This window comes from Calliphora vicina, chromosome 5, assembly GCF_958450345.1.
Source record: "Calliphora vicina chromosome 5, idCalVici1.1, whole genome shotgun sequence".
NCBI lineage: Eukaryota > Metazoa > Arthropoda > Insecta > Diptera > Calliphoridae > Calliphora > Calliphora vicina.
This window is the reverse complement of record NC_088784.1, coordinates 18,559,673-18,848,030: the sequence shown is the minus strand read 5'-3', so window position 1 is coordinate 18,848,030 and position 288,358 is coordinate 18,559,673. Positions and strand designations below refer to the sequence as shown.

The following is a 288,358-nucleotide window of genomic DNA, read 5'->3' as shown; positions in this document are numbered from 1 at the left end:
AAAACCGAATAAATATTCGAATAAAAAAAAACACTTAATAGACATACAAATTTTCTATGGAAAAGTTTATCACCTTGATGTTTCTAATCGAAAAATCTAAATTTCCCGAAAAAAATAATCGCTAAGAAAAAATTGTTTTATTCAGATATATAAAAATATTCGTATAATTTTACGAATAAAAAACCAAATAATTATTCGAAAGTAAAATTGAATAGTAATAAAAATAACAATAAGTTAGCAAAATCTCTCAAATAATACTCGAATAATTATTCGAATAAAAATCCGAATTATCCAAAGAAATAAAATGAAAAGTTACGATAATTAATGTAACATCTCTAAAATATTCGGATAATTATTCGAATAAAAACCGAATAAGTATTCGAATTAAAAACAATAAAAATTACAAAATTGTAAAAATTTTATTTTTATATTCAATGACAATATGTAATTGATTAATCGAATACATAATTATTCGGATAAAAGTCAAATAATTATAAAACTAACAATTAGTCAGATTTAAAAAATATTCCAAAATGCTTCGCATAAAAACCAGAATAATTGTTTGAATGGGTTAGATTTAAAAAATATTTGAATAAAAACCCAAATAATTAGTAAAAATGTTGGAAAAAATGTTTCGAAAAATTATTCGAATAAAATACCGAATTATTCAAGGTAATTAACTGAAAAGTTACCATTATTAATTAATAAATTAAACAACATCTCACAAATACCCGGATAAATATTGAATGACCAAATAGCAAATTGATTTTCCGAATGAAAATCTGAAAAATTATTCGAATAAAAACAGAATAAGTATTTGTAGAAACTACAAAACTGGACAATTTTATTTTTAGATAATTGAATGACAATAATTGATTAATCGAATAAAGTCCCGAATAAAATGATAAATAAAAAAATAATAAAGATAACATAAGATCTAATCAGATTGATTTAAAAATTATCCGAATAATTTTTCGAATAAAAAACTGAATAATTATTTGAATGAAAAATTCATTAATAATAAAGGTAACAATAAGGTCTTATCAGATTTAAAAAAATATTCGAATAATTATTCGAATGAAATATCGAATACTAAAAATTTAATAAACATTTTCAAAAAATATTCGAATAACCCGAACAATTAGTCGAATATATATCCGAATAATTTTTCGAATAAAAAACTGAATAACTGTTTGAATGAAAAATTTTATAATAAAAGAAATTATCATGGTTATTATTTATAACAGAATCATAAAAATACTCGGATAATTATTCGCATAAAAACTGAATAATTATTCGAATTAAAAAAAAAGAAAAAAAAAATTTTAAACTGAAGGGCCATATCCGATTTTATTTTTGCAAAATTACCTAATAATTTTTCGAACGAAAAACCGAATAATCGGATGAAAAATTTAATAATAAATGTTATAATAATTGTTAGTGCAAAATTACCTGAATAGTTTTCTTTTACAAAAAAATTCAAAAATAGAATGAATCGAATAAAAAGCCAAATAAATCTATTCGAATAAAAAAAAAAATATATATAAGAAAATAAAAACTATAAAGATTTATTTTTTGTTTATTAAGCACAAACTACCTAATAATTTGATGGATAATTATTCGAATTAAAACCGAATAATTATTCGAATAAAAAATTTTAAAAGCCAGAAAATTTTATTTTTAAATTAAATTTTCATAATTGATTATAATTTTAACGAATGGAACGAATAAGAAAACGAATATTTATTGGAAATTCTCAAAAATACCCGGATAATTATTCGAATATAAACCGAATATTTAATCGAATAAAAAACCGAAAACAAATTAAAAAAAAATGTTTTATTTTTATAGAAAAAATCATAATTATTGAAATGTTTTACAAAAACAACCGAATAAAATAAATCTATTCGAATAAAAAAATATAAGAAAATAAAAACTAAAAAGATTTATTTTTTTTATATTAAACACAAACTACCTAATAATTTTATGGATAATTATTCGAATTAAAACTGAATAATTATTCGAATAAAAAATTTTAAAAGCCAGAAAATTTTATTTTTAAATTAAATTTTCATAATTGATTATAATTTTAACGAATGGAACGAATAAGAAAACGAATATTTATTGGAATTTCACAAAAATATCCGAATAATTATTCGAATATAAACCGAATATTTAATCGAATAAAAAACCGAAAACAAATTAAAAAAAATGTTTTGTTTTTATAGAAAAAATCATAATTCTTGAAATGTTTTACAAAAACAACCGAATAAAATAAATCTATTCGAATAAAAAAAATATAAGAAAATAAAAACTATAAAGATTTATTTTTTGTTTATTAAGCACAAACTACCTAATAATTTAATGGATAATTATTCGAATTAAAACCGAATAATTATTCGAATAAAAAATTTTAAAAGCCAGAAAACTTTATTTTTAAATTAAATTTTCATAATTGATTATAATTTTAACGAATGGAACGAATAAGAAAACGAATATTTATTGGAAATTCTCAAAAATACCCGGATAATTATTCGAATATAAACCGAATATTTAATCGAATAAAAAACCGAAAACAAATTAAAAAAAACAGTTTTGTTTTTATAGAAAAAATCATAATTATTGAAATGTTTTACAAAAACAACCGAATAATTTTTTGGAATAAATATTTCAGGATAATTATTCGAATATAAACTGAATATTTAAGCGAATGGAAATTCGAAAACTAATAAAAAATTTAAAATACACTGTTAGTTATTCGAATAAAATATTGGATTATTAATCGATTAAAAATCCGAATAATAGGAAAAATTTTAGAAAAATATTATTTTTATTTTTTAATAGCAAAAACAATAAATTTTAGATTGTTAAACAGATCAAAAATATCACAATTATTATTCTTATAAAAAACCGAAAAATTATTTGACTGATAAATCGAATAATTACACGAATGAGAAATCAAATAATAAAAAATACGGATAATCCGAATTAAATAAAATAAAATTTAAAAGTCATAATAAAATAAAAAAATAAAATAAAATTTAAAAGTCGAATAAAAAATCGAGTATTAAAAATATTTTAAATAATATCGAATATATCCGGGTAATTATTCGAATATAAACCGAATATTTAATCGAATAATTATTCGAATGAAAAACAAAAAAATAAAAGTCATCATAATTATTAAAAAAAGATCTTCAAAAAACACTGTTACATATTCGAATAAAATATTGCATAATTATTCGATTAAAATTCGAAGAATAGGAAAAATGCTAATGCTAAAATACGAGCAAAAGTTTTGCTTGTGTTTCTAATTGGAAAACTAATGGACTCCTTTAAAGCCAGTTGGTCTTATTATTTTTCTTAATCTATATTATTGAAGTTGTGGCTGCTGCATATTTCCTTTTTGCCATTGTTAGTTTTTTTGCCTTCGGTTTATTTGAGTCAGCTAAATGTTTTTCAACTTTAGTTGTTGCTACTTCACTGTATCTTTGGGGTTTTTCCCATTCAGTGAATGTGATGAGTTTAGAAGCTAGAAAATTCCTAAGATCCTGGCCGGCAATAAGTCTTTGCTGGTGCGGGGTTTTCTTACACACAGCCATTATAGTAGTAAAATAAGTCAAACGTATAAGAATAACAACAAAAGCAGCAGCAGTAGCAGTAGCATCAGCATCTAAAGTGTATGTAGTCATTTTAAGAATTATTGTACAACCCACGCATACGTCATAATTTTTAAAACAAACACATACGTACACGATAAAATTGTTTGTTTTGCATTTCTTAAGCGATTGTTATTGTTATTGTTTTTCTAGTTGTTGTTGTTGCTTTGTTTTCTTCATTTTCTTTTTCTTTTAGGTATCATTTCTTAAAGTTTTCGTGAAGGCGGTTGTTGGCGGCAATAGTTCTGTTACAGTTTCATTGAATGACTTTTGTGCCCTAAAGTATTGCATACTTTTGGGTGTTCGAATAAATATATGAGTTGAGTATGTATTTGTTTACACGCATGCTAAACGAGCTGTTTGTTGTTGCACAGTGGGCTCCAATTGCAAAATGATGTATAAACGAAACGTAGAGAAGAACATATGCTTTAAGAAAATGGTATTTGTGGCCACTCTAATAGAATACAAGGTGATATAAAGGGTGTTAAAGTCGACCAACATTATAAAGTTTTTCACACCAGAGGTTGTCTACTTTGACACCCTGTAACTCACCTTATATTCTAAATAGTTGGTCACAATTATAATTTTCTGAAAGCTTATGTCCTCCTCTACGATTGGTTCATACATAATTTTGCATTCCAGCCAGTAGTTTAGAATATACAGATTCTTTACACTTTTTTTTTACATTCGTTCCCACTGTGAGTTGTCTTATAGTCTAAATTGCTTGTTTAAATTTTGAAGAAAACTATTCAAGATTTTTGTTTTCTTGTTTTGTGGCTACTTCTGTTGTTTTGTGTAGGAGAACGACCACCAAGCCAATGACTGTTTGCCTTTGCTACAGAGATTTAATAAAGGTAAGGAGTGTTATGTGTTCTTTCTTAGAGTTACCAAATGCAATTTCATTTGAAATGTTAATAGCTATTTTGTTAACTGTTTAATGCTTAAAATAGCCTTTGTGGTTTATTGTGGCAGCATAATAAACTAAATTAAATTAATGAGTAATAAAACGCCTTAATGCAGGCAATAGATATGAACTTTAGAGAGAAGAGTTTGATTGTAGGTGTAAATGTTAATTGCTTAATATTAGATGCAATTTTGTGTGTGTGATGCGATAAATTAGAGGGCAGGTTTGAAAGAATCTTGGCATTTAGCTAGAGAAACTTGTGTTATGTAAAGGATTGTCTAGTTCATATTAAAAATGGTTTAAAATTATCTGCATTCAAACTAGTTTTCAATTTGGCTCTACAAAGAAAACCTATAGGGAATTTTATTTTAACTACAATTACATTGGCAGCTCGTTTGCTATCGATACTATATCTATGTTTGATTCTCTTTTAGCTTTTGTTTGTTTGGTAGGTTTGTTGGCCCAAGAACACATTTAATCGCCCACATAATCAATATACAATAAAATACTAATACAACTACTACTGCTACTACTACTACTTATAAAAACCACCACTTCAAACACCAAAAAATTTCACTATTTAGAATGCTTTGTCGCACAAAAATCAAAGCAATCAAATGAAATGAAATTCCCTCGCAGCTTTAGTTGAATGGTAAAAGTTCATGTACAAATTGTTTTACAACTTACTACTCCCTCACAGCAGCCTGTAAAAGGATATTAAAAGGATAAAGCGAGGGAAATACCAATATGTCTGCTGTAACTGTAAATATATACAAAGGCAACTACAAAGACCAACAATTTTTTTTGCTTTCTACGAAAATGACACCAACTTGAAGTGGGCGTTTGTCGTATGATTCTATTCTATTCTATTCTATTATATTTTTTTTTTTGTTTAATATTGATGAGGATAGTAAGAGAAGCAGGCTTTCAAATTACTGATGTACACAGATATAAATATATAAGTAATCGTATATATGTATATTTGTATCACCATCAGATAAATACGCATATATAGTCAAACAACAAATATATGAATAGATAGAGCGAGGGGATGAGAGCGAGTGATAAAGACATTTAACATTTATAAGTAAACTAGATAAATACACAAAGGAGTTGTTTAGTGTAATGTGTTTGATAGGAAAAATGTATGAGGTCAGTACAGTGGAATTTTGTAAACTTTTTCTCTACAATTTTTAAATTAAAAATAGAGTCAATAGTCATCTATAAAAGGAGTCTAATAGGAGACTAAATAGAAGACTAAAGTCTTGGCTGAGAGGAGACTAAAGTCTTGTCTATAGAGGAGACTAAAGTCTTCCCAACAGAGAAGAGTAAAGTCTTCCCTATAGAGGAGACTAAAGTCTTCCCTATAGAGGAGACTAAAGTCTTCCCTATAGAGGAGGCTAAAGTCTTCCCTATAGAGGAGGCTAAAGTCTTCCCTATAGAGGAGGCTAAAGTCTTTCCTATAGAGGAGACTAAACTCTTCCATATAGAGGAGACTAAAGTCTTCCCTATAGAGGAGACTAAAGTCTTCCCTATAGAGGAGACTAAAGTCTTGTTTATAGAGGAGACTAAAGTCTTGTCTATAGAGGAAACTAAAGTCTTGTCTATAGAGGATACTAAAGTCTTGTCTATAGAGGATACTAAAGTCTTCTCTATAGAGGAGACTAAAGTCTTGTCTATAGAGGAGACTAAAGTCTTCTCTATAGAGGAGACTAAAGTCTTCCCTATAGAGGAGACTAAAGTCTTCCCTATAGAGGAGACTAAAGTCTTCCCTATAGAGGAGACTAAAGTCTTCCCTATAGAGGAGACTAAAGTGTTCCCTATAGAGGAGACTAAAGTCTTCCCTATAGAGGAGACTAAAGTCTTCCCTATAGAGGAGACTACAGTCTTCCCTATAGAGGAGACTAAAGTCTTGCCTATAGAGGAGACTACAGTCTTCCCTATAGAGGAGACTAAAGTCTTCCCTATAGAGGAGACTAAAGTGTTCCCTATAGAGGAGACTAAAGTATTCCCTATAGAGGAGACTAAAGTCTTCCCTATAGAGGAGACTAAAGTGTTCCCTATAGAGGAGACTAAAGTATTCCCTATAGAGGAGACTGAAGTGTTCCCTATGGAGGAGACTAAAGTCTTCCCTATAGAGGAGACTAAAGTCTTCCCTATAGAGGAGACTAAAGTCTTCCCTATAGAGGAGACTAAAGTCTTCCCTATAGAGGAGACTAAAGTCTTCCCTATAGAGGAGACTAAAGTCTTCCCTATAGAGGAGACTAAAGTCTTCCCTATAGAGGAGACTAAAGTCTTGTTTATAGAGGAGACTAAAGTCTTCCCTATAGAGGAAACTAAAGTCTTGTCTATAGAGGATACTAAAGTCTTGTCTATAGAGGATACTAAAGTCTTCTCTATAGAGGAGACTAAAGTCTTGTCTATAGAGGAGACTAAAGTCTTCCCTATAGAGGAGACTACAGTCTTCCCTATAGAGGAGACTACAGTCTTCCCTATAGAGGAGACTAAAGTCTTCCCTATAGAGGAGACTACAGTCTTCCCTATAGAGGAGACTACAGTCTTCCCTATAGAGGAGACTAAAGTCTTCCCTATAGAGGAGACTAAAGTCTTCCCTATAGAGGAGACTAAAGTCTTCCCTATAGAGAAGACTAAAGTCTTCCCTATAGAGGAGACTAAAGTCTTCCCTATAGAGGAGACTAAAGTCTTCCCTATAGAGGAGACTAAAGTCTTCCCTATAGAGGAGACTAAAGTCTTCCCTATAGAGGAGACTACAGTCTTCCCTATAGAGGAGACTAAAGTCTTCCCTATAGAGGAGACTACAGTATTCCCTATAGAGGAGACTAAAGTCTTCCCTATAGAGGAGACTAAAGTGTTCCCTATAGAGGAGACTAAAGTATTCCCTATAGAGGAGACTAAAGTCTTCCCTATAGAGGAGACTAAAGTGTTCCCTATAGAGGAGACTAAAGTATTCCCTATAGAGGAGACTGAAGTGTTCCCTATGGAGGAGACTAAAGTCTTCCCTATAGAGGAGACTAAAGTCTTCCCTATAGAGGAGACTAAAGTCTTCCCTATAGAGGAGACTAAAGTCTTCCCTATAGAGGAGACTAAAGTCTTCCCTATAGAGGAGACTAAAGTCTTCCCTATAGAGGAGACTAAAGTCTTCCCTATAGAGGAGACTAAAGTCTTCCCTATAGAGGAGACTAAAGTCTTCCCTATAGAGGAGACTAAAGTCTTCCCTATAGAGGAGACTAAAGTCTTCCCTATAGAGGAGACTAAAGTCTTGTTTATAGAGGAGACTAAAGTCTTCCCTATAGAGGAAACTAAAGTCTTGTCTATAGAGGATACTAAAGTCTTGTCTATAGAGGATACTAAAGTCTTCCCTATAGAGGAGACTAAAGTCTTCCCTATAGAGGAGACTAAAGTCTTGTTTATAGAGGAGACTAAAGTCTTGTTTATAGAGGAGACTAAAGTCTTCCCTATAGAGGAAACTAAAGTCTTGTCTATAGAGGATACTAAAGTCTTGTCTATAGAGGATACTAAAGTCTTCTCTATAGAGGAGACTAAAGTCTTGTCTATAGAGGAGACTAAAGTCTTCTCTATAGAGGAGACTAAAGTCTTCCCTATAGTGGAGACTAAAGTCTTCCCTATAGAGGAGACTAAAGTCTTCCCTATAGTGGAGGCTAAAGTCTTCCCTATAGAGAAGACTAAAGTCTTGTCTATAGAGGAGACTAAAGTCATCGCTATAGAGGAGACTAAAGTCATCGCTATAGAGGAGACGAAAGTCTTCGCTATAGAGGAGACTAAAGTCTTTCCTATAGAGGAGACCAAAATCTTCCCTATAGAGGAGACAAAAGTCTTCCTTATAGAGGAGACTAAAGTCTTTCCTATAGAGGAGACCAAAATCTTCCCTATAGAGGAGACAAAAGTCTTCCTTATAGAGGAGACTAAAGTATCTTCAATAGATTAGACTAAAGGCTAGTCTATAGATTAGACTAAATGCTAGTCTATAGAGGAGACTAAAGTCTTCCCTATAGAGGAGATTAAACTCCTCCCTATAGAGGAGATTAAACTCCTCCCTATAGAGGAGACTAAAGTCTTCCCTATAGAGGAGACTAAAGTGTTCACTATAGAGGAGACTAAAGTGTTCCCTATAGAGGAGACTAAAGTCTTCCCTATAGAGGAGACTAAAGTGTTCCCTATAGAGGAGACTAAAGTCTTCCCTATAGAGGAGACTAAAGTCTTCCCTATAGAGGAGACTAAAGTCTTCCCTATAAAGGAGACTAAAGTCTTCCCAATAAAGGAGACTAAAGTCTTCCCTATAGAGGAGACTAAAGTCTTCCTATAGAGAAGACTAAAGTCTTCCCTATAGAGGAGACTAAAGTCTTTCCTATAGAGGAGACTAAAGTCTTTCCTATAGAGGAGACTAAAGTCTTTCCTATAGAGGAGACTAAAGTCTTTCCTATAGAGGAGACTAAAGTCTTCCCTATAGAGGAGACTAAAGTCTTCCCTATAGAGGAGACTAAAGTCTTCCCTATAGAGGAGACTAAAGTCTTGTCTATAGAGGAGACTAAAGTCTTGTCTATAGAGGAGACTAAAGTCTTGTCTATAGAGGAGACTAAAGTCTTCCCTATAGAGGAGACTAAAGTGTTCCCTATAGAGGAAACTAAAGTCTTCCCTATAGAGGAAACTAAAGTCTTCCCTATAGAGGAAACTAAAGTCTTCCCTATAGAGGAGACTAAAAAGTCTTGCCTATAGAGGAGACCAAAGTCTTTTCTATAGAGGAGACCGAAGTCTTTTCTATAGAGGAGACTAAACTCTTCCCTATAGAGGAGACTAAACTCTTCCCTATAGAGGAGACTAAAGTCTTCCCTATAGTGGAGACTAAATTCTTCCCTATAGAGGAGACTAAAGTCTTCCCTATAGAGGAGACTAAAGTCTTCCCTATAGTGGAGACTAAAGCCTTGTCTACAGAGGAGACAGAAGTCTTGTCTATAGAGGAGACTAAAGTCTTGTCTATAGAGGAGACTAAAGTCCTGTCTATAGAGGAGACTAAAGTCTTGTCTATAGAGGAGAGTAAAGTCTTGTCTATAGAGGAGACTAAAGTCTTGTCTATAGAGGAGACTAAAAAGTCTTGTCTATAGAGGAGACTAAAAAGTCTTGTCTATTGAGGAGACTAAAAAGTCTTCTCTATAGAAGAGACTAAAGTCTTCCCTATAGAGGAGACTAAAGTCTTCCCTATAGAGGAGACTAAAGTCTTGGAGACTAAAGTCTTCCCTATAGTGGATACTAAAGTCTTCCCTATAGAGGAGACTAAAAGGTCTTGCCTATAGAGCAGACTAAAGCCTTGTCTATAGAGGAGACTAAAAGGTCTTGTCTATAGAAGAGACTTAAGTTTTGTCTATAGAGGAGACTAAAGTCTTGTCTATAGAGGAGACTAAAGTCTTGTCTATAGAGGAGACTAGAGTCTTGTCTATAGAGCAGACTAAAGTCTTGTCTATAGAGGAGATGGTCTGGTCTATTTTAATTCTATATTAATTCTATAATTTTTTAACCTTGGCTCCACTGTACCTTATATTTTCTGGTTATTATTGGAATGACCACCAACATTTGATTACAAATAACCATATTGTTGATCTCAGACAAAGCTACAAAAAACGGAAGTATGGTATGCCATTACATTCATTAAATCCCATATATTAAAAGCCATTAGAGATTTAGCAGATTTGGATTTTTGGTTAAGCATCTCACAAGCTTAAATGTTTACTCGTAGATTCGTGTAAAATTATCTACCAAATAATAATTGCGGTAGGTTGTAAGGTTAAATATAATGTTATTTCTTTTATTTTTTCTAGCAGTGGGGCTTGGTAGTAAAAGAAGTTATAGTATTTTGAAGGTTTTGTGTTGCTTACAATCTATGAATGAATTGGATTTACCATACGATGACGAAGCTTTTGAGGCTGTGATGATGTCGTTGATTGCGTTGTAGTCAAGCAAACTATGACGTTATTTTTTTCGGATGAAATTTTCTGCTTTTTTTCAAATAATTTATTTGCAAGTTTTACAAATAAATGAATTTAAAGTGGGTTGTTTTATATATTTATTTATTTTAGTTTTTTATTTTATATTTTAGTGAATGGAGTCTTAGAGCAAACGGAAATCATAATAATACTATATAGAGATTTGAACTTTATGAATAAATGTAGTATGACTATTTGTTGTATAAGTACTTTGTAAGTAGTACCAAAACAAATTTTGTGTTAAATGAGAAAAATTGCAAATTGAAATCCTTGAAAATGATGTCATCGATAGTGCGTAAATAAATATTTAGTTTAGGTTTTTATTTTTTTTTCTATTTTAATGGTGAAACTATAAACTTTTATGGGATTTGTGTTGTATGTATGGTAGATAGCTATAGATATTTTTAGCTTAGAAAAGGTAAGAGTTGTTTTTTAACTAAAATTAACATTAAAATACATTGACGTAATTTGTGATGTTGGTTTAATACATTTAAGTATGAGTCATTTACTTAATACTTTTTGGTTTTTAAGACAATTTTGTTTATTAGTATTAACCTTAGAGTCATTACAATATAATATATTGCATTAATATAGATTTTAGCTTAAAATTGTGTTCAAAAAATCATGCTTAGTCAAGCTTAACTTGAGAGCATTTGAGACGTATGATTAATATTTAATTAATTTGTATGAAAATAATATTAATCATACATCTGGTATATATAGGTTAAATTTCTAATGATTTTATTTGAAACATAGAATATTTAAGATTTCTTGTATTTATTTAAAAAATATTTTAATGAATTTCTTACAAATCATTTAATTGCCCAACATATTTGACCTTTTATTTGCTCATTTTAAAAATTATTTAGTATAAACAAGATTTTTCTGGTTCAACTGTAATGTTTTGTTCTTTCTTGTTTAACAATTTTTGCTAGAGTGGCATTTAGAAAATATTTTTGAAAAAGATTTTTATCCTGTAAACATATTTTAAAGATGTATTGTTAAGTTTAGCAGTAGTGTTTGAAAAAATAGAAAAAAATATGAAAAATATATAAAAATAATTGATAAAGAAGTTTATAAAAAATTGGTTCCAGTTTGTACTATAATTCTTTTCTTTGCTGCTCTTAAATCTTTTGTAAAATATATGAAGCATAGCAAAATAAATACAATTGTAATGGCAAATATATAACAGGAATTGTAAATGCAGTAGTTTTCAAATGGTCAAACAAACAATGTTATTTAGATAAAAATATAATAAAAACATATGTAAAAATAGCAACACATATTGTAATATAAGAACTACATACATATGAATGAATATGGACAAAAGTAAACATTTTATGCTAGATTTTTATAGCTACAAACATTTATAAATCATAACAAAAGCAATAAAAACTAGTAAGAGATAAACGAATATTATATACCCTTTAGTTTATTACACAATAAAAGAAATATAATAATCTATTACTAATAATTTCTAATGTTTTTTGAAAAATATCAAAAAAATTATTTTAAAAAATTTTAATTTTAAAATTAATAGACAATTTTTGTTATATAGTTATTATTTACGGATTTTCCTAACACGTTAAAATAAAAGCTAAAGCTATTGGCTTTAATTTGAAATTAAAATATTTAAATTGTCTTGAAAACTCTAAAAGTTATAGTACATTTTCCAACTTTATCAAATAATTAATATTAATCATACGCCTGGTTAAAAAATATTTTGATTTCATAATTTTAAGGTTTTAACCAAAAATTGCTGAATAATAACTTATGGTAGACATTAGTTAAGGCATTTGCTAAAATTTAGAAACAAAATATTTTAGAATTTCTTAAAATTATGAAAGATTTTTTAAAATTTTTTTGGAAAAATATTAAAAAATAAATTTTTAGAAATATAAATTTTTACATTCATAGAGAATTTTTGTGATATAGTTTTTATTTATAGATTTTCCTAGCAAGTTAAAATTAAAGCTTAAGGTATTCACTTTCATTTGGTACTAAAATATTTTAACTGCTTTGAAAACTTTAAAAGTTATAGTAAATTTCCCAACTTTACCAAGGAATTAATATTAATCATACGCATTGTTAACAAATTTTTTGATATTAAAATTTTAAAGTTTAAACCAAAAATTGCTTAATAATAACTTATGGTAATCATTAGTTAAGGCATTCTCTAAAATTTAGAAATAAAATATTTAAGAATTTCTTAAAATTATTAAAGTTTTTTTGAAAAATATTAAAAAATAAATTTTTAGAAATATGAATTTTAAAATTCATAGAGAATTTTTGTTATATAGTTTTTATTTATAGATTTTCCTAACAAGTTAAAATTAAAGCTTAAGATATTCACTTTCATTTGATACTAAAATATTTAAATTGCCTTGATAACTCTAAAAGTAATAATAAATTTCCTAACTTTACCAAATTTTTTGATTTTAAAATTTTTTAAGTTTAAACCCAAACTTGCTTAATAATAACTTATGGTAATCATTAGTTAAGGCATTTGCTAAACATTTTGAAGTAAAATATTTAAGCATTTCTTAAAATTATTAAAGTTTTTTTTGAAAAATATTAAAAAATAAATTTTTAGAAATATGAATTTTTAAATTCATAGAGAATTTTTGTTATATAGTTTTTATTTATAGATTTTCCTAACAAGTTAAAATTAAAGCTGAAGGTATTTACTTTCTTATGATACTAAAATATTTAAATTCTCTTGTAAACTCTAAGCGTTATAGTATATTTCCCAACTTTACCAAGGAATTAATATTAATCATACGCATGGTTAACAAATTTTTTGATTTCATAATTTTAAGGTTTAAACCAAAAATTGCTTAATAATAACTTATGGTAATCATTAGTTAAGGCATTTGCTAAAATTTAGAAATAAAATATTTAAGCATTTCTTAAAATTATTAAAGTTTTTTTTAAAAATATTAAAAATAAAATTTTTAGAAATATGAATTTTTAGATTCATAGAGAATTTGTTTTATATAGTTTTTGTTTACGAATTTTCCTAACAAGTTAAGATTGAAGCTGAAGGTATTCACTTTCAATTGATGCTAAAATATTTAAATTGTCTTGAAAACTCTAAACGTTATAGTATATTTCCCAACTTTAACAAGGAATTAATATTAATCATACGCATTGTTAAAAAATATTTTGATTTCATAATTTTAAGGTTTAAACCAAAACTTACTTAATAATAACTTATGGTAATCATTAGTTAAGGTATTTGCTAAAATTTAGAAATAAAATATTTAAGAATTTCTTAAAATTATTAAAGTTTTTTTGAAAAATATTAAAAAATTAATTTTTAAAAATTTTAATTTTAAAATTCATAGAGAATTTTTGTTATATAGTTTTTATTTACAGATTTTCCTAACAAATTAAAATTAAAGCTGAAGGTATTCACTTTCATTTTTAATTAAAATATTTAAATTGTCTTCAAAATTCTAAAAGTTATAGTAAATTTCCCAATTTTACTAAGGAATTAATATTAATCATACGCATGGTTAACAAATTTTTTTATTTAAAAATTTCAAGGTTTAAACCAAAAAATGCTTAGTAATAACTTATGGTAATCATAAGTTAAGGCATTTGCTAAAATTTAGAAACAAAATATTTTAGAATTTCTTAATATTGTTAAAGTTTTTAGAAAAATATTAAAAAATAAATTTTTAGAAATATGAATTTTTAGATTTATAGATAATTTTTTTTATATAGTTTTTATTTATTTTCCTAACAAGTTAAAATTAAAGCTGAAGGTATTCACTTTCATTTGATACTAAAATATTTAAATTGTCTTGAAAACTCTAAACGTTATAGTATATTTCCCAACTTTACCAAGGAATTAATATTAATCATACGCATGGTTAACAAATTATTTGATTTTAAAATTTTAAAGTTTAAACCAAAACTTGCTTAATAATAACTTATGGTAATCATTAGTTAAGACATTTGCTAAAAGTTTGAAATAAAATATTTAAATTAAATTAAAATTATTTATTTTTTTTTTGAAAAATATCAAAAAATAAATTTTTAATAATTTTAATTTTGAAATTCAAACAGAATTTGTTTTATATAGTTTTTATTTACGGATTTTCCTAACACGTTAAAATAAAAGCTAAAGCTATTGGCTTTAATTTGAAATTAAAATATTTAAATTGTCTTGAAAACTCTAAAAGTTATAGTAAGTTTTCCAACTTTATCAAATAATTAATATTAATCATACGCCTGGTTAAAAAATATTTTGATTTCATAATTTTAAGGTTTAAACCAAAAATTGCATAATAATGCCTTATGGTAATCATAAGTTAAGGCATTTGCTAAAATTTTGAAATAAAATATTTAAGAATTTCTTAAAATTTTTTAAGTTTTTTGAAAAATATTAAAAAATAAATTTTTAGAAATATGAATTTTTAAATTCATAGAGAATTTCTTTTATATAGTTTTTATTTATAGATTTTCCTAACAAGTTAAAATTAAGGCTGAAGGTATTCAATTTTAATTGATACTAAAATATTTAAATTGTCTTGAAAACTCTAAACCTTATAGTATATTTCCCAACTTTACCAAGGAATTAATATTAATATTAATAAAATTAAAAAATTTTTTGATTTAAAAATTTCAAGGTTTAAACAAAAAGTTGCTTAATAATTACTTATGGTAATCATAAGTTAAGGCATTTGCTAAAATTTAGAAATAAAATATTATAGAATTTCTTAAAATTATTAAAGTTTTTTTGAAAATATTAAAAAATAAATTTTTAGAAATATGAATTTTTGAATTCATAGAGAATTTTTGTTATATAGTTTTTATTTATAGATTTTCCTAACCAGTTAAAATTAAAGCTGAAGGTATTCACTTTCATTTGATACTAAAATATTTAAATTGTTTTGAAAACTCTAAACGTTATAGTACATTTCCCAACTTTACCAAGGAATTAATATTAATCATATGCATGGTTAAAATTTTTTTTAAAAATTTCAAGGTTTAAACCAAAAATTGCTTAATAATAACTTTTGGTAATCATTAGTTAAGGCATTTGCTAAAATTTAGAAATAAAACATTTAAAAATTTCTTATAATTATTAAAGTTTTTTTGAAAAATATTAAAAAATAAATTTTTAGAAATATGAATTTTTAGATTCATAGAGAATTTGTTTTATATAGTTTTTGTTAACGGATTTTCTTAACAAGTTGAGATTAAAGCTTAAGGTATTCACTTTCATTTGATATTAAAATATTTAAATTGCCTTCAAAACTCTAAAAGTAATAATAAATTTCCCAACTTTACCAAGGAATTAATATTAATCATACGCAAGATTAAACAATTTTTTGATTTCTAAATTTCAAGTTTTAAACCAAAAATTCCATTATAATGCCTTGTGGTAATCATTAGTTAAGACATTTGCTAAAATTTTGAAATAAAATATTTAAGAATTTCTTAAAATTATTAAAGTTTTTTTGAAAAATATTAAAAAATAAATTTTTAGAAATATGAATTTTTAAATTCATAGAGAATTTTTGTTATATAGTTTTTATTTATAGATTTTCCTAACCAGTTAAAATTAAAGCTGAAGGTATTCACTTTCATTTGATACTAAAATATTTAAATTGTTTTGAAAACTCTAAAAGTTATAGTAAATTTCCCAACTATACCAAGGAATTAATATTAATCATACGCTCGGTTAAAAAATTTTGAATTTTAAAATTTTTCATAGTAAAGCAACAAAACACAAACTGCCTTTACAACTTAAAGAAGGGTATCAAAACAACCAACAAAATGGACACTCACAGAAAACTTGATAATCAACCAGGCATTTTATAAAACACCAGGCAATTGTTGGTCTATAAAATAAAATGTCAACAGTTTGTTGCAAATACTGTATTGTATATATGTATATATTTACAGGCAAATATTTATAACTGCCAGGCTTTGTGTAATTGTAAATGTAAACAAAGATCATTAGTATGTATATAAAAAAAAAACTGTAAGTGAGAGTGTAATTTTTGTTTGCATATTTGTATTTGTGTGGGAAACTATATAAAGCAGAGAGATAACAAACTACAATAGCTGCAGCAGCAATAACAAGAAATAACTTTTTAATTAAAATCTTACTTGACCTGGGATGTAACTACATATGTATGCCTGCAAGTGTGTTAGTGGCTTTTGCCTTGACTTTTATTTTATTGTTTGTTCATTTTAACATGTAGGAAGAAAAGAAAAATACCAACAAAGGAAACGGAAATTTAGCTGTAACATGTTACATAAAATTTGCTTAAAAGTATGTAAAAAAAAATAAAATGCAGATCCTGTAATATAATGTAGATTTTTTAAGTTTTTCTTTAAATTTTCATTACTGCAGGAAATTGTTGTAACTAGTAGAAGCAAGCTCGTGCTTACTTTTCTTTAAATAAACTTAAGCATGAACATTTATGTAGAAATTGCAATTTGGTGATGGCATTTTTGAGATAAATTTTAATTACATGGTGACAAGGAAAATGTGTGTCTTATACTAAAATTTAGGAAATTTTTGGAAAAATTTTAAATCAAATATTTTCATAAAAAGCTTTGTATGTGAGATTTTGATGCTTATTAATACTACTAATATTATTGTAATTATAGTTGCATGTTTTGGCTTTCATTTCCAATTTACTTTTTAACAGTATCTGCAAAAGATTAGGATTTATATCAATTTTCCCAACATAACCTAAAAATTAATATTAATCATACGCTCTGTTGAAAATTATGATAATTCTTAAATTTTACCAGTTAAGCAGCCAAATCAATACTTTTGTCTTATGATAATTATAGCCTAATGCATGGGCTTTTATTTTCTATTAAAATATTTTAAATTGCTTAAAAAATGTTATAGTTATAACTAGTTTTCAAACCATCCAAATTTCCAAATTAACCTATGAATAAATATTAATCATACGTACTTTTAAAAATAAACTTTATTATAAAATTTTACGCTTTTGTATTTCTCCAATCAAAGCTTGTTATATTTGCTTTCATTTCCAATTAAAATTTTCGAAATGGCTTTTAAACTTAAGTACTGGTTTAAATTTAATTTAAATATAGTTAAAAGCAATTGTTTTTCAATAAAATAATTACAAAAAAGTTCAATTTATTTGTAAAGTTTAATAAAACGTAAATTTGCTAGAAATTAATAGAAATTTTGTTTAAAATGTGAAAAATATTTTTTTGGAAAATTTTTACTTTCCAAAATTTATAAACAGATTTTTCTTTATTCGTTTTATTTTAAGATTCTGCTGTTATATTTTAATTAAAGGGTTGGGTGTTGGCTTTCATTAGCAATTTAAATATTTAAATTGTATTGAAAATTGTAGCAGTTAAATACAATTTTATAACTTAACCTGTGAATAAATATTAATCATACGCACTGTTGGAAAAATGTTTAATATTTAATTTTGACTATTGAAGCACCTTAACAGATACTATTGTGTAGTAATAATCATAGCCTAATGCATTGGCTTTTATTTGCAATTAAAATATTCGAAATCGATTTAAAATTGTTGTTGTTTTGAAAAGGTTTTAAATTTTAATTTATTAATATTAATCATACGCACTGTTAAAGATAAATTTTATTGTAAAATTTGCACTTAAATAGTAACCTACGTTGTATTACAATCACAGTTTAATGCATTAGAATATTTTTTATTGAAAATAAAAGCCAATTTTCTCAGAAAAATATGGATTTTTTGAATATATGAAAAAATATTTTGTCAGAAAATTTTTAATTTCTTAAATTTATGAACAGATTGTTCTTTATTGGTTCAATTTTAAAACTATGCTGCTATATTTGAATTAAAGTGTTGGGTGTTGGCTTTCGTTTGCAATTTAAATATTTAAATTGGGTTAAAAATTGTAGAAGTTCAATAAAATTTATCAAGTTAACCTATGAATTAATATTAATCATATGCACTGTTGAAAATATTGTTAATTTAAAAATTTGGTCAGTTAAACAGCTAAAGATATAATTTTGCCTTATTATAATCATAGCTTGATGCATTGGCTTTTAGTTTTAATAACAGCATTCGAAGTTATTATATTATGGAAAGTTTTTAAAAATTTTAAATACAATTTTTTCATTTATATAATTAAAGAATTAAAGGTTTTCCTGTAATTCCTTTATTTTTTTATGTAGCTGTTATATTTAAATTCTAGAGTTAGGTGTTGGCTTTCTTTTGCAATTTAAATATTTAGATTTGTTTAAAAATTATGGAAGTTATATAAAATTTACCAGCTTAACCTATGAATTAATATCAATCATACGCACTGTTGACAATTTAGTTAATTGTAAAATATGTACAGTTAGGCGGTTAAACATATACTTTTGTTTTATTATAATCATAGCTTGATACATTGTCTTTTATTTTTCATAACAACATCCGAAGTTGTATTATGGAATTTTTTGAAAATTGGAAAAAATTTAATTTTTCTTTTATATAATTCTTAAACAGTTTTTGCTATAATGCCATTATTTTTAGATTTTTCTGATGTATTTTAATTATATAGGTGGGTGCTGGCTTTCTTTTGCAATTAAAATATATAAATTTGTTTAAAAATTATGGAAGTTATATAAAATTTACCAACTTATGAATTAATATTATGAATTAATATTAATCATACGCACTGTTGAAAATTTAGTTAATTGTAAAATATGTACAGTTAGGCGGTTAAACAGATACGTTTGTTTTATAATGATCACAGCTTGCTGCATTGGCTTTTATTTTTAATAACAATATTCGAAGTTGTTGTACTATAGAAAGTTTTAAAAAATTAAAAAAAAAAAAAATGTTCATTTATATAATTCTTTAATAGTTTTGCCTGTAATTCCATTATTTTTTTATGTTGCTGTTATATTTAAATTCTAGAGTTAGGTGTTGGCTTTCTTTTGCATTTAAAATCTTTAAATTTGTTTAAAAACTATGGAAGTTATACAAAATTTACGAACTTAACCTATGAATTAATATCAATCATACGCACTGTTGAAAATTTAGTTTATTGTAAAATATGTACAGTTAGGCGGTTAAACAGATACTTTTGTTTTTTTATAATTATAGCTTGAAGCATTGTCTTTTATTTTTCATAACAACATTCGAAGTTGTTGTATTATGGAAATTTTTTGAAAATTGGAAAAAATTTAATTTTTCTTTTATATAATTCTTAAACAGTTTTTGCTATAATGCCATTATTTTTAGATTTTTCTGTTATATTTTAATTATATAGTTGGGTTTTGGCTGTCTTTATCAATTAAAATATTTAAATTTGTTTAAAAATTATGAAAGTTATATAAAATTTACCAACTTAATCTATGAATTAATATTAATCATACGCACTGTTTAAAATTTAGTTAATTGTAAAATATGTACAGTTAGGCGGCTAAACAGATACTTTTGTTTTATAATGATCACAGCTTGCTGCATTAGCTTTTATTTCAAATTGAAATATTCGAAGTAGCTTTAATGCTGTTGCCGATTTTAAATACTCTCAAATTTAAGTACAGATTTAAATTAAAATTGTATTGTTGTGAGCTCAGTTTTAAAGTAAAATATAAAAATTGATTTGTTTTGCTACAAAGTTTAATAATAATTACATTTTCTTAAGTAATACATATTTTTTTTTTAATATTTGAGAAAATATTTTTTTGGAAAATTTTTAATTTATAACATTCTTAAAGAGTTTTTGCTATATTGCCTTTATTTTTAGATTTTAAAGTTATATTTTGTTTATAGCTTAATGAATTGAATATAAATATTTAAATTTGTTTTAATACTTTGGAAGTTATAGCAAATATCCCTATATAATGTGGTAATTAATATTAATCATACGCTTTGTAAAAAAAATATTTTATTTTAAAATTATAGCGGTTAACAATATAAAAAGTTATTAATATTTTATTATGATCATAGTTTGATATATTTTCGTTAAAAATTTAAAATTTTCTTTAAAATTGTTGTTGTCTTAGGATAATATTTCCTTAAGAATAGTTTTAAATTCGATTTTAAAAGTATTTTTTATATTTATTTTATTATAATAACCAGTTTTGAAAGCTAAAATGTGGTAAACTTTATTCTCTATTTCCCTGTTATTTCACATTTTATGTTTCTGCTGCCATTATTTACTTTTTGCCCTCTCTTTAGGAAAAGTTTCTTTTCCTAAAACAAGAACTTTACCATTCAACCACATTTCAATTTTGTTTGTGAAATTCCTTCTTAAGCAATTGCAACAAAAGAATTATAAATAAAATGCAAGAAAACCAATTTTTGAGGTAAAATATTATCGACCAATTGCTAACTGCCAAAATATTTAGCTGTAAGTAGAATAAAAGTCAAGTAAATAAAGTAATGTGGTTGTTTACTTTACTTTAATTTCTGTATTCTGTGCGAATCCTGCAAAACAATATTTTATGTATTAATGGTAAATGTTTTTTTGGAAAAAGAAGTTACTGTATAAATAAAATTTATGGGAAAGTAAATGTTTTTGTTGGAGTTTGCGGTTTCACTTAAAAATAATGGTGGGTGTTGCGAGATTTTGAAGAAAACTTTTTCAGTTAAAAGATTTTTAAGGAAGTTTTAAGAAATCGCACATAATTTGTTGCTATGTATGGAATTAGGTTGTGGTGTTGGCTTTTATTTGCCTTTGAAATTTTAAAAATTCGTTCAAAATTGTTAAAGTTATACAAGATTTTCCTACTTAAACCATGCATTAATATTAATCATACGCCCTGTTGAAAAAGGTATTTAATTGTTAAATTAAAAGGATTGCATAATAAAAGAAATAGAATTGTGGTCGTGAGAACATAGCTTGATATAGAGCCTGTAATTTAAAAGAAAAATAGTTGATATTTCTTAAAAAATAGTTAAATTTAATAATAAGTTGACATTTTTTTTAGCTTTTAAAGAAAAATTAAGCAATATTCTTAGTTAAATTATATAATTAACAATGTCCGTTGAAATATACACAATTTTTTTAAAAATTAAAAAAAAATAATTTTTGAAAATTTTAAATTAAACATATTCCTAAAGTGATTTAATTATAGTGTCTTAGTTTTTAAATTCCAGTGACTTATTATAATCATTGCTTAATTTATTGGCTTTCATTTGCAATTAAAATATTTAAATTATCTTGAAAATTCTGAGAGTTATAGGCAATATCCCTACTTAACCTATGAATTAATATTAATCATACGCACCATGAAAATTAATTTAGATTGTAAAATTTTTAGGTTTAGAAAGCTTAAAAAATACTATTGCCTTATATTGAAGACAGATATATATATTAGCTTTCATTTGCAATTAAAATAATCAATAACTATTTGAAAGTTTTGTTGTTGTTTACAAAATTTTGCTTTAATAGTATTTAGATATTTTTATTAACTTATTAGTCAGCTTAGTATCCAGATTTAAAAAAAATATTATTACTGCATGATTTACTTTATTTTAAGGTTTTTAAATATGTAAAAAGTCTTTGAAAATTTATATTTTTTCAAAATTAAAATAAAAAAATAATTTTGGAATTATTTAAATTTTTAAATTCTGAGCTAGATTTTGCTACAATAACTTAAATTTTGCGTTTTTATATTTTATTGCAATAACAGCTTCTGGTTTTTGTTTTTCTTAGCTATTAAAATTTTTAAATTTGCTTAAAAATTGTAGGAGTTAGATACAATTGTTCAACTTAACCTATGAATTAATATTAATCATACGTACCATGAACAAAATAATTTATTTTAAAATTTTAATGATTAATAAGCTAAAAAGATACCCATAACTTATCATAATTATATATTAAAGCATTGGCTTTAATTTTTTCTTAATAAATTCGAAATTATTTTGAAAATTGTAGGCATTGTAAAAAGTTAAAAAAAAATATTTTTTTTTTAAATTTGTGTTCAAATTGTTTTAACGATTTTTTACTATAGCTAATTTTGAAAGGTACCTTTCTATTATTATAATTTTGGCTTTAAGTATTGGAATTCATTTGCATTTAAAATATTTAAATTATCTTGAAAACCATTGAAGTTATTGAAAATTTCCCTACATTACCCGTGAATTAATATTAATCATACGCTTTGGTAAACAAATTTTTGAATTTAAAATTTTAGGGTTTTTACAGCTAAAAAATTCTAGTGTTTTAGTATAATCATAGCTTGATGTGTAAGCTTTCATTTCGAATTAAAATATTCTAAATCACATAAAATTTTTTTGAATTTATTTTCTGTAATTGATGAAATTATTATTATTTTTTTTTTTTGAAGAAATATATTATAGCGGAATAATTTATTTTATTATAATATTTAATGAATAACATTTCTGTATAATTTTTTTTTTAATTTTTCAAAAAAATAAATTTAAGAAAATTTTGAATTTGTTAACTTTTGAAGAGTTTTTTAATATGTTGTGATTAATTCTAGAAATTGTTGACTTGTTTTTATTAAAGAAGTCGGTATTGGCTTTTAATACCATTTAAAATATTTTAATTATCATAAAAATCCTAGCAGTTATACACAATTTCCTTACATAATGTGTGAATTAATATTAATCATACGCATTGTTAAACAAAATTTTGAATTTCAAAATTTTTTATGTTTAAATAGGTAAATGAATACAGCTGTCTTACTGTAATCTTAGCTTGATGAATTGGCTTTCATTTGCGATTTAAAAAATATTTGAATAGACCGACTATAAATAATTTAATGGCAAACGAAAAAAAAATTTTGTAGAAAATTTTTGAAATTTGGAATAAGAAAATTTTTCTTATTGAGAAAACTAAGGCAAAAACGACTGTTTTGTTAAAAATTTAAATAAAATATACGTTTGCTGTGAAAATAAAATATTTTTTTTAAATATAGAATTTTTTTTTTTTTAGAAAATTTTGAATTAAGTCCTTCATATAGAATTTTTGTTGTATCTCCTTAGTTTTCCTATGAAGCTTAGTTATAGTAATGATAGCTTGAAGTATTGGCTTTAATATGCCCTAAAAATATTTTAATTTACTTGAAAATTCTGGTAGTTATAGAAAATTCCTTTATTTCACCTGAGAATTAATATTAATCATACGAATATTTAAAAATTTTTGGAATTCAAAATTTTGCTTAGTTAAACAGTTATATGGATACTGCTGTCTTATTCTAATCCCAACTTGATGCATTGGCATTCTTTTGCGATTTAAATATGTCAATATTTTAATGTGAAATATAAAAAAAATTTTGTACGAAATTTTTTAATTTTTTAAGAAAAATATGGCGAACGATTAATTTGTTAAAAATCTAACTAAATACCTATTTGGTTTGAAAATATAAAGTTTTTCTTAAATATTGAAAAAATATTTTTTTAGAAAATTATGAATTTAGTCATTCTTATAGAGTTTTTGTTGTATTACCTTAGTTTTCCTTAAAAGCTTAGTTATTGTATTCATAGCTTGATGTCTTTGCCTTAATATGAATTCAAAATATTTAATTTAGCTTGAAAATTCTGGTAGTTATAGAAAATTATTTTATTGAACCTTTGAATTAATATTAATCATACGCATTTTTTAAAAAAAATTAAATTCAAAATTTTGCTGAGTTGAACAGTTAAATGGATACTGCTGCCCTATTTTAATCAAAGCTTAATGCTTTATATTTAAATTGTGATACAAAATTTCAATGGTTCTTGTAAGAATTTTTAATTTTTTTTTTTTGGTAAATTTTGAATTTAAAATTACGTAGAGAGTTTTTTATATTGTTGATTTTGATTTTGCTTTCATATTATTATAGCTTCAAGTATTGGGTTTCATTAGCAATAAAAATATTTTAAATCGTTGAAAAATTCTTGCAATTATAGATAATTTCCCTATTTAACCATTAAATTAATATTAATCATACGTACTGTTAAAAAAATATTTGATTTTAAAGTTTTTCATAGTTAAACGTTTAAACAAATACTGTTAGCTTATTGTAATCATAAACTGTTATAGTTGCTGTTCCTTCCAGTTTAAAATTTCTTTAAGTATAAACCAGAAAGAGTTTTTACAGAAATTTTAAAGTTTATGGCCTTTAGAGAAAGCAACTATTTTATAGCTTAAATAAGCACAACAAACTAATAAATTGAAATGAACCCAAAATATTTTTTAATTTAATAACAAATTGACTTTGTTTATTGCTTTTAAGCAATTTGCTGATAAAAATGTTGATTAAATATTTAAAAATAAACCAGCTGACAAAGAACCTGTTTAGAAACTCAATCATTGTGGAAAAATATTGAAATTATTTTTTATACAATTTTGTTGTTTAACTTAAATAAATAATAACTTTTGGCTTTTGTGTTGATGGCAATATAACCAAAAACTTGAGGGGTAAATATTTTAAAAATATATATGTAGGTGTTTATGAAAGCATACATGTGTTTTTGCTCCATTTTATCATTTTAAAGAGGGTAACATATGGTTTTTGTTTGAGGTTTTTTAAACAAATATTTACCAAAGTGATGAAATATACATATTTATTGATATTTTGCAAATAAGGTTACATTTACAAAATGTTTACAAACGTTTTGAGGGTATCTTAGGATTGTTATTTTCATTTTGTTTTATTTGATTTAAAACTCAACACATTTTAAGAAGGCGTTAAGAGCAAAATGTCTAACATTATTTAAAACAACAGGCAAATGATAATAGGGTCATGGACCATTACAAAAGGGTAAATTATGTTTAAAAATAGCCACAAATTTCTTTTTGTATAAAAAAATTTTAAAATAACTGAAAATTCTTAAAAGATATGTTTAGAATATTATTTGTAAATATATTATTAAATAACTCCGTGGAGTTTATCTTTCATTTGAAATTAAAATATCTAAATTAGCTCAGAAATTGATGAAGATATCAGAGATGTTCCTTAATTAATATTAATCATACGCACTATTAGAGAAAATTTTGGATTAAAAAATGTTAAGTGTTAAAAAGCTAAATAAATACAGCTGCCTTATTAATAACATAGCTTTAAATTTTAGTTTCATATGCAGTAACGATAAAGTTAGATTATTGTAATCATAAACTGTTCCTTCCAGTTTAAAATATCTTTAAGTATAAACCAGAAAGAGTTTTTACAGAAATTTTAAAGTTTATGGCCTTTGGAGAAAGCAACTACTTTATAGCTTAAATAAGCACAACAAACTAATAAATTGAAACGAACCCAAAATATTTTTTAATTTAATAACAAATTGACTTTGATATAGAATAGACAAGAGAGTTTCTTGTCTATATAGAGTAGACAAGAGAGTCTCTTGTCTATATAGAGTAGAAAAGAGAGTCTCTTGTCTATATAGAGTAGACAAGAGAGTCTCTTGTCTATATAGAGTAGAAAAGAGAGTCTCTTGTCTATATAGAGTAGAAAAGAGAGTCTCTTGTCTATATAGAGTAGACAAGAGAGTCTCTTGTCTATATAGAGTAGACAAGAGAGTCTCTTGTATATATAGAGTAGACAAGAGAGTCCCTTGTTTATATAGAATAGACAAGACAGTCCCTTGTCTATATAGAATAGATAAGAGAATCACTTGTCTATATAGAATAGATAAGAGAATCACTTGTCTATATAGAATAGATAAGAGAATCACTTGTCTATATAGAATAGACAAGAGAGTCTCTTGTCTATATAGAATAAACAAGAGAGTCTCTTGTCTATATAGAATAGACAAGAGACTCCCTTGTCTATATAGAATAGACAAGAGAGTCTCTTGTCTATATAGAGTAGACAAGAGAGTCTCATGTCTATATAGAATAGACAAGAGAGTCTCTTGTCTACATAGAATAGACAAGAGAGTCTCTTGTCTATATAGAATAGACAAGAGAGTCTCTTGTCTATATAGAATAGACAAGAGAGTCTCTTGTCTACATAGAATAGACAAGAGAGTGTCTTGTCTATATAGAATATACAAGAGAGTCTCTTGTCTATATAGAAGAGACAAGAGACTCTTGTCTAAATTATTAAATAATAACTCCCAATTTAATATACATTATTTATATTCTCTTCACTTCACTTCCCAACCAACCAACTAAACCCAAATAAAAAAAAACTCATACATAAATTAGAAGTGTAATAAATATGATTTCATTGATATGTTTATTTATGTAATTCAAAACTATTGATACAAAAAAATATACAATAACAATAATAATAAACTAAATACATTTCCATGCAATTTCATTCGGTTACAATGTTTGTCATGGAAATAAATATTAAATCGCCCTCTATCAAAAACAAGCTGTTCTAAAAAACATTATATTTTGTTTGTTTTTTTAATTTATACCAGTATTGAGTGCAAAATTGTATGATTCAAATAATAAGTTTTGAAAATACCAACAACAAAAAAAAATCAACATTTATTACAAGGACTATGATTACGAGAGCATACACATGCTGGCATATTTGTCATAGATTGAGCAAAAAACATAGTTTTGCATAGACAAAAATTAGGGTTGTAATTGAATAATTGAATAACTAAAATCGAGCTTTGGAAAATATATAGAAGGCAGTTGAGTCCTTCATTAAGTTTTCATGAAATTTTATTATATTTTGTTTTCTAGTTTTAACACATTTGTTTGCCACCAATTTGTTTCACCCTAATTTCCATGTGTTTTCATATGCATGCTCTGGTCATCTGCAAAAAAAAACACTTGTTTTTACAATTGTTTTGAATTTAGTTTTGATTTTCCAATTTGACCGACCATTGATTGTATTGCCTGGAAATTCATTTCAATGCTATCTCTCCCAAAACAGATTTATTTTTGGTAAAACAAACCCAACATTGGGGTTGGTTTTTTTGTTTCAAAATTATTGGGTTTTATTCATGCACAATTTTGTGGTATTTCAGCTGAGGTTTTCACACTTAGTGTTGCTGTCACTAGCACTTATTGTAATAGTTACCTAAAACTTACAAAAATTATTGAAATTTTATTAATTATTTCAATACAGTTACTTAAAGCTACAACAAATGTGATCATAAATAATCCAAATTTATAGTCCACAACCTCGTTATATAGCTCCTCTAAGATCCCTTTAAATTTAAAGTTTTAAAGTATTTATTTTTTTGTACAATTAGGTCACCCTCATCTACAATATCCTCAATTCCAGGAATGTAAGTAGATCACACACAGCTAAGTTCTGCTCGAATATATTTTTAGTTGTATTTGAAATTATAAAATAGATTTTATGTTGAATATTTATATAAATTCCCTCCAAATAGTTACAACTATAGAATCGCATGAAGTATGAAGGATATATGGGAAGTGTTAGACCAAAAAAAAAAACAATTCCACAAACAGTAGGAAAGAAGTGTGCGTTGAAAGTCCTTTGACAGATTAATGTATCCAACCACACGGATGTACTCAAAAGAGGTATAGTATTGTTAAGTTTTTACCTTTTAAAAACGGTGGTTTATTTCCTTTAAATAAACAACAGTTTAAAAGTCACTGCGTCTCACATTTGTTTTGTTTTGGCTTTGCCCGGCCTTACCTGAAAACAGACGCTTTTAACCACCAGGTGTTGGTTTAGCTGGTCCTAACCTGAAAACAGACGCCGACCAGGAAGCCGTCCAATTTGGACATCGTCGGACCTTGATTTTTTCAACTCTAATTTCAAGTCTATATTCGAACCTATATTCGAGTCTATAGTCGAGTATATAGTCGAGTCTATATTCAAGTCAATATTCGAGTCTATAGAAGAGTCTACAATCGAGTATAAAGTCGAGTATATAGTCGAGTATATATTCGAGTCTATATTCGAGTCTATATTCAAGTCTGTAGTTGAGTCTATATTCGAGTCTATATTCGAGTCTACATTCGAGTCTTTAGTCGAATCTATAGTCGAGTATATAGTCGAGTCTATAGTAGATTCTATAGCCGAGTCTATAGTCGAGTCTATATTCGAGTCTATATTCGATTCTATAGTCGAGTCTATAGTCGAGTCTATATTCGAGTCTATATTCGAGTCTATAGTCGAGTCTATATTCGAGTCTATAGTCGAGTCTATATTCGAGTCTATATTCGAGTCTATAGTCGAGTCTCTATTCGAGTCTATATTCGAGTCTATAGTCGAGTCTATATTCGAGTCTATAGTCGAGTCTATATTCGAGTCTATATTCGAGTCTATAGTCGAGTCTATATTCGAGTCTATAGTCGAGTCTATATTCGAGTCTATATTCGAGTCTATAGTCGAGTCTCTATTCGAGTCTATATTCGAGTCTATATTCGAGTCTATAGTCGAGTCTATATTCGAGTCTATAGTCGAGTCTATATTCGAGTCTATAGTCGAGTCTATATTCGAGTCTATAGTCGAGTCTATATTCGAGTCTATAGTCGAGTCTATATTCGAGTCTATAGTCGAGTCTATATTCGAGTCTATATTCGAGTCTATATTCGAGTCTATAGTCGAGTCTATATTCGAGTCTATAGTCGAGTCTATATTCGAGTCTATAGTCGAGTCTATAGTCGAGTCTATATTCGAGTCTATAGTCGAGTCTATATTCGAGTCTATAGTCGAGTCTATAGTCGAGTCTATATTCGAGTCTATATTCGAGTCTATATTCGAGTCTATAGTCGAGTCTATATTCGAGTCTATAGTCGAGTCTATATTCGAGTCTATATTCGAGTCTATAGTCGAGTCTATATTCGAGTCTATAGTCGAGTCTATATTCGAGTCTATAGTCGAGTCTATATTCGAGTCTATAGTCGAGTCTATAGTCGAGTCTAAATTCGAGTCTATAGTCGAGTCTATAGTCGTGTGTATAGTCGAGTCTATAGTCGAGTCTATATTTGAGGCTACAGTCGAGTATAAAGTCGAGTTACAATCGAGTATGTAGTCGAGTCTATAGTCGAGTCTATATTCGAGTCTATATTCGAGTCTACATTCGAGTCTTTAGTCGAGTCTATAGTCGAGTATATAGTCGAGTCTATAGTAGATTCTATAGTCGAGTCTATATTCGAGTCTATATTTGAATCTGTATTCGAGTCTATATTCGAGTCTATATTCGAGTCTATAGTCGAGTCTAAAGTCGAGTCTATAGTCGAGTCTATAGTCGAGTCTAAATTCGAGTCTATAGTCGAGTCTATAGTCGTGTGTATAGTCGAGTCTATAGTCGAGTCTATATTCGAGTCTATAGTCGAGTCTATATTCGAGTCTATATTCGAGTCTATAGTCGAGTCTCTATTCGAGTCTATATTCGAGTCTATAGTCGAGTCTATATTCGAGTCTATAGTCGAGTCTATATTCGAGTCTATATTCGAGTCTATAGTCGAGTCTATATTCGAGTCTATAGTCGAGTCTATATTCGAGTCTATAGTCGAGTCTATATTCGAGTCTATATTCGAGTCTATATTCGAGTCTATAGTCGAGTCTATATTCGAGTCTATAGTCGAGTCTATATTCGAGTCTATAGTCGAGTCTATAGTCGAGTCTATATTCGAGTCTATAGTCGAGTCTATATTCGAGTCTATAGTCGAGTCTATAGTCGAGTCTATATTCGAGTCTATATTCGAGTCTATAGTCGAGTCTAAATTCGAGTCTATAGTCGAGTCTATAGTCGTGTGTATAGTCGAGTCTATAGTCGAGTCTATATTTGAGGCTACAGTCGAGTATAAAGTCGAGTTACAATCGAGTATGTAGTCGAGTCTATAGTCGAGTCTATATTCGAGTCTATATTCGAGTCTACAATCGAGTATAAAGTCGAGTATATAATCGAGTATGTAGTCGAGTCTATAGTCGAGTCTATAGTCGTGTGTATAGTCGAGTCTATAGTCGAGTCTATATTTGAGGCTACAGTCGAGTATAAAGTCGAGTTACAATCGAGTATGTAGTCGAGTCTATAGTCGAGTCTATATTCGAGTCTATATTCGAGTCTACAATCGAGTATAAAGTCGAGTATATATTCGAGTCTATAGTCGAGTCTATATTCGAGTCTATAGTCGAGTCTATAGTCGAGTCTAAAGTCGAGTCTATAGTCGAGTCTATAGTCGAGTCTAAATTCGAGTCTATAGTCGAGTCTATAGTCGTGTGTATAGTCGAGTCTATAGTCGAGTCTATATTTGAGGCTACAATCGAGTATAAAGTCGAGTTACAATCTAGTATGTAGTCGAGTCTATAGTCGAGTCTATATTCGAGTCTATATTCGAGTCTACAATCGAGTATAAAGTCGAGTATATAATCGAGTATGTAGTCGAGTCTATAGTCGAGTCTATAGTCGTGTGTATAGTCGAGTCTATAGTCGAGTCTATATTTGAGGCTACAATCGAGTATAAAGTCGAGTTACAATCGAGTATAAAGTCGAGTATATTTGCGGGTCTATAATCGATTCTATTGTCGAGTCTGTAGTTGAGGCTATATTCGAGTCTATAGTCGATTCTATATTCGAGTCTATTGTCGAGTCTATATTCGATTCTACAATCGAGTATAAAGTCGAGTATATAATCGAGTATGTAGTTGAGTCTATAGTCGAGTCTATATTCGAGTCTATATTCGAACCTATATTCGAGTCTATAGTCGATTATATTTGCGGAAAATAACCAAATAACCATGAGTACTCATGATTATTTCCCCGGCAGTGCTCGAGGGTATAGTGGAGTATAAAATCTATTGTATTTGATTCTCACAACCCTCGTTAATTTGCAAAAATGTCATGTCAAAATCATACATAATACATTTCAAAAACTGTGATACATTTTTCTAAAAGTGTCTCCTCCATATTGTTATTTATTTTGTTTTTGTTTGCCTCGTTTTAAGATATTTCCTATACAACAACTAAAATGTAACAGTCGTGACTTGTTTTGTTATTAATAATAGGGATACAAAACAACAGCTGTTAACAGTTATTTTACAGAGACACTGTGCTCCCTCCCACTCTCCATTTGTAATAAATTCTCTGTGTGATTTGTTGTTGTTGTTTGTAGTTTGTTTAACAAAAAAAGAATATATGCAAAGCATGTGTGTGTTTGTATTGTAGGTAAAAATGTAACGCAGTATGGGTTCGTTGGAGCAAAAACAACAACAAAAAAAAAAGAGAAAACAAATATGGCGATGACATATTATCATCAAAGTTACTTTCAGTATGCTTATGACTATGACAATTTTTTTGTTGTTGTAGGATTTTTTTGCAAAAATCCAAACAAGAGCATGGGAACAGCTGAATACAGCAGAAATTTTTTTAAGCAAGATACAAGACAACTGACACAAAAGTATTACAGTGAAATTATTTGACAGTGCTAGCTAGTATTACCAGTGAAATTATGTTACAGTGCGAGATGTAAGTAAGTAAATTTAAAAACTTTTGTAATAAAAATACATTTTTTTTATTTAAATATAATAATATTTACATGGAAATTTTGTTAGTTTTCCTATAGTGTAGTGTTGTTTGTTGGATATTACACTCACTGTCTTAGTGCTGTAATGTGCTAAGTTTTGGTTTAGTAACTCTATTGCCAACTATGATATAAATACTATAATATTTTGAGCAAAATATTTAATATTAGCTGGTAGAAGATACTCGTAATATGTATAATACTTCATTCGACGTTTTGTATTACAAAATGTGACAGATAATAAGAATATCTGTGTGCTGGATTCATAATCAAACATAAGTTGCTTATAAGACTCTACAGGTTCATATGTGGGAAAGAGATTTTAGAATATTATATTAGTATGTGGGTATAAAGTGGTGAAACAGAAATATCATATAAGTTTAAAGGTTTCAGTTGAAGGAAAAAAAACACATGATAAAAAGAAAATTATTAAGAATTTTACACTTTAGAATTTAGGTTTTTAAATGGAATTTGTTTTATAAATTAAATGAAAACATTTAATATGTTTGCTTTTATTAGCAATTAAGTGATTACAGCAATTTGCGTATGTTTTATATTTAGATTTGAATACTTTTGAGCTCTTCACAAATGTTTTCATATTAAGTGGCCTTATTCATTTAGGAGTTTATCACAAGTATATTTACATATTTAAATAAAATTGTAAAAGCACTATTATGAGAATGTGTAGGTGTGAAAATAATTGTTACAAATATTAAGGAGAAAACAGTAGATATAAACATTTTTACAGAGCTATATTGTAATACCCATTAGAAATTTGGCATTTATGCAAAATAATCGATTGTTTAGAACATTTTTTTTAAAAAAATTTTCATTTTCTAAGAAATTTTTAATTTTTTGTGAAATTTAAATGAAAATTTTCAAATGGTAACAAAAGCCCTCATAACGATTTATAACATACATAAGTCATCATTACTGATTTTGCTTTCTAACCCTTAAAATTTTCAATTCCAATTTTTTTTATAATAGTGCGTATGATTAATATTAATTCATTAGTTTCTTAGGGAAATTCCCTATAACAACCATAATTTTCCAAAGAATTTAAATGCTTTCATAGTAACAGAAAGCCAATACCCGAAACTATAACACAGTAAACCAGAAAAATCATACAATAAAAATAACTTAATAAAATCTTACTAGAAATTTCCAAGTAAAAATTTTTTAAAATTTATTTTTTTATAAATAACTTAAAAAAATCAAATAAATTAAACGTATTATTAAATTTAATAATAAAATAAATCTATCTGTTTAATTTTTCGTAAAATATAATTTTCGTAATATAAAAATGTTTCTATAAAAAATTTAATTTTTTAATGCACACTAAAAACATCAATTGGAAATAAAAGCTTTTACATTTAGGATTAATTTTATGAAGTTTAAGGTATTTGTTTAAATCTTTAACATACAAAATTTTACAATTAAAAATATGATTAACAGTACGTATGATTAATATTAATTCAAAGGTTTCATAGCGTCATTTCCTATAACTCCCACAATTCTCCAAAGAAATGAAATGTTTTCATAACAACAGAAAGCCAATACCCGAAACTATAATACGGTAAACTAAAAAAATCACACAATAAAAATACTTAATAAAATCTATTTGGGAATCCAAAGTAAATTTTTTTTTAAATAACTTAAAAAATCAAATAAATTAAACATAATATTAAATATCATAATAAAAGAAATATATCTTCTTTATTTTTCGAAAACTTGAATTTTCGTAAAATAAATTTTTTTCTATAAAAAATTTAATTTTTTAATGGAATCTAAAAACATCCATTGGAAATAAAAGACTTTATATTTAGTAATAATTTTATGTAGTTTAAGGTATTTGTTTAAATCTATAACATATAAAATTTTACAATTAAAAATATGTTTAACAGTGCGTATGATTAATATTAATTCAAAGGTTTCTTAGGAAAATTCCCTATAACTCCCACAATTTTCCAAAGAATTTTAATATTTTCATAGGAACTGAAAGACAACACCTGAGACTATTATAAAGTACACCTACAAGATCTAACAATAAATCATACTGGACATTTTAATTTACACTAGAAACATAAATTGGAAATATTTAGTAGTCATTTTATGTAGTTGAAAATATTTTCTTTTAATAATTAACAGTAAAAATTTTACAATTGAAGTTTGTTTAACAATGCGTATGATTAATATTAATTCATATGTTTCTTAAGGAAATTTCCTATAACTCCCACAATTTTCAAGAAAAATTAAAAGTTTTCATAGCAACAGAAAGCCACTACCCTAAACTATAATGTAGTAAACCAAAAAAAATCATACAATAAAAATAACTTAATAAAATCTTGCTGGGAATTTCCAAATAAAAAAATTTTAAATTTAATTTTTTTTAAATAACTTAAAAAATCAAATAAACTAAACGTATTATTAAGTTTCATAATGAAAAAAATATATCTGTTTAATTTTTCATAAAATTTAATTTTTGTAATATAAAATTTTTTCTATAAAAATTAAATTTTTTAATGTACACTAAAAAAATAAATTGGAAATAAAAGCCTTTATATTTAGGAGTATTTTTATGTAGTTAAAAAAATTTTGTTTTAATATATAATAGTAAAAATTTTCCAATCAAGAATTTTTTAAACACTGCGTATGATTAATATTAATTCGTAGGTTCCTTAGGGAAATTCCCTATAACTCCCAGAATTTCCCAGACAATTTAAATGTTTTCATAGCAACAGAATGCCAATACCCGAAACTATAATAAAGTAAATCAACAAAATCTAATAATAAAAATATTTAAATAAAATTTTACTAGAAATTCCCAAATAAATTTGTTTTAATATATTTTTTTTTTTACTAATTTAAAATTTTTTTCCACGAATTCCATATCCTAAAAACTTTTTATTTAAAATGAAAATTAATATATCTAGATATTATTAAAATACTAAACTACCATCTAACAAGCTGCTTAACTGTTTGAATTTTTAAATTAAATATTTTTTCTTATGGCGTATGATTAATATTAATTCATAGGTTAAGTAGGGAAAATTGCCATAACTTAACGAACTATCTAGCTATTTTAAATATTTTTATAGCAAATGAAAGAAAATACCTGCAGTAATAATAATAATAAAACAGCAACTCCGAAAAATAGAAGCCATGTAGTATATACTTTGTAAAAATATCTAAATTTGACAAAAATAATTTCTTGGAAATACAATAAAAACTTATAAATCTATAAAGAAATTAAATTTTATAATGCCAAAGGTCCTTTAATAATAAGTTTGTTTTAAAAACTAACTAATTAACAGTTTCCTTATATGAAAATCTTTCTAAAATAACAAAACTTCAAAAGAGGCTTTGCTTGAATATAAACATTTTTTCCAGTTTTTCTATAGACAATTTTCAGACACTGAGCGAAAAATTATCGATAAACTGACATTTAATATTGTCAATACCAAATTCTTAGTTCTAAAAATTACTCAGAACAACCGAAATTTGTCTTATAAATGTTCTTCAAACAAATTTTTAAACTGACCGAAAAATTGTTCATAACAAATATAAACAAAAATTGGTCTGCTTTTCTATAGAAAATTCTTAGACAATAATAAGACTAACCCCCATTAACACGAAGTCTGGTTAAGCCTTAACTAATAGTTATACTGTCGGTTAAAATTATTTTTGTATGAAAACTGTCAGTATAACTATTAGTTAAAACATAACCAGACTTCGTGTTAATGGGGGTAAGAGAAATATTGTCTGTATTAAATTCTTAGTTTGGAAAATTCTCAGAAAAACTGATCAAAAATATTTTTATAAAAAATGTAACTGAGAAATTTGGCTACGAAATTAATCAGTAGAAATACTGACTATAGGAAATTGTTGAGGAAAGAAATTTCATAAAACAGACCCAAAAAGGATCTCTACAAAATTCTTATTTCTTGAAAAACTGAACGAAAATATGTTTCTAATTTAAATCCTCTTTTTGTTTTAGTTAACACCATAAAGTATGCAACTCTTTAAACCACACATTATCTACAATACAGCAAAAACAAAAGTGTCCAAAAAACACAACAGCAAAGCATACAAAGTTAACGGAAGGAAACCAGCGACTGACTGTATGCAATGACCGCTAAAAAACAGCAAACAAATTGTTGCTAAATTATTTACAAAACCGAACACAGAACAAACGACAATTACGCAGTAAATGAAAATAGTACGCTGAGAAAGCATAAAAAAATAATAACTAACAATGGTACTAAATTAGTGGAGCACAATTTGCAGTTGGAAACGTGGGCTTCATTAAGCGTTTTACTGCAGCAGGGAAATGAATTTGAAAAATTAAAACATTTTGTTGTTTTCCACACTCACTCACTCACTCCCATACAAATCCCTAAGCAGCCAGCAAGCAAATACACTGTCAAGATTCTAATGACTTTTAAAATGTTTCAAAAAGTTTTGTGTTTTTTTTTCTACTAGGAAAACAACAACGACGATTAGAGGGAACAACTAGCCAGCAAAAAAAAAATAAATAAAAAGGTGGCCTGTTCGACATTAGGTTAAAGTTTTCTTTATTAAATCGTTTTTTTTAGTTTTCAATAAAGCAAAAGTCTGGTTAGCTTAATTTTTTGGCAAATTTTAGTATCTATTTTACTAAGTTTTGCATGTAAAGGGTCTTTAAAATGTGGTATTTTTCAGATTTGTAGATTTCATTTTTAAACATTTGTACAACAATAATTTATTCAAAGTATTTTTGATTGAAATTTATACACTCCGAACTAGTTCTAGGAAAACCAATTCTAAAACTAGTTCTTCCATCAGTAAATTTTGTTTGAAATTGTCACGTTAGGAATTAGTTTCAACACACAGTTGAGGAAATGTTATTGTTTCCATGGTTAATTTATAGAATTATTAAGAACTAATAAGTGTTCTACAGAACTAATCTTGAATTTTATTAGAGAAAATTAGTTAGAGATCTAGATAGAGCTTGAGATAGATTTAGAGAGAGAGATAGATAGAATAGGAGATGGAGATAGAAATGGAGATGGAGGTAGAGATAGAGATGGAGATGGAGATAGAGCTGGAGATGGAGATGGATATAGAGATAGAGATAGAGATAGAGGTGGAGATGGTGATGGAGATAGATATAGAGATAGAGACGGAGATGGAGATGGAGATGGAGATGGAGATAGAGATAGAGATAGAGATAGAGATAGAGATAGAGATAGAGATAGAGATAGAGATAGAGATAGAGATAGAGATAGAGATAGAGATAGAGATAGAGATAGAGATAGAGATAGAGATAGAGATAGAGATAGAGATAGAGATAGAGATAGAGATAGAGATAGAGATAGAGATAGAGATAGAGATAGAGATAGAGATGGAGATAGATATAGAGATATAGATAGAGATGGTGATGGTGATGGAGATGGAGATAGAGATGGGGATGGGGATGGAGATGGAGATGGAGATGGAGATGTAGATGGAGATGGAGATGGAGATGGAGATGGAGATGGAGATGGAGATGGAGATGGAGATGGAGATGGAGATGGAGATGGAGATGGAGATGGAGATGGAGATGGAGATGGAGATGGAGATGGAGATGGAGATGGAGATGGAGATGGAGATGGAGATGGAGATGGAGATGGAGATGGAGATGGAGATGGAGATGGAGATGGAGATGGAGATGGAGATGGAGATGGAGATGGAGATGGAGATGGAGATGGAGATGGAGATGGAGATGGAGATGGAGATGGAGATGGAGATGGAGATGGAGATGGAGATGGAGATGGAGATGGAGATGGAGATGGAGATGGAGATGGAGATGGAGATGGAGATGTAGATGGAGATGGAGATGGAGATGTAGATGTAGATGGAGATGGAGATGGAGATGGAGATGGAGATGGAGATGGAGATGGAGATGGAGATGGAGATGGAGATGGAGATGGAGATGGAGATGGAGATGGAGATGGAGATGGAGATGGAGATGGAGATGGAGATGGAGATGGAGATGGAGATGGAGATGGAGATGGAGATGGAGATGGAGATGGAGATGGAGATGGAGATGGAGATGGAGATGGAGATGGAGATGGAGATGGAGATGGAGATGGAGATGGAGATGGAGATGGAGATGGAGATGGAGATGGAGATGGAGATGGAGATGGAGATGGAGATGGAGATGGAGATGGAGATGGAGATGGAGATGGAGATGGAGATGGAGATGGAGATGGAGATGGAGATGGAGATGGAGATGGAGATGGAGATGGAGATGGAGATGGAGATGGAGATGGAGATGGAGATGGAGATGGAGATGGAGATGGAGATGGAGATGGAGATGGAGATGGAGATGGAGATGGAGATGGAGATGGAGATGGAGATGGAGATGGAGATGGAGATGGAGATGGAGATGGAGATGGAGATGGAGATGGAGATGGAGATGGAGATGGAGATGGAGATGGAGATGGAGATGGAGATGGAGATGGAGATGGAGATGGAGATGGAGATGGAGATGGAGATGGAGATGGAGATGGAGATGGAGATGGAGATGGAGATGGAGATGGAGATGGAGATGGAGATGGAGATGGAGATGGAGATGGAGATGGAGATGGAGATGGAGATGGAGATGGAGATGGAGATGGAGATGGAGATGGAGATGGAGATGGAGATGGAGATGGAGATGGAGATGGAGATGGAGATGGAGATGGAGATGGAGATGGAGATGGAGATGGAGATGGAGATGGAGATGGAGATGGAGATGGAGATGGAGATGGAGATGGAGATGGAGATAGTAGAGATAGAGATAGTAGAGTTCGAGCTAGAGATAGTAGAGATAGAGATAGTAGAGATCGAGCTAGAGATAGAAAGAAAAAGAGATGAGGGTAAGTTTAAGTTGATGTTTGGGGATTTATAGGATGAGTAAAAGGTCTCAAAAGAAGACTGAAAAATAGAGGAGAGAATGAATAACATCGTCATTCAACGGATTCAGGGCATTCCTCCGCAGCGATTCGCATATTCGTCCATAATAGCTATACGATCTTCCTAATGTAGACTTAGAAGCTACTAAAGTAGCGTTTCCCTAAGAACGTAGCGCTCAAATCTTCTTGTGCTGGACAAGTACACATAAAAGTGATAACTCCGCAGAAGTAATACTGAGGCAGTCCAAGTCTTCCTGCATGGGTGTCAGAAGTGCAAAGTGCGATGATCACTGCCACCCTATTGCTGATGTAGTTGATAGCTCTTAATGGAAGACCCTTTACATATTAGTCGCTGTCGCTGTTTTTGAAGCTCAACTAACCAACAACATGTAACAACTGTAGGTTGTAAAATTTACTGGAAATTTTTTGTTATTGTTTAGTTGCAAGTTTGTAATTTTGGCAATATTTCAGCAAACATTTTTGCATTTTAGACCATATTCTTTAAATAACAACAACTACGACTGCTCACACAAACACCATACCGCTCCACTCCACTCCACTCACTGCTCAGTCTGTTAGCAAGAAGAGGAAGTTCAAACGCATCATGTCATGATGTACTTAAAAATAACATCCATGCGGTTGTTAAAGGTTTCTAGTCATTTCGTTTTTTTTTGGTTTTTTGTTACTTTATCTTTTTTACGTTGGCATGCAACTACACGGCGTTTTAAATTTCAACTTTTGTCATTGTACAACGCAATTTCAAGTATCTGTCTGTCTGTCCGTCTCTAAAAGAGAGTGTATGTGTGTGGTTTGTATGTTTGTGTACAACCACAACCACGCAGCAGTTTTTTTCATCATCTTTAAGTAACGTAATTTTAACATGATTTCATTTTAATGCAAAATCCAGTTCCCAAACTCTCTTGGCTCCCTCTCCTCTCCAGCTGGCTTTGACAATTCCACTTACTTATCCAGCTGAAGCTGCTGCTGCTGCAATCGTTGCTGAAGTTAGTGCAATTTTACAAGATGAAGATATAAAAATATAATCTGACTGAAGAAAGCAAAACATGTTTTAGTTGTTGTTTTTTTTTATTCTTTTCTTTCATTTTGTAAGTATTTTTCGTTTTGGTTTGGTTTATTTTTATACTCTTGTTCAGTTGGTAACAGTGTCATAAAGTAAACAAATAGTGTTATTGTGTAAAATGTACTGGCTTAAATCCAAAATAACTGCGAAGAAAAATTTGGGGTTTTCTTTTTGAAGAAATGTTACAAGGAGAAGGTGATCTACTAGGCAGAAATTGTGAAAACAATAAACTCTAGGTAGTAGGTCAGAGTCTTTTCTATAGAGTAGCTTATGCAGTAGACTAAAGTCTTGCATATAGAATATATCTTAGACTACGACCAGAGTCTTGTCTATAGAGTAGACAAGACTCTTCTTGTCTATAGAGTAGACAAGACTCTTCTTGTCTATAGAATAGACAAGACTCTTCTTGTCTATAGAATAGACAAGACTCTTCTTGTCTATAGAATAGACAAGACTCTTCTTGTCTATAGAATAGACAAGACTCTTATTGTCTATAGAATAGACAAGACTCTTCTTGACTATAGAATAGACAAGACTCTTCTTGTCTATAGAATAGACAAGACTCTTCTTGTCTATAGAATAGACAAGACTCTTCTTGTCTATAGAATAGACAAGACTTTTCTTGTCTATAGAATAGACAAGACTCTTCTTGTCTATAGAATAGACAAGACTCTTCTTGTCTATAGAATAGACAAGACTCTTCTTGTCTATAGAATAGACAAGACTCTTCTTGTCTATAGAATAGACCAGACTCTTCTTGTCTATAGAATAGACAAGACTCTTCTTGTCTATAGAATAGACAAGACTCTTCTTGTCTATAGAATAGACAAGACTCTTCTTGTCTATAGAATAGACAAGACTCTTCTTGTCTATAGAATAGACAAGACTCTTGTCTATAGAATAGACAAGACAAGACTCTTGTCTATAGAATAGACAAGACAAGACTCTTGTCTATAGAATAGACAAGACAAGACTCTTGTCTATAGAATAGACAAGACAAGACTCTTGTCTATAGAATAGACAAGACAAGACTCTTGTCTATAGAATAGACAAGACAAGACTCTTGTCTATAGAATAGACAAGACAAGACTCTTGTCTATAGAATAGACCAGACAAGACTCTTGTCTATAGAATAGACAAGACAAGACTCTTGTCTATAGAATAGACAAGACAAGACTCTTGTCTATAGAATAGACCAGACAAGACTCTTGTCTATAGAATAGACAAGACAAGACTCTTGTCTATAGAATAGACCAGACAAGACTCTTGTCTATAGAATAGAATAGACCAGACAAGACTCTTGTCTATAGAATAGACAAGACTCTTGTCTATAGAATAGACAAGACTCTTGTCTATAGAATAGACAAGACAAGACTCTTGTCTATAGAATAGACAAGACAAGACTCTTGTCTATAGAATAGACAAGACAAGACTCTTGTCTATAGAATAGACAAGACAAGACTCTTGTCTATAGAATAGACAAGACAAGACTCTTGTCTATAGAATAGACAAGACAAGACTCTTGTCTATAGAATAGACAAGACAAGACTCTTGTCTATAGAATAGACAAGACAAGACTCTTGTCTATAGAATAGACAAGACAAGACTCTTGTCTATAGAATAGACGAGACAAGACTCTTGTCTATAGAATAGACAAGACTCTTCTTGTCTATAGAATAGACAAGACTCTTCTTGTCTATAGAATAGACAAGACTCTTCTTGTCTATAGAATAGACAAGACTCTTGTCTATAGAATAGACCAGACAAGACTCTTGTCTATAGAATAGACAAGACAAGACTCTTGTCTATAGAATAGACAAGACAAGACTCTTGTCTATAGAATAGACCAGACAAGACTCTTGTCTATAGAATAGACAAGACAAGACTCTTGTCTATAGAATAGACAAGACAAGACTCTTGTCTATAGAATAGACCAGACAAGACTCTTGTCTATAGAATAGACAAGACAAGACTCTTGTCTATAGAATAGACAAGACAAGACTCTTGTCTATAGAATAGACCAGACAAGACTCTTGTCTATAGAATAGACAAGACTCTTGTCTATAGAATAGACAAGACTCTTGTCTATAGAATAGACAAGACAAGACTCTTGTCTATAGAATAGACAAGACAAGACTCTTGTCTATAGAATAGACAAGACAAGACTCTTGTCTATAGAATAGACAAGACAAGACTCTTGTCTATAGAATAGACAAGACAAGACTCTTGTCTATAGAATAGACGAGACAAGACTCTTGTCTATAGAATAGACAAGACAAGACTCTTGTCTATAGAATAGACAAGACAAGACTCTTGTCTATAGAATAGACAAGACAAGACTCTTGTCTATAGAATAGACAAGACAAGACTCTTGTCTATAGAATAGACAAGACTCTTGTCTATAGAATAGACAAGACTCTTGTCTATAGAATAGACAAGACTCTTGTCTATAGAATAGACAAGACTCTTGTCTATAGAATAGACAAGACTCTTGTCTATAGAATAGACAAGACTCTTGTCTATAGAATAGACAAGACTCTTGTCTATAGAATAGACAAGACAAGACTCTTGTCTATAGAATAGACAAGACAAGACTCTTGTCTATAGAATAGACAAGACAAGACTCTTGTCTATAGAATAGACAAGACAGGACTCTTGTCTATAGAATAGACAAGACAAGACTCTTGTCTATAGAATAGACAAGACAAGACTCTTGTCTATAGAATAGACAAGACAAGACTCTTGTCTATAGAATAGACAAGACAAGACTCTTGTCTATAGAATAGACAAGACAAGACTCTTGTCTATAGAATAGACAAGACAAGACTCTTGTCTATAGAATAGACGAGACAAGACTCTTGTCTATAGAATAGACAAGACAAGACTCTTGTCTATAGAATAGACAAGACAAGACTCTTGTCTATAGAATAGACAAGACAAGACTCTTGTCTATAGAATAGACAAGACAAGACTCTTGTCTATAGAATAGACAAGACAAGACTCTTGTCTATAGAATAGACCAGACAAGACTCTTGTCTATAGAATAGACAAGACAAGACTCTTGTCTATAGAATAGACAAGACAAGACTCTTGTCTATAGAATAGACAAGACAAGACTCTTGTCTATAGAATAGACAAGACAAGACTCTTGTCTATAGAATAGACAAGACAAGACTCTTGTCTATAGAATAGACAAGACAAGACTCTTGTCTATAGAATAGACGAGACAAGACTCTTGTCTATAGAATAGACAAGACAAGACTCTTGTCTATAGAATAGACCAGACAAGACTCTTGTCTATAGAATAGACAAGACAAGACTCTTGTCTATAGAATAGACAAGACAAGACTCTTGTCTATAGAATAGACAAGACAAGACTCTTGTCTATAGAATAGACAAGACAAGACTCTTGTCTATAGAATAGACAAGACAAGACTCTTGTCTATAGAATAGACAAGACAAGACTCTTGTCTATAGAATAGACAAGACAAGACTCTTGTCTATAGAATAGACAAGACAAGACTCTTGTCTATAGAATAGACAAGACAAGACTCTTGTCTATAGAATAGACAAGACAAGACTCTTGTCTATAGAATAGACAAGACAAGACTCTTGTCTATAGAATAGGCAAGACAAGACTCTTGTCTATAGAATAGACAAGACAAGACTCTTGTCTATAGAATAGACAAGACAAGACTCTTGTCTATAGAATAGACAAGACAAGACTCTTGTCTATAGAATAGACGAGACAAGACTCTTGTCTATAGAATAGACAAGACTCTTGTCTATAGAATAGACAAGACTCTTGTCTATAGAATAGACAAGACAAGACTCTTGTCTATAGAATAGACAAGACAAGACTCTTGTCTATAGAATAGACAAGACAAGACTCTTGTCTATAGAATAGACAAGACAAGACTCTTGTCTATAGAATAGACAAGACAAGACTCTTGTCTATAGAATAGACAAGACAAGACTCTTGTCTATAGAATAGACAAGACAAGACTCTTGTCTATAGAATAGACAAGACAAGACTCTTGTCTATAGAATAGACAAGACAAGACTCTTGTCTATAGAATAGACAAGACAAGACTCTTGTCTATAGAATAGACAAGACAAGACTCTTGTCTATAGAATAGACAAGACAAGACTCTTGTCTATAGAATAGACAAGACAAGACTCTTGTCTATAGAATAGACAAGACAAGACTCTTGTCTATAGAATAGACAAGACAAGACTCTTGTCTATAGAATAGACAAGACAAGACTCTTGTCTATAGAATAGACAAGACAAGACTCTTGTCTATAGAATAGACAAGACTCTTGTCTATAGAATAGACAAGACTCTTGTCTATAGAATAGACAAGACTCTTGTCTATAGAATAGACAAGACTCTTGTCTATAGAATAGACAAGACTCTTGTCTATAGAATAGACAAGACTCTTGTCTATAGAATAGACAAGACTCTTGTCTATAGAATAGACAAGACTCTTGTCTATAGAATAGACAAGACTCTTGTCTATAGAATAGACAAGATTCTTGTCTATAGAATAGACAAGATTCTTGTCTATAGAATAGACAAGATTCTTGTCTATAGAATAGGCAAGGTTCTTGTCTATAGAATAGACAAGATTCTTGTCTATAGAATAGACAAGATTCTTGTCTCTTGTCTATAGACTCTTGTCTATAGACTCTTGTTTATAGCATCTTATCTACAGCCTCTTGTATATAGACTCTTATCTACAGCCTCTTGTCTATAGACTCTTGTCTATAGACTCTTGTCTATAGACTCTTGTCTGTAGACTCTTGTCTATAGACTCTCGTCTATAGACTCTTGTCTATAGACTCTCGTCTATAGAATCTTGTCTATAGACTCTTGTCTATAGACTCTTGTCTATAGACTCTCGTCTATAGACTCTTGTCTATAGACTCTCGTCTATAGAATCTTGTCTATAGACTCTTGTCTATAGACTCTCGTCTATAGACTCTTGTCTATAGACTCTCGTCTATAGAATCTTGTCTATAGACTCTTGTCTATAGACTCTCGTCTATAGACTCTTGTCTATAGACTCTTGTCTATAGACTCTTGTCTATAGACTCTTGTCTATAGACTCTTGTCTATAGACTCTTGTCTATAGACTCTTATCTATAGACTCTTGTCTATAGACTCTTGTCTATAGACTCTTGTCTATAGACTCTTGTCTATAGACTCTTGTCTATAGACTCTTATCTATAGACTCTTGTCTATAGACTCTTGTCTATAGACTCTTGTCTATAGACTCTCGTCTATAGACTCTCGTCTATAGACTCTTGTCTATAGACTCTCGTCTATAGACTCTTGTCTATAGACTCTTGTCTATAGACTCTTGTCTATAGACTCTTGTCTATAGACTCTTGTCTATAGACTCTTGTCTATAGACTCTTGTCTATAGACTCTTGTCTATAGGCTCTTGTCTATAGACTCTTGTCTATAGACTCTTGTCTATAGACTCTTGTCTATAGACTCTTGTCTATAGACTCTTGTCTATAGACTCTTGTCTATAGACTCTTGTCTATAGACTCTTGTCTATAGACTCTTGTCTATAGACTCTTGTCTATAGACTCTTGTCTATAGACTCTTGTCTATAGACTCTTGTCTATAGACTCTCGTCTATAGACTCTTGTCTATAGACTCTTGTCTATAGACTCTTGTCTATAGACTCTTGTCTATAGACTCTTGTCTATAGACAAGAGTCTATAGATTAGGCAAGACAAGACTCTTGTCTATAGGGTAGGCAAGACAAGACTCTTATCTATAGAGTAGGCAAGACAAGAGTCTTGTCTATAGAATAGAGTAAACAAGAATCTATAGACAAGAGTCTATAGACAAGAGTCTCTAGACAAGAGACAAGGCTCTAGAGTCTTGTCACAGTCTAATCAAGAGTCCTATCACTGTCTAGTGTTTCTGTATTTTCTCCAAACCTTACTTCCCTTTTTCGTATAATTTCTTTAAAGGAACTGTGAAGTAAACCAAGCAAATTCATAAATATTGTTGTTGAAATCTAAAATTAGATTTATCTAATATTGAAATTTATTTTTTTGATTCGATTATAATTTAGTTAAAAAAAAATATAAGTCAAGATATTTGTCTTTGTGGAATTGCACAAAATTGTAAGTTTTCGATATGTAAATGATTTCGTTGATAAAATATAAGAATAAAGAAATAATTTTGGTTAAAATAAAATTTAAAGTTATTTTTTGAAATTTCATTTGTTTAGTATTAGTTTCCTTCAATTATATAACTTTCGTTTTTTTAAGGATTTTTTCATTGAAATTCATTTAGTCACTGGGCGATTAATCAAGTGCTTTGTTTTGTATGAACAGAAAATATTTCTTTTTGTTTGGGTTCATTTTATTTGGTAACACGTTTTTACTCATACTTATATGCAGACTAATAAAATGCTTTAACGGTTGTTATTTGTAGCGGAAATAGCGGTTACCAAGTTAATAAAAGTCAAAACCAAATGAACAGTTAACGAACGTATGAACGAACTTAACAACCAGCCAAGTAACCAAACAACCAACCACACTTACAGGACACGGTTGACAGGCCCAGCAACCAGGCCATCCAAAATCCAAAACCAAAAACAAGCCTACAATACACGCAAGTAAGACAGGCACCCACATACATAGCTACACTTTATAATATAAATATACTCCAAATTTTCAATCTCCTGTTAGTAAATTTTTGGCTAAAATGAAGGGTGAGCTTGAGAGTGTAGGACTTTTAGTAGGTGTATATTTGAAAACATGACCATACAACCTCTCTTTTCCCCCTTTTCCTTTGGATTATTTACAAACTGGCAACATTCATACATTGTTATACTCCTCTCATATACATTTACACATAAAATAGGCGAGGAAATGATTATTTAAATGCAAACACGTGTCACAAATTTCAGCTGGTTACCAACGATTTCGAAAGAAAAATTTAGATTTGTGTCGTAAATATGCAAAAATAGTAAAAAGAAAAAAAGTAACGCATAACAACCTGCTACAAAAGTGTTTACATTTGTATAAAGTACATTGTAAAGAAATGAAAAATCAAATTTATAAACGCACCCCTGCTATCAAAAAAGACGGGGGGTATATTTATTTTGTCATTCGGTTTATAACACATCAATATATTTGTCACAGAGCTACATTGGTATATATATTCTAGGTCGTCATGCCATTCTAAGATGAGCTAGCCCGTCCCTCCGTCTGTCTCTCTGTTGAAAACAAGATAGGGCCCAAACAAATGAAGCTAGCTGGCGGAAATTTTCCACAAATATGATCTGTCGATAAGGTTTGTTCATTATTGAAAATGGACAATGATTTCACATCTGTCAATTTCACCTGGCCCCCATACAAATGTCCCCCGATAAATGGTTTGAGCTATCATATATACCTTGATTATGCAGCAATCGTGACACAATTTAGTTCTATGTACCCTGATATTACATTGTAAAATATGAAGAAAATCAGCCAACATTTGTCCCTAGTCCCCATACAAGGTCCCTCTCAGTAAATGAATTCTATGAAGAGGTTTCCTAAAAAAAATTTTAAGTAAAATTGTAAATTTTTTTAGACGTTTCTCCATATAATTAATGATAACTCAAAAAGGGTTAGTCCGATGTTATTGAAATGAACTTAGAAAAGTTGAAATTTACATAGCCCTTAATCCACACATATATTGCATTTCAATTGGTTTAGTAGTTTTGGAGTTATAATATCAACTTGAAGCAACAAAATTATTTTTTACGTGAAAATATCAAATTTTTGTGTTTTAAAAAATTCAGGAAAAATCAAAATCGTCAAAAATTTTTCAGATTTATTACTTTGTCGCAAAGCCACATGTAATAGGAATAAAATAAGATATCAATCATAAATATCGATTGATTCTTTTCGAATTTATTCACAATTAAGTGAATTTCGCTCATTTTCACAAAGTTTTTGTTTTTTGTTAGATATACATAAAATTGAGGAGTTAATGTTTTCTTTCGATTGATTGAATTTTGAAAACATTTTCCCCATGATATGTAAAAATTTTCATATATATATGGCGTTGCAATCAGCTCTGTAGTTTCGGAGTTATAATATCAAATTTAAGCAAGAAATATATTTTTTATATGAAAATAGCAAATTTTTTTGTTTTAAAAAAATCAGGAAAATCGAAAACTGCAGAAACTGTTCAGATTTTTTACTTTATCACAAAGCCACATGTAATAGGAAGAAAACAAGATATTGATCATAAATATCGATTAATTATTTTCGAATTTATTCACAATTAAGTGAATTCGCTCATCTGCAAAACGTTTTAGGTTTTTGTTTGATGTATATAAAATTGAGTAGTTAATGATAAAAGTTTTCAGAAATTAATCAGTCTATCAAGTTCTGTACAGTTCGGACCATATCTGATTCAAGTCCCCATAGAATGCCAATTTGAGCTAGTTGGACATGGTCCTGAAATAAAATACAATATAAACGAAGTAAGAACTTTTTTGTGTAGTTCATTAATTCGGGTTTTAAATTGAGTAACTAATTCTTTAGTAAATTAATTATTCACTATTTCTAAATTATTTATAACAGATTGTATTATACATCAAGCTCAATCAACGTTGCCGAATCTTTGCTTAATAAAGTGGTCTTGGGGAATTACACAATAAAGGGAATCTGTCCAAAGTTTGATATCATTGTCAGTGAACGTGGCTAATTTGAAGTCAGGCAGTGCATGATTGACGCATTTACAAATACGCAAAAAGTTTATTACCATGTTAGGCAAAGATGTTCAACGATGTTCAAAATCATATATAAGACGAACTCCATGCTTTTCTTGCAACAAAACGTTAGTTTGCAATATTTGTGTTTATCATTCGATTTATTAAATATTTTGCAACACTTACGTACGGGGTTAATAACATCACTTACATACATACATATATTTTTAGATCATGGCCTTCATCTATTTCAATGTAATCATTATAAATGTCATCCTCAATATCACTTTCGACGATCGTTTCAAAATGACTTCAACTCCACTTTAATCTAAGTTAAAATTTTGATTATTAATTGCGCTTCTTCTAATATTTCGCCAGCTAAATAACAAATATTTTATTTCGTACCTTTTATTTTCATTGGTTCAAGTCCTAAGTTAAAAATTTTGAAAGATTTATTTTTAGAATTGAATTCTTGCAGTAATATTTATATATTTTAGAAGGAGCTATCGGAACACTCATCTACAGTGATCGAAAGTCCTTTTGTTTTTAGTTATTTGTCGAATTTCAGAAACAATACAGTTTTTGTGAGTCATTATTACTTATTTAAATTTGAAATTATGAAAAATTTTAAGCAATTTAATAAATTTAAATATATATGAACATTTATTCGATTATTCTACATAAAATTGTTCGAATTATTCGTTATTCGAAAATGCTAATTTTTAAATTGTTCGAATAATTATTCGTAAGAAATTATTCGATTAATCGAACGATCATTAGTCGAATGAATACCCTAGTAGGTATACAATATTCTAATATGGGATGTAATAATTTCATACTACAGTACGTATACGTAATAATTCATAACGTATACGCACCTTTGCACAGTAAAAGGGGATTGTAGATAAACTGGTGCCATATTTAAAATCGAGAAAATCGACACACAAATGGCTGAGATATAAGGAAAAATAACCAGGGCTAGTTTAAAAAAGAAAATTAAATACAATGAAAAAAAAATTCGGAGAATGAGTGGCAAAGGTTTGTGATTCCGTTTGTAATTTCTACATTTTTCATTTGCGATCCCACAAAGTATATATATTATGGATCGATAAAGCCATGTCCGTTTGTCCGTTTGTCCGTCTATCCGTCTGTATGTTGAAATCGACTTACATACATGATTCATACATCAATATATCGGGATTTCTTCCGGCTCGGTTGCTATTTAAAATCGATAAAATCGGCTCATAAATGGCTTCGATTTTTGACCTATTAATATAGACAATATAGATATCTATAAATTTATATAAGGCTATAATAGTAAGTTGGACCAGTGATGCCAAGTGTAGGGATTTTTCCCTTTTTGTAGGGATTTTTTCCCAAAATTTCACATGTAGGGAAAAAGGGAAAGAATTTTTACTTTTGTCGAATTGTAGGGATTTTTTGCAATGGCAATTTTTTGCAATGGCAATTTATATTATGTATTTTCCAAATATAAAATTTGTTTAAGCATACATTAGAAATTCGTAAATCTGGTATAATATGAAGTAAGTAATAATGTCATCACCGCTTTCAAACTACATACATATATAGTGATTATCTCAAGGCGTATTAACTCACTCACGCACTCACCTTGTTAATACGCCTTGGATTCTCCTTTTTACGGTATTTGACATTTCCTTAAAGAACTAGCTACAAGAGTAGATACTACAATAAATTTTCTTTTGAAGTAACATACATACGTACTCCATCTTCGCAGGTCTCATCGATTTTAATAAGTAAGTTTTTAGGAAATAAATGTCATTATAAATTAAAACAACAAATTTTAGAAAAAATTTCCGATTCGTCTTCTGATAATGATGGAAACAAAGTAAAGAAATACTGCTCAAGTTGGTTGAGAAACCAGAAGCTAATGGGATGGCTGGAGCCGGTCAAAGGTGACGACTTTAAATGCAGATACAAGTCTTGTGTGCTATACCCAAATGCACCAAAAAATCTTTCAAAAACAAAAACCCGAACAATGGATTCTCTTTTTGGCAAGCAAGTCCTGGAAAAACCAATGATGTGGCCAATTTCAAAATCCGATTAAACCGTTTTTTTGATTGAACACAACTTAGCTGTTCAAAAAAGAAAAAAGTAGTGTAGGGAAAAATGTAGGGAAAATCGAAAGTGAGTGTAGGGAAAAAAAAGGATTTTTTTTCATTAGCGTAGGGATTTCTGAAAAAATCTCCTGGCATCACTGAGTTGGACCTACAATGGATGAAAATCGGGAAAAATATTTTTTAACCCGAATTATTTTTCATAAAAAAATTTTTTTGTCATAAATTATTTTTAGAAAACAAAATTGTTTAAAAATTAAAAAAAAAATTTTGAAAAAATTTTTTTTTTTTAAATTTAAATTTTGTTTACCAAAAAATATTTAAAAAAAATTTATTTTTGATATAGTTTAATATAAGATTCTGCATAGCCGATTTTTGAAAATTTTTTTTTTTAAAATTTAAATTTTGTTTACCAAAAAATATTTAGAAAAAACTTATTTTTGATATAGTTTAATATAAGATTCGGCATAGCCGATTTTGCTATTTAAAATCAGCAAAATCGGTCCACAAATGGCAGATATGAGGAAAAAACCAGGACAACCTCGATTTTTGACCAATATCTGGAATACTAAGTCATTAATATAGACAATATGGATATCTAATGATCAGGGAAACCAAAATATGCAAATGCATGTTTTTCCTGGTGAGTCTAATGGGCAGATGGATAATATATTTATACGTTTCAGAACTATTTAAGAATTTTGGCATCGATTTGTTAGTGCATATTTTTGCATATTTTACCATTAAATGCATATTTTTGCATATATTTGGTTCAAGAGCATATTTATGTTATATTTTTGCGTTTTTAGAGCATATTTTACTGTTTAATAGCATATTTTGACTTTATCAAAAACAAATTTTGTCTTACTTATTTTTCGCTGTAGTGTAACAGGTTTTTACTTCCTTTGTTTAAAATTCAAAATTGAAAAATAGATGGCTTTTTTTTAATATAAAATAAGCACTATTTTAATAATAATTTATTGCAATAATAACCTTAATTGAAGAATTGCCTTTATATTTATATAAAACTAGCTGTCCCGGCAAACGTTGTTCTGCCATAGCTCACACAAAGTTTGAAGACTCCCACTATAATAGTACTCCAGATATGCATTAATAAATTTTTACTTTGTATGGGAGGTGCCATGCCCATTGTTCCTATATAGGTCTAAACCCACTCAAACACACACAATAAATTTCGTCGAAATCGGCTCAGCTGTTAAGGAGGAGTTAAGTTACTAACAGAATTACAGAAGAATTATATATATAAAGATATCATCATAACTTAAGTTCCTATTGTTTTTATGTTGTATTTATTTTTTGTTATACTTGTTTTAGTTCTTGTTATTTTTGTTTATTTTATGTTATTTTACCTTTTTAGAAATGAATTGTATTGATTTTTTAGTTAAAAATTATGTAAAAGTTTGTTTTTTTAGAGCATATTTTTTAAATTTTAAGAGCATATTTTAAAGTTTTTACTGCATATTTAAAGCGCTTAAAACGCTTTTTTTAGAGCATATTTCCGGTTTCCCTGCTAATGATAGATATTTCAAAGACCTTTGCAATGACGTATATAAAACCATAATAAGTTGACCTACAATGGATCAAATTTCGCTAAATATTAAAAAATTGAAAAAACCAAAAAACAAATTTTTTAAATTTAAATTTTTTTTTTTTTAAATTTAAAAATATAATTTTTAACCCGAATTTTTTTTGTCATAAAAAAAATTTTTTGTCATAAATTATTTTTCCCAAAAAAAAAATTGTTTAAAAATTAAAAAAATAAATTTAAAAAAAAAATTTAAAAAAATTTTAAAAAGTTTGGAAAAACAATTTCTTTAAAAAAAATTAAATTTTGTTTACCTAAAAGTATTTAAAAAAAATATTTTTTTGTGTAATTTGGTGAAGAGTATATAAGATTCGGAACAGCCGAAAATTAAAAACAAAATTTTAAAAATTTCGAAAAAAAATTAAAAACAATTTTGAAAAATAAAAATTTTAGGTTTACCTAAAAATATTCAAAAAAAAAATTATTATTCGACACAGCCGAATTTCGCTCTCTTACTTGTTTTTGACTAAATTTGTAAAGAAAGTTTTCGATCAGTTTTTCTTACTAAATTTTTAATACAGTTTTCGGTCTAAAATTTTTACAAAACAGTTTTCCATCAATTTGCATGGCCAATTTTGCGTAATATAAAACTGTTTTCTGTTAGTTTTTCGGACTAAATTTGTATAAATCAGTTCTTGGTCAAAATAAAACAGTTTTTTGGACTAAATTTTTATACAGTTATCTTTCAGTTTTTCGGACAAACATTTTGATAAAACAGTTTTCGGTCAAAATTCTAACACAACAGTTTTCGGTCAGTTTTTTTTTATCTATTTTTGTATAAACAGTGTTTGGTCAGTTTCTATTAGTTTTATTAACAAAATTATTAATGAACAGTTTACGAAAAACTGAACTAAATAATTTCTATTGAAAATTTCACAGAAAACATAGTGAACATTTTTTTGAGAAGACCGAAAAGCATTTTTTCAATTATTCATTATTTCAGAATTAACTTCTTCTTTAGTTTCATTAATTTACCCATTAAAATTTATTGGTTTTTGAAAAAGAAAATACAAATGATTTCCTTGACACTACCAAAGTATTATTTTAATTTACATCATTACTTTTATACCTAATATACATTTATAAATAGCAAACGAAAACATAATTGTTCATTTATTTCCTGGAAAATACTAATAATTATTATTAACAACAACTAACAAACGTCATTGACATCAAAAATGTTGACTTTTATAATTGATTACATTAACATTATTATACTGGAAGAAAAAACTAGTAACAAAAGGAGTAGACAAGATAAATATAACTGTTTAAGAAGACAGGATTGGACAAGACAAGAGCGGAACCTCCGGCCACACAATTGTACAGTATAAGACAAAAAAGGAAAGAAAAAAAAACAGCGAATAAAATAAAATAAATATTACAACCTATCAAAAAGAGTGACGTAAAATATATTATTAATATCATTTAATGACCAACTAAACATATACAAACATACATACCAATACAGAGACGACTTATGTCCACACATACATTCCTAAATAAAGGGGATTATTAAAGACGAATACAGGATTACAACAAATACAACAAGTGATAATGTTATATTTGGCTATGCCGAATCTTAGATACTCTTCAACAAAGTTGTTGAAAAAAAATGTTTTTAATAAAAATACTTGGGTTAAAAATTAATTTTCCCCGATTTTCACCCATTGTAGGTCCGAGTTACTATATCGTTGAAATGGTCTTTGAAATGTCTATCATTAGATATCCATATTGTCTATATTAATGATTTAGTAATCCAGATATGGGTCAAAAATAGGTCACAATCAAGGTAGTCATGGTTTTTTGCCTATATCTCAGCCATTTATGGGCCGATTTTCTAGATTTTCAATAGAAAGTAAACCGGGACTATATCGGTTTAATTGATGTATGTATCATGTATGTAAGTTAATTGGAGGCTACGGAAATTTGATTTCAACATACATACTGACCAACGGTCATGTCTATATCGACTCCGATATCTATAATGATCCAGAAAATATATACTAGTTTGTGGGACCGCAAATGAAAAATATAGAAATTACAAACGGAAAGACAAGCTTATTAATACTCTTGCCACTCATTGTGAAGGCTATAAAAAGTAACGACAGAGTCATGCATACATACGTATATTTGAAGGTAAATAGGTGTATGAATTTCTGACATAAAAATAAAGAGAAAGACATCGATATATTGACACTCATACACACACACATCTAGAATTACATAGATGACCTTATATATTGGTTAGTAGTGCTCGCAAAAAAAGTGATCAATATTTGAAATTATATTACATTTTTATAGAACAATTTTCGGCCAGTTTTTCGGAAAAAATTTTTATTATACCCTTCACCAGGAGTGGCAAGGGTCTGTCATTCCGTTTATAATTTTTACATTTTTCATTTGCGACTCCACAAATTATATATCATTATAGATAACGACGTTGATATAGCCATGTCCGTCTGTATGTTAAAATCAACTTTCCATAGCCCCCAAATAACTTACATACATGATTCATACATTAATATATCGGGAATTCTCTCGGCTCGGGTCCCACAAATGGCTGAGATATAAGGAAATATAAGGGAGAACCTCAATTTTTGCCCTACTTTTGATCTATATCTGGATTACTAAGTCAATATAGACAGTATGGATATCTAATAATAGATATTTCAAAGTCCATTGCAACGACGTATATAAGACCATAGTAAGTTGGACATACAATGGGCCAAAATCGGAAAAAAATATTTTTAACCCGAATTTTTTTTCTAAAAAAAAATTTTTTTGTCATTAATTATTTTTAGAAAAAAAAATTTTTAAAAAACTTAAAAAAAAATTTGGAAAAAAACAAGTATGAGAGCTATATTCGGCTGTGCCGAATCTTATATACCATTCACCAAATTATACTTCAAAATACAAATTTTAAATATTTTTAGGTAAACTTTTTTTTTCCAAAGTTGTTTTTTTAATTTTTTGGAAATTTTTATTTTTAAATTTTATGAATTTTAAAAAAAAAATTTTTGTTTTTTAAATTAAAATTTTTTTTTTTTTTAATTTATATTGGATTTTTGCATAGATAAAAATTTTTCAAATTGAAATTAAATTTTTATTTATAAATAGTTTTTAATGAAATTTCACAGTTATGTAGATTTTTCTATTTAAAATGGAAAAATAAAAACAGCAATCCCGCAATTCCCAAAAAAGTGTTGAAAAATTCCAAAAATGCTAATTTTTAGTTTTTTGGCTATAATATCCAAACCAGTTTCGGGGTTATCGGGACCCTTTACAAAATAATTAGAAACATATTGAGCCACCTATAATCGGTTACTATATTTTGATATCGGATACGCGATTTGAGAATTTTTGCCCTAAAATTTTATTTTACATAAAAAATAGGTGTTTTTTGAAAGGATCTGTTCCCCTCTGTAACAACAATTTTGAAATTGGTTTTCCTTTAAAATATTTTATCAAAACTTAGCTTTCAGAAAGTAGAAATTTCTTATACATCCTCTTAGAAATTTTTTGCGATAACTTAAAAAGAAAAAAGTTATTTTTTCCCAAAAAAATAGCGAAAAATCGCTTTTTAAAAATTTTTTAAATTCAAATGCATATAACTTTGGACTTAGTCATTATTTTTAAACAGTTCTTTTTCCATTTGATACATACATGTGTTGTTAGTCCAATAAAGGAAAACTGGAGAAAATCGAAAAATATTTGGATACGCTGTTATCAAAAACCTGGAGTAGGTTGGGTAAAAATGTTGAAAATTTAATTTTCAAATGCGAATATCTCCTAAGCTATAATATATAATTGATAGCTACGACGAGGTTTTTTGTAGTGCTCGATGAGAATATTCTACATGTATAATGTTTTTGAAATAATATCGTTTTAAAAATATAACATACCCGAGGTGTCCTACTTTGAGGACCCTTGGTCGCGCCCCTGGTGTGCCCATTAGGTCCACGTTCAAAACTTAAACTCGACAACACTTCTTCTTTGCGCATGTGAAATTTAATTCAAACCAATCTAACCATTTAGAAGTTACAGATTTATTTACGATCAAATTTGTTTACTGTAAAATATAAACATTGAGTTATGATAAAATCTTACCCCCTATATTTTTGATGTTATTAACAATTTTGATATTCTGAGAACGCTAAAACCATCAGTCGGTCCATAAAATTTTAATTTCTGCAATAAAACAAAAATTTTAAAAATGTTGCTTACGATAATTTGGCGCTAAGGGCTCGATACATTAATGACTTAGTAATCCAGATATAGCTAAAAAATCGAGGTTGTCCTGGTTTTTTCCTCATATCTCAGCCATTTGTGGGCCGATTTTTCTGATTTTGAATAGGAAACTTCTCGAAAGCATGTCTGATAGAATTATTGAAGATTTGGATACCGAAGATATCTGGGGTCTTCAGAATTTTGCAGCTTATTCGGGCTACGAGAGCTAATTTAAAATTGAAAATTTTGGCCAAAAAAAAGTAAAAACCAGTAAATAAACCAATACACAAACAAAAGTTTATAGAAAGGACTCTTGCTCTCATTTTTTTTTAAACAAATAAAGTTTTAATTTTAGATGTGAAAATTGCCAACTATTTCGAGGTCCTTCCTAATGCTTCTACAAGTTGCTATGTGTAGTATTTTATTGACAGGTATTTGTGTATCTATGAGTTTGTGCCTACAATTGCTGATATTAACTAAATATAATTCAGTCATATTGTTAATGCCTACATAACAATGATCTATTACTTTGTATCTTCGATATTATATTGTTTTTTTTTGGTCCGTTTTTATAAACCTTTCCTAAGAATTATCATTATTGTAACAAAATAAGTTAGTAACAAGTTATTATTATACCCTTCATCTTCGTGAGAAGGGTATATATAAGTTTGTCATTCCGTTTGTAATTTGTACAATATAATTTTCCGACCCCATAAAGTATATATATTCTGGATACTTATAGATAGCGGAGTCGATTAAGCCATATCCGATTGTCTGTCTGTTGAAATCAATTTTCGAAAGACCCCAGATATCTTCGGGATCAAAATCTTCAATAATTCTGTCAGATATGCTTTCGAGAAGTTTCATATTTAAAATCAGCAAAATCGGTCCACAAATGGCTGAGATATGAGGAAAAAACCAAGACTACCTCGATTTTTTACCTCTTTTTGACCTATATCTGGATTACTAAGACATTAATATAGACAATATGGATATCTAATGATAGATATTTCAAAGACATTTGCAACGACGTATATAAGACCATAGTAAGTTAACCCGAATTTTTTTCACACAAAAAAAATTTAAAAAACCAAAAAAAAAATTTTAAAATTTAAAAAAAAAATATTTAAAATTTAAAAAAAAAATTTTAAATAAAAATCGAAAAAAAATTTCCAAAAAATGAAAAAAACTACTGGAAAAAAAATTAAATTTAAAAAACAAAAAAAAAAATTTAAAATTTTAAATTTAAAATAAAAATCGAAAAAAAAATTTTCCAAAAATTTAATTTTGTTTACCAAAAATTTAAAATTTTGAAGTATAATTTGGTGAAGGGTATAAAGATTCGGCACAGCCGAATATAGCACTCTTACTTGTTATACCCTTCACCATGAGTGGCAAGGGTATATATAAGTTTGTCATTCCGTTTGTAATTTCCACATTTTTCATTTGCGACCCCATAAAGTATATATATTCTGGATCGTTATAGATAGCGGAATCGATATAGCCATGTCCGTCTGTGTGTTGAAATCAACTTTCCGAAGACCCCAAATAACTTACATACACGATTCATACATCAATATCTCCGAAATTCTTCCGGCTCGGTCGCTATTTAAAATCGAGAAAATCGGTCCACAAATGGCTGAGATATAACGAAAAAACCAGGACAACCTCGATTTTTTACCTATTTTCGACCCATATCTGGATTACTAAATCATTAATATAGACAATATGGATATCTAATGATAGATATTTCAAAGACCTGTGCAACGACGTATATAAGACCATAGTAAGTTGGACCACAATGGGTCAAAATCGGAAAAAATATTTTTTAACCCGAATTTTTTTTTCACCAAAATTTTTTTTCACTAAATTTTTAAAAAAATTAAAAACTAAAAAAAAAATTATAAAATTTAAAAAAAAAATTTTAAAAAAAAATTTAAAAAAAATTAAAAAAAATTATAAAAAACAACTGGAAGAAAAATTTAAATTTTGTTTACCTAAAAATATTTAAAATTTTTATTTTAAAGTATAATTTGGTGAAGGGTATATAAGATTCGGCACAGCCGAATATAGCTCTCTTACTTGTTTTTATTTTGTGTTGTCTTTTTTGGAGAAGATTAAAGTTGTTTTGTAAAATTTTTTTTTTTGGAAAATTAGTTTTTTTTGTGGAATTTGTGAATAGGAATGGAATGGGACATAGGGGAAATAGACTCTACGATTTCAATGCCACCGAAATTTTGCCTAAATAAATATTAACATCGAAAGCTCTACAATTCGAATAGACTAGTTTTAAGATCATTGTAGAAATAGAGCTTTCAAGAAGCATCTAGATGGTAATGCAGTGTATATAAATTGGCCTTGAGAACACGGAAGCGTCGTTAAGTAAAAACAAATTAACTGCCTTATAGTGTGCTGTACATTATTAAGTGTGTTTTTAAATTGTTGTGAAAATTTGAATAAATAAATAGTTGCTACAATTTTAAACTACTAAACTGCTTTTATTTGCAATCGAAAGTATCCGGTTTATTTAAAGGAAATAAACCATCGATTTTAAAAGGTAAAAACGCAACAATATTCTTTAATATTGAACTTTTTTCAACAATGAAATCGCTTTTTTCTATCGTGTATTGTTCCTTTACATCATTTTGCAGCTTAGTAATGGTGTAGACTCAAATGTATTACCCCACTGTGCAACACCATTCTATTGTGAATTATAATAAATGACGTGTAATAAATTGTCCTATTCTTTAACAAGTATTTACTTATTTCCTTTTTTGCATTTTTTTTTATTATGCTGAAACTAATCAAGTTTACAAAAAATTCTCACGTTATTTTTTTATTTATTTATTTTTTTTTTTGTTGTGAGTTAAACAAAATATTTAGTTCATATTTATTTTTGGTTGTAAGTTGTAATAGACCAGAAAACAAGCTGCTAGAAAAAAAGAAAAATATTAATGTATTCCAGGTATTTTCTGTCTGTATGTTTATGTGTTTTGTATAATTTGTTTGAAACTGTAAATAACGTTATAGAGTCAAAAGTTTTTATATTAAGGGAATATGTGTGTAGGAATGTCTGTTTGTCCGTCCGTCCATCCTTCGGTCTGTCTGTCTTTTTGACCAATTTTCATAAGTTGCTGAAAGGTATTATTAATAACACATTTTTATTTGAGCAGACCGGTAATAATAATTTACGTGCTTAAACACGAAATTTTATAACTAACATACATACATGTAGAAAATCATACGTATTTATGTGTGTACCCGGCAGTTTTTGGTAACTGTCTCGATTTATTAATTATACCTTAACACTTAGGTTGACAACTAGTTACATAAGTAGTTACGTTATTAGTTATTTTAACACGTTTATGTATTAAGCAGGCGATCCTCTATCCTTTTGGATTCCCTCTAATAGTCAGTTAAAAAGACATATCATAGACAGACCAATAACCGATTGCTTGTAAACAAACCTTCCTGCGACAACTCTCCTATAAATTACTTCTGGTGGCTAAAATAACTGCTTTCTAACGTGCAGTACAAAATAAATGTTTAAAGTGACTACACTCTCGATTACTTAGGGACGCTAAAGTGACAATTGACTACACGCTAGATTACCTGGGATGGATAAAGTAACTAGTAGACTTCTATCTGCACTACAAACAGCATGTACGTCTCACATTAATCAAAATATATAAATTGGAGACAGCCAAGTGATTAGACATTAGTGACAATTACTATATATAAGGGATGTATAGACTACTTGCTTAACTGCTGGGTATAATCCCTACAGTAGTACCTCAGTATTTATTGTTTAACAAGACTATATGTTAAGGAGTGTTTTGTGTGTTAAAGGTTTCAATGAAGAGCAGTGGTCGGCACTCATAGCCAGCAAGGGCCGAACATGCTGGGTTATTTATCTGTACACAACACGAATGGTTTATAAAAAGAGAAGAAAATCTTTTTCTTTAAATTTAGCAGTGAAAAAAATTTTATGACATAAAAAAATTTGTTTGGTGAAACAAATTTCTGTTAAAAATTTTTTTTCCCATTTTGACTCATTGTAGGTCCGATTTCATATGGTCTTATTATTATCCATATTCCTGTTTGTCTCTATGCCAACCACTGATGCATAGCTGTAAAAGAGAATTAATATTATATTAGAGGTTTCCTGGTCATTTAAATAAGGACATTCTTATTATTTTTATAAAATTAACAAAGGTTATCTAATATATATCACATCAGTTCAATAACCTATACAAAATATCAATTTAAACAATCAATTGCCTTTAAGTTTTGTTATAATTCGTATTAAAATATACAGGATTTTAAAATTCTATAAGAATTTGTTTAAGAGAACTATAAAGTATCTATTCATTTATCAGTCCATTGTCTCCTAGTTACTTACTGAACCCTATAAAAAGGACTAATTTGCGTGATTATCATAAATAAATGTTTATTTTTTTCTGCCAGCTAAACCAAAAAAAAAACTGAACTCTCTTAAAATCAACTCTTTTCAAGCATATAAGACAGGAGCAGACGGACACATGGTGTGAACATAACTAAAGTTATTCAAATATTCAGGGTCAGTTTTCAAAACAGAAAGACAGTCAGACAGACGGACAGTTAGTTAGACTCAAAAAACAAGTTAAGTGGCCAACTAAAAGGTTTTTGTAGCATTTAACTTAATTTATAACAAACAAAAAAACGAAGAAAACGTGACGAAACCAACACAAGAATTAAAACAAACTTATGCAGACATATTACAAAGAGTAAAGGTTTCAAACAAAATGCCGACTTTGTATAAATGTTTGTATCTAAAGAAAAAAGGATTTAGAAAAGTGAAATAAACAAGAAAAACTTTAGAAAAAAAGGCCAAAAAACAAAAGCAAATAAACAATTTTTATGTTTGTTTATTTATTTTTGTTATACAAAATTTGCATAAATATTTATAATAACACATCTTTAACATAACGAAAAAAAATGGAATAGAGCTACTTGGAGCTATGTATATTAGGCAATGGCGGAAAAGTTTGTCATTGCATTTGTAATTTCCACATTTTTTTATTTGTTCTGTAAATCGTTGCTTCAATAAATCAATTGTGTAGCTGGTAGTGCCGCCTTGCTGAAGCCACATATAGTCCAGGTACATGCCGTCCAGTTGAGGTCACCAGAACACAAGAATGACATTCACAAGCACTGCAATTTTGTACTCATCTTCATAAAAGTATGACCCAATAACGCCGCCAGACCAAAAATAGAACTAGAACAGAACTAGAACAGAACTAGAACAGAACTAGAACAGAACTAGAACAGAACTAGAACAGAACTAGAACAGAACAGAACTAGAACAGAACTAGAACAGAACTAGAACAGAACTAGAACAGAACTAGAACAGAACTAGAACAGAACTAGAACAGAACTAGAACAGAACTAGAACAGAACTAGAACAGAACTAGAACAGAACTAGAACAGAACTAGAACAGAACTAGAACAGAACTAGAACAGAACTAGAACAGAACTAGAACAGAACTAGAACAGAACTAGAACAGAACTAGAACAGAACTAGAACAGAACTAGAACAGAACTAGAACAGAACTAGAACAGAACTAGAACAGAACTAGAACAGAACTAGAACAGAACTAGAACAGAACTAGAACAGAACTAGAACAGAACTAGAACAGAACTAGAACAGAACTAGAACAGAACTAGAACAGAACTAGAACAGAACTAGAACAGAACTAGAACAGAACTAGAACAGAACTAGAACAGAACTAGAACAGAACTAGAACAGAACTAGAACAGAACTAGAACAGAACTAGAACAGAACTAGAACAGAACTAGAACAGAACTAGAACAGAACTAGAACAGAACTAGAACAGAACTAGAACAGAACTAGAACAGAACTAGAACAGAACTAGAACAGAACTAGAACAGAACTAGAACAGAACTAGAACAGAACTAGAACAGAACTAGAACAGAACTAGAACAGAACAGAACTAGAACAGAACTAGAACAGAACTAGAACAGAACTAGAACAGAACTAGAACAGAACTAGAACAGAACTAGAACAGAACTAGAACAGAACTAGAACAGAACTAGAACAGAACTAGAACAGAACTAGAACAGAACTAGAACAGAACTAGAACAGAACTAGAACAGAACTAGAACAGAACTAGAACAGAACTAGAACAGAACTAGAACAGAACTAGAACAGAACTAGAACAGAACTAGAACAGAACTAGAACAGAACTAGAACAGAACTAGAACAGAACTAGAACAGAACTAGAACAGAACTAGAACAGAACTAGAACAGAACTAGAACAGAACTAGAACAGAACTAGAACAGAACTAGAACAGAACTAGAACAGAACTAGAACAGAACTAGAACAGAACTAGAACAGAACTAGAACAGAACTAGAACAGAACTAGAACAGAACAGAACTAGAACAGAACTAGAACAGAACTAGAACAGAACTAGAACAGAACTAGAACAGAACTAGAACAGAACTAGAACAGAACTAGAACAGAACTAGAACAGAACTAGAACAGAACTAGAACAGAACTAGAACAGAACTAGAACAGAACTAGAACAGAACTAGAACAGAACTAGAACAGAACTAGAACAGAACTAGAACAGAACTAGAACAGAACTAGAACAGAACTAGAACAGAACTAGAACAGAACTAGAACAGAACTAGAACAGAACTAGAACAGAACTAGAACAGAACTAGAACAGAACTAGAACAGAACTAGAACAGAACTAGAACAGAACTAGAACAGAACTAGAACAGAACTAGAACAGAACTAGAACAGAACTAGAACAGAACTAGAACAGAACTAGAACAGAACTAGAACAGAACTAGAACAGAACTAGAACAGAACTAGAACAGAACTAGAACAGAACTAGAACAGAACTAGAACAGAACTAGAACAGATCTAGAACAGAACTAGAAAATTCGACAGTTTTGTGTATTCACGAAGCCATTCAGATGGAAAGGCACTTCACTTTGCTCCATTACCCATTGATCGAATTGCCGGCGTTTTCCATAGTCAGCTGGTTTTAGCTCTTGAGCAATCTGAAATTTTTACGCATGAAGGTGGAGGTCTCTTGTCAAAATTCGCTACGTAGTGCGTTCTTAAATTTAAAGTTTACAGCAGCAATGTTTTCAACAGACCGATCGGTACATTGACGCACAGGAGTTGTGCTGTCCATAACCGTTGCAAATTAATATTGTATTACAAACATTACGACAGTCTAATATACCTCATCAATCCAGTGCAGGGTACAAAATGCAGAAGATAATATAGATTCCTTAAGGATGTAGTAGAGCGTGTATGTTTAACTCATATTTAACAGACCTTGTCTTGCATACATTTAAATAAATAGAGATTTATTAAGGGACAACGCATTAATTCAACTCCTAAGATTTTCAACAGTTTTAAATATATTAAATAAAAAGAGAAATGTTTTTCCTTCAGATATTAACTTAAGTTGTTTATGCTTTTAAAATAATACAGCACGTGTTCTTAAAACCTAAAAAAATATAAGTATTTTCCAAACATAATAAAGAGTTGTTAATATTGTTAAGCTACTGATCGCTTTTATTTGCAATTTAAAAGAAATAAACCACCATTTTTAAAAGGTAAAAATCTAAAACCTTTTCCAAATTGATTTTTCAAAGATGATTGAATGATTTTGTTTTCCATTTCATTTCAAATTGTCTTTAAAATATTCTAAAAAGCTGGAGTAATCGCCTGTGGCTTAATTTTCAATATAATCAATGTAAATTATGTCGCTTTACTATAAAGAATATTCCAACATGACCTTTTAGTGCCACAGCACCTATTCTAGGCTTTTTATTAATCCCACCGCCCCAAACAAAAGTTATTGATTGTTAGAGAAATTTTGAAATTATTTTTCTCAGAACCATGTTTTTTTTCTTTTTGTATTATTTTTTGTGATTTTTTCTTTTGTAGTATAAACAAAGTTAACAGGAAATGTCCAGTAAATAACAAGAAATGAAATTTCAAATCTCTTTGTGTCAATTTGTAACCCCAATGTGTCAAAATAAATCTTGTAGCACGCACTCATTTATTACGGCCAACTCAAACTCACTCATTCACTCACATACTTCAATGGGAAAGACAATTTGTTGCTAAGTGAAGCAGGAATCTATAAATGTCTTTAAGTTAGGGTGAGCATCAAATTACGAGTTACTTTTAATAAATATTGAAATATATTAAAGCTCTAGGGCAATAATTTCTTAATCTAAAATTGTAAAATTTTGTATTGCAGGCCATTTTACTGCTTTTTTTAGTTCGTTTTTGGGAACTCCCTTCTTACAATAACTGCCTTTCCTAAACAACAACTCCTACGTTTTGTTTCTATGTATAACATTTTTTGAGACCAGCTTTTTCTTGAGTGATTAATGTTAAATCAATCTATGAGTTATGTATATGTATTTTTATGTAACAACAAAATGCTGTAAGTTCAATGCATCTGTTAACAATTATGCAAAAGGAAGTTCCTAACACAGAGTACGTTATTTAATCAGATTTTAGCTTCAATAGTAGGACGTTATACAGTCAGATTTTAGCTTCAATTGGAGGTCGTAATATAGTCAGGTTTTAGCTTCAATCGTAGATTACTTTACATTCAGATTCTAGCTTCAATTGGAGGTCGTTATACAGTCAGGTTTTAGCTTACATTATATAGTCAGGTTTTAGCTTCAATCGTAGATCATTTTACAGTCGGATTTTATCTTTAATCTTTAATCTTTGATCTTTATACAGTCAGATTTTAGCTTCAGTCGAAAGTCGTAATCCAGTCGGATTTTAGCTTCAATCTTAGATGTTTATACAGTGAGATTTTAGCTTCAGCTGCAGGTCATTATACAGTCTGATTTTAGCTTTAGTCTAAAGCCTAATACATCCGGATTTTAGCTTCAGTTGTAGATCTTTATACAGTGAGATTTTAGCTTCAGTTGCAGGTCGTTATACAGTCTGATTTTAGCTGCAATCGCAGGTCTTTATACAGTCAACTTTTATCTTCAATGGTAGATCGTTATATAGTCGGAATTCAGCTTCAGTCATAGGACGTTATGTAGGCAGATTTTAGCTTCAATTGGAGGACGTTATACAGTCAGGTTTTAGCTTACATTTGAGGTCGTTATATAGTCAGATTTTAGCTTCAAGTGGATTATACAGTCAGAATTTAGCTTCAATCATAGCTCATTACACAGTCAGATTTCATCTTTAATCGCAGGTCCTTATACAGTCAGATTCTAACTTCAATTGGAGGTCGTTATACAGTCAGATTTTAGCTTCCATTTGAGGTCATTATACTGTCAGATTTTAGCTACAATTGGAGGTTGTTTAGTCAGATTTTAGCTTCAATAGTAGGTCGTTATTTAGTCAGATTTTAGCTTCAGCCGTAGATCGTTATACCGTCAGATTCTAGCTTTAATTTGAGGTTGTTATACAGTCAGATTTTAGCTTTAGTTGGAGGTCATTAAGCAGTCAGATTTTAGCTTCAATTGGAGATCGTTATACAGTCAGATTCTAGCTACAATTGGAGGTCTTTATACAGTAAAATTTTAGCTTCAATTGGAGGCCTTTACACAGTCAGATTATGACTTCAATTGGAGAACTTTTTACAGTCAGATTCTAGCTTCTATTGGAGGTCTATACAGGCAGATTTAAGCTTCAATTGGAGGACTTTAGACAGTCAGATTCTAGCTGCAATTGGGGGTCTTTATACAGTCAGATTTTAGTTTGAATTGGAGGACTTTATACAGTCAGATTTAAGCTTAAATGGGAGGTCGTTATACCGTCAGATTCTAGCTTCAATTGAAGGTCGTTATTCAGTCAGATTTTAGCTTCAATTGGAGGACTTTAGAATCTTAAATGGGAGGTCGTTATACCGCCAGATTCTAGCTTCAATTGGAGGTCTTTATACAGGCAGATTTTAGCTTCAATTGGAGGACTTTAGACAGTCACATTTTAGCTTAAATGGGAGGTCGTTATACAGTCAGATTTTAGCTTAAATGGGAGGTCGTTATATAGACAGATTCCAGCTTCAATTGGTGGTCTTTATACAGTCAGATTTTAGCTTCAATTGGAGGACGTTAGACAGTCAATTTAAGCTTAAATGGGAGGTCGTTATACCGTCAGATTTTAGCTTCAGTTGTAGGTCGCTATACAGTCAGATTCTGGCTTTAATTGGAGGACTTTATACAGTCAGATTTTAGCTTAAATGGGAGGTCGTTATATAGACAGATTCCAGATTTTATCTTCAATTGTAGGTCGCTATACAGTCAGATTCTGGCTTTAATTGGAGGACTTTATACAGTCAGATTCTAGCTTCAATTGGAGGTCGTTATACAGTCAGATTTTAGCTTCAATTGGAGGACTTTAGACAGTCACATTTTAGCTTAAATGGAAGGTCGTTATACAGTCAGATTTTAGCTTAAATGGGACGTCGTTATACTGTCAGATTTTAGCTTCAATTGTAGGTCTTTATACAGTCAAATTTTGCCTTCACTCGTAGGTGAAATTTAAGATTCTATCGTAGTTCGCTATACCGTCAGATTTTAGCTTCAACCGTAGGTCGTTGTAGTCAGTTTTAAGCTTCAAAATTCTCAGAATTCATTGAAGATACTGTTACTTCTTTACTTCCCCCTTAAGTCGCCCTTTTCCCCACCTCTTCATTTTGATAAAATTTCTATGGCTAAATCTAGCTCTATCTCACTCTCATTGTATTTTTAGATTTTTGAAATTGTTTCTTCCTCAGTCTGTTTTATTTATTTTTGTCTGCATAAAAAGTCTTTCTGATGAATTATTAAATATTGACATAAATTTATTTGTTACTTAAGATTTCAGCTTGACGTTTTTTTTTTCCTTTGTTTCACATTATTTATGTGTTTATGCATTCGCAACCAGCCTAAGGTATTAGCAGAGATTAAAGGAATAATGATTTCTTATGTTTTTTTTTTATTTTTTTTGTAAAAGGAAATAATTTATGGGCAAATGTTTTGTACCTTTTTTTTTTGTAGAAAAAAGGAAATAACTTAAAATCTGTAGCTAAAGAATGTTAGTATAGGGGATGATAAGTGGACTTTGTTTTATAATTTGTATGAATTAATTAGTTTGTTTAGTAAGCTGTTTTAATTATGTAACTAAATTATGTCCTAACATTTATGTAGGGAAGTCCGTCCATGGGTCTGTCTGTCCTCTAGCCCTACTTACTTTTATATATTAAGGAGTTTATTCTTAGAACTGTTGGAAGGCAACTGCAAAATATGTGTGTTTTCTTTTTTAAATTGTATGTATTTTAAGAAATTTGTCGCTAAAACTAATTTTATTAAGTTGTCCAAAACTTATCTTCTTTAACTTTTTTTAAGAAAAGAAAACGGTTTCGTTTTTGTCAAATGTCAAATTGCTTCGTTGTAAATTTTATTATACATTTTTTGGAGAATCTGTATTACAGTGAAATCTTTTAATAAAGTCAGCAAAAACTATAATTTTCTTTAAGAAGTTTAAAGTTATTTAAATAATGAAAGTGATTATGATGAAGTTTTCTTGTTATATTTTTAGGCTGATTATTAATCTATTTGGATTAGTTTATATTATTAAAATATGACATCCTATTCATAATGATTCCAGTGTTTATAAATTTCTTATGATTATAAAACGGAAATTGTAAAATTTTTCTTATGATTCTACTCTACATTCATATAGTAGTAGCTGCTTTAAACAAGTTTCGTCCCAAATCAAACGACAAGAATTTGATTTCCGCTTAAGACGGACGTTTCTCAACACAAACAAAACAAAATCTAAAGAGAAATGTTGTGAAAAAAAGAAAACTAAAAACAACAAAACCAACAACCAGGAATAAGTGGGGACAAGATAAGCATAAATACAAACACAAAAATAATTGTGTAACGGACATAACTAAATACATGGAGACACACACACACCCACTAAAACTAATACACACCCAGTAGATAAGCAAGAACCCAGCAGTTCTAGGAGACTGTTACCAATCATGACCTATCATTTAGGATGACAACAAGTATGAAATGAATCCACGTTTGATGTAAGATTTCAGTATGAAATGAATCCACGTTTGATGTAAGATTTCAGTATGAAATGAATCCACGTTTGATGTAAGATTTCAGTATGAAATGAATCCACGTTTGATGTAAGATTTCAGTATGAAATGAATCCACGTTTGATGTAAGATTTCAGTATGAAATGAATCCACGTTTGATGTAAGATTTCAGTATGAAATGAATCCACGTTTGATGTAAGATTTCAGTATGAAATGAATCCACGTTTGATGTAAGATTTCAGTATGAAATGAATCCACGTTTGATGTAAGATTTCAGTATGAAATGAATCCACGTTTGATGTAAGATTTCAGTATGAAATGAATCCACGTTTGATGTAAGATTTCAGTATGAAATGAATCCACGTTTGATGTAAGATTTCAGTATGAAATGAATCCACGTTTGATGTAAGATTTCAGTATGAAATGAATCCACGTTTGATGTAAGATTTCAGTATGAAATGAATCCACGTTTGATGTAAGATTTCAGTATGAAATGAATCCACGTTTGATGTAAGATTTCAGTATGAAATGAATCCAGATTTCAGTATGAAATGAATCCACGTTTGATGTAAGATTTCAGTATGAAATGAATCCAGATTTCAGTATGAAATGAATCCACGTTTGATGTAAGATTTCAGTATGAAATGAATCCACGTTTGATGTAAGATTTCAGTATGAAATGAATCCACGTTTGATGTAAGATTTCAGTATGAAATGAATCCACGTTTGATGTAAGATTTCAGTATGAAATGAATCCACGTTTGATGTAAGATTTCAGTATGAAATGAATCCACGTTTGATGTAAGATTTCAGTATGAAATGAATCCACGTTTGATGTAAGATTTCAGTATGAAATGAATCCACGTTTGATGTAAGATTTCAGTATGAAATGAATCCACGTTTGATGTAAGATTTCAGTATGAAATGAATCCACGTTTGATGTAAGATTTCAGTATGAAATGAATCCACGTTTGATGTAAGATTTCAGTATGAAATGAATCCACGTTTGATGTAAGATTTCAGTATGAAATGAATCCACGTTTGATGTAAGATTTCAGTATGAAATGAATCCACGTTTGATGTAAGATTTCAGTATGAAATGAATCCACGTTTGATGTAAGATTTCAGTATGAAATGAATCCACGTTTGATGTAAGATTTCAGTATGAAATGAATCCACGTTTGATGTAAGATTTCAGTATGAAATGAATCCACGTTTGATGTAAGATTTCAGTATGAAATGAATCCACGTTTGATGTAAGATTTCAGTATGAAATGAATCCACGTTTGATGTAAGATTTCAGTATGAAATGAATCCACGTTTGATGTAAGATTTCAGTATGAAATGAATCCACGTTTGATGTAAGATTTCAGTATGAAATGAATCCACGTTTGATGTAAGATTTCAGTATGAAATGAATCCACGTTTGATGTAAGATTTCAGTATGAAATGAATCCACGTTTGATGTAAGATTTCAGTATGAAATGAATCCACGTTTGATGTAAGATTTCAGTATGAAATGAATCCACGTTTGATGTAAGATTTCAGTATGAAATGAATCCACGTTTGATGTAAGATTTCAGTATGAAATGAATCCACGTTTGATGTAAGATTTCAGTATGAAATGAATCCACGTTTGATGTAAGATTTCAGTATGAAATGAATCCACGTTTGATGTAAGATTTCAGTATGAAATGAAACCACGTTTGATGTAAGATTTCGGTATGAAATGAATCCACGTTTGATGTAAGATTTCAGTATGAAATGAATCCACGTTTGATGTAAGTATGAAATGAATCCACGTTTGATCCTAGAACTGCGGGGCACTTACTCACTTACACAGGTTTTCTACATTTATAGGTATTTGTTAATGGAAATGTTTTATTTTATATATAAAAAAAACCCCGCCAAGATGCTGGAAGTAGCCCAAGCTTTAGGAATATTGGTCTGCAAGTTTTTCTATAAAAAACCAGAAGTTAAATTGTGAAATATAAAAATAAAAAATCTCATCCAAAGACATCAACAGCATCAAAACCCACTTAAACATTTTATTTTAAACAAACAATTTTTCCTAGAATAACTTTTAACAAAATCTATGGTTTTCTTAACACTATAGAAGAGGTTCTATAGCTACAGCTGTTGTACAGCTGCAACCTTTTCATCATAATAATCAATACTAAGGCTGAGACTAATACAAACACTTCTTCAATACCAGTACTTTATTCAGCTACCTAACGTCTTCATCGTTTTTCTTTTTTTGTTAATATTATAAATAATGACAATTTTAATTTTTATTCCCATAGTTTGTTGGTTGAGGGAAAAAGGTTTTTCTCATGGAAGAGAAATTGTTCTTTATGCAATAAAATATACAAATATGCATCGTTTCACTTTTCCCTGTCCATGCCTTTTTGAATGAAACAAGGGTTTTTGGTTAAAAAATTATTTTATTTTTCAATATAGTTTCCTTGGCGCTGTATGCTCTTTCCCCAGCGTTTCTCTAATTTCTTAATCTCTTCCACGATGTTATTAACATTGTTTATAAGTATGACAATATTAACTGCTTAAGCTCTAGAAATAGAAAATTCCAGTTTTGTCCGTTAGATAATTCAAGAAACTACTTGAAGATAGCACTGTAACCGCAAGTTGCTGAGTCAGTCAGAGTATTGTAGAAGCTGTTAGACTTAACAGCAACTGTGTTACCAGTTGGTGTTATACAGTCATAGTTAGTTTCAATAGAAGATCTTTATCCAGACATATTTTAGCTTTATTTGTGGGTCTTTATACAGGCCTCTTTTGAGCTTCAAGAATCAGTCCTAATCCAAGTTCAGTTAAAGCTTTTTATACAGTCATATTTTCGCTCCTATTGTAGGTTTTTATACAGTCAGATTTTAGACTCAATTCTAGCTTTATACAGTCATATTTTAGTTTCAATTGGAGGTCTCCAATTGATGGTTTTTATACAGTCCTTATTAACCTAAAACCTAAGTCTTTATACAGCGATATTTTAGCTCCATAAGACGGTCTTTATGCAGTAAAATTTTAGCTTAAATCGTAGCGGTAATTGAACTGAAAAGATATTTTAGACAAAACGGTAGCCAACCTTGGAAATAACTCTCTTACCAACCCTATAAATTTCCTCAAAAGGTCAAAGTTTGTCTAAACAAATTGTAAATGTAATTTAAAAAGTTTGATTTCGTTTTTTTTCTGTTGTGTTGTATACTTTTATTAGAAACAAAATTATATTTAAACTTAAATAGATTTTAAGTTATTTTGTTGTTGTTGTTCAATAATGTTGTTTTATATTTCATTTAATAGAAGAAGACATTTGTCAACGCAACAAAGTAACAAAATCACACACAATTTTAAATAATCCCAGTAATTTTTAGCATTTGCCAGCGACAGAGAGTTTAGAAAACACCCACGCATAGGCTGAAGTATAAACAAAAATAGGAGGAGTAAGGCAGCAGGAAAGGGATGTGATGTTGATGATGGTATTGATTTACAACCTTACATAGCTAATATTAAACAATACCAAATCCAATTAACATATCAACATTGGATTAAATAGTGATTAACTCATATTGTATGTATGTTTTTTGTGTGTTTTTGTTATTTTATTTCTCATTTCTTCAGTGGATGAGCTGATGTGTGTTCGGAGTTTGTGTATGTTAAATAATAGGGACGCACAGTGCTTTGTTTTCATATAGGCAATGGACAAAAATAGAAGGAGTTATTGCAGACGAATAAAAATTTGTGGAATATTACCTTTTGTTAAGATTAAGAAAAAATATAATTCTTGAAAAAATCCGTGAAAGGACACAGGATATATGGGAGTCCTGAACATATAATTTTGAATAAAATTCACAGTTATACTCTTAACATTTCAAAATTTCGTTATAATCATTTTAATAAAGTTATTGTTGTTTGTGAAAATTTGTATTACAATCGCAGCACGGATTCGGGTGGCTGCCATATATCCTTTAAATATCTTCTAAATTCGGAAGGACGGATGGACGGACATCTTCAAATGTTGTTAGCCTTATGGTTGAGCTGTAATATTAGAAACTGGATGTTGGCTTATACTTTAAGTGTTCATAATATTAGCAGAACCTCATATTACTATCTCAACCTAAGTGTAGGTTATATTCAATTATTGAGTTACTAACATTTACGGTAAAAATGTATTATTTATGGGTGCCATCAAAAACTAATTTTTTTTAATGTTCTAGTCAAAACGGACAAATAATGATTTCATATTATAATAAATAAGAGACAGGCATTAAATAAAATTAAAATTGATTAACACGTTTTTTTTTCAAAATTAAATCAAACTTTGGAATTTTTTTGGATTTCAGCAAAAAAAATCATACAACATCAAGAACCAAATAAAGAGCTATTAATACAGTTTATGCCATTAAACTACTTTTATTAAATAACTCAATATTTCTTAGTTATTTAAAAGAAAAAACCGGTATTATTTTATAAAAAACCAAAAATCTAGAGCTATTTCCCCAAACCATCAAATTGAAAATTTACGAAATGATAATTTATACATTTAAACAAAAACAAAATTTTAATAGTTTTCATACGAAAGGACAACTAGTGATTACATTTTCTTATAGATAATACTTATGGTTATACTATAGTAAAACATAATCAAAATACATTAACATATATTTTACTAATATTCCAACAAAGTTTACAATAAAAAAATGTTAATTATTAAAAATTGCGCATATTAAACTGTTAAACCTTTTTTTGACAAAAACAGTAATTTTTCATAATTCCACTTTCATATGCAGCCAATCGCGAGTTTATATTTTTTAAAACGAACTTTTAACAATGATTTAAGTTAACCATAAAAAAAATAACATAAAATTTATGTTGAAAATGTACTAACTTTAGCGACCTCTAGTCACGACAAAAATAGATATTTATAAAAAAGTATTTTTTTTACGAATGAGTTTAGTTGTCTACTGAAAAATATAAATTTCATTAACATCAAAGACATGATCTTGTTTTTGATTTTTGTCCTTTGAACAAAGCACTGTGGGACGTGTAGATTTATAGAGATTTAAAGACAGACTGAAAATTAAATCAATTGTAGGTCTTTAGTCAGTCATATTTTTGATTCAATCTGAGGTCTTTATACAGTGATATTTTAGCTTCAGTCGTAGGTCTTTATACAGTAAGTTAAGCTTTAATCATAAAACTTTATACCACCATATTTTATCGTTAACAGAGAGAGTCTTAGTATAGTCATATTTTAGCGTCAATCGTGGGTCTTTATACAGTCTTATTTTAGCTTGAATCTTAGGTATTTATACAGACATATTTTAGCTTCAATCATAGGTCTTTATACCGTCATAAATAGCCTGAAACGTAGGTCTTTATGCAGTCATATTTTAGCTTCAATCGTAGATCTGTAAAATCATATTTCAGCTTCAATCGTAGGTCTTTATACAGACATATCTTAGCTTTAATTGCAGGTCTTTAAGCAGACCTATATTAGCTTCAATCGTAGGTCTTTATACAGATGTTTTTTAGCTTCAATTGTAGGTCTTTATAAAATCATAATTCAGCTTTAATCTCAAGTCTTTCTACAGTCATATATTAGCTTCCATCGTGAGTCCTCATAAAGTCATATTTCAGCTTTAATCTTAGGTCTATATATTAGCCTCAATCTTAGGTCTTTACACAGTCATATTTTAGGACTTTATACAGTCAAATTTTAGCTTCAACCTTAGGTCTTTATAGAGTCAGATTTTAGCTTCAATCTTGGGATTTTATATGGTTATATTTTAGCTTCAATTATAGGTCTTTATACAGCCATATTTTAGCTTCAATCTTAGGTCTTTATAGAGTCAGATTTTAGCTTCAATCTTACGATTTTATACAGTCATATTTTAGCTCCAATCTTAGGTCTTTATAGGGTCAGATTTTAGCTTCAATCTTAGGTCTTTATAAAGTCATATTTTAGCTTCAATCTTAGGTCTTTATAGGGTCAGATCTTAGCTTCAATCATAGGTCTTTGTACAGTCATATTTTAGCTTAAATCTTAGGTGTTTATAAAGTCAGATTTTAACTTCATACGTAGGTCTTTATACAGTCATATTTTAGCTTCAATGTTAGGACATTATAATGTCAGAATTTAGCTTTAATTATAGGTCTTTATACAGTCATATTATTGCTTCAATCTTAGGTCTTTATAGAGTCAGATTTTAGCTTCAATCTTAGGATTTTATACAGTCATATTTTAGCTTCAATTATAGGTCTTTATACAGCCATATTTTAGCTCCAATCTTAGGTCTTTATAGGGTCAGATTTTAGCTTCAATCGTAGGTGTTTATAAAGTCAGATTTTAACTTCATACGTAGGTCTTTATACAGTCATATTTTAGCTTCAATCTTAGGTCTTTATACAGTCAGATTTTAGCTTCAATCTTAGGATTTTATACAGTCATATTTTAGCTTCAATTATAGGTCTATATACAGTCATATTTTAGCTTCAATCTTAGGTCTTTCTACAGTCATATTTTATCTTAAATATTTGGTCTTTGTACAGTCATATTTTAGCTTCAATCGTAGGTCATTGTACAGTAATATTTTAGCTTCAATCTTAGGTCTTTATAAAGTCAGATTTTAACTTCATACGTAGGTCATTATACAGTCATATTTTAGCTTCAATGTTAGGACTTTATAATGTCATAATTTAGCTTTAATTATAGGTCTTTATACAGTCATATTTTATTTTCAATCGTAGGTCTTTAAACAGTCTTATTTTAGCTTCAGTCGTAGGCCTTTATAAAGACGTATTTTAGCTCCGACCGTAGGACTTTATACAGTCATATATTAGCTTCAATCTTATGTCTTTATAGAGTCAGATTTTTGCTTAAATCTTAGGATTTTATACAGTCATATTTTAACTTCAATTACAGGTCTTTATACAGTCATATTTTAGCTTGAATTATAGGACTTTATACAGCCATATTTTAGCTCCAATCTTAGGTCTTTATAAAGTCAGATTTTAGCTTCATGCGTAGGTCTTTATACAGTCATATTTTAGCTTCAATCGTAGGACTTTATACAGTAGTATTTTAGCTTCAATTTTAGGTCTTTATAGATTCATATTTTAGCTTCAATCTTAGGTCTTTGTACAGTCATATTTTAGCTTCAAACGTAGGTCTTTATACAGTCATATTTTAGCTTCAATCTTAGGTCTTTATAAAGTCAGATTTTTACTTCAATGTTAGGACTTTATATAGTCGTATTTTATTTCCAATCGTAGGTCTTTAAACAGTCATATTATAGCTTCAGTAGTAGGTCTTTATAAAGACGTATTATAGCTGCAATCGTAGGACTTTATACAGTCATATTTTAGCTTCAATCTTAGGTCTTTATAGAGTCATATTTTAGCTTCAATCATAGGTCTTTCTACCGTCATAAATAGCCTGAAACGTAGGTCTTTATGTAGTCATATTTTAGCTTCAATCGTAGATCTGTAAAATAATATTTCAGCTTCAAACGTAGGGGTTTATACAGACATATTTTAGCTTCTACAGTAGGTAATATTTTAGCTTCAATCGTAGATCTGTAAAATAATATTTCAGCTTCAAACGTAGGGGTTTATACAGACATATCTTAGCTTTAATTGTAGGTCTTTATACAGACATATCTAAGCTTTATTTGTAGGTCTTTATAAAATCATAATTCAGCTTTAACCTTAGGTCTTTATATATTCATATTTTATCTTCAATAGTAGGCCTTTATACCGTCATGTTTTAGCTTCAATTATAGGTCTTTATGCAGTCATATTTTAGCTTCAACAGTAGGTCTTTATATAGTCATATTTTAGCTTCAATCGTAGATCTGTAAAATCATATTTCAGCTTCAATCGTAGGTACAGACATATCTTAGCTTTAATTGTAGGTCTTTATGCAGACCTATATTAGCTTCAATCGTAGGTTTTTATACAGATGTTTTTTAGCTTCAATTGTGAGTCCTTATAAAGTCATATTTCAGCTTTAATCTTAGGTCTTTATACAGTCATATATTAGCTTCAATCTAAGGGTTTATACAGTCATATTTTAGCTTTAATCTTAGGTTTTTATACAGACATATTTCTGCTTCAATCTTAGGACTTTATACGGTCATATTTTAGCTTCAATCTTAGGTCTTTATAGAGTCAGATTTTAGCTTCAATCTTAGGTCTTTATACAGTCATATTTTAGCTTCAATCGAAGGTCTTTAAACAGTCGTATTTTGGCTTCAGTCGTAGGTCTTTATAAAGACTTATTTTATTTTCAATCGTAGGTCTTTAAACAGTCTTATTTTAACTTAAGTCGTAGGCCTTTATAAAGACGTATTTTAGCTTCGATCGTAGGACTTTATACAGTCATATTTTATCTTCAATCTTAGGTCTTTATAGAGTCAGATTTTAGCTTCAATCTTGGGATTTTATACAGTCATAGTTTGGCTTCAATTATAGGTCTTTATACAACCATATTTTAGCTTCAATCTTAGGTGTTTATAAAGTCAGATTTTAACTTCATACGTAGGTCTTTATACAGTCATATTTAAGCTTCAATCTTAGGTCTTTATAGAGTCAGATTTTAGCGTCAATCTTAGGATTTTGTACAGTCATATCTTAGCTTCAATTATAGGTCTTTATACAGCCATATTTTAGCTCCAATCTTAGGTCTTTATAGGGTCAGATTTTAGCTTCAATCTTAGATCTTTATAAAGCCAGATTTTAACTTCATACGTAGGTCTTTATACAGTCAGATTTTAGCTTCAATCTTAGGATTTTATACAGTCATATTTTAGCTTCAATTATAGGTCTATATACAGTCATATTTTAGCTTCAATCTTAGGTCTTTGTACAGTCATATTTTAGCTTAAATCTTAGGTGTTTATAAAGCCAGATTTTAACTTCGTACGTAGGTCTTTATACAGTCAGATTTTAGCTTCAATCTTAGGATTTTATACAGTCATATTTTAGCTTCAATTATAGGTCTATATACAGTCATATTTTAGCTTCAATGTTAGGTCTTTCTAAAGTCATATTTTAGCTTCAATCTTAGATCTTTATACAGTCATATTTTAGCTTAAATATTTGATCTTTGTACAGTCATATTTTAGCTTCAATCGTAGGTCGTTGTACAGTAATATTTTAGCTTTAATTATAGGTCTTTATACAGTCATATTTTATTTTCAATCGTAGGTCTTTAAACAGTCTTATTTTAGCTTCAGTAGGTCTTTAATAAAGCCGTATTTTAGCTTCAATCTTAGATCTTCATACAGTCATATTTTAGCTTCAATCTTAGGTCTTGATAGAGTCAGATTTTAGCTTCAATCTTAGGGTTTTATACAGTCTTATTTTAGCTTCAATCTTAGGTCTTTATAAAGTCAGATTTTAACTTCATACGTAGGTCTTTATACGGTCATATTTTAGCTTCAATGTTAGGACTTTATAATGTCATAATTTAGCTTTAATTATAGGTCTTTATACAGTCATATTTTATCTTCAATCTTAGGTCTTTATAGAGTCAGATTTTAGCTTCAATCTTAGGATTTTATACAGCCATATTTTAGCTCTAATCTTAGGTATTTATAGGGTCAGATTTTAGATTCAAACGTAGGTCTTTGTACAGTCATATTTTAGCTTAAATCTTAGGTGTTTAAAAAGTCAGATTTTAACTTCATACGTAGGTCTATATACAGTCATATTTTGGCTTCAATGTTAGGACTTTATACAGTCGTATTTTACCTTCAATCTTGGGACTTTGTAGAGTCAGATTTTAGCTTCAATCTTAGATCTTTATACAGTCATATTTTAGCTTCAACCTTAGGTCTTTATACAGTCACATTTTAGCTTCAATCGTAGGTCTTTGTACAGTCATATTTTAGCTTCAATCTTAGGTCTTTATACAGTCACATTTTAGCTTCAATTTTAGGTCTTTATAGAGTCAGATTTTAGCTTCAATCTTAGGATTTTATACAGTCATATTTTAGCTTCAATTATAGGTCTATATACAGTCATATTTTAGCTTCAATCTTACGTCTTTCTACAGTCATATTTTAGCTTCAATCTTAGGTCTTTATACAGTCATATTTTAGCTTAAATATTTGGTCTTTGTGCAGTCATATTTTAGTTTCAATCGTTGGTCGTTGTACAGTAATATTTTAACTTCAATCTTAGGTCTTTATAAAGTCAGATTTTAACTTCATACGTAGGTCTTTATACAGTCATATTTTAGCTTCAATGTTAGGACTTTATAATGTCATAATTTAGCTTTAATTATAGGTCTTCAGACAGTCATATTTTAGCATCAATCTTAGGTCTTTATAGAGTCAGATTTTAGCTTCAATCTTAGGATTTTATACAGCCATATTTTAGCTCCAATCTTAGGTCTTTATAGGGTCAGATTTTAGCTTCAATCTTAGGATTTTATACAGTCGTATTTTAGCTTCAATTATAGGTCTTTATACAGCCACATTTTAGCTCCAATCTTAGGTCTTTATAGGGTCAGATTTTAGCTTCAATCTTAGGTATTTATAAAGTCAGATTTTAACTTCATAAGTAGGTCTTTATACAGTCATATTTTAGCTTCAATCTTAGGTCTTTATAAAGCCAGATTTTAACTTCATACGTAGGTCTTTATACAGTCAGATTTTAGCTTCAATCTTAGGATTTTATACAGTCATATTTTAGCTTCAATTATAGGTCTATATACAGTCATATTTTAGCTTCAATCTTAGGTCTTTCTACAGTCATATTTTAGCTTCAATCTTAGGTGTTTATAGAGTCAGATTTTAGCTTCAATCTTAGGATTTTATACAGTCATATTTTAGCTTCAATTATAGGTCTTTAAACAGTCATATATTAGCTTCAGTCGTAGGTCTTTATAAAGACGTATTTTAGTTTCAATCGTAGGACTTTATATAGTCATATTTTAGCTTCAGTCGTAGGTCGTTATACAGTCATATTTTAGCTTAAATATTAGGTCTTTATAGTCAGTCAGTCAGATTTTAGCTTCAATCTTAGGATTTTATACAGTCATATTTTAGCTCCAATCTTAGGTCTTTATAGGGTCAGATTTTAGCTTCAATCTTAGGTCTTTCTACAGTCATATTTTAGCTTCAATTGTAGGTCGTTGTACAGTCATATTTTATCTTCAATATTAGGTCATTATACAGTAATATTTTAGCTTAAATCTTAGGTATTGATACAGTCATATTTTAGCTTCAATCTTAGGTCTTTATAAAGTCAGATTTTAACTTCATACGTAGCTCTTTATACAGTCATATTTTAGCTTCAATGTTAGGACTTTATAATGTCATAATTTAGCTTTAATTATAGGTCTTTATACAGTCATATTTTATTTTCAATCGTAGGCCTTTAAACAGTCATATTTTAGCTTCAGTCGTAGGCCTTTATAAAGACTTATTTTAGCTTCAATCGTAGGTCTTTATAGAGTCAGATTTTGGCTTTAATCGTAGGATTTTATAATGTCATAATTTAGCTTCAATTATAGGTCTTTATGCAGCCATATTTTAGCTCCAATCATAGGTTTTTATAGAGTCAGATTTTAGCTTCAATCTTAGGTCTTTATAAAGTTAGATTTTAACTTCGTAGGTCTTTATACATTCATATTTTAGCTTCAATCTTAGGACTTTATAGAGTCAGATTTTAGCTTCAATCTTAGGATTTTATACAGTAATATTTTAGCTTCAATTATAGGTCTTTATACAGTCATATTTTAGGTTCAATCTTGGGATTTTATACAGTCATATTTTAGCTTCAATCTTATGTGTTTATACAGTCATGTTTTAGCTTCAATCTTAGATCTTTACACAGGTATATTTTAGCTTCAATCTTAGGTCTTTATACAGATATTTTAAGTTTGAATCATAGGATTTCCTTATTAACCAAATATGTGCCACCCTAACAATTTATGTCTGATTAACTATTTTCCTATTTATATGCCCTACACCTCCACTCGTATTGAATACGTTTTACGTGTCATATGCAGCAGTTAGAAGCTTTTATTTAAGATTACAATGAGACTATCCGATAGCTGGTTGGATTCAGATACCGGTGACAATTCCCTTCACTCGCGATTACATGGGATGTATAAAGTAACCAATTGATTTAACATTGCTCTAAAGTGAGCACACAAAGTGAGCCTCAAAAATGAGTATACACCAAAAAATATTTGATTTTTTTTTAAGATAATGAAAATCCTAAAATTTATTCATCGATTAAAATTTTAATGTTCCGGTTATTGAGTTAAATAATAGATCTAGTTGTGTAAAGAAAAGATTTAAGTCGGACTATAATGATTTTCATGATCCTAAAAAAAATCAAAAAATTCGCGGGTATTTACTCACTTTTGAGGCTGTGTGTACGTATCATATGATCACAAATATATAAATTGGAATCAGCCAAGTGATTAGACATTGTTGACAATTACTGTTTGTACGAGATACATGGACTATTTGCTTAACTACTGGACTATGACCCATTAGCTGTGTGTGTAAATCACTCTCACCACCAAAATACCAAATTGATATCAATGAGATTTCATCACAATGTTTACCATGGTCCTAGATAGTCTGCTATTAAAAATCAGCCAAATCTATTGAAAAACAAATAAGTTATGAAACAAAATTTGAAACAAGCTCAATTAAATTCGATATTTTTCAATATTATTAATGTTATTTGGCTTGTTGTTGTAATAAAGACATGAATTTAAAAAAGTACGAGTAAGCATTGTTGTTGTAGTTCTAATGGATGTTGTAATTTTGACATAGAATGTTGTTGTGTATGTGTAAAAGGGTACTAATGTTGAGACTAGAGTAATTTGTTTATTTCTAGTTTAGGGAGAAGGGTATTTGACAGTTGTTAAGGTTGTATTTTAATGTGTAAGTATCAGTATGTGTGTGTATATGTGTATACTTGTCATTCATGCGTATTAATTAAAGTCAGCTAGAAGTTTTTCGTTTATTTATTCTCTTTCTATGTTATTTTATTTTATTACATTTCATTTAATTTGTTTATTACTTTTCTGATTGTTCTGTTTCAATTTTATTTTATTTCATTTTGTTTTGTTTTGTTCTCTTCTATTTTTAATACAATACTGTACCTGTATTGTTGTACTGTTTTTATGTATCTTGTTAATTGCGTTTATTTTTATTTTATTTATTTACTTGCTAAATGAGTTTTAAATGAACTAGACAGACGTAAAACAAAATTTGACTTTTAATCACATTTGTTTGTTCTTTTTTCGGGAACAAAACTGACAGGGATTTAAATAGAAAAATAATGTTTAGTGACCTCATTAGTAAGTAAGCACTAAAGTAAATAGATAAGATAAGTTTGGCATTTTCATATGTGTTCTATTTGAAATTTTAATCATTTTTTATTAACAGTTACAGTAGTCTTCTCACTTTTCCACATTCTTTAATAAATAATAATAAACATCTCTTTAAATCCCTGCAATAACTGTTGCTTACTGGCTATAGTTTGGTTTCATTTTCCACATAGACTCGAATGAAAAAAGTGTAATAAAAGCCAAACAAGAACTTTAATAATAAATTGTGCAAAATGCCTTATGGTTTAGCTTCAATTCTTTTCTTTTTTTTGCTGCTCTAGGAAATTTCCATATTTCATTTTGAACAGCAATTCCAGGAATGCCAAGGAGAAAGCTAACACTTACTTTTTTTTGCTTTTGCTTTTGCAAATCTTAAATATTTTATATTCTAGCAAAATCTTTTAAAACTACTACACACTTGAGCTCGCACTGAAAAAATAAAAGTAATAGCCATAATATAGACTATAATGTAAAGAGTTTGTGTATGTGTGCTTTGTAAGAGTATTTTAAGATTTTCTATTTTGTATATATGTTGAAATCTGAAGGCATGTTTTAATAGGAAAATACAACAAAAAAAATGTATATAAAATATACGCTTTACGAAAGCCTTGAGTTTCATTTAAATACCCTTCATTATGGCGCTAAAAATATATATGAAATTGTCAGGGTGTTTGTTCTAAAGATACGGTTCTGTTCGAGAATCTAGTTCAGGATTTAGTTCAGGATCTAGTTCAGTTTCTATTTCAGTTTCTATTTCAGGTTTTAGTTCAGGTTTTAGTTCAGGTTCTAGTTCAGGTTCAAGTTCTATTCTAGTTCAGTTTCTAATTCACTTTCTAGTTCAGGTTCTAGTTCAGCTTCTACTTCATGTTCTTTTTCAGGTTCTACTCCAGGTTCTAGTTCATGTTCTCGTTCAGGTTCTAGTTCAGGTTATAGTTCAGGTTCTACTTCAGGTTCTACATCATTTTGTACTTAAGGTTCTAGTTCGGGTTCTAGTTCAGGTTCTACTTCAGGATCTAGTTCAGGTTCTCCTTCAGGTTCTACATCAGGTTCTACTTCAGGTTCTACCTCAGGTTCACCTTCAGGTTCTACTTCAGGTTCTAGTTCAGGTTCTAGTTCAGGTTCTAGTTCAGGTTCTAGTTCAGGTTCTAGTTCAGGTTCTAGTTCAGGTTCTAGTTCAGGTTCTAGTTCAGGTTCTAGTTCAGGTTCTAGTTCAGGTTCTAGTTCAGGTTCTAGTTCAGGTTCTAGTTCAGGTTCTAGTTCAGGTTCTAGTTCAGGTTCTAGTTCAGGTTCTACTTCAGGATCTAGTTCAGGTTCTCCTTCAGGTTCTACATCAGGTTCTACTTCAGGTTCTACCTCAGGTTCACCTTCAGGTTCTACTTCAGGTTCTAGTTCAGGTTCTAGTTCAGGTTCTAGTTCAGGTTCTAGTTCAGGTTCTAGTTCAGGTTCTAGTTCAGGTTCTAGTTCAGGTTCTAGTTCAGGTTCTAGTTCAGGTTCTAGTTCAGGTTCTAGTTCAGGTTCTAGTTCAGGTTCTAGTTCAGGTTCTAGTTCAGGTTCTAGTTCTGGTTCTAGTTCAGGTTCAGGTTCTAGTTCAGGTTCTAGTTCAGGTTCTAGTTCATGATCTAGTTCAGGTTCTAGTTCAGGTTCTAGTTCAGGTTCTCCTTCAGGTTCTACATCAGGTTCTACTTCAGGTTCTACCTCAGGTTCTACTTCAGGTTCTAGTTCAGGTTCTAGTTCAGGTTCTAGTTCAGGTTCTAGTTCAGGTTCTAGTTCTGTTCTAGTTCTGTTCTAGTTCTGTTCTAGTTCTGTTCTAGTTCTGTTCTAGTTCTGTTCTAGTTCTGTTCTAGTTCTGTTCTAGTTCTGTTCTAGTTCTGTTCTAGTTCTGTTCTAGTTCTGTTCTAGTTATGTTCTAGTTCTGTTCTAGTTCTGTTCTAGTTCTGTTCTAGTTCTGTTCTAGTTCTGTTCTAGTTCTGTTCTAGTTCTGTTCTAGTTCTGTTCTAGTTCTGTTCTAGTTCTGTTCTAGTTCTGTTCTAGTTCTGTTCTAGTTCTGTTCTAGTTCTGTTCTAGTTCTGTTCTAGTTCTGTTCTAGTTCTGTTCTAGTTCTGTTCTAGTTCTGTTCTAGTTCTGTTCTAGTTCTGTTCTAGTTCTGTTCTAGTTCTGTTCTAGTTCTGTTCTAGTTCTGTTCTAGTTCTGTTCTAGTTCTGTTCTAGTTCTGTTCTAGTTCTGTTCTAGTTCTGTTCTAGTTCTGTTCTAGTTCTGTTCTAGTTCTGTTCTAGTTCTGTTCTAGTTCTGTTCTAGTTCTGTTCTAGTTCTGTTCTAGTTCTGTTCTAGTTCTGTTCTAGTTCTGTTCTAGTTCTGTTCTAGTTCTGTTCTAGTTCTGTTCTAGTTCTGTTCTAGTTCTGTTCTAGTTCTGTTCTAGTTCTGTTCTAGTTCTGTTCTAGTTCTGTTCTAGTTCTGTTCTAGTTCTGTTCTAGTTCTGTTCTAGTTCTGTTCTAGTTCTGTTCTAGTTCTGTTCTAGTTCTGTTCTAGTTCTGTTCTAGTTCTGTTCTAGTTCTGTTCTAGTTCTGTTCTAGTTCTGTTCTAGTTCTGTTCTAGTTCTGTTCTAGTTCTGTTCTAGTTCTGTTCTAGTTCTGTTCTAGTTCTGTTCTAGTTCTGTTCTAGTTCTGTTCTAGTTCTGTTCTAGTTCTGTTCTAGTTCTGTTCTAGTTCTGTTCTCGTTCTGTTCTAGTTCTGTTCTAGTTCTGTTCTAGTTCTGTTCTAGTTCTGTTCTAGTTCTGTTCTAGTTCTGTTCTAGTTCTGTTCTAGTTCTGTTCTAGTTCTGTTCTAGTTCTGTTCTAGTTCTGTTCTAGTTCTGTTCTAGTTCTGTTCTAGTTCTGTTCTAGTTCTGTTCTAGTTCTGTTCTAGTTCTGTTCTAGTTCTGTTCTAGTTCTGTTCTAGTTCTGTTCTAGTTCTGTTCTAGTTCTGTTCTAGTTCTGTTCTAGTTCTGTTCTAGTTCTGTTCTAGTTCTGTTCTAGTTCTGTTCTAGTTCTGTTCTAGTTCTGTTCTAGTTCTGTTCTAGTTCTGTTCTAGTTCTGTTCTAGTTCTGTTCTAGTTCTGTTCTAGTTCTGTTCTAGTTCTGTTCTAGTTCTGTTCTAGTTCTGTTCTAGTTCTATTCTAGTTCTGTTCTAGTTCTGTTCTAGTTCTGTTCTAGTTCTGTTCTAGTTCTGTTCTAGTTCTGTTCTAGTTCTGTTCTAGTTCTAGTTCTGTTCTAGTTCTGTTCTAGTTCTGTTCTAGTTCTGTTCTAGTTCTGTTCTAGTTCTGTTCTAGTTCTGTTCTAGTTCTAGTTCTGTTCTAGTTCTGTTCTAGTTCTGTTCTAGTTCTGTTCTAGTTCTGTTCTAGTTCTGTTCTAGTTCTGTTCTAGTTCTGTTCTAGTTCTGTTCTAGTTCTGTTCTAGTTCTGTTCTAGTTCTGTTCTAGTTCTGTTCTAGTTCTGTTCTAGTTCTGTTCTAGTTCTGTTCTAGTTCTGTTCTAGTTCTGTTCTAGTTCTGTTCTAGTTCTGTTCTAGTTCTGTTCTAGTTCTGTTCTAGTTCTGTTCTAGTTCTGTTCTAGTTCTGTTCTAGTTCTATTCTAGTTCTGTTCTAGTTCTGTTCTAGTTCTGTTCTAGTTCTGTTCTAGTTCTGTTCTAGTTCTGTTCTAGTTCTGTTCTAGTTCTAGTTCTGTTCTAGTTCTGTTCTAGTTCTGTTCTAGTTCTGTTCTAGTTCTGTTCTAGTTCTGTTCTAGTTCTGTTCTAGTTCTAGTTCTGTTCTAGTTCTGTTCTAGTTCTGTTCTAGTTCTGTTCTAGTTCTGTTCTAGTTCTGTTCTAGTTCTGTTCTAGTTCTGTTCTAGTTCTGTTCTAGTTCTGTTCTAGTTCTGTTCTAGTTCTGTTCTAGTTCTGTTATAGTTCTGTTATAGTTCTGTTATAGTTCTGTTCTAGTTCAGTTCTAGTTTTGTTCTAGTTCTGTTCTAGTTCTGTTCTAGTTCTGTTCTAGTTATGTTCTAGTTATGTTCTAGTTCTAGTTCTGTTATACATTTTTGTAATATAATCAGTTGAAGGGTTAAAGAGTTTCGTCTCAAACCTATGAGTTTTTATTTTTTTCTCACCAAACCATGATTCATAAAATAACAGATTTAAAGTATCTATGTTTAGTTTATTTTTATTCGCATTTTAAGTTGTAGTTTCTTCCATTTTCCATTTCTGCCATTTCAACAGCATTATTATAGCTTTTTAAGGCTGGCTACAGAAATCCTTGTAGCTGGTAGTTTTTATGCTAAGTGTAGGCAAAATTGAAACTAAAACTCTAAAGCTCTTCAACACATTTGTCTCACTCTCGAGTTAGTAAGTAAGGCATCCTTTTCATCCCATTTTCTTATTCAAATGTAGTGGCTAGAGCACAACTATTCAACACTGCCTCATAAAGCTGAAAGCCATGTATATGGAGCTGTGAATGGAATGATGATGGTGACAATGAAGATGGCATAAGTTAGCTGTTGGCAATAAACAGATATTCTTGTCATTTCCAAGGACACTTAACATGGCAAAATGCAAAAATTATCAATTTCGAATGAAATAAAGAGAAAGTTATTTAAAACCATAATAAAACATTAAAAGCTATTAAGAAATATTCGAATAGTTATAAATTGTAATAAAAAGTACTTGAATTAAATGACAGTAGAAGAAAGAATACTGTAATAAAAGGATTTTTTTTAATTTTTCGCAATTTCCAATTTAAAATGGAAACTCTAATTTAATTTATTCCATGTGTCCCATATTCTCAACACTATTTAAGCACATTTTGACCCTTTGAATTTTAATTAATGTTGTACGTTTGTATGTTTAGCTTTATGTGTGTGTTGGAGTAAGTGACAATAAATTTACATCTGGGATTACAAAACCATACACACAAGCTTAATGATTTTCTCATGCATGTGTGAGTCTCTATGTATGTGTGTAACACACACACATACACAATAATTGACAGTAGTATTAATTAAACATTGATTCGTAAATAATCTCAAATAAACATACTTAGATTCATACGGAAAACTTAAAAAAGGACATTTTATGGAAAACAGAAAATAAGTTAAACACATGAACTAATAAACAAGGATTTATTTAGAATTCTAGGAAATCATTTGCAAACTAAATTCAACACAAAGAATAAAATCTAAGCAAAAAATTGCTCTTTGAAACATTTAAAACTCAAACTGTAGAATTATAAAGAAAAAATCTACAATAGAAAAGATTTTCAATTAAATCATATAAAATGAGAAATGTATCATTCAAACCTTAAATATGCGATCAAAAAACAAAAAAAGAGCAAAAGGAAGAGTGCTATAAATTACACTCATCACCAATAGACTTGAAAAGAACAACTTGTTATCAAGGTTAAAGTAATAAGAGGATAAAAAAAATATAAAACAACTGAGAAAAAGTAAAATATACAAATACATATACAGCAGCTGACAAATAAATGAAATTGATACACACGCACCCACTCTCACACAGACACAAATACCCTGCAGTCCATTGAACTAGTTCTGCTACCTCGAATTGAGAACTAGTACTAGTGAATTTTCAATCCACGAGAAACATTATTGAGTGGTGAGTTTAACACTCTAGATAAGACGTCACTATTAAAAACCAAAAAATAAAATTTTTTTCATGGAGCAGAGTTGTAATACAGCTAGAGTAAGGTTTCCAATTGGCACTTTGCAAACTGCTGGGTACTTATCAACTTAGATTAAAGTATGTATATAAGTGTTGTAGTAGACATAATAAAAGAGTAACTATGTGATTTTGATGATGATAGACATATGAACAGTAACAGAAGTAGATACAGGAAAGCACACATATTCTCATACTAAATAAATTAAGAGGACTCAAAAAACAGTTTGTATAAAATCCAATGATTTTATAAAAAAAATCATAAATAAAAAATTATATTTTTTGTATTTATAATTTACTAATTGAATTTTTTACCTGAATTGTACACTAAATGAATTATTATCATAATTATAACGAATAACTTAATAATTGTAACGAGTAACTAAATAATTGTAACGAGTTTCTATTGTGAATTATTAATTTTCGAACATAAAAAGAATAGTACTAAAAAATTAAGAAACTAAACCTAATTGCTATCCTCACAAAAATTGTAAAATCACTTCTTTTGCAACCTTAAGATTGATAACATCAATTCTAAAAGAAATCTAAAACTTAAAACTAATTTCAATTGAATAAAACTTATATCTAAATAATTTAATTAAAACTTACATTTATTTAAAACCTTATATCTAATTAAAACTTATATTTAATTAAATATAAACCCTAAATAAACCTTTGTAATATAAAATTGAAAAGAATTATTATAAAATCTATTTATTTATAACCACACACATTCATACACACACACACAAACACAAGGTGAGCTCATCCACAAACACACACACATTCATACATCCACACATTTTTTATATACTAAATCCACTAATTATCTAACCCTATTTCTAATTGCATTCAACCAACCCTCGTATATTTTTCCCAATGCTTTCCCAATGCGTTGAGAAAAATATACTTTATGAGAAATTGGTGTTTCCCAAAGGTCTACATAATCTCGATCTACAATACAGTCCACCACTTTAATCCCTAACATATCCTCAATAATCGCCAGAAAGATACACCAAATTTCTTCATGGTCCTTTTTCGCTGAAAAAGAAAGTTCCAGTTTACATCATTGTTCGTAATTGCTGTTTCACCACAAAAGAATGAGGTAAATAAGAAATGTAAAAATTTATACATTGATACATACATACATATATAAAACTAAGAATTAGTTTGTTTAAAGAAATCCTAAAAGAAAACACGCGAGCGCGACGGTAAAATCAAAAGATCAAGAAAATCTATATAAAAATATCAAAAAATAATAGCAAACCGTAATTTTTAGTTAAAATTAATAAATAAAAGTAAAAAATACATATAAAAAGTGTAAATAAAACTAATGGAAAAAATCTAAGCAAAAGAAAAAGTTTAAAACTACAAAAGTAAAATCCGTTAGCTAAAATATAAGTACATACATATATACATACCTATACAAAAAATCTAAATTTGTTGTTAAAAGTGCCAAACATTGTGCAAAAAGTGTCGGTAAAATTTAAACACAAACAATATATAAAAAACAGTTAAATATCAAAATTACAAAAAGTGTCTTAAATACCAAAAAAGTTAAAATTTCAAACAAAAAAATCTAAAAATTACAAAAACGTGCCTTTAAAAAGTTAAAATATACAAAAAATCAAAAAAATATAATAAATTTACCAAAAAGTGCCGTTATAATTAAAACCGTTAAAATATCAAACAAAAATCTAAAAATTACAAAAACGAAAACGTGCATTTAAAAAGTTAAAATATCCAACAAAATCAAAAAAAATTACCAAAAAGTGCCGTTATAATTAAAACCGTTAATTTATCAAACAAAATCTTGAAATTTGCCAAAAAAAAGTGCCATAAAACTTAATATTCTTACAAAATCATAAATTTCCAAATTTACATAAAAAATTCCGTTAAAATAAGTAAAATTACAATACATAATTTTTGCAAACTAATAAAAAAAAAAAAAAAATAAAATTTACCGTTTTTATTTACAAAAAAGAACAATACATATTTACATATATATGTACATATGTATTTTTAAAGAAAATTGGCAGTTTATCTTTAAAAAAAAAAAAAATTTGCAACTCCTATATCCGTCTCGCTCTTGACCGTGATTGCAAATATATACATATCTACATATATGTATATGAATATACATATATATACACACATAACTACTTAAGAACAAGTTAAAGCAAAACCAAAATAAAAATTTGATATTCTTATAAGAAAAATTGTTAAAAGTTTTCTTAAACAAAAAAGTAATAAGTAAAATAAAAAGCAACTACAAAATAATAAATAAAGAATTCGAAAAAGAAACAACACAAATTTGTAAATTTACTAAAGAGAAAACGAAACAAAAAAAAAAAATAAGAATAAGAGAATAAAGTGTGGTGAATATCTAAAGTGTTAAAACAAATGTGTAAATCAAAACAAACGAGTAAAACAAAATAACCGCTTAACACAAAACAAACTAAAAGCAAACGTTAACAAAAAAAAATAATTCGCAAACGTTGATAAAAAACAAATTCGCAAACGTTAATAACAAACAAACAAAATAAACAACAAAAATAAATTTAAATTAAAGCAACATAAAGAAAAATCATCATTAAGGTAATACATAAAATAAATTTTTATTCCAATACGATTTTTTTCTCATATCTCATTTGAAAACATCTCATTTTATTTTTTCCACCGTGATTCTTTTAAAAAAATTTTTTATGTATATTTTATTGCGAAATTGTCATAAGACAAGTATATAAACAATTAATCCCAGCGAACATTTATATTTCATATAGTTTTGAAATTTTTCTATCTAAATTCTATATTTTTAAATTGTATGCAAGTTTTTCGGCTAAATGAACGTTTTTTTTAACAATTACTAATAATTCGTACCAATAATTCTTACTTGGAGTTACACGATCAAGTTATACCTTTCAAGATTTTTAATACACTCAAATTTTTACTATACACTCACACTTTTAAGAATTGAAACGACTTGCTTTCAATTTTTCTTTCAAGTTGGTGTCAATTTACGATCAAGAAAACATCTGATTATTTTTTTTCACAATTTGTACTAAAATTGTTTTCAAGTTGCGTGCAGCCTATGTCACAGCTTTAAATTTTTTGTAAATTTTCACAAACAGTATATGTAAAAGACTGTTTTTGTTCAAAAGACTGTCAAAACAAAACTTGATTTTGTGGCTGCAGCTTTATATATTTGATTACAATTTACTCGTATCATAAAATTGATTTCTCTAATAGATAAAAAGCTCAAGCCTAATAACATACATAACTTCATAAATTTGAAATTTTTAAACTCTAAAATAAAAAATCACAATTTCTAAATATCTCTGGCTAATCGTTTTTATTGAAAGAAAGCTGTGTTTTGTTCAATTTCTTGCGAAATTTTAATTTTAATATCATTTGTGATATTAAATAAATTACTTCTGCTAACCATATCTTAACAAAGATTTACTAGAAAATTTAAGCTCTGATCTAGTATTTAGATTAAACTTGAATCTACTGCACAACTTTCTCCTTCTCTAAAATTGCATTTAGTAAAAGCTCTCTAATAGCATTCGCTATAGTGAACTACATTCACATTTTCAAACTTTTACTATTTGTCAATTTAAAGTGCATCTCTACACAATAGCAGTATAATATTCTTCAAAATTAATCCTCTTGCTACCCAAAGCAATTAAATTCATTCATCTTTCTAAAACACAGTATCAAAATGAGTCTTTCTCAGGAAAACGATACCAATGTAAAGCATGAAAAGTTTCTCTTTGATTGCGACCATATACTTGCGTTTTGCAATATTTTCGGCAAATCTGATTTGGAAGATCAAACTGATTCTGTATTAGAAACAAAATTGGAAGATCTTGATAAAAGATGGCTAAAATTGCAAAATTCATACGAATCTCTAATGATTTGCCCAAGATCTGAGAATAATAAAGAATACAAAGAAAACGCTAAGATAAACTTCAATGCTTGCTCTGATACATTTTACACATGTAGATCACACATTATGGATCTACTGAAGCTCTCAAGAGCATGTGAAGTTCAAACTTCAAGGGCTCGATCGAGTAGTCTACCTCAAACAAATCCCATAGGAACAAGAACATCATTCATTAAGCTCCCTCCTTGTGAAATAGACACTTTTACAGGTAGCTACGAAGAATGGCCCTCTTTCCGTGATCTTTTCACTACCGCATGTATTGAGAATAATGAAATTCCAAAGGCCCAAAAGCTATTTTACTTGAGAGTAAAAACAAGTGGTAGCGCTGGAGCAATTGTCAAACGATACACATTATGCGATGAAAATTTTGATCATGCATGGAATGCACTAAAGTCCCGATATGACAATAAGCGCGTTTTAGTAGACAATAAACTAAAAGTTCTCTTTAATATCCCTGTCGCAATTTCAGAAAACAGCGAATCTATCCAAAAAATTCATTCGACAGTCACTGATTGTTTAACTTCCCTAAAAGCACTTAACGTGAAAGTAGAAGGATGGGACCCAATCCTCATTTATTTAGTCTCAACTAAATTGCCCGACGACACTCTAGCCCTCTGGGAACAATCTTTCAAATCTCAACGTGAAATGCCAACATGGGCGCAAATGGATGAATTCCTCGTAAACAGATTCGAAGTGGTTGAGAGGATATCATCCATAAAAACCACAAAAGAACGATTCAGTCTCCCAACCTTTTCTCATTCTAAAATACAGTCATATTCTTCTCAAGAAAAACTTAATCAGTCATGCAAACTCTGCAATGGAGACCATCACTTGAGATCTTGTGGAAAATTCAGAAAATACACAGTGCAACAAAGAATTGATTTCGTTTTTCAAAATAAGATTTGCAACAATTGTCTCGCCTCAGGTCATACAAAATCTAAATGTTCAAGCAAAAATACTTGTTTTATTTGCAAATCTGACCACCATACTCTACTTCATTTACAAAAATCTCCAAACTCGCCCAAATACACACAAAATAATGAAAACAGTAAAGATACAAGAAACTTATCAAACAAAAGTAACAATTCTCCTAACAACCAGAAAATTGAACATAGCGATGACACTCCCTCAACATCGGCAAATTGTCAAGTTCAAGCTAATTTCTCATCTAATAACGTCAACATTTTACTTCGTACAGCTCTAGTACAAATAGAACACATTGGGGAATTGTTCACAGTCAGAGCACTAATAGACCCAGGTTCCCAAAGAACATTCATATCTGAAAGAATTAGATTTCTCCTCAAATTACCCTATCAGAAAGCTCAAGTAGAAGTTGTTGGAATCGGAGGTCAAGTTCAATCAGCAAATAAGGAATGTAATATTACTTTATTTGCTAAACGTTGCAATTTAAAATTCACGTTGAATGCGATCGTACTACCAAAACTGACCAAAAGAATTCCCGCAATTTCTTTTGACCTTCCTAATTCTTCTCAACTCTCTAGTCTCGATCTAGCAGATCCCAATTTCAACTGCTCTTCTCAAATCGATCTAATTATCGGAAATGACTCAGAACACTTCATTAACATTGAAGGTATTAAAAAAAATATCTGTGGACAAGCATCGGCTTATAATACGATATTTGGCTGGGTTTTAAGCGGTCCAATTGAGACTAACACTGTACAAACGCTTACCACAACTGTCACTCCTTCTGAAAACTCTGCTCTAAATAATACATTGAGACAATTTTGGGAACAAGAAGAGTTGCCCCTTAAGCCAGTTATTTCAGAAGAAGATCAATATTGCGAAACATTTTATAAGCAAACGACAACTAGAGACTCTGATGGAAGGTATGTTGTAAGACTTCCGTTAAAAAAGGAATTTCCCCATTCAAAATTTCTCGGCCCTTCACGAATTTTAGCTCTAGTCCAATATTCACGTATAAACCAATCTTTGTCTAAAACTCCAGAACTACAAAACGAATATTATAATGTACTTGAAGAATATTTAACTCTTAATCACATGGAACCAGTTTCCTATCGTGAAATTGTATCAGATGGCAAATATTTCTCATTTTATCTTCCCCATCACGCAGTAGTTCGCCCTGAACACAAAACCACTAAAGTAAGAGTAGTGTTTAATGCATCTCGAAGCACAAAATCAGGTTTTTCACTTAATGACATATTATACACTGGTCCCACATTGCAAACTGAATTGATAACTGTAATTCTCAACTGGCGAATATACAAATATGTCTTTAGCGGCGACATACAAAAAATGTATCGTCAAATTTTAGTTCACCCAGACGATAGACCTCTTCAGCGGATAATATATCAACAAAATCCCACTAGCCCAATTAAAGATTATCAACTCAAGACCGTTACATTTGGTGTCAACTGTGCACCCTTTCTCGCAATACGCACTCTGCACCAACTTGCTGATGACTGTCAAGAAAAATACCCTAAAGCTGCTCAAATTTTACGCCAAGAGACATATGTAGACGACATATTGTCTGGTGGGCACACAGTTGAAGAAGCAAAAGATTCACAGTCTCAGATCCTGGACACTCTTAAGTCCGCTGGATTTATTCTAAAGAAAATCACCGCAAATGATACCCAATTACTGGCTCAAATACCAACTGAAGATCTCTATGACTCCAATTTATTACGATTTCACGAAACAAGCGCTACAAAAACTCTAGGAATAAAATGGAATGCTCTAACTGATGAATTTACCTACTCATTCTCACCAATTCCCCAAGCCGAAAGTATCACTAAGCGTAAAATGTTGTCAGGTATAGCCTCAATTTTCGATCCTGCAGGTTGGATAACTCCTATTGTTGTTAGAGCTAAAATGCTAATGCAGCAATTATGGCTAGAAGGTAAGCAGTGGGACGATAAAGTCAGCTCCGAAATTTTAGATAAGTGGAATAAACTGCTTACAGATCTCTCTCACATTGACAAGATAAAAATACCAAGATGGCTCCAATACTACCCCAAGGATAACATTCAGATTCACGGCTTCTCAGATGCTTCCAAAGGAGCATATTGTGCAACAGTTTACCTACGTTGTCAAAGTAAATCTCAAGTCGTATTCTCTAACCTTATAATAGCAAAAAGCAAAGTAGCTCCTCTACAGCCAGTTTGTTTACCTAGATTAGAACTCTGTGGTGCTGTACTCTTAGCTACATTAGCTAAATATGTCATAGACTCCTTAAAATTACCTCAATGTGAAATCTACCTGTGGACAGACTCATCAATTGTCATTGGATGGCTTTCTAAACCTCCCTGGACATGGGAAACATATGTGGCTAATCGAACAGCACAAATTCATAACGCTCTACCCAATGCAACCTGGGGTCATGTTCGCACTCATGATAATCCTGCAGATCTCGGTACTCGTGGATGTAAACCCCAAGAACTTTCGAACAATATGCTATGGTGGCAAGGACCACCTTGGCTATCAAAACCACAATCGGAATGGCCAAAAAACAATCAATTGCAGACCCAAAAAATTGAACAAAAAGTCCAATGTTTACAAACATCTATTAATGAAACTGATATTTTAAATAGATTCTCATCATACCACAAAGCTCTAAGAGTGTTATCTTACGTATTTCGGTTTTATCATAACAGCATTACAAAATTTAGATCTCAGTTTACTCATACACAGAAATGTCTTACTCAAAAGGAGGTTAACTTCGTAAAACTGCGACTAATAGCGTTAGCTCAAAAATCTCACTATCAGGCAGAATTTAAAGATATCTCAAATTCTCTGCCAATCTCTAACCGAAGCTCATTAAAATCGCTTAACCCAATTTTGGACACAGATAATATTCTGCGAGCAAACGGACGTCTTGTAAATGCATCACTACCATATAACGAACGCTGCCCAATAATATTGCCAGGTAATTCTCTATTTTGTCAACTTTACTTGGAACATTTGCATTTGTTTCTAGCTCATGCTGAATATAATCAAATATCTAGAATGGTCCAAACAGAATTTTATATATCCCGACTAAAGCCTCGTATTAAAAAGATAATACGTCATTGTAAGACATGTATAATATATAAACAAAAGCCATGTACTCAAATAATGTCACCCTTACCACCCGACAGATGCAAACTCTCAGCTCCATTTCAAATAACTGGCATAGACTTCGCCGGCCCATTTGAATTAAAAGGCTCAACTCTTAGAAACGCACCTATAGTAAAAGGCTATGTGTGCGTATTTGTGTGCTTTAGCACAAAGGCAATTCATCTGGAAGTATGTTCAAACTTGTCAACAGCAGCTTTTCGTGCAGCATTTTCTCGTTTCGTTGGGAGGCGGGGACTCCCTTTCAGGATATATTCTGACAATGGTCGTAATTTCGTTGGAGCCAGTCGACAACTGAAACGTGAATTTGATTCCTTTATAAAATCTACCTCAACAGATATTGCAGAAAAATATGTTACACATGGTCTCGAATGGATATTTATTCCTCCTCACGCTCCTCATATGGGTGGTTTATGGGAAGCCGCCGTAAAAAGTTTTAAGTTTCATTTAAAACGAGTTGCCGGTTCTCACAAATTCAATTTCGAAGAATTCTCTACTATTTTAACTCAAATAGAAGGAATCTTAAATTCACGTCCCATTTCGGCCATGTCAGACGACCCAGCAGACTTTAAAGCCCTAACTCCAGGACACTTTTTAAGAGGCGCACCCATTATGAGTTTCCCTGAAAACTATGAACACAAAATTGGACTCATTAATCGTTGGGAAAGACTTAAAGCGATCCATCAACAGATGGCTATTAGATGGAAAGAAGATTATTTGAAGTCGCTCCACAAAAGATATAAATGGAAAAATGTCTCAACAAATTTGAAATCAGGTGATCTCGTAGTCATCATGGATGATTTGTTACCTCCATCCGAATGGAGATTGGGCAGAATCGAAACAACTCACATTGGTTCAGATGATAACGTTCGTGTAGCGGATGTTAGAACAGCAACAGGTTTAATAAAACGACCAATTGTTAAGCTTTGCTATTTACCTCTTGTTAATGATCAATTATCTTGAACTCTATTTACTCTTTTCTCATATTTGTTTTATCTCTTAATGAAATTTATAGCAATGATTCACCCTCATAAAAACCCTTTTCTAATCCAACCCTTTCGATTTTGTCTTTCTTTTTCTATCTCGTCTTTATTTACAGGCCAATATATAACCACCGAAGGCATCAGGAGCGAACACGTGACCCTGACGTGTACCAGTGCCGATTGTGTAAACGCTTCCACTCCATCAGGTTTTGCCGGCGCTTCTTAGACATGGATGTACGGACTAGAAACCGGGTAGTCAGCAAGTATAAATATTGCCTTAACTGCTTAGCAAGGAGCCATGAACTACGATCCTGTCCATCAAGGGATACATGCAGAAAATGTGGCAACTGTCACCACACTTTGCTCCATCCAGGCATTCGAAGTCGTCTCGACAAAAAGCCCCCAAAGCGTAGAGAATCAGCAAGGTCAACACGTTCAGCACCATCAAATCAACGTCATCATCCAAGACAAACATCAACTGACCGCCAGCACCAATCAGCTTCTTCAGCAGTTCCAGACCAACGCATCATTTCCGAAGCCATTCGTTCCTTAGCACAGGTTCTTTGTGTTCAACCACAACCTCCTGCACCTGGTGGCCGGAATGTATAAAATCCAATGATTTTATAAAAAAAATCATAAATAAAAAATTATATTTTTTGTATTTATAATTTACTAATTGAATTTTTTACCTGAATTGTACACTAAATGAATTATTATCATAATTATAACGAATAACTTAATAATTGTAACGAGTAACTAAATAATTGTAACGAGTTTCTATTGTGAATTATTAATTTTCGAACATAAAAAGAATAGTACTAAAAAATTAAGAAACTAAACCTAATTGCTATCCTCACAAAAATTGTAAAATCACTTCTTTTGCAACCTTAAGATTGATAACATCAATTCTAAAAGAAATCTAAAACTTAAAACTAATTTCAATTGAATAAAACTTATATCTAAATAATTTAATTAAAACTTACATTTATTTAAAACCTTATATCTAATTAAAACTTATATTTAATTAAATATAAACCCTAAATAAACCTTTGTAATATAAAATTGAAAAGAATTATTATAAAATCTATTTATTTATAACCACACACATTCATACACACACACACAAACACAAGGTGAGCTCATCCACAAACACACACACATTCATACATCCACACATTTTTTATATACTAAATCCACTAATTATCTAACCCTATTTCTAATTGCATTCAACCAACCCTCGTATATTTTTCCCAATGCGTTGAGAAAAATATACTTTATGAGAAATTGGTGTTTCCCAAAGGTCTACATAATCTCGATCTACAATACAGTCCACCACTTTAATCCCTAACATATCCTCAATAATCGCCAGAAAGATACACCAAATTTCTTCACAGTTAATTTCCAATACGAAAACAAACGTTATTCTGGAGACTTTCATAAATGTGACCAACAATAGAATTAAAACTGAACTAGATTTCTATTAAAACTACACAGAACTAAAACAGAACTAAAACAGAACTAGAACAGAACTAAAACAGAACTAGAACAGAACTAGAACAGAACTAGAACAGAACTAGAACAGAACTAGAACAGAACTAGAACAGAACTAGAACAGAACTAGAACAGAACTAGAACAGAACTAGAACAGAACTAGAACAGAACTAGAACAGAACAGAACTAGAACAGAACAGAACTAGAACAGAACTAGAACAGAACTAGTACAGAACTAGAACAGAACTAGAACTAGAACTAGAACAGAACTAGAACAGAACTAGAACAGAACTAGAACAGAACTAGAACAGAACTAGAACAGAACTAGAACAGAACTAGAACAGAACTAGAACAGAACTAGAACAGAACTAGAACAGACCTAGAACAGAACTAGAACAGAACTAGAACAGAACTAGAACAGAACTAGAACAGAACTAGAACAGAACTAGAACAGAACTAGAACAGAACTAGAACAGAACTAGAACAGAACTAGAACAGAACTAGAACAGAACTAGAACAGAACTAGAACAGAACTAGAACAGAACTAGAACAGAACTAGAACAGAACTAGAACAGAACTAGAACAGAACTAGAACAGAACTAGAACAGAACTAGAACAGAACTAGAACAGAACTAGAACAGAACTAGAACAGAACTAGAACAGAACTAGAACAGAACTAGAACAGAACTAGAACAGAACTAGAACAGAACTAGAACAGAACTAGAACAGAACTAGAACAGAACTAGAACAGAACTAGAACAGAACTAGAACAGAACTAGAACAGAACTAGAACAGAACTAGAACAGAACTAGAACAGAACTAGAACAGAACTAGAACAGAACTAGAACAGAACTAGAACAGAACTAGAACAGAACTAGAACAGAACTAGAACAGAACTAGAACAGAACTAGAACAGAACTAGAACAGAACTAGAACAGAACTAGAACAGAACTAGAACAGAACTAGAACAGAACTAGAACAGAACTAGAACAGAACTAGAACAGAACTAGAACAGAACTAGAACAGAACTAGAACAGAACTAGAACAGAACAAGAACAGAACTAGAACAAAAGTGAACAAGAGTCTGAAGTAGAACAGAACTAGAACAAAAGTGAACAAGAGTCTGAAGTAGAACCTTATGTAGAACCTGAACTAGAAACTGAACAAGAACCTTAAGTACGACCTGATGTAGAAACTGAATTAGAATCTGAAGTAGAAGATGATGTAGAACCTGAAGTAGAACCTGATGTAGAACATGAAGTGGAACATGGAGTAGAACCTGAACTAGAACCTGGAGTAGAACCTGAAGTAGAACCTGGAGTAGAAGATGATGCAGAACCTGAACTAGAACCTGAAGTAGTAGATGATGTAGAACCTGAAGTAGAACCTGATGTAGCACCTGAAGTAGAACATGATGTAGAACCTGAAATAGAACCTGAATTAGAATCTGAAGTTGAAGATGATGTAGAACCGGAAGTAGAACCTGAACTAGAACCTGAATTAGAACCTGAAGTAGAACCAGAAGTAGAACCTGAACTAGAACCTGGAGTAGAACCTGAACTAAAACCTGAACTAGTACCTAAACTAGAATTTGAAGGAGAACCAGAAGTAGAACCTGATGTAGAACCTGAACTAGAACCTGAAATATAACCTGAATTAGAACCTGAACTAGAATCTGAAGGAGAACCAGAAATAGAACCTACACTGAAACCTAAACTCAAACTAAAACCTGAACCGTCTAAACTATAAACTAAGTTTTACATAACTTTTGTCTATATACTAGAATAAAAATTTTCTTTTAGTAATTGGTCCCCTTAATTACATTATTTATGCCTAACACGCATATTTGATTTGTACGTTCTTCTAATTTCTCAACACATTTCTTTTTTCTTCGTTTTCATTTATTTATTTCTATGATTCTTTCAAAGAAAGAAAAAACCTGTAGCTATAAATAGATTTGAAATAATTTTTATTAGCTGATATTCAGCAGCGAACATTTTTGGATGAATAAAATGACATTAAATGATACAAGTGTAAACAAGGGGTGAGTTTACAGTTACATAGATTAAATATATCAAATAAATAAATACTATCAGGCATAAAAATGCTGCTTTTCATTTAAAGGACTTCAAGCAGCAATAATTGTTAAAGGAACTTATGGTTAGAAAATATAATTAGGGAAAGAAATGTGTTATGGCAATGGATTTAAGCAGACTACATGAGTGTGATATGTCTCTTTTAAGATTATTTAGCAAACACACTCAGTTTTCTAGTGTAGTGTGCTGGCACAACTCTAATCTAAATGGCAAATAAGATTGAATTATTTTTCTAGCTCGATTGAATCCTTGAATACGTAATGTAGGCTGTTTTTAGAATTTAAAAGCAAAAAATATAAATAAAAAAAGGAAATAAAACATACATTCATAAATTTTTGAAGAATTTTTTATTTGTAGCAAATAGAAATAGGATTCAGTGAGTAGGAAAACTGTGTTGGGGGGAAATTGTGTGTTATGAAACAAAATTTTATATGAATTTTATATATAGAATTCTCGAGTAACATACTTAAACCTATAAACACATTAATTTTTTTCAAGTACATAAGCTACACATGATGAATACAAAAAAGGGGCATTAAATTTCTTGGTAGAATTTAAAAAATGTTTTTTTAGCTTTTACCTAAATTTCCAACTACGAAGAAAATATAAGCAGCATTCTAGCTACTTGTTAATGAGTTCATTAAAGCATAATTTTCACTACCAAATTAACACTTTACAGACACAGAAAAGTATTTAAAGTTTAAACAGAGACATCTTTACGTAGTGCCATCCACCAACCTACCTAATAACGTAACTTCAGCCACACTTGATTGATTGGACATGCCACATGTTTAACGTGGCATAAAATTAAATGGCAATAGAGAAAGAAGTACGTTAATCCAGCACGAGCAACAGCAGCAGCAAAATTTAAAAGTTAATGGATCTTTATGCTCAAACAAACGACCACAGTATATAAAGACTATTAACACTAATACAAAGCAAACTCAAACTCAAATACTCATACACACACTATTTTAGTCACCCACACTCATTTACGTTTATACTTGAAGGTGCGAAATGCGTATACAGTTGTAGTTTAAAGAAGAATGGCTAAGAGTCCTGAAATCTTGGAGGTACATTGTGAAATATGAAGGATAGTCCATGACATCCGCTGAGGTAAACTGTTTTTTCAATAACAATTTTAGACGACTTAAAGTTTAACAACTCAATTTATTTTATTAACATTTAATATATTAAAAAATATTAGCTTAAACGTGCAAGTAAATGCATGTAAATATTCTATTAAGGAATTGTTTTAATAAGAAAAGTATATGAAGAGGAAAATATGGGATATCATAGTACTAATTCAGTTCTAGTTCAGGTTCTAGTTCAGGATCTAGTTCAGGTTCTAGTTAAGATTCTAGTTCAGGTTCTCGTTCAGGTTCTAGTTCAGGTTCTAGTTCAGTTCTAGTTCAGTTCTACTTAGTTCAGTTCTAGTTCAGTTCTAGTTCAGTTCTAGTTCAGTTCTAGTTCAGTTCTAGTTCAGTTCTAGTTCAGTTCTAGTTCAGTTCTAGTTCAGTTCTAGTTCAGTTCTAGTTCAGTTCTAGTTCAGTTCTAGTTCAGTTCTAGTTCAGTTCTAGTTCAGTTCTAGTTCAGTTCTAGTTCAGTTCTAGTTCAGTTCTAGTTCAGTTCTAGTTCAGTTCTAGTTCAGTTCTAGTTCAGTTCTAGTTCAGTTCTAGTTCAGTTCTAGTTCAGTTCTAGTTCAGTTCTAGTTCAGTTCTAGTTCAGTTCTAGTTCAGTTCTAGTTCAGATCTAGTTCAGTTCTAGTTCAGTTCTAGTTCAGTTCTAGTTCAGTTCTAGTTCAGTTCTAGTTCAGTTCTAGTTCAGTTCTAGTTCAGTTCTAGTTCAGTTCTAGTTCAGTTCTAGTTCAGTTCTAGTTCAGTTCTAGTCCAGTTCTAGTTCAGTTCTAGTTCAGTTCTAGTTCAGTTCTAGTTCAGTTCTAGTTCAGTTCTAGTTCAGTTCTAGTTCAGTTCTAGTTCAGTTCTAGTTCAGTTCTAGTTCAGTTCTATTTCAGAATCTAGTTCAGTTCTAGTATAGTTCTAATTCAGTTCTAGTTCAGTTCTACTTCAGGTTCTACTTCTGGTTCTACTTCAGGTTCTAGTTCAGGTTCAGGTTCTAGTTCAGTTTCCAGTTCTAGTACAGTTCACATGAAATGGGACTGTTAAAGTCCTAAAATTTAAGCTAAAATCTGACTGCAGAAACCCCTAAGATTGAAGCTAAAATAGGAGTGTTTAAAGAAGTACACTTGAAGCTAAATTGGGACTGTATGGAGGTCTAAGATTGATGCTAAAATATGACTAAATAAACCCTCACAGTTGAAGCTGAAATGGGACTGTTTAAAGACCTTAGATTGAAGCTAAAATATGACTGTAGAAACCCCTAAGTTTGAAGCTAAATTCAGACTGTCTAAAGAACTTTGAGTGAAGCTAACTTCTGACTGTCTAGAACTAAAATTAAAGCAAGGATATGACTGTATAAAGACCTTCGATTGAAGCTAAAATCTGACAGTATAAAGACCAACAATTGAAGCTAAAATCTGAGTGTATAAAGAACTTCGATTGAAGCTAAAATCGGACTATATAAAGTCATGCAATTAAAGTTAAAATCTGACTGTATAAAGAACTGCGATTGAATCTAAATTCTGACTGTCTAAAGAACTTTGATTAAAGCTAAAATCTGACTGTCTAGAGAACTAAAATTGAAGAAAGGATATGACTGTATAAAGACCAAAGATTGAAGCTAAATTCTTACCGTATAAAGACCTTCGATTGAAGCTAAAATCTGACTGCATAAAGACCTATGAATGAAGCTATAATCTGACAGTATAAAGACCTTCGATTGAAGCTAAAATCTGACTGTAGAAACCCCTTAAGATTGAATCCAAAATAGGTCTGTATAAAGACATACGATTGAAGCTAAAATATGACTATTTAAAGACCTACATTTGAAGCTAAATTGGCAGTGTATGGTGATCTATGATCGAAGCTAAAATCTGACTAAATAAACCCTCATCATTGAAGCTGAAATAGGTCTGTATAAAGACCTAAGATTGCAGCTAAAATCTGACTGTAGAAATCTCCACCATTGAAGTTAAAATGGGACTGTATAAAGATCTACGATTGAAGCTAAAATATGACTGTATAAAGACATACATTTGAAGCTGAATTGGGACTGTATGGAGGTCTAAGATTGAAGCTAAAATAAGACTAAATAAACCCCCACCATTGAAGCTGAAATGGGACTGTTTAAAGACCTTAGATTGAGGCTAAAATATGAATGCGTAAAGACCTACGATTGAAGCTAAAATATGACTGTATAAAGACATACATTTGAAGCTGAATTGGGACTGTATGGAGGCCTAAGATTGAAGCTAAAATAGGACTAAATAATCTCCCACAATTGAAGCTAAAATGCGACTGTATAAAAACCTACGATTGATGCTAAAATATGACATTTAAAGGCCTACGTTTGAAGCTGAATTACGATTATACAGATATCTAAGATTGAAACTAAAATATGACTGAATAAACCCCCAGCATTGAAGCTAAGGTGGAACTGTATAAAGACCTACGATTGAAGTTAAAATATGGCGTATAAACTGACACTATTGATGCTAAAATCGGACTGTGTAAAGACCTACGATTGGAGCTCAAATGGGGCTGTATAAAGACCTACGTTTGAAGCTGAATTGCGACTGTGTAGAGATCAAAGATTGAAGCATAGATATCACAGAATAATCACCCATGACTGAAGCTAAAATGGGAGTGCATAAATACCTAATTTTTAAGCTAATATTGGAATGTAAAAACCCTTAAGATCGAAGCTTAACTTTGACTGTTAAAAGACCTTCGTTTGAAGCTGAATTGCGACTGTACAGAGGTCTAAGATTGAAGCAAAAATATGACTGTATAAACCACAACGATTGCAGCTATAAGCTTAAGTATGATTAACGTTCTGATGTAGTTCTTTTGTTCGAATTGAGTTCGCCGTATCGCTTGGTCTGTGACCAGCCCAAATAATTCTAATACATGTCACCGTATGTATACTTTTGTATAGAAATTGTCAGGTTTTTTTATTAAATATTAATACTTAATATTGTTGGTTGCTTGCTTTGTCTAGACTTCAGCTTCTTAAGGAATTTTTATTAAAATTATCTGCACAGGTATCAGATGTTTAATAAAAGTGAAAATCCATTTAAACAATGTCACATATGGACATGTGTTGATAATGAAAGCGAATTCAAAGGGAGCAATGAAACCATAAATTCAAAGATAATATTTTGTAGTTTAGCTTTTGTTTGTTATTATTTAAACAAATAACATTTTTCGAGTTCTAAAAATAAAGTAGAATACAACAGAAATATTAAGCAGTTTAATTTAGTGTGTAAAACATTTTAAATTATTTATTAAAAATCTTGAAATATTATTATTAAATTACTTTATCTTACAACTAAACAGACTTATTACAGTGTTTTGTATTTTTTGTTTATCCTAACAGAAATATGTCATAAGTTTCTTGAGTTTTTCTTTGTTTTTTTAGTACAAAAAATAAAACTATTTTTATGCAAAAAATCCAGAGGACCAAGAGCGACAATAAAAATATTCATCTGTGTGTCTTTGGCAGAATAAATCTTGCATAATTTACTAAATAAAATAAAATAAAATATATTTAAGACTAAAAATACTTTTCTACTGACTCAATGGCAGTTGGAATATAAACATACTTAAAAAACTCAGATTAAATAAAATAGATGTTTCAAAAGTTGAATGAATTATTTCATGAAATTGATATAAATATTTATTTATTTATTTATTAGTTTTTGTAATGAAATTCTATATTTTATTTAAGTGGCTGGAGAATTTAAATTCTCCAGGGTTGCTGTAATAAATCATAAAGTCTTTTAAAATAAAACTAAATCATTTTAGAAACTTATTGAAAAATTCGTTTAAACTTTAAAATTAAATTCTTTATATTCAAAATTTCTAACTTAATTTCCAACTTAAACCCTTGCACACTAAACAATTGCCCGTGATTACTTGGAAATTATTCTAATTTTTGTTTTTTTGTCCTTTAGCAATGTAGGAAAATAGCACAATAATAATACTGCGAAACCCAGTAACAAAAATAGCACAAAATATATACAAAAATGTGTATACAAAATTTATACGACTAAACTAATTTTGCTAAAAATAAATTTATTTTATTTCATTTCATTCTTTACAATTTTATTAAAATTACATGGAAAAAGGATTACAGGATACAACAGATACAAACAAAATAAAAAACAAGTAAAACAACAAACAAACTACTCGACAGACAAGTAGGTTTTACTTTCATTTAATAAATGGATGAAATATATCATACAATTGGGACAGGGAATTTGACAGTGAGTGTGAAAATTACAAGGAGACAGCGACATGTTTAAAAGTATGAAAGGAATATTGCATGCAATTATTTTAAGCTATTGGAAAGGCTGTTACTTTGGCTTTAATTGAAAGTCTTTATATAATTATATTTTAGCATTAATTCTAGGCTTCAAATCTGGTTGTTTATACAGTCAGATTTTAGCTTCAATCTGAGACATCCATACAGTTGCAATTCAGCTTTAAACTTAGGTCTTTATACAGTCGTATTTATGCTTCATTCATACATCTTTGAACAGTCAGATTTTAGCTTCAATCTTAGGGTTTATATAGTCATATTTTAGCTTCAATTGTAGGTCTTTATATAGACATATTTTAGGTTCAATCGTAGATCTTTATACATACATATTGAGCCTCAATCGGAGGTCTTTATACAGTCATATATTAGTTTCAATCTTAGGTCTTTATACAGTTAAATTTTGGCTTCAATCGTAGGTTTTTATAGAGACATATTTCAGCTTCAATCGTAGGGGTTTATACAGTCATATTTTAGCTTCAATCGGAGGTACTAATACATTTATATTTAACTTCAATTTCAGGCCTTTATACAGTCATATTTTAGCTTCAATTAGAGGTCTTTATACAGTCATCTTTTAGCTTCAATCGGAGGTCCTAATACATTTATATTCAACTTCAATCTCAGGCCTTTATACAGTCATATTTTAGCTTCAATTGGAGGTCTTTATACAGTCATCTTTTAGCTTAAATCGGAGGTCCTAATACATTTATATTTAACTTCAATCTCAGGCCTTTATACAGTCATATTTTAGCTTCAATTGGAGGTCTTTATACAGTCATCTTTTAGCTTCAATCGGAGGTCCTAATACATTTATATTTAACTTCAATCTCAGGCCTTTATACAGTCATATTTTAGCTTCAATCGGAGGTCTTTATACTGCCATATTTTTGGTTCAATTGGAGGTTTTTATACAGTCATCTTTTAGCTTCAATCGAAGGTCTTTATACAGTCATATTTTAGCTTCAATCGGAGGTCTTTATACAGCCATATTTTAGCTTCAATTGGAGGTCTTTATACAGTCACATTTTAGCTTCAATCTTATGTCTTTATACAGTTAAATTTTAGCTTCAATTGGGGGTCTTTATACAGTACTATTTTACCTTCAATCTTAGGTCTTTATACAGTCAAATTTTAGCTTCAATCGGAGGTCTTTATACAGTCATCTTTTAGCTTCAATCGAAGGTCTTTATACAGTCATATTTTAGCTACAATCGGAAGTCTTTATACAGCCATATTTTAGCTTCAATTGGAGGTCTTTATACAGTCATCTTTTAGCTTCAATCGGAGGTCCTAATACATTTATATTTAACTTTAATCTCAGGCCTTTATACAGTCATATTTTAGCTTCAATCGGAGGTCTTTATACTGCCATATTTTTGCTTCAATTGGAGGTTTTTATACAGTCATCTTTTAGCTTCAATCGAAGGTCTTTATACAGTCATATTTTAGCTACAATAGGATGTCTTTATACAGCCATATTTTAGCTTCAATTGGAGGTCTTTATACAGTCATATTTTAGCTTCAATCTTAGGTCTTTATACAGTCATATTTTAACTTAAATCGTGGGTCTTTATACAGATATATGTTAGCTTCAATCTTAGGTCTTTATACGGTCATATTTTAACTTAAATCGTGGGTCTTTATACAGACATATTTTAGCTTCAATCTTAGGTCTTTATACAGTCATATTTTATCTTCAATCTTGGGTCTTTATACAGTCATATTTTAGCTTCAATCGGAGGTTTATACAGTCATATTTTAGCTTCATTTGTAGGTCTTTATACAGTCATATTTTTGCTTCAATCTTAGGTCTTTATACAGTCATATTTTAGCTTCGATCTTAGGCCTTTATACTGTTAAATTTTAGCTTCAATCGGAGGTCCTTATACAGTCATATTTCAGCTTCAATCGGAGGTCTTTATACAGACATATTTTAGCTTCAATCGTAGATCATTATCCAGACATATTTTAGCTTCAATCGTAGGTCGTTATACATTTATATTTTAGCTTCAATCGTAGGTCGTTATACATTTATATTTTAGCTTCAATCATAGGTTTCCCTACAGTAGCAAGTTACCTTTTATCGTGGGGGTTTGTACAGTCATGTTTTATCATCAATCTTAGACCTCTATACAGTCGCAATTTAGCTTTAACAAGTAAGAAAGCTATATTCGGCTGTGTCGATTCTTAGATACCCTTCAACAAATTATACTTAAAAATAATTTTTTTTTAAATATTTTAGGTAAACAAAATTTAAATTTTTTTTTTAAAATTTTTTTCTTTTCGAAATTATTTTTTTATTTTTTTTTAAAAAAGTTTTTACCAAATTTTTTTTAATTTTTAAAAAAAAAAATTTTTGATGAAACACAAATTCGGGTTGAAAAATATTTTTTCCGATTGTGACTCATTGTAGGTTCTTACTATAGCTTTATATACATCGTTTCAATGGACTTTAAAATATCTATCATTAGATATCCATATTGTCTATATTAATGATTTAGTATCCAGATATGGATCAAAAATAGGCCAAAAATCGAGGTTGTACCGGTTTTTTCCTTGTATCGCAGCCATTTGTTGGCTGATTTTGTCGATTTTAAAAAGCAACCATGTATGTAAAGCAATCATGTATGTAAGTTATTTAGGGGCTACGGAAAGTTGATTTCAACATACAGACGGACAGATGGACTGACGGACATGGCTATGTCGACTTCGCTATCTATAACGATCCAGAATATATGTACTCTGTGGGGTCACAAATGAAAAATGTAGAAATTACAAACGGAATGACAAACTTATTATACCCTTGCCACTCATGGCGAAGGGTATAAAAATAGGTTTTATACAGTCCCATTTTAGCTTCAATCATGACGGTTTATACAGTCATAGTTTAGCTTCAAACTTAGATGTCTATACATTCTCAATTCAGCTTCAAACGTAGGTCTTTAGACAGACCAATTTTTATACCCTTCACCTTCGTGAGAGGTGAAGGGTATATAAAAGGAATCCCTCAATTCCTAAGAATTTGAGCGAAAATCCCAAAAATGTTATATTTTACAGTTTTGCTCATAGGGTCTACATTTCCTACGAAGCTGGGAAAATACTTTGGTGATAAATAGAAAACACATCAAGCCGTTTTCTAATCCCAGCTTTGGGATTTTAGAACATGTTGCTCAAATTTGAAATTTTGATAAAAATAAAATGGGTCAAATTACGTAGAGCGTAGGGGCGACTTATTCGAAAAATAGGAAAGGTTTTTTATACCAAAATATTCTGCGTAAAGATACCTTATAGAAAAACATAAAATTGTTATATGTTCTTAAAGAAAGTTTTTTTTTTTTAAAAAAAAAACTGCAAAAATATATTATTTTTTAAATTGAAAATCGTTTATTTTTGGATCCATAATTGATATTGCTGTGAAATCTCTTGTATATTATTGCTAATTTAGTTGTCTAACTAAAAAATAGAAATTCGAGTCCATTCGGTCTAAAATTACGCCCTATATTTTAAAAAAAGCGGACTAAGCTATATCAAAATTTTAAAATTTAAATTTTCAAATGCCTATAACTCGGAAATTATAAGAAATAAATAGCATAGGCATGCAAGTTTTTCAAGATCTAGCCAAACGATTTCCAAAAATATTAAAATATTTCAAATCGTATTGAAAACAATAAAATTACACATGTTTTGGATTCCATCATTTTTGCGAGATTTATGCTTGTTAAAGGGATTTTTGAACCTTATATTGGAAATATGGAAAATTATGGATCAATCGCCATGAAATTAGGCCGTGTGATTTTTATGTAACATATTTCTGTTAAATTTTTAGTAGATATTATTATTTTTACCATATTTTGGTGCGTTTCAAACATCAGCACATACTAATTAATATTAATCATACGTCTCAATAGATGAGAATACAAACTAATTGGTAATTAATATATAACGCCTAAACTACTGGTACGATTTAATAGAAGTGTATAATAAAGTTATAGAGGAGGATCTGTGCTTTCATTAAATGAAACCTGTAAAAATCTTGTTGGCACAGGAGATAAGATACAGGCGGTCAACTTTGACTAACTGGAGTGTATAAGTGCCTTAAATTAGCATAACTTTAGCAAATGTGTAATAATTTGCAGGATTTTTGATTTATACAGGGTGGTGCAGAATGAGCTATATGATTTATAACTTTTTTCGATTAATTTTTTTAATTTTCCGGCTATATTTTACATCGAAAATTAGAGAAATGGATGAACAATTTTTAAAAAGTAATTTTTGCAATTGATAATATTCTCAGGCTCATATCTTACAAACAGTTCAGATTTTTGATTTACTATCTGAGTCAAAGTCCTTGCCATAAAGAACAGAAATTGTGAACACATAAAACCAAAAAAACTTCATCTTCAAGATCAAAATCGCAAAAAACTTTAAGCTGCCTAAAAGTATGCTTTAGTTTATAATAATTTAATAGTTCATGGCCCAAAACACTTAATTTCTTTAGTTTTTACTTACTACCTTATATTGACCTACCTAAACGGTGATAAGAATCATTAATAGGAAGTTGATATGCTCTAGAAAGTTGTTTATTGAGATCTGGGGTACATTTTAGCTGTTAATTGTTTTCTTGAATTTTGATCGGTTTGTTACTTATGGAAAAAAAGGGGAAAAAAATCGATTTTTTTAAGTTTTTTGCTATTTTGATCTTTAAGATGAAGTTTCTTTGATTTTATATGTACACAATTCTTGTTCTTTATGACAAGGGCTACAACTTTGCCTCAGAGTGTAAATCAAAATTCCAAACTCTTTGCAGGATATGAGCCTGAGAAAATTATCACTTTTTTGAAAAATGACACCGAGGATAAACTGTGAGACACGGGTCTCTTTTTTGGTCTTTTATCACGTAATGGAGTCTGCATATGGTTATTTCTTTTACTGTGAGGTATAAGGAATATTTTTTCGGAAGACTATTTTACTGAATTACCCACAGTTTGGCAGTTATGGGCCAAAAATGGCGAAAAAATATATAAAAAATTTAAATTTTCGACATTTTAATAATAGATGCAGTTTTTCGCCAAAAGATAGGAAACAAAAATTCCAATTGGTTTCCGAGATATAACCGTAAGAAAACTAGCATGTTCTTCGGCAAAATCTAGACTTTTATTTAGTTTTTTTTTTCAAATAACATCCTTCAGAATTAATATTAGCGATTTAAATTTTGATATAAACTTCCCTTTATCTATATCCAGCACTGTGTGTTAGTATGTCTGCTAAATAATAGTAAAATGTAAATAGCTTTGTATGTATATCTACCCTGTGTAAGTATCAAAGTATTGTCGTGTATGGCGATGACATATTTTTTTTTTTGCTCTTCTTTCAAAAAACTATATGGACTCTTTGTCAACTTCATCATTGTCAAATAGTCAACAAATAATAAAACATAATAACTACAACAACAAATAATATTACTAGGTTTAGTAAAACAACAAAAAAATGTAATACAAAATTAGAAAAAAAAAAACCAAGCACCAGTTGACTTGTTATACATTTACATACAAAAAACAAAATGTATTACATGTGTAAGGAATCTTTTCCATACTAAACATATGAGTGGTTCTGTAATACAATTCATAATATAGGAGGACTACAACTACAGCTCTAGAGCTTCCATTTGAATGGTTAAATATGAAATAATTTTTTGACAGTTTTTAGGAATTACTTAGTAGAACTTGTATGTGTATTATTGTGTTGTAATGCCAAGTATAATCCTTATGATGATTTGTTTTTATCATAATAAATAAATTATAACAATTGACATGACATCATATTATAGCGACTATCATTATTAAGTTATTAATAAATATGCTGTTGTTGCTATATAATCTTGAAGTAAAAATAGTAATACTTTGTAATTTTAAATCCAAAATAGGCCTATGATTGAAGGTAAATGGGACTGTATGAAGACCTTTGAATAAAGGTAAAATATTACCCACGATTAAAGCTAAAATAGGACTATAAAAATATATTTAATTGAAGCTTAAATATGACTGTATAAGGACCTACGAATTAAGCTGAAATCTGACTGTATAAAGGCATACGCTTGCAGCTAAATCTGACTGTATAAAGACCTACAATTGAAGCTAAAATCTGAGTGTTTAAATACATAAAATTGTAGCTGAAATCTGACTGTATAAAGACCTACGATTGAAGCTAAAACCTGACTGTAAAAAGATGTATGAGTGAAGCTTAGATATGACTGTATAAAGACCTACGAATGAAGCTAAAATAAGACTGTCTCAAGACCTGCAATTAAAGCTAAAATCTGACTTTATAAAGACCTACGATTGAAGCTAAAATAAGACTGTAAAAAGATGAACGACTGAAGCTTAGATTTGACTGTATAAAGACCTACGAATGAAGCTAAAATCTGAGTGTTTAAAGACCTACAAATGTAGATAAAATCTGACTGTATAAAGACCTACGATTGAAGCTAAAATCTAACTGTAGAAAGACCTACGATTGAAGCTAAAATCTGACTGTCCCAAGACCTGCAATTGAAGCTAAAATCTGACTTTATAAAGACTTTCGATTGCAGCTAAAATCTGACTGTCCCAAGACCTGCAATTGAAGCTAAAATCTGACTTTATAAAGACTTTCGATTGCAGCTAAATTCTGACTGTATAAAGACCTGCAATTGAAGCTAAAATCTGACTGTCTCAGGACCTGCAATTGAAGCTAAAATCTGACTGTCTCAAGACCTGCAATTGAAGCTAAAATCTGACTTTATAAAGACCTTCGATTGAAGCTAAACTCTGACTGTATAAAGACCTACGATTGAAGCTAAAATCTAACTGTAGAAAGACCTACGATTGAAGCTAAAATCTGACTGTCCCAAGACCCGCAATTGAAGCTAAAATCTGACTTTATAAAGACCTTCGATTGCAGCTAAATTCTGACTGTATAAAGACCTGCAATTGAAGCTAAAATCTGACTTTATAAAGACCTTCGATTGAAGCTAAACTCTGACTGTGTAAAGACCTACGATTGAAGCTAAAATCTAACTGTAGAAAGACCTACGATTGAAGCTAAAATAATGCTGTCTCAAGACCTGCAATTGAAGCTAAAATCTGACTTTGTAAAGACCTGAAGCCAAAATCTAACTGTATAAAGACCTTCGATTGAAGCTAAAATCTGAGTGTACACAGACCTACGATTGAAGCTAAAATAAGACTGTCTCAAGACCTGCAATTGAAGCTAAAATCTGAGTGTACACAGACCTACGATTGAAGCTAAAATAAGACTGTCTCAAGACCTGCAATTGAAGCTAAAATCTGACTTTATAAAGACCTTCGATTGAAGCTAAAACCTGACTGCATAAAGGCTTTCGATTGAAGCTAAAATCGGACTGTATAAAGACCTAGGATTGAAGCTAAAATCTGACTGTATAAAGACCTTAGATTGAAGCTAAAATCTGAGTGTACAAAGACCTACGATTGAAGCTAAAATAAGACTGTCTCAAGAGCTGCAATTGAAGCTAAACTCTGACTTTATAAAGACCTTCGATTGAAGCTAAAACCTGACTGCATAAAGGCCTTCGATTGAAGCTAAAATCGGACTGTATAAAGACCTACGATTGAAGCTAAAATCTGACTGTATAAAGACCTTAGATTGAAGCTAAAATCTGAGTGTACAAAGACCTACGATTGAAGCTAAAATAAGACTGTCTCAAGAGCTGCAATTGAAGCTAAAATCTGACTTTATAAATACCTTCGATTGAAGCTAAAACCTGACTGCATAAAGGCCTTCGATTGAAGCTAAAATCGGACTGTATAAAGACCTACAATTGAAGCTAAAATCTGACTTTATAAAGACCTACGATTGAAGCAAAAATCTGACTGTATAAAGACCTACGATTGAAGCTAAAATCTGACTTTATAAAGACCTTCGATTGAAGCGAAAATCTGACTGTCCCAAGACCTGCAATTGAAGCTAAAATCTGAGTGTACAAAGACCTACGATTGAACCTAAAATAAGACTGTCTCAAGACCTGCAATTGAAGCTAAAATCTGACTTTATAAAGACCTTCGATTGAAGCTGAACTCTGACTGTATAAAGACCTACGATTGAAGCTAAAACCTGACTGTATAAAGACCTACGATTGAAGCTAAAATAAGACTGTCTCAAGACCTGCAATTGAAGCTAAAATCTGACTTTATAAAGACCTTCGATTGAAGCTGAACTCTGACTGTATAAAGACCTACGATTGAAGCTAAAATCTAACTGTAGAAAGACCTACAATTGAAGCTAAAATCTGACTGTCTCAAGACCTGCAATTGAAGCTAAAATCTGACTGTCTCAAGACCTGCAATTGAGCTAAAATCTGACTTTATAAAGACCTTCGATTGAAGCTAAACTCTGACTGTATAAAGACCTACGATTGAATCTAAAATCTAAATGTAGAAACCCCTACGATTGAAGCTAAAATCTGACTGTCCCAAGACCTGCAATTGAAGCTAAAATCTGACTTAATAAAGACCTTCGATTGCAGCTAAATTCTGACTGTATAAAGACCTTCGATTGAAGCTAAAATAAGACTGTCTCAAGACCTGCAATTGAAGCTAAAATCTGACTTTATAAAGACCTTCGATTGAAGCCAAAATCTGACTGTATAAAGACCTTCGATTGAAGCTAAAATAAGACTGTCTCAAGACCTGCAATTGAAGCTAAAATCTGGCTGTGTAAAAACCTACATTTGTAGCTTAATTCTGACTATCTAAAGAACTTCGACTGAAGCTAATATCTGACTGTATAGAGAACTAAAATTGAAGCAAGGATATGACTGTATAAAGACCTAAGATTGAAGCTAAATTCTGATTGTATAAAGGCCTTCGATTGAAGCTAAAATCTGACTGTATACTGACCTTTGTTTGAAGTTAAAATCTGACTGTATAATGACCTACGATTGAAGCTAAATTATGACTGTATAAACCCCTAAAATAGAATCTAAAATATGACTGTATAAAGACCTGCAATAGAAGCTAAAATATGGCTTTATAAACCCGTACAATAGATTCTAAAATATTACTTATGAAGACCTACGATTGAAGCTAATGTCTGAGTGTATAAAGACTTACGATTGAAGCTATAATCCGACTGTAGAAAGAGCTACAATAAATACTAAAAAATTGCTTTATACAGAATTCGGCACAGTCAAATATAACACTTTTACTTGTTTAATTTGATGAAATGTCCACCTTAAACCTTCATTATTACCTTCATTGACCCTGTTAATATGTCTTAAGAACTTTATCTATCTACTCGAATATTTGAGTAACCAAATACGCTCTCACTTTCAGGCACGAATAAACACATAAATCCTGCTAAATAAAACAAAAAAACACACAACCAACCAACAAGAATTTTAATGAAAGGCAAAAGCAGTAACTAAAATAAAACCTCGAATATAAATAACTTTATAATAAAAGACATTATAATAAATTTTCATAAAAAAACATCAAGTACTAAAAAAAGGAAAACAAAAGAATGAAAATACACTTTTGTATTCTCATAATAAGCTAAACAGTGAAAGGGAAATGAAACAGGAAAGGAAACCACATGCAGCAGACTAAGAGCAACAAAACTGATAATGTGGTGGTTAAAGAAATAATGAAAATTAATTGTAACAAATTCTGTTTTTGTTATTATTTGCTTTTGCAAATAAATGTATGTAGTATAAGGTTTTCTAGACAATAAAATTAACCATAATGAAAAAAACCAAAAACAAATCTAAAGAGAGAATCAAAGGTAATTAATATTAGCCAACAATGGACAATGGTATTAAAGTAAAACGTGGATTTGGTAATCATCTGAGTTAAATCTGTAATGACCTTGAATTGTTTGAAAGCTTAACCCCTGTCTAGCGCTAAAGGGCTAATAAGTTACAGGACCAGTATTATTACTAAGTTTTATCTTTTTTTTTATTCAATTAAAAGGTTATAAGAAATTTTCATAGCTACTGATAAGTTAAGTTGTTTGGAGATATGGTTTTCCTTTTTTTAATGTTGGTTTATTAAGTAAACTTAAGTTGTTTTTGTTAAAAGTTTTAACAAATTTACAATGCTATTTATAACATGCATATAGATATTTAAATTTAAGTATTATTTGATAAATACATTTTTGGATTTTATTTTTATTTATTTATTGTAAAAAAAAATTTTGCTTTTTTTTAGAAAATTATGGATAAATTCCCAAATATGGAATTTATCAGTCAGTTGGTACATTTTAGAGCATGTATTAATATTTTTTAAAGTTTTAAAACGATTTTTTTTTGCACCAAAAAAATTTTGGACTGAAAAATGAGTGATCACAGATCGAGCTCCTTTTCTTGATTAAACGCTTATTGGCCAAGTTATTATCGAATTTAGATATTTTGAGTTTTTATATAAAAAATCGAATTTTGGTCAAAATGTGAGTGATCACAGATCGAGCTCCTTTTCTTGATTAAACGCTTATTGGCCAAGTTATTAGCGAATTTAGATATTGTGAGTTTTTATATAAAAAATCGATTTTTGGTCAGAAATATGATTGATCACAGACCGATGTATTTTGCAGATATATTTAATAAGTGGGCGTATTAGTGGACGTGGACATTTTTTATTTATGTAAAAATTTTTGCGGACTAAATATTACGAATATTAAAAAAAAATAGTTAAATCGGTCCAGGCGTCCTGCGGTTTTATATATGGCGTGTTCAATTTGGATTAATTGGATTACTATGATCATTTAGACAAAAAATTATCCAAATCGATGTAGGCGTTTTCCAATTTTAGATAATTCGAAAAAAGAGGGAGTGGCCAATTTTTCATTCCTTAAAATCCTAAGTTGGGCTATGACCAACAATTTAAAAAAAAAATTGTCTAAATCGGTCCGGCCGTTCTCTACTGATGCAATTACCAACGAACGATATTTGATTTTAGATAGATTAGCGATGTTTTAGTTATCGATTTTTTGTGGGATATAGGAAAAAATTAAAAATTGAAATTGGCGCATTTTTTTAGGTGAAATTTCTAAAATGGTTACATTATATATTTCTAACAAAAACTAGTGAATATTGTTTTCGAAAATTTTAGTTGTTTTTGAGAAAATATGATTTTAGCAAAAAAAATCAAATTATTTTTTTTCTTAATATTTTAAGTGATTTTTGTGGAATTACTGTTCTTCTAAGATATGCGTTTTTTTTTTTGTAAATTGGGAAATTTTTCTGAAATTGCTGAATTTTTGAGAAATGAATAATTTTACAAAAGTAATACAATTTCATGGGAAAATGCCAATAACAAGAAAAATCTCAAGCTTTTCAGCTAATATCGGACTTTGAATTGGTCAAAATCGGAAAACTAGTTTTTAACTAGAGTTTTTTTTTACCAAAAAATGTTCCAATAACATTTTTTTCACTAATAAAATAAAAAAAAATTTGGGAAAAAAAATTATTTTTTAAGTAAAAAATATTTTTAATTTTTATTTTTAAGTATAATATTATTATTTGTTTGATAACAATGAATTGCCCCCATTTTACCAGTGTCTGGCTATTTAACTATCATACTGCGCTCAGTATTTGACATTAATGATCAGTATAATCTGGAAAATCATGATGAATAGATTGATGCTTGAACTTTAACAAATTAACTTTGAGAATCAGTCAGCGATTTGCCCAACTTATAGACGAATGTTTAATCGCAAAATTGTGTTCAGCGATGAGGCTTATGTTACGGTCAATGGAGATCATTACCGCACCATGATAAATGATTTTTTGGTTGAAAATATGGATGACATTGTTCCGATCGAGTACTAAGAATGCACCTGTGATGGAAGCTAAAATATGACTGTAAAAATATCTAGGATTTAAGCTAAAATATGATGTTTAAATGCGAATGTAAAAAGTCCTACGATTGATGTTTAAATGCGAATGTAAAAAGTCCTACGATTGAAGCTAAAATCTAACTGTATAACGACCAACGATTAAAGCTAAAATCTGACTATGTAACGATCTCCAATTGAAGCTAATATCTGACTGTATAAAGACCTACGATTGAAGCTCAAATCAGACTGTATAAATACCCACGATTCAATCTAAAATCTGACTGTATAAAGACCCACGATTGAAGCTAAAATCTTACTATATAAAGACCCATGGTTGAAGCTAAAATCTGACTGTATAAAGACCCACGATTAAAGCTAAAATCTGACTGTATAAAACCTCATGATTGAAGCTAAATTCTAAATGTAGAAAGAACCATGATTGAAGCAAAAATCTAACTGTAAAAAGACCTACGATTGAAGCTATAATCTGATTGTATAAAGGTCCACGATTGAAGCTAAAATCTTACTTCATAAAGACCTACGAATGAAGCTAAAATCTGACTGTATAAGGTCCTGCGATTGAAGCTAAAATCTGACTGTATAAAAGCCCATGATTGAAGCTAAAATCTGACTATATAAAGACCCACCATTGAAGCTTAAATCTGGGAGCATAAAGACCTACGATTGGAGCTAAAAACTGACTGTATAAAGACCCACGATTGAAGCTAAAATCTGACTGTATAAAGCCCCACGATTGAAGCTAAAATCTGACTGTATAAAGCCCCACGATTGAAGCTAAAATCTGACTTCATAAAGACATACGAATGAAGCTAAAATTTGACTGTATAAAGCCTCATGATTGTAGCTAAATTCTAACTGTAGAAAGAACAATGATTGAAGCAAAAACCTAACTGTAAAAAGACCTACGATTGAAGCTAAAATCTGATTGTATAAAGGTCCACGATTGAAGCTAAAATCTTACTTCATAAAGACCTACGAATGAAGCTAAAATCTGACTGTATAAGGTCCTGCGATTGAAGCTAAAATCTAACTGTATAAAGACTCACGATTGAAGCTAAAATCTAACTGTATAAAGACTCACGATTGAAGCTAAAATCTAACTGTATAAAGACTCACGATTGAAGCTAAAATCTAACTGTATAAAGACTCACGATTGAAGCTAAAATCTAACTGTATAAAGACCCACGATTGAAGCTAAAATCTGACGGTAGAAAGACCCACGATTGAAGCTAAAATCTGACGGTATAAAGACCCACGATTGAAGCTAAAATCTAACTGTATAAAGACTCACGATTGAAGCTAAAATCTAACTGTATAAAGACTCACGATTGAAGCTAAAATCTAACTGTATAAAGACTCACGATTGAAGCTAAAATCTAACTGTATAAAGACCCACGATTGAAGCTAAAATCTGACGGTATAAAGACCCACGATTAAAGCTAAAATCAGACTGTAAAAAGACCTGCGATTGAAGCTAAAATCTGACTGCATAAAGACCACGATTGAAGCTAAAATCTCACTGTATATAACCTACGATTGAAGCTAAAATCTAACTGTGTAAAGACTCACGATTGAAGCTAAAATCTAACTGTATAAAGATCTGTGATGGAAGCTGAAATCTGACTGCATAAAGATCTACGATTGAAGCTAAATCTGACTGTATAAGGACCTACGATTGAAGCTAAAAGCTGACTGCATAAAAACTTACGATTGAAGCTAAATCTGACTGTATAAGGACCCAGGATTGAAGCTAAAATCTGACTGTATAAAGACCCACGATTGAAGCTAAATCTGACTGTATAAGGACCCAGGATTGAAGCTAAAATCTGACTGTATAAAGACCCACGATTGAGGCTAAAATCAAACTGTATAAAGACTCACGATTGAAGCTAAAATCTGACTGTATAAAGACCTACGATTGAAGCTAAAATCTGACTGTAGAAAGACCCATGATTGAAGCTAAAATCCGACTGTAGAAAGACCCATGATCGAAGCTAAAATCTAACTGTATAAAGCCTCATGATTGAAGCTAAATTCTGACTGTAGAAAGAACCATGATTGAAGCTAAAATATGACTGTAGAAAGACCCACGATTGAAGCTAAAATATGACTGCATAAAGACCCACGATTGAAGCTACAATCTGACTGTATAAAGACCCACGATTGAAGGTAAAATCTGACTTCATAAAGACCTATGAATGAAGCTAAAATTTGACTATATAAAGACCTACGATTGAAGCTAAAATCTGACTGTATAAAGACCCACGATTGAAGCTAAAATCTGACTGTATATAGACTCACGATTGAAGCTAAAATCTGACTGTATAAAGCCCCACAATTGAAGCTACAATCTGACTGTATATAGACTCACGATTGAAGCAAAAATCTGACTGTATAAAGACCCACGATTGAAGCTAAAATCTTAATGTGCAAAAACCTACAATTGAAGCTAAAATCTAACTGTGTAAAGACCTACGATTGAAGCTTAAATCTGGCAGCATAAAGACCTGCGATTGGAGCTAAAATCTGACTGTATAAAGACCTTTAGAGAGAAGCTGAAATCTGACAGTATAAAGCCCCAAGATTGAAGCTACAATCTGACTGTTTGAACTTCAAATATGGCTGTATAAAGACCTACGATTGAGCTTAAAACAAGACCATAAGAATGAAGTTAAAATAAGACTTTATAAAGACCAATGATTGAAGTTTAAATATGACTGTTTGAAGCTAAAATATGAATATGAAAACTATGTTTTGCATTGTAAAGCTTTTTTGAAACTTAAAAACTTATGGCTGCCCATCCTAAATATTTAAAGAACTTGATTTTCTATCAAAGTAACACTCATAAAGGTAGTTTTTATCTTTTTTTCCTTGTCGAAAAATTCTTAATTCTTTTATACACACAAAAAGCAACCTACACAATTGAAATCTTCAAATACAATAGCTTAACACTTAATCAATTGTCATAAAGAATTAGTAGTTGCTTCGCAATCTAACACCAGTTAAAAAAGCATCATCATCAATGTGATACTAGCAGCTATAGCAGGAAACTGCTGAAATAGAAAAAGGAAAAGAGAAATTCAACACAGGAAAAGCATTGCTACACATATACTACGAGATATTCCTTTATAATAAACCGTTCTTTATCCTTCCTTCGTGGTCCTAACAATCTTCACTGGATTAATGGTTAATTATGAATGCCGTTATCAAAATCTTTACATACAACAGTATGTACAATACTAAAACAAAATAAATAAATATATAAATAAATAAATGTATTACATAGATACAGTTGTTATTATTCAATGTTTTTTTTCGTTATGGTGTTTTTTATGTATCTCTTCCTCACAGTTGCTCACTGCACAGTGGGTTTGAGAGTACAAGAGGAGGCGTAAAAAAATATAGAATCAATAATGAAAGTATTATTTGGATCAAAACATAACTTTATAGAAGTGATAGAATAGATATCTATTAAAAACTATAATAATGTATCCATCGCCTTAGTAGGTGAAGCCTTGAGAGGGGCAAAAGGAGTCGGAGGGCTGCTGAACCAACTTTAATACAGAGATATTATCCTTTTCACATGTTCCCAATCTGTCGGTTCCTTATTCTGAAGCTTAATAAGTGCAAAGTGTCATTATCCTCCTTGCTGGGAGCAGTACCACACACTCTCACCTTCGTAGGGATAGGATCCTGGCCGCAGAAGATAATTTTGTAAACATTTTTGTTTAAATTTAGCTCCTCTGTGCATAATAGGAGACTTCAGGAGGTTTGTAGCTTTAATCGTTAATACGATTCACAACGATTGTATTTTATATGTTACACGAAGTTGAGAACATAACGAAACAGCAACAATAACAATATAGCAATGTATAGAAATATAAAAGAATACATACTTCTATATACATATGTATCTAGATATATATTCATGATTTTTGTTTTGTATCTCTAATGCTTACGTCACAATTGTGCGTAGGCGTCATACTTGTGGCGCACCCACTGACCAGGGTAACGTTATAATTCAAACGTTTTTTAAAGAGTTTCATCTTAGCTAAACAACCTATACCAGACATCGGCAAAGAGCCACCTTAAGAGCTCTCTGGATTTATTTTCTTTCACACGTACGTAATTGGCAAAAAAATTACAAGAAATCATTCTTACAAACCTTTGTATCAGTGCACTGAAAGCCAGAGAGCGGTACTCAAAAAACGCAAAGTGGTGTTAGTGTGCAAAGGCAATTTTACTCTCTGCCGATGTCTGACCTATACTATATTCACCTATCTATTCTCTCTCTCTTTAAAGAGCATTTATCAAACTTTCCCCTTCTGAACTCTCTAGGCGCAGTCTCTGTGTCAAGGAATTGTCATGGATTATTGTTTTCTAGTGAAAATTCCGTTACATAAATGTTTTGGTGAAACGTGTTTTTTTAGCTTGTGGTAGGACCTGCATTTGTCTGCAAACAGAATTTTTCTAGAGTTTTGGGTTTTTGATTTTTGATTAGCTCACATACTCTCTCTCTCTATTATACTCTTTCTTAATAGTATTCTGTGTTTAAATTGGTTTCAAAATTTCTAAAATGCCAGCTGTTTTACAGACTCTGATGTTACCGGCATTTTGTAGTACGCATACGTCTGTTTTTGGTCAGAGTGCGAAATGAAAGGAATTATTACAACGGGATAAAAAATGTTAGTAATTTTAAAAATTGCTTAGCAGCCATATTGCTGAAGCTATATCTGTCAAATTGGTTGTTATTTATTTTTACCAAATCACCAGGACTATAGACAAGGCTATAGTCAAGACTATAGACAAGGCTATAGTCAGGACTATAGACAAGGCTTTAGTCAGGACTATAGACAAGGCTATAGTCAGGACTATAGACAAGGCTATAGTCAGGACTATAGACAAGGCTATAGTCAGGACTATAGACAAGGCTATAGTCAGGACTATAGACAAGGCTATAGTCAGGACTATAGACAAGGCTATAGTCAGGACTATAGACAAGGCTATAGTCAGGACTATAGACAAGGGACTATAGCCTTGTCTATAGTCCTGACTATAGCCTTGTCAGGACTATAGACAAGGCTATAGTCAGGACTATAGACAAGGCTATAGTCAGGACTATAGACAAGGCTATAGTCAGGACTATAGGCAAGGCTATAGCCAAGACTATAGACAAGGCTATAGTCAGGACTATAGACAAGGCTATAGTCAGGCCTATAGACAAGGCTATAGCCAAGACTATAGGCAAGGCTATAGCCAAGACTATAGACAAGGCTATAGTCAAGACTATAGACAAGGCTATAGTCAGGACTATAGACAAGGCTATAGTCTAGTTTATAGGCAATACCATAAAGGCAAAATGACTTCTAAAGAGTACAAAAATAACTATGTAAGACCACTATTGAAGATTTTCCAAGACTTGCTTCACTATTTCTTTGTTATGAATAAAACAATAATTACAAATATTTCAACAGAAAACTTTTGCTTAAGGATTTAACTTCAAACTTTATAAATATTTCATTTAACATTTTATAAATTCTTTTGTGTATGGTTATTTTCTGATAAATTTTGTTTTCTCCAGAAAAACTCTTTTGCTTCAAACTCTTTTTCATAACAAAATTCTACTCTTTTATCTCGTTATAACTTACGCTCATATTTGCTTTAATATTTTTATCTATAGTCAGGACTATAGACAAGGCTATAGTCAGGACTATAGACAAGGCTATAGTCAGGACTATAGACAAGGCTATAGTCAGGACTATAGACAAGGCTATAGTCAGGACTATAGACAAGGCTATAGTCAGGACTATAGACAAGGCTATAGTCAGGACTATAGACAAGGCTATAGTCAGGACTATAGACAAGGCTATAGTCAGGACTATAGACAAGGCCATAGTCAAGACTATAGACAAGGCCATAGTCAAGACTATAGACAAGGCTATAGTCAAGACTATAGACAAGGCTATAGTCAAGACTATAGACAAGGCTATAGTCAAGACTATAGACAAGGCCATAGTCAAGACTATAGACAAGGCCATAGTCAAGACTATAGACAAGGCTATAGTCAAGATTATAGACAAGGCTATAGTCAAGATTATAGACAAGGCTATAGTCAAGACTATAGACAAGGCTATAGTCAGGACTATAGAGAAGGCTATAGTCAGGACTATAGACAAGGCTATAGTCAGGACTATAGACAAGGCTATAGTCAGGACTATAGACAAGGCTATAGTCAGGACTATATACAAGGCTATAGTCAGGACTATAGACAAGGCTATAGTCAGGACTATAGACAAGGCTATAGTCAGGACTATAGACAAGGCTATAGTCAGGACTATAGACAAGGCTATAGTCAGGACTATAGACAAGGTTATAGTCAGGACTATAGACAAGGCTATAGTCAGGACTATAGACAAGGCTATAGTCAGGACTATAGACAAGGCTATAGTCAGGACTATAGACAAGGTTATAGTCAGGACTATAGACAAGGCTATAGTCAGGACTATAGACAAGGCTATAGTCAGGCCTATAGACAAGGCTATAGTCAGGACTATAGACAAGGCTATAGTCAGGACTATAGACAAGGCTATAGTCAGGACTATAGACAAGGCTATAGTCAGGACTATAGACAAGGCTATAGTCAGGACTATAGACAAGGTTATAGTCAGGACTATAGACAAGGCTATAGTCAGGACTATAGACAAGGCTATAGTCAGGACTATAGACAAGGCTATAGTCAGGACTATAGACAAGGTTATAGTCAGGACTATAGACAAGGCTATAGTCAGGACTATAGACAAGGCTATAGTCAGGACTATAGACAAGGCTATAGTCAGGACTATAGACAAGGCTATAGTCAGGACTATAGACAAGGCTATAGTCAAGACTATAGACAAGGCTATAGTCAAGACTATAGACAAGGCTATAGTCAAGACTATAGACAAGGCTATAGTCAAGACTATAGACAAGGCTATAGTCAAGACTATAGACAAGGCTATAGTCAAGACTATAGACAAGGCTATAGTCAAGACTATAGACAAGGCTATAGTCAAGACTATAGACAAGGCTATAGTCAAGACTATAGACAAGACTATAGTCTAGTCTATAGGCAAGGCTATAGTCTAGTTTATAGGCAATACCATAAAGGCAAAATGACTTCTAAAGAGTACAAAAATAACTATGTAAGACCACTATTGAAGATTTTCCAAGACTTGCTTCACTATTTCTTTGTTATGAATAAAACAATAATTACAAATATTTCAACAGAAAACTTTTGCTTAAGGATTTAACTTCAAACTTTATAAATATTTCATTTAACATTTTATAAATTCTTTTGTGTATGGTTATTTTCTGATAAATTTTGTTTTCTCCAGAAAAACTCTTTTGCTTCAAACTCTTTTTCATAACAAAATTCTACTCTTTTATCTCGTTATAACTTACGCTCATATTTGCTTTAATATTTTTATTTATTTTTTTTTTTTTTTGTTAAAGACAAAATATTTTACCCCTTATATTTTGCAGATGTCAAACACCTACGCAATGAAAAGTGTTCGGTTCAGTTCAGTGCTGTGCTGTTCTGGTTTTCCATTTCATTTTGTTGTTTTTATTTGGAGCTCAACCAAGAAATACGACAACAAAACAGAATGGGCACAAAAACTGAAAAGAAGCAAAAAAATATATTTATGTACAGAGGTATGTATGTAGTTGAATCATATGAAAATGTGGACAAAGTCCTAACAGCTACATGGACACAAACACATAGCTAATGTATGTGTAGTCAATGGGACCCAAAGTTATAGTACCACACACTATCCGAACTGGATAAAGGTATGATGGAGAATATAATATGTTGTTGTTATTGTTACTTTTTCTAGAGGTATATACATATAGTATACATACAATTGCTGCTAAAAGCTGCATTGATATTTTTGTTACGAATTTTCGTAATTTTTGTGTTGCTTTTGTTGGCGCTGCTGCTGCTGCTACTGCTGATGGCACTGCTGCAGCTGTTGCCAATATTATTGTTGTTGTGCGAAGAGGAGTATAAAATAACCAGTGGCAGCATCCTCCTCACAATTGAAAAAGTGTTACTATGTCGTCACAAAGTCTCTGTTTTTATAATGAAACACATCATGTTGTTTTTTCTTTTATTTATTTTATTTTTTTTTTTGCACAAAATCTCACAAAAGGAAGTTAAGTGAGAGGTGAAGTGTTCTGGTGTTCGTGAGGAAGCCCTGAACAAGGCGAGAGACGAGGTTATAGCACAACAATAACAACACTCCAATAATGATGATGATGAGCATGAACAAAAAAAAATAAAAAAAAAAATAAAACGAAAAACAACAATTTTTGGTGGCACCTTTGTAGCTATTTTTCATTGACGCTGAAATTTTTGTTGCCAGTTTGTTGTTGTTGTTGTGCTAAGAGGTCGGGGGAAAAAGGTGTCTATAAGCAAAAATATATTCTAGAATGAAATCATGAATAATAACAGGGTTATAGACAGCACTATAGTCCAGAATATAATCAGCACTATAAACTAGATTATAGAATAGTCCTAGACTATAGACAAGGCTCTACTGAAGACTATAGACAAGGCTATACTGAAGACTATAGACAAGGCTATAGTCAAGACTATAGACAAGGCTATTGTCAGTGCTATAGACAAAGATATAGCTATAGTCCTGACTATAGGCAGCACTATAGTCCAGACTATAGACATCACTATAGGCCAGAATATAATCAGCACTATAATCTAGATTATAGTTATAATCTCGACTATAGGCAGCACTATAGTCCAGACTATAGACAGCACTATAGTCCAGACTATAGACAGCACTATAGACTATAGTCCAGACCATAGACTTCAATTAAGTCCAGACTATAGACAGCACTATAGTCCTGACTATAGACAGCAATATAGTCCTGACTATAGACAGCACTATAGTCCTGACTATAGACGGCACTATAGTCCAGCCTATAGACAGCACTATTGTCCTAACTATAGACTACACTATAGTCCTGACTATAGATAGCACTACAGTCCTGACTATAGACAGAACTATAGTCCAGACTATAGACAGCACTGTAGTCCAGACTTTAGGCAGCAATATAGTCCAGACTATAGACAGCACTATAGTCCTGACTATAGGCAGCACTATAGTCCTGACTATAGACAGCACTATAGTCCAGACTATAGACAGCACTATAGAGAGCACTATAGTCCAGAATATAGATAGCAGTTTATAGTGCTATCTATATTCTGGATATAATTATATTATAGATATAATCCAGACTGTAAACAGCACTATAGTCCAGACTATAGACAGGACTATAGTCCTGACTATAGACAGAACTATAATATAGACTATAGTTCAGACTGTAGACAGCCTACAGACAGCAATTTAGTCCAGATTATAGACAGGACTATAGTCCATACTATAAACAGCACCATAGTCCAGACTATAGACAGCACCATAGTCCAGACTATAGACAGCAATATAGTCCTGACTATAGACAGCACTATAGTCCTGACTATAGACAGCACTATAGTCCTAAGTATAGACAGCACTATAGTCCAGACTATAGACAGAACTATAATCTAGACTATAGACAGAACTATAATCTAGACTGTAGACTGATTATAGACAGCACTATAGTCCTGACTATAGACAGCACTATAGTCCTGACTATAGACAGCACAATAGTCCTGACTATAGACAGCACTATAGTCCTGACTATAGACAGCAATATAGTCCTGACTATAGACAGCACTATAGTCCTGACTATAGACAGCACTATAGTCCTGACTATAGACAGCACTATAGTCCTGACTATAGACAGCACTATAGTCCTGACTATAGACAGCACTATAGTCCTGACTATAGACAGCACTATAGTCCTGACTATAGACAGCACTATAGTCTGACTATAGACAGCACTATAGTCTGACTATAGACAGACCTATAGTCCTGACTATAGACAGCACTATAGTCCTGACTATAGACAGCAATATAGTCCTGACTATAGACTACACTATAGTCCCGACTATAGACTACACTATAGTCCCGACTATAGACAGCACTATAGTCCCGACTATAGACTACACTATAGTCCCGACTATAGACCACACTATAGTCCCGACTATAGACTACACTATAGTTCCGATTATAGACTACACTATAGTTCCGATTATAGACTACACTATAGTTCCGACTATAGACTACACTATAGTCCCGACTACACTATAGTCCCGACTATAGACAGCACTATAATCCACACTATAGATAGCACTATAGTCCAGACTATAGACAGCTTTATAGTCTAGACTATAGACAGCATTATAGTCTAGACTATAGCTATATTCCTGACTATAAAAAGCACTACAGTCCAGACTATGTACAGCACTATAGTTCTGACTATAGACAGCACTATAGTCCTGACTATAGACAGCATTATAATCCAGAATATAGACTGCACTATATTCCAGACTATAACAGCACTATATTAAAGACTATAGACATCAATATAGTCCAGATTATTACCATATTCCTTACTATAGACAGCATTATAGTCCTGACTACAGACAGCACCATAGTCCTGACTATAGATAGCACTATATTTCAGACTATATACAGCACTATACTATAGCCTAAAAGATAGGCAAGACTTTAGTTAATATCTCTTAAAATTTAATAGATTTTTCAGATGGCCCTCATATATCAAAGTATTGTTGTGTATGTGTGAATGAGTACGTATGTAAGTTTAGCTCAACAATGAAAGGTGAGTAAGTTACACACACATACATACCAACACAATTACTCACTCACTGACTCACATTATAAAGAGACAATAATATTTTGTTTTGGATTTTCAGGAAAAACTGTATATGTATATGAATGTGTAAAGATGTATGTGTGTATTGGTCTATATGTATGAGTAATTCCAAGTATTACACAAATATATGAATGAAAATATATATATTTGTTTTTAGAATATTATTATTTATACATATACTTATTTGTTTCTTAATTTTCGCTGTGCTTTTCTTTTGCAATTGCTGCATATTTTTACTAATACTAACCAATATTTTCCTCTTGATTTTGTTTGTTATAATTTTTCCACGAAAATTATATATTTAATATACATAACTATGAATGAAATGTTAAGAATTAATTTTTGATTTATTTAAGATGCTTGGAATTATTACATAATTCCAAGAGTTAGAATAAAAAAAAAGTAATAAAAATAATAAAAAATTATGTTTTTATACATGCATATCCTTCAGTTTTAATAATGTCAATATCTCAGTTTGTAGTCGAGACTATAGAGAAGTGTATAATCAAGACTTTAGTGAAGATTACGGACAATTCTATGGACTAGAGTACATACAAGACTACAGACAAAAATATAGACTACATACAAGACGTTAAAGTCATATTATACTAAAAGATTATAGTCTGGACTATAGCCAAATGTACAGACAAAACTATAGATAGTCATAGAGATAGATAATATTATAGTCAGGTCTACAAATATGATTGTTGGCCAAGCTGTAGCCTATTCACTTATTTTACATAGTTCAGTAATTAGTGGTGACCGTCGCCCAGAACTGTTGGGTATTCACATGCAGATAAATATATATTTATTTATTCACTTATGTTCAATTGCATGTCGACATTTATTAGTGCAAATATGTTATTTTTCTCTTTAATTGTAGTTCATTGGAAATTAATAAAGCTAATGATTAAAATTGACAAATTTTAAAGGAGATCAGTATTTTCTGGGTTTTATATACAAATATTTTAATTAATACTGAATTGAAAAACAGACACAACTAACTAGCCAATGATGTACAATATATAAAGAATTTCTTGTACTGAACTCAAATTAATGGAATTTGTAGAGGATGGGAAAGCATATCTTGCGATGTTTAATAAATGAACACATACGACAAGAAATAGTGAAATTGCAGGACACAATTTCTATATTCACACTACTCCTAGTAAAAAAGTACATGTATTTTTGACCGGTTTGAAATCGTAAGACGATTTATACATATCCAAAATACATATCAGAAATGAATAGATATCACTTCGAATATTTATTATTGTTCGAAGCTGTTTGGTATTGTAAATAAAAAAAATCAGTTCAGTAGCTCATGATTTTTTTTTTTTCGAAAATCATAAATCTCGCAGGGATCATATGATCCATTACTCATTACATTAAACGAGATTATTTATAACTTTATAATAGGGACTATAGACAACAGTATTGCTGAGACTATGACAACACATTCCTTACAATAGATAACTGTGAATCTTATAATGGCCGCATATATTTTCACTTCATTTCGAAGTGAAATGTAGATGAATTGCGTAATTCTTCCTACCCTACTAGTGGCGGAATGTTTAGGAGTACATGTAATGCACATTGATCCGAAACAGATGAACTTCCTTGTTATAAGCTCTATATCCTAAACGATCTGTATAGCGGTTAATGAACCTCTTTCTACATAGAATACCATTTCACCAAGCATTCAGAGGTGAGTGTCTAGAGTCGTTCGTACATCACGACAGAGAACATATGATCCACGGCCAGGCACGGACCTAAGTCAGACACTTTTCTTCTTTTAATTTTTTATATTAAAAGTTTTCGGTTTTTGGGGATCAGAAATTTCCTTTTTTCACCCCTCTGAATCCGCGCCTATCCACGATCCATTCTAAACCTTCATTATTTAGAATATAACAATGAAAGTAGTGGAAATTTTCCATTGCGACGTGAAATGTTGACGAATTTCTGAGTACATATATCAAGAGCATCTGAGGTTGTAGTGTAAAAACCACTGCTAGCACATCGAAGTCTTGGCTGGAAGCTAATTTATTTTTGAAGAGGTAAAAACAATAGGATCACGAGGCATGATATAGCTTTTTATAATCCCAAACAGGAGAATTACAGGAACAATTGCTGCATATCTTTGGAGACAGCCTCCAGCTACTCCTACAGAAGTATATAAAGAGCTGATCGCTTCGATCAGTCATTACATTTGATGCTCAATTTACTATTTACCCAGTATGATCTCAACTGCCGCTAAATATTTTTGATTGTTCTCTGGCAGACGTATTTATAGTTTGAAGCTGAATGATTACAAGAATGCTACATGTAGTTTTCGAGAAATTGAAATTTCTTATTTTCAGCAAACTTGTCTAAATAACTGCGCGGATAGTGTTATTTTATGCTCATATTACATTCAAGATTTTGAAAGCCAACTAAATGGTCTATAACTAACTCTTTGTAATTTTCAGCCATCTGATTTCCTATGAAAATTTTCACAAAATCACCATGTCATTCACCATCTCTGTGTCTGAAAAATAGATGTTGATTCATATCTCGATATTTATATTATTTTCCTTTCATTAAACTGCAGAAAAATAGAAGTCATCAATATGATTTCCAAATTATAGGTACACCAAACATCAAATGACTACTTTTACTCAAAAGAGTATCAGTTAATATACCGAATCCTTCCCGCTCGCGCAGCTAAAAAGGTTTTAGCGGATCTCAACATAAACAAGTCTGCTGGGCCTGGTGGTAAACTGGTCTTGAAGCAGTGTTCTTCGACGCTAGATCGTCGATTAGCTAAACATTTCACTTTAGAAAGTTATAGAGTGTATGTTTAACTACCACCTTGGTTAATATTTAGAGTCCAACAATTTACTCAGCGGCCGACAGTATGTCTTTCGTAGAGGACGCCCTACGGACGATAGCTTTCATATTGGAAAAATGGTGTTGTTCTATTCACCGTTTTGACGAAAATAAAGAGGTGGATGGCTCTAGATATTTCTATGGCATTCGATAGGTCGCGACTGGTCTTGAAGCAGTGTTAATCGATGCCAGCTCGTCCATTAGCTAAACATTTCACTTTCCAAAGCTACGAGGAGTATGGTTAACTACCATCTTGTTAAATATTTAGAGTCCAACAATTTACTCAGCGAACGGCAGTATGGCTTTCGTAGAGGACGCTGTACGGGTGATTTGCTAGCTATCCTTTCGGAAAAATGTTGTTGTTCCATTCACCGTTTTTGCGAAAGTAAAGTAGTGGCTCTAGATAATTCTATGGCATTCGATAGGGTGTGGCGTTGTGCTTTTTTATGAAAAATTATTGCTTTTGGTGTCGTTAATAACTTCTCTCGATTTATATTGAGCTTTCTAAGAGATCCCACTATACGTGTTGGAATCTTGAGTTCAATTCAGGGGTACCGCAAGGCTGCTTCCTTTCTCCTATTATATTTCTTATCTTTCTATGTCAAACTTCCAATTATATCTATTCTTTTGCAGATGACAGCAACATTTGCCATTCATAATCATTTAATTAAAGACCAAATCTGTCAGATATTAGAGTAATGAAGCAATATAATGACAATCTCTGAATGGTGTTGTGCGAATAGAATCAATTTTAATCCAAGCTAGACTCAATGTTGTACTTTAACATAGAAACACGCGTCAGATCATGTTGATTAGACGCTTTTCACACTAGGCTATTCAGTTGCGCAAGTCTGTTTTTCATATTCAAAAACATGAATGAAAAAACAAACCAACTTTTTCGACCTTAAATCTGACATCTACAAACACAAAAATTGCGTAAAAGACTTGCTCAACTAATTGCCTAATGTGAAAGGGGTCTTATTATGTTTTTATATGTGCTGTAGATATTAAAGAGTTAGAAGCTCTTGATGTTCTAGACATGAGTATTCAGGGCATTGTCCGGTGGACGAAACACATACTTCAAGTGTCCAAGGAAGCGCTCAAAAAGGTGTAGAAAATCCTTCAATCCATCTGATCTCCTTCCTATTTACACAACTTAGTATATCCCACCCAAAATGGAATACAACTCTCATGTATTGGCCGGTGCTTCGAACTCTCTTTTAAGTTACTGGACCGCGTACTGGAGAAGGTTCATATCAGTGACAGTAGGGTGGCCAGCTCTATTGACTCACAGTGAAAACAGATTTGTAGTAATAACCGAATTTGGTTCCAATCGAATGACTTCGTTGGGGTGGGTGGTGGCTTCTCTATACCCCATTTTCAGAGGGGGTGTGTTTCAGGCTACTGGATCAATATAGTGTAATTCAAGCTAAGATTTCAGCACTCAAAAGGGCGTTACACTGGATGAAGTACTATAGGTTATTTGTTGTGAATATCCGAATCTATACTGACAGTAAGCCTGCTATCAAATCCCCATCTGGTGTCTATTTGACATCCAGATTGTTACATGAATTCCGGGTATATCTTAATGAGATGACGAGATATTCAAACCTGGAGTTATTCTGGGTGCCTAGTCACTCCGGTGTACTTGGCAATGCTATTGCGGATGAACTGGCCAAAAGAGACTCATGTCTACAAGTGGATGATATCGATCTTCCGGTCGGTTTACCGCTATCTTGCTGTAAATCACTCATACATCGTAAATTATTTGAATGTGCTCAACCCAGAAGGTCTAATTTGACAAACTGCTCGATATCGAGGCACACAAGGCCCGTTTTTCTGACAAACTACTCGATATCGATGCTCACACGGCCAGTTTTTGACATTCATAGGTCGATGTCCCTCACGGGGCTATCAAGGGCTAGTATGTGAGCTCTGATATCAATACTTATTGGGCACTGCTTGATTGGTGAGCATGCAAGGAGACTGAACACTCCATACAACGACTTCTGTAGAAGTTTCCATAATGAAGACGTGGACGACACGATTGAACATCTCCTCTGTCTTTACCCTGCTCTACCGGGCGTTCGGGCTGCGGCAATAGGTAGTCGTTTTTTGCACGGCCTAGCTGATCTATCTACTGTGGATGTCAGGAAGATGGATTAGTTTATTCGTGCGTCAGATTGGTTCTGCACTGAACCCATTTCTGACATGTGAAAGACCTCTTGATGACTTGAACATGATCCCTAGGGTGTCACAAAGGGACCAATTCGTGACGTGTGAAAGACCTCTTGAGGACCTGAACATGATCCTTAGGGTATCACAAAGGGACCAATTCGTGGACCCAAGTAAGCTGGTTAATACTGGCTGCCTTTATAACCTAACCTAAGGAAGAATCATTCAATTGACAATAAATTCGGTTGCTACTACGAATTTGTTTTCTCTGTGTGAGTTGTATTTAACAATTCTACCAATTCTATAATGGAATTATCTCTGCTGAAATTAGAGAACTTTTTTCCGAAACCCCGTAGTTTTTTTACGCAATACACGTTCATTGGCAAGGGGGCTCTTCAATTCATCGTCGACTAAAAAATTCGTTATTTAGCCATACTGTCCGTATGTGGATTAGGGTTCCTGCTGAAATCTTTTCAAATCAAATGTCCACCAATACTAATCCCAGTATCCTCCCTCCAATAATCTATTCTCCTAGTACCAACACAATGCATTGCATGAATAGGGGTCAAGCCTTGAGTGCTGGTCTAAGGGGGAAAAAATTATTTAATTTTCTGTTATTTGTCCAAAAATATTTCCAAAAATTTTATCTATAATTTAGAAAAAATAAACAATTAATGATAGATATGTTTATTTATTTTCAACATGAAAGCTTCATTAACAATTACCTACCAATTTCATTTTAGCTACATATGTATGTATAAAAAAATTAAAATAATCAAAATTCTATTAGAAAAACCTTATGTAAACAACAACATTCAAAGGAAAAAATAATCAAAATTCTATTAGAATGAACTTATGTAAATAACAACAGAAACAAGCTGTTTTAATTGTACTTTACTTTTAATATGGCCTTCATAAGGTGATATTTTTTTGCTTTTACTCACATTTTCAGGAGAATTATGATGAATTTTTTTTCGCTTTTTTTTTTTTTGTTAAAAATTTTTTTCCTGTGAAATTTGTTTTCATTATTATGCATAATAATATTTTTCTTTTGCTTTTTTTTATATACATACATATATAAAGTTTTTTTTATTATAAATTATCTTTAGACATTTTTGTAAACAACATGTAACTGCTACAACTCTCATTTATATATTTTATGTGAAGAGAGAGAGAGTAAGACAAAAAAAAACCCACACACACCTTAAATATGCATATTACTGCTATAAATGAGAGCATAGCATTATGGGAATATTAGAAGAGAGTAGAAAAACAAACTAATAATAACAATAATTACAGAGTAAGTGAACTAAATATAAGGACTCGTGTAACCAAAAATAAACATTACTTTGCATAAAGGACAATAAGAAAAAAAAAAAACAAGTAAAAATAAAAATAAAAACAATAACAACTAGTAGAGGTAGAATGTAAAGGAATGGAGTGGAGATGAGTGTTAGTAGTGAGTGGTGAGTAGTTCCACTGCTAGTATTTGCTCTTGTAATACAGAATGTGTGTGTTTGTTGTTGTTGTCGTTGTCGCTAGAAGAGTGTGTATAATATATTGTAACAACTACCGGTAACACTGTTGCCAGATTTGATAGTTTATCGTTATTTGCTAGATTATTCCCCATTTTCTCAATCTCTGGTTATCGTTTTTCGTAACGAAATACTTCCAATTAATATAATTTTTGTATGAGAACTGCCAGCATATCTTCGCGATAAAAAAATAACCATAGATTGAGAAAATGGGGCTATAAGTGTCAAAAATGGTCAATTGACGAATTGTGTGCTAAATTTTGTGACTTACCCGACTCTCTATCTAAACAAAAAACTGCATCAATTCAAATATTTTAGTGTAATGATTATAAAGGTACTATTCCAAAATTTTGGTAATTTTCAATGAAAATGGGGCTATAAGTGTCAAAAATGGTCAATTGACGAATTGTGTGCTAAATTTTATGACTTACCCGACTCTCTATCTAAACAAAAAACTGCATCAATTCAAATATTTTAGTGTAATGATTATAAAGGTACTATTCCAATGGTGGCCTTGCACAGTGGAAAATTTTGGTAATTTTCAGATAAAAAATCTGTAACATTTGAATGGATGAGGGTTTTTTTGTTGAATAGGTGGGACAAGACATTACTTGTTAAAATCGGTTTATATTTGCAAATGTTATTAAAGTTTTCAGAAAAAATTTACCTTGTAAATTAAAAATTCCACAAAAATATATTTTTTGTTTTTTTTTAAACATATGCTGAGGGAGAAAATTAATGAAAAGTTCAATAACTTTTACAATTTTCATCCGGCTAAAAAAATTAAAACACTGTTTTATTAATAACTGAATTTGCTTTATGTAGTTATAAATTGATATAACCTATCATAGCAAAATAAGCTGTGAAAAGAAACTAAAATCAAAAAAAGTTGATAATTTTTTTTCTTAAATTTCTGAGTTGCTCAACATTTTTGCATGCCATTTTTTTATAGGCAGCAAAAGGCAGCTAATTTTGATAAATATTTTAGATAATAAGTTAAACTTTAATTCTATGTTAAAACTAGATCGGCGGCAAATGGCGCTAATAGTTAAAATCCTAGTCGAAGTTGCATAGGTAAGCCAAAAAACATTATATATTTTAAATTAATATATTTCAAATCTGCTAACAATATATACAAAACTCTTTACAAATATAGAATCTGGACAAGATACCCATTCCAACAAGGTATAACAATTCTGAAAAAAATATTATAAATATTAAAAATACGCCCTTGAATAATGTAGTATTTTAACTTCCCAAATCTTTAAAGTGGAAAGTAGTGTATTCTGTCGCCATTTTGGAATACTTCTGTTGATATAATAACTTTAATTTCAGCAAATAATTATTGCTTGACATCTTAACTTTTAGATACAAGTTGTTTTATGGTTAATTTCAATCATTTGCAAAAATCATTTATGATATGCATACACCTTATATAATCCACTGTGCCTTTTTGTTAATTGAATCGTTTATTTCAAACACCAGTTAAGCAACAAAAACAAAAAGGTAAAATTTAATTATTGGGCGATTACTGTTTTGTAATGGTAAATGCTAAACAAATTAAATGCTGCCTCCCTATTATAGTGAAGCAAAGCCGAGGCATCTGTGTTTAGAGCAGAAAGAAGTCAAGTGACAAAGTTTGAATGACCCTACTAGGCCCTAATCTATTTTTCATAAATGGTTGGATATGAAGGGTTTTTATGAGAAGATTTTTCAATGGACTAAAACGGATGCAAAATGTACTGTAGAATTTTCCTCCTGAAAAGTTCATTAGAATATTTCGCATGAAATTTACAATAGTGATGGTTGTTTGCTAGAGTAACCAGTCAGGTGAAAACTTTATATTATTTTTTTAATATATGTTAATATAGTGAAATAAAATGAATAACTTTTATAGGAAAAAATATCAATTTTGTAAAATTAATTTTTAAGTTGATAGAAATGAAGTTTTCTTTGATTTACTCAAAATCAATAATTTGTTGCTTAACGGGTTTTTGAAATAAACGATTCAATTATACCCTACACCACCATTGTTGGAAGGGTATATTGCGTGTTAGTGCTATTGTTTGTAATGCCCAACAATATTAGTCAAACACCCACCGAAGCACTAAGAATCAGTTCGATTTATAACGAAAAGATAAGAAATAAGATTCATATATAAAGAAATCAGGCTACATAATTTCATGGTTATCGGTTCATAATTGGTCATAGCTCCAATATAAGACCCACTTCCGGAGCATAAATCTCATAAAAATGGGGAAATCCAAATAAAATTCTACCAAAATAAGTTTCATATAGAAAGAAATCACGAGATCTAATTTCATGGCGAACGGTCCATAATTGTTCATGGGTTCCATAATCGCGAGACCTAATTTCATGGCGATCGGTCCATAATTTCGAAAAAGATCAACTCAATATTAGTAAATCTATGATAATATTAACTAATTAAAGAACTCAAAAACTAATTAACCTGCACACAGAGAAAAAATATAATTGGGCATGGTTACTGTAACCATTTATATAGTGTTACAAGATTTTTAACAATATTATAGTCACAGTAACCATTTACATGATTGTGGTAACCATAATATGGTTAATTTACGATTCACATGATTGTATCAACCATATATATGGTTACAGTAAACAAATATATGTTTGTGGCAACCATATTTATGATGAATAATTTTATCATAATATGTTGTTCTCAGATTATGATAAGCCTTAAGCCGAGAGCACCATAATATGATAAGTCCTTCATCATATGAATGGTTGTCACAAACATATATTTGTTTACTTTGTTGATACAATCATGTGAATCGTAAATTAATCATATTATGGTTACCACAATCATGTAAATGGTAACTGTGACTATAATATAGTTAAAAAACTTGTAACAATATTGAAATGGTTACAGTAACCATGCCCAACTATATTTTTTCTCTGCGTGTGGGGGTCTGAATATTAAAGCTAATGATGTATTTTTGGACTGGTTCAAAGAGAGCAAATACCACGAGAAGTGGAGTTTGGACATTGTACAAAGCTCTAGACTTACTATATATTAATACATTAGTTTCGAAGTAGAAATATTTGAGGTATCTGAAGCAGCATGATTGAAAACATGATAGAATGCAAGAGAGTGTTGCGAAACTTCAGGAAAATCAATTTAACGACATAGACAAGAATTGCATCCACCACAATACATCAAAACTTGGTTGTAGACCCCAGAACTTATGTCAAAAATTCCGTGTCTTTGGATAAAAAAATTATTTTATTTTTCAACATAGTCTTCTTTGAGCTCTATGGACTTTCTCCAATTTTTTTGTATCCCTTCCAAAAAATAAGGTCATCAAAATAGGTATTTTTTGTGAGATGATGACATCGTTGCTAAATAAAGCAGCTTGTTCAAATTTCGAAAGGAGTCAACTGACAACTGCCTGTTGACAGGAGCATTAATGACCTTTCAGTTAAGAGCCGGGAAATTCAAAAAGTCGCGGACTCGTATATTTTGGATAGTTACAGAAAGCGCAGTCGTCTTTGTTTGGATTCCATGCCAAAAGAACTGCTCATCTTTGAGGCCAAGAACAAATCAAGCCAATATCGGATACTCTGTTCCAAAGTAAAGAGTATTCCAGAGAGAGCGTTCTGCTTCTATAGAAACAAATAGTAGTCGGACGGGCTATGGTCTGGACTATAAAGCGGGTGAGGCAAAACTTCCCAACCACTTCATTTTAAATAGTTTTTATATAGTGCAACATGTGGCCGAGAGTTGTCATGATGGAATATTACAGGCCGCACATTTTGGGCGTTTATGCCCCAATTCTCGCTTTAAACGAATCAGTTGCATTCGTTACAGGTTCCCTGTGATGGTCTGGTCAGATTTCTGCAGGTCATAATAGCTAGGAGCCTTTTGTTTCCACCTAATACAGACTACTACATGGATATTTGGTTTTGATGTCGACTCGGCTGATTGACTGTTCATCACATACGATCTCTTACGCATTTGGTTATCGTAATGGATTCATTTTTCATCGCATGTAATGATTCGGAGCAGCGTTCAAGCATAATGCAAAATCGTCTTTCAAGGTCTTTCGGCTTCAATACCCAATTTCCCTGCTTTTTGATGAATGCTGATGCTCGCGAACGTGCTGCTTGAGTAGCTCTCAATGTGTTTGCAAGCTCTTGCTGAGTTTTACAAGAATCTGCATGGAGTAATGCTTCCAATTCTTGGTCTTCTTTGGCTGGCCTGGTCGATCATTGTCTTCTGTGTCAAAATCTCCACTTCTGAATCGAACAAACCACTTCTCGCACATTGAAATCGATCAATCGGTGTGTTTCAGCGGCACTTTTGTTCAAATTAAAAAAGTAAAGCAAAACTTGCCGCGTATGACGCTTTGGTGGCATAAAATTCGACATTTTCGAAGCAAAAAAAATCGTTGTTTACGCTATAATGTTCAGTAACTATGACGTTTAAATTATTAAAAAAAACCGTATACTTTGGTAAAGAGTCGTGCATATAAAATATATGCACCAATGCATATCTATGTTTTTTTCTGCATATTTATACCCTACACCACCATAGTGGGGAGGGTATAATGCGTTTGTGCAGATGTTTGTAACCCCCAAAAATATTAGTCTAACACCCACCTTAAAGTATACCGATCGACTCAGAATCACTTTCTGAGTCGATTAAACGATGTCCGTCCGTCCGTCTGGTTGGCTGGCTGTCCATGTAAACCTTGTGCGCAGAGTACAGGTCGCAATTTTGAAGATATTTCGATCAAATTTGGCCCAAGGACGAAGCCTATTGAAAGTGGCTGAAATCGGTCCATTATTTCACCTAGCCCCATTCAAATACCCTTCCGAAATTGGACTTTATCGGTCATAAATGTTTAATTTATAAATGTATCTCCACAAATTGCGCTCCAAATAAGACTTATATATACAAAATTCATGTCACCAAATTTTGTTACGATCGGTCCGTAATTAGTTATAGCTCCCATATAGACCCTCTTCCGAAAATCACTTTAACGTGCATAAATCGCTTAAAAATGTTGGTATACTCACAAAATTCAACACAGTAAACTTTTATATAGGCACAAATCACCTAATTTCATGGTGATCGGTCCATAATTGGTCATAGCCCCCATATAAGGTCCACTTTCGAAAATCACTCAAAAATATAAATTATTGAAATTTTAAAAGAAAAATGTTTTTGCTCTTTTACTTAGTGTAGGATATTATATGGTCGGGCTTGACCGAATATACTTTTTTACTTGTTTCCATTGATTTTGAGCTTTTTTGCTGGCTTACTGAATATAAGTAATAAAATAGAGAAAAACTCAAGCTTCAATAACTGTTAAGCATCGAGAGAAATTGTTTGTAGCTATGGAAAATTTTACTTTTTTTTTCTTCCAATGTTGATGATTTTTTCCATCCGGCAGCCCTGACCGGCAGTACTATTTGCTAAACTATCAAAATAATGCATAACAACAATAACACATATTTACACACACATATAGAAAACATATGGGCTTGTTGAATACCCTCAAACCCTAAGGAAGCAGAGGCAAAAAAAAACCAGAGAAATAAACAACAAAATAACGGTGAGTTAAAGAAAGAGCACACACAACTAGATATGAGAGAATTAACGGGTTTTTTCAACAGTGATAAATACAAGAGAATCCTTAAATAGCAGAGAGCTACATAAAGAGAAGCATTAGCAGATGTTATTTAAGAGTATTTTGGGTGATAACTGGAGGTAGTATAAAAAAAAAACAAATTTGAAAACAAGTGGTTGAGCAGTGACAAAATGTTAATTTTGCTGCTGCTTTAATAATAACATCACATCATTTTCGAGAGTTCTACAGTATAGACGAAAACGAATGACGAACTTGTTTTTGGAAAAAAAACAAACAAAAAAAATACGAATCGTAATACGAGGGACGCTCTTAAGAGCACATACATATGGATGTAGCTACTCTATATATAAGTATATGTAGTATACAGGAAAAGCAGCAAGCACTTTTTGCAGCAGCAGCAACAACAACTTTTATGAGTAAAGTAGGTATGACTGAAGAAAAAACCACTTCATACTTTGAATGAACATAGAATAGAATGGAAAGCAACAAAAACATTAACAACAACAACAGCAACTACACATAATAACAATATTATTTAGAGCGAACATGCGAAAGGACTCTGACTGTAAATATAACGACATTATAAAGGCATCCAAACACATCGCAAGTAGCAGCAGCACTTAACAAATGCGAGAATTTTTACAGTAGACAAACAGGCGAAACCTGCTGAGACGACGAGTCCTTGCTCGTCGGTTCATATGATAGGAAGGACAAATTTTCTTTAACTCTAAACAAAAATTTAAAACAACAGCTAAAACAAAGTTTCATAAATAAATATTGAAAATTATTATTATTATTAACAAAAAAAAAAATAAAACAAGAAAAATATAAATGAATTTTTCAAAGAAAAATAAAAAGAAATAACAAAAAATAAAATAAAGTGAAAAGTGTTAAAACTGTTTAGAAAAAAATTAAGACAAGAGTGTTTCAAAATTATTTAAAAACATATTTAAGTTTTCTTAAGAAAATAATTAAAAAATTTAAAAGTTCTAAAAGTTCCTTTTCATTAAAAGAAAACAAAAATTCAAACATTTTAAACTTTGTTAAAGTATTTTTTTAGTTTCTTGCAAATTTGTTCAACAAAAAGAAAAACAAACAATAACAATACAAAAACTAATTAAATATTCCCTAAGGATTTTTAAAGTTATCTAACTTTTAGCAACAGTCTCACAAAAATCCTTTATAAGAAACTTAAGCAAAAACATATACAAAAATAAAACGCCTAAAAATATACAACAACTAGCAAAAAAAAAACGGCACTAAAAATAACTTAAGTCTTAAAAAAAACAACAACAAAAAAGACAAAAAAAGCTAAAGCAAAGAAAAACTACAAAACGCAAAAAAGAAAAGCACACGGGAAACAAACAAAAAGAAAAGACTTGTCAATAAAGCTAAGGAAAGCAAGACTCTCACACACACATACATTTATACATACAAACAAACACAAACACACGAAGCTACACACAAATTGGTGTGCGTAAGCTAAAGGACTTAAATAAAATTTATAACCTCCATAAATACGAAAGCAACTGGTTGATTTGCTTGCTGCAAAACGAACATTTTTTTTGATTTCCATTTCAAAAAATTTGGAAATATTTTTAAAATTAAACAAATTATTATAAAAAAGTTCCTGTTACAAAAAAAAAACAAATACAAATAAAAAATACAAAAACCATTAAGTGCTTTTAAGATAGAAAAAAAATAAAAATATTTAAATAAAATCAAATTCCATTTAAAAGAATCAAAATAAATATGTGCCGGCGGTAAAAAGAATATGTGCAAAGAGTTTGAAAAAATAAATTTGAAAGAAATTTAAAAAAAATTTAATGAAAAAAGTGTTTTAAAAGAAATATTTTGAAAAAGAAATAACTTAAAGAGTAAATAAAGAAAGCTGCTTACAATATTTAAATACTTTGAAAAATTTTCCAGAAAAATTTTGAAAAAAAATCAAGAAAATTTTAAAAATTTGAAAAATTTTGGCTGATTTTAAAGGTAACCCCCAGGCTAATTTAGATAAGTGAAGAACAATTCTAAAATTTATAAACAAAACTGAACAGAATTCTAATAGTTGTTAAACAAGTGAAATTATAAGTAAGCAGGACAATTAATTACAAATCCAAGAAACTTCTTCGGACACTTGTCCAACTAACCAAAATAGTAGGAGAAAAATCTAGCAAAAAAACCTTAACAAACAACTGGAGAGAGAAATTAAGAAAAAGTGCCAAAAATCTAGAATTATTTCTCAACAAACTTATAACAAAAAGTTGAAACACTTGCCAAGAATCTAGAAAACTCTAAAGTGAGACACTTAAGAGCAGGCTGAAAACTAAATCAAGCTTTAAAAGCTGTTAAAGATCTAGAGAAATCTGCAGTTGCTTAGAGACAAATCCACACAAAAAGTATTTAAACGAGCTAAAACTTTCTGCAGGCGGAAGAACCTAAAACATTCCAGAAAAGCTTCTTGAAATATCTGCAGCAGTCATTAAAAAAAAGTGAAGAGAATCTCAGCAATCAATAATAACTGTTTTACATTATCTAAACCATCTAGAAAAATCTGCAGGCAGATCCAAAAATACTCTACAAAAGTCTAGTTAAAAGTTTCATCAAATAACTGCAGACTCTCAAAAAAGTCAAGTTAAAGATTTGAAACTCGAAAAAGGCAAGAAAAAAATTTAAGAAAATTTTTGTAAGATTCAGAAAGGAAACAAACTCCTCAATATTACAAAAAGTGCTGAAGAAAAATCTGCTTAAAAACATTCCAAAAAGCAAGCGGCCAAAAAGCTTTGGATTAAACAAGAAAAGGCTTAGAAAAGCTCTCTCTAAACAAACAGTTAACGCAGTTAATAGATCAAAGACTTGCTACATTCAAAAGCCATAAGAAACTGAAGAAAAATCTAAAGTTTGTTACAAAATTGAAACAAAAATCTCAAGAGACTCTAAAATAAAACAATCCAAAACAAAGATTTTAAACATTTTCATCAAGTTTGAACTTAAATTTCAATCTAACACTGATAAAGTAAAAGAAATCACAATTCAGAGTCTAATCCAAATTCAGAGTCTAATCCAAAGATACTGGAAAGTTAAGAAACTTAAACAGCTTGTCTCAAACTCCAACAAATTACCTAACAATTTGAAGTTAACAATTGGAAATTTGTTGTGCTAAGACAACATTTCAAGGGCCCCAAAAAAACCGTTTCAAGAAATAAGAAAAATCCCTGAAAAATTAAAAAATTTACAAAATTTTGAAGCTGCACAAAAAGTACCAAAATAAATAAAGAAACTTTCAATCACATTCCAAAAACAACAGCTTAAAAGGTAAACAAAACTGAAACTAGCTTAAACTAGTAAAAAAAAACAAAGCTAAAATTGCATAGAAACTTAAAAAGTACCCAGAAAATAAGTAAAAAAAGCTGGAAAGTGTAGCAAAACTAAAAAACAGAAATTGGAAAAAAGTACTTTTATTCAAACAAGTTTAAATCCACAGAACTTTAACAGAAGAGCCTACAATTTTAGGCTTAAAGGATTAAATACAGAAAAGAAGCCAAAAAAGTACTAATTTTCAAAACCTAAAAGTGAGGACTTCTAATAAAACGAGAAAGAAGTATTAAATTGTGACAGAAAACACAAAACGAGAAAAAAGTACCAAAAAAAGTACTAATTTTTAAAACGCTACAAAAACAGTAAGGAAATCGATAAGAAGCAATTGAAAATCATAAATTTGATTAAAAATAACTTAAAAATCATAATTCAAATCTAATCCAAAAGCCAGCTAAAGTGAACAGTAAATTTGGCCAAAAAGAAAAATTGTACCAAAAAAAGTACTAATTTTCAAAACGCTACAAAAAGGCGCTCAAAAGCATAAATTTGATTAAAAACTAACTATAAATCATTAAAAAGTTTGAAATCAGTAGCCAAATAAACTATACAGCAAGGTTTGCTAAAGTCAAGAAAAGTCCCAAAAAAGCTACTTATTTTAAAAACGCTGCAAAAAAGTTGAGGAAATCGAAAATTACTAACAAATTTTAAAACCTAAGGCAGCTAAATTGTTTTGCAAAATTTAAACAAAAAGAAAAAAGTACCAAAAAAAAGTACTAATTTTGAAAAAACTTAAAAGAAAACGAAAAACAAGCTAAATAAATAAAAGCTAAAGTCAATTAAAGAATATTTATGAAAATTTTGATTGAAAACAACATTCCATTAACATAAAAATCTCCAGTTTAAACTCAAAAATTACTCTTCCATTTCTAAGGAAAATTTAAAGAAAACGAAAAACAAAGGATATAAAATTTCAAGCAACGAAAGGAAAGCCAACATTTTACTAGTTATTACCCCCGCTATTGTTGGCAAAGCAAAAATAACAGAAGAGCTAAAAACAACAACTCCCTCTTGGCCCCTCAAAGCAAAAAGACAACGTTAAATTAACAAACAACGAAAACACAAAAAAAAAGAAAAAATTCCTGGGCTACAGCAAAAACTATATACAAAAACACACTCTCACACTAGTCTATTAAACAAGTAACATTGATTATTGATTTTGAAACAATAGAATAGAATAGACAGCTAAATAAAGCAGTCAGCCATACCGGCAGACAGACAGACAGTGGAAACCAGGAAAACCAAACAGCAACAAACTCGCATACTAACAGCACAAAATAAGCTTGCAACATAAAAAGACAACAACAGCAACAACAAGTTGAAAGCAACAATAATAAAAATATAAAGAAGAATAAAAGACTGCTCAACATAAAGTTAAAGCTAAAACAGTAAAGCAAACAATAATAAAAACAACAAAACCAAAAGACCTTAATATAATACCCCCAGCTTAACAACCAGCCAGAAAATAAAACAAAAATATTCTTTAACAAAAAAAAGGGGAGCCAAATTAGAAAACAGCTAAACGGAAGCAACAAGCCAACTCTACTCTACAACTCCTCCTGCTGCCACACAACACAGTTTTCAGCCTTTGGCAAAATATCAAATTATATCCTGGGTGAAACGTGAAGCAGCAGCAATCGTTAAATAAAACACAGCCCCGCTTAACCATATAATGAAACAACGGCTGCTAAATATTATTACCTAGATTTAGTAGAGCCTCAGCTTCCCCCCAAACTTCAATTTGGTTTAAAAAAAAAAATCTCCCAAAAACACACACAAATTTACGCTTCAACGCCACAACCAACATAAAGCAAATTTTAAAAATACCACTCTTTAGCAAATACCTGCAAAAACTCAACAAAAAGAAAATGTTTTTCTCCCTACTACAGACTCTAGTCTGTGTGCTGCTGGTGAATACGGGTCTCTATGCCCTGCACTTAACGGGCTCCAACTCTGGCGGCTCTAATGGCCCCAATAGCAATAATGCAGCAACACATGCAACGGCTCAATTGAATAAACCCTCCTCCTCCAATCCCTTTCAAACCTCCAGCAATCGTTTGAATGAAGAATTGGCCGATCTGGCCCAACTGGAGAGAGAACGTTTAATGGTCATGGGTTTGGTGAAACAAACAGCCGAAGAATCGGGCTATCATGGACGGCCCATTATAACGGGGCGCATTAAAATGCATCCAGCCGAGGATATGGACTCGGAATATTCCGCCTGGCTGGGTCAGCAGGCGCGTAATGTTATGTTTGGCAATGTGGTCAAACAGCCGCTAAATGATGAGGAAGACTATGACTCAGGTGGTGGTGGCAGTTTTGATCCTCTGCGCTCCCCCAACAAATATGATTATGGCCGTATTGTACAGCCTTTGGACAGGGAGTTCGAAAGTCCCCATAATTTGGATTTGGATGATTTTATGGAATTGGAGCAGGTGCAAGATGATGAGGACATGTTTCCCGATATGGATGGCTATGCCTACATAGAGGAATTAATGGCTGAGGAAAATAAGGAAAGATTGCAGCATCATTATCAGCCGCAGCAATCTCCACATATGGGCCAAATGCCTCAATTTCCCGGCTTTAGGCAGCAGCATAATCAAGTCTCTCAACAGCAACATATGCCCATGGCGCATAGCTATCAAAATCACGAGGCCTTGGATAAAAATCAACAAGTCCTGCAGGAGTTCTTTGAAAAGGAGCAACAAAAACTCAATCACCAGCAACAGCAGCAGCTGCAGCAACAACAATTCAATGAGAAATATCGCAACAATATTAAAATGAAACAGAAGTGGCTGCGTAAACGCAATCAATTGCAGCAGCAACAACAATTGCCACGCAATATATTCGGACAAAAGAATGTCAAACAGCAGCAGCAGCTGCAACCGGCTCAGCATCATTTCAAAAGTCTCAGCAGTAATAAATTGGCCATGGCCAATTCCGAAGCCACAGCCACTACACGAATCAATAACAACAAACCAGCTGAAACCGCACAACTTAAATCAGAACAGCAACAGGACTCACACGACAAAGAACTCAATAAATCAGACAAACCAAAACTATCCTCCTCCTCCTCCTCGTCCGCCTCCAGCAAAACGGAAAAGTCTGGAACACCGGAAAAAAATCCAGAACTGCTACAGCATCCCAATCATAAAAGATCGGGTTTAACACCAGCCAGCATGGCATCATCGGCGGGTATATCCTCGCCCCACAGTTTAGCCTCGCAGCTAATGTTGCGCACAGCGCGTGGACAAAGGCAATATGATGTGCCACAAATTGGTAAGTCCCAAAATAATTTAATTTTTAAACATAAACTTAAGAAAAAAAGGACCTAAGAAAGTACCCCCAAAAAAAGGTCTTAATATCCATTTAAATAGAAAAGAAAACATTTTTATTAAACCTCCCAACAAAAAGGGTTTTATTTAAATACATTTGCAACTTTTTTTATTAAACTAATACACAAAATAACTAACTTACAAACAAGGACAGTAGTTAACAATTTGTTAAAATCTCCCTATATTTACAAAACAACAATAAGATTGGTCACTATAGAACATAATAAAAAGTTTTTCAAATATCCTTTATTTTGTTTGTGGTTGAAAAGACTAGAAGTTATTATAAACAAACTAAAAGAAAAACATATTTTGTTTTCATAACAATAAAACAAATCAAAATAAGAACGACATTTTAGTTTGTTTCAAAATAAGAAATCAAGGGTAAAGAAATAAATATTTATTTATTTATTTTTCACAGGATAAGATATTTAATAAGGAATTTTATTAGTTATTGAGTTAGCAATGAAAATAAAATTCTTGAAAAATTAAAATTTTTTAAAAAATTCTTTTTCAATATTATATTCAACTCAAGTAACTGAAAAATTAGTTTACAATTTGTATATTAATGCTATTTAATAAATTGCACTGAAATTTTGTACGATTTTGCAGCTGTTCACAACTTGGCCATATATTTTTTTTCTGGACAATCAAGTTTAAGCTATTAAAAGATTGCAAATCATTCTTTGATTACAAAAAAGAAGTTTGCAATTAAAAAAAAATCTTAAAAATATTTAATTTTTTTTATTATTTTAAAATATTTTATATGTGTAATTAAAATGATTGCAAAATGAGCTTACAATTTGTAAATTATTGCTTTCTAACAAACTGCATTGAAATTTTTTATGATTCTCTAACATTTAAAAAGTTGGCCATATGTCCTTTTTTGTGAAAATCAAAATTTTGCTTATTTTGATCCATTAAAAAGGTTGAAAATGATATTTAGCTACTGGAGAAGTTAAAAAAGAATGATAATATTTTTTTTTTCATTCAAAATCAATAAAAATTTGTGAAAATAGTTTATTTTTTATTAAATGCTATTTTTTACAAATTATAAATAAATAAAATTACTCCAAAATTAGTTTACAATTAGTAAATTATTTCATTTTAACAAACTGCATTAGAATTTTGTATGATTTTATAACATTTAGAAAGTTGGCCATATATCCTTTTTTAGAAAGGTCAAAATGTTGCTTATTTTAATTCTTTAAAAGCTGGAAAATTATGCTTAGACTAATGGAGAAATAAAAAAACAATCTTAAACAAATTTGTTTTCTTTCAAAATAAATAAAAACGTGAAAAAAATTGTTTTTTTTTATTAAAACTTATTTTTAAAAATTATATATAAATAAAGTTGCTCCAAAATTAGTTTACAATTAGTATATTATTGCGTCTTAACAAATTCCATTAAAATTTTGCATGTTTTAATAACATTTAAAAAGTTGCCCATATATCCTTTTTTATGAAAATCAAAACATTGCTTATTTTAATCCATTAAAAGGTTGAAAATTAGTCTTAGACAACTGGAGAAATTAAAAAGTAATCTTAAACAATTTTTTTTCTCTTTTAAAATAAATAAAATCTTAAGCAAAAGTTTTTTTTTCAAAAATAATTTTTAAAAATGCTCCAAAACTAGTTTACAATTTGTAAATTATTGCTTTCTAACAAACTGCATTGAAATTTTGCAGGATTTTGTACCATTTAAAAAGTTGGCCTTATATCCTTTTTTTGGGAAACTCAAAATTTGGCATATTTTTATCAATTTAAACGTTTAAAATTATGCTTAGACAACTGGAGAAATTAAAAAAGAATTCTAAGAAATTTGTTTTCTTTGAAAACAAATAAAATCGAAAAAAAAATATTTTTATTAAAACCGATTTTTAAAAATTGCTCCAAAATTTGTATACAATTTGTAAATTATTGCTTTTTAGCAAACTGCATTGAAATTATTTGTGATTTTGTATCATTTATAAAGTTGGCCATATATCCTTTTTTGCGAAAATCAAAAGTTTGCTTATTTTATTCCTTTAAACGGTTGAAAATAATGTTTAGACTACTGGAAGTAATAGAAATTAAAAAGTTATACTTTTCTTTACAATTAAATGAAAATAAAAACAAAATTTTAATTTTGTTTTTCTGTTAAGAACAGTTTTTTTTAAAAAAATAGTTTACAATTTGTAAAATATTGCTATTAATCACAACGCATTTTAATTTTGTTAAATTTGTTTGCCTTCTACAAGTTGGCCATATATCCTTTATTTAGAAAATTTAAATCAGGCTTATTTCAATATATCAAAGCTTTAGAATGATGCATACACTACTATTGAGATTAAAAATAATAAAAAAAAGATAAAAAAATTTAGTTTTCATTCTAAAATATTTTGATAGATTATAAGTAACTAAAATGGCTGTTAAATGCGTTTACTATTTGGAAATTATTTGTGTTTAACAAACTGCATTAACATTTTGCACAATTTCTTAGCATTTCACAAATTGCTCGTATATCCTTTTTTTTGAAAAATCAAAACATTGCTTATTTTAATTCATTAAAAGGTTGGAAATAATGTTTAAACTACTGGAAATATTAAAAATTATAAAGTTATCCTTAACAATTTAATTTTCTTTAAAAATAAACGAAAATTTCGAAAAAAAAAATTATAAAAATATTTAATTTTTTTATTAAAAACAGTTTTATTGTAAACAAATTCAGTTTACAATTCGTAGAATATAGCTATAAATCAAGCACCATTATAATTTTGTAAAATTTGTTTGCCTTCTACAAGTTGGCTATATATCCTTTATTTAGAAATTTTAAATCAGGCGTATTTGAATATATCAAATGTTTAAAAATGATGCTTGTACTACTGGAGAGATAAGAAATAATAAAAAAGGTTACAAAAAATATTTAGGTTTTATTCTAAAATATTTTATAAGATTATAAATAACTGAAATGGTAGCTAAATGTGTTTACCATTTGTAAATTATTGCTGTTTAGCAAACTGCATTAAAATTTTGTACAATTTCCCAATATTGCACAAGTCGTTCATATATCCTTTTTTGAAAAATCAAAATTTAACATATTTTAAACCATTAAAAGATTGAAAATGATGCTTAGACTCCTGGAGAGATTAAAAATTTTAAAATAATCTTAAAATATTTAGTTTTCTTGGCTAACAAAATAAAATTTGGAAATATCGCAAACAATTTAAGGTTTTTTTTGTGATAAAAAATTTTTATTTTTTTTTTAAATGCTTTTTTAAAATGCTATTTACAACTAAAATTGTACCAAAAGAAGTTTACAATTTGTTAAATATTGCTGCGAATCTCACAGACTTAAAATTTTATTCAATTTCCCAGCTTTGCAGAAGTTAGCCATATGTCCTTTTTTTGGAAAAAAATTTAAATTTTGCTTATATTAACTATTAAAAGATTGCAAACCATGCATCATGTATGGCAGATTTCAGAGAAATGTTAGTTTGTAAAGAAATAAAGATACAATACAGATACGAGTTTGAATCAAGTTGTAAATTTCAAGTGTATAGTGAATTAATAAACTGAAATGTTCACAAAGATTTCTAGCATGTATTTATTAGCATTTCTGTAGAAAATCAATCAACTCTAAAGTACATAGGAATTTTATTGAAATTCTTAAAATTTAAATGGCTGGTAGATAGTTCTATGATGCTGGCAGTGTAAAACTGCATAAAATTATGCAGCTTTTTTTGCCTGTATGTACACGAATGGAAAGTGAAACATACAAGTACTCTCAGATTTTAACATTTCAAATTCGAATTCGGAGAATTTTCTAAAATAGTAAATAAGTTTAGGGTACTTTGTGTATTTCAAAGCTTAAGGTGTTGTAAATGTTTTGCAAAAGTTATTGTTGTATTGAAAACTCTTTATATAGTATATACTTTTTTCAATATGTTGTAAATTAAGCTTGAAAATATTTAAACGTTTTATATAATACTTTTTATTTACTAATAAAATTACATGTGTTAATTTAAAAAAAAGGAAAATTATTATAAAATTTTAAATATTTTACCAAATATGACAGTTTTTTTTAAGGAAATTGTTAAGTTCTTCTTCAAAAAATTAACTCACGGGAAGTAGTAAAATCAGCCTTTTAAATTAAGATAATTTTTCTGCATTTATATTTATCCTGTGAAGATCTTGTCAAATATCCTTTTTTCATCATATGTTTAAAATGTGCCTATATTTAATACCTAAGGACAGCTATGGTATTAGTGAGCTTTAGAGTTTCAGAATTTGACATTTTATTCAATAAATTAAGCATATGAATTTAGCTATGTGATGATTTTTTTTTGCTAAAACTTTATTAGATTTCAAAACTAAATGATTCACAGTTTGTTATTTGACTAGCTAGCCAAGCTATCATAATTTTTATATTATGATTATAGCTTTTTGAAGACCTTGCCATATATCCTTTTTCTAAAAATCTTTTAAATCTATAATATTTACATTTTACTTCAACACTTTGAACTAGAGTTGATCAAAAATTAGTTTACAATTTGTAGTTGGAGGTGCTTTGCACGTTAGATAACTTTTTTCTATAAAATTTCTTATTATTGTTATGGCTCTTCATATATCCTTTATTTGGAAAATTATTAAATTTAATAAAATAATTAATTTTTAAGCATATTTAAAAAAAATAAACTTCCGTGACTTTAAGTTTGAGTTATTAACATGTTCTCTGAAATAGTTTTAATTTTTTTTTTTAAGAAATTAAGGTAACAAATTGAAGGCAAATAGCTTCAGAACTTTTAGCTTGATTTATTTTAAACCATACCTTTTTTGTTAATCTTTTTAACATTTTAGATTCTCTTCCTATATCCTTTTTTGAAAGTTTATTTAACTAATTAGAAAAGTGATATTAAACTAATTAAAAAGTATTATCAAGCCTAATTTTTCCAAATTATTTTTTGCCATTTTTAAGACTTTATTAGTATTGATGAAACAACTACCTATACATGTTGTAACACGTTCTATTTTAAAAGGTGGTGCACTTTTTTGGTTCCTAGCTTTAACAGTTGAGGTCGCATCCATATATCCTTTTTTCAAATATATTAAAAAAATTTAAAAATGTTGCTGTATATTTTTTCAATTTTAATAAAATGAGGCTTTGGCAATATTTTAAATTTTTATCTTTAATTTTTCCAAAATTTTTAAATTTTATAGAAAAATTGTATATCAGAATTGAAAAAAAAATATTTTACAATTTGTACTTTAAGGAGCTCTACACGTTGACTGGACAATTCTGTTGATATTCTTGACACTTTTTTAGCTCTTCATATATCCTTTTTCGAAATTTCATTAAATTTTATTGAAATTGTATTTGTTTGATTAGTTTATTAATAAACCACTTAATTTTGAATATCAGGATTAAAAAAATTATTTTTAAAAAATTTTTATTTGTTTATTTTTGAATTCTTATTTCTTTTAAAGTTCAAATTATGTGTACATGTTGTTGTTTACTTTGTTTTATAGATTGGCATTATTATTTTGTTCATATCTATACTCGCTTGCTTGTGGCCCATATATCCTTTTTTGGTATATTTTAAAAAAAATTGGAAAATTGTGAAAATTTAGCTTTATATGGTTTCCATTTTATATAGTAAGTCGTTTACAAAATTTATATTTTTGAATTTTCCTTTATTCCGAAATTTTTTGATTTTATTAAAAAAAATAAGAAACAAAAGTTAACAAAATATGTTTTACAATTTGTACTTTTATGTGCTTTATATGTTGACATACTTTTTTTGTTTGCATTCCTGCTTATTCATTAGCTCTTCATATATCCTTTTTTTAAAAAAATTCTTAAAATTTTATTTAAATTGTATTGTTTTTGTAATAATCCACTTAATTTTATGTCCAATGTTTAAATTATATTTTTTTTTTATTTTTGAATTCTTATTGTGTGATAAAATACTTTAAATTTTGTTTACAATTTATCTCATGATTTGTTTAACATGCTGTTATTTGTTGTTTGTTTTTAATATCATGGTTTTCTCCTCCCCCTGTATAGCCTTTTTTCACAGATCCATCAAAATTAATTTAATTTGTCTTGAGTTTGCTTGTTGTACAACTTAAATCCTGACCAAAGTGACAGATTAATGTGTTTATTCATTAGAAATTAGCATAAGTCATTGAAATTAACACAAATTACTATATTCACACTTGATTGTTTCACTTACAATTAGCCCCGCTCCCCCGGAAAGGCATGTGGTGTGTGTGAACGAGTGTGTAAATGTGTGTGTTTATAAGAGAGCGAAAATAAAACCGAGAGTGTGAAAATCAAGAGCTAATATATTGTATTCTATTTTTAGCTTATTATCCTGGTTATTTCTCTTTCCTTTTTTTTTGGTTTTTGGCAGGGCAGACATTGTCCGTTTGACATATTTTTCTATTATAGCACTTAAACAAGGACAATATTAGGCTACCCAGCAGGACATATGTTAGTTTTTTTTTTTGTTGAGTTTGTTGAAAATATATGGAAAATTACTTAAACTGCTGTGCCATGATGACAAACGCTCTTTTTTAAAGACTGGCAGGCACAAATTAAATGGGTATGAGAAATGATGCCCTTGAGCTACTGAATATTTGTTCCAAAGCAAATGATTCTAATTGAAGCCATTTGTTGTAATGGAATTTAGCTAGAACTCTTAAGGTTTAGGGAATTATCTATTTGATGTGTTTCTTTTTGTTTTATGTTCTATAATTATGTTATTAAATATAATTTAGATTTAAAAAAAAGGACTAAAAGACCTAAATGGTTTGTATGTGAGATTATTAGGAGACTTAGTAAGAGTTTGTAATGAATGTTATTACAAAGACAAAATGCTGTGTAATTGCAAGCACACAAAAGCTAACAGAGAATAAATAATGAATTCAATTCAAAATGTACAGAAAATAAAATCTCAAAGCAATTGGAAACAAGTAAGAGTGAAATTTACAGGGATTTTGTGTGTGTGTTTTTTTTTTGTTCTTCAAAATCATTTGCTTAAATGTATGTGTTTCAGTTTTTTTTTATTTTTTTGCGTTTCTTGTTCAAGGTTCATGAGTCGTCATCATGTCTACGTGCGTAAAGTTGGCATTTCACTTTACAGTCATTCCCATAAACATGTGCATGCGTAAGAAGGATAATAAACATAAGCTAACGTCTGTCTAGGAAAAATGTCAAAAGAAACAGCAGCTTAACAGCTTCCAACCATCCCCCCAACCCCAAGACCCCTAGAAATAAATTAAAGTATTTTAAAGCAAAAAAAAAGGAAACAAGCATTGTCATTGATTATATATTGATGATGATGACGATAATAACACAGAAAACAGCACAAACAACACATCCAGAACCCCACTGCCCCCCCTTCACATGGATCCCCTTTGCTACTTTACTTCAAAATTTATTTCGTTTTTCTTTCAACACTGTGAGAAAAAAATTTCACCCCCAAAACAGTATGGCTAGTAAAATTTTGTATTATATCCCCTAAAAACAAAACAAGAAATAAAAAACTCATCATTGTTTCATTTCCCCTAAAATTTGCATTCTAATGTTGGATAATTTATTTTCGATTTTGGTTTTGTGCAAAAATTATATTTTAATTTTCTCCCCGCCTTATAATATAATTGAATTTTCATGTTAATCAATATCATTATCAGGATGTATGCTGCACAAACTAACATTTCAAAACCCATCCTCACTCAAAAATAAACACATGTACACATATATGAGAGACACCCACACTCATGTATTTGTACATACAGGAAAAAGCAATAAATAACTGGCAGCCAGATAAATTTAACAGCACTCAAAATTCAAATTATAATTTCAAGGAAATATTAAATATTAGTGGTTATAGCTACATATTAATGTTTAGCATTAAAAATAATTTTTGTCTTTGGGTGTTATAAATTTTCAAAATGTTGCCAAGTAAATTGATTAAGCTAAGCATAAAATGCTTAATGAAATAAATGCTAATTTTAAAATTATACATAAGAAAATTGTTAAGATAAAAATAACTTCAATAACTTGAAATAAAAGAAAGCCAGAAATAATTGAAAAACGTAATTGTAAATAAAATTTTAAGTTTTTTGCCTCAAAATTTTGCATGAAATGGATTTTTGCAAAAAATTATTTTATGACAGGACGCAGTTTTTAATAAGCTTACATAAGGTTTACATTTTTTTACTGTAACTTAATTTTTCAAACGATGCTTCATATATCCTTTTTTTGAAAATTCTTAAAAATTATTAATAAATGGTTTAAATGATTTCCATCTAAGTTTATAAGAAATATTTGATAACATTTTTTAAAAAATTTAAATTCTTGAAATTTTTTTCTCCTCAATTAGGTCAGAAAAAACTCTTTTCAAAATTTTATTTTAACAAAGGACATAGTTTTTAATAAGCTTTCATGTGGTATACCAAATTTTCTTGTAACTTTATTTTCGAAAAAATGCTTCATATATCCTTTTTTTGAAATTTCTTAAAAATTATTAATAAATGGTTTAAATGATTTCCATCTAAGTTCATAATAAATATTTGATAACATTTTTTAAAAAATTTAAGTTCTTAAAATTTTGTTCTCCTAAATTAGATCAAAAACAACTCTTTTTAAAATTTTATTTTAACAAAGGACATAGTTTTTAATAAGCTTTCATGTGGTACACTAAATTTTCTTGTAACCTTATTTTCGAAAAGATGCTTCATATATCCTTTTTTTGAAACTTTTTAAAAATGTTTAATAAACGCTTGAAATGATTTGCATTTGAGTTTATTATAAATATTTTATAAACATTGTTAAAAAACTTTTAATTCTAAAATTTTTTTTCTGTCCAATTTGGTCAGATGAAACTCTCTGCCAAATTTTATTTTAACAAAGGACATGCTTTATAATAAGGTAACATGTGGTATACCAAGTTTTCTTATAACTTAATTTTTGAAACGATGTGTCATATATCCTTTTTATGAAATTTCTTAAAAGTGATTAATAAATGGTTGATATGATTTCCATTTCAGTTTATAATAAATATTTTATAAACATTTTTAAGAAATTTAAATTCTTAAATTTTTTTTCTTCTAAATTTGGTCAGATATAAAACTTTTTAAAATTTTATTTTAACAAAAGACTTAATTTTTAAAAGGCTTTCATGTGATATACCAAGTTTTCCTGCAACTTAATTTTTGAAACGCTGCTTCATATATCCTTTTTTTGAAATTTCTTAAAAGTGATTAATAAATGGTTGGAATGATTTCCATTTGAGTTTATAATAAATATTTGAAGAACATTCTTAATATTTTTTTCTCCCCAATTTGGTCAGAAAAAACGCTTTTCGAAATTTTATTTTAAGAAAGAATGTAGCTTCTAATAACGTTTCAGATGGTATATCAAGTTTTCCTATAACTTAATTTTTGAAACGATGCTTCATATATCCTTTTTTGGAAATTTCTTAAAAATGTTTAATAAATGGCTGTAATATCTTGGATTTTATTGTATAATAACTACTTAATAAGCATTTTTTAAAAAAAATTAAGTTTTAAAATTATTTTCTCTACAATTTAGTCATAAAGAACTGTTTTAATAATTTTATTTTAATAAAGGATATAATTTTTTTATAACATTTCAGGTGGTATACCAAGTTTTCTTGTAACTTTATTTTCGAAAAGATGCTTCATATATCCTTTTTTGGAAATTTCTTAAAAATGTATAATAAATGGTGGAAATAATTTCCAGATCAGCTTTAAACAAATATTAAATAAAAATTTTTAAAAAATTTTAAATCTTTAAAATTTTTTTCTTCTCAATTTTGAAAAAAGTAGTTTATTTCCAAAATTTTATTTTAAGACAGGACGTAGTTTTTGATAAGCTTTCATGTGGTATACAAATTTTTTCTCCTAAATCATTTTTGAAAATGTGCTTCATATATCCTTTTTTTGAGACTTCTTCAAATTTTTGTATTGATGATTGAAATGTGTTTTATTTGTTTTTCTGGAAAATATTTTATAAAAATTTTGAAAATTTAAAAAATCCTTAATATTTTTTCTTCACAATTTGCTGTAAAAAAATAGTTTTTCCCAAATTTTATTTTAGAACGGGTAGTAGTTTTTCACAATGTTTCTTTTAATTATTAATTTTTTGATTTTTTCTGAATTTTGGATAATTGCCCCATATATCCTTTTTCTTAGACTCTTAAATATTTTATTTATTTAGGGTTAAACTGAAGATTTAGTTATTGTTGGCAGTTATTCCATATAAATTTATAGCTATTTTTTTAAAAATTTAGTTTATCTTCAAATAATTTAACAGGAGTTCAGAGTTTTTAAATTTTTTCTACCAGGCGATATGTGGTTTAGTTTTAGGTTTTGTTAATTGTAATTAAATTTTGTGTAACTCTAAGATTTCACTTGGGCTCCATATATCCTTTTTTTATAAAATTATTTATTTTTTCTTTAGTAATTGTTATAATTCCTTTTTATTATTTATTTATGTTCGTCTATTATAATTGATAGTAGCAATTTATTTTTTTATGATCTTATGATGTTTTATTTAAAACTGAAAATCATTTAACCTCTTTTTGTATGCACATGTATGTATGTATGTATGCTTGCATGTGTGCAAGCATTTTCATGTCTGCCATTTCTCTTGCAATCTATTTAACTCTGCACTTTATTTACAAGTGCAGATGAAATGAAAGAAATGCCAAAGTAAACAACAAATAATTTAAACAAAAAAATAATATAAAATGTTACATTTAAAGCAGAGAATGCATAGTAGAGAAGGGAAAAAAACGAAAATAAATAAATGAAAAATACTGAAATGAAAAACTATGTCACATATTCTTAACGCATGCATACAAACAGGCACACTCACTCAGTAATATTGAACGGCCAAGTAAAAATACTATTCATTCATATAAATTTTTGTATGTGTGAGTGTATTTAAAGTGATGATGCACTAGAAAACGAGACAACAAGACGCCTTGTGGAAAAAAACGGATTTATTTTTTGTATTTTAAAAAAAAATTGTTTAGTTTGAGGTTCCTGGTAAAAGTAAATACTTGAAAGAAAATAACAAATTATTTACTTGAAATATAAATACTGTGTTCAAGTGCTTTCAAAGGACTTCAAAAGTTGAAAATAAAAAAAAACGTAGAAAGTCTAACCTTTTTTTTGTGTGGCTGTTAATGCTTAAAAGGCCACCTACGAAATTAAGGCAATTATAAAACAACAAAAGCAACAAATGTCTCAGATAACTGAATTTCTAGCTAATTTGCGCAATAGACCCACGTTTGTCAACACCTCTTGAATGTGTATTAAGTGAGGCCTGCTCGCACATACACACACAGCCATAATTTCACACTCGAACTGTTTAATTTAAATGTTGACCACGCACTTAGGAGAATTTACTCAAATTACCAAACAACTTAAATCAACAACACAAAAGTGAAAACTACTGTGAAAAATAAAATTACAATTTAGCTATTTTACACATTTCACCAAGCAAAACACAAACATCAAACAGCAGCGACAGCCAGCAGTTGTCAGGGCAACAAATGCCCACATCATGATTTTTTGTTGTTGTTGTTGTTGTTTTCACATTTGCTCTTCCACCACGACAACAACAACAATTAAAGATAAAACTTTAAAGGATTTTAAACTAAGTTGTATATATTTCACACAAGTTGTCCGGGTGTCTATGTTTAATTAGTGAATTATTTAACATAACTTTACAATTCATACAATATAAAGAGTACTCTTTACATCATTATTAACACCAGTACCAGTGGCATTATCATCATTATGATCATTTCTAAAGAAGTTGTCGTGGCAACAATGCTGATGATGATTATGATGAGGATAAGGATAAAGATGATGATGATGATGTTGTTTGGTGATTATAATACATTATTTAAAGTATGAGTTTGAGTAGTGTTTAGTTGTGAACTAAATAAATTACAATGTACCCTAGGGTGCTCTCTAAATGTAAATTATAATACAACTCTAACGCACAACCAACCACATGTCTATAATATTACATACATACAAACAAATTTAAATAAAACAACTGAAAACAATATAAAAGAGAGAATACACTCATAAAAAAGTAACTAAAAAACAGTTTGCAAAAAAAAATGAATACTTTAGATAGGAAACTAATTTAGAACTCAAAAAAAGCAAAAAATTAAACTGAAAATTATACTACTAAATAGTTCAGTTAATAAAGAAAAATTTAATTTATATCAGACAGTCACAAAAACTTATAATATGCAACATTTTTGAAAACATTAAAAAAAGGATATATGAAGGTTTAAGAAACCTATAGAAATAACATACAATTTTTTATGTTATACGAAGCTGTAAAGTCAACTACGTCCACTAATGAAAGAAAATTTAAAAAAAAATTAAAATTTTTTTATAAAAAACACACTTTTTTACCAAACTACTAAACTACAATATGTAGTTGTAGCTAATGATTCATATTGCATTCATAAAATTTTTTTAACTTAACTCCTTGAAAAGTTGGCCATATATCCTTTTTTAAAAATATTTTTTTTTCTATTTTTACTTAAAATCTGGTTAGCTTAACCATGTTACCAAAGTTTTTTGTTTATTTTTTAGAAATTTAAAATAAATATCACTCTAATTTCTTAAGGATCAAACTTTACAACTAAAAATTTTGTGCACAATATGCTGTTTATAAAGTTAATTCATTTGATGTAAACAAATTATTTGTAACTTAACTCCTTGAAAAGTTCGTCATATATCCTTTTTTTTAATTTATGGAAAACTTTCTCATAAATATATAATTTTTATCTAAAGTTTCATAACTTTAAATATTTTACAATTTTTACTGATTAATTCATATTACATATTAATCTTTATATCGACACACTTCAATTACTTCCTTATACAGTCATATGATGAGGATAAGGATAAAGAAAATACCGACAGTCTCAATAACCTATAATATACACAATTTTTTAAAGCTTTAACAAAAGGATATATGAAGGTTTAAGAAACCTATAGAAGTAACATAAAATTTGTTATGTTATACGAAGCTATAAATTCAACTAGGTCCATTAATGAAAGAAAATTTTAAAAAATTTTAATTTTTAATAAAAAAATTAAAATTTTTTATAAAAAAACACACTTTTTTACCAAACTACTAAACTACAATATGTAGTTTTAGCTAATGATTCATATTGCATAAATAAAAATTGTTTAACTTAACTCCTTGAAAAGTTGGCCATATATCCTTTTTTTTAAAATATTTTTTTTTTCAATTTTTACTTAAAATCTGGTTAGCTTAACAATGTTAGCAAAGTTTTTTGTTTATTTTTAAAAAATTTAAAAATAATATCACTCTAATTTCTTAAGCATGAAACTATAGAACTAAAAATATTGTGCACAATATGCGGTTTATAAAGCTAATTCATTTGATGTAAACAAATTGTTTGTAACTTAACTCTTTAAAGAGTTCGCCATATATCCTTTTTCTAAAAATTTCATAAATTTAAATTCAATACAATAGCTTACTTTGCTTTAGAAAACAAGAATATTATAATCTAGAAAAATTTGTTTAAATAATTCATTTCCAAAAAAATATCTTATAAAAAGAATTTAAGATAAAACTATTTTACTACACTTTGCAGTTTCTAATGGCCAATCATATGCTAGAAATATATGATCTGTACCTTAACTCCTTTAGATTCCTTATAAAGCCATATTTTAACTGCAATAGTAGGTCTTTATACAGTCCTAATTAAGTCTTTATAAATCCACATTTTAACTGCAATAGTATATCATTATACAGTCATGTTTTAGCTACAATCGTAGGTCTTTATTCAGTCATACTTTAGCTACAATCATAGGTCTTTATACAGTCATATTTTAACTGCAATCGTATATCTTTATAAAGTCATATTTTAATTGCAATCATAGGTCATTATACAGTCATATTTTTGACAGAAATATTTTAGCTACAATCGTAGGACTTTATACAGTCATATTTTAACTGCAATTGTATATCTTTATAAAGTCATATTTTAACTGCAATCATAGGTCATTATACAGTCATATTTTTGACAGAAATATTTTAGCTAAAATCTTAGGACTTTATACAGTCCTGGGTCTTTAAACATTCATATTTTTTGGACAATCGTAGGTCTTTATACAGTCATATTTTACAGTCTTATTTGGACAATCGTAGGTCTTTATACAGTCATATTTTATGGACAATGGTAAGTCTTTATACAGTCATATTTTTTGGACAATCGTTAGAATTTATACAGTCATATTTTATGTACAATCGTAGGTCTTTATACAGTCATATTTGTTGGACAATCATAAGAGTTTATACAGTCAGTTTTTTTTGTACTGACTTTTATACTGATTTTCTTTGAGTGTATGTAGTTGAGTGTATACTTTACATAATGTTATAATTTTAGTACGCAAAACAGTTGTTGAAATTAAATAAATTTGAATTTCTAGAATTATGTTTAACACCAAACAGTCTCCTACAACAGCTACTAAGCGAAACATACATACATATTTCACCATGTAAATGTAACTAATTTGTTTAAGGATCTGTTGTCGCTGTAATATTTTAACAACAATTTGGTGTTGGTTTTTATTTTGTTTGTGCAATACTAATTGACAAGGGTTAACAAAATAACAAACAGCAGCTACAATATTGCTAGCTATTGTAAGAAGCTTAATAAAAAATCCCTTGTGTAAGGTTATAAAGTAGTAAGGATTTGGTTAGTTTTTTTTTATTAAAACATTCATATTTTTTTCTAACATTTATATTAGTTTTTCTGTTACTTTTAGATTATTTTGTTACTTAACTAAATTTATATTATCCTTTTTTTATATAAATTACTCTTGCAAATGTAAGAAAGACAAACTAACCGGCCCTCCCATAAACAATAATAATAATAAGAAGAAACAAAGTAACAGCAGCAAACAAACCCTTTAACCTTTTCCTTATGGTCTGGTATTTTTTTTATGGAAAAGCTATAATTTATAGATGGTTATGCTTTAAGGACATGTTGTTTTTTTTTGTTATATAAAATTCTTACAGATATTTATGTTAAGCCATAAATGTCCTGTTGTGAGTTTATCTTCTTATTGTGCTTACATTGTAATGGTTTTTACTACACATACTTAGTTTTGTTGTATTTTGTAAAACCATTTTAGGACAAATACATTTTCATTTTGTATTTTTTATATCTAGTAATATTTTTTATAGTTTTCCCCATGACCACTGTCTCCATTTACACATACGAGTATAAATAATACAACAAGCAGCACCCAAGTTTGATGCGTAAATATATGGTTTTTAATGCAATTTATTGTGGTACTTACTCATATATATATGTCTTTGTATAAACTTTCTAATATAGCCCTGCCACTGGTGTTAGTGTGCTAAATGTACAATCAAAATGTTAAAGGACATTCAAGGAAAAAACAAAATTATTATGTATTGTTAGTTAAATTAGAGCATATACAAAGTTTATATGACAAATACATACTGTCTGCTTGTGAAGGTCACACAATGATTTATGAGCTACTCAAATATATGTATATACTAATAAAAAAAAGGATAAACAGCAAAACAGCTTAATAAAGCACACTCTTAAAGGACAGCTCTATAAATTGCTGTTTGCAACGCTTCACTGTGAAATTCAATTTAAGCCTATTAATGGTCTTAAATTAAAATTTAATACCACAAATTTATACTGCTTTGTTGTAGTTAAGTTTTGTAGACGAAAAGTCCTTCACAAAATATATGTTATTGTATTATAAAAAAGGACCTTTTTTTTGATTAAGAAAGCAAAGAAATAAATTAGGGCAGACATCTTGCAAAGGCACATATAAACAACTGAATGATGGAAGAATAGAAATGTGCAGGACAAAACCATGTTTTAACAAAGAATTAAAATAGCTTTATCAGACTAGTTAACAGTTATTTATTTCAAATACATATATTATGTAAAATTTTAATCAAATTTGATTTTTAATTACACTTAAGACGATTAACAGATATATAAATATTTTTTTTTGAATTTCATACAAAATTTAATGTTTCAACGTCTTATATTTCCTATAAAACTGATTGTATTCAAAATATTTCCAAGCCACAACTTGTAAATTTTTGTATAATATCTAATGGCATAATTTAAATTTTTGTAATTTAACTTAACTTCGATATCGCCATATATCCTTTTTCTGAAACTATTGATTTTTTTCTTAAAACATAGTGGAAACTTCTTAAGTGGAAGTAAAAAACGATATTAATACAACTTTTTTAATTTTTTAAAAAAAATGGGAATTTAAAAGGCTTATTATGCCTTCAAAAATAAACAGATTTAAAATATTTTTACATTACAACTTGTAGTTCTTGCAACTGAAACATATGGCATAACTCAATTTTTGGTGATTAAAGTAGATCCCGATCACGCCGTATATCCTTTTTTTAAAAATATTCCAATTTTTTTCCAAAACTATAACAAGTTATTACATTTAAAGTGTAATGGAATATAAATAATTTTTTTTTGCTTTTATATGAAATGCTAAACCTTAAATGCTCAAATTTTCCAATAAAACTGCATGAATTTTAAATTTTTATACCCCACAACTTGTAGTTTAAATTGTATAATCTTATGCCATAAACAAATTCTTTTCAAGTTTAATTTTTTCCGATAACTCCATATATCCTTTTTTTAAAACCATTCACAATTTTTTCCAAAACTATAGCAAGTTACATTAATTAAATTTAAATAAAATATAAAAGCAATTTTTTTGGATTTGTTACAAAATTTCAAAATTGAGTTGCTTATATTGCCGTTAAAACTGAATGTATTAAAAATATTTTTACACCACAACATGTAGTTTCAGTTACTTAATCTTATGGTTTATACAAATTTTTTCTAAGTTCAGTTGGTTTAAACAATGCCATATATCCTTTTTTTGAAATTCTTGAAAAATGTTTCCAGAACTATCAAGAGTTACAACAAAAATTAGTATTAAAACAAATGTTGATTTGTTTGCTTTTTATTAATTTACTAAAATGTGCAGCCTACTTTAAGGCTTGTTCTATACCTTGTTATTAACGGTCAATTAAATAGCTTTACTAATTAAGCCACCTAATTAATTATGTCTTCTTTTCTATTACTTTATTTTAGGTTTAAATAATTTTATATTTATTTATGTATGCACATTACGAGACATAGTATTGCCTAACTTTAGGCGGCCTATAAATTAATTAGGAAAAGTAAAATAGATTATTAAGCCTTAAACAGGATTTACATGTAAAGTGCACAAATGTAAATGACATTAATAATAAATACATACTACCTAAAACTAGAACGAAAATAAAAATCATAAAAATTTTATTAGTTAGATGCCTGTTTTCGCTTTTTTTTTCCTTGACAAAATTAATTTGACATTAAATATTTTTATGACACTCACGTGCCTAGGATGCTTTGGCTGGTATATGTACAAATGTGGGCTAAAAATGAAAACATGTTTGTCATACATATTACGGTATTAAACTATTTATGTGCCATAAATTTATTGAATTACTTTAGCAAGCTTTAAATTGTAAATAATGATGGCTGACTTAAGGCTTTGGAACTATTGAGTATATAAATAGGTTTCATGTAAGTGTGTTAAAATTGTTAAACCATAAATATTTGACATACAATTAAAAGTTTATGAAAATATAGCAACAAAACTTGAGGAAAACAAATATTTTTATTTATTAAATCATAGTTTTATTAGTTTTGGAGAAAGTTTTAGCATATCTTCAAGTTTTTCAGGGACTTTCTATGTGAAAAAACAAAAATTTGCATGATTTTAAAAATATGCGAAAAAAGGATATATGGCTAACACCTAAACTGAAAATGCAATATATTTTGTTTTGATGTCACATTAAAGTGTGAAAAAAGCCACGTTCTGTAGGAAATTTTTTTTTAAAAAATTGCCAAATTTAAAGGCATTACAATTTTTTTAAAAAATTATATTAATTTTTTTTTAAAATTTTCTATAACAAAATTTTACTTTGATTTAATTTATTAAAATGAAATAAAAATCCACAATTTAATTATACATAATAAAAATTAAGTTTTAGAAGGAAAAAAAAATTAAATTAATTTTTATAAATAAACATTTTCCACTATCTTTAACAAGAAACCTAAAAAGATACAATAAAAAAATCCTAAATTTGAATAAATATTAAAAAGTTGTTAAAAAGGATATATAGAAAATTGTTAAACCCTTAATATTACAAATTAAGTTTTAATGCCAAATAATATTGTGATGAAAATCATGTCCCGTAAGCTTATTATAACTACAAAATATTAATTTTTTAAGCAAAAAATATAATTTAAAATGTTTAAAAATTTGTCTAGTCAATTAAAATTTGTATTGAATACTTGGAACTTATCTTGCAATGCAATCAGCAGCTAATTGAAAAAAATCTATAGTTATTTCAACATAAATTATGCAAATTCTTTGAAAATATATATTTATTTACATATAGTTGGCAATGTTTTCAAAACTTAAACGATTTCTAACTAAATACACTTTATTATAAGACTAAATTTGCATACCAACATCAAAAACTTAACCATACATTTTGCTTTTGATGCTCGACAATTCGAAGAATTCTTTATATTTACTTAAATATACATACATACATATGTATATCCTGTGTCACAAAACAGAAGGTTAAAGTTGATGATATCTCTAAAATTCGATGCTATATATAACTATAAATAATATCACATGAACACATATACATATGTATGTGTATACACAAATATAATCTTTTTACCCACATCTGTATCTTCAGGCTTCAAAATGATTGCATACTAAAAAGCAATTTTATTGGCATTTAACAAATAATTCATTCAATTACACTTAGGCAGCCGTATAGCATAAAATATTAAATTAAATTTATTTTTGATAATAATAATGAATTTATTCAAAATTAAGTTTATACCATGAGAGAGTTTATTATGTATGTAGTCGGTTGGTAAATTGTAGTTAGCTGAGCCTAATAGATATGCTTTATAAAAGAATTTAATATAAAATAATAATGCAATTAATAACTTATTTGCCCAAAAATTACGGTAAAATTCAAACATTGATCTGTTTTTAGTTAGCTTAAGGAATGTGTTTTAAATAGAGTTTTTTATTAATACTTATACTTTTGTTGTAGCTTGAGGGCTTTTGAAGTTGGCCTTATATCCTTTATTCATCAAATGAAATGCAAGAAAAACGTTGTATAGCATAATACCTATTAAGAAATATGCATACACAAATTTTCATGCAAAACTGTTAAAGTTCTATTAATTTTTAGATAAATTTTGTGAAATTACGTAAAAAGGATATATGACAATAAGTGAAATTATTGAACATACAAAGAATCCGTTTATTTCACATTATTCTTCATTAAAAAGTACATGTTGTAGTATTGAAATTTTTTCAAATCTTATGTCTCACAAAAAAATATGAGTCAAACATATTTTAATTTCATAAAAAACGACACAAATATAAAGTAAAAATATTTTTTATTTGTGTTTCGAAGCATTTTTACTATTATAATTTCAAAAAATAAAGAAACTATATTAATTTTTTATATTTCTAAGAAAACAAAAACAATTTTTTAAATATTTTTTGCTTACGGGACATGGTTTTTATTAGACTTTATTTTCACATTAAAATTTATTTTATAGTTGCAATAATTAAGCAGGGCTTCATATATCCTTTTTTAAAATATTATTAAAAGTGCCTGAAATATTTCAATTATGTGTTATTAAAGTTTGCAAGCATTTTGGTTGTATTATAATTTTAACAAATAAAAATTTGTTTTAATATTTTATATTCCAAGAAAACAAAAACAACTTTTTTTTAGATATTTTTTGCTTACGGTACATGATTTTTATTATACTTTATTTTTACATTAAAAATTATTTTCTAGTTGCAATAGTTGAGCAGAGCTTCATATATCCTTTTTTAAAAATTATATTAAAAGTGCCTGAAATGTTTAAAATTATGTCTTATTTGAGTTTCCAAGCATTTGTGTTATATTTTAATTAAAAAAAATAAAAATCTATTTTAATATTTTATATTTCTAAGAAAACGAAAACAATTTTTTTATATATTTTTTGCTTACGGTACATGGTTTTTATGAGACTTTGTTTTCACATTAAAATTTATTTTCTTGTTGCATAAGTTGAGCTAAGCTTCATATATCCTTTTTTGGAAAGTTCGCTAAAAGTGCCTGAAATGTTTAAAATTATGTCTTATTTGAGTTTCCAAGCATTTTTGTTATATTTTAATTTAAAAAAATAAAAATCTATTTTAATATTTTATATTTTTAAGTAAACAAAAACAATTTTTTTTAAATATTTTTTGCTTACGGTACATGGTTTTTATTAGACCTTATTTTTGCATTAAAAATTATTTTCTAGTTGCAATAGTTACGCTAAGCTTCATATATCCTTTTTTGGAAATTTTATTAAAACTGCCTAAAGTTAAGAAATTTTTTTATATATTTGTTATATGCTTATTTGCTTTCAATTTTTCACAAAAATTTTTAATTACTTTTAGGGATCGTGTAAAAATTTTTAAAATTTTTCCAAAAAAAAATATTTTTTTTAGATATTTTTAGCTTACGGTACATAATTTTAAGTAAAGTTTCATTTGGCATTAAAATTTTATTTATATTTTTAAAACTTTGTTGTAGCTTCATATATCCTTTTTTGGAAGTTTCCTTAAAATTGTAGAAAATGGTTGTAAATGTTATCTATATTTGTTAACTCCCAATTTTCTTTAAGTTTTACACAAAATTTAAGAATTTCCTTTTAAACTTAATATTATTTGTTGTTAAATGCCTGATATTTTCTATAATATTTTCCGAAAATAGCTTTATGACAGGAAATTAAATCTATTATTAAATGTAAATTAAATTTATTATAGCCTACCTTAAGGCTGTTAAATTTATGGCGTACATTAAAGAAGTTTGTAGAGGCGTTTATCTAATTTATCAATTCCGTTAGCCATAAAACATGACCTATAAATTAACATCCTTTAGTACTAAATCCAACCATGCTGCTACACTCAAACCACAATCCTCACAATCCTTAAGTTTCATGCCTGCCTCATACAGTTACAATACATTCGTGTTGAAATAGGTTCTCAGTTTTATGAATGAATGACAAAACTATGAATGTATACAGCAACAAAATAATCAATAAATAGCACAGCTACGTAAATAAATTGTAAACATGTGAGCGTTCACAGTACATACGTAGAAAGTATAAAAAAAATTTCAGTATAAACTTTTCATTTAATGAATGACTTTTACTCATATGCATACAGCATACACATGCAGAAACAATTTCTATACACACACACACACACAGCTATTGTGTGAGTGTGTTTCTGTATTGGAATTTAATGAGCCTAAATGTCTGTGGAAGATATTTAAACAACAATGGCATATTGCATCATCACCAACGAAAGAATCACACAGCCACAGCCAGCCATCCAGCCAGCAGCAGCTTAAGCAACAAAAATATTGCCATTGTAATATAACAAAAGCCTTTAATTGTTGTGGCAGTATACTATGTAAGGATATAAATAAATATCTGTGTGTGTGTTTGTGTTTAAGTATAAACGTATGAAAAGTCCTTGACGCTTCATTGACTAAAAACTAAAGAGGAAAAACAAAAACAACTGTGTGTGTTGGCTTCTCCGTGCAGACAATCAACAGCGTCATCATCTTTAGCTTTTACAATATATTTTTGGTTGATGGTAATATTTGCTCTAGCTGTAGTTTTTGTCTATTTCAATTATGAAAGAGAAAGAGTTTGCTGAGAATTTCATTCTTATTTTTGGGAAAATAAATTTAAGAAAATAAAACTAAGAAAATTTGCAGAAAAAAAAGTGCCAAGAAAATTTCTTGATTTCATAATCAATGAATGAAAATTTTTCTTGCTGTTCCAACTCCAACCTACACTATGATGCAAACAACTAATAACAAATATATATTTTCTTTGTAAATAGTGATTCATACTTGAGATTTTTCTCTACTATATAGTTTTCTTTTACCAAATAAATGCTTTCCTTTTTATTTGTATAAATGTTAGAGTGTATGTCAGCAGCATATGCTTTTTCCTAAGTTTAAGTCAATGAATTGTTGCTGTAAACTCTACTAGACTATACTAAAATTAAAACGAAATGGTTTTTATCAAGATTTGTCATTCTTTAGCAGACATTTGCTATGTAGTTTTAAATGCTGTCGTCAGTAGGGCTGTATGGCTTATGTGCAAGTTTTATCCCCTAGTTAAAGTTAGAGAAAATCTCATCACAAAATACTTATAGTGTGATGTTAAGAAGTTTTACAGCAAAGAAACCACAAAAATCATAGTACAAATTTTATACTAGACAACAACGAATTAAAAAAGCCTTAAATTATACATAGCATAGTGCTAGGTGCTTAAAAATGTAGCCTACTTTTAGGATGCTAAGCTAAAAGAAAAATAAAAATATTTAAGATTAAAAACTTAGCCAAGATAATAAGGAATAAAAAAAACCTTAAACAATGCTTAGTATATTTTAAGGCGGTCTTAATTATAGCCTACTTTAAGGGCTGCTGAAGAAAATATCAAAAGTAAAAATAGCATACCTTTAGGACGAACTTTGAACAATGCTTAGAACTGTTAAAGTCAGTCTTTATTATTGCCTTCTCTAATAAAACGACTCTTTAAAAGTGTAAAAAATATCACTACCTTATTAAGAAAGGCTTTATTAGGGCCTACTTTTAGGAGTTGTATTTGTGGGATGAATTAAAAATAATATGAAGATACATTAAATGAATAGGATAATTTCAGAGAGGCATATTATCTAAAGCAGACTTATTACACCTACTAAATGGAACGTCAGTAAATGTTTCCAAAACTGATACATATTTAAATTAAAACAAAACTCAAGCATACTTTTAGGGTTACTAAATAATACGTCAGAAAATTAGTGCATACTTTAAGGATGATAACTAAAAAGCAAGAAAAATTTGTGCTAAACAATGCTTAAATAAATATCCATTTCAAAATTCTATGAATATATGAATGGAAAAACTTTAAGACAAAAGTAAACTTCGGAATGAATTAATTTTTGAATATTTCTAAGTAGGAAATTAATATTTCCTGCAACTTTTTTTCAGAAATCATTATGAATGTAAAATATTAAGAAAACATACTAATCGGCACACAATTTAATATATAATTGTGGAATAATTTTTCATAAAATGATTAATAGTAAAAGTTTTTTCAATTATCCTTTTTGTTAAATATTTAAAAAAATCTTAAAGTTGGCATAAACCGGTTTAATTAAGACACATTTTGATAATTATTAATCAAAAATGTTAAATAAGATAAAACTAAAAAATAATGTTGCAATATTCCTTTTATTAATTATATTTTTCAAACCTTTTTATGCTTACGGGATGTAGTTTTCAAAGCACTATAATCTGGTTTTAAAAATAATTTTGAAAATTAATTGGTTTAAAAGTTTCACATATATCCTTTTTTGAAAAGTTTTAAAAAAGTTCTTGAATTTTATGCAGAATTGTTTAATTAAAAATTAGTTTCTCAAATATTTATCAAAATAGTGAAAAAAATAAAAATTTAAATATAAAAGTGGAATTTTTGTTTTAAAAAGTAAGTTTTTAAAAAAAATTGTTATGCTTACGGGAAGTTGACTTGAGTGCTCTATAACTTGCGCCTAAAAATAATTTTGGTAAAGGCTTGGTTTAAAACTTCATCATATATCCTTTTTTTGAAAAGTTTTAAATAATTTTTAAATTTGAGTTAAAATTGTTTAATTAAAATGAAGTTTTATTATTTACATAAAAATTTTTAAAAAAATTAAAATTAAAAACTAATTTTATATTTTTAGTAATAAAAATAATATTTTTCTAAAACTTTTTCTGTCTGCGGTAGATAGTTTTTAGTGATTTCTGATTTAGCGTTAAAAATATTTTTGTAGCTTTTTTAAATTAAAAGTTTTCCATATATCCTTTTTTGAAAAGTTATTAAAAAATAGAAAATTGTGGTATAATGTTGAACTAAGATACAGTTTTTTAAATTTTTAAATTTTATTAGTTAATTAAATTAATTTTAAAAAATAATCTTGAAATTTTTGTATTAAAAACTATTTTTTTCAAAAACTTGTTATGCTTACAGGATGTAGTTTTTAAGAGTCTATAGTTTACTGTTAAAATTTATTTTCTGAATTGTTTGTTTTAGAAGTTTTTCATATATCCTTTTTTGAAAAGTTATTATAAAACATAAATTTGTGGTAGAACGTTAAATTAAGATACAATTTTTTTATTCCGTAAATGTTATTAGTTAATTAAATTAAATTTAAAAAATTATAACGGAATTTTTGTATTAAAAACTATATTTTTCAATCACGTGTTACGCTTACAGGATGTAGATTTGAGGGCTCTATAGTTTTATGTTAAAATTTGTTTTCTGAATTGTTTGTTTAAGAAGTTTCTCATATATCCTTTTTTTCTAAATTTCAAAAAATATCTAAAAATTCAAAATAATAGTATTTATGTAATAGACATTTATAGTGTTAGTAATAATACTTAATTGAAATCCAATTTTCTATTTATATTTATAAATGATTTAAAAATTCAGTTTTTTATGAATTTTCCAAACATAAAGAATTTTTAACATTTTGTGCTAAAAATTTATTTTATGGCTGTGTCATTACAAAAGTTGTTCATATATCCTTTTTTGGAAAATTAAAAAAATTTTACATTTTTTAAGTTTTGTTATAAAAATTTAAATTGTACTGTCAGTCTTGATTTATAAGCTTTTTAAAAAGAGTTTTATATAAATAACTTTGGTTTAATCTTTCCACTTTTTAAATTTCTGCCACACATCATTTGGCTTAACACTCCAACAATCAGATAAACCCACAAATTAGCCCTTATAAATACTTACTAAAAGCAACACTTTGACAAATACATAAACAAATTAAAACCACACTCAAAGATAAACACAAATCTAGACAGCCAGCTACGTATAAAGATATGTACCAGGAAAACATATTAGTGTTGGAATCTCTCTTACCCTAATGTAACGTACCTACATACATACAACTTTTAAAATATTTATTGCCCATAACTGTGTTGGAAAGAAGTACAGGAGACTGATGCTGGGCAAAACGAAATAAAGAAGATATTATTGTTTGCCTAGAAACAACGTTAAAAAAACCAGGAAAAGCGTGACAAAATAAAAACAAAAAATAGTCTATTTCTATCACTATTAACACTATAAGCTGTGCTCTTGCTTCTTTAGACTCTCTCTCTCACTCACTCTCTAATATTTTTATACATAGAGGTATATGTATGTAAGTTTATGTATACATGGCTGTTTAACTAATTCCCAGGCCAACACAGATACATATGCCTTTTTTTTGAGATTTATGTGTGTGAGTATTTCATGTAAGTGTATGTATAGACTTGTCATAGACTGTGTGAATTATGATGTCGTGTGGTTTGTTAAGCTTTTTTTTTTTCTTTCTTTCTATTTACTTTTTTTCTTCTTAATTTTTGTTTTTTGTTTGTGTATGTTTTTGGTAGGTTTATTGTTTTGCTTGTGTTTTTATTTTGTGCTGTTGTTTATTTGTTTGTTGTTTATTTTTTCACATTTTTGTTAGATTTCTTCGTGGTGTATATGTACACGGAAACCGGATGTGGTGTTGGCTGCTGGCTGTTGTTGGCATAATCATCATCATCGTCGTCATCAGCATCATCAGCACACACATCTACGTACATACACAAGTGTTGTTTATGCAAAATGCAAATAATGTATTTTACGAGCTAGTGGATGTGTGTGTGTGTGTGGTACGTGTAAATAATTTTTGCATTTTCGCACATATTTACTAAGATAGTGTGTGTTTTGTAGCGAAAGCATTTATGAATGTAAATGTCATTTCGACATAGTCTGTCTGTGAGATTGTACAAGCCAAACAAAACAATAACACTTTAACATTGTACTACAATTATGAATCGCATAGAAACAAAAAAATTATGTTAAATGTTTTGCACACATAAACACTGTTGTAGTAATAAACAGGTTAGAAACGAAGTATCAGCAGCATTAGAGCTTTTGTGTTGTAGGAAATAATAGTTTTAGTTTAGCTTAAACTTTAAAACTTCATATATTTTTATTAGAATTTTTAAGAAGTTTTTGATATTTTTCAATTTCTTTCAAAAAGGACTATATTGAACAAATTTACATACTAAAATAAAAATAAAATTCCAAAAAAAATAATAAACTAAATTTTTTTGATTCTAAAAATCTCAAAATTAATCAGAAATTTCTATCAATCTAAATTGTTTGTTAATAGCTAATTAGGTTTTAAAATTTAAGCAAATTTTGAAAAATTTTCAAAAAAGGATATATGAGCAACTTCCAAATTAACAATCATAAATTAATAATTTTAACAAAAAATAAACAACCTTCCAGAAACACGTCCCGTAGCCACTCAACATTTTAATATTTTTGTTTTGTAGAAAATATTTAAAAAATGTTCTTGGAAAATTCAAAATTTTTTTCAAATGAATTATTTAATAACAAACAAATTTAAATATATACTAAAATATAAAAAAATTCCAAAAAAATAATTAACCAAATTTTTTTGATTCTAAAAATCACAAAATTAATCCGAAATTTCTATCAAACTAAATTGTTTGTTAATACCTAACTGGCCTTAAATAATATAGCTTACAAATTTTTAAAATTTAACCAAATTTTGAAAAATTATCCAAAAAGGATATATGAGCAACTTCCAAACTAACATTCATAAACGAATAATTTTAATAAAATCTAAATGATCTTCCAGAAACACTTCCCGTAGTTACTAAAGATTTTTAATATATTTAGTTTTGTAGAAAATATTTAAAAAATTTTCTTGGAAAATTCCAAATTTTTTTTCAAATGAATTATTTAATAATAAACAAATTTAAATATATACTAAAATATAAATAAAATTCCAAAAAATAATTAACCAAATTTTTTTGATTCTAAAAATCACAAAATTAATCCGAAATTTCTATCAAACTAAATTGTTTGTTAATACCTAACTGGCCTTAAATAATATAGCTTACAAATTTTTACAATTTAAGATAATTTTGAAAAATTATAAAAAAAGGATATATGAGCAACTTCCAAACTAACACTCATAAACGAATAATTTTAATAAAATCTAAATGATCTTCCAGAAACACTTCCCGTAGTTACTAAAGATTTTTAATACTTTTAGTTTTGTAGAAAATATTTAAAAAATTTTCTTGGAAAATTCAAAATTTTTTTTCAAATGAATTATTTAATAATAAACAAATTTAAATATATACTAAAATATAAAAAAAATCCAAAAAATAATTAACCAAATTTTTTTGATTCTAAAAATCACAAAATTAATCCGAAATTTCTATCAAACTAAATTGTTTGTTAATAGCTAACTGGCTTTAAATAATAAAGCATAACAATTTTTAAAATTTAAGCAAATTTTGAAAAATTATCCAAAAAGGATATATGAGCAACTTCCAAACTAACATTCATAAACGAATAATTTTAATAAAATCTAAATGATCTTCCAGAAACACATCCCGTAGTTACTAAAGATTTTTAATATTTTTAGTTTTGTAGAAAATATTTAAAAAATTTTCTTGGAAAATTCAAAATTTTTTTTCAAATGAATTATTTAATAATAAACAAATTTAAATATATACTAAAATATAAAAAATTCCAAAAAATAATTAACCAAATTTTTTTGATTCTAAAAATCACAAAATTAATCCGAAATTTCTATCAAACTAAATTGTTTGTTAATACCTAACTGGCCTTAAATAATATAGCATACATATTTTTACAATTTAAGCTAATTTTGAAAAATTTTCAAAAAAGGATATATGAGCAACTTCCAAATTAACAATCATAAATTAATAATTTTAACAAAAAATAAACAGCCTTCCAGAAACACGTCCCGTAGCCACTCAACATTTTAATATTTTTGTTTTGTAGAAAATATTTAAAAATTTTTCTTGGAAAATAATTTTTTTTTTAAAATTAATTGTTTAATTAATTAATTTAATTTTGAAAAAGGATATACGATAAAGTTAAAAATTAAGTTAAAATAAATAGCAATTATTTTCGGTCCCTGGTCTTAAATATTTTGTTAGACTTCCTACGTTTTAAATTTAAATACTGTGCTTCTTTACCTATCGTTTCATTCATTATTTCTGTTGTCCTTTTTTGTGTGCACTCAAATATCCAAATGCTAGTTCTCTGTGAGATGATGTCATTATTTATTGATTTATTATGGAAAAACTACACACACATTATTAAATAAAATTTGTTTTAAATGAAGCTTTTCTACATACTAGGGTGGCTTTACAGTGCTTTTTCTCTCTATATATCTATGGACACTCACACATAAAAGTCATCAGCATCCATGTCCTTTTTTTTGTACTGCTAAACACGTGTCTAAGTATATTATTTGTCCTGTTGTTCATACCTATTATTTATAAATATAAAATTTCACACATACACCAGTTTATTTTTGCAATTTTATTTTATACTTTTAGATTTTGCGTCATGTTTGCACCAACCTGTATAAGCTTTTTTTATTATTATTTTTGCTTTGTTTCTATAACATAAAAAGGTCATTAACTTTATTATAGAATCGTGTTGTTATTATTATTTTTTTTTATATATAGAATGTTGTTTTTTATTTTTATCATCATGAAAAATTTATAATTAACTTAAACACATTAATAAGTGTTAAATAAAAATAAAAATTTTATAATTTTAGTTACTTTGAAGGGAAATGTTTAATTTTGTTTTTTTATTTTTGGGAAATAATGATTATTTTAATTTATTGCCTTAAATCAATTAGCACAAATGTTTAATTAATTATAAATAAAGCAAATTAAGCAGACAACCACAATATAGTGGTTAAAGGGTAGGGGGATTTTATGTTGTAACTGATTTGGTTTATTAGTTTAAGATTATGGAAATTTTACAAAACCAAAAGCAGAATTTAAAAGGTTTTTGGTTAGTGGGTTTATGTAAATTAATCAATTATATTAATTGTAATTATAGGGAATTTATTTAAAATACAATAAGCCTAAATGTAGGCAACATAAATTAAATTTATTTAAAGTAGGCATTATAAATTAATGAAATACATATTTCGCCTTTACGTAGGCAATACAAAATTTGTAAATAAATTAAAATAAATTCTGTTTAGGACTAAATATGCATTTTATGGTTAGGGGAGACTAAAAATCAACGAGTTTTAATATTTACAATATTGTTTTAGACTTAAAAATATTAGGAACAATATTAAAGGTTGTGATTTACCAAGGATCTTATAATCCCACAAAAGTTTTTCGAAGTAGGAATATTGGTAAGAAAATTAAAATTTTAAAAAAATTTACAAAACGACTGAATTGCATGTTTTAACAAAAATTTTTATATACATATTTTTAATTTGATTTTTTTTTATTTAAAAAAAATTGTGCTCAAAATGAGAAAATAATAAATAAAAATTTTATAAAAGTTTGTAACCTAAAAAAAGTTTGCCATATATCCTTCATTTAAAAATTTAAAAAATATTTTTAAAATTACAATAAACCTATTACAATTTATTGACAATGCAAAAAAATTTTAGATTTTTAAATTTTTATTAAATTTTTCTAATAATAATTAATGAAAATTAGGTTTTATATTGGAAAATATGGATGAAAATTGTGCTCACAACATGTAGTTTAGGGTAAACTATTTTGTGGCATCAAAAGTTTTAAAAAATTTAGAACCTCTGAAAAGTTGGCTTTATATCCTTTATTTAGAAATTTTCAAAATTTTGTTAAATTTTTTAAAAATTATTATAAAACTAACTAAATCTGCTAGATATAGAAGAAATTATTGAAATTTAAATTTTAGCGTAATGTTTCTTCAAAATATTGAGGAAATAAAAAATAAAACTTAAAAATATGAAAAGAAAATATAGAGAAAGGTTGTATTTTATGATAGTGAAAATTATAAAATCAAAAGTTTTTCAAAATTTGCAACCCAAACAAATTTTGTCATATATCCTTTTTTAAAAGATTTTTAAAATTAAGCTAAAATTTCAAGAACTCTTATAAGTTTTAGAGGTGAAAGCTGTTTCATTAGGAATTTTAAATTTCTATGAAATTTTTCTAAAACTATTGATAAATTTCTTGCTCTAAACATCAATTTTTTATTAAAATTTTGCTTTTCGGTTGTAGTTTATGATGTAGCATAATATTTTGTAAAAATTTCTTAAAAATATAAGATGTGGAAATAGTTTGGCATATATCCTTTATTTTGGAAATTTACAAAATTTAAAAAAAAAATTGAGGAAACTTGCAAGTTTATTTAATGTTTACAAATTCATTGGAAATTTAAAATATTAATAAAATTTTTCTTAAATTTTTTTCTGAAAAACTTTTATTAGATGTAAATTTTTTGCAAAATGTTGCTTACATGTTGTAGTATTTAATGGAGAATATTAAACCATTTAAAGTTTTAAGAAATATAAGTCCTGGAAAAAGTTTGCCTTATATCCTTTTTTCAAAATTTCTAAAATTTAGCAGAATTGGGAAAAACTAAAAAACTGTTTCATTTTACAGAAAAAATACATGAAATTTGTATGGCTTTATACTTAATGGCCCTTTAAAGTAGGCTACATAAATGTAACCTTTTTACGATTCTTTTAATTTGCAATGTTTCCTTTAGGCCAAGTTTTCATTTACATTGAATTGTGTCTCCAATTCCAGGTTAAACTCTTTATGTAGTTAATGTCCTACCAAGCATTTGCCTCAATAACTCACATTAGATAGCCATCCATCAAGAATACTGGAAAAAAAAACACAGAAAATATAAATGGAAAATTTAACAAACCTTAAGTGACCAATCAATAAGGCGTTAGTGGTAGTACTACATATAACCGGGAAATGACTGACAGCAAAACAAATTTCTACTCTTTGAAACTTCAACAACTTTTCCAAAAAGAAAAACAATTTTTATTTCTTTTATAAAACGGACACAGAGTAAAAAAATTATGATTGATGTAAAACTGTCGACTGACAAAGTATTTCTCTTATTTTGTACAGCTAACAACAAAAACAGCAAAAGGACAAAGATTACTTTACAATTTTTTTGTTTTTTGGGAAAACTTTTTTTTTGTGTTAATCTTAGAAAAGAAACAACAAAATATTACTTAGCAAGTCAAAAGTTAAGAGAGCAAAACGTTAGTATGTATACTTTTTGGGGTTTATGAGGGATTTTGTGTACTTACTTGCAAACAGAAAAAGGAATTATGCAATATATGTATGTGTAACGTAAAAGAAGCTTGCCTGAACATGTATGATTTTGTCTAAACAAAACGTAACAATAAATGAACAATAACATGGCATGCAACAAACTGTTCACAAAACTGATGAAGATTAATGATAACATTGTGCAAGCCATACATACATACCAGCAGTAATAGCATTCTTTAAAACGAAACAAAATCCATTATCCACTGCAAGGGATCTGGGGGAGTTGCAAAATATACTAGTATGACTGAAGAAAAATATGAAAATTTATTTTAATTTTAGCAAAAAGCTTTTAGTGTTAAAAAAGACAGCAAAGAATTTGAAATATGAAATAAACAATATAGCATACTTTAAGGTTGTTTATTATTTTTAAATTGAGTTTTACCTTTTTTGTTAGCTAAAATCCTAAGAAAAGTTGATAAATTCTTGGGAATTTTAAAAACTAATTTTAGCACTTTTAACAGTAAGGACCGCCATGAATGGTACATGACAGCTGGTGAAATGATTAATGTCAAGTAAATTATAGACTTAGTCGTAGGAATTGCTATAAACCAGTAGAAAGGGTGTTGAAATACAGCAGGATTTACAAGGTCAATTTTATCATTTATATAAAAAATCAACATAGAAAGTTAATCTTTTCAAAAACATGGTTAATAATGGCAGTTTTCAGTGGATTATATTTACATACACATATTTTTTATAAATAAATGTCCTTGAACATTTTTTTAAGAACTTAAAAAAAGGACATATGGCCAACTTTTTAATGGTTAAATGTTTTTGAAAAGTTGTCATGGTAGCAGATACTTCAACTTAAACTACAACTTGTTATCATTTTTTCCATACAAATTTATAGATTTTTTAATGGTTTTATATGTTTTTAAAAATAATTTTGAAGAAAAACTAAGAATGTTTAAAAGATTCTTAATATGTATTAAAAAGTATAATAATTTTTATAGTTTTCATCAAATTTTGGAAATTTTCGAAAAAAGGATATATGGCAAACTTTTGCAAGATTAAATATTTTTTAAAACTTTTCATCAAAAAATATAACTAAACCTAAACTACAACCTGTAAGCATATTAAATATCAATATAATTATTTTTTGATTTTTAAAAAATAAATTTCTGGTAGAAAATCAGAATTTTATTAAGACTTTTTTAATAAAATAATAAATCTATAAAAAGGATATGTGGCAAGCTTAAGCAAGAGAAAATGTTATAACATTTACTGTATAATAGATGCTATAACATTTATTACGTCATGTAGGCATATTTTCATTCAGTTTGCTTATGCTTTGGAAGTAATTAATGGCTGAACATTAAGCTAAAAACATTTAATTACTTAATGGTTTCTTTACATGTTATATACTTGAGCTTTTCAAGCGTTTTCAGCAAATTTTTTTCAAAATTTCATAATTTGAAAATAAAGGATATATGGCCAACATTTTTGGTGTTAGATATTTTAACAAATTTTGTTCAGAAAATAAAACTTGGTTACATCTTACAACTCGTAAGCCTAATGATGTTACATTTGAGAATTGTTTTTAACAAAAAAATTATATTTAAAGATACAAATTGTTTAAATATTTAATTTGTTAACGTTTATAAAACTTGGGGAATTATTTAAATGTTGTCATATAATTTTGTTTCAATTTTAATAATTTCTAAATAAAGGATATATGGCCTACTACTACACACACCAATATTTTTGAAAAATTGATTTTTGTAATGGGTACTATAACAATAACTACATTCTGTAGTTATGTTTTCTTTTAGTTTGCTTAAGTTTTTAAAGTAGTTAGTCCCTGAAAATTTTCTGAAAATATTTAAAAACTTAATGTTTACTTTTTCTGTAATATACTTGAGCTTTTAAACCATTTTCTGCAATTTTTTTTTAAAAATTTCCTAAGTTCAAAATAAAGGATATATGGCTAACTTTTTTGACGTTAAACATTTTTCATAATTTTGTTTAAGAAATTAAACTTGGGCATTTACTACAACTTGTAGGCCTAATTTCATAAATTTCAATAATTTTTTTGGTTAAAAACTTAATATTTATAAATAAATATTTTCAAAATATGATTAGTTTGTAATGATTATAAAATGAAGGATGTAATTTGATTGTTTTTAGATAATTTTGTTTAATTTTTAATAATTTCTAAATAAAGGATATATAGTGCACTTTTAAAAGGATTAAGATTTTTGAAAATTTGTTTCTAATTTAATATATTATAAGTAAACTGCAAATTGTAGTTATGTTTTATTTAATTTTTGTTAAGGTTTCATAGTAGTTATTGCCTGAAAATATTCATAAAAACATTTTTGTACTTAATGGTTTCTTTAAATATTATTAGCTGGTGTTTTGAACCATTTTCAGATTTTTTTTTTTCAAAATTTCTAAATTTCAAAATAAAGGATATATGGTGAACTTTTTTTTTAATAAAAATTTTTAAAAATTTTTTATTAAAAATAAAACTTTAGACAATTTTACATATTGTAGGACTAATTCCAATAAATTTTATTCATTGTGTCCCCAAAACTTTACGCACTTTATCATTAACAAATCAACAGCATGTCCTTGAACTGTGACATTTTTACTTTTGATATCATTTTAGCTGTTTGTACATATTCATATTTAATTTGTTGGTGTTTTTTTTAGTTTTTATACAACTTTTTTTGTTGTCTTAATTTCGAAACAATTGTTGTATTTTCATGTTACTACAAAATGTTTATTTGTTTTATACAATGTCTCGTTTTTATTTGTCGACTTTCTTTTTTATATATGTATAATTTAGGGGCCAACAGATATACTACAAACATATACATATATAAAAGAACCTAAAACACACACCAAAAGTAAATAATAACGACAATGACGAAAAAAGCAAATATAGATAAAAATAAAATTGTACTGAAATTGTGTTTAATATGAAATCACACTCATACACATACATTCTTATTTAGAGTATGTATGTTTTTGGTTTTTATATGCGCATATAAAATTTTATATTTTGTTTTTAGTTGTTTTGTATTTTCTTTACAATTCCCCAAATTACAATTACACAAATACACATTTTTATTTTTTATTTTTGTTTTGTATTGTTTTGTGCTTTTACTTAGTGTCTTAGTGGCTGTTGTTGCTTTTAATAATATTAACCTCATTATCCCCCACAAAAATCAAAAAGTATTTTAATTTTCCATTTTATAATCAACACCAGCACACAACAAAAGCATTATATTTAATTGTAAACGTAAATAAAGAAAATACAACCACGCCCCTGTTGCCAATGAAAAGGAAATTAAACTCAAACTCTCATACCAAAAAGTAAAGCCTACATTTAGGCTTTAAATGTAAAAATAAAAACAAAACACATCAAATGTTCTCTAAATCATTATTACGACAATATCTTATTTTGGAGTACATATTATATTTTTGGTACCTAAAAACAAGCATATTTTCATACATAATTTTGACAGCATTCAGACAGTCATATAACATGGGTTTTGTATACACGCTGGAATTGTTAAGAATTCTTGGAATACATATTTAACGAATCCTTGTACAAAACCTTTATCTCTTTTTGTGTATGTAGTAATCGTACTGTTTTTCTATGTAAATTTTGATATGATTGCTGCATGAAGCGTAGTAATGTTTTCCTTTTTTTTATTGCCATATTTTTAGGCTGTTTTAGTAAATTTTTTACTTGGCATATTTTAAGGCTGTTGTTTTTTTTATATAATCAAAAAAAAAAAAATCAAAAGAAAACATGCAAACATATGTAAGATAACAACTGAAATGTCTTGTCAATAAAATTGTTACAAACAAAATTCATATTTACTGCAAACGCCTAAATGTAGTCTTTATTAGTTGTTGGTAGGCTTAAATATATATCTACTCGTTTAGGCTGGAATTGTATAATACATGTGTGGTTTTATGGAATTCAAATACATTATTGGACTACATAATTGTCTGTCACTTTATCATATGCATATTTTAAAATTTGTACAATGCTAAAAATACGAAATTTTCAACCAGATTCTTAGAAAAGGCATTTAAATATATTTTTCTATATTTTTAGGCAATAAAACCTAATATACATAACTACAGCAAAATATTTATACTTATTACAAAAATAAATTTCTAGTCCTTGTACATATTTAAATCTAATATGTTTAAAATAATAAAATAAGATTAAAGTTTCATAAAAATCTAAAAATATAATATTTTTTAATATTTTGTTTTTGTAATATTAATTTTTATTAGCAAAACGTTATCTAATGTTTTCAAATTTAACATAGAAATTTGTAGTAATGGCTCAAGATTTATTTTTAAGAAACAATTTTTAAAAATTTTGTATTCTCAAAAAGTTGGCCACATATCCTTTATTTTGAAATTTCGAAATTTTGAAAAAAATTATCTTAAAATAATTTAAAAGCTTAAGTTTATTATAGTTAAAGAAATTATTAAGTAAATTTTATTTTTCAAAAAATGTATCTTAAAATATTCGTTTTCTTTTTGTCAAACAATAATATAAATTTATCGAAGTTGGGCTTACAAGTTGTAGTTTAGGCTAAAGCTTTATTTTTTATAAAAATTTTTTAAAAATTTTAATTGCAAGAAAAGTTGCCCATATATCCTTTATTTTGAAATTAATAAATTTTTAACAAAATTAACTGAAAACCATTTAAGAGAGGCAGTTCATTACGTACAAACAACCTAATAAGTATTTAAATGTTTTTTGACAACTTTTCAGGAGATTACTTCATTTTAAACATAAGCAAATTATAAAAAATATAACTACAGGACGTAGTTAATATTATGGCATGTATTACCATAATAAAATTATTAAAAATATTAGCTTTTTCAGAAGTTCGCCATATATCCTTTTATAAGATTTCCCAAAAATTATACTAAAATTAAAAAAATAAGTTCAGAAACTCTTGCATTTTTATAACTTAAAAAGTATTAACATTTTTTTAAACAATTTTGTTTTTTTATATAGAAAAATTTGCCAAATAAATAGTGATATAGATATTTAATATGCCTACAGGATGTAGTTTCTGTTGAAGTATATTTTCTCATGAAAATTTTTCAAAAATATTTAATCCTGCAAATGTTTGCCATATATCCTTTTTTCGAAAATTTTAAAAATTAAATGAAAACTATAAAAATAATAATATATTTTAATTTATATTAAGCAACATTTAAAGAATTTTAGTTTTTTCAAAAATTTTTCTTTAGAAACAAAAAATAAATCAAAATTTTGTAATTTTGTTTACTAAACATTGATAACAGGTTGTAGTTTATATTGTAATTTATTAATTAATGAAAAGTTTTCAAAAATATTTTAGCCTTGAAAAGTTGTTCATATGTCCTTTTTTGGAATCATTAAAAAAATAGCCGAAATGAATGAAGAATTATTGCTTTGCCAATTAAGAAAATAAAATGCTCTTTTACTTTTTTTTACAAAGTTTTTACATGACCTCGTTGCTCTAATTTGTTGCACGTCTTAAATGACATTGAAATTTGTTTGGGTTTCAACATTCAAAATTAACAAACAATAAAAACTTATAAACTCAGGTGAACTTGTATTCTTTTAATTGACTTTGATTCATGACTGTGTTCATTTAAATATTTGATAGTTTTTATTAATAAATTTATATATATTAATATTTCGTGAACACTTTTCCGTTTTATACTAATTACTTTTATTCAAGGTCTATTGTATTTACCCCAGCTTGGAAATAATGTACAATTTTGTTTTTTCATTTTGTTAAATGTATTTATTGTGGTAGTTTTTTCTACCCCCAAAAATATACACAATTTCGTTTGTAGTTTATTTATTTTTTTTTTTGGCTGAACTATCAATTATTTTTGCTGTCACCTATAATTTCTATAACAACCATAAACCAGATATATGTATATAAAATACATGTGTAAGTTAAATAAATACCTATACATTTACGTTTATTTGTTTGCCATACATATAAATTTCAAGTCGCCTAAAAATATTTACACACAAAAAATATGTATAAATGATACAAAAAAAAGCTAAAGCTAAAGGAAAGAAAGGAAGGAAGAAAAAATGAAAACAAAATAAAATAAAACAATCAATCAAATTAAAAATAAAATACTATACACAGCAAAAAAAAAATGTCAATAAAATAATTGTTGATTGTAAACACATACATACACACATGCATAGTTGAGCACACCTTCATTTTATTCCTTTATTTTTTGCTATAAATACAATTGACACATACTCACTCTCTTTCACACATACATACACTCACACAAAGATGTGTTAGTGTGATTGAAATATTTAAATTTAGAATTTTGGTTTTCATTCTCTTGGAAATTTCCTGGTATTGATAGCATTGTCCTGACATTGATTTCGGTTGTAAAGCTATACATTAAATATAAAAAAAAAAATTTACTTTTGATGACTTCAAATGGTCAATGGTTATTTTTAAATATTTCAAGAAATTTTTCAAAGAAAAAGCAATAAAAATTTAATATGAAAACCAAAAAAAAATATTTTATGTTATCAACAACATTTTGAAGGAATAAAGTTAAAATGGCTTTGTCGCTTTATATATAAATGATACTTTTATTAAAATAGCTGTGGAAGTTGTAGTTTAGTTTGAAGTTTTCTATGCATAAGATATTGTAAAAAATTTTGGTTTTGAATAGGAGCTTCCCATATATCCTTTTTTTAAGTATCTATAGAAAATTATTTTACCTTCAATCGTAGCATTTTATATAGTCATATTTTAGCTTCAATGGTAGGTCTTTAATAAATTCATATCTTAGCTTCCCTCATAGTCTGTTATACAGTCATAATTTTGCTTCAATAGTAGGACTTTATACAGTCATAAATTAGCTTCAATCCAAGGTTTATACAGTCATAAATTAGCTGTAATCATAGGTCTTTATACAGTCAGATTTAGGTTGAGTCGAATGTCTTTATGCAGTCAGATTTTAGCTTGAATCAAAGGTCTTTATGCCGTCAGATATTAGCTACAATCGTATGGGTTTATACAGTAATATTTTCGCTTCAATCTTAAGATTTTATACAGTCATATTTTACCTGCAATCGTAGGTCTTTATGCAGTCAGATTTTAGTTTCAATCGTAGGTCTCTATACAGCCTTTATACAATCACATTTTAGCTTCAATCATTATAAGACTACAGTCTTTATATAGTCAGATTTGAGTTTCAATCGTAAGCATTTTTACAGTCAAATTTTAGTTTCAATTGTAGGTCTTTATACAGTCATATTATAGCTTCAGTCATAGGTCTTTATACAGCCATATTTTAGCTTCAACCATATGACTTTATACAGTAATTTTTTAGCTGCATTCATAAGTCTTTATACAGTCATATATTAACTGCATTCGTAAGTCTTTTATACAATAATTTTTTAGCTGCAATCGTGGGTCTTTATAAAGTAATTTTTTAGCTTCAATCTTAGGCCTTTAGACAGTAATTTTTTAGCTGCAGTCTTGGGTCTTTATACAGTGATATTTTAGCTGCAATCGTTGGTGTTTATACAGTCATTTTTTAGCTGCAATCGTGGGTCCTTATACAACCATATTTTATCTTTAATTGTAGGTCTTTATACAGTCAGATTTTATCTTTAATCGTAGGTCTTTATACAGTCAGATTTTAGTTTCAATAAATGTCTTTATACAGTCAGATTTTAGCTTCAATTTAAGGTCTCTATATCTTTTAGCTTAAATCGTCAGTCCTGACTCAACATGACTTTAGATTTATTCGTAGGTCTTTATATATTTTAGCTTAAATCGTTAGTCCTGACTCAACGTGATTTTAGATTTATTCGTGGGTCTTTATACAGTCTTTGTAGAATCCGATTTTAGCTTCACTCATAGGTCTTTATGCAGTCAAATTTTAGCATCAATCGTAAGTCTTTATACAGTCATATTTTAGCAGAAAGCAACGTTCTTTAGACAGTCATAATTTAGCATCAATCGTGGGTCTTTATACAGTTAGATTTAGCTTCAATCGTAGGTCTAAATATAGTCAGATTTTAGTTTCAATCGTAGGTCTTTATACACTGTAATTTTAGCTTGAATCGTAGGTCTTTATACAGTCAGATTTTAACTTCACTAGTAGGAATCTATGCAGTCAGCGTTTAGCTTTACTCGTAGGCCATTATACAGGCACATTCTGATTCAATTGTAGGGGTTTATACAGTCATATTTTAGCTTTATTCGTAGGCCTTTATAAAGTCATACTTGAGCATAAATCGTAGGTTTTTATACAGTTAGATTTAGCTTCTGTAGTAGGTCTAAATACTGTCAAACTTTAGCTTTAATCTTATGTTTTTATACAGTCAGATTTTTGCTTTAATCGTAGGATTTTATATAGTCTGATTTTAGCTTCAGTCGGAAGGCTTTATATATTCAGATTTTAGTTGTATTCGTGGGTCTTTATACAGTCAGATTTTAGCTTCAATCTGAGGTATTTATACAGTCAGATTTTGGCTTCAATCACTTCTCCTTATTTTCAGCAATAAATTATTTTTAAATTATTTTTTTTGCATTAATTTTAAGGAAATATATAAAAATTTCGGTTAACAACATGTAGTAGGATGTAAATTTGTTAATTTAGTTAAAATTTTTGGAAAATATTTGTCTTTTCAGGAGATGGTCACATATCCTTTTTTGAAAAACTTAAAATTTCTAACAAATTTATTAAATATAACTTGTAAATCTCGAAAAAATTCTTTAAGAACTAAAGAAACTTGTTGAGAATTTTCAAAATTCAAAAACATTTTGCTATTAACTATAAAAAAAATTTTATAACAAAAATATTTTTAAGAAAAAACTATTTTTAGTAAATATAGTTAAATATTATAAAGAATTATGAAAACAAATTTTTTAATTTTTTTAAAAAAATTTCTCGAGAATTTTTTTAAAAAAATTGGTTTCATTATTTTTTTGAAAATTTTTTGTTTACAACTTGTAGTTTGAAGCAAACATGCTTAATCTATAACAATTTTTCCAAAAAGTTTGTCTAGGTAGGAAATGGTCATATATCCTTTTTTCAAAAAATTAAATTTTTTCAAAATTTTTATATCTAGCTTGTAAAGAAATAAAAAAATATTAAAAATGTTGAAGTTTCCTGAAGTTTAAGAAATATTTACAGAAATTATTTCAAATGAACTTTTCCGTTTGTCTTTAAGCCTAAAGTTTTTTCAGTTTTTTAGTTTTGTTTTTAAACAGTTTTTTTTAAGCTCTATGCTTTATAAATAAACCATTTAAAATAGCATAACATTTGCATATCTTTATAATTTCATTAAATTGTTAGAATATCCATACAAATTAAAGTAATTTAAATCAATCTATAGACAGTTGACAAGTTACAAACAAATTATTTGCAATTACAAATAGATAGCAATTGACATATGAATAGTAAATGTAATGTAAGTTTTTCTTCATAATTTTACATCGATATGTTTTGATTTTTACCACAAAAATACCAACATTTCTGACATTAACAAACTTGAGGTTGTACTCCCCACTGCTATATAAATTAAACATTCTAGTGGGAAGTTTATTTGTAAAACCACAAAACATCATTATAATTATAGTGTCTGTATGTTGTCTATGCGAACATTATGCTCATTATGATTAAGACACAAAAACAAAAAAAAAAAAATAAATTACTAAATGATAACAAAGTTACAGAGAGATAGAGTCCTTTTTGGTTGTAACTTGAACTAGGATTTATATGAGTAGGTATGTGTGGCTAAATATTGTGGTTTCCATACATACATGTGTTTAGGTTTTTGTTACACATACATATGAAAAACTTACTTACACACATGTAAAAGGATATTAACCAAATTAAACTGACCTTTATGTAAAGCTCTTAACATGAAAGTAAAAAATAAATTTATTTACAAATAAACAAAACAACATATCACAAACAAATCTCTGCCCACACATCTATATGAATGAATGTTAAGGAAATGTTTGCCATGTGGTATCAGATTTGAAGATGCAAAGTTTCAACATTGGTTAGTTTTGTTTTTAGTTGTAGAAGACATTTAATAATCTTTTTTATAACCTCTACTCATAAGTTGTGACTATTTTTTAGATTTTCAAAAAATTATACTAAAAATGTATACAATAACTTCAATAAAATTAAAGATTTATTAACTTAACAAGTTTTAAAATTTTTGCAAAAAATTTAATTTTTTGTATAGAAAAATTTCCCTAATAATTAAAAATATTGCTTTTTTAATATGCCTACAAGTTGTAGTTTATTTTGAAGTATATTTGCTTATAAACATTTTTCGAAAATATTTAATCCTGCAAATGTTTGCCATATATCCTTTTTTCGAAAATTTTAAAAATTTAATGAAAACTAAAAAAATAGTAATGCATATTAATTTATATTAAGGAACATTTAAAGAATTTTAGTTTTTCTAAAATTTTGAAACAAAAAATACTTAAATCGTAGGTCTTTATAAAGTCATATGGATTCAATATATATAGTCGACTTGCTAATGTCAGTCTTTCTATATGTCTTTGTTAAATACTCTCAGATCCAAAGCAACAAACTTTACACACAACTTTTGATCATTCTCCTCAACAATTTGGTATTAAAAATATTAATTTTCTTTATGTCTTTTATTCTCTTTTTAGGTAAGTCCTGGCTTAATATTTTTACTCTATAAACAACATAAGTATGTAAGTCATTTAAGTCTTTATTAAAATAATATTTAAGTTGTCACAGAAAATTATCATTAAATTTTTAATGAATGTAAAATTGTTAGTTACATTTACTGCATAACTTTTTCATAATTAAAATGTAACAAAAAACTTTAAGCAGAACTCAACCTGGGAGAAATACATTTTATGTATTTGTTACACATTCTATACACTGGAATTTTAAACAAGTATACAAATACACTGGTATAAAATTGTAACACTATTGTAATAATACAATATTATTAAGGTTCCTAGATATTATGTATGAAAACTGAAATTTGCATTATTTTTTTTAAAGATCTTTCAAAGCTAAAAAAATTTCCTACTTATCTTGCGACCCATCTGATAATTTACTAACTTTAGAACAAACAATTTCAAAATAAACCAAACTTCATTCTGAACTAGTCTAATATTCATACATTTATGAATATTTGCTGACTCATTAGATTATTTTAAACTTTTGTTTCGAGTATTGTATTCATTTGAGTATTTCAGGTTTCATAATTCGTAGAATATAGTTTTCATTAACAAAATCATGTTAGCTAACAAGAATGCTACAAAGTTATACCGTCCCATTTAAGCTTTCTTTATAAAAACATGTTTTAGCTTCAATCTTATATCCTTTTACAGAAATATTTGACTTGTATTTTTTTAATATAGTGTTTCTTTATACAATCAGATTTAAACTTAAAATATGTGGGTTTATACAGTCCAATTTCAGTTTTAAACGTTTTATAGGATTTACAGTCATATTTTAGCTTTAAACCTGGGTCTTTATACAGTCCAATTTTAGCTTTAAACCTGGGTCTTTATACAGTCCAATTTTAGCTTTAAACCTGGGTCTTTATACAGTCCAATTTTAGCTTTAAACGTGGGTCTTTATACAGTCCAATTTTAGCTTTAAACGTGAGTCTTTATACCGTCCATTTTTAGCTTTAAACTTGGGTCTTTATACAGTCCAATTTTAGCTTGAAACGTGGGTCTTTATACAGTCCAATTTTAGCTTAAAACGTGGGTCTTTATACAGTCCAATTTTAGCTTTAAACCTTGGTCTTTATACAGTCCAATTTTAGCTTTAAACGTGGGTCTTTATACAGTCCAATTTTAGCTTTAAACCTTGGTCTTTATACAGTCCAATTTTAGCTTTAAACTTGGGTCTTTATACAGTCCAATTTTAGCTTCAAACGTGGGTCTTTATACAGTCTAATTTTAGCTTTTAACGTGGGTCTTTATACAGTCCAATTTTAGCTTTAAACCTTGATCTTTATACAATCCAATTTTAGCTTGAAACGTGGGTCTTTATAGAGTCCAATTTTAGCTTTAAGCGTGGGTCTTTATACAGTCCAATTTTAGCTTTAAACGTGGGTCTTTATACAGTCCAATTTAAGCTTTAAACCTGGGTCTTTATACAGTCCAATTTTAGCTTTAAACGTGGGTCTTTATATAGTCCAATTTTAGCTTTAAACGTGAGTCTTTATACCGTCCATTTTTAGCTTTAAACTTGGGTCTTTATACAGTCCAATTTTAGCTAGAAACGTGGGTCTTTATACAGTCCAATTTTAGCTTAAAACGTGGGTCTTTATACAGTCCAATTTTAGCTTTAAACCTTGGTCTTTATACAGTCCAATTTTAGCTTGAAACGTGGGTCTTTATACAGTCCAATTTTAGCTTTAAACGCGGGTTTATACAGTCCAATTTTAGCTTGGAACGTGGGTCCTTATACAGTTTAATTTTAGCTTGAAACGTGGGTCTTTATAAAGTTCAATTTTAGCTTTAAACATGGGTCTTTATATAGTCCAATTTTAGCTTTAAACCTTGGTCTTTATACAGTCCAATTTTAGCTTTAAACTTGGGTCTTTATACAGTCCAATTTTCGCTTTAAACTTGGGCCTTTATACAGTCCAATTTTAGCTTGAAACGTGGTTATTTATACAGTCCAATTTTAGCTTGAAACGTGGTTATTTATACAGTCCAATTTTAGCTTTAAACGTGGGTCTTTATACAGTCCAATTTTAGCTTTAAACTTGGGGGTTTATACAGTCCAATTTTAGCTTTAAACGTGGGGTTTATACAGTCCAATTTTAGCTTTAAACATGTGTCTTTATACGGTTCAATTTTTTGCTTTAAACGTGGGTCTTTATACAGTCCAATTTTAGCTTTATACGTTGGTCTTTATACAGTCCAATTTTAGCTTTAAACGTGGGTCTTTATACAGTCCAATTTTAGCTTTAAAATTGGGTATTTATACAGTCCAATTTTAGCTTTAAACATGTGTCTTTATACGGTTCAATTTTTTGCTTTAAACGTGGGTCTTTATACAGTCCAATTTTAGCTTTAAACGTTGGTCTTTATACAGTCCAATTTTAGCTTTAAACGTGGGTCTTTATACAGTCCAATTTTGGCTTGAAAAGTGGGTCATTATACAGTCCAATTTTAGCTTTAAGCGTGGGTCTTTATACAGTCCAATTTTAGCTTTAAACGTGGGTCTTTATACAGTCCAATTTTAGCTTTAAACTTGAGTCTTTATACAGTCAAATTTTAGCTTGAAACGTGGGTCTTTATACAGTCCAATTTTAGTTTGAAACGTGGGTCTTTATACAGTCCAATTTTAGCTTGAAACGTGGGTCTTTATACAGTCCAATTTTAGTTTGAAACGTGGGTCTTTATACAGTCCAATTTTAGCTTTAAACATGAATCTTTATACAGTCTAATTTAACTTTAAACGTGGGTGTTTATACAGTCCAATTTTAGCTTTAAACATGAATCTTTATACAGTCTAATTTTAGCTTGAAACGTGGGTCTTTATAAAGTCCAATTTTAGCTTGAAACGTGGGTCTTTATACAGTTCAATTTTAGCTTGAAACGTGGGTCTTTATACAGTCCAATTTTAGCTTGAAACGTGGGTCTTTATACTGTCCAATTTTAGACTCAATGGATAGTTTTTAGAAAGTCAGATTTTAGCTTCAATCGTTGGTCTTTAAAAGGTTAGGGTTTAGCTTCAATCTTAGGTATTTATACAGTCAGATTTTTGTTTCAATCGTAGGTCCTTATGCAGTCAGATTTTAGCTTAAGTCGCAGGTCTTCGTAATGGCAGATTTTAGCTTCAATTATAAGTTTTATACTGTCAGATTTTAGATTCAATCTAAGCTCTTAATACAGTCATATTTTTACTTCAATCATACGACTTTATACAGACATATTTTGACTGTTAAGATCAACGTTTGAAGCAAAATTATGACTTCATAAAGACCAAGGTAAAATATCGCAATCATGGTATCAATAATGAACCAAAAGAACAAAAATTATAACATCAAGCTTGATATTAAGTACTGAGAATTGCGCTTTTGTTAGCGCTCTTCTTAAACGTGTTTATCACACTGTTTTCAATATCAGCAAGCAGCATCCTTTTTTACCTTTTCAGTCACAGACAATTGAATATAAATAAAATATGCACAAAATAAAGCAGAAATTACATTACGCACTCTTAGTTAAATATGTTAAATATCCTTTACAGTTTTCTTTTTTTCTTTTTTTTTCATAAACAGACAAATGATTTCACTATTCAGCACACGTTATATACTTTTTATTTAATATACTTTTTCATTCATTTATAATTCATACATTTATTATAAAAAAAGGGTAATTTCCTGCTACTATAGCAGCAGCAGCAGCAAAAGGAAACATGTTACTGCTGCTGCTGTTGTTGTTGTTGTTGCTTTTGTTGTTGATGATGTTATTCTAAGTAATTCTTTTTGTTGTTGATTTTCTTTATTAAGAATCCTGCCAGACCTAAAAATCTCTCTTCGTCCCTTGAAAATAATCAGTTTTTGAGATGAACAGAAAAAAAAATGTAAAATAAAAAAAATCATGACTGAATAAAGGTATGAATGAATGAATGAGTGAATGAATGAATGAATGCGTTACTTACAAACTGAGTAACTAGGAGAGTTGACTAAATGCTTGTCTGTCTGCCTATTTGTATCATTTGTCTTCTTCTTTTACTTCGACTTGTTCATATTTTATGGACGAACGTACAACCTGCATTCAAGGGTAACAAAGTTCATTCTGCTTTTTATATATGTAGATTTGTGTATAAATAAGTGACTTTTAGGTTCCCCTCATTCTTGATGGTGTGATTTGAAGTATTTTAAAGGTGAAGTTGTTGTTATTTCTTTTGTTATTGTTGTTGTTGCTGTTCTCAAGTATCTTATAGTCTAGGTTGCTTGCCAGCATTTACACATGGTTACCATGTGTTTGTGTTAAGTTACTGAGTTTCCATTTTTCTCGTTTTTTTTTTTTTTGAATGAAGAAAAATAAAACGTTTTTTTTTTGTGTTATTTTTACACAAAAAGGTTAATCATGTAATTTTTTTTTCTCGTTGCAAATAATACTGTATTTCTTTTTTTCTTGCTAAATTGTCTGGCTTCAAGACAAACAGCACAAGCAGCTAGCAAAAAAAAAATATGTTGAAAAAAAAACACAGTATCTCCGGTGTGCGTTCATTTGACAGTTAACAAGTACATACACATAAATGCTAAGTACTTATGTAGATGTCTCTCACAGGTTACACTTACTCAATGATGGGGTTGAGTACCCTACACTTCAGTTGGCTAAGTCTAGAGAGAGCTATTGGCAATTATCAGTAATTTTTAAGGGAAATAACAAGAAATTTGTGGAAATTTCTAAGAAAATTAAAAGAAATACTGGCAAAAGGAAATTCAAATTAAGTATTATGTTTTAAAAATGTGGGATTTTTTAAATTTTTAGCTTTTATTTTGAAATATTTGTTTAATATAAATTTATTCAAGGTAGTGGCCATCTTTCTGGCAACATATGGATTCTGAGCCAAAACAACTGCTCATTTTTGGAGGCCAAGAGCGAATCAGGCCAATTTGGGGTACTCTGTTCTGAAGTGAATCTTATCCCAGAGAGTGCATTCTGCATCGATCGAAGCAAATAGTATTCGGTTGGGCCAAAGTTTAGACTATAAGGCGGGGGAGGCAAAACTTCCCAACCACTTCTTACTTAATAGTTCTTAACAGTTAATATGGCCGAGTTCTGTCATGATGGAAAATTATTTTGGGCAAATGCCCGCTTCAAACGAATCAGTTGAGTTCGTTACAGGTTCTGTGTGATGGTCTGGCCAGATTTCAGCAGCTCATAATAGGTAGGACCCTTTTGCACCCACCAAATAGAGAACATTACCTTAGCGTCATGGATATTTGGCATTGGTGTCGATTTGGCTTGTTGGCCGGGCTTCACATACAATCTCTTACGCTTCGGATTGTTGTAATAGATCCATTTGCCATCGAAAGTAATGATTCGGTGCAAATATTATTTTTTTTTAGAGTTTAAACAGCAGTTCAGACTGGCAAAATTGCCTTTCAAGGTTTCTCGGCTTCAATTCGTATGGTATCCAAATCCCTTGATTTTGGATGAATCCAGCTGCTTGCAAATGTTTTGAAATTGCTGCTTGAGTAGCTGCCAATGATTTTGCAAGCTTTTGTTGATTTTGAAAATAATTTTCATGCTGTAATGTCTCCAATTCTTGGTCAAAATCTCTTTTGATTGGCTTTTTGGGCGATATTTGTCTTTCGTTTCAAAATCACCACTTTTGACTGCAGAATCCTTTCTCGCAAGTTGAAATCGATGAAACACATTCACCTAAAGCTTTGTTGAGCAAACGGTGTACTGTAGCGGCTCTTTTTTCAAATTAAAGAAGTAAAGCAAAACTTATGACTCAATGATGACCCCGATTGATATGACTTAATGATTGAAACTAAAATATGACTGAATAAAGAACATTGATTGATGCTAAAATGAATGAAGACTTATAATAGAAGCTAAAACTTACTTGAATAAAGACCTCTGATGGAATCTTCAATAGGACTGATTAAAGAGCAATTTAAGCTAAATTTTGACTGAATAAATGGCAATGATTGAAGTTAAAATATGTCTGCATAAAGACCACTTATTGAAGACAAATTTTAACTCTACAAATTCATACGTTTGAAGCCCAATTTTACTGAATGAAGACCTTTGACTGAAGTAAAACTATGACTGTATGAAGACCTACGATTGATTCTGAAATATGTCTGTATAAAGACCCCCGATTGAAGATAAAATCTGACTCTTTGAAGACACAATTGAAGCCCAACATGACTGAATAAAAACCAATAATTGAAGCTATAACTTGATTGAATGAAGATCTATAATTGAAAATAAAATATGAGTGAATAAAGAGCAATGATTGAAGCTAAAATATGTCGGTATAAAGACAATTAAATTTTGACTTTACAAAGACATATGATTGAAGCTCAATATGACTGAATAAAGACCTATAACTGAAGCTAAAACTTGGTTTAATGATGGTCTATGATTGAAATTATATTGTGACTGAATAAACCACAATGATTGAAACTAAAATATGTCTGCATAAAGACCCCTGATTGAAGCTAAATTCTGACTCTATAAAGACATACGATTGAAGCTCAATAAGACTGAATCAAAGGTCTTCGATTGAAGAAAAACTATGACTGAATGAAGAAATTTGATTGAAGCAAAACTATGAATGAATGAATACCTACGATTAAGTCTGAAATATGTCTGTAGAAAGACCTCTGATTGTAGCTAAACTCTGACACTATAAAGACACGATTGGAGCTCAATATGACTAAATGAACACATATATCAGAAGCTAAAACTTGGTTGAATGAAGTCTTAAAATTCAAACTAAAATATGACTGAATAAAGAGCAATGATTGAAGCTAAAATATGTCTGTACAAAGACCCCTTATTGAATCTAAATTTTAGCTCTATAAAGACATACGATTGAAGCTTAATATGACTGGATCTAAACTATGACTGAGTGAAGACCTACGATTGAATCAGACATTTGTATAAAGACCCTGATTGAAGCCAAACTCTGACACTATAAAGACATGATTGAAGCTCAATATGACTGAATAAAGACAAATAATTGAAGCTAAAACTCGGTTGAATGAAGACCTAAAATGGAAGCCAACATATGACTGAATAATGATCACTAATTAAAGCTAAAATATATCAGTATAAAGACCACTTATTGAAGCTAAATTTTGACTTTATAAAAACATACAATTGAAGCTCAATATGACTGAATGAAGACCTTTGACTGAAGCAAAGCCAGTCATAGCATGAAGACCTACGATTGAATCTGAAACATGTCTGTATAAAGACCCCCAATTGAAGCTAAAAAACTAACTCTACAAAGACACGATTGAAGCTCAATATGACTGAATGAGGACCTATGACTGAAGCTAAAACTTGGTTGAATGAATTAAAATTTGAACAAAAATATGACTGAATAAAGAGCGATGATTGAAGCTTAAATATGTCTGTCTAAATATCACTTATTGAAACTTAATTTGGACTCTATAAAGACATACTATTGAAGCTCAATATGACTGAATCACAACTAGGACTGAGATTGAATCTGAAATATGTCGGTATAACGAATATGACTGAAGCTAAAATCTGACTCTATGAAAACACGATTGAAGCTCAATGTAACCGAATAAAGACCCATAAAACACGGTTGAACGATGATCTATGATTGATACTAAATCATGACTGAATAAAGAGCAATAATTGCAGCTAAAATATGTCGGTTTAAGGACCAATGATTGAAGCTAAATTCTAACTCTATAAAGACATATTATTGAAGCTCTGTATGACTGAGTGAAGATCTTTGACTGAAGAAAAGGTATAACTGAATGAAGACATACGATTAAAGCTCAAAATGACTGAATAAAAACCTATAACTGAAGCTAAAACTTGGTTGAATGAAGATCTAAAATTGAAACTAAAATATGACTTAATAAAGAAGAATGATTGAATCTAAATTCTCGCTCTATAAAGACATACGATTGAAGCTTAATATGACTGAAACAAAACTTTGACTGAGTGAAGACTTACGATTGACCCTTGATTGAAGCTAAAATCTGACTCTATGAAGATACAACTTTTTTTGTCTCTATAAAGACATACGATTGAAGCTCAATATGACTGAATGAAGACCTTTGACTGAAGCAAGACTATGATTGAATGAAGACCTACGATTGAATCTGAAATATGTCTGTATAAAGACCCCCAATTGAAGCTAAATTCAGACTCTATAAAGACATGATTGAAGCTAAAATCTGACTCACGATTGAAGTTCAATATGACTGAATGAAATTGCAACTAAAATATGACTGCATCAAGCAATGCTTGATGCCTGTATGAAGACCCCTGATTGAAGTTAAATTTTGACTCTATAAAGACATCGATTGAAGCTCAATATGACCGAAGCAAAACTATGACTGAGTGAAGACTTACGATTGACCCTTGATTGAAGCTAAAATCTGACTCTATGAAGACACGACTGAAACTCAATATGACTGAATAAAGACCTATAATTGAAGCTGAAACTTGGTTAAATGATGGTCTATGATTTGAACTAAATTATGACTGAATAAAGAGCAATGATTGAAGGTTAAATATGACGGTATAACGACCAATGATTGAAGCTAAAATATGTCTGTTTAAAGACCACTTATTGAAGCTAAATTTAGACTCTATATAGCCATACAATTGAAGAGCAATATGACTGAATGAAGACCTTTGGCTGAAGCAAGACTATGACTGAATGAAGACCTACGATTGAATCTGAAATCTTGACTGTGTAAAGACACGATTGAAGCTCAATATGACTGAATAAAGACCATGATGGAAGCTAAAACTTTGTTGATTGAAGATCTAAAATTTTAACTAAAATATGACTGAATAAAGAACAATGATTGAAGCTAAAATATGTCTGTATAAAGAACCCTGAAGCAAAATTTTGATTCTATAAAGACACACGATTGATGCTCAATATGACTGAAGCAAAACTGTGACTGAGTGAAGACCTATGAATGAAGCTCAATATGACTGAATAAAGACCTATAATTGAAGCTAAAACTTGGTTGAATGATGGTCTATGATTGAAACTAAGTTATGACTGAATAAAGAGGAATGATTGAAGCTAAAATCTGACTGTATAAAGACTTACGATTGAAGCTAAAATCTGAGTATTGAAGCTAAAACCTACGATTGAAGCTAAAATATGGCTGTATATACCCCTACGATTGAAGCTAAAATCTGACTGAATGAAGACCTACGATTGAGTCTGAAATATGTCTGTATAAAGTCATATGATTGGAGCTAAAATGTGAATGAATAAAGACCTATATTTGTAGCTAAAATTTATATTAAATCTGGGCCTATAATTGAAACTAAACTATGATTTAAAAATATCTAACTTCAAAGGGTATCTTCCAGTCGTTTTCGTTAACACCTTTTAACTTTTAACTCTTTTTGCATAATTTTACATTTCTTTTGTCTACTTAAATGGGGGTTATGTTTTTTTATTGTTTATATAAACTTTTTTTTTTAGTATTTATACTTTAAGTAGGCTTGCAGTACTGTGTGTGTTTTTTTTTGCCCCATGTACTTATTTTTCTTAAAAAGTATTTTGTTAAAGGGTATATCGCTCTATCTAACACATTTACAACATACATACATACGTACATAAGAACATTCACATGTAGAGTAATAGGTGGGTATTAATATGTAGTCCCCTAAGGTTAAAACATAAAAAGGGGTAAAAACTCAAGTATTGCTTACGTATAAATGTTGGAAGTTTTTAATAATAATAATAAAAAAGGGGAAATATTCATTTAAGGTATTTTCTTGTTGTTACTTGTTCTTTCATAAAATTATTATTGTCTTTTCATCAAGTGTTATTAATTTAAACGAAAAGAAACAAAAAAAAAATATGAAACAGAACAGAAACAAAAAAGGAAATGAGTGTAAAAGTGGTGCCTGGGCATGTCTTTTGTAATTGGATAGTGTCTTAATTAAATTTTAAATTTTAACAAAAAAAAAAAAACATAGCTAGACGGTTTTGCTTAAAGGGAGGACTAAGAAAATTGAGACATATTGTCAAAATAAATGAAGGTCATTTAAAATGTTGAAATAAATAACAATTAAGCAGACATATAAACTAAACTGACTATTTTAGGACAATATTTTTAATATTTATAAACAATTAACAAAAAAGCAGCCTTAAAATAGGCAATACTTCTTAATATTTCGATTAATTTGCCTAAAATGCTACTTTAACAAGCAATTAAAACAAAGCCTTAATGTATGCTACATATTTGCTTCAATCATTCTACTAAGATAATTTATTTATTAAAACTACTTATATTTTTCTATTTTTATCAAACAATTTCTTCTATTAATAAATGCCTTTCAAAAATTACCTTAATTTATAATCAAAGACTTTCTTTTCCTTTTTTTTTGCATATTCCAAAACCCATTATTACCTCCATTAACAAAATAAATTACAAAAAAACGTCTATAATCACTTTAATAAACTAAAATTTTGATTGCTTTAACACAAAGCAAATATTTTTCAATTTACTTGGTTCCATTCAAACCAAACTACTAACTACTGACTGACGTTTTGAATATTATTACCTCAAACAAAAAATAAAACCTTCCATATCACCATAATCTATCAAATAATTATAGTGCAAAAGAGCTGCTTTTTGTAACTTCTGTACTGAAAAAAACAGTCTCAACAGTGAAATAAGTTTGTACAATATACTAGGATTTAATAGTCTTCAAAAACTTTTTATATGAATTTATGAGAGACTTCACTGTGTAACTGATTTGATTTTTTTTTTATTTAAGCAAAAAAGGCATTTTGAAAATTGTTCGCGGAAATTGTTGCCATGTTGCGTTCATTGGTCTTCATTACGTGTGTAGTGAGTTCTTTAATTCTTTTGAGTAACAATTTATTTTTTTTCTTTTTGGGGGAGCCTTTGATGATGGTCGATTTGCTAATACTACTACTTTATAATATAATTGGGAAATACAAAATATAAGATTTTTCTACAGTACGAATTAAGCTTCAATCGTAAGTCTTTATACAGTCATATTTTAGCTTCAATCGTGGGTCTTTATACAGTGAGATTGTAGCCTTTATCTTAGGTCATATTTTAGCTTCAATGGTGGGGTTTATACGGTCAGATTGTAGCCTTCATCTTAGGTCATATTTTAGCTTCAATCGTGGGGTTTATACGGTCATATTTTAGCTTCAATCGTAGGTCCTCATACAGTCATATTTTAGCCTTAATCTTAGGTCATATTTTAGCTTCGATCGTAAGTCTTTTTCATATTTTAGCCTTCATATTAGGTCTTTATACAGTCATATTTTAGCCTTCATCTTAGGTCATATTTTAGCTTCAATCGTGGGGTTTATACGGTCATATTTTAGCTTTAATCGTAAGTCTTTATACAGTCATATTTTAGCTTCAATCGTGGGTCTTTATACAGTCATATTTTAGCCTTAATCTTAGGTCATATTTTAGCTTCAATCGTAAGTCTTTGTCATGTTTTAGCTTCAATCGTAGGTCTTCATACAGTCATATTTTAGCCTTAATCTTAGGTCATATTTTAGCTTCAATCGTAAGTCTTTTTCATGTTTTAGCTTCAATCGTAGGTCTTCATACAGTCATATTTTAGCCTTAATCTTAGGTCATATTTTAGCTTCAATCGTGGGTCTTTATACAGTCATAATTTAGCTTTAATCTTAGGTCATATTTTAGCTTCAGTCGTGGATCTTTATACGGTCATATTTTAGCTTCAATCGTAGGTCTTCATACAGTCATATTTTAGCCTTAATCTTAGGTCATATTTTAGCTTCAATCGTAAGTCTTTGTCATGTTTTAGCTTCAATCGTAGGTCTTCATACAGTCATATTTTAGCCTTAATCTTAGGTCATATTTTAGCTTCAATCGTGGGTCTTTATACAGTCATAATTTAGCTTTAATCTTAGGTCATATTTTAGCTTCAATCGTGGGTCTTTGTAAGGTCGTATTTTAGCTTCAATCGTAGGTCTTCATACAGTCATATTTTAGCATCTATCGTGGGTCTTTATACAGTCATAATTTAGCTTTAATCTTAGGTCATATTTTAGCTTCAATCGTGGGTCTTTGTAAGGTCGTATTTTAGCTTCAATCGTAGGTCTTCATACAGTCATATTTTAGCATCTATCGTGGGTCTTTATACAGTCATATTTTGGCTTCAATTGTAGGTCATTATACAGTCATATTTTAGCTTAACCCTTGGCCTTTATACAGTCGTATTTTAGATTCAATCATAGGTATTTCTATTGTCTGAATTTAGCTTCAAGCGAAGGTCTTTATACAGTCACAATTAAGCTTCAATCGTAGGTCTTTATACAGTCGTATTTGGGATTCAATCATAGATCTTCATACGGGCATATTTTAGCTTCAAACGTAGGTCTTTGTGCAGTCATATCTTAGCTTCAATCTCACGTCATTATACCGTCATAGGTTAGCTTCAATCGTAGGTATTTATACATTCGGATTTTAGCTTTAATCATATGTCTTTAAGCAGTCATATTTTAGCTTCAATGGTAGGTGTTTACACAGTCACAATTAATCTTCAGTCTTGAGTCTTTATACGATTAAATTTTAGGTTCAATCATATGTCTTTATTCAGTCATATTTTAGCTTCAATCATAGGTCATTATACAGTCAAAGTTTAGATTCAATCGTAGGTTTTTATATAGTCATATTTCAGCTTCAGTCGTAGGTTTTATTCTGGCACATTTAGCTTTAATCGTAAGTCTTTAGACAGTCATATCTCATCTTTAATCGTAGGTCTTTATTCAGTCATGCTTTAGCTTCAATTTTAGGTCTTTATTCAGTCATATTTTAGCTTCAATCGATGGTATTTATACAGTCATATCTCATCTTCAGTCGTAGGTCTTTATTCAGTCATACTTTAGCTTTAATCGTAGGTATTTATATAGTCATATCTCATCTTCAATCGTAGATCTTTATTCAGTCATACTTTAGCCTCAATCGTAGATCTTTATTCAGTCATACTTTAGCCTCAATCGTAGGTCTTTTTTATCTCTATTTATTGTACCTGTATTTATACCCTACACCACCATAGTGGGGAGGGTATAATGCGTTTGTGCAGATGTTTGTAACGCCCAAACTAACACCCACCTTAAAGTATACCGATTGACTTAGAATCACTTTCTGAGTCGATTAAACGATGTCCGTCCGTCTGGCTGGCTGTCCATGTAAACCTTGTGCCCAGAGTACAGGTCGCAATTTGGAAGATATTTCGATCAAGTTTGGTGTATGTTATTTTTTGCGGCCCAAAGACCAAGCTTATTGAAACTGGATTAAATCGGTCCCCTATTTCACTTAGCCCCCATACAAATGTCCTCCCGAAATTGGACTTTATCGGTCATAAATGTTTAATTTATATATATATCTCCACAAATTGCGCTCCAAATAAGTTTCATATATATACAAAATTCATGTCACCAAATTTTGTTACGATCGGTCCATAATTAGTCATAGCTCCCATATAGACCCGCTTCCGAAAATCACTTTAACGTGCATATATCGCTTAAAAATGTTGGTATACACACAAAATTCAACATAAATAACTTTCATATAGACATAAATCACACGACCTAATTTCATGGTGATTGGTCCATAATTGGTCATAGCTCCCATATAAGGCCAAAATCACTCAAATATATAAAATATTTGATTTAAAAGCAAAATGTTTATGCTCTTTTTCTTATTGTAGGGTTTTATATGGTCGGGCTTGAACGACCATACTTTCTTACTTGTTTTTATCTCTATACTTTTTATTAGTTTTTTCAAACAAGCACAAAAGTTTATGTTTTCGATGTCTGTTATTGTTTATTTTTCGAAAACCTCTCTTTTTAAAAAGTTTTTTTTGGACTCATTTAGTACTTTTTAAATAAGAGTACAAGATTTTATGCTTTTGATTTCTGTAGAAAAGGCTCATTTTAGGAAAAAGTACTTTTTGCACAAGTTTTATTAAGTTGGTACTTTTTTTTGAAAATAATACTCAAATGTTAATTTGTAATGTCTATTCATAGTTTCAGCAATATTTTTACGTTTTTTGGTTATTAAATTCTCTTTTTGGAAAATATTTTCTACACACACATTTGCCTATTTAACTCGTACCTAACATTTAAACGATTTTTTTTTAACTTGTGCACCATGCTTTTTGATGCCTGTTTATAGCATGATTTTTACGAATTTTCGGTGAATATCTTTTAGAAAAAGTAGTTTTTTTTGTATATATTTTAGTACTTTGGTACCTTTTTGCAACAATTATAAAATTTTTGCCATTTAAATACCCTTTATAGAAACATTAATATATTTATGAAGTTTTTCAAAAAAAAGTACTTTTTGAACTTTGGTACCTTTTTGCAACAATTATACAATTTTTGTCATTTAACTACCATTTATAGAAATATTAATATTTTTATGAAGTTTAAGCATAAAAGTACCTTTTTTCAGAAAAAGTACTTTTTGAACTTTTGTACCTTTTTGCAACAATTATAAAATTTTTGTCATTTAACGACCATTTATAGAAATATTAATATTTTTATGAAGTTTATGCATTAAAGTACCTTTTTCAGAAAAAGTACTTTTGTACCTTTTTGCAACAATTATAAAATTTTTGCCATTTAACGACCATTTATAGAAACATTAATATTTTTATGAAGTTTAAGCATAAAAGTACCTTTTTCAGAAAAAGTACTTTTTGAACTTTGGTACCTTTTTGCAACAATTATAAAATTTTTGCCATTTAACTACCCTTTAACATTAACATTTTTATGCAGTTTAAATATAAAAGTACCTTTTTCAGAAAAAAGTACTTTTTGAACTTTGGTACCTTTTTGCAACAATTATAAAGTTGTTGCCATTTAACGATCATTTATAGAAACATTAATATTTTTATGAAGTTTAAGTATAAAAGTACCTTTTTCAGAAAAAGTACTTTTTGAACTTTGGTACCTTTTTGCAACAATTATAAAATTTTTGCCATTTAACTACCCTTTAACATTAATATTTTTATGCAGTTTAAATATAAAAGTACCTTTTTCAGAAAAAAGTACTTTTTGAACTTTGGTACCTTTTTGCAACAATTATAAAATTTTTGCCATTTAACGACCCTTTATAGAAACATTAATATTTTTATGAAGTTAAAGCATAAAAGTACCTTTTTCAGAAAAAGTACTTTTTGAACTTTGGTAGCTTATTGCAACAATTATAAAATTTTTGCCATTTAACGACCCTTTATAGAAATATTGATATTTTTATGAAGTTTAAGTATAAAAGTACCCTTTTCAGAAAAAGTACTTTTTGAAGTTTGGTACCTTTTTGCAACAATTACAAAATTTTTGTCATTTAACGACCATTTATAGAAACATTAATATTTTTATGAAGTTTAAGTATAAAAGTACCATTTTCAGAAAAAGTACTTTTTGAACTTGGTACTTTTTTCAAATAATTTGTGGAATTAAGTTGTTCAATGCATATTTATAGTTACAGCAATGTTTTTACTAATCATTGATATAAAAGGTAATTTTTCAGAGAAAAGTTCTTTTTACACACATGGTACTTTTGGTTAATTTTTAAAAAAAGTACCCAAATATATTTACTTTTGGTTATTAAATTCTCTTTTTAGAGAAATCTTGACATTTAAAAGTTCCTATGGATTCTACTACTCTTCTGAATGAACTGAAAATTTCTTAAAATACAATTCGATTTAAAGCCATGACATGCCGTAGAGTACCCACCATCCTTTGCTCTCTGCAATGAATTTATATTCATTACTATTTTTACCTTTTCTTTTTCATACACTATTTTCAGCACCACATGCTTTTTATATAAATTTCTTTCGCTTATTGAGAAAAAAAAAAGAAAAGTTTAAAAATACCTCTGAAAAAAAATTATAAACGGCCTAAACGTAGTATAAAAATAACGCCCATTAATATACAAATTTAACTACACATATAGAAATTTACATATACATATATTTGGAAATAACAACAACAAAAAATGTATAAATAATAATAAGAAAAACACAAAATTCTGCACGCCATATTGTGGTAGAAGTAGGTTAAAAAGGTAGTAGTTTTTTTTTTCTAACACACAGACACATACTCACACACACTCACTCATAATCATTATTTTTTGTGTAGAACCTCAATGACCAGCCAGTATTTAAATTACGCACACACACACATATTTGTACTACAATAATGAGTACTTTTTTGTTGTTAGAATTGTTTTGGGTTGTTTTTTTGTTGATGTTGTTGTGGTTGAAATATTTTCATTAGAATGAGTGTAAGCGTGTGTCTGTGTGAGTTTCTCTAACTTGCTCTAAATGTCCTTCAACCTTCTGTTTATACTTAGAAATTCTAATTGTTATAATTGTATGTGTGTGTGTGTTTAAGAGTTTGTATGTGTAAGCAGTTGTCTATGTAATAATGCTTACCAGCAAATATGTTTGTCTTATTACATGAATATGCATGTGATTTGGTTCTTTTTTTTTAATGATACTCAAATTAAATGTTTTCGTTGCTTTTTTTTCTTCTATTTATGAAATTATTTTTTTGTGAGTGTGTGTACGGGTTTTTCAACTATTTTTACAAAATTGTTGAGAATACTTAGTAGGTCGTACAATGTCTTACTATATTCATAGATAGGTTAAAGTAAAAACTAAAAATTATTTAAGTAAATTATAAATAAAAATATTTAAAAAGTTGAAATATTTTGGTACTTTTTTTTTAGTAATTTTTGATACAAGAACCGAAATTGGGGTTTTTGATGACTATTTATAGCAAATGTATGATTTTTATGAATTTTTGATGGAATATGCTCTTTTAGGAAAAAGTACTTTTTTGTACTTATTTTTGTACTTTGGTACCTTTTTGCAACAACTATAAAATTGTTGCCTTTTAACGCCCCTTTAGAGAAACAGTAATATTTTTATGAAATTTAGGTATAAAATTACATTTTTCAGAAAAAGTACTTTTTGAACTTGGGTACTTTTTTCTAACAATTTGTGGAATTAAGTTGTTTAATGCATATTTATAGTTTCAGCAATATTTTTACTAATCATTGGTACAAAAATCCAATTTTCACAGAAAAGTACTTTTTACACAAATGGTACTTTTGGTTCTTTTTTCAAGAAAGTAGTACTTTGGTAACTTTTTCCTACAATTATCAAATTTTTGGCATTTAAAGCCCCTTTAGAGAAACAGTAACATTTTTATGAACTTTAGGTATAAAAGTACATTTTCCAGAAAAAGTACTTTTTGAACTTGGGTAGCTTCAGCAATATTTTTACTAATTATTGGTATAAAAGGCAATTTTTCTGAGAAAAGTACTTTTTACACAAATGGTACTTTTGGTACTATTTTCCAAAAAAGTGCCCAAATATATTTTTTGGAATGTCTATTTATTGTAATTGTAATTCATTTAGGAATTTTTGATTTTTTTTTTAAAAAATTTGTCAATTTATGACTCTAGGCTATAAATTTAGGCTTTTTTGAGAAAAAGTACTTTTTGAATACAAATACCCTATATTAGTAGATTTAGAATTAATTGAAAATTTTTCAAAAAATTCACATAGTTAGTATTTAATTAATGATTGTTTATCGTGTTAAAAAAATTCATGAAAATTTAAGATGAAAAGTTTTAGTACTAAATATACTACTATTTTTAAAAATAAATTTTTTAATCATTTTTAGCATTAAAAAAAAATTTGCTTTAAATTGGGTACCAAATATATGTTTTTAGAAAAATTTATTACACTTTTGAAAAGTAGTAGAATTAGTATTGTTTTTGAATTTTAATAAAACATCAAGAAATCATAATTCCATTATTTTATTTTTAAAAAATTTATTAGAAACCAAAATTAACTACTTTTTTAAAAAGTAGTAGATTTAATACTTTTCTAATATTTTGCTGAAAAATATAAAAAAATTTTAAAAAATTAAAATTAGATATAAAAATGTATTCTATACAAAAATTTACTATTTTTTGTAAATAGTAGTAGATTTAATACTATTTTAAAATCTACTACTATTTTGTAAAAGTGGTAGTTTTGGCAACTTTTTGTAAGAATTTAGTAAACTAAAATATCTATAATAATTTTGTATGCCAAATTACTAAGTACAAAATATGCTACTATATTTTCTAAAAGTAGTAGATTTAGTACTATTTTTAAATTTTAATAAAAAATCATGAAATTATAATTCCATTATTTTATTTTCAAAAAATTGATTAGAAACCAAAATTAACAACTTTTTTAAAAAAGTAGTAGATTTAATACTTTTCTAATATTTTGCTGAAAAATAAAAAAATTTTTAAAAAAATAAAATCAGATATAAAAATGTATTCTAATTAAAACTATACTATTTTTTGTAAATAGTAGTAGATTTAATACTATTTTAAAATCTGCTACTATTTTTTAAAAATGGTAGTTTTGGTAGTTTTTTGTAAGAATTTAGTAAATTAAAAAATCTATAATAATTTTGTATGCAAAACTACTAAGTACAAAATATGCTACTACATTTTCTAAAAGTAGTAGATTTAGTACTATTTTTAAATTTTAATAAAAAATCATGAAATTATAATTCCATTATTTTATTTTCAAAAATTTAATTAGAAACCAAAATTAACAACTTTTTTAAAAAAGTAGTAGATTTAATACTTTCCTAATACATATTTTGCTGAGAAATTAAAAAAAAAATTTACAAAATTTAAATCAGATATAAAAATGTATTCTAATTAAAACTATACTATTTTTGGTAAATAGTAGTAGATTTAATACTATTTTAAAATCTACTACTATTTTGTAAAAATGGTAGTTTTGGTAACTTTTTGTAAGAATTTAGTAAATTAAAATATCTATAATAATTTTGTATGCCAAATTACTAAGTACAAAATATGCTACTACATTTTCTAAAACTAGTAGATTTAGTACTATTTTTAAATTTTAATAAAAAAATCATGAAATTATAATTCCATTATTTTATTTTCAAAAAATTAATTAGAAACCAAAATTAACTACTTTTTTTAAAAAAGTAGTAGATTTAATACTTTTCTAATATTTTGCTGAAAAATATAAAAAAATTTTAAAAAATTTAAATCAGTTTTAAAAATATATTATAAACAAAAATGTACTAATTTTTGTAAATAGTAGTAGATTTAATACTATTTAAAAATCTACTACTATTTTGTAAAAGTGGTAGTTTTGGCAACTTTTTGTAAGAATTTAGTAAATTAAAAAATCTATAATAATTTTGTATGCCAAATTACTAAGTACAAAATATGCTACTACATTTTCTAAAAGTAGTATATTTAGTACTATTTTTAAATTTTAATAAAAAATCATGAAATTATAATTCCATTATTTTATTTTCAAAAAATTAATTAGTAACCAAAATTAACTGCTTTTTTAAAAAGTAGTAGATTTAATACTTTTCTAATATATTGTTGAAAAATAAAAAAATTGTTTAAAATTTAAATCAGTTTTAAAAATATATTATAAACAAAAATGTACTAATTTTTGTAAATAGTAGTAGATTTAATACTATTTTAAAATCTACTACTATTTTGTAAAAGTGGTAGTTTTGGCAACTTTTTGTAAGAATTTAGTAAATTAAAAAATCTATAATAATTTTGTACGCCAAATTACTAAGTACAAAATATGCTACTACATTTTCTAAAAGTAGTATATTTAGTACTATTTTTAAATTTTAATAAAAAATCATGAAATTATAATTCCATTATTTTATTTTCAAAAAATTAATTAGAAACCAAAATTAACTACTTTTTTAAAAAAAGTAGTAGATTTAATACTTTTCTAATATATTGATGAAAAATAAAAAAAATTGTTTTAAAATTGAAATCAGTTTTAAAAATATATTATAAACAAAAATGTACTAATTTTTGTAAATAGTAGTAGATTTAATACTATTTTAAAATCTACTACTATTTTGTAAAAGTGGTAGTTTTAGCAACTTTTTGTTAGAATTTACAAAATTGAAAAATCTGTAATAATTATGTATGACAAACTACTAAGTACAAAATATGCTGCTACATTTTCTAAAAGTAGTAGATTTAGTACTATTTTTAAATTTTAATAAAAAATCATGAAATTATAATTCCATTATTTTCTTTTCAAAAAATTAATTAGAAACCAAAATTAACTACTTTTTTAAAAAAGTAGTAGATTTAATACTTTTCTAATATTTTGCTGAAAAATAAAAAAAATTCTTAAAAAATTAAAATCAGTTATAAAAATGTATTCTAATTAAAACTATACTATTTTTTGTAAATAGTAGTAGATTTAATACTATTTTAAAATCTACTACTATTTTGTAAAAGTGGTAGTTTTGGCAACTTTTTGTAAAAATTTACTAAATTTAAAAATCTATAATAATTTTGTTCCAAACTAAGTACAAAACATGCTGCTACATTTTCTAAAAGTAGTAGATTTAGTACTATTTTTAAATTTTAATAAAAAATCATGAAATTATAATTCCATTATTTTATTTTCAAAAAATTAATTAGAAACCAAAATTAACTACTTTTTTAAAAAAGTAGTAGATTTAATACTTTTCTAATATTTTGCTGAAAAATAAAAAAAAAATTTAAAAAATTAAAATCAGTTATAAAAATGTTTTCTAATTAAAACTATACTATTTTTGGTAAATAGTAGTAGATTTAATACTATTTTAAAATCTACTACTATTTTGTAAAAGTGGTAGTTTTGGTAACTTTTTGTTAGAATTTACTAAATTGAAAAATCTGTAATAATTGTGTATGAGAAACTACTAAGTACAAAATATGCTACTACATTTTCTAAAAGTAGTAGATTTAGTACTATTTTTAAAATTTAATAAAAAATCATGAAATTATAATTCCATTATTTTATTTAAAAAAAAAATAATTAGAAACCAAAATTAACTACTTTTTTAAAAAAAGTAGTAGATTTAATACTTTTCTAATATTTTGCTGAGAAATAAAAAAAAATTTTACAAAATTAAAATCAGATATAAAAATGTATTCTAATTAAAACTATTCTAATTTTGGTAAATAGTAGTAGATTTAATACTATTTTAAAATCTACTACTATTTTGTAAAAGTGGTAGTTTTGGTAGCTTTTTGTAAGAATTTACCAAATTTAAAAATCTATATTAATTTTGTATCTCAAACTAAGTACAAAATATACTACTCTTTTCAAATTTTGTAATGTTTAATGTAAACTAAATATTGTCTTTCATATGTTTTTGTTTCGGAATATGGGCTGTGTTAATTAGTTTTATTTTCTAGCATTTCATTCTTGAATAAATTAGTATTTCTGCTTGTGTAAATATTACAGTTGCCATGAAACCATCTTTAAATGGTAAAGACTTTTTGGCAAACCCAAAAGGGAAGTTACCTCAGACATACTTTTTCAGTTCTTAATGTTTTAAGAGTAAATTGTTGTTAACATTCCTTCCCCAACAATTTTTCCATAGTGGGTGTCTTTTTTTCCTCAAAGTTTGTCTCACTTTTGTATGTTTTCGGTTTGTGTTCTGAGTTTTTTTTTTTCCGCAGCATATTTTAATTAAGTTTCAAAATTATAAAATTATATTTTAAATAACATTATAATAGAAAGTTTTTAAATGAAAACTGAAACTTTGTTTCATTTTCGTGTTGTTGTTTTTTGGGGAGGGAGGGGGTAGGAAAGCTATTTTTAGTTACTTGTAGAAAATTTCCTTAAAAAACTTTGTAACGCTAAAGAAAACTTTTAGGAAAGTTTTTAATTTTATGCATGACAGCAGTGGTCAAAAGTTAGGGAAGTGGAAAATATGATGAAATGTATTGTTAGTAGTAAGAATATGACATATATATAAGGAAGTTCATAAATAAATTTTTGAATTTATTAGTTTTTGGGAAATATGTGGAGGGTCACATGTTAAAACCTTCTAACTGACAATCATTTAAACATGAGATATTATCTCTAGTTTAAACAAAAAATATCGAGTTTTCAATTTCTGCTTTCCTTAAATGCGTCTTTACATTTGCTTCTTTCCAACCTTCTCTCTCTTTCTCCACAAACTTCACAACTTAAAACGCCTACGCTTTCATTTGAAATCATTTGTGTCTCTACTTTGTTGTTATTGATTGTTAAAATGACAAATTATATTTTAATAAAATGCCTGTACTCAGAAAACAATAACAAAAAATAACCATTCTACTTACCTTTCACAATATTTTTGTTATTGTTATTACTGTCTAAAGTATTTTTAGTTGTCACTGCTTTACTCTTACCCTTCTCCTTCCTGCAATAAATGATAAAATACTTATTTATGTCATTTGATAATTACGCCAATACCTGAGGCCATGTAATTCTATCTATTTATAATAATGAAAAATATGTGTATATATATTGTACGTATCTACATTGACAAGAAATGGTAAACCGAATGTTAAACAAACACATTTATTTATACACACAAAAAAAGGGAAGAAAATGTAAAACCACAATAACCGAGAAACCACTATTGTTCTGTGGTCAATACACATACTCACAAAACTGATAAGATTTCAACGAATTCAAATTACCCTTTAAGAGGTTTCAAACACCTAAAGGTATGCTAAGGTGAATATGAGAGATTTTATTGCAAAAGTATACTATACTCTTCTTACATATATTTAAATAATATCAATTGTATTAAAATTGTGACTTTTTAGTGCTAAATATAATTATTGCATTTAGTAGTAGATTTAGTACTTTTTTAAAATTTGTTAAAAAAATTTAAAATCAATAAAAAATTCAATTTCATGCAATTTTCATTGCAGATTTTCAAAAAATTCATAATTTCGTTTAGTAGTAGATTTACTACTCTTTCATATTTTACTTTTAACTGACAAAAAACTTATTTTTTATGCATTTCCGGTTGAAAGTCTTGCAGCAATTCTAATTTTAGCCGTAAATATGAAAACTTCATTTAGTAGTAGATTTACTACTATTTAAAAATTTAGCAAAAAGTAATATTTTAAAGCAATTTTTGTTCTTATATTTAAACAATATAAAATAGATATGTAATTGTCTTAAAATTGTGACATTTTTAGTGTGAAATATCATTACTCCATTTAGTAGTAGAATTAGTACTTTTTTAAAATTTGTTAAAAAAATTTAAAATCTATAAAAAATTATGATTTTATAAAATTTTTATTGCAGATCATGCAAAAAGTCATAATTTATTAATAAAGTTTTTTAGTAGTAGATTTAGTACTTTTTTAAAATTTTTCTTTTAACTGAAAAAAAAACTTATTTTTTATGCATTTCCGGTTGAAAGTCTTTTAACAATTCTTATTTTAGGCATAAATATGAAAACTTTATTTAGTAGTAGAAATAGTACTTTTTTAAAAATTTATAAAAACATAAATTTTTTAAGCTAGTTTTGTTTTAAATCTTCTGATAAGCATTAATAAAAGGTAAACATGAATATTTGATGTAGTAGTAGATTTACTACTTTTTAAATTTTATTGAAAATTGGCAAAAAAAATTAAATTTCATGCAATTTCTATGGAAAATCGTGCTACATTCCATATCTCAGTCTTAAATATGGAATTTTATTAAATAGTAGTTTTAGTACTTTTTAAATTTTTTTCAAAATTCAATGAACATTTTTTTTTATTTTTGGAAATGTAATTGAAATTATTGATAAACATGATAATTTAATTTAGTAGCAGATTTACTACTTTTTAAACCTTTATACAAAAATTTTAAAAATCCATAAAACATTATATTTATATTTAAGAATGGGTATGATTCTAAATTTAGCCATAAATATGAAAATACAAATTAGTAGTAGATTTACTACTTTTTTAAAAAATTCCAAATTTTTTTATAAAATTTTTGTGGTTATATGTTACAAATCTTCAGAAATTCATTTAAAAATGGTAAATATGAAAATTTATTTTAGTAGTAGATTTACTACTTTTTAAAAATTTACAAAAACATAAAATTTGTATAAAATGTATGTTACAGATGTTCAGAAATTCATTTAAAAATGGTAAATATGAAAATTTATTTTAGTAGTAGATTTAGTACTTTTTTAAAAAATTAGCGAATCATGTAAAATCAATCAAATTGGTTTTTTTATGTGATTTATATAGACATTTTGTTAGAACATCATAATTTGCAGGTAAATGAAATTTCGTATTTACAAAAACATAAAAATTATATGAAATATACTTTAAAAATCTTTGGAAAATCATTTTTGAAATGGTAATATCAAAATTAATTTTAGTAGTAGATTTACTACTTTTTTTAAAAATGTTCAAAAACATTAAATTTATATAAAATGTATGTTAAAGATGTTCAGAAACTCATTTAAAAATGGTAAATATGAAAATTTATTTTAGTAGTAGATTTAGTACTTTTTTAAAAAGTTAGCGAATCATGTAAAATCAATCAAATTGGTTTATTTTAGGCAATTTATAAGGCAATGTTTTTAGAAATTCATAATTTACAGCTAAATGAAATTTCGTATTTAGTAGTAGATTTAGTACATCATTTTGAAAATGGTAAATCTCAAAATTAATTTTAGTAGTAGATTTACTACTTTTTTTAAAAATTTACAAAAACATAAAAAATGGATGAAATGTGTTTTAAAAATAGTCAGAAATTCATTTAAAAATTGTAAATATGAAAATTTATTTTAGTAGTAGATTTACTACCTTTTTTAAAAATTAAAGAAACATGTAAAATCAATGAAATTTGTTTATTTCAGGTAATTAATATAGAAATTTGTTTAGAAATTTATAATTTTTTGCTAAATGAAATTATGTATTTAGTAGTAGATTTAGTACCTTTTTAGAAATTGTTGAAAAAACCATGTTTTTATAATATTTACTAAATGTTTGTTTAATATATGAAAAACTTTAACAAATTATTGTTTTTTTTTTTGTGAAAAGTAAGGCCCATTTTATAGCTTTCTTTGTTTTCACAATTTTCGTTAATAAAACCGTTTATTGTTTTAAATATTACCACCTGTAGTGCTACTGCTATAAAAAAACAAAAAAATAAAAGTGCGTGAAGACATATATACATCAACGAAAGAAAGATAGAATGATTGAATGTCTAAGCGTATGACTGACAGTATGACTGACTCTAATGAAATATAATACTTATGAAATAATAATAATAATAACAATATAGAATAAGTATGAGTTATACCTTCTTCATACACACATATCTTCTACTCAACTTGCTTTCAAACATATTTAGTGGTATTTATTATAAATATGAAATATTGCTAAAAGCTTGTTTGTTGGTTTACCAACGTATAACAACCAACGAACCATGGCTATAAATACGCAAACGGTCTTTAACCTGGCGCGACAGACAACAAGTAGTATTAAAGACACAAAAGGTACAAAAAAAACAAAACCCAACGACAACAAAACTGTTTTTTCCAAGACAGAAAAATTAAAAAAAACCAAGACGACCGAATTACAACGAAATTTATTGTGCGGAATACTTTAGGTATTGCATACTAAGACAAGAGGCTTACTCTTAATATATAAAGCATATTTTAGGGCGTAATACTTTTTTAATGAAATTTACAACAAAATAAGAGACATGTAATCATTTTAAACTGTTACAGATCCCTTAATAGCCCTAAATGTTGAAAGTGATTTAAGAAATCCAAAAAGATTTAGTTAATTTATTACAATCAGTTAAAGAACAAATATTCAAACTAAAACTAAAGTTATTAAATAAAAAAAATTACCTTAAATCGTTGGCTTTTATTTTAATAAATTATTAACAGATTTAAAGCAATATCTCAAGTACCTTAAAACGGTATTAATGAAAAGTTGAAGATGAAAAGAAACAATAGAAATATGTGCAAAATATTATGATGAATTAAAGGAGTTTGGGAAAAAACACACATATTTCATGATGGCAGTAATGTTTTTGTTGTTGCAAGTAGTAGTTTTGGTAAACAACCACAAAATAATAAGAAATATCAAAACTCATAAATAATAAACATTAAAAAAAACAGCAATAATAAAAAATGTATGAAGAAAAATTTAAGAGAAAAAACAACATGTTATGCACACACATAAAAGAAACATGCTTATGCATGCATAAGAACTAGACCGGCTCACGAAAGAATATGATTTTTAGTAGTAGAGAGAAATATTAAAATCTTTTTCTTAATACTTGTTTAAAATGTATAAATAAAAATTAATTTTTATGAAATTTATGTTAGAAATATTGTAAAAATCATAATTTTAGGATAATTGTGAAAAAAAAATTTAGTAGTAGATTTAGTACTTTTTTCAAATGTGTTCAAAAATTTAGTTTTTAAGCAGTTTATATAGAAAGTCTTGTTAAAAATAAATAAAAAGTTAAAATTTATTTTAGAAATAATGTAAAAAATCATATTTTTTGGGTTTTTATGAAAAAAAAAAATTAGTAGTAGATTTAGTACTTTTTTCAAATTGTTTTAAAAATTAAATTTTTATGCAATTTATGTAGAAAATCGTGCAAAAGTTCAAAATTTTAGGGTAAATATCTTCAAATATTATTTAGTAGTAAATTTCGGCTCACGAAAGAATATGATTTTTAAAATTTTGTTAAAAACTTGATTTTTATAGCATTAATATTGTAATTATTACAAAAATTTACAATTTAGTGAGAAATATTAAAATTGTTTTCTTAATACTTTTTTAAAATTTATGAATAAAAATTAAAATCTAAAAAAAAAAAAAAAATTTCCTGAAATTTATGTTAGAAATATTGTAAAAATCATAATATTAGGGTAATTATAAAAAAAAATTTTAGTAGTAGATTTAGTACTTTTGTCAAATTTTTTAAAAAATTTAATTTTTAAGCAATTTATATAGAAAATCTTGTTAAAAATCAATTAAAAGTTAAATTTTCATGAAATTTATTTTAGAAATAATGTAAAAAACCATATTTTTTGGATTTTTATGAAAAAAAAAATTAGTAGTAGATTTAGTACTTTTTTCAAATTGTTTTAAAAATTAAATTTTTATGCAATTTATGTAGAAAATCGTGCAAAAGTTCAAAATTTTAGGGTAAATACCTTCAAATATAATTTAGTAGTAAATTTAGTACTTTTTAAAACAATCGTAAAAAGTATAAAGAAATGCAATTTCTGTAAAAAAATTAATAAACATTTTATATTTGTGCAATTTGTAAAGTAAACCTGAAGTACATAATTTCAGGTTAAAACTGAAAATTTCATATAGTAGTAGATTTAGTACTTTTTTAAATTTGTGAAAAGTATACAAAAAAGTAAATTTTTAAGCAAGTTATGTTGGTAATCTATCACAAATTCATATTATAGAGTTTAATATAAGCATTTTATTTAGTAGTAGATTTAGTACATTTCAAACAAAACTTTAAAATCCATAAAAATTGTGTTATTAAGCAATTTTTATTAAAAAAATTTCATAAATTCATAATTGGATTATAAATTTTAAAAATTTTATTTAGTAGTAGATTTAGTACTATTTTTAAATTTATAGATGGTATAAAAAATCAATAAAAAAAATAATTTGTATGCAATTTGTGAAGGAAATCTAGCAAAAATGTATAGTTTGAGGGTAAACCTGAAAGTTTTTTTTAGTAGTAGATTTAGTACTTATTTAAATTATTAAGAAATGTTAAAAATTTATGCAAAAAAATAATTATTATGCTAGATATGCTGGTTATATAGCAAAAATTTATATTTTAGTGTTAAAAATTAAAATTATTTTTAGTAGTAGATTAAATTTTAAAATCTTTAAATTTAGGCAATTTATGAGGGAAAACTATTCAAAATTTAAATTTGAGGGTTAACCAGAATATTTCATTTAGTAGTAGATTTAGTACTTTTTTAAAATTTATAAGAAATCCTTAAATAATTAATTTTTAAGCAATTTATGTTGAAAATCTGGCAATGAATTATAATTTCATAATAAAACTAAAAATTTTATTTAGTACTTTTTTTTAAACTAATAAAAAGTAATAAAATCTTCATAAAAATTAAACTTTTAAGCATATTGTGTAACAAATTTTTCAAAAAATTAACATATTGGTTGTAAATATGTGATTTACAATTAGTAGCAGATTTAGTACTTTTTTAAAACTAATAAAAAAATTCATAAAAATTAAATTTTTAAGCAATTTTGGTTTTAAATATGAAATTTAAATTTAGTACTAGATTTAGTACTTTTTTAAATTTGGTAAAACAATATTTAAAATTGTTAAATGCAAAGTGTGTAGAAAATATGTCAAAAATTCTTAAATTGAGAGTAAAGCTAACAATTTCATTTAGTAGTAGATTTAGTACTTTTTTTAAATTTTAAAAAAATCCAAAAAAAATTATAATTTTATGAAATATAGGAAATATGGCAAAAATTCATGGCAAGTAAAACTGAAAATTTAATTTAGTAGTAGATTTAATACTTTTTTTAAATTTTTAAAAAATCTTAAAAATTAGTAAAAAAAATGATATTTAAGCGATTTACTTTGCAAATATTGCAAAAACATGCAAATCTAATTTAGTAGTAGATTTACTACTTTTTTAAATTTATTAATAAATTTTAAAAAAATCAATAAAAAAAATATTAATTAATAGATTTATAGAGGAGGAATGAAATTTTTCTATCAAAAATTTGTTGGGGATAAATTTCATTTAGTAGTAGATTTAATACTATTTTTAAATTTATCAAAAAATCGTAAAAATTAGTAAAAAAAAATATATTTAAGCGATTTACTTTGCAAATATTGCAAAAACATGTAAATCTAATTTAGTAGTAGATTTACTACTTTTTCAAATTTATTAATAAATTTTAAAAAATCAATAAAAAAAATATTAATTATTAAATATTAATATTAATTAATAGATTTATAGGGGAGGAATGAAATTTTTCTGTCAAAAATTCATTGGGGGTAAATTTCATTTAGTAGTAGATTTAATACTTTTTTTAAATTTACCAAAAAATCGTAAAAATTAGTAAAAAATCTATTTTTAAGCCATTTACTTTGCAAATATTGCAAAAATATGAAAATCGAATTTAGTAGTAGATTTACTACTTTTTAAATTTATTAGTAAATTTTAAAAAATCAATAAAAAAAATATTAATTAATAGATTTATAGAGGTGGAATGAAATTTTTCCGTCAAAAATTAGTTGGGAGTAAATTTCATTTAGTAGTAAATTTTTATACTTTTTTAATTTTTAAAAAATCATAAAAATTAGTAAAAAAAAATGATATTTAAGCGATTTACTTTGCAAATATTGCAAAAACATGTAAATCTAAATTAGTAGTAGATTTACTACTTTTTTAAATTTGTTAAAAAATTTCGAAAATCAATAAAAAAAACTAATTTATAGATTTATAGAGGTGGAAATTACAATCAACTGATAGATGAAAGTTATATTTAAAACAATTTTTTGTTTTTTTATAAATTTATTTGCAAATTTTATTTAATAGTAGTAGATAAAATACTTTATTATCAGGTTTGTAACTATTTTTGGTGAGCTGCTCTAGTATTATGCATATATGAATATTTACAAATCAATGTTCACACTCGTATATGGACATAAGGACTGAGCCGGAGCTCACTTAGATTTAAATATGATTTTCTTCTAGTCTAGAGACCTATAATTATAGCTAAAATATGACTGTATAAATACTTTCAATGAAAGCTAATATGCAACTGTATAAAGACCTAAGATTGATGCTAAATTGTGACTGCATAAAAACTTACAATGGAAGAAAATCGATTGAAGCTGAAATATGAAAGTAATATCTGACTGTATCAAGATCTGAGGATAAAAAAAGGATGTATAAAACTTGCGATTGAAGCTAAAATGTGACTGTATAAATACCTTCACTGAAATCTGAAAGTAAGACTTTATAAAAAAAAATTCAGCGCAAGAAGTTAGAAGAAGCTATTGGAAAGAAATTTGTTTTAAAGAAAAGAAAGCAAACAAAATTTCGAGTGAAAAATTGCCGTGCAATTTTGGAAAAACAAAAATTTGATTAAAAAAGTGATCAAAGTTAAAAAGAAGAGAGACAGCAAGATATTCATTTTGAAGTAATGTGGCTTTTAATTAATATTAGGAAACTTCCAAAATATAGGAATTTCTGTAATAAACCTTTAAATTTATAATGGTCTTGCACTGATTTGGACACTTTACAATAATATTTTTTCTAAAGTCCTTAAAACTATTCAATATTCTTATGAATATTCAGAATTCTTGTGAAATTCTCAGACAATTTAACCATATTCATCAAATTGTGTGTGTAAAACATGCTCTTGTCTAAAATACTAAAGCGAAATTTGAGATATTCATGTAGAATGTTAATCATTGTCCTAGGCAGTTGGGTATTGAAAATCAGTAAAATTTAGATTGTACAAAAAAAGTTATGGATCAAAATGTGAGACCAACTTGGCACATGTTTTTTATATTTAAAAAAAAAATGTTTTACAAAAGTGTTGCTAATAATCAGATTGTTGTTGTAATGTGTTTCATTATTCCGTAGCACTTGAAAATAATCAATATAAATACAAATATTTTAAATTCTTATTAAATTCTTAGACGATTTAGCCACGCCCATAAAATTGTTTGTGTAAAACATGCTCCTATCTAAAATATCAAACCAATATTAACGATCTTCTTGTATATTGTTAACCATTGTCCTAAGTAGTTGGGTATTGAAAATCATTAAAATAAATTTAGAATAAACAAAATTATAAATCAAAATGTGAGACTTTTGAATAAATTTTTAGTTTTTAACGAAGCATGTTTTTTAAAAGTGTTACTAATAATCAGATTGTTGTTATAATGTGCTTCGTTATATTGTAGCACTTGAAAATATTATATATAAATACAAATATTCTGGATTGTTATCAAATTCTTAGATGATCTAGCCACGGCCATAAAATTGTCTGTGTACAACACGCGCATGTCTAAAATACTAAAGTTAAACCATTGATATTCATGTCAAATGTTAACAATTGTCCTACTTAGTAGGGTATTGAAAATCAGTAAAATTGATTTCGAACAAAAAAATTTATGAATCAAAATGTGAGACCTCTTTGACTATTTAGCCATGTCCATCAAATTGTGTGTGTAAAACACGCTGATGTCTAAAATACAAAACAGAAATTAATGAGCTTCTGCTAGAATATTAATCAGGGTTCTAAGCAGTTCGCTATTAAAAATCATTAAAATAAATTTAGTACAAAAAAAGTAATGAAGCAAAATGTGAGAGCTCTTTGAAAAATTTTTAGTTTTTTTAAAGAAGGATGTTTTTCAAAATTATTACTAATACATAGAATGTTATTGTAATATGTTTCATTATTCCCAAAATGATCAATATAACTACAAATATTCTGGATGCTTATTAAATTCCTGAACGATTTAGCCACCCCCATCAAATTGTGTGTCTAAAACACGCTGCTATCTAAAAGATCAAATCAAAATTAACGATCTTGCTGTATATTGCTAAACATTGTCCTAAGCAGTAGGGTATTGAAAATCAATAAAAGGCTTACCATTGATGCTAAAATTTGATTGTATAAAGACCTACGATAGAAGCTAAAATATGACTGCATATAGACATACAATTGAAGCTAAAATATGACTGTATACAGCTCAACGATTAAAGCTATAATATGACTGTATAAAGTCCTACGATTGATGCTAAAATTTGATTGTAGAAAGGCTTACGATTGAAGCTAAAATATGACTATATAGAGATCTACGATTCAAGCTGAAATATGACTGTATAAAGACCTACAATTGAAGCTAAAATATGACTGTATAAAGCTCAACGATTAAAGGTATACTATGACTGTATAAGGTCCTATGATTGATGCTAAAATTTGATTGTATAAAGGCTAACGATTGAAGCTAAAATATGACTCTATAAAGACGCACGATTGAAGCTAAAATATGACTGTATAAAGACCTATGATTGACGCTAAAATTTGATTGTATAAAGACCTACGATAGAAGCTAAAATATGACTGCATATAGACTTACAATTGAAGCTAAAATATGACTGTATGCAGCTCAACGATTAAAGCTATAATATGACTGTATAAGGTCCTATGATTGATGCTAAAATTTGATTGTATAAAGGCTTACGATTGAAGCTAAAATATGACTATATAGAGATCTACGATTGAAGCTGAAATATGACTGTATAAAGACCTATGATTGATGCTAAAATTTGATTTTATAAAGGCCTACGATTGAAGCTAAAATATGACTCTATAAAGACGCACGATTGAAGCTATCCTATGACTGTATAAAGGCCTACGATTGAAGCTAAAATATGACTGTATAGAGACCTACGATTGAAGCTAAAATATGACTGTATAAAGATCTGCGATTGAAGCTGAAATATGACTGAATAAAGGCCTACGATTGAAGCTAAAATATGACTAAATAAAGGTCTACGATTAAAGCAAAAATAAGACTGTATAGCGACCTACTATTCAGGCTAAAATATGACTGTATAAAGACCTACGCTTGAAGCTAAAATTAGACTTAAATAAGACTGTATAAAGTCCTACGATTGGAGCTAAAATATTACTGTATAAAGACTTATGATTGAAGCTAAAATATGACTGTATAAAGATTTACAATGGTTAAAATATGAATATTTTAACTTCTTTTTAACACAGATTCGGTATCGAATGAGTAATATTTAATAGTTTTTTTTTTGCACTAGTTTAACTGATCTCTTTACTTCTTCCTTTAACTGCAAAGCAATGCCAAGAATAGAGTTTTCCCAAAAAAAAAAACAACTTAAAAACCATATTAAAAACAACAATTTCGTATAAGGAAAAAAAAACATGTTGACAGCTTGAAAACAAACATAACTTTTGGTTACTTGCACACATATGCAAGTAAATATGTATGTAGAAATGCATATATATACGAGTATGTAGACGTAACAACTTTCTTATTGCTGTAGAGAATTTTCCTCCTCAAAAAAGCAAAAAAAAACAAGACAAGGATAAAAAAAATTAATCCAAACTTGCATACAAATATTTGTGTCTTTTCACAGCAGTGGTGCGTAAGTGTTAAAGGGCCAACTGAAAATTCAGTTGAAAATTAATCTTAATTTTAGCTGATTTAAAAAGTTTCCCTTTTTGAAAAGTATTTGTCTGTTATGGCCTCGTATATTCAAGTTTTGTGCGTTTTTGACATGCATAGACACGTTTATTTGTGTTTTTTTTTCTCTCTTTAGATTTAAGGACCCGAGTGTTGGGGTGGCTAAAAGTATAAGTATTATTTGTTGTATCAAAACAAAATTAAAGAAGTAACTTTTTACAACATGTCAGTTGTAAAGAGCAACCCATAAAAATAACGGACATGTTTGGGTGTATTTTTTTCTCTTGCAGCTTTTTGTATGTTTGCTTTCCTTTCAATACTTTTAAAACAAAAGATGTTACATGAGTGTAAAGACCTGATAGGGAAAATTGGGGTTTGGAAAATACAAACAAAATTCAATTGGAAAAAAAGAATTTTTGGAAAAATAAACATGACCTATCAATTTTTTAGCAAGTCAACTGGAAACAGCTGATTTGATTTTCTGGTCAGATATGAAAAATATTCCTTCTGGGCATTTCCGACCTGACCATTTTGCAGTTAGTGTGGGTTGTGTTGTTTATCTCTTTATGGAAATTCAACTAAAAATAAGTCACATCCATACATACAAATATGCTCGTACATGCATAATCCAATTTTATGTTGTTACGAAATTCTTTTATAATAACAACATAAAAATAAAATACTTTTTATTATAATAAAAAATAAAAGAAACAATAATAATAATAATAAAATAAAGACACACATACATACAACATACAAGAAATAAATAAAATGAAAAGAAAAGAAACTGACAAATTTTAAGATTAAATGTGGAAGAAGTTAGAAGATGGTATTGGAAAGAAATTTGTTTTAAAGAAAAGAAAGCAAACAAAATTTAGAGTGAAAAATTGCAGTGCAATTTTGGAAAAACAAAAATTTTATTAAAAAAGGAAGAGAGACAGGGAGATATTAATTTTAAAGTAACGAGGTTTTTACTTAATATTAGGAAACTTCCAAAATAAAGAAACTTCTATAATACACCTTTAAATTTATAATGTTCTAGCACTTATTTGAACTCTTTACAATAATATTCTTTCTAAAGTCCTTAAAAATATTCAATATACCTTTCAATATTCAGGATTCTTGTGAAATTCTTAGACAATTTAAATATATCCATCAAAATGTGTGTGTAAAACACGATCATGTCCAAAATACTAAAGCGAAATTAGTGATATTCATGTAGAATGTTAATCATTGTCCTAGGTAATTGGGTATTGAAAATCAATAAAATTGAGATCGTACAAAAAAAGTTATGAATCAAAATGTGAGACCACATTGGCACATTTTTTTATATTTAAAAAAAAAAATGTTTTTCAAAAGTGTTGCTAATAATCAGATTGTTGTTGTAATGTGTTTCATTATTCCGTAGCACTTGAAAATAATCAATATAAATACAAATATTTTGGATTCTTATTAAATTCTTAGACGATTTAGCCACGCCCATCAAATTGTTTGTGTAAAACATGCTCCTATCTAAAATATCAAACCAAAATTAACGATCTTCCTGTATATTGTTAACCATTGTCCATTGTAGTTGGGTATTGAAAATCATTAAAATAAATTTAAAACAAACAAAGTTATAGACCAAAATGTGAGACTTTTGAATACAATTTTAGTTTTTAACAAAGCATGTTTTTCAAAAGTGTTACTAATAACCAGATTGTTGTTATAATGAGCTTGGTTATATTGTAGCACTTGAAAATATTCAATATAAATACAAATATTCTGGATCGTTATCAAATTCTTAGATGATCTAGCCACGCCCATACAATTGTCTGTGTACAACACGTGCATATCTAAAATACTAAAGTTGAACTATTGCTATTCATGTCAAATGTTAACAATTGTCCTACTTAGTTGGGTATTGAAAATCAATAAAATTGATTTCATACAAAAAAAGTTATGAACCAAAATGTGACACCTCTTTGAAATAAAATTCTTAGACAATTTAACCATATTTATCAAATTGTGTGTGTAAAACATGTTCATGTCTAAAATACTGATGCGAAATTATTAATATTCATGCAGAATGTTAATCATTGTCCTATGCAGTTGGGTATTGAAAATCCTTAAAATAAATTTAGTACAAAAAAAGTTATGAAGCAAAATGTGAGACCTCTTTGAAAAAATTTTAGTTTTTTTAAAGAAGGATGTTTTTCAAAATTATTACTAATACATAGAATGTTATTGTAATATGTTTCATTATTCCGAAAATGATCAATATAACTACAAATATTCTGGATGCTTATGAAATTCTTGGACGATTTAGCCACGCCCATGAAATTGTGTGTGTAAAACATGCTCGTGTCCAAAATACTAAAGCGAAATTAGTGATATTCATGTAGAATGTTAATCATTGTCCTAGGCAGTTGGGTATTGAAAATTAGTAAAATCTAGATCGTACAAAAAAAATTATGAATCAAAATGTGAGACCACCTTGGCACATTTTTTTTATATTTAAAAAAAATGTTTTTCAAAAGTAATGCTAATAATCAGATTGTTGTTGTAATGTGTTTCATTATTCCGTAGCACTTGAAAATAATCAATATAAATACAACTATTTTGGATTCTAATTAAATTCTTAGACGATTTAGCCACGCCCATAAAATTGTTGGTGTAAAACACGCTCCTATCTAAAATACCAAACCAAAATTAACGATCTTCCTGTATATTGTTAACCATTGTCCTAAGTAGTTGGGTATTGAAAATCATTAAAATAAATTTAGAACAAACAAAGTTATAGACCAAAATGTGAGACTTTTGAATAAATTTTTAGTTTTTTAACGAAGCATGTTTTTTAAAAGTATTACTAATAACCAGATTGTTATTATAATGTGCTTCGTTATATTGTAGCACTTGAAAATATTATAAATACAAATATTCTGGATCGCTATCAAATTCTTAGATGATCTAGCCGCGGCCATAAAATTGTCTGTGTACAACACGCGCATATCTAAAATACTAAAGTTAAACCATTGATATTCATGTCAAATGTTAACAATTGTGCTACTTAGTTGGGTATTGAAAATCAGTAAAATCAGAAAAACAAAAAAATGTATGAATCAAAATGTGAGACCTCTTTGAAATAAAATTCTTAGACTATTTAGTCATGTCCATCAAATTGTGTGTGTAAAACACGCTGGTGTCTAAAATACAAAACAGAAATTAATGAGCTTCTGCTAGAATGTTAATCATTGTCCTATGCAGTTGGGTATTGAAAATCATTAAAATAAATTTAGTAAAAAAAATTTTATGAACCAAAATGTGAGACCTCTTTGAACAAATTTTAGTTTTTTACTGAAGGATATTTTTTTAAAATTATTACTAATACATAGAATGTTATTGTAATATGTTTCATTATTCCGTACCACTTGGAAATTATCAAAATAACTACAAATATTCTGGATACTTATGAAATTATTGGACGATTTAGCCACGCCCATCAAATTGTGTGTGTAAAACACGCTCCTGTCTAAAATACCAAAGCAAAATTAACGATCTTGCTGTATATTGCTAACCATTGTCCTAAGCAGTTTGGTATTGAAAATCAATAAAATCCATTTCATACAAAAAAAGTTATGAACCAAAATATAAGACCTCTTTGAAAAAAATTTAGTTTTTTAGCGAAGCATGGGTTTTAAAATTGTTAGTCTGCTTTTACCCTTTTAAACTTGCTCGTCTGTGTTCAATGAGAAAACAAAAGGGTATTGATATATGAACCAAAATGTGAAACCTCTTTTAAATGAAATTCTTTGGCAATTTATTTATTATTCATGAAATTGTATGTGTAAAACACGCTAAATTCTAAAATACCAAACAGGAATGTATGAGCTCTCGACAGAATATTAATCAAGGTCCTAGAAAGTTCGGTATTGAAAATCAATAAAATTGATTTCATACAAAAAAAGTTATGAATCAAAATGTGAGATCTCTTTGAAAAAATTTCAGTTTTTAAAAAAAGAATTTTTTTCAAAATTGTTACTAATACTTAAGTTATTGTTGTGAGAAGTTTCTTCATTGCGTAGCACTTAAAACTATTTAATTTAAACAAAAATATTCTCGATTCTTATGAAATTGCTATAATATTTAGCCATTTCCCTCAAATTGTGTGTGTAAAACACGCTCATGTGCTTAAAACTAAACTGAAACTAATGAAACTCATATAAAATATTGATCATTGTCCTAAGTAATTCGGTATTAAAAATCATAAAAAACTATTCAGTATAAAAAAAGTTACGAACCAAAATGTAAGACCTCTTAATATTTTTTTAAATTAATTTTAGTTTTTTTGCTACTTATACGTTTATTAATGTAAATTTCTTACAGTATCTGTTTTCCTTATAACATATTCTGAAAAACTAACAATAGTATAAAGTGAAACACATTTTCTATTGCTAATCCCATATTTTAAATAAAAGTATGCATACAATACTGTTTACACTGTAACAAAAAAATATCCTTAAAGCTGTAACTTAAACATTTATTGGCTTAATTTGTTTAGAGAGTTTGTTTTCCATATATATATGTATATGGTATCTTGTAGTGACATGAAATAAAATACAATAAAATGTAGAAGATGTAGAAACAACAACACCAACAACAAAATATTGCCTTTTGTTTAAGTAAGTTGTAAAAAAAACAAAGAAATGTGGCATATAAATTTATAGCTTTTGCTAAAAATAGAAATCTTGTTAAACTAAAAACCCTCATGTTCTGTTATTTTTTTTGCACTGCTAAACAAACAGAAATGTTTTTGAGTTTGGAACAGTAAGTAACAAAGGTAATGGCAGGCTATATAAACTGAAAATTGACTCGACTAAAAAAGTTTTTGATAAAAGAAACATATATTCTCCAGAAAATTTGTTGATAAAAGAGACATATTTTCTATAGAAAATTTTTTTTGATGAAAGAGACATATTTTCTATAGAAAATTTTGTTGATGAAAGAGACATATTTTCTATAGAAAATTTTGTTGATGAAAGAGACATATTTTCTATAGAAAATTTCTTGATGAAAGAGACATATTTTCTATAGAAAATTTCTTGATGAAAGAGACATATTTTCTATAGAAAATTTCTTGATGAAAGAGACATATTTTCTATAGAAAATTTCTTGATGAAAGAGACATATTTTCTATAGAAAATTTCTTGATGAAAGAGACATATTTTCTATAGAAAATTTCTTGATGAAAGAGACTTATTTTCTATAGAAAATTTGTTGATGAAAGAGACTTATTTTCTATAGAAAATTTGTTGATGAAAGAGACATATTTTCTATAGAAAATTTGTTGATGAAAGAGACATATTTTCTATAGGAAATCTGTTGATGAAAGAGACATATTTTCTATAGGAAATCTGTTGATGAAAGAGACATATTTTCTATAGGAAATCTGTTGATGAAAGAGACATATTTTCTATAGAAAATCTGTTGATGAAAGAGACATATTTTCTATAGAAAATCTGTTGATGAAAGAGACATATTTTCTATAGAAAATCTGTTGATGAAAGAGACATATTTTCTATAGAAAATCTGTTGATGAAAGAGACATATTTTCTATAGAAAATCTGTTGATGAAAGAGACATATTTTCTATAGAAAATCTGTTGATGAAAGAGACATATTTTCTATAGAAAATCTGTTGATGAAAGAGACATATTTTCTATAGAAAATCTGTTGATGAAAGAGACATATTTTCTATAGAAAATCTGTTGATGAAAGAGACATATTTTCTATAGAAAATCTGTTGATGAAAGAGACATATTTTCTATAGAAAATCTGTTGATGAAAGAGACATATTTTCTATAGAAAATCTGTTGATGAAAGAGACATATTTTCTATAGAAAATCTGTTGATGAAAGAGACATATTTTCTATAGAAAATCTGTTGATGAAAGAGACATATTTTCTATAGAAAATCTGTTGATGAAAGAGACATATTTTCTATAGAAAATCTGTTGATGAAAGAGACATATTTTCTATAGAAAATCTGTTGATGAAAGAGACATATTTTCTATAGAAAATCTGTTGATGAAAGAGACATATTTTCTATAGAAAATCTGTTGATGAAAGAGACATATTTTCTATAGAAAATCTGTTGATGAAAGAGACATATTTTCTATAGAAAATCTGTTGATGAAAGAGACATATTTTCTATAGAAAATCTGTTGATGAAAGAGACATATTTTCTATAGAAAATCTGTTGATGAAAGAGACATATTTTCTATAGAAAATCTGTTGATGAAAGAGACATATTTTCTATAGAAAATTTGTTGATGAAAGAGACATATTTTCTATAGAAAATTCGTTGATGAAAGAGACATATTTTCTATAGAAAATTCGTTGATGAAAGAGACATATTTTCTATAGAAAATTCGTTGATGAAAGAGACATATTTTCTATAGAAAATTCGTTGATGAAAGAGACATATTTTCTATAGAAAATTCGTTGATGAAAGAGACATATTTTCTATAGAAAATTCGTTGATGAAAGAGACATATTTTCTATAGAAAATTCGTTGATGAAAGAGACATATTTTCTATAGAAAATTCGTTGATGAAAGAGACATATTTTCTATAGAAAATTCGTTGATGAAAGAGACATATTTTCTATAGAAAATTCGTTGATGAAAGAGACATATTTTCTATAGAAAATTTCTTGATGAAACAGATATATTTTCTATAGAAAATTTCTTGATGAAACAGATATATTTTCTATAGAAAATTTCTTGATGAAACAGATATATTTTCTATAGAAAATTTCTTGATGAAACAGATATATTTTCTATAGAAAATTTCTTGATGAAACAGATATATTTTCTATAGAAAATTTCTTGATGAAAGAGACAGATTTTCTATAGAAAATTTGTTGATGAAAGAGACAGATTTTCTATAGAAAATTTGTTGATGAAAGAGACAGATTTTCTATAGAAAATTTGTTGATGAAAGAGACAGATTTTCTATAGAAAATTTGTTGATGAAAGAGACAGATTTTCTATAGAAAATTTGTTGATGAAAGAGACAGATTTTCTATAGAAAATTTGTTGATGAAAGAGACAGATTTTCTATAGAAAATTTGTTGATGAAAGAGACAGATTTTCTATAGAAAATTTGTTGATGAAAGAGACAGATTTTCTATAGAAAATTTGTTGATGAAAGAGACAGATTTTCTATAGAAAATTTGTTGATGAAAGAGACAGATTTTCTATAGAAAATTTGTTGATGAAAGAGACAGATTTTCTATAGAAAATTTGTTGATGAAAGAGACAGATTTTCTATAGAAAATTTGTTGATGAAAGAGACAGATTTTCTATAGAAAATTTGTTGATGAAAGAGACAGATTTTCTATAGAAAATTTGTTGATGAAAGAGACAGATTTTCTATAGAAAATTTGTTGATGAAAGAGACAGATTTTCTATAGAAAATTTGTTGATGAAAGAGACAGATTTTCTATAGAAAATTTGTTGATGAAAGAGACAGATTTTCTATAGAAAATTTGTTGATGAAAGAGACAGATTTTCTATAGAAAATTTGTTGATGAAAGAGACAGATTTTCTATAGAAAATTTGTTGATGAAAGAGACAGATTTTCTATAGAAAATTTGTTGATGAAAGAGACAGATTTTCTATAGAAAATTTGTTGATGAAAGAGACAGATTTTCTATAGAAAATTTGTTGATGAAAGAGACAGATTTTCTATAGAAAATTTGTTGATGAAAGAGACAGATTTTCTATAGAAAATTTGTTGATGAAAGAGACAGATTTTCTATAGAAAATTTGTTGATGAAAGAGACAGATTTTCTATAGAAAATTTGTTGATGAAAGAGACAGATTTTCTATAGAAAATTTGTTGATGAAAGAGACAGATTTTCTATAGAAAATTTGTTGATGAAAGAGACAGATTTTCTATAGAAAATTTGTTGATAAAAGAGACAGATTTTCTATAGAAAATTTGTTGATAAAAGAGACAGATTTTCTATAGAAAATTTGTTGATAAAAGAGACAGATTTTCTATAGAAAATTTGTTGATAAAAGAGACAGATTTTCTATAGAAAATTTGTTGATAAAAGAGACAGATTTTCTATAGAAAAATTCTTGATGAAAGAGACATATTTTCTATAGAAAATTTCTTGATGAAAGAGACATATTTTCTATAGAAAATTTCTTGATGAAAGAGACATATTTTCTATAGAAAATTTCTTGATGAAACAGACATATTTTTTATAGAAAATTTGTTGGTAAAAAGGATTGCCAGTAAAAACTGGATTTCAATAAGAAGTTAGTTATCAAACGATTTTCTTTATTTTCAACAATACTGTTCGAAGGATTACAAACAGATTCCTACACCAACCTAGAAACACACTCTAAAAAAATAAGAGCAAATAACTATAACTACGAATAACTGCAACAACAATATAAATATTTTTAACCACATACAAACACATGTCACATCTTCCTTTGCTCTCTAGATACAGGCCTCTGTAACACCCAAATAAAAAGTCGATACAATGACACACCTCCAATATATACACACAAAAAGAAACACAAACACACATATGTATGTATATAAAAACAATGTTTATTTGTATGTAAAAAATATATAAATTTTCAGACAAAAATAATACAGCAAGAAAAGGAAGGAAGTCGGGGGTGGAAAGAAGCAGAACATTGACTTGTTTCATTATGAAAATTGTTACGTTTTGTGTTTTTGTGTCAAAAACAAAATAAATATTTGTGTTTTGAGTAAAAAAAAGTAGTTGTGTCAACATATACATACATTAAGGTGGTCCAAAAAAAATTGCATTAAATATTTATAATCTGCCTTTGTATAACTTAATGATGAAAGGGTTTATATATAATTTTCTATAGAAAATATGTCTCATTTATCAACAAATTTTCTATAGAAAATATGTCTCATTTGTTAACAAATTCTATAGAAAATATGTCTCATTTATTAACAAATTCTATAGAAAATATGTCTCATTTATCAACAAATTTTCTATAGAAAATTTGTCTCTTTTATCAACAAATTTTCTATAGAAAATTTGTCTCTTTTATCAACAAATTTTCTATAGAAAATTTGTCTCTTTTATCAACAAATTTTCTATAGAAAATTTGTCTCTTTTATCAACAAATTTTCTATAGAAAATTTGTCTCTTTTATCAACAAATTTTCTATAGAAAATTTGTCTCTTTTATCAACAAATTTTCTATAGAAAATTTGTCTCTTTTATCAACAAATTTTCTATAGAAAATTTGTCTCTTTTATCAACAAATTTTCTATAGAAAATTTGTCTCTTTTATCAACAAATTTTCTATAGAAAATTTGTCTCTTTTATCAACAAATTTTCTATAGAAAATTTGTCTCTTTTATCAACAAATTTTCTATAGAAAATTTGTCTCTTTTATCAACAAATTTTCTATAGAAAATTTGTCTCTTTTATCAACAAATTTTCTATAGAAAATTTGTCTCTTTTATCAACAAATTTTCTATAGAAAATTTGTCTCTTTTATCAACAAATTTTCTATAGAAAATTTGTCTCTTTTATCAACAAATTTTCTATAGAAAATTTGTCTCTTTTATCAACAAATTTTCTATAGAAAATTTGTCTCTTTTATCAACAAATTTTCTATAGAAAATATGTGTCTTTTATCAACAAATTTTCTATAGAAAATATGTGTCTTTTATCAACAAATTTTCTATAGAAAATATGTGTCTTTTATCAACAAATTTTCTATAGAAAATATGTGTCTTTTATCAACAAATTTTCTATAGAAAATATGTGTCTTTTATCAACAAATTTTCTATAGAAAATATGTGTCTTTTATCAACAAATTTTCTATAGAAAATATGTGTCTTTTATCAACAAATTTTCTATAGAAAATATGTGTCTTTTATCAACAAATTTTCTATAGAAAATATGTGTCTTTTATCAACAAATTTTCTATAGAAAATATGTGTCTTTTATCAACAAATTTTCTATAGAAAATATGTCTCATTTATCAACAAATTTTCTATAGAAAATATGTCTCTTTTATCAACAAATTTTCTATAGAAAATATGTCTCTTTTATCAAAAAATTTTCTATAGAAAATATGTCTCTTTTATCAAAAAATTTTCTATAGAAAATATGTCTCTTTTATCAACAAATTTTCTATAGAAAATATGTCTCTTTTATCAACAAATTTTCTATAGAAAATATGTCTCTTTTATCAACAAATTTTCTATAGAAAATATGTCTCTTTTATCAACAAATTTTCTATAGAAAATATGTCTCTTTTATCAACAAATTTTCTATAGAAAATATGTCTCTTTTATCAACAAATTTTCTATAGAAAATATGTCTCTTTTATCAACAAATTTTCTATAGAAAATATGTCTCTTTTATCAACAAATTTTCTATAGAAAATATGTCTCTTTTATCAACAAATTTTCTATAGAAAATATGTCTCTTTTATCAACAAATTTCTACCAAGAAATATTCTATAGAAAATGGGCATCTTTTACGAAGAAATATCTATAGATTAAGTAGAATTTTCTATAGCAAATGTGGTTTTAAAAACAAGAATATTTATATGGAAGATGTTGGTCTTTTAACAAAGAACTTTATAGAGTATTTAAGGTGATGCTGTAGAAAATATATTATAAATTCTGTTTGTTTCTCTCTTAATGTATTTAGTTTTTATTTATATGTAAGCATTCCTCGACATTAATTAGTTCTTTCATATGAGACTGATTAAGTAAATCTTAATGAGCCAGAAACAACAAGAAGAAAAAAAGTCAAGAATGAAAGGCAGAGAAACACAAAAATCAATGATTGCCTTAATGCTTTATTATCATTCTAAACCTTGACTTAATTTATGACAATACACGTCTTGCCATAAACATTTTTCGTTATAGTCTAACAATTTACTTAGTAGTCCTGAGCTTAAACAGGCCATGTGTGTTCAAATGGATTGTTAAAAAGGAATTTTATATTGTTCTGTTTTTTTTTGTTTGGAGTCTCCTGTATTACAGGCAGTTAATGAACTGCAAAGATAAACATAAAACTTAATTTAAGCAAGTTTTTTTGGATTTTCGTTTTGTTCTTTTATTTTTAATTTAATGTATGTGAGTCAGGTTTTATAACCAACAGGGAGGAGAATATAAAATCATAAAACTTTTACTAAGAAAACAAATATTAAAAGAAAAGCCCACATGACAGTTAATCTAGAGGTGAATAATATTTATGGGCAACATAAAGTTTATTTTTACTTACGAAATAAACTTGTATTTATTTACACAATATAAATTTCATTAACTTCCTGTAAATAAATTTTATATTATTTAAACTGTAGTTTTTGTTTAAGCAAACTGTAGCTAGAGAGGTTAAAGAAATTTATGTTATTCCGGCCAACTGGCCAAGCAATTAGTGTAGCTCATTAATAATTTATCTTAGCCAAAGACATAAATTAATTCCTTCCTTCTACTCCTTAGACGCCACCACATTCCCTCATGATATCCTTAGCTAATTGTCATTTAGTAGATAAACAAACATGTTTATGTGGATGGGGTTTTTGTATCTAAACTATATATTTTAGTTAGACTCTCTATCACTCTAAACAGTTCATTTGAAAGGTAACTGCTTTAAATAACATATTACTTTTCCTATAAATGTACTTAGTACATAAAGGAGAGTTCAAATGATGATGCAGTAGGGGCTTGTCATTTATTAAATACAAAACATTGTGTAAATAAAACATAAAATAGTAAAGAAAACCATTAAGATTTATGTATATGTTTTTAGTTTCCTTCACAAACTCGCAAGGCCATCTTGGGGCATAAATTACCAATTGTACTTATTGTTTAATAATTAATGAGGGCAAATATTGAATAATATAATGACCCCAAAATAGATGAAGATTAATTACTTCTCTTGAAGTGACAAAAAAAAAATATTTCAAAATAAACATACAAAATTCAAAAACAAAACATTAATATTCACTTAAAAACATTTGAGAGAAATTTTCTATTAAAAACAAGAAATAATCTACAGAAAGCAATTTACATACAAGAAATATTCTGGAGAAAATGTCTCTCAATAAACAAGAAATTAACTATAGAAAATGTCTCTAAATAAAATAGAAGATTTTTCTATAGAAAATTTGGTGATAAGAGAGACATATTTTCTATAGAAAATTTGGTGATAAGAGAGAGATATTTTCTATAGAAAATTTGGTGATAAGAGAGAGATATTTTCTATAGAAAATTTGTTGATAAATGAGACATATTTTCTATAGAAAATTTGTTGATAAAATCGACATATTTTCTATAGAAAATTTGTTGATAAAAGAGGCATATTTTCTATAGAAAATTTGTTGATAAATGAGACATATTTTCTATAGAAAATTTGTTGATAAATGAGACATATTTTCTATAGAAAATTTGTTGATAAATGAGACATATTTTCTATAGAAAATTTGTTGATAAATGAGACATATTTTCTATAGAAAATTTGTTGATAAATGAGACATATTTTCTATAGAAAATTTGTTGATAAATGAGACATATTTTCTATAGAAAATTTGTTGATAAATGAGACATATTTTCTATAGAAAATTTGTTGATAAATAGAAAATTTGTTGATAAATGAGACATATTTTCTATAGAAAATTTGTTGATAAATGAGACATATTTTCTATAGAAAATTTGTTGATAAATGAGACATATTTTCTATAGAAAATTTCTTGATAAATGAGACATATTTTCTATAGAAAATTTGTTGATAAATGAGACATATTTTCTATAGAAAATTTCTTGATAAATGAGACATATTTTCTATAGAAAATTTCTTGATAAATGAGACATATTTTCTATAGAAAATTTCTTGATAAATGAGACATATTTTCTATAGAAAATTTCTTGATAAATGAGACATATTTTCTATAGAAAATTTCTTGATAAATGAGACATATTTTCTATAGAAAATTTCTTGATAAATGAGACATATTTTCTATAGAAAATTTCTTGATAAATGAGACATATTTTCTATAGAAAATTTCTTGATAAATGAGACATATTTTCTATAGAAAATTTCTTGATAAATAAGACATATTTTCTATAGAAAATTTGTTGATAAAATCGACATATTTTCTATAGAAAATTTCTTGATAAATGAGACATATTTTCTATAGAAAATTTCTTGATAAATGAGACATATTTTCTATAGAAAATTTGTTGATAAAATCGACATATTTTCTATAGAAAATTTGTTGATAAAATCGACATATTTTCTATAGAAAATTTGTTGATAAAATCGACATATTTTCTATAGAAAATTTGTTGATAAAATCGACATATTTTCTATAGAAAATTTGTTGATAAAATCGACATATTTTCTATAGAAAATTTGTTGATAAAATCGACATATTTTCTATAGAAAATTTGTTGATAAAATCGACATATTTTCTATAGAAAATTTGTTGATAAAATCGACATATTTTCTATAGAAAATTTGTTGATAAAATCGACATATTTTCTATAGAAAATTTGTTGATAAAATCGACATATTTTCTATAGAAAATTTGTTGATAAAATCGACATATTTTCTATAGAAAATTTGTTGATAAAATCGACATATTTTCTATAGAAAATTTGTTGATAAAATCGACATATTTTCTATAGAAAATTTGTTGATAAAATCGACATATTTTCTATAGAAAATTTGTTGATAAAATCGACATATTTTCTATAGAAAATTTGTTGATAAAATCGACATATTTTCTATAGAAAATTTGTTGATAAAATCGACATATTTTCTATAGAAAATTTGTTGATAAAATCGACATATTTTCTATAGAAAATTTGTTGATAAAATCGACATATTTTCTATAGAAAATTTGTTGATAAAATCGACATATTTTCTATAGAAAATTTGTTGATAAAATCGACATATTTTCTATAGAAAATTTGTTGATAAAATCGACATATTTTCTATAGAAAATTTGTTGATAAAATCGACATATTTTCTATAGAAAATTTGTTGATAAAATCGACATATTTTCTATAGAAAATTTGTTGATAAAAGAGACATATTTTCTATAGAAAATTTGTTGATAAAAGAGACATATTTTCTATAGAAAATTTTTTGATAAAAGAGACATATTTTCTATAGAAAATTTTTTGATAAAAGAGACATATTTTCTATAGAAAATTTGTTGATAACAGAGACATATTTTCTATAGGAAATTTGTTGATAACAGAGACATATTTTCTATAGAAAATTTGTTGATAACAGAGACATATTTTCTATAGAAAATTTGTTGATAAAACAGACATATTTTCTATAGAAAATTTGTTGATAAATGAGATATTTTTTCTATAGAAAATTTGTTGATAAATGAGATATTTTTTCTATAGAAATTTTGATTTTTCAAAAATTTTTCAATTTCAAAATTATTCTAGAATTTTAAAATTAAAAGTTTTATATTTTCTCTTAAACATTTTAAAAAATTTAACTCTACTTTAGCTTATACTAGCTTTTTTGAAATACAATTTAACCTTAACTGTTTGCAAACAGTTATTTTGTTTAATTAGCGTCACATAGTTTTAGGTCCTTCATTAAAGAAATTGCAATTGCTCCAGTTTACTTTCCACATAACCTCAAATAACAAATAACTAACAAAAATATTTATTGCATGTGTATGAAACATTAATTCAAGCAATTAAACTTAATGTCAATACTCATAAAGTCGAACACGTAAATCATACAGAGGAAAAAGATAAAGAGAGAGAGAGAACGAATAGAAGTAGTAATAATAAAACACCTTCTAAATAAAACAAAAGTAAATCAAGCTTTAATTAAAGTTATGCTAACTAGAGTTTAGCTAATTATAAGCCTAACAAAATATAACAATTTCTGCACGTAGCTTTAGTAAAAACCTTAAACTAGGCTAATAATAAAAATCTTGGGTACTGTACCTTATATTTTCCTGGTTGGTCGTTTGTTAAAGTGTTAAGCATTATATGAACAATAAAAGCCTAAAAATAAGCCCAAAAAATAAGACAAAACAAAAAAAAAAAAAACAAGTTTTAAGAGAAGCGTTTAAATTAAGATTAAAATGCAGTCATGGCGCCTTAAGGTATGCTACAAATAATTTAATTGTGTTAATTTTGAGAGTAATTCACATGATTTTTTTTGTTAAGTTCTTCGCATTCACAATGAAAATAATAGCAGAAATAAAATACATAATAATAAACAAAACATTTGCCATAACCCAGCTAACAGTTTACAAAGGAAAAAGTTGGAAACAAGATAATTTTGTAGTTTAAGAAGAAATGGAAACAAAGGAAAATTCAAATAAATTTTTATTTAAAATTTGCTTAATGGGTTAGGTCTTTGTTTAGCAAACCAACTAAATTTTGCACAAGTCTACAATGTATTTAAAATGTATGTGTTTTTTCTTTCTTTATTAGTGTTAGTTTTTTTTCATATGTTTGCACATGTGTGCATGAAGCTCTACTCTCCTACGCTTAGGTTTTTTTGTTGTTTTTAGTTTTGTTAGTGTATAAATGTGTTAGTGTTAATATTGTATACATATGCGGTTAGTGTTCTTAAGGGAATAAGTGCGTGTCATGGCAAAAGCCCAGGGAAATTTTAAAAAACCACAGTATTATTTTATACTATATAATTTCTTGTTGTTTGTTTATATTTTTATATAGAAATATACATGCATATATACAACAGTAAAAAAAAAACAAGTAAGAGAGCTATATTAGGCAGTGCTGTTGTATTAGTAAAAAAAAAAATTGTGAAAAAAAATTTTTTTTTAAAAATTCGGGTTAAAAAATATTTTTCCCGAATTTGACCCATTTTAGGTCCCAACTACTATGGCGTTATATACGTCATTGGAAAGATCTTTGAAATATCTATTATTAGATGCCCATATTGTCTATATTAATGAATTAGCAATCGAAATAAAAAAATTTTCAAAAAAATCGAGGTAGTCGTGGTTTTTTGCCTATATCTCAGCCATTTGTGGGCCGATTTTCTCCATTTTAAATAGCAACCCAACCGCTACTATAGCGGATATATTGATGCATGAATCATGTATAAAAGTTATTTGGAAGCTAAGAAAAGTTGATTTCAACATACAGATGGCCAGAAAAAAGATCCTGAAAATATATACTTCATGACCAAAGGAATGACCAACTTATATCTATCCTTAACACTCATGGTGAAGGGTATAAATATATAAATAAATAAAAAAAAACAAGTAACCAACATGAACGTGCTTGTTTGTTAAGTATAACTAAGAGGCTTTGACGTCAACAAAACAACAGCCACACAAAACTAACCAAAAAACAAAGTATATTCATGAAATATGATGTTTTTCGCTTTTTTTTTCTTCCCTCAACTAGCTTGTTGTTGCAAATAGTGTAATTGTTTTGTTGTTGGTTTTGCTTTGAGTTAAAAAGTTTGCTTTTATTTAAAAAAAAAATTTTTTTTTTTTTTTAAATTGAGAATTTCAGAAAGATTTTGTTTAATTTATAGGCCTTGAATTTCCTATTAAAAATGAGAGATTTTTTAAAATTTTTAGCTTTTATTTTGAAACATTTGTACAATATAAATTTATTCAAACTTAGCTATGAACTTTTCCCATCTTTCTGGATTCCGAGCCAAAACAGCTGCTCAAAATAACAATTTTTCTAATCCGATTTCAATATTTACAAAGTTTAGTACAATTTTTGCCTAAATATTTCGAAATTTCCAAAGTGAGTTAGAAAAACTCACAATCAATTACGACATTATGTAATTTGAACTATATTTTAATGATGTTTGGACTTTTTTAGAATAATTATATTTTCGAACATCTAAACATATAAAACCTTTTAGAGATTTTAAATGTTTCTAAAGAATTTTTCATGTTGAATTCAATATAGGTAAATTTTGTTAATTTCCTACAATATTGATTTCATTTCGAAAATATTATTTAGAAGCTCTTTTTATACCCTTCACCTTCGTGAGAAGGGTATATATAAGTTTGTCATTCCGTTTGTAATTTCTACATTTTTCATTTCCGACCCTATAAAGTATATATATATTGTGGATCCTTATAGATAGCGGAGTCGATTAAGCCATGTCCGTCTGTCTGTCTGTTTAAATCAATTTTCTGAAGACCCCAGATATCTTCGGGATCCAAATCTTCAATAATTCTGTCAGACATGCTTTCGAGAAGTTTGCTATTTAAAATCAGCAAAATCGGTACATAAACAACGGAGATATGAGCAAAAAACCGGGACAACCTCGATTTTTTTACCTATTTTTAGACAATATGGATATCTAATGATAGATATTTCAAAGTCCATTGTAACGATGTAGATAAGGCTATAGTAAGTTGGACCTACAATGAGTCAAAATCGGGAAAAAATATTTTTTAACCAGAATTTTTTTTTCATCAAAAAAATTTTTTTGTCATACATTTTTTTTCCAAAAAAAAAGAATTTAAAAACTAAAAAAAAAATTTTTAAAAACAATTAAAAAAAAATTTAATTTTGTTTAACTAAAAAAATGTATTTTAAAGTATAATTTGGTGAAGGGTATAAAAGATTCGGCACTGCCGAATATAGCTTTCTTACTTGTTTTTAGCAAAATTGGTTTTTGATTTTCAAAATTTTTTTTAAAAAAAAATATTTTTTGAATAAATTTTTTAAGCAGAATTGGAATTATACTACATTATATTGGAAGATTCGAACTTAGTTTTGAAAATTCGAATTTATTTTCGATAATTTGAACTTAATTCAAAAAAAGGCTTAAAATGATTTAAAAATTCAGTTTAACTTATTAAAAACCATGTGATTTATATGCATTTTAACAAATAAAGATTTTCGAAATTCCGAAAACTTCTTAAAATACTATTATTAGTCAAACATTTTTTAGGCAGATTTAAGTTATACTGTTTTTAGTTCAAAATGTAATAAATGTTTGTAAATAGAAGATAATTTTAAAATTTTTAATTAAGTTTTGAAAATTCGAACATAATTTCGAAAATTCAAAATTGAATTTTAAAATCATAAAATCCATAATAGTTCCATGAGGTCTAACATTCCTTTTAAAATAAAAATTTTCTGATTTTTAATCTCTTAAATAATATCAAGATTTTCCAACTTTCAAAAAATCACATTTTAAATGAAGAAATTTCGAGTTAGAAAATCTAAATTTATTTTGGAAAGTGTAAATGCATTTGAAATTAAATTTTTTTTTAATTTTATTTTTTTTAACTAATTTTTATGTTAATTTCGAAAATTTGGAGACAGCTTCGAATATACAAACTTCAGTTCGAAAATTCAATTTTAGTTTTGAAGGTTTAAAATCCAATTGAAATAAAAATTTAAGCTTTTAAATAACATTAAGATTTTCGAAAAAAATATACAAACTTGACTTTAAAAATCCAATTAGAGTTTTGAAATTTTGTATTTTAAAGTTGAGGCTAATTTCGAAAATTTGGCCACAGTTTCGAATATACGAACTTTTGTTCGAAAATCAAATTTAAATTTTGAAATTTAAAGTTCTAAAGTTTTAGGCTAATTTTGAAAATTCGGCCACAGTTTCGAATATACATACATACGAACTTGAGTTTTAGCTTTAAAAGTTTAAAACCTATTGGAAACGTCATAATAAAGTTAAGGTTTTAATAAAAAAACGTTTTAATATAATTGAGATTTTCGAACATTTAATAAAAATTCATAAAATATCAACTTTCCCTAACAGTTTTGAGGCAGATAACGATTTATTTTAATTTTATATTAAAACAAGTAAGAGAGCTATATTCGGCTGTGCCGAATCTTATATACCCTTCACCAAATTATACTTTAAAATAAATTTGTTTAAATATTTTTAGGTAAAGAAAATTTATTTTTTTTTTAATTGTTTTTCAAAAATTTTTTTTTTTAATTTTTATTAAAAAAAGTTATTTCCAAATTTTTTAAAAAAAAATTTTTTTTATTTTTTTTGAAAAAAAATTTATGACAAAAAAAATTTTTTGATGAAAAAAAATTCGGGTTAAAAAATATTTTTCCCGATTTTGACCCATTGTAGGTCCAACTTACTATAGCCTTATCTACATCGTTGCAATGGACTTTGAAATATCTATCATTAAATATCCATATTGTCTATATTAAAGATATAGATCAAAAATAAGTCAAAAATCGAGGTTGTCCCGGTTTTTTGCTCATATCTCCATTATTTATGGACCGATTTTGCTGATTTTAAATAGCAAACTTCTCGAAAGCATGTCTGACAGAATTATTGAAGATTTGTATCCCGAATATATATGGGGTCTTCAGAAAATTGATTTCAACAGACAGACGGACAGACAGACAGACGGACATGGCTTAATCGACTCCGCTATCTATAAGGATCCAGAATATACATATATACTTTATAGGGTCGGAAATGAAAAATGTAGAAATTACAAACGGAATGACAAACTTATATATACCCTTCTCACGAAGGTGAAGGGATTTTTCAAGTTTTATGCTAATTTCGAAATTTCGAACTTAATTTCAAAACTTCGAAAATTCGAATTTTACTTCGAAAAGCTTAAAATTTAACATATTGAGAGTTATTTTTAAACATATAATACATTTGTTTAATATTAGATGATTTAGCGAATTTCGAAAATTGAAACTTAATTTCGAAAATTCCAATTTTAGTTCGAAAACTTAAAATTTAACATATTAACAAATTTATAATCACAATATTAAATGATTTAAGCTAATTTCGAAAATTGGAACTTAATTTCGAAAATTCGAACTTAATTTCGAAAATTCAAAAATTCTAATTTTAGTTCGAAAACTTCAAATTTAACATATTAAGAGTTATTGTTAAACGAAAACAAATTTATTATCACAATATTAAATGATTTAAGCAAATGTCGAAAATTCGAACTTAATTTCAATATTTCGAAAATTCGAATTTTAGTTCGAAAACATAAAATTTAACATTTTAAGTGTTATTGTAAAACATAAACAAATTTATTATCATAATATTTATGATTTAAGCTAATTTCGAATATTCGAACATAATTTCGAAAATTCAAAAATTCGAATTTTAGTTCGAAAACTTAAAATTTAACATGATACGAGTTACCGGATCAACTTTAGTATCATTAAACAACTTTAGTATCATGATATTAGCTGATTTAAGCTAATTTCGAAAATTCGAACTTAATTTCAAAATTTCGAAAATTCGAATTTTAGTTCGAAAACTTAAAATTTAACATATTGAGAGTTATTGTTAAATGTAAACAAATTTATTATCATAATATAGATGATTTAGGCTAATTTCGAAAATTCGAAGTTAATTTCAAAAATTCGAATTTTAGTTCGAAAACTTAAAATTGAATATATTAAGAGTTATTGAAACAACTTTAGTATCATGATATTAGACTATTTAAGCTAATTTCGAAAATTCGAACTTAATTTCGAAAATTCGAACTTAATTTCGAAAATTCAGAAATTCGAATTTTAGTTAGAAAACTTAAAATTAAACATATTTAGAGTAATTGTTAAACGTAAAAAAAATTATTATCATAATATTAGATGACTGAAGATAATTTCGAAAATTCGAACTAAATTTCGAAAATTTGAAAATTCGAACTTGAGTTAGAAAATCATAAAATCGTTTATAAAACTAATATAAAGCATATTAAACTACATATATTTTTAGCTTTTTGATTTTCGAGTTTTTTTTCTAATTTAAATTTTATTTAAATTTTCCTTTCAGCATTTTTCTCTGAACTTTCAATTTCAATTTTATGCATACCGCAACCTTACTTTCAACCTTATTTTTCCAACTTATTTAATCTAGCACAAAATAATCTAGATAATTTTTATTTAATCTAGCAAAATATAATAAAAAAAAAATCGAAAAAAATATAAAAAATGTTTACAATTCTTGCAACTACATAAAAGTTCTAAGAACTTGATTATTAACTAAAGTTAATTGAAATTGTTTTCAAAAGGTTATTAGATCCCTAAAGCACAGGAGTACAATAGTTTTTTTTTTTTTTTGTTTTGGTTTTTGTGGCCTCTGTTCAGGTACCAACATGCAATCAAACAATAGTCAACAAAACAACAACTAGGAGGTAACATATGTTAGGGGGAAAAAAAAGTGCAAATAAATTTACACACTTGTGTACTGACAGGGGCAACATGAAATAACCACTTCAAGGAAATCAAATATTGCACATTCTTTAACAAGAAATTGTTGCTTCAATAGCAATAATGATGATGATGATGACGATGGTGATGATGATGTGGGCTGGTCTTTTAACTTAATATTTTTAATTGTTGTTTTGTGCTGGACTTTACATGCATAAAGTTTTAGTTAAATATTTACTTAAGCTTTTTTAAAATAATTGAAAAAATATGTTGTACTCCACTTCAAATACTTTACTTTACACTGAACAAAGAGTTTTTTTTTGTTAATTTTATTAGTTTCTAAAAATTCTCTCTTTATTTTTCAAGAGCTTGTTTTATTGTTGACACATTAATTAATATTCTGTTCTAGTTGCTTTTACTCTTTAATTACATTTACTGTTGTAGGTATAATTATTACATTTTTTTTAGTTATTATTAATCATTTAATAACAATCATACGCCCAGTTGGTATTTAACTATAAATATCACTTATACGTCCGGATAAACGTTTTCCTCTTGAAATACTCACTTTCTCTCTCTCTCTTGAGTACAACTATAGTAAATGACAAACTATTCTACCATGTTGGCAAAATGATTAAAGCTTAATTATATGTCATTAAATTAAGAAAATAAATAACATTTTTTTCTATGTTTTGAAAACATTGTTATGGCAATAAACATGTAATTTCCAATGGCAAAAATAAATAAGAAAATACATAGATTTGTCTGTAAAAGATAATATGAAATTATTTTTTTTTATAAAATCCAATGTTTGTTTTCTTTTTAATATAGCTGGTTTGGCCACAAACCTTATTTAAAATTTGTTAAACCATAATTTGGTTTGTAGTCATAAATGTTTATGTATTTTGTCTGACCTTTGGCCAAACTAAACTAAAATTGTATTTTAAGTTTATTTTTACGACTAAATTGGAAACACAAAACAGCAAAATTTGTTTTTATTTAAGGCTAGACTTATGACAAAAACTTTAAACAGCAGGTGACCTGTTAGGTTATAAAAAAAATGAAAATAAAATATATTGAAAACACAAAATGTATAATTTAATAAAGAAATCCAAACATTTTAGTTTGTTTTAGTTTTTTATAAAAAAGTACATTAACCCTTAGGTTAGTTATTAAACATGTTGACAAATCAAACAAAATGTTAAAAAAGTTAAATTTTGTTTATAAAATAAATTTTTTAAAATTTTTTTGATATTTTCGACAATTCGAACATAAGTTCGAATAGCAAAAAATCATGTAAATATATAGTTTATCATTGATAAATATAGTTTTTTAATTTTTAGAGAACTTTAGTTCGAAAAGCAGAAATTAATTTATAGAGATAGTTTATTCTAAAAAAATTTAATATTTTTGGCTTTTTTTAGTTTTTAAATAAAATTTAACACTTTTTAGAGATTTTCGAAAATTCGAAATTAATTTCGAAAATTCGGACTTCAGTTTGAAAAGCTGGAAATCATGTATAGAAATAGGTTTTTACCAAAAAAAGCAATATTTTGGAATTTTCTTAATTTTTGCATTAAAATTTAACTGTTTTTAGAGATTTTCGAAAATTCGAAATTAATTTCGAAAAGCAGAAAATCAAGTATAAAGGTATTTTATTACCAAAAAAGTCAATATTTTGGGATTTTCTTACTCTTTAAATTAAAATTTAACACTTTTTAGAGATTTTCATAAATTCGAAATTAATTTCGAAAAATCGAACTTATGTTCGAAAAACATAAAATCATGAATAGGATAGTTTATTATGAAAAATTCAATATTTTGGGAAATTTTTAATTTTTAAATAGAATTTTACATTTTTTAGAGATTTTCGAAAATTCGAAATTAATTCGAAAATTCGAAATTAAGTTAGAGAAGCATAGAACATATATAGAAATATTTTATTACCATAAAAATTAATATTTTCAATTATAGCTATAGCTCTCTTAATTATAATATTAAAATTTAACACTTTTTAGAGTTTTTCGAAAATTCGAAATTAATTTCGAAAAATCGAAAAGCTGCAAATCAGGTATACAAATAGTTTATTACGAAAGAGGTTATTATTTTGGGATTTTCTTACTCTTTAAATTAAAAATTAATTTCGAAAATTCGAACTTAAGTTAGAAAACCAGAAAATATATTCGAGATATTTTATTACGAAAAAAGTCAATATTTTAGGATTTTCTAACTTTTTAAATTAAAATTTAACACTTTTAGAGATTTTCGAAAGTTCGAAATTAATTTCGAAAAATCGAAAATCTGAAAATCATTAACAAAAATAGTTTATTACAAAAAAGTCAATCTTTTTGGATTTTCTAACTTTTTAAATTGAAATGTAACCCTTATTAGAGATTTTCGAAAATTCGAAATTAATTTCGAGAATTTTATTAAGAAAAAAATTCAATATTTTTTGATTTTCTAACTTTTTAAATTAAAATTTAACACTTTTTAGAGATTTTCGAAACTTCGAAATTAATTTCGAAAATTCAAAGAGCTGAAAATCATTTATAGAGCTATTTTATTACAAAAAAAGCAACATTGTGTGATTTAAATCAAAATTTAACACTTTTTGGAGATTTTCGAAAATTCAAAATTAATTTCGAAAATAGAAGAGCAGAAAATTATTTATAGAGATAGTTTATTATAAAAAAAATCAATATTTCGGTTTTTCTTAAATTTTAAATTAAAATTTAACACTTTTTACAGATTTTCGAAAATTCGAAATTAATTTCGAAAATTCGAATTTATGTTCGAAAAGCAGAATATCATGTATAGAGATGTTTAATGAGAAACAATTCAATATTTTGGGATTTTCTAACTTTTTAAATTAAAAAAAAAGTTAGTTACAAAAAAAGCAATATTTTGGGATTTAAATCAAAATTTAACACTTTTTGGAGATTTTCGAAAATTCGAAATTAATTTCGAAAAATTCGAAGAGCTGAAAATCATTTATAGAGCTAGTTTATTACAAAAAAATCAATATTTTCGGTTTTTCTTACATTTTAAATTAAAATTTAACACTTTTTAGAGATTTTCGAAAATTCGAAATTAATTTCGAAAATTCGAATTTATGTTCGAAAAGCAGAAAATCATGTATAGAGATGTTTATTAAGAAAAAATTCAATATTTTGGGATTTTCTAACTTTTTAAATTAAAATTTAACACTTTTTAGAAATTTCCAAAAATTCGAAATTAATTTCGAAAATTTGAAGAGCTGAAAATCATTTATAAAGCTATTTTATTACAAAAAAAAGCAATATTGTGTGATTTAAATCAAAATTTAACACTTTTTGGAGATTTTCGAAAATTCAAAATTAATTTCGAAAAATAGAAGAGCAGAAAATTATTTATAGACATAGTTTATTACAAAAAAAATCAATATTTTCGGTTTTTCTTAAATTTTAAATTAAAATTTAACACTTTTTAGAGATTTTCGAAAATTCGAAATTAATTTCGAAAATTCGAACTTAAGTTAGAAAACCAGAAAATATATTCGAGATATTTTATTACGAAAAAAGTTAATATTTTAGGATTTTCTAACTTTTTTAATTAAAATTTAACACTTTTTAGAGATTTTCGAAACTTCGAAATTAATTTCGAAAAATTGAAAAGCTGAAAATCAGTTACAGAAATAGTGTATTACAAAAAAGTCAATCTTTTGGGATTTTCTAACTTTTTAAATTGAAATGTAACCCTTTTTACAGATTTTCGAAAATTCGAAATTAATTTCGAGAATTTTATTAAGAAAAACATTCAATATTTTGGGATTTTCTAACTTTTTAAATTAAAATTTAAAACTTTTTAGAAATTTCCAAAAATTCGAAATTAATTTTGAAAATTATAAGAGCTGAAAATCATTTATAGAGCTATTTTATTACAAAAAAAGCAATATTGTGTGATTTAAATCAAAATTTAACACTTTTTGGAGATTTTCGAATATTCGAAATTAATTTCGAAAACTCGAATTTATGTTCGAAAAGCTGAAAATCATGTATAGAAATGTTTATTCGGAAAAAATTCAATATTTTGGGATTTTCTAACTTTTTAAATTAAAATTTAATACTTTTTAGAAATTTCCGAAAATTCAAAATTAATTTTGAAAATTATAAGAGCTGAAAATCATTTATAGAGCTATTTTATTACAAAAAAAGCAATATTGTGTGATTTAAATCAAAATTTAACACTTTTTAGAGATTTTCGAAAATTCGAAATTAATTTCGAAAATTCGAATTTATGTTTGAAAAGCAGAAAATCATGTATAGAAATGTTTATTAAGAAAAAATTCAATATTTTGGGATTTTCTAACTTTTTAAATTAAAATTTAACACTTTTTAGAAATTTCCGAAAATTTCGAAATTAATTTCGAAAAATTCGAAGCGCTGAAAATCATTTATAGAGCTAGTTTATTACAAAAAAAAAGCAATATTGTGTGATTTAAATCAAAATTTAACACTTTTTGGATATTTTCGAAAATTCAAAATTAATTTCGAAAAATAGAAGAGCCGAAAACAATTCATAGAAATAGTTTATTACAAAGAAAAAATCAATATTTTTGGTTTTCCTTACATTTTAAATTAAAATTTAACACTTTTTAGAGATTTTCGAAAATTCGAATTTATGTTCGAAAAGCAGAAAATCATGTATAGAGTTGTTTATTAAGAAAAAATTCAATATTTTGGGATTTTCTAACTTTTTAAATTAAAATTTAACACTTTTTACAAATTTCCGAAAATTCGAAATTAATTTCGAAAATTCGAGGAGCTGAAAATCATTTATAGAGCTATTTTATTACAAAAAAAGCAATATTGTGTGATTTAAATCAAAATTTAACACTTTTTGGAGATTTTCGAAAATTCAAAATTAATTTCGAAAAATAGAAGAGCCGAAAATAATTTATAGAAACAGTTTATTACAAAGAAAAAATCAATATTTTTGGTTTTCCTTACATTTTAAATTAAAATTTAACACATTTTAGAGATTTTCGAAAATTCGAATTTATGTTCGAAAAGCAGAAAATCATGTATATAGATGTTTATTAAGAAAAAATTCAATATTTTGGGATTTTCTAACTTTTTAAATTAAAATTTAACACTTTTTAGAAATTTCCGAAAATTCGAAATTAATTTCGAAAATTCGAAGACCTGAAAATTATTTATAGAGTTAGTTTATTACAAAAAAAAGCAATATTGTGTGATTTAAATCAAAATTTAACACTTTATGGAGATTTTCGAAAATTCAAAATTAATTTCGAAAAATAGAAGAGCAGAAAATTATTTATAGAGATAGTTTATTACAAAAAAATCAATATTTTCGGTTTTTCTTACATTTTAAATTAAAATTTAACACTTTTTAGAGATTTTCGAAAATTCGAAATACAGAAAATTATGTATAGAGATGTTTATTAAGAAAAAAATCAATATTTTGGGATTTTCTAACTTTTTAAATTAAAATTTAACACTTTTTAGAAATTTCCGAAAATTCGAAATTAATTTCGAAAATTCGAAGAGCCGCAAATCATTTATAGAGCTAGTTTATTACAAAAAAAAGCAATATTGTGTGATTTAAATAAAAATTTAACACTTTTTGGAGATTTTCGAAAATTCAAAATTAATTTCGAAAAATAGAAGAGCAGAAAATTATTTATAGAGATAGTTTATTACAAAAAAATCAATATTTTCGGTTTTTCTTACATTTTAAATTAAAATTTAACACTTTTTAGAGATTTTCGAAAATTCGAAATTAATTTCGAAAATTCGAATTTATGTTCGAAAAGCAGAAAATCATGTATATAGATGTTTATTAAGAAAAAATTCAATATTTTGGGATTTTCTAACTTTTTAAATTAAAATTTAACACTTTTTAGAAATTTCCGAAAATTCGAAATTAATTTCGAAAATTCGAAGAGCTGAAAATCATCAAAATGACTTATTTAACTCTTTTTAAAGATTTTCGAAAATTCGAAATTAAGTTCTAAAATTCAAACCAGAGTGTTTAAAGCGTGAAAACAAATTTTTGGAAAGTTTAGCAAACTGAGCCTCCCTCTTCTGCGCTCTCTTTAATGTAAATTAATGTTTATAATTTCCCTTTGCTCTGGGTCAATCCTCTCCCAGAAATTAACTAAAATAAATAGCCTTTAGCAAAAAAATTCCCTTTAAAACTCACCAAACACAAATGTTTTTCTCACCCCTTTGATAAACAAAATTAAGTTTTCCCCTTTATTGTTTGGTACTTTGGTCGGCTTTTTGTTTACATAAACCCAGCCAGCCAGACATTATGCTTCAATTATTTCCATTAAATTATATTTCATTTATAAAATAATAAAGTTTATGTAAATGCTTATCATTAAATATGTATTAACAGGCCACCACAACAATGGCTGAAACAACTACCAATAAATTTAAGCAAATATTATTGAAATGGTGGGTACATGTTTTTTTTAGATTGACTCATCATTATTCCATAAAATATACAACTAATTTAAATGAGTTTGGTTGTTTTTTGTTTTGTGTAATTATTATAAATAAACAAATAAAAAAATGCTGTAAATATATACAATTGTGTATTTAAATTAAAACCTTCTGGAGTTTAGAGATTTTCTTATTTTCTTTATTATGCTAATTTGGCTATTGTAGCTGCTATATGCAGGTTTTAAGGGTGAGTAAAAAGAAAATTTTTTGAATAATAAAGAAATAGTAGGTTGGTTTTGGGATTTTCTTTTCCCTAACAAACTTTACTTTGCTGGCTGTGCAACAAAGTTTTATTCTTAATTTTATTTTATTCAGTTTGTAGGCCTGCATATTTTTTCATGCATAAAGGTTGTGATCTGTTGTGAGTTACAAATAAAATATCTAAATACCGTAACAACATTATTCTTTAAAAGGTAAACGAGAGCTGTATAATGGATTTAAAATGCCCTAAATGTTCATTAAACAATTCACAATTCAAACAGAGTATTAAGAAAATCAAAACAATAGAAACATAAAAATGTACCTTTTTGGTACTTTTGAGTTTTTCAAAATTCTAAAAGTATTTCTTTGGTAGTTTTTATATTTTAAACAGATTTTACATTTTCTTAAGCAGAGAAAGCTATTTTTAATGTTTTTATGATGGGAAATAAAAAAAAATCATAAAATTCAAAAGGTACTTTTAGATACTTTTTCGTGTTTTAGGGAAATTAAACAAATTTTGTTATAGTTTCTAAAAATTATTGTTATTTTGTTATGTATAAAATGTAGAAATAAGTAGTAAAAACATAATGAAAACATTAATATACCAGTAAAAATAAAAAAGTACTTTTTTTGGTATTTTATAGATTTTAAGCAAATTTATTATTTTCTTAAGAAAATTTAGAAATTTAAAACGTTTTTACGCTGATAAATCCAAAAAATCATTAAATTAAAAATGTACTTATGTGGTACTTTTTGTGTTGTTTTAATTCTTATTTATTTTAATTCTTATTCAAATAATAAAAAATCCCAAAAATAAAAAAAAATTCTAAATTTTTGACTTCAAAATTAAAAAGTACCTTCTTGGTACTTTTTTGTTTTTTAAAATAATGAAGTCAATAATATATATGTTCTTTAAATACAATAATTCTTACATTCTGTCCAAAAATCAAAAAGTACTTTTTTGGTACTTTTTTGTTTTCAGTCAAAAAAATTTTTTTTTCTTAAAACTTATTATTTTCCAGCCTTTTAAGTGAAATGTTTAAAAATCGCATATTTTTCTATAAAAATATAAAAGTACCTTTTTGGTACTTTTTTGATTTATAGAAAAATTAAGTAGATAATGTATTTTTTCTTAAAATATTAGTATTTGCTACACTTTTTAGGGAAAATATACAAATTTACATCAAAATCAAAAAAGTACTTTTTTGTTTGTTAGTCAAAAATTAATTTTTTTCCATAAAACTTATTATTTTCCAGCCTTTTAAGTGAAATGTTAAAAAATCGCATATTTTTCTATAAAAATATTAAAGTACCTTTTTGGTACTTTCTTGATTTATAGAAAAATTAAGTAGATAATGTATTTTTTCTTAAAATATTAGTATTTGCTACACTTTTTAGGTAAAATATACAAATTTACATCGAAATCAAAAAGTACCTTTTTGGTACTTTTTTATATTTTAAGAGAATTTTTAAAAAAAAAATAATTTTTCCCAAAATATTACGATTTCTTAAAAAAAAATTAAAAACTAGATAATATGCAAAAAAGTCCTTAAGATTCTTATAAAAATCAAAAACGTGCATTTTGGCAAATTTAAGCAAATTTACTATTTTTTTAAGAAAAGTTTCATATTTAAGTTGTTTTTATGTATGTTGAAAAATCAAAAAATTAAAAAAGTACGTTTTTTGAACTTTTTGTGTTTCAGGGAATTTTCTTACTTTATTTCTTATTAAACTAATGAAATTAGAAAGTGCTTTTATTTTAGGAAAAATTTGGAAATTTTCGCTTAAAAATTTAAAAGTACCATGTTGGTACCTTTTTGTATTTCAAAAAAATGAAGTAAATAATATATATATTATTAAAAATACAATAATTCTTACATTTTGCATTAAAAATCAAAAAGTACTTTTTTGGTACTTTTTTGTTTGTCAGTCAAAAATTATTTTTTTCCCTTAAAACTTAGTATTTTCCTGCCTTTTAAGAGAAATGTTATAAAATCGCATATTTTTCTATAAAAATATAAAAGTACCTTTTTGGTACTTTTTTGATTTATAGAAAAATTAAGTAGATAATGTATTTTTTCTTAAAATATTAGTATTTGCTATACTTTTTAGTGAAAATATGCAAATTTACATCAAAATCAAAAAGTACTTTTTTTTGTACTTTTTTATATTTTAAGAGGATTTGATAAAAAGTAAAATTTTTCACAAAATATTTCCTAAAATTTTAAACCTTAATTTAACAAAAATTTAAAGTATTTCTTTAAAACTCGAAAAAGTACTTTTTTGGTACTTTTTTTTAGTTATTTTATAAATTATTTATATTTTCTTTTTGTTACCTAACACAAGACCAACTAAATATTCCTGTGGTATTTAGCGCCATTAGGAAGCATTAACATTTTATAAATACTTAACAAGAAACTTGACACTTAACTAAATACCCAGCCAAATCAAGCAACAAACTCAACTTTGTATTGGGTACCTTTAGATAGACAACTTACTCTAGAGCAGTAACTGCTCTACACATCATTACATTTTGTTAGCTGTGGCTGTAGCTGTGCAACTGTCTGCCGTCTCTATCTCATGATTTGATGTTTTATTTTTCTTCTCTGATTGTGTATGACTGTCTGTCTGTCTGTCAGTCAGTTGGTCTGTCTTTTCAAATTGTTAATAATATACAGCTTTGTATAGATTTGTAGTCGTTTTGTTGAAGAACACAAATCAGTTTAAAATGAAAAAAAAGAAAAAAAATGAAAAAGTTTTGTGAAATACTCGTACAATGAAATCAAATAAGTGTTAAATTGTATTATTTTATGGCATATTGCTGTGATTTCCATTTACTTTTTCAGGTTTTTTTTTACAATTCACTGCTGATTGTTTCGCTTTGTTCGTTTTACAAACAAATAAAATGAAAAATTGCAAATTGATATTAATACATTTTATTTTTTAATGACACTTAAATAATGATGTAGATAATAAAGGTACTTTTTTATTTTTTTATTTGTTGTATTGCTGTTGCTCATACCTCATTTGTTTTTTGGAGTTTAAATTGAAAGAAATAAAAGAAATCACACTTAGACATGATTTAAATGGGGTGGGGAAATAACAAAAGCTAATTTATTGATTTGTTCAAAAGCCTTAAGGAGTTTGAGTTGGAGTGAAATTTCTTTAAATTTTTAATTTTGAACACCTTAAACTCAAATATTCTTTTGATTTAAAGCGGCTTCGATCCTTTGCCTTTAACATTCAGCCATAAAAACGTTAATCTCTATTTTGGTTCCTTTACTGCCATAAGATAATAATCGAGGGGGGCAATAAAAACTTGTAAATCGCAAAAATCAAAGCCAAATTAAAAGCAACAAGAAATGTTTATATCTTCCTGAATACTGAAACATTATAGTCAAACACACAAAGAAAACGAAGACCAACCAAAAAATTAAGAAGGAAAAAAACCCAACAATTTATTGCTTCAAAACTACATCAATACGACTTTGGTCGTAAAGCAAACAGAATGTGAATGCTGCAACAACAACAACAACGGCGACGACAATAACAGCCATGTTGCCACAAATAACTTTTCAACAAACTAAACTAACTCCAGTAATGCTGAGTCTAATGCTGCAAGTTTAACTAACAACACTGCCACAAAACGTTGCAGCTGCAGCTGGCTGGCTTCAATGTTATTGTTTGTGTTCATGATGATGATGTTGATGCTGATGATTTTCCACTAAACGAAATAGATTCTTTGCACAATTTTATAGCTTTTTTTTTTGAAAAAGCCAAAAAAAAAACTGCTAAGAAAACTTAGGTTGTTGGAAATAATAATAAAATCAAGAAAAGTGAAACAGCAAATATCATTACTTAAATGGTTAGAAAGAAACAACAAATCTAGCATAGAAAATAAACACACACACATTTAAAGAGAAGACAAGACCAGCTAAACTATAAAATAAAAGAGTTTTTACAAAAGTATTGGCAGCATTTTAGGCGCCAAACTGACGAGACATAAAACAGTGGGCGTTGGGTGCTATTGGCGGCATTTAGTTTGATGAATGCAACATAAGCAAATGTAATATAAAATATAGTAACAAAAAAATAATAATATAATCAACTAGATAGATACATGCTGAAATATGAAATGCAATTTTAGGTTTAGGAGAGCAAATATTTTCATAAATAAAATTATGGAAAAATAATAATTCTTGAGTAAATTTGATAAAAAAAAATTAAGCAAAAATATAACATTTGATGTAACCAGGGCACAGTGTCAGATTTGTGTAGTCTGAATTTTTCTAATTTCATTAGTTTAATAAGAAATAAAGTAAGAAAATTCCCTGAAACACAAAAAGCACAAAAAACGTACTTTTTTAATTTCTTAAAAAAAATAATAAATTTGCTAAAATTTGCTATCTAGTGTTTAATTTCTTTAAGAAATCGTAATATTTTGAGAAAATTTAATTCTTTTTAACAAATTCTCTTAAAATATAAAAAAGTACCAAAAAGGTACTTTTTGATTTTGATGTAAATTTGTATATTTTCCCTAAAAAGTATAGCAAATACTAATATTTTAAGAAAAAATACATTATCTACTTAATTTTTCTATAAATCAAAAAAAGTACCAAAAAGGTACTTTTATATTTTTATAGAAAAATATGCGATTTTTTAACATTTCACTTAAAAAGATGGAAAATAATAAGTTTTAAGGAAAAAAATAAATTTTTGACTAACAAAAAAAAAAAGTACCAAAAAAGTACTTTTTGATTTTTAGTGCAAAATGTATGAATTATTGTATTTTTAATAATATGTATATTATTTACTTCATTATTTTAAAATACAAAAAGGTACCAAGAAGGTACTTTTTAATTTTTAAGCCAAACATTTTTATTTTTTTTTTATTTTTGGGATTTTTAAATTAAAATTAAAATAAAATAAATCGTAAAACTTTAAGGAAAACTGAGGAATTTGTCAGAAATTCTGTGAAACACAAAAAGTACCAAATAAGTACATTTTTAATTTAATGATTTTTTGGATTTCTCAGCGTAAAAACGTTTTAAATTTTCAAATTTTCTTAAGAAAATAATAAATTTGCTTAAAATCTATAAAGTACCAAAAAAGTACTTTTTTATTTTTACTGGTATATTAATGTTTTCATTATGTTTTTACTACTTATTTCTACATGATATACATAACAAAATAACAATAATTTTTCGAAACTATAACAAAATTTGGTTAATTTCCCTAAAACACGAAAAAGTATCAAAAAGTACTTTTTGAATTTTATGATTATTTTGATGTGCCAACATAAAAACATTAAAAATAGCTTTCTCTGTGAAACGGTGAAATGAAAAAAAAACTTTCATTTTTATTTTCATAAGAACTTTTTATATTATCATTTCACAATTACACAAATGCGATTCCCGTTTTTTATAGATTTTTCATTCCACTTGTTCTTTTCATATGAAAACATTTGAATTTATTTATCAGTTTTTCACTAAACGAGAATCAGAAACTCTATGAAACTATGAAAAAACTTTTCATTTCACCGTTTCACAGAACCAGAATCTACCCCAGCTGTTCGAAATTTAGTTTTAATTCGCTCAGAAAAGTTTTTTTGCATTAGAACTTTTGGGTTTTAATTCATAATGAATTAAGCCCCAAATTTTTTGGTTTAGTTCATTTGCGGTTTGGGGACTTTGTTCATTGGGGACTTTGTTCGTAGCGCCTGCGAAATTAGTTCTAGTTCTGTTCCTAGCTGCGTTGCTAGTTCTGTTTCTAGGTATATTCATACTTCTGTTCCTTGTTCTGTTCTTAGGTCTGTTCTAGTTCTGTTCTTAGTTCTGTTCTAGTTCTGTTCTAGTTCTGTTCTAGTTCTGTTCTAGTTCTGTTCTAGTTCTGTTCTAGTTCTGTTCTAGTTCTGTTCTAGTTCTGTTCTAGTTCTGTTCTAGTTCTGTTCTAGTTCTGTTCTAGTTCTGTTCTAGTTCTGTTCTAGTTCTGTTCTAGTTCTGTTCTAGTTCTGTTCTAGTTCTGTTCTAGTTCTGTTCTAGTTCTGTTCTAGTTCTGTTCTAGTTCTGTTCTAGTTCTGTTCTAGTTCTGTTCTAGTTCTGTTCTAGTTCTGTTCTAGTTCTGTTCTAGTTCTGTTCTAGTTCTGTTCTAGTTCTGTTCTAGTTCTGTTCTAGTTCTGTTCTAGTTCTGTTCTAGTTCTGTTTTAGTTCTGTTCTAGTTCTGTTCTAGTTCTGTTCTAGTTCTGTTCTAGTTCTGTTCTAGTTCTGTTCTAGTTCTGTTCTAGTTCTGTTCTAGTTCTGTTCTAGTTCTGTTCTAGTTCTGTTTTAGTTCTGTTCTAGTTCTGTTCTAGTTCTGTTCTAGTTCTGTTCTAGTTCTGTTCTAGTTCTGTTCTAGTTCTGTTCTAGTTCTGTTCTAGTTCTGTTCTAGTTCTGTTCTAGTTCTGTTCTAGTTCTGTTCTAGTTCTGTTCTAGTTCTGTTCTAGTTCTGTTCTAGTTATGTTCTAGTTCTGTTCCAGTTCTGTTCTAGTTCTGTTCTAGTTCTGTTCTAGTTCTGTTCGTACTTCTGTTCTTTGTTCAGTTCCTAGTTCTGTTGCTAGTTCTGTTCCTATTTCTGTTATTAGGTCTGTTCCTTGTTCAGTTCCTAGATATGTTCAAAGTTATTTTCTAGTTCTCTTCCTAATTCTGTTCTATTACAATCTATATGTGTTGCATTTCAATTAAACAAAAAATTTCAAATTTTCATTTAATCAATTGTCGACTAACAAACAATCCCTTGAAAATCCTTAGCAGCGACCACTAAATATACAAACATTTGATTGTAGCGTAAAGGCCATTAAAAATTCATTCACACATTTTAAATGCTGCTCCATATGAAATGTATTTGAGTGTAAACCCACACACACCCAAAAAACACAGAGTAAATAAAAAGAGCCATTATCAAATGGACAACCATAAAATGTAACATGCAATAATAATACATAAAATGCATGCATATGCATGCCTGAAAATGCCATATAGATGTCATTTCGAAAACAAAAAATATATACTGCAAATAAAACAACAATATTCTAGAGTCTGTGTGTGTGAGTTTTTGGAAAACTAAGTGGGTGTGTGAGAGATAAAAACTAGAACTGAACTACAAACAGCAGAAAATAGGAAAAATGGGAGCAAAAAATATAAATTTTGTACAAAAAGCCAATGAACTTTAAAACTTTTTTTTTGGAAATTTATAAATAAAAAAGGTTTAAATTTATGTACAAACAACTGGACGGGGTTTTCCATAGAAAATTTTAATTTAAACTAAATGTGGGAGTGTATTTTTTGGGAACTGTGAAGAATTGTTGGGCAAAGTTTTAATATTTCAATGTTTTATTTTGTATTAATTTTCCAAAATAATATTTACTCTTTATTTGAATTGAAAATAAACACCATTCGTATGATTGATTTTATTTGGAATTTGTATAAGTACATGTGGGCGTATGATTGATTTAAATTTTTAGTATTTTTGAATTTCATTCAAATTGTGTAAGCTTTATTAAATTGTTTATTTCATATCTAACTATGATTTAAAAATTCTATCAACTTTTACAATATTTACTAGTTTCAAAGTATACTACAATATCAAAAACCAAAGGCGCCTTAATGTCCTTTAAATGTGATTTATTTTTATGTACATTCTATTTCAAAAACATACACAAAATTTATTTATACTCGTATTTATATATAGCAAAAATAAAGAAGAAAAAAAAGAATCTAAAATAGCAAAGAAACTAAAAAAAAGAACAAACACACACACAAAATTTTCCCATAAACTATAGAAAATTTTGAAAAAAAAATAAAAATAACACAACCAAAAAGCTTAAAAGTTAAAGCAAAGTCAGGAAACCTACAACCATGATGAAGGTGGTACTGGTGTTGAATGAAAGACCAAATGAATGGTTTAACAACAATTTTTATGTGAATGAATATGGGAAAAATATATTCACAAATAAAATATTTCAACCATAGAAATAAAGCTAAAAATGCTTTAAATTTACTAAAGCGTCACAAAACTATTTTTAAACTTCATGGGAAAACTAACAGCACTAAATGTTAAACAATAATATACATACATACATGTATATACAAAGATGAATTTCAAATATTGATACTATATTTTTGAATTTGACAACAATATTAGAAAAATACAAAGCAAATTCATAGAAGGAGGACATATTTGTAATGCGAATATTTAGATCAATTCTTAGAAAGAAGAACGAACAAAACCGGAACAGAACTAGGAAAAACCTAGGACTAGAAACAGAATTAGAACAGAACTAGAACAGAACTAGAACAGAACTAGAACAGAACTAGAACAGAACTAGAACAGAACTAGAACAGAACTAGAACAGAACTAGAACAGAACTAGAACAGAACTAGAACAGAACTAGAACAGAACTAGAACAGAACTAGAACAGAACTAGAACAGAACTAGAACAGAACTAGAACAGAACTAGAACAGAACTAGAACAGAACTAGAACAGAACTAGAACAGAACTAGAACAGAACTAGAACAGAACTAGAACAGAACTAGAACAGAACTAGAACAGAACTAGAACAGAACTAGAACAGAACTAGAACAGAACTAGAACAGAACTAGAACAGAACTAGAACAGAACTAGAACAGAACTAGAACAGAACTAGAACAGAACTAGAACAGAACTAGAACAGAACTAGAACAGAACTAGAACAGAACTAGAACAGAACTAGAACAGAACTAGAACAGAACTAGAACAGAACTAGAACAGAACTAGAACAGAACTAGAACAGAACTAGAACAGAACTAGAACAGAACTAGAACAGAACTAGAACAGAACTAGAACAGAACTAGAACAGAACTAGAACAGAACTAGAACAGAACTAGAACAGAACTAGAACAGAACTAGAACAGAACTAGAACAGAACTAGAACAGAACTAGAACAGAACTAGAACAGAACTAGAACAGAACTAGAACAGAACTAGAACAGAACTAGAACAGAACTAGAACAGAACTAGAACAGAACTAGAACAGAACTAGAACAGAACTAGAACAGAACTAGAACAGAACTAGAACAGAACTAGAACAGAACTAGAACAGAACTAGAACAGAACTAGAACAGAACTAGAACAGAACTAGAACAGAACTAGAACAGAACTAGAACAGAACTAGAACAGAACTAGAACAGAACTAGAACAGAACTAGAACAGAACTAGAACAGAACTAGAACAGAACTAGAACAGAACTAGAACAGAACTAGAACAGAACTAGAACAGAACTAGAACAGAACTAGAACAGAACTAGAACAGAACTAGAACAGAACTAGAACAGAACTAGAACAGAACTAGAACAGAACTAGAACAGAACTAGAACAGAACTAGAACAGAACTAGAACAGAACTAGAACAGAACTAGAACAGAACTAGAACAGAACTAGAACAGAACTAGGGATATAACTATGAACAGAATTAAAAAAGAACTAGGATAAAACACACAGCAAGAGCGTAAAAAATACAAATAACTCATTTAGTTGCAAACAATAGAGCGTAAAACTGCAAATATTTCATTCTTTGCTTGATGTTGTTGCGAATTTTTTATTTTTTACCGATACATGCTCACAAACTGCAATTTCTCTTCTTGCGATTCGCTGATTTAATATATTATACATCATACGGTACATATGATTAATATTTAATTACTTTCCAAATTAAATATTGCGTATACGTTCAATTATTCTAAGAATTATTATCTTACAAAATTCGGTACGTATGATTAATATTTATTTATTTCCTAAATTAAATATTAAGTATATGTTCCATAATTCTAAGAATTCTTATCTTACAAAATGCAGTATTTTTTAAAATTTTCAGCTTTTATTTTAAATCATTTGTACAATATAAATTTATTCAACGTATTGGGCATTGTTAGCTATTCCGAGCCAAAATAATGGCTCATATTTTGAGGCCAAAAATGAATCAAGTCAATATCGCATACACTGTTCCAAAGCAAAACGTATCCCGGAGATAGCGTTCTGCATCGATCGAAACAAATAGTTGAACTATAATTGCAAAATTCTTCAAACTTTGTCTAAATGGCTCTTTTATAATTTTGCACAGTTTCGCTGAAATTTTTCAGGATTGGAATAGTGGGCGTGGCACATCCTATACAAATTATATAATTAATTTCGAGTATCTGTAGAACTATAATTGTTCAATTGTTTAAACTTTATTTTACGAATTAATTTCTTATTTGCTGTGCGAAGTTTAGCTGAATATAGTCGGAATTAGATTAGAGGGTGTAGCACCTCTCATACAGAGTGTAAATAATGATTTCGAATATCTGGGTAACCAAAATGGGAGGGGTCAGAAAAGGAGTTGAGTCACCTAACATACAAGGTAATAACTGCAAGGTTATTCAAACTTTGTCCGCATAGCTCTCTTACCATTTTACAGAGATTGTCTGAAAATTGTTGTGGCACAAAGTAAATAATTAATTTTGATACAGAGTTGAATAATTTTAAACTCTGTATCAATCAATGTATTACCATTCTACGGAAGTTAGCTAAAAACGATTTTATTCCTAATCCCTGTACGAAGTTAAGCTAAGCGTTATCGTTACAGCTCCTTTATAAAGGAAAGTTATAGTAAAGCCCTTTAATACAATTTGAAAATAGTAATAAGATTTTTGATACTTTTTTTGAAAACACTATGGTGGTGTAGGGTATAAAAATTTTTTTTTCCCAAAAAATTAGCGAAAAATAGGCTTTTTAAAATTTTTTCAATTCAAATGCATATAACATTGGACTTAGTCACTATTTTTAAACAGTTCTTTTTCTATTTGACATACATATGTTGTTAGTCCAATGAAGAAAAACTGGAGAAAATCGGAAAATATTTGGATACGCTGTTATCAAAAAACTGGAGTAGGTTGGGTAAAAATTTTTAAAATTTAATTTTTAAATGCGAATATCTCCTAAGCTATAAGAGACAATTGATAGCTACGACTAGGTCTTTTGTAGCACTTGATGAAAAGATTTTATGTAATTTTTTTGAAATCGGAACACAAACGAAGAAATAGGAGCATTTTAAAAATGTAATGTTTCCTACTTTGAGGACCATTGGTCGCGCCCCTGTTGGGCCCATGAGTCCACATTCAGAACTTACTCATACACTTGCTCATGTGAAATTTCATTCAAACCAATCTAACCATTTAGAATTTACAGATTTATTTCCTTCTTTTTTTTCTATGTGTCGCTTACGATAAAATTCGTTTACTGTAAAATGTAAACATTGACTTACGATAAAATCTTACCCCCTATAATTTTGAAGTTATTAACAACTTTGATATTCTGAGAACGCTAAAACATCAGTCGGCCCATAAAATTTTAATTTTTGCAATAAAAAAAAATTTTGAAAATGTCGCTTACGATAATTTGGCGCTAAGGGCTCGATATATTCTTGATCCTTATAGACAGCGGAGTCGATTAAGCCATGTCCGTCTGTCTGTCTGTCTGCTCATAATAGATATGATCCTTTTTCTTCCACCAAATACAGAGCATTACCTTAGCGTCATGGATATTTGGCATTGGTTAGTCGGGCTTCACATACGATCTCTTAAGCTTCGGGTTATCGCAAGTTATAAATCTTCTTCAATTCGTATGTTACCCAATTTCCTTATTTTTGATGAATCCTGCTGCTCTTAAACATTTTGAAATTTGCTGCTTGAGTAGCTCCCATTGATTTTGCCATCTCCAGTTGAGTTTGACAACAATCTTCATGGAATAGTGCCTCAAATTCTTGGTCTCAAACATTTTTGGCTGGCTATCTGTGTAAAAATCACCACTTCTGAACCTCACAAACCATCTTTCGCACATTGCAACCGATGGAACACATTCATCGAAAGCTGTGGTGAGCAATCGGTATGCTTCGTCAGCAAAAAAAAAACTATGTTGTTTACTCTACAATGTTTAATAAGTAAGTGAGCATAGATGACAGATATGTAACTTTCATAATGACATATCAGTTATTAAAAACAAACAGCGCGTTCAAAAGCTACGCCACACATTTGTTGAAGAGTGGCCGAAATTAATTTTTTTCATGTTCGCCGATTTGGATAATTTTTTGGTATTTTGTTGTCAGATATCTGAATATTATGATTCCGTAATATTAGGCTGATATATTTATTATTTGTTTGGACAGACACGATTGAAGTTCATATATGTTCGCTTGTTTAAAATGGCATGCAAATTTACTGTATATTCAATCCTTTGGTACAATCACAGTAATTTTAACATTTGACTTTGTTGTATATTTTCGTAAATGCCAATTCCCATAGATGAGATATGCATTAAAAAAAGTTGGAAAAAGTGCCATATAAAAAATCTCGTAGAACAAAATATAAACAACATCAAAATTTCAATGTTTATCAAATTCAGTGGACTGCATCTTTTTAGCGCTGTGGAGCGCTGTTTAACGAAAGATGTCAAATTACAGCTTGATGTCTCAGTTAAAAGCTAACAAAAAAATTCAGCTGCTCCTACCTGCTCCTTTCCAAAAAAAAACTGTAAAAACTATAAAGTGATACAGTGATAAAGTAACAAAACATGAATTTTCGTTCATGCATGTTGTTGTTGCCATAATTCTTTAGTTGTAGGAAGGAGAAATTTATCTCTTTTGCTGGGTGTTTTGTTATTTTATTATTTTTTATACTTAAATTATTAAGTAAACCCAAGCCAGTCGATCAACGTCAAAGCTGGGTAATACTTTTTATTTAATTATTTGTTTAAAGGGACAAATCGGACTATAAAAGTCTTAATCTGTCCTCTTTAGTATTATTTTTTATTATTTAAAAAAACACCGCTTTTTAATTTGGTCAACTTTACCAGTGGCCAGTTCATAAGCGAATGAATTTTATTTCAAAAAATATTTATAGCTAAGCTTCAAAATAAATCAATAAAATAATACAGGATTAACGGTATTTTAATTTATTTAATTTTAATAATAATGATTTCATTTGAATTTTTTACATTTTAATTGATTATTTGTATCAGGTATGCTATGCGAGGAAGTTCAGGAAGCGAGGAATAAAGACTATAGAGCCTATAGATTACATAATTCGCGAAGAATTGGACGTAATGCATAATCGTTTATTGTCTTCAGACCCATTTATAAATAGATTTCGCTCAAAGCTGCAAATCAAAAAATTGGAGTACGATAATGATGTTAAAAAATTATTAAAAGACTATGCTTAAATTATTTATTCATGTTCTTTCTATGGGTGATGGGCGTTAAAGTGGGCGGATCAGGTATATATTTTCAGGAGCCCATTCTACAATTATAATATTTATTTGTTGAGAAAATTGAGTTGATGCATTAAATATCAAGGGAGTTATGAAACATTTTCAATACAAGTTGTATGGGAAGTGGGCGTAAAAGTGGGCGGATATTTTTCAAATTTCACACAAATGATTCTGAGTGTTTAAAAATTCTATGTGCCAAAAATCAATGCCGTAGGTCAAAATTTAATTTTCACTTTGTATGGGAGGTGGGCGTAAAAGTGGGCGGATCATTTTGATTTTTCAATTTTTTCTTGATTCAAACAAAAAATGCCTATGTGCCAAGTTTCATTGTCATTGGACAACTTCTTCTATTTTTAGACGCTCGTTGTATGAACTTCAACCAATGTGCGCCATTTAATGCAAATCTCTCATTTTTAAGTCATACGGTGCGTATGATTAATATTTATTTTGTTTTGAAATTAAATATTAAGTATACGCTTCTTATCTTACATTTATTTATGTTTGTATATTTGCCAATACATCATAATAATTTATTTTAAATTTCTCTTTTTTTTTATTTTAAACAACAAATCGTAAAACAAACCTAATTAAAGTTTTTCAATTAAAAAGTTGGTAATACTTTAACATCTGCCACAAGAACAAGTATTTCTAAACAAAATATGTAGGTACATATACTTGACAAATTCAATTATGTATCTGTTAAAGTAAAATGAAAATGAAAATAAAAATTTCTCTACGCCTTGTGCAAACATTATGACATTTATTTTAATTACTCCATTTTACTGTAACTACTTTTTGTATGACTAATTGTCAGGACAACGTACCTACAATAGAATACAGCTTAAGGACACAAATAGCTACAATTATAAAGTACTTTTGTACAAAAAAAAAACAAAAACAAAACAAAATCACAGCAACTAAGTAAAAATATTTATACATATTTACAAAAACTCCCATGTTAATTAAGTTTAATTACAATTTTTTTCAGATTTTTTTTTTGTTCTCTTTCGTTTTTTTTTTTTTTGTAATTTGTTCAACATGCATACACTTATCATCACTTTTAATACTATTTACGTCAGTTTAACGTTTTTTTTTTGGTTTTTGGTGTACGTCAATGGCTTTTGTTGTTTAAGGGGGGGCGAAAAAAACTATCGAACAAATTTGTTTGATTTCAGCTTTTGTCTGCGTTTATTTTAAGTTGCTTGATCAAATTTAATAGAGTTTTAATTGCAGTGTATTACTGTTGGTGTAAAAGTTTAATATGCAGAATGTATTAAAACAATTAAAAGAATAGAAAGGTTTTTTTTTGTAAAGCTAACGGGAATGGGTAGCGTAGCCATTTGCTTGTATTGATAACTCAAGGTCAATAATTTGCCTATTACACGAAAAAGCTTCATGTGCATTTTTTTCATTTCCCCTGAAATCTAGTCAAATTTACCTGGAATTTCCCACAATCTCGCATTTCAGCATATCTTTAACATAGCTTTAAATAATATAAATCCCTCTCGTATAAATATTTTCAAGTCCTGCCATCATAAAAAGGATTTCCAGCAATTATTTGCAAAATTACAATGGACATCAATTTGGGTAAACTCGCTCTTGATATAAAAAAAGAACACTTCTTATATACACTTATTTTTGCACGTCGCAATAGAGCTGAATGTGTATTATATTATTTTTTTAACAATGACATAAAATCAAATCAAATTTAATGACTGACTGACGTCAAAAGCACAATGACAACATGTATATAAAGCAAAATCCTACATACTTACTGCTGCTAACTATATGCAAAAGAGTATGTTTACATATTTCTTTATTTTTCTATCATTTGCTCTTTTTATTGAAATAAAAAAGCAATCAATTTTTTTTCACAGCTCAATTTTTGTAGGTCTCTTTTATTTATTTTAAAAGTATTTTAAAAATTTTATTATAGCTCCTCTTTTTTACCTGTATATTTTAATAAATTTTGCTTATATTTTTTCTTTATATTTTTAGAATGCCCCACCGCTATGGATGGCATGGAGCGTTTTGCATGTCCGACACCGGATGTACAGGGACGATATCGTTGCATAGATGATCATGTACTGTGCGATGGTTTCATAGATTGTCCTGAGGGTGAGGATGAGGACAGAAGATCGTGTATGTTTTACAAAACGGTAAGTGTGTGAAAGCTAACTTAAAATGAAATACATTTATACACAATATTATAGTTTAGTTGTAGTTTAGGTTCCAGTTCGGGTTCAGGTTCTACATCAGGTTCTAGTTCAGGTGCTAGTTCTAGTTCAGATTCTAGTTCTAGTTCTGGTTCTAGTTGAGGTTCTAGTTCAGGTTCTACATCAGGTTAAAGTTCAGGTTCTAGTTCAGGTTCTAGTTCAGGTGCTAGTTCAGATTCTAGTTCAGGTTCTAGTACAGGTTCTAGTTCAGGTTCTAGTTCAGATTCCAGTTCAGGTTCTAGTTCAGGTTCAGGTTCTAGTTCAGATTCCAGTTCAGGTTCTAGTTCAGGTTCTATTTCAGGTTCTAGTTAAGGTTCTAGTTCATATTCTAGTTCTAGTTCAGGTTCAGGTTCAGGTTCTACACTAAGTTCTAGTTCAGGTTCTATTTCAGGTTCTAGTTCAAGTTATAGTTCAGATTGTAGTTCAGATTGTAGTTCAGGTTCTAGTTCAGATTCTACTTCAGGTTCTAATTAATGTTCTAATTCAAGTTCTAGTTCAGCTTCTAGTTCTAGTTCAGGTTCTAGTTCAGATTCTAGTTCAGGTTCTACTTCAGGTTCTACTTCAGGTTTCACATCAGTTTCATGTTTAGATTTTAGTTCAGGTTCTGTTTCAGTTTATAGTTCAGGTTCTACATAAGTTTCTTGTTCAGGTTCTAGTTCAGGTTCTAGTTCAGTTTATAGTTCAGGTTCTACATAAGTTTCTTATTCAGTTTCTACTTCAGGTTCTGTTTCAGTTTCTACTTCGGGTTCTATTTCAGCTTCTACTTCAGGTTCTACCTCAAGTTCTACATCAGGTTTTATATCAGGTCGTATTTAAGGCTCTTGTTCAGTTTCTAGTTCAGGTCCTACATCAGGTTTTATTTCAGGTTCTAGTTCTGTTCTAGTTGGGTTCTAGTTGGGTTCTAGTTCTGTTCTAGTTCTGTTCTAGTTCTGTTCTAGTTCTGTTCTAGTTCTGTTCTAGTTCTGTTCTAGTTCTGTTCTAGTTCTGTTCTAGTTCTGTTCTAGTTCTGTTCTAGTTCTGTTCTAGTTCTGTTCTAGTTCTGTTCTAGTTCTGTTCTAGTTCTGTTCTAGTTCTGTTCTAGTTCTGTTCTAGTTCTGTTCTAGTTCTGTTCTAGTTCTGTTCTAGTTCTGTTCTAGTTCTGTTCTAGTTCTGTTCTAGTTCTGTTCTAGTTCTGTTCTAGTTCTGTTCTAGTTCTGTTCTAGTTCTGTTCTAGTTCTGTTCTAGTTCTGTTCTAGTTCTGTTCTAGTTCTGTTCTAGTTCTGTTCTAGTTCTGTTCTAGTTCTGTTCTAGTTCTGTTCTAGTTCTGTTCTAGTTCTGTTCTAGTTCTGTTCTAGTTCTGTTCTAGTTCTGTTCTGTTCTAGTTCTGTTCTAGTTCTGTTCTAGTTCTGTTCTAGTTCTGTTCTAGTTCTGTTCTAGTTCTGTTCTAGTTCTGTTCTAGTTCTGTTCTAGTTCTGTTCTAGTTCTGTTCTAGTTCTGTTCTAGTTCTGTTCTAGTTCTGTTCTAGTTCTGTTCTAGTTCTGTTCTAGTTCTGTTCTAGTTCTGTTCTAGTTCTGTTCTAGTTCTGTTCTAGTTCTGTTCTAGTTCTGTTCTAGTTCTGTTCTAGTTCTGTTCTAGTTCTGTTCTAGTTCTGTTCTAGTTCTGTTCTAGTTCTGTTCTAGTTCTGTTCTAGTTCTGTTCTAGTTCTGTTCTAGTTCTGTTCTAGTTCTGTTCTAGTTCTGTTCTAGTTCTGTTCTAGTTCTGTTCTAGTTCTGTTCTAGTTCTGTTCTAGTTCTGTTCTAGTTCTGTTCTAGTTCTGTTCTAGTTCTGTTCTAGTTCTGTTCTAGTTCTGTTCTAGTTCTGTTCTAGTTCTGTTCTAGTTCTGTTCTAGTTCTGTTCTAGTTCTGTTCTAGTTCTGTTCTAGTTCTGTTCTAGTTCTGTTCTGTTCTAGTTCTGTTCTAGTTCTGTTCTAGTTCTGTTCTAGTTCTGTTCTAGTTCTGTTCTAGTTCTGTTCTAGTTCTGTTCTAGTTCTGTTCTAGTTCTGTTCTAGTTCTGTTCTAGTTCTGTTCTAGTTCTGTTCTAGTTCTGTTCTAGTTCTGTTCTAGTTCTGTTCTAGTTCTGTTCTAGTTCTGTTCTAGTTCTGTTCTAGTTCTGTTCTAGTTCTGTTCTAGTTCTGTTCTAGTTCTGTTCTAGTTCTGTTCTAGTTCTGTTCTAGTTCTGTTCTAGTTCTGTTCTAGTTCTGTTCTAGTTCTGTTCTAGTTCTGTTCTAGTTCTGTTCTAGTTCTGTTCTAGTTCTGTTCTAGTTCTGTTCTAGTTCTGTTCTAGTTCTGTTCTAGTTCTGTTCTAGTTCTGTTCTAGTTCTGTTCTAGTTCTGTTCTAGTTCTGTTCTAGTTCTGTTCTAGTTCTATTGTAGTTCTGTTCTAGTTCTGTTCTAGTTCTGTTCTAGTTCTGTTCTAATTCTAATTCTGTGTTTTACTGACATATTTATTAAATTCTTGCTGTTTTCCTTTATTTTCCAGACGAAGGCCCATCTCGATGTGCTGGCGGATGCGTTACTGCGATGGGCCAGAGGCCGCTAGGTTTACTAAGAGCAACACACAAACAATCTTCAACTAATAACCAAACAACAAAAGCACAGTTATTAAATGAAATATCCTCCGCCAATCATTATATATAAATAAAATTAAAATAAAAGGAAAACTATAAAAAAAAACTGAAACTAAAACCCAACTGTAAAACTAACTGAGACAAGAGCAAACTAACACGATAGCAAAATTGAAAAGGACATTGGGATGGAACTTAAAAAGATCCTGTGCAATAATCAATACATACTCTTTGAAATAAACTGGAAAGCAGCCGCAGCAGCAGGGACAGTAAAACCGAACAAAACGTTTAAACAGACTTAATCAGGTAATGCTTACAAATGACAACAACCAAAGAAAAAAGCTTTTCATTTCAAAATTTCCTAAAACAAAAACAATAAACAGACAAAAATTACTACAACACACACAGAAACACAAGAGTATGTATGTAAAAAGTAACAGTTTAAATATTAAAAAAAAACAGAAAAACTATTAAACATATTATTAATATACATTTATTATGATTATTATTATTATATATACTATAAATATATATATATATTGATGATTATGATTATTAATTATTAAAATTTATTATTAATTATTATATTTACAACAATAAACAAAACTTGAGGGAATTAACCGAAAGAAGAAAAAAAAGTGTTAGAAATCTTTAACAACTTTAAGAAAAAATCATTTAATGTTTTCTTTTAATTTTCTTAAAATCAAATTATTTTCTTAAATTCTTTTTTAAAACTTAAACCTTTTGAAAACTCTTAAGTCAAACGAAATTTAAACAAAAAAAAAACTTATTAAATTTAAAGGAAAATCTTAAACAAAATGTATGTATATGTTAAATAAACTTTTTTCGTGTGTATTTGTATAAAAAAAAACTGATATTATTAATTAAACAAAAAATATTATAAATATTATTAAATTAAATTAAAATTATGACAAAACAAAAAAAAAAAGGATAATTATTTACTAGGGTTTTATGATTATTAATTGTATGATATATTTAAACAGAATTAATTAAAAGAGAATAAACCAAAATATTATTAAATTAACTGTAACTAATTACAAGTGTATTTAAATAAATTATTAATTAAATATTAACAAAAAACAAAACACAAGACTAATAAAAACAAAAGTTTACAAATTTTGTTTTAATTTTAAGTTTTTTTTTTTGTATTATTTTTAAACAATTAAATGTGTGTATTATATTTATTTTTATTAAATGTAAAATTTATATTTGTTTCATAAACTAATTATTATTTCTATTGTTTCATTTGTTTCTTATAGTTTTCATTTTTTTTTTGTATAAATAAATTTGTTTTAAAAAATCTTAAACATGTTTTTTTCTTATATTTTTATATTGTTTACTACAGTGTCTCTCATTAACTTTTCAAAAGGAAAGTTTAGCAAATTCTTTAGAGTTGTTTAGTTACTTTAATGAAATGAGTTCTATTTTAAAACAAAATAGCTTATTAAAGATTTTGGTAGAAAATTTTGTATGAATCTTTCAATTTGTGTATTCTGTTACACAAATTATGAGCTTTTAGAAACTGAGCTTTTCTTCAGCTTTTATTAAATCTTAAAAAAATCAAACTGATGTTGAAATAAAATTTACAAAATAACAACTTTATTTATTTGTTAGACATTTTTACCCAAGTATTTTATTATTAAAGTCTGTAAACTTTTTCTTTAAATTCAATTACTTTGTTTAACTTTATATGAAAACAATCATAATCCTAACCACTCGTTTTGCAAGAAACATATAAAGCTTACTTGGATTATAGATTCTAACTTAATCAGTTAAATATACTCTACTATTCTCTACCATAAGCTTTCATTTCTTTTAAAAAAGCTTTTAAATAGAGTTTATATTAAAAGGAAATTAATAAAGTTTAGATGAAACATTGAAAACTATAAAGCTTAAAGCTTTCTTGTAAATTTTCTTCCATATATAAGGTGTAAAAGCTTTTAATTTCTTTTAAAAAAGGTTTTCAATAAAGTTCATATTAAAAGTAAATTAAGGAAGTTTTTTGAAAACTATAAAGCTTAAAGCTTTCTTGTAAATCTTCTTCCGAATATAAAATATAAAAAAAGCTTTTCATTTCTTTTAAAAAAGGTTTTCAATAAAGTTCATATTAAAAGGAAATTAAGGAAGTTTTTTGAAAACTATAAAGCTTAAAGCTTTCTTGTAAATCTTCTTCCGAATATAAAATATAAAAAAAGCTTTTCATTTCTTTTAAAAACTTTTTCAATAAAGTTCATATTAAAAGGAAATTAAGGAAGTTTTTTTGTTGAAACTTCTTCAAGTTTGAAAAAGCTTAAAGCTGTTTTGTAAGAAATTTTTTTTAAATTTAAAATATTGAAGAAATTTTTTTCTAAAAACTTTTAAATTTTAAAGTTTTTTTTAACTAAAGCTTTTCATTTCTTCATATTAAAAGGAAATTAGGGAAGTTGTTTTAACCATTTTCAAGTTTGAGTTTGCCACATTAAAAAATGTAAAAGCTTTCTTGTAAATTTTTCAGAATTTAAAATATAAAGAAGTTTTTTTTTTTAAAAAAAAAAACCTTAAAATTTTAAAAGTTTTGTGTCTAAAGCTTTTCATTTCTTTTGAAAAAGCTTTTCAATAAAGTTTATGTTAACAAAAAATTAGTGAAGTTTTCTAATTCTTCTTCAAGCTGGAGACTGAGACATTGAAAAATATAAAAGCTTTTAAATTTTCCAGTTTTTTATCTAAAGCTTTTCATTTCTTTTAAAAAAGCTTTTAGGCAAAATTCATATTAAAAGGAAATTAAGAAAGCAGTTTAAATCTTCTTCCAGTTTGAGATTGAAACATAGAAAATTGTAAAAGCTTAAAGCTGTTTTGTAAATTTTTTCCGAATTTAAAATATATAAGAAATATTTTTTTTTTAAAAAAAAGTCAGAATTTAAAATTAAAGCAGAAATAAAACAAAAACCCCCAAAAAACTATTTTGTCTACTTTTTCTAAATTTAAAGGCTTTTTATAATTTTTCACCAAAATTAAGAATTTGATGAATTAAAAATTTAAAAGCTTTTTCTGCAAATTTATTCTCGAATTTTTAAAACAAACTTTTAAATTAACTTAAAAGCCATTTTGCTTTTATTTTCAAAAGCTTTTTTAAAATTTGTTTTCTGATTGAAAGATTGAAAATTAACTTATTTAAAATGCTTTTCAATTTACTTAAATTTATAGTTTTCCATTCAATATTCAAATAAAGCTTTCAGTTATAACTCAAGAGCTTTTTGTTTGTAAATTTGTACTTGTTAAACTATCTAAAAATCCTGTTTGATGAATATAGAATTAAAAAGCTTTTCATATTAATTACTTTTTAAAAAAATATAAAAGCTTTTTTTAAAAAGCTTTTTTTAAAAAAAGCTTTTTTTTAAAGTCCATCAAGATATTTTATCTAAATTCAAAATAAAAAATAAAAGAACAATGTTAGGAATACAAGCTTTATGAAAAGCTTTATTTGTCAAATATGTTTCGGAATTTAAAATTTAAAAGATTTCGTACTCAAATTCAAAATAAACGTTAAAAGATTCAAGTTCCTTTTGACTTGCTACATTTCAAATCACTCCAATAACATTTATTTCAAAGACATTTAAGAATTCATCTAAAATAACACTGAATTATTATCATTATTTTATTTATTTTTTTTTTAACTCTCAAGTTTTGATTTTAATAACAGTTTCGTTGAACATTTTTTAAAGCTATTCCAAAAAAGTAAGCAAAATAAAAAAAAAATTTTTTCACAAAAGCTTCAAAATGTGAAATTTCAAAACTTTTTCATTACATTTTTATTTTTTCAGATACTTATAAGAACTTTCAAATTCAATTTTTTACAAATTTTCAGCTTAAATTTTTTTTTGGAAAAACTATTACCTGTTTACTAAACTTTAAGCTTTTAAAGGAACTTTCAGAAACTTGTTTTTAATGATTTTTAAAATAAATTTTGTTTTTTGTAGCTTTTCATATTTACTATTTAATAAAAAATAAGCTTTCAATATTTCTTTCATTTCAATTTTGTAAAAAAGTTGTTTTTTATTACTGAAAAGCATTTATTTTAACTATTTCAACTTTTTACTATTTTACCATTTTTGTCTTATTGCGTTCTTTTATCTTCTTTTAATTAATTTATTTATTTTTTTTATGAAACAATTCTCATGGATACGGCAGCTATTTGTAGATAAGTAAATTTATTTAAATTTTTAATGAAACAAAAACAAAATAATAATAATAATGATATGAAAAAAAAGAACTGTCAAAATATATTTAAAAAAGAAAAACAAATTTAAACAAAAACCCAAACGCATAAACTAACATATTTAAATGTATTAATAATAAATAATTATATATGTAAAAATATTTAACAATTAAAATAATTAATAACTAAAAAGAAATGTAAAACAAAGTATTAAATTAAAAATTATGATTAAACTAAATTTTAATTCAATTTCCATAATTTTTCTCTAATTTTTTTTTTGCTTTTAAATTTTTAATTAATTAATAAAAATTTTAACAAAACAACCGTTAATTAAAGCAATTTTAAACAACATTAAAACAATAAAAGAAAACAAAAATTATTAATAATTGAATATAAACATTAAAATAATTAATATTTAAAGAGTAATCCGTTTTGAAAATAAAATTATTACATTTCTGTACTTACAAAACAATCAGTCTTTTGCTAAATTTTTTTTTTGAGCATAGAAAACTATTAAGAAACATGAACATGCATAATGGATTTAAACAAAAATTATTTAATAAAACGGTTGTGGTTTTGGTCTTATATGATTTTTATATTTAATTTATTTAATATATTTCCTAGAAAACAATACAAATAGTTTAGATGACCTCCAGTATAGTTTGTAATAGAAAATTATTTAAAATAATTAAAATTACTTTGAAAATTTCATCAAACTAAGGTAAAGTACACTTAAGCCTTAAGTGACTTTTAATTAAACACTTAAGCATAATTAATTACAATAACAATGCTCTTTAGTAGAGAAATTACAACTATAACAATGTAAACAAAGGAAAGAAACAGAAGCCAATCAATTAACCAAACAAGAAACAACAATAATTACATAGCAAAATATGCATACACCCACTCACATGCATATACATAAATGAGCATCAAAACAAACATAAAAATATTCTCTGTTTTCAACTCTCCCAATTTAAATCAAACAAAACACTTCGCACGATCTAACGAATATAAACGAGTGAGTGTAAACAACACACTCTTACACAACTATGTACATGCAAAACAATAACAACTACTAACTGTTAACAAAACAATAACAAGTCTCGGAGAGAGAGATAAATAAAAGGCAAGGAGTTGTAAAGACAAAAATGGCGAGTAAAACAACAACAAATACAAATACATGGAGCAAATAAAAAATAACTGGCTTAAAGCTACACAAAATTAAAAGTTTGCTTGACTAAAATGCTTATAACTTTGTTATTTATTAAGCAAATTAGCTGATTTTTGAAATAGAATAAGCCAACAGTTTGATAAATAAATAAATTACAAATTTGTTAAAAAAATTAATAACAAAGGCAAGAAAATTCTATACAAAAACATGGTTTGCAAACATAATTAAATTTCCAATTCAACTTAACTGGTGGTTTTACTAAAATATTTATTTTTGTTTTTTTTAGAATTTTTGCACCAAACATATTTTTTTAAATAAACTTATTTGATTTTAAATTTCTTAGTTTAACTAACGATCTTCGTTTTTTGAAATATGTTAAAAAACTGTAAGGTATATTAAAAGAAAATAAAAAAAAAACAGAGAAATAACCCACCTCTACCATAATTAAACATAAAAAATATATAAATAGCTCTCTAAAATTAAAACTAAAAAGAAAGAAAAAAAAACAGTCTTGTATATTACTCAAAATAAAGCAAAGAAATGACAAAAAAAAGAAATATTTAAATATTAAACAAAAACACAACAAGTAAAGATTTTTAAAACATAGCAGTAAATGAACAAAAAGTTGTCTATTTTTTGTGGTCATATTTTTATAAAAAAATCTATAAGAAATTCTGAAAAAAAATTTAATAGCCAGGAGTTTTAAACATAAATTAATATAAAAGTTATGAAACATAGAAAATAACACAGAGGCAAGTAGTTTAAAAAAAAGGTTAAAATAATTAAGGCAAAAATAAAACTAAAGGAAAAAATATAGAAATTTATAAAGCAAAAAAAAAACGAAGATCGTTAAACATTTTTGTTTAAAAATTTCTACAAAAAATTTATTTCGAAAACTAATTTTACTTGTATATAAATCGTGTATATAAATATTGATTTTTTTTAATTTCTTCTGTTTTCTGGTATAAATTTTTTGTTTAAGCTTTAATTTTTAATAAAAAAAACAAATTAATAAAGGGAAATTAATCTTAATTTAAAAAAAAAACAAAACTAATTCAATGTTAATGTTAAATATTAAAAAAAAAATTACATACAAAAATAATTGTTACATGTTACTATAGTAAAACGTTGAAAGAAAGAAATGAACAAACAACAACCATAAATTAAATTAATAATTACAACAACAACAAAAAATCCATACATTTATACATATACATACATAATTACACACACATACATACAGTGAAAGCATTGAAGAAAAAACCACAAACAAGGAAAAAAATACAAATTTTTTTTTAAAATTTTTTAACTATAAATTTCATTAATTATAAAACAGTGAGTGAGAAAACAAAGATTTTGTTTAAAATTTTTAAGATTTTCAATATTTTTAATATAAATTTTCTTGAGATACCAATAAAAATTAAGGAAGATTTTTCCTTAGCAATCTCAGCTCACTGTCTTAATTAGTTTTATTATATTCAGAATTATTTCAAAACTCATTAACTTCAAACATGTTTTTTCATTATTTATCATTTCATTTCAAAAATAACACAGTTTTAATGTAAATACTATTGTAAAACCTCTTAAATCTAAGCAAAAAAAGTATGTATTATAAAAATAATTTTATTTATTTTAAATTTTCTTTTCGTTTATTTTGGTTTCTGTCAGTTTTTCACTACAAATCTAAAATCTACATAATTATGAAAATAATTACACAACAATAAAAAAAATAACACAAAACACTTGTTTTTATTTCAAAAAACTAAACCAAAAATAAAAATTCTCTATAAACAATTTAAAGGAGTGAAAATGTTGCTTAACATTTTGAAGAATGCTGCTGCCAAACATTCAAAAATAAAAATGCCAAACTTTTTTCGAAAATGTTGCCTCACTTTATAAAAACATGTTTAGCAACATTTTAAAATGTGATGCTAAACATTTTTAAAAATGTATCCCAACATTATCTTGAATAAATTTCAGCAATTTGCTGAACATTTTCATGATTGAAATTTGTTTAGTGTATTATTAAACAGCAACATGTTGCTGAATAGTTAAACATTTTTTTGTCAACATTTTAAAAGGTGTTGAGAAACATTTGTAAAATAATTTCTAAAAATTTTGATTAAAATTCCAAAATAATGTTGCTAAACAAGTAAAAAAAAGTAGCTAAACATTTTGGAAAATGTTGCTAAACATTTTGGAAAATGTTGCTAAACATTTTGAAAAAATATTTGCCAAACATTTTAAAAAAAGTTACAAAATTTCCAAACTTTTTAAAAAAAAATTCTAAAAATGTTGCTAAACATGTTTAGGAATGCATCTAAACATTTAAAAGAATATATCTCAACGTTAAAGTTATGAAAATGTTTTGGAAGATATTTTCATAACTTTAACGTAACATTTTTGCAGACTATTTAAAATATTTACAAAATGTTGCTAAACATTTATACGTTTTGAATAAAAGTTTTTCATTATTTTAAGAAATGTTGCTAAACATGTTTAGGAAACATTTTTCATAACATTACCGCAATATATTGCAGACTGTTTAAAATATTTTCAAAATATTACTAAGCATTTAAACGATTTGAATAAAAGTTCATCATATTTTCTCAAATGTTTGCTAAACATGTTTAAGAATGTATCTAAACATTTGGAAGCATATACCTAAACATCTTTCTAAACATGTTAGCAACATTAAATGAACATTTTGCTGACTGTTTAAAATATTTTCAAAATGTTGCTAAACATATAATGGATTTGAATTAAAGGTTTTATACTTTCACAAATGTTGCTAAACATATTTAAATATGTATCTACACATTCGAAAGAATATACCTCAATATATTTCTAAACATTTTCATAACATTTTCAAAACACAGCTAAACATTTAAATGTTTTGAATAAAAGTGCTTCATATTTTCGAAATGTTGCTAAACATATTTAAGAATGTATATAAACATTTAGAAGAATATAACTCAACATCTTTCTAAACATTTTCATAGCTTAAACGCAACATTTTGCAGTCATTTGAAAATATTTTAATAATTTTGTTATACATTTAAACATTTTGAATAAAAATGCTTCATATTTTCAGAAATGTTTCCAAACATGTTTAAAAATGTATCTAAACATTTTGTAGAATATACCTTAACATCTTGCTAAACATTTACATAATCTTAATGTAACATTTTGCAGACTGTTTAAAATTTTTTAAAATGTTGCTAAACATTTAAACGTTTTGCTTAAAACTGCTTAATATTTTCAGAAATGTAGCTAAACTTGCTTAAGAATGTATCTAAGCTTTTGGACAAAATATACCTCAACATTTTCATAACATTAACGGAACATTTTGCAGACTGTTTAATAAAACATTTTCAAAATGTTGCTAAACATTTAAACGTTTTAAATAAAAGTTTTTCACATGTTGCTAAACATATTTTTTTGAGCTAATATGTTGCCTTAATTTTAAATTTTTCAAATATTGTTAAATATTCTGCAAATTCTTTCATATTTCCAATCTTTTAAAAGCATTTTAAATGCTGCTCCCTTAATTGTTTATAGAGTTATTTACAGACCGCCACACTTAACATTTTTTTCTTTTTCTAATTTCTTAATTAACATTTCGTTTTAAGTAGAAAATCTCTCCTAACTATCTGAAATGATTTCGTTTTCGTATAAATAGAATTTTTTGTTTCAATTGTTATTCCATACATAAATATTTCGTTAGATGTGCCAAAATATATTTAAAATGTTGTAATGTATTGTAGAAAACTGCACTCTTCCCTTAGTTATACATTATTATTTTAGAAAGAAGTGTTACTATAAATTGCTCTTAGAGGTGGAAATGTAAATGGGAACTGAAAGCTGTTTTAAAGACTTTAATGTAAAGCAATGAAAATGAAGCCATGAAATGGTTAACAGTTCCAAATATTAATAAAAATAATCTTTTTTTTTAATTTTTTATCATAAAAATGGTTGCCACAAACATATACTTAATGATTGCAATCATATATTTGATTGCTACAATCATGTGAATGGTAACTTAAGCATATTATTGTTACCGCAATCTTATACATAATTACAGTGACCATAATATTGTAAAAAGCTACAATAGCAAAAATGTTGAAATGGTTATGATAAATATGCACAACTATATTTTTTTCACTGCGAGTAGATAGGAGTAATTTGAGAATTTTAAGTTATATTTTAAAGCGAAATATAAATATTTAGACATACACAGAAAAAACTATTTCTTAAACCGTTTCAATTCAAATATTTGTCACATATTGAACTGGTTTCAATTATTTCATAATTAAATCAAGTATTCATTTGCTCAAAAACAAAATTTCTTGATATTTTCTATTGAATTGTGAATTTGATTATTTTGACAATTGAATAAACAATTTTCGTTATTGCTTGAAAAACACATTTTTGTTATTTTTGTGTTTCAATTACGAAAATTATCTATTCAATAATTTTTGTATTTGAAATTCAACCAATAACGTAAATTGTATATTCAATTGTCAAAATAATCAAATTCAAAACTCAAAATTCAACAGAAAATATCAAGAAATTTTGTTTTTGAGCAAATGAATACTTGATTTAATTATGAAATAATTGAAAGCAGATCAATATGGGATAAATCTTTGAATTGAAATATAATTTTTTCTGTGTAGTATTAATATTTAAAGTAAAAGGTTCGAGGATGTCTTTAGTTCGACTATTTTATAAAAAGGTTTAATGCGAAAATGAAAGAAAATGTCAAAAATAAAAAACCAACTTGGTTTTGATTTTGTTTAAATAAACTATTAAGCATGAAAAATCATATTAAACAACTTTAAAAAGCTTTCAAAAATAAAAAGAGCTTTAAATGCAGCAAAAGCTGAAATTAGTTTAATGACCCCTAAGTAGCTAAAAGCTATTTAAAAACTCATTTTCTCAATCTCTGGTTACCTTTTATTGTGACGATATTCTGACAGTACAAAATGTACAAAAATTTTACAAAGCTTTTTAAATTTAATAAAGCTTTAAGTGCTGCTAAGTTTTTTAGCTAAAAGCTTTTGGTTTTGCAAGATTTCCAAAACCGTACGAAAGCTCATACTACTGTTGTTAAATAAATTTAACTTTAAAAACGCTGAGTTAAGAATTATAGTTTACGAAAAGCTCTATATTTGCAAACATCGAATTAAATTCCCTTGTATTTTTATATATTCTTAAGCCTTTACCATACAAAATGCTTTTGAAAACTTTATAATTGAAAAGGTTTGATAAAAGCTCCTTTCCTTTGACAATAGTTTAGTTCAAATTAATTGGGTAACAATTTTGTATAAGAAAGCTAAATAAAAGGGCTGAGGTGATATTTTTTAAGGTGAAATTGAATGTGTGAAAAGCTTTACAATAAAAAGCTCTTGATTAGATGTATATTTTACTTTAAAATGACTTTTTTTTTTCAATTAAAAAACTGTTAACAAAGCATTATAATCACATAGGTTTTGTTTTTTGTTTTTTATGAAAGTTTAGTTATAAAAGCTTTATAATTATAAGAATAACATACAAGTTAATAAAAGCTGTTGATTTGTGTTAAGATTTTTTTAGAAAGTTTATTTGTAATACATACATTTTAGTTAACATTTAGAAGATTTTTTCATTGCTACAAATATTGTAATTACAGAGAAAATTTCAAAATATTTTATAGAATTCACAAAAGCTTTTACTTTTGTTGATCTGAAATCGATTAAAGTTAAATAGAATTTTCATACATTTTCAGAAAACATCTACAACATCTGGAATGTGCAAAACGTTAATGTATTTTAGTATTTTTCAAAGCTTTAAAGCTATTTCGTTTTAAAACTATTTTACTAAAAAGCTTTTTTGCACTAAAAGCTTATTTTCATTGATGTTTTTATACCCTTCACCTTCGTGAGAAGGGTATATATAAGTTTGTCATTCCGTTTGTAATTTCAACATTTTTCATTTCCGACCATATAAAGCGTATACATATATTCTGGATCCTTATAGATAGCGGAGTCGATTAAGCCATATCCGTCTGTCTGTCTGTTGAAATCAATTTTCTGAAGACCCCAGATATCTTCGGGACGCAAATCTTCAATAATTCTGTCAGACATGCTTTCGAGAAGTTTGCTATTTAAAATCAACAAAATCGGTCCATAAATAACGGCGATATGAGCAAAAAACCGGGACAACCTCGATTTTTGACCTATTTTTGATCTATATCTGGATTTCTAAGTCATTAATATAGACAATATGGATATCTAATGATAGATATTTCAAAGTCCATTGCAACGATGCAGATAAGGCTATAGTAAGTTGGATCTACGATGGGTCAAAATCGGGAAAAATATTTTTTAACCCGAATTTTTTTTTCATCAAAAAATTTTTTTTGTCATACATTTTTTTTAAAAAAAAAAAAAAAATTAAAAACTAAAAAAAAAAATTTTTAAAAAAATTTGGAAAAAACTTTTTTTAAAAAAAATTAAAAAACAATTTCAAAAAAAAATTTTTTGAAAAATAATTTAAAAAAAGTTAATTTTGTTTACCTAAAAATATTTAAAAAAATGTATTTTAAATTATAATTTGGTGAAGGGTATATAAGATTCGGCACAGCCGAATATAGCTCTCTTATTGGTTTTAGATAAATTTGTTGAATTGAAAAGTTTCCAGGATGAAATTTCAAAATTTCTTTATGAAGATTTTCGCAATTTTTAAGTTTTAAACAAAAAACTGGTTTAATAAGTCTTAAATTTTGAACATGTTTCTTCAAATATTCCAGATAAATTCACTGAAATTTATTGCTGGACGATAAGCTAGTCCTTCCAAATCCTTTTCCCGAAAGCTTTAGGATAGCTAAATATGTCATAAAAAAAAACACTTTTAAGCTTTATATTTAAAAATATCAAAGTATATCAAAGAATTTGTATTGACAAAACACAAACAATAAGCAATGATTTTATCTTATCACACATCAATTGATTGGCTGTTTGTAAATCTGATAAAGCTAAAAGCTGCTGCTCATAATGTATTGGACTTCAACTAGTCAAGTGAGAACTTATAGAAAATCCTCGCCATTAAAAGAAATTAATTTACTGCTCTATGCTCCTGGTATAAAATAAATTAAAAAAAAGTTTCCAAAAGTTCAAATTTTCATTGGTCGGTTGGCTTTTTGTAATTGGATAATGAAAAAAATAAAAAAAACTTTTAAAATTGTTTTAGCTAAAAGCTGCTCATAATGTAATAGACTTATATAAAGTCCAAACTATTAATAAAAATGCTTTCAAAGGCTTAGTTTTATCTAAAGGCTGATGCTCATAATGTATTAGACTTCAACTAATAGTGAAAACTTAAAAAAAGTTTATAAAAAGCTTTCAAAAGTTCGACTTTTTATTCCCTAATATAATAGGAATAAAAAGTCGAACTTTTTAAAGCTTTTTATAAATTTCTTTTAAGTTTTCACTATTAGTTGAAGTCTAATACATTATGAGAATCAGCTTTTTGGTAAAACTAAGCTTTTGAAAGCTTTTTGTAATTGGATAATGAAAAAAATTATAAAGTTTTAGAACAGTTGTTAGCTGCTCATAATATATTAGATTTATATGAAATCCTCGCAAAGTAATAAAAAGCTTTCAAAACTTCAACATTTTTTTAAAAAATTCAGGATAATTAAGAAGTTTCTTAAATGTTTAATAAAAAAAATTATAATTTATAGGTGAGATTTAGCTGTATTAAAATGACATTGAAGAGTCTAGTCAAGAAAGCTTTTTGGTTTTGGTTAACATTTAAATTTATTGCCTGAAATTATTTTAGTTTTAGATAAAGCTTTCCAAAAGCTTTTTAATTTTGAGAATTAGATAAATGACTTTTACAATTTTGTGTGACTTCCAGTAAGAGCTAAGAATATCATGTTGACTCGTTTACATTTTGTAAGCTTTCAAAGCTATAAGTTAGTTTGTAGTTGTTAAGAAAAATAAAAAAAAAACAAATAATTTCCAATAATAAATTAATTTGAATTAAAGAAATAAGATATTAGCTCCCAAGGGTAACAAGAAAAAAGCTTTAAAAAACAAAAAGCTTTTTCTTAAAAAAAAATTAAAGCAAAACAATTAATTTTAGTCAACTTTAAAAAAAATTAATTTTTGAAAAAAAAGCTTTTTTAGGAAACAACTTAAAAAAGCTTTTTCTTAATAAAAAATTAAAGCAAAACAATTAATTTTGGTTAACTTTAAAAAGAAATGAATTTCGAAAAAAAAGCTTTTAGGAAAAAACTTAAAAAAGTTTTTTCTTAAATTTTTTCAACTTTAAAAAAATAAATTTTTGAAAAAAAAGCTTTTTAGGAAACAACTTAAGAAAAGCTTTTACTTTTAACCAAACCAAAAGAAACTGAAATAAAATTGAAAAAAATTTTGTCAACTATTAAAAATCTGAATTTTTGGGAAAAAAGCTCAAAAAAGCTTTTTTATTAAAACAGAAATTTAACTAACCAAACTTAATAGATTTAGGAAAACTTCCACAGTTTCGAGTTTTTTTTTGGAAATAAAATATTTTTGTCGCACCTGAAAGCTTTTAAAAGAGAGAGCCTAAAGCTCTTTTATATAGTAGCAGAATAAACAACTTAAATATATATTTTTGGTAAAATTAAAACTAAAACAAACACAAATGAAGTTTAAATTTATATTATAAAACCAATATCTAAATGTTAGTTTCAATGTTTTAGCAACATTTTATTAGTGTGGAAAAAAAACTTAAAATAAACTAAAAAAAAAAAACAAAAAAAAAACATTTAAAATACATTTATTTTTTATTTATGAGGATATGCAAATGAACACTTATAAAAAAGCTAAAAAAAACAATTTGGTAGTTTTTAAGGAAAATATTTAAATAATAAAAACATATAATAATCTATAGTTGATAAGTGAAAAACAAATGGATAATTATATTTAATAGACAACTAAAGTAATTGTTCGTTTTCTTTTATAGGAGGCAAAAGTATGAAAATATCTAAAAATGCTTTTTTTTAAAAACAATTTTATGCTGTCTTAAAAATGGCCTCCAATTATGTCAGGTGATGTTGTAATTAATACAGAACTTTTAAATAAAATTTTTGTTAAACTTTAACTTTTTAATTTTAAATATATGGTTTTGTTTTAGGTTTGTCCATTATAAATGATTATTTAAATATTAACGACAATACCACGGAGCCACTGATATAATTCAATGCTATTTTTTTTATAAAAAAATTAAAGACAGTTTATATCCTTGGTTAAATTATAATTTATTACATAAATATTTTATGTTTTTTTTATTAATATTAATAATAAAAAGTCTCTTAATATTTTCATATTTCATTTATAAAAGAAAAATCTATTATTACTTTAAAGATAATACAAATATTTATAGAAATAAATTATAAACTATTTAACGAGTTCAGTATAGATATATATAAAAGATATAGAAAAGCTCTGATTACCGGCAGTTTAAGTAACAGAATTGTATAACATTTAATAACGATAGTCACACAAGTCATTTATCAAATTTTTTTTTAATAAAAAAAGCTTTTTTACGAACTTCTCCACAATAAAGCTTTCTTATTAAAAATAACTAAAATTTGTGCTATAATAAACCAGAGTATTTTACAAAACTTTAGCAATTCTATGAAAGCTATAAATATACCAAAAATACAGCATTAAATAATAGACACCTAAAGCTTTTGAAAATTCAATAACATTGAACCAAAACAAATTTAAAGCTTTTAGAAATCCAACAACTTTGAGCCACACCAAAACAATGATTACAAAATATTGTAAGTCTCAGCTGTTCTACATTTAATAAATCAATTGGTAGCTTTTTGCTCTACAAAGAACTTTCAGCAATTGAAAAAAATATAAAATTTAGCTTTATGCCAAGAAGCTTATCATAATACTTTGATATAAACTAACACCTTTATAATGAAAACAACTGGAGGGAAATATATTACAAATGTAAATCTTATATTCCAAGATAATTATAAAGCTTTTAAAATAAACAAACTTATAAAGCGACAGCAACTATCCAGAAAATTCTAAGAAATTTTTAGATTTTAGAAAAAGCTTTTTGTAAACAAATCTATTTAGAGAAAGGTTTCATACTTTTAAACCTAATTTTGAAAATTTGTTCAACTAAAAGCTTTTTCACAGAAATTTTTGGACATTAGAAAAAAACCTTTTGTAAAAAAATCAATTTATAGGAAGGTTTAAATCTACTAAACCTAATTTCTGTAAAATCGTTTAAAAATCTAGGTTTTGTAACCAAAATTATTTATAAAAATATTCCAATAAACATTTTTATAAAGCTTTTAACAACATTATGTATGAAAAAGCTTTTTTCAAACAGTTTTTTTAAGCTTTTTAAATAAATGTTTTACAAGCTTTTTATAAGTCACTTTCAACAGAAATTATTAGGAAGCTTTTTTGCAAATATATTTAATAAACATTTTTTTCCGAGAAAGCTTTTTACTGAAACTTTTAAAAAATTGTACAAAAAAATAATTTGAAATAGATTTATTTAAAGTTAAAAAAAAGCTTTTATAAAAACTTATTAAATATTAAAAAATGGTTTTGGGAATATCGTTTAAAAATCTAGGCGTAGTTTCAAAAGCTTATCAATTAAAAGTTTTGTAACCAAAATTGTTTATAAAAATATTCCAATAAACATTTTTATAAAGCTTTTAACAACATTATGTATGAAAAAGCTTTTTTCAAACTGCTTTTTTTAAAGTTTTTTAAATAAATGTTTTACAAGCTTTTTATAAGTCACTTTTAACAGAAATTATTAGGAAGCTTTTTTGCAAATATATTTAATAAACATTTTTTTTCAGTGAAAGCTTTTTATTGAACCTTTAAAAAAATTGAAAAAAAAAATAATTTGAATTAGATTTATTTAAAGTTTAAAAAAAAGCTTTTATGAAAACTTATTAAATATTAAAAAAGTGGTTTTGGGAAGCTACCTGAAAAATATTTTATAAAAAAAATTTCAAATAGAGTCTATAAAAATTACATAAGTAGCTTTTTTATTTCGTCAATAAACCATTCTGAAAAGGTTAAAAATTTCCAATTCAAGCAAAGTACAATTTGTAAAGCTTGCTGAATAAAATTTGTCTATAAAATATTTTAATATATATAATTTATAACAAAAATGTTGAACATAATAATTTGAAATAGAGCTTTTTGAAAAGCTTACACATGAAAGATTTTGTTAAACATTTAGAATTCATGTAAAGTAAAATTTGTAAAGCTTTCTGAATAATATACTTTGAAATATATAGCATTTTGGGAACACGTTTTAGAAAAGGCTTTTTAAAAAAGCTTTTTGGTTATATTATTAATAAAACACACCTTGAAAAATACATAAGGAGATCTTTTGGTATACGACTTTTAAATAAAGTTTTCTTATTACTTTCTGAAATAGGTTGTTAATAAACTTAAAAATAGATTTTTAAAAAATATAAAAAGAGCTTTTCGAAAATTCAGCATAAAACTTTTTATTGTTATTTCAGCAAAATCGCATAAAAAAAAGGTTTTTATAAAACAAAAACCAGTATAAAGCATCTTTAAATAGCTATTTGGAAAAAATTTATCAAATAGCTTTTTAAAAATTGCTTAAGAAAAACCATTGGAAATGTGTTTTTATACCCTTCACCTTCGTGAGAAGGCTTTGTAATTTCTACATTTTTCATTTCCGACCCTATAAAGTATATATATTCTGGATCCTTATAGATAGCGGAGTCGATTAAGCCATGTCCGTCTGTCTGTTGAAATCAATTTTCTGAAGACCCCAGATATCTTCGGGATCCAAATCTTCAATAATTCTGTCAGACATGCTTTCGAGAAGTTTGCTATTTAAAATCAGCAAAATCGTTCCATAAATAACGGAGATATGAGCAAAAAACCGGGACAACCTCGATTTTTGGCATATTTTTGATCTATATCTGGATTACTAAGTCATTAATATAGACAATATGGTTATCTAATGATAGATATTTTAAAGTCCATTGCAACGATATAGATAAGGCTATAGTAAGTTGGACCTACAACGGGTCAAAATCGGGAAAAATATTTTTTAACCCGAATTTTTTTTTTTAAAAACATTTTTTTTGTCATACATTTTTTTTTAAAAAAATTAAAAAAAATTTCAAAAAAATTGGAAAAAACTTTTTTTAAAAAAAAAAATAAAAATCAATTTAAAAAAAAAAAATTGAAAAACAATTTAAAAAAAAAATTTTTGTTTACCTAAAAATATTTAAAAAAATTTACTTTAAAGCCATGGTAGGCGTTCATATTGTTCAGGTTATGATGATTTTCGTCAAACAACCCGAATGTGAACAATAGAGCGTAAAAATACACACAATTCATTCATTTTCTTGATGTTGTTGTAGATATTTTATTTTTTACCCAAAAGAGCACACAAATTAAATGCCTCTTTTTGCCTACCAATGTTTTAATGTATAATTTGGGGTATATAATATTCGGCACAGCCGAATATAGCTCACTTACTTGTTTTAAAATCTTTTTAGTTTCAGAAATTTTGATAAAAAAAAATCAAAACAAGCTTTAAAAAATTTATAAATTTTAAGAAAGCTTTAAAAAGTAAAAATTTTAGAAGGTTTACAAAAACAGCATTTCAAGAAAGCTTTTGATTTGTATTGGATGTATGACTTTCAAATTTTTAGCTTTTATTTTGAAACGTTTGTACTATAGTTATGACCTTTTCCCATCTCAAAGAGAAATAAAGCATTTTTAAATAATATAGTTAAAAGCTTGGCTTGGCTTACAACTAAAATTAATATTTCAAAAGCTTTTCGTAAAGAATTGAGCTTTCTTAAATCATAGTTTTGCAAAACACTTTTAAGCTTAAATTCCAAGAAAAGTATTTTTTTTTTTTTTAAAAAAAAAAAACTTTAACTTTTTTGAAGGATTTTTAAAGTTGTTTAATCACAGGGCAGTTAGTGAATTATTATTTTAAGTATCAACAACCAGTTTTGAAAAGGTTTATTAGATGATATTCTAATAAAATAGGGATTATCTTCACATTCCTAATAGTTAAATATTTAAACAAAGATTTGGAAAGTCTACAACTGCTAAAAGATATTTTTAAATTGAATTTATCATAAGATTTAAACAATAACAAATTGTTAAGATATCAGTGATATTGCCAACAATTTAGACTAAAGGAAGATATTTACAAATGTTTAAGAAGAGCTATTAGAATATTTAACTTTTTTTCTGAAACTATTCAGAAGTTTTGTGAAAGCTTTTGCAGCTAGAGCTAAAAAGCTCTAAGGAAATTAATGAATTTATAAGAAGAGCTTTTGCATTCTTAAGTTTAAAGTAGTTTCATTTTCATATTAACACTTTTATACTGAAACTATTTACAAATTTCGTAAAAGCTTTTGAAGTTGGAACTAAAAAGCTTAGGGATATTGAACTTTTATATGCAAAAGCACAAAGCTTGAGCTATTTTTAATAACTAGTTGATCGCCCCGGCTTCGCCCGGTAGCATTTACTAATGTAAATGCACACCAGCCTGTTCTTATTTATTTGCAAAAAAAAGATCTAAATTTGTACTGCATACTTTAGGGAGCTTTTTTATTACAGTTGACTGGACTCACAAAAAAAAAGAATTTCCGAGTTTTAACCGGAATTTTAGAACTTTTTTGTCTTTACAAACCATCTCCTGAAAATTTCTTATCGAATAAAAAAAATCAGCCAAATCGCTCCAGCCGTTCTCACGTTATATATATAGATAAACATGATTGATGAGATTATCGATAATTTTGAGAATATTGAAAGTACAGAGACCTTAAGGGTTCTGAAAAACAGCAATGGTTTAAAGTATTTCTGAAATCTATAGAAATTTTCAATAAGAACTTTTCGTTTATTTATAAAAATTTAAAGAAAACCTTAAAAATTTTGGTTCTCAATAAAAAAAAAATTTAGCTTCTTGAATATAAAGTAATATGAAAAACATAAGCCATTCTAAAAATTATACAACTTTTAAACAACTTAAATTATTCTAAAAACATGTAAATTGGTTTATCTTAACAAATAACCCTAAAAATATGCAAATTTTCTTGCTTAAATTATTTTGCTTTACGAACTCTTAATTTGATTGCTTACTGTTCGCCAACCAACCAGCAGAAAACCTTTAACTCGTTCATATTCCAAGCATAATTGTG

At 27.9% G+C, this 288,358-nt stretch overlaps 2 protein-coding genes across 2 annotated transcripts; both read left to right on the top strand.

The window, feature by feature from the left end:
• Positions 1-91,490: 91,490 nt before the first annotated feature.
• On the top strand, positions 91,491-99,931 carry LOC135961125 (uncharacterized). The gene is made up of 5 exons (XM_065512622.1): positions 91,491-92,393; positions 92,817-96,705; positions 96,907-96,996; positions 97,164-97,382; positions 99,486-99,931. Exons 1-5 carry the CDS (start codon positions 91,491-91,493, stop codon positions 99,929-99,931), a joined length of 5,547 nt encoding a protein of 1,848 aa, XP_065368694.1.
• Positions 99,932-145,885: 45,954 nt separating this feature from the next.
• jeb (jelly belly) lies at positions 145,886-269,085 on the top strand. Its single transcript, XM_065512226.1, has 3 exons — positions 145,886-147,394; positions 265,947-266,107; positions 268,660-269,085. The coding sequence occupies exons 1-3, from the start codon at positions 145,984-145,986 to the stop codon at positions 268,717-268,719; spliced, it is 1,632 nt and encodes a 543-aa protein (XP_065368298.1). The 5' UTR covers positions 145,886-145,983; the 3' UTR covers positions 268,720-269,085.
• The last annotated feature ends 19,273 nt before the right edge of the window (positions 269,086-288,358 follow it).

Excerpts from the sequence above, each read along its gene's own strand:
- jeb (XM_065512226.1), top strand. The coding sequence starts at position 145,984 with ATGTTTTTCTCCCTACTACAGACTCTAGTCTGTGTGCTGCTGGTGAAT. Across the intron at positions 147,395-265,946 it reads ATATGATGTGCCACAAATTG|AATGCCCCACCGCTATGGAT; the intron begins GTAAGTCCCAAA and ends TTATATTTTTAG. Across the intron at positions 266,108-268,659 it reads CGTGTATGTTTTACAAAACG|ACGAAGGCCCATCTCGATGT; the intron begins GTAAGTGTGTGA and ends TTTATTTTCCAG.
- LOC135961125 (XM_065512622.1), top strand. The coding sequence starts at position 91,491 with ATGAGTCTTTCTCAGGAAAACGATACCAATGTAAAGCATGAAAAGTTT. Across the intron at positions 96,997-97,163 it reads AAACGCTTCCACTCCATCAG|GCATTCGAAGTCGTCTCGAC; the intron begins GTTTTGCCGGCG and ends TGCTCCATCCAG. Across the intron at positions 97,383-99,485 it reads ACCACAACCTCCTGCACCTG|AATCTGAAGTAGAAGATGAT; the intron begins GTGGCCGGAATG and ends AAACTGAATTAG.